Source organism: Rhinolophus sinicus, chromosome 2, assembly GCF_057876585.1.
Source record: "Rhinolophus sinicus isolate RSI-liver-muscle chromosome 2, RSI-T2T, whole genome shotgun sequence".
In the NCBI taxonomy this organism is placed as follows: Eukaryota; Metazoa; Chordata; class Mammalia; order Chiroptera; family Rhinolophidae; genus Rhinolophus; species Rhinolophus sinicus.
In genome coordinates, this window is record NC_142502.1 from 64,312,501 (window position 1) to 64,548,944 (window position 236,444).

The following is a 236,444-nucleotide window of genomic DNA, read 5'->3' on the forward strand; positions in this document are numbered from 1 at the left end:
TAGACTTTATATTAAGAATTACTTTGTTAAAGCTTTTATTTATTGTTTAATATTATCATTATGTATGTACACATTATTAATTTAAAATGATTTATCTAACTGATTCCTTTTGTTACCTGGCTAGCAGGGAAAAGGGGTCGAGGCCGGTCCTGACCTGTTACAATGAAGACTGACTTGCTATGTGGGATTACACCAGAAGCTTGCAGTGGAGTAATGGTAAGGAAATCAAGCAACCTTAAATATCTCGGCTGTATAGGAGCATATTCTATTGCAGAAGACCTTCCAATGAAGATCATGGAATCAAATACAGGACATTGAACTAATACTTGGACTTTGATATGAATTTCTTTAACAATTTTCTCTGCAGTGCAAGTTATTAAACTAAAGCTACTCTATTTTCCAAATGTGTTCCAACAGAAATTCTTCATAACTTCTAGCATGGTATCTTAATAAAGAATAAAGTTCTTCTCTTTAAAAAATCTGCTCTAAGTAGATTTTTCCCCTGTTTTTTTAAATTAAGGATCCCAGCAGTGGTTTTCTGAAATATTCTCTTGAATTTGTGCATTTAAATTTTATTGCAGTGGTATAGATGAATGCCATTGTTGGTATCCTTAAATTTTATTTCTGCTCACCAAGGTTAATCATGATTGTCTATATCTTTTTTATGGTAATCACTTTTGAATTGTGTTCAGATATGCAGTTTCAGGTGTAATCATCAGAGCTGGTTAGTCAGGCATTCCAGATAGTGGTTCTTTTCAGAACCTTTTTTAAAGGGTTGGTTAACTACCTCAGTAGCAGAGGATTGAACTATACCCTGTCTGTACTGTACATAGAAAATCTTTGTAGATAAAAGCAAGGCTTGTTAAATGATATGAGGGTAAGATTTTAATATACCAAATGTAACATTCTTAGTTGCCTTTAGTTTCAGAGGCTTGTAAGACTTCCTCATGACCATCATAACAAGCCTTGCTTTTGTCGTATTTTGTGGCTGAAAAAGCAGCCTTGCTTCTTCAGATATTGTAGTTATTTGGATGTATAATAGTTTAGCAAGATGTTACTTTTGTAAGACATCAGATGTTCAAAAAAAGTGCATCCGAACTTGTACTAAATACTGCAGTGTCCCTTTATAAAAGTCAGACTAAAACTGACAGTTGTACAGTGAAGCCTGACATTTGGATATTTTGAAGTTTTTTCATAAATCATAGAGATTAGTATATGGTTGTAGTTTAGCTTTTTAGGTAAAAGGTATGTTTCATTAGTGCATTTCTTATTGCTGATCACTACAAAAATGTGAATCAGCTTTCCATTTCTTACGCAGGTCATGATAACTTGTAGAGTAGAGTACAATCATTTGTGCTATGTTTTTAATTTTCTAAAGCACCTTGATGACAGTGAGTGTTCAGTGGTGAAGCATCCTCTATTGAATCACCCTCAAAAAAATTTTCTGCCAAGTCCTAAATTGATAGCTTAAAGTCAAAAGTGAAATTATAGTTTAATTAAGACTTGGTATAAAGAAATCCCTTTCCCCCTTCCCCAAAGGGATACTGCAGTTATATCACATACCCAATAGGCACCACGATGAAGATCAGAGCTTATTATACTTAAGGTTTTATACACACCAGTTCCCCCAGTAAATGCAAATTTAACAAGAGAATTAGACGTGTCATATGTTCAAAATGCTCATGGCAAACAATCATTTTGCATTCCTGCAAATAAAATTGTTTTATACTGTAAGCTGGAGGCGAGTGTAACTTATTTTTGTAATAAAGTTTTTATTTTTTTTATGTGTCATTAATATAAATGTGTGTTAGTATAGAGATATTCTGGTTTAAAAACTTAGAATTGCACACATTTCCGTATGTTTATTTGTACTTACATAATTTTAGAATAGTGGTTGCCAATAGCCTGTATGTTTTACATTAATTGGTTTTTTTTATGTTATCTTAATAAACCATTTTAGTATGTTGTATGTCAGTTACTGGGATAGCTGGGACATAGAGTGTAATTTAAAATTTGTCAATAAGTATTCATTGGAATATATGTAAATGTGCCTTGCCGGTTATTGAAACTTACCTAATGAGTATGGGGTGACAAAAATTAGTTCCTGGTGCTTAACGAAACTTTCTGCCACTGATTTTATATATTACCCCGTGCTTTTTTAAAGTACATCTCTCTCAAATCTTAGTGTAAGTTTGAGGGCTACACAAAACATTTACATTTCATTCTGACATATGAGTATAATAGGTTGTGGAATATGGGTAAACTCAATGTAGCCTTCAGTAAAATTGAATCTCAGTGTAATCCTTGGTGCTGGCATTTCCCAGTTCCAAGGAAGTATGATCCCATTAAAGAGGTCATTGCCATGCCTATTGGCACTTTACTGTCATACCCTTTTTAAGGGACACTGTCAAGGTGTTTAAGTTAATTCTCAGAATTATTTGTTGGGATTTTAGGATGGGTTTGTTTGGCTTAAGTAAGAACTGCATTGTCAAGTTGAAAGATGAACATTTTTGTGAGTTCACAAATGTGTTCTTAAGAAAACATTAAAATACAGAGCTGTGGGTTTCTAAGACTATTTGGCATTCTTAGTTTTGGGATTTGGGAGGGAAAACTGATAATTGTGAAGAATTGATGGGTAATGTAAACAGTGGTGATGAAATGTACACACTCAAGTGAAATTACTTGACAGTGTTCATTTGAATAACTTTGAATTCAAGCCATTATAATTTAAAAATTAAATATCATTTGCACTGTTCTGATAATGGGTGCAGTTTTTGAGCAATATAATCAGAGCTAAATATGCATGTAGTGATTAGTGATGTGAACAATTAAGTTCTGAGAAGAAATACTAACTGGTATTTTCAAATTTAAATTTCTGTAGTAAAATCAGTATCAAACTTATCAGAAATCAAGGAAAACAGGCAATGCATATAAACATACTTTTGAATGTTGTGTGGCCTATAAAGCAATAATGCAATTTATATGGAATGTCATGGGATATGAGAAATGGAAATGCAAAAATAACTAATCCTTTAGTAAAAATGTCAACATGTTAAAAGGGGAATGTTAACTAATGTAGGTTATTGCTATTTGTGATTTGTTTATGGGTTCTTGGCTTTGACAGCTTCAAAGAATGGACAGATAAGTTAAAGAAATTTTGTACATATTGTCAAGGAAGGGGTCTTAAATCCAATAGTCAAGTCCCTTCCTTGGGGTGAAAAATGTATCCTTAAAACATTCTGATTGTTAAAAAAGAAAAGAACTAACCAAAACAGACGCAAGATTTTGTTTCTGCAGACTACTTGGCAATCAAAAGTGATCATTAATCAGTTTTCAGAAAGTTGCTTTGTGAGAAAATTGTGTTGAATATATTCTCCCAGACATACTTTTTGTGGAAGATTTTCAGCCATTGCAACTGAAACAGATGTTAGAAATGAAGGAGGGATTGAGCACAAAAAGCGGTCGCACACTCATGATGGCAGTTGTTACATCATGAGAAATTTACAAATTACTGCAAGTCTGATTTAACAAAATATATTTTCCTCATAAAATATGAACAACAAATGGATTGATAGGGTGATCTTGGGTATTCACTTGTATATAAGATATTTGAAAAGACTTATTTAATATTAGGGTGAACATCATGCTAGGTGGGCAAAATTGTCACATTCAGGACAGCTTTTTTGACTGCTAAGCCAAAAGTCACTGTTGATCAGAAATAGCAAAAGATCACCTTGTTACAGAGTATGGGATGTAGTCTCTAAGGGGAGAAATAAAATAGTAGAAGGACTTCATGTATTTAGGAGAGGGAGATAACCCTAGAGTACATGATTGCTCAGGTTCCTAAAACTTCCAAGAATACCCACCATGACCATTTTCTCCCCAATGATGTATATTATAAAAATTTTATCTGACAAGGAATTCAGTGGCGGGTATAAAATGAATGAAGAACTTAACAGTATGTAAAATGAACAGACTCGTGGGGATGGTGTATAGAATTAATTACTCAGTAATCATACCACTCAATAGGGCATGCCACTATTTTTAAGACGCTAATTATAAGCCAATGTTCAAAGATATTTTTAACTGTGGTCAAATTAGTAGATAGACTTTTTGGTCTGTCTCTTTTTAAAGTACTTAAGATATAAGTTCTATTCGCACCACAGTCTGCCTTCAGTAATATACCTAAAATATTTTTCAGGACCAGAAGCATTCAGTTGGAAAAACATCTTTTTTACAAATGCAAACAGTATTAAAACTAATGCTCTGGTCCAAGATTAGGTTTTTAATGATACTAACAGTAGTCTGATAAACATATAGAAGTCTGGCATTGAGAAACAAAAGCTTGTACCTGACTAGTGTTTTTATTTAAAAAGTAATAGTTCTTTTAGCTTATTTAAATTGTCTCTTAACATTTATTTATCCATAGAATTTATATTTATTTCATTCCTTTCATCTCCCTGAAAACTGTCTGCAGGCTCTTTGATTTGGATTAGATGTGTGAAGTACTGTCTTTTGCCAAAAACCTCAAATTACCTGTTCTTTTCAACGTAGTGGGTTTGTGCTTGTTTGGAGATCAGTTTAAAAACTATCTGTACTATCTGTACTGCCTCTGATGTTAAGATTTTATGTATAGCATAAGGAAGCTAGCTCTGACTATATTTTCCTAAGAATAAAGACCTATTTTTGTAGCATGTCTTAGGATCTCCAGGAGTCCAAGAATTATTGTGGGTGTCCTCCATTTCATCATTTTTTTCATTTAACAGCTTTTAAATAGACACTTGGAATCTTTAGAGCTTATTCACCTTTTAATTATACATTCAAAGTAGCCAATGGTAAAAACAAATTCCCCAAGATCTCTAATTCAGGCACATGATGGGGAGATGTATAGAATAAATGTGTAGCCTTGGTCTTCACTTAATTTTAATTGATGGTGAAAATATTCTGTGGTCGTGCACATGCAAGTGGACTCGATGAAGAAGTTAAATGGTAATTTACATGCCCCACCATGCAGTATTCTTCCATTCTCAATCTTTCTGCTGAAGGTTTGGAAATGAGATTGAAGTTGCAAGTAATTCAGGAAAGGAGAGTGAACAAATGGATCTATTTAAACTAAAATGTTGCACAGAGGACTACAAAAGAGGTTAGGTAGGGGGAACTCAGTTTAAAATGTGTTTCATTAAGCTAACTTGGCAAGTCATCAAAGAGTGTGGAACTTGGAAATACATTCGTGGGGGGGGTGTTGGTTGGCTTGTAGCCCTAGGTTTTCTTCAGGGGGTGGGGAGTAGGCATAGTAGTGACCACTTCAGGATAAAAATCATTTTAGATCACTTAGTGCAGAATTTAGTTTGTTTTTAGGCTTACCAAAATTTATGCTGATTAATGAAAAGCTCTTGTTATTTCAGAAATCACAGACAATTTTTACTGGAAAAATTCACCATTAGGGCATTTGGTAAACCATTTATGTTTATTTGGCTCCCTGTGCTGATACAAAACTAGTACTTTCTTGTTGAAATCAAGACTGCTGAATAAGACAGGGTTAGGGAGAAGTCCTGTTAAACCAGTATGGAAATTAGGTCGTCAGGTGTTAACCATTTCCTAAAATGTGCTTCTAACACAAATAATAAACTTAGGATCAAAGTAAGAGTATTTTAGAATACAAGCTTCAATGAATATCTGATTTTTAATTTGTCTATAAAATAGTTTAAAACAAGTTCCTATCTGAGAGGAGTTACACAGGCTGCAATCTGTCATGTTAGTGAATTTTTATTTATAGACTTTTTAGGTGTTTATTCTGAAAAGATTGTTATAACAAAATACCAACTTGTTTTTGAAAAGAATTTTAGGACACCTAAGGGAATTGCCATCTGTCACTTTCAAGAACTATGGCCAGTTTTTCAAGGCAAAAGGGCAAAGGTTTTGATGTGGACAAGTCATTACCATAGATTAAAGAATATGACTAGGACTTGTTCACAATAATGAATCTGTAGGAAACAGTTGTGGCTTCCAAAATCCAATCTAAGTGTAGAAACATACTAAAAGGGTAGTAACATCACCTCTGGTATGGGTCTTTTAAAGAGGTTAATTTTAAATGAGATGAGGGAAATTTGAATATTGCATTTGTGTTAACAATTTTGCATTTGAACTTGAGTATCCTGATTTTTTCCTTTGGGGATTATAAAGTGCCAGCACTGCATCATTTAAACACAAAGTTGCTAAGACTACTTGGTGCATGTTTTCTGTCATCAGTAAAGAAACCCTTATGACTTCATTTTAAAGAGTCTGTTAGGTTGGTATTCATGTTGCTTTAACTGGAAACATCAAGAATTAGGCGTCTAAAATTGCTTTATTTAAACATGAAAAACTAGAAAAGCATTATATACTGTGTTTCTTAATATATTTAATATTTGGAATGAACATGGAGGAAAATCAATGAACAGTATGTCAAAGGTCATCTATAAAAATTGGCAAATGCACTTCAGTTCTTAGCAACTACATGCGTATGTAATGTACAATGTAGTTGTGGCAAAATTTAATATCCCTTTTTTCTTGAAATGGTAGAAACAGCGCAGAAACTGAATTCCTAAAGTTGAATCCTTCAACATTAAGAACAGGTGCAGTTCTCTCTAGGCACTCTGCCTAACTTCAAATTAATTTATAAATTGAATTAAAACATGAAAAAGCTTTTTATTCTAAAATTATAAATCTTAGTTGATACCTTAGTTTTCTGAAGATCCGTTTGGCATTTAGCAAAGTTAGGGGCCCAGCAGTAGATTCTGTAATTTAGTATTTTTGCTTATCCCTGCTCAGCGTCTCTTTTTGATCAGTCTATTTAAATTACTACTTTTTTTTTTTTTTTTTTTTTTTTATTGGAGAACAGTGTATTTCTCCAGGACCCATCAGCTCCAAAGTCATCCTTCAATCTAGTGGAGGGTGCAGCTCAGCTCCAAGTCCAGTCGCCGTTTTCAATTTTAGTTTCAGGGGGCCCAGCCCACCATCCCATGCGGAACTTGAACTGGCACCCTTATTGAGAACTCGTGCTCTAACCAACTAAGCCATCTGGCCGCCTCACTACTTGTTTTTTATAGTTATTTCTATATGGTTTCTTGTACCTCCTTTTAGACTGCAAGCTCCTCAGGGCAGGGAAATTTTAATAGGGCTATGCAGGCATTTAAAAAAATTCTTCCAAGAATTAGGTTGGTGGAAATTTAGTTTATTTGCTGAATTGAGCTTAGTTGTGGCATGTTAACTTGAAATAGGAATCAAAATTTTTGAACAACTTTTAATGTATAACATGGAAAGGTTTTAAAAATTGAGCATGAAATGGTCATGTTTTAAGTTAATCTGAAGATCCACATTAAAGTTTTCCATCTGACATTTAAAAATCAAAATTGCCTTGAAGTTGAAGAATTGGTCTTGATTTATAGGCGCTTTATGTTTTTATGTCTACTAATTGTTATTAGAATAACCCAGCCCAGCAATTTTCCTTTATGCTGATGTTCAGCTTAATTTCAAACTGCTGAGCAAAATAGTATTGGCCTACAAACCCTGTCTATACGCATTTTTTTGAGAAAGGGATACTTCAAGATTGAATTCCTGTTTGCTGATGATGAGTAGTTGCTTTTGAGTCCAAGTTTATATAAGTTTCTTTTGGAGAGGATAAGTAATGAAGGCTAGATAACTAGAAAGTCTTAACAGCTATTTCTAAGTAATTCACACACAACTATACATAGTTTAATTTAGAGCAATGGTTGTATCCATATGAATAGGATTATATGTACCTTCCAGTTGGTAGGTGGTTGAAGTTCAATCGCTTGAAAAGGGAGGCTCTGAATTTAAGGCATTGTCTTAAATTCCTAGTTTGAATAATGATAGGAAAAGTGTTATTTATTCGTGTATATGCTTAGCTGAGGTTTTAACCTGATAGTAATTAAAAGAAATTCTAAAAGACCTATACCTGGAAAACGGTATGAAATTCTCTACTGACACCTTAGTCAATTCAGAGATGATGACTTCAGTTCTTCAAGTGGTTACCTTTTACATCTCTTTCGATTACTAAGTGTAAGCAGTATTTCTTTATCCCTTGTGAGGAATTTAGCTTATACTAATACTGTTCTCCTTTTGCCTAACTTAAATTTGACTACCTTTATTACTCAAACTACATTTAAGCCGTATACCAATTTTAGTATCTTTTGCTCCTCTATATAAGATAAAGCATCACATGCAATCCTGTCTTTTCCTGTCTCCTAATTACCTTTCTTTTTACTGAACTCTTCTAGTTATTTAACCATATTTAATGCTCTGTGTACTCCTATTGTTCTAGGATTCTTTCCCACCCCCCACTCCACTGTTTGATTCCACCATTTCTTAGGTTCCATAGCTTCCTCTTAGGTTCTCTTTTGTTCTTGCTGCAGTATATTCTCGTAATATTTTCAGAAAAGTTACATGAACTGTAAACAGTCTTGCATATGCGTATGAGAAGATAGTTTCACTCTTGGACATAGGATTCTAGCTGCAGTATTACTTTCCATCAGACTTTGGGGTTATTGTTCCATTGTTTTGTAGTGTCCAGCATTGCTTATACCATGTTTCCCCAAAAATAAGACCTAGCTGGACAATCAGCTCTAATGCGTCTTTTGGAGCAAAAATTAATATAAGACCCAGTCTTCTTTTACTATAAGACTGGGTCATAATATATAATATACAATACCGGGTCTTATATTAATTTTTGCTCCAAAAGATTCATTAGAGCTTATTGTCCGGCTAGGTCTTATTTTCGGGGAAACACAGTAACAGTCTGACTTGAATGTAGTTTTTCCTTTATAGGTAATCAGCTTTTTTCTTACGCATTCAGATGTTTTTTGTTGTTAGTTGGTTTTATAAAGTTTCATGAGACTGCATAGGTCTTCATTTATTTTGCTTTATAACGAAGTCTTAAGGGTTTCTTCATGGCTGAGAATTTTGCTTTTCACATTCAGTTTTTCTTTTTGGAGCTTGGATTGGAAGAATTGGACTGAATTTATTCTCTTGTTAAACTTTTCCCTTTATCAGTATCACTTACTTTTTATACTTTACAGAAAATGTCACTTTTTTTCGTCCAGGGCACATGTTGACTTTAATTTTCATCGGTATAATAGTCTTTATATACGGACTGGGTTGCTCACTCCTGAATTCTGGGGTTTTTTTTTGAAGTTACTGGTTTCTTATATGATGTATTGAAATATTAGTTCACTTGGGTTATTTGTGTACTTCTGATTTTTCTCAAGTTGATTATTCATATTTGTGAAAGAAGCATATTGATAAAAGTAGTCTGGTGTTATTGGGCCTGTTTATTGAGGCAGATGACTATAAATATGTGTGAGAACATGAGGACTGGCTTTATTTTAGCCTCTTTGGGAGCAGACAGGTACCAAAAGTCTTGGGTTCTTTTTTAATGATAATATCTGGACACATACAGACACCAGGAAACTGAAGAGGAAAATAAAGTTTTATTAACTAGCATATCTAGAACCATTCAATTAAAATTGATGGACATAAGACACACTAATCTATTTTGTATTCATAGATCTTTCCCATTGTAATAACGCTGATGTATTTACTTTTCACATAAACAACAAAAGTATAGGTTGTTAAACAATAGGTGCATTAATACAGCCTTCACAGTTTCAATGACAGATACTTTATTTCCCCAATAGTTCTAGGTGAAAAACATATATTTTTTTCTTAATCATTGAGGCATTTAGTGAAAGAAACTATATAAAAACAAATATAACCTGTTTGGTCCTGAGTTTTCTTTCCTGTAAAAAGATAAATTCTGATTTCCTCCCCCGCCCTAACATTCTCTGAGATACAGCTTGTGTTTTTTGTAAAATTCTGCCTAGAGGATATTTTGCTTCACTCATACTTTTATTATGAAGGTTAGTTTCACAAAATAATAGGAAATGTTACATTGAGAGACTTCACCTTGTAATACCTTATATGCAAGAACATTTCCTGGTACATTATTTTTCTGATACTTTCGAGGGGGAGAGAGTAGGACAAATATTCCTCTTATAGTTAAGGAAACATTGGAGCCTGAGTATATTCTGAGGAAGAAAATTGTATCAAGCAGTATTCAAGTTATTCCTAAATTACTGTGTTAATATTGCAGTAGATAGGAGTCAACCTGAATAACATAGATGTCAATTAATATGGATCTACTTTTGTGGGTAATAACGGCATTTTTTAATCTTTAGAGTTGGTGTTAATTTGTATCTAGTCTTTTAGTACTGAAATTCTAGGCAAAAATGTTTTATTTGGTATAATGCTAATACACTAATGAACCTGATCAGGAAATAAAAGGCTAAATGATCTGCTAAACCAACCCTAAATTTACTTTTATTGCTAGTAATTCAAATACTTTCTAAAAAATATAGGGCCAGTATATAATCCAAAATAGCATTCACTGTTCTAAGCACCAGCAATCTCTTCCCCCACTCTCCTCAGTAAACTGTCTTTAGGTTGAAACCCCATATATTTCATTATCAGGATAAAATATTGCATCTATTCCTGGGCAGCTTGGTGGTTTTGGAATCACGCTCCTCTTAAGTTGATTTCCCTCTCTTCTCTGTTTTCAAGAGCTGTTCACAAGATACCTCCTGGTAGCTATGATATAAAAATTGTGTTTTTTAAAAACTAATTTCTCTAAGGCAGTTGCTATATTGAATCACTCTACTTGAAAATTTCCCTTGGCACTTTGCTGGTTCTCTAATCGCTGACTCTCTTTTACTTATGTGTCTTTATTTCCCCCGTTTTCCTCTATACTTGTCTCCTTAATCTCATCTACATTCAGATTCGTATCACATCCATGTGGACTCCTATTTAATGTCAGGGCCTAATTGATCTCTGTTATGTGCAGGTGTGCATTTCAGTTGTTTGCTATATACATTAGCGTGCTCTGCTTGTCATCGATTGTGTCCTGTTAACTCTTCTCACATCCAGCTCGCTACATTTGCTCATTTACTGTTAGTGAATAGACCTGAAATGTCCTCTCTATCCAAGTCCTCCCCTCCCCTTTAGGAAGTTCAGGTCTGGCTGAACTTAATATTTACAAATCTAAGGCACTTGCTACATTGAATCACTCTTAATAGTTGCTAAAGACCAGATTTATAAGTGGCACATTTAATTATAATGGCTATGTATAGCTTTAGCGTCTACTACAGCCGTGTCTAATAGAAATAAAATGCAAGCCACATACATAATTTTAAAATTTATGATTTGGCCCAAGCTCATCCTAGCCTTACCTTTTATTGATAACATCTATAAACAAATTGCTTGCCTTGTCTTTCTTTGGCTTACTTCACATGTCTGGTGTCTTAGAGTTCGACCTCACCCCAAACCAACCCGCAGACAAAAATCCTCTTCAGTCAAAATAGTAAGGTCTCCTTGCTGTAAGGGCATTAAGACTATCAACAAAGTATCTCTGAGGAATATCAAAAAGTTCTGACGGTGGCTTTCTGGTGTTTAAATATTAGCTGATTTTTCTTTTTATTCCTTGTGCTATGTAGGTTTGTAACAGATTATTTGAGTCAAAACCCAAAATTTACCAACCTCTGTGTAAGATGACTCCAAGAACGAAAACCATGGTTTTAAGACGTGGCAGTTAAAAATCTGGTATTTCTATGTTTGTAACTGGAAGAATCTTCAGAATTTATATTCATTATTGATTCTACCCTTCAGATTCATTTTCTTTCAGAGGTGTATGTGGTAATTACAATTTCCCATCCTGCACTGTGATCAATAACAATTTCATACACTGTTTTACACAGTGGAAAAAGAGCTATAAAACTGGCAGAGGCTGAATATGTAGCCTTAAACCAATTTTAGTATAATACATGATGTGTTTCCAACGTTTGAAAATCCAGTACATGAAAAAGGACTATTTAGATAGGGATATTTGTTGTTTTCTTAATTCTGAAGCCCTACAAAAATTGCTCCAAACCTGCCATCAGTGGTTCTGTGAGCACTCTTGGAGAAGCTTTCTTCTTAGCCTCAAGAAATAAAAACTGAAAGTTAGTTAATCTTTTTAATTATATGGATTTTTTAAAAGGAACATAGAAGTTACAGAATTGCTCTCTGAACATCTGGGATAGTTCTTAATTATAGTGAATAAAAATATATCTTGAACTTTTAACAAAATTGAAGAGTATACGCTATATGACTTTCTGATAATGCTCAAAATTCCCCTTCAAGGAAAAGGGACATTTCTTGAAGAAAGCAGTTCAGTAGTTCCTTTAACAGGCACTATTTCGAGAGGTTGATACATAGGGATAGGTTGTGGGGAGAAGAGGGTGTTATGAAACATAAATTAAGAATAAAAATAACATGAATGTCACAGAAGGTAAAATATGAACCCTGATGCTTTCAGACATAGGGGAGAAAAACAGGTTTGGAAATGCCAGTCTTCTGCTAGGAGAGCATGCTCCAAAATTACAGGAGGCATCTGAGAGGGAGGGACTGAAATGGCTCTTAGGGGTAGTGTGTACTCATCTTCCTGACACTCATGCCATACAAATAATGGCCCTCAATAGTTAAAACTGGCGTATGTTTAGGGTCATCAGAATTAAGTAGGCCTAATTACTGGTACTCAGGTATTCATCACCATCTTTTCATATTCCTCTACCAATACAAAAAGCAATTTGTGCAATTTGCTGTGGGGGTGGGGTCAGGTTTAATTAGGTAAAAGCATTTTAAATAATCAATATTCCTTAGTACTGCATGACTTCTGGAAAGTGAGGGCAGAGATAAATCTTAATTTTTGTTCAAATTACTACCTTCCCAGAGGACTTTCCAGATCATTATTTGAAAATTTCCCTTTGCCATCACCTGTCATTAAATAACCTCTATTACAGTCCTTATATATAAATATGGCCTGTATTATACATTATTTTTCCTGTGTGACATGTCTCTTGCACTACATTGCAAGCCGTTGGAGGTCAGAAAAGTGCATCTAAATCATACCACATCTAGAACAGTGCCTTACACTTATTTGCTAATTCAATAGTCATTAATAGAGATGTTTTTGTATTGTAGTTTGATGTTTGTGAGCCCTTCAGATAAATGCATTATCAACTATTTTTTATTTTTTAGTTTGAAAATGTACCCCTAGCACATAGGATAATTGTGACATTTATAAAAAATTTACATATTTAATTTTATTGGCTCTCCACAGCTTAGTCTGAACCAGTACTGTCTAATAGAAATATAGTGCAAGCCACATAATTTAAATTTTTCTAGTTGCCACATTACAGAAGTAAATATTTGAGCTTAATATTTTTTTAGCCCACTATTTCCAAAATATTTACCATGTAATCACATTTTAAAACTTGAATTTATGTTCTTATTTTCATGCTAAGTCTTCAAAATCTGGTGTGTATTTAAACTAGACACGTATTAAGTGCTTAGTAGCCAGATAATGGCTAGTGTCTACTGTATTGGACAGTGCAGGTCTAGAGCTTTAGTGCAGGCAATAAAGATCTTTGGATCTGTTTCCTATAAGGTAACAGCTTTGATTTCATACCATTGTCATTTTTAGGTTATAATCCAAATAAAGCTATTTGGTTTGGGTGGTTTTTGTCATGTTCATAAATCCATAAAATAGAAACCTTTTTGTATTAAGCATTGTACAAAGACATTTAGTAGGCACTTTCCGTCCAATATAATCTCTAAAATTTACAAAGAAGATATCCCTTCATAAGTTTTAGAGTTGAGGTTGCAGGGGATGAGATAGATCAAGTTAACCTTGCTCAATGAAATATTGCTAGTAGAAAGGAGCTGGTTTCAGAACCAGGTTGATTGTGTATATCCCAAATCCCCACTAGACGTTCAAAATTTAATAAATTGGAAAAAATATTTCAAGATCTGTGTGTTACAGTGGATATTAGACCATAACATTAAAGAGAAAACATTTAATGAAGTTTGATTTCATTAAATGATGTTTGTATCAACAGGAAAATATTTTTCTTTAGGTGTGGATTTTAAAGAATTTTCTTATGGCAGAAATTTTTCTCCTTTTCTGAGCATAAGAGTATTATGAAAACTTAAATTGCCTATTGTCTAGTAAGCTTATTCAAATTACCTCTGCTAAGAAAATCATAGAAGTCATAATCAAAAGAAGTCATAATTGGATGTTGTAAATATGTCTTAATTTGAACTGAACAGGAAACATTTGATCTTGAAAATGTCCAGGCTCTCAGTGAAAAGTTGAACAATAATTTTAGAATAGGCCTTTAAGGAAGCAAAATTTTTAAACAGTAAAAAGACTAGCAATATAACTTTACAGACAAGTTTAATAAAGTAACACCCAATTATAAAGTACTCAAGTCCATAGTAGACACTTGACACATGTAGATTAATTCAACATACACCTTTGATTTGTACTTCAGTATAGCCCTAGAATGTTCAAATAAATGATAATTCAAAGACGCTAAACAAAAAAATGGCTGCAAAAGTGAAATTAATAAGTGTTTAATTAAATATGTACCTCAAAACGTTTTTAAAAAGCACTAAGTTTCCTAATGATGTTACACTGTAGTCTAAATGATTTAATCAGCAATGGTACAGCATGAGTATATTTGTGATGTTAATTTAAACATACCTAATGATGAGGATCAGTGAAATGGATACCTTTATATACCACTAGAATTGGACAATCATTCTAGAAAAATTTGACAGTATGTTACAATGTTCTTATCCTTTGATCCTGCAATTGTATTGATGTTGATCCTAAAGAAATTATTACCATGTTTCCCCCAAAATAAGACCTAGCCGGACAATCAGCTCTAATGCGTCTTTTGGAGCAAAAATTAATATAAGACCTGGTATTATACCCGGTATTATATATTATTAAATATTTTATTATATATTATACCCGGTCTTATAGTAAAATAAGACGGTTTTATATTAATTTTTGCTCCAAAAGACGCATTAGAGCTGATTGTCCGGATAGGTCTTATTTTCGGGGAAACACGGTAGAAACGTATAGATTTGTTATCAAGGGTGGTAATTAAAGAAATTAAATAATTAGCATTAATAGAATAGTTAAAGGTACATTCTGACGGAAAATAATGCATCATTAAAGATCCATGTATTCGGAATAATAACATGGGAAAACATTAATGAAATTATACATATACCATATTTTGTTTCTTTCTTAAATCATTTCTGAACATGTCTGTCTCCTGCGCTTTGGAGGAGTAAGATTCTAGGGAGGAGAAATGACAGGTAGCATGAGCAAACCAGCTCTGGGGTTGGAGCAAGTTGCTCTCCACCTCAGTAATCAAGCTGTAAAATGGGAGAAACCATAGTACCTACATCATGAGGTGAATGTGTGAAGGTTAAATGAAAGTGTTTAGCGCGCCGCCCAAATAAATTTTACTTAAGATAATATATTCCTGCATCTCTCAAGAGTAGCAGATAATACAGATTAAAATTTAGGAATGTGATTACGCTTAGTTAAAGCGAAAGCCCCACGATATTGCACAAGAGGTATTTAATCTGTCAACCCGCCTCATTCAAACACTTGGATTTTGGTTAGGACCTCGGGGCTGTCAAGAACTGATGTGGACCTCGCCTTGAGCGAGCAAAAGATGCTCTCTAGCAGGGGTTGCGGCTCGGTGGGTTTGACTATTCCGTAATCCACCGATGTATACCCGTGGCCCGCGCAAAACTAGGACTCAGAGGCGTCCCTCCCTGCTCTCCCTTGGGCTTTCTGCAAAACTTAGACCTGTCCGCTATTTCCGCGCTGAGCCTACACGGTGAGAAGGGAGGCTTGGAAAGTGGCAGGGGGCACGACCACGCGCTCCAGCCCTTCGCGGGCTCGCATTCAAAGACTACAGTCCCCAACGGACCCTGCGAGCTCGGGGTGTCTCGCAGGCAGGGCCTTGCAGCTGCGGGGGCTGTAGTTTCTCCTGGGTTCCGACACAAACCTTTTTCTCCTCCGCAATACAGGCGGTGGGTGCTACGGCTTTCCCCGGATTTCCGAAAAGGGGGCGGGAGATCACCGGTACAGCAGGCTCATCCGTGGGAGGCCGCCGAGCGGCTCTGGCCCGCGAAGGCGGAGCGGCGGAGCGCGAGGGCTCTGGCGCGGGATGACGACCTCTGGCACGTACTACGGTCGTCCTCCTGGCCCGCGGCCGCGCACGCGCGGCGGGAACCTTGGGCGGGGCTTTGGGCGGCAGCAGCCGGCGGACAGTCCGCCTGTGGGCGGCTGAGTCGGCCCGCGGGGCTGGCAGGCGGAGATGCAGCAAGTTCATGAGGATCGTCTCGATCTCAGCCTCAGTTTGTAGAGCAGCTTTAGTTACGCCGGCGGAAATGGTGCCCTGGGTGCGGACGATGGGGGAGAAGCTGAAGCAGCGGCTGCGGCTGGACGTAGGACGCGAGATCTGCCGCCAGTACCCGCTGTTCTGCTTCCTGCTGCTCTGCCTCAGCGCCGCCTCCCTGCTCCTCAACAGGTAAACTCGCATCGCTGAGCCAGCCGGGCGGCGGGCGGCTTCTCCCCAAAACCTGGGCCGCACACCGGTGTAGCTTACCTTTGTGGATGCCGCCTGGGCCGCCCAGCCGCGGAATTTGGGGCAGGCTGCGGGGCCTCTGGGGAGAGTGGCCTCGGAGAGCTTGGCCGAACGTCGGGGCCCGGAAGTGCGGCTGAAGGGTCGGGTTCAAGTGCCCCCTTTCCTCAGGCCTCTGCTGCTAAGCCAGCCGGCGGCGATTCTTATCTATTCATCCATTTCATAAAACTGGTCTTCCGTCATAAGTGCTTTTCAGAGGACTGAAAGAAATCTTCATGTCCAGACCAATCTGAGGCCGTCCGGGGCGGTCCAGTCAGCTGACAGAGGAGGGTTCAAGGTCCTGTCGCAGCCGCGGTTTTCGGCACACTCCCCTCGCTCGGTGCGCGCGCACACACACGCACAAGCACGCAGTCTGACAGCTCAAGCTGTCCCGCAGTGTTGTTGGTTAAGCGGGTGGTTAGAAAGATTTGTTGCACCGACGCTAGAAAGCAAATTACTACTCTTCTCAACATCTGTATAATAGTCTTAAAGGGAAGACCGAAACTTAAAACTGGTCAATTCAGTTGACGTTTTGAAATCCGAAGGTTCTGCCCCTGAAGTAAACTTGTAGATTTCCTTCAATTTTGCTAGTTTTAGAAATGGTAGCGATGAAATAGGCAGTAGAGGAGAACTTTTCCTTTAAAATTATTTCTAGTTTTGCTTTTGGTGGAAAGACGTCTGAGACAGTTGTTAGTGACAGCAGCGGCATGGTGTTTTCTCTTATGTTTTGAACATGCAATCATTCTTACTACTTTATCTTGCAATAGTTGATCCCCAAGGATTGGAACGGGAAAGCAGTCAGACGGAATTTGGTAACTTAATTTTGCCCTAAGGTTAACGATTTCTTGTGACTGTTGAAATTGGGTTTCTTCCCTAGCCGGCTTGCTTTCTTGTTAGTTGATTCTGGGTTTATATAATATTAGGTTTAATAAATAGCGATTGGTATTTTACTGAAAACTGCTTTGAAGTGGAACCCTTAACAGAGTGCAAAGTAATTATTAAGCAATTACTTGCTTTTTTGTCATCTGGAAGGTATTTCAAGCTAGACTAACAGGTTTAATATGAAAGATACGAAAACTTTGTATGATTATTAAATTTTGTCCAGGGATTTACCTATATCTCCTTTAGGAGTCGGGTCATTTTAGGTCTCTAAGGTAGGACAACCATATAGGAGCAGGTTGAACTAGATTCTGAGGTTGCCTACCTTAACATAGTTTTCAATGTTGTTAAGAATTCCTAAGGATACTATCTAATTTGTATACCATATGATCTGTACCCTGAATTATGCAAAGAAAGAAGGAAATAACACTTGACTGTTATCTCTGAGTGGTTGGGTTTATGACTGAAATTGCTTTTGCATACATTTTTTGGTATTTTTGCCTTTGTTACTGTTATAATCAGCAAAAGTGCTTTTAAACATTAGTCTCGAGTAAAAGTATGGTTAGGTACCCTTTTTCCAGGAAAAAGCTTTTGAAGGTGTAGAACAGTGTATATAGTATACTTTTCAGTGTATTGTATGATTTTCTGTAAATTATGTGTGCATTCACAGGTGCATACAGTCACGTACCCTTATGTATGCTTAGACTATCTCTGGAAGATTGTTATACAAGAAAACACGGTCCCTTCTGGGAATGGAAAAGTGTTAGGCATATGTATTCAGAAATTTAAAAAATATGTATGTATATGTAATATATAAAAACATTTGAGGCATAATGATGGAAATAGAAGAAATGGGAAGATATCCTCAATAAGTGCTTTGAATAAATGATTTCTATACAGGCATTTCACCAGTTAATTTTTAGAAATAACTTTAAAAGAAATTTTCAGTTTAAAATCTTTATTGGTTAGTATGAAGATTTGAAGCTTTCCCTCTATATGGTTAAACTTAGAATAATATCCTGTTTCGAAAATTTTTTTCTTATAGTTTTGAAACTCCTAAAGATCTTTCAAGGTGTAATTTAGCATATACATTTTTCTTTCAGTGTGAATGAAGATTATGAATCTTATCTGTGGAGCAATAAATGGATATAACCTTTGGACTAGTGTGATTTGTGGAAAGAGTAGAGTAACATACTTTATATATTTCAAATTATTTATGATCTCACCTTTATCGTATTGTTAAGACAAATTAGGAGCATATTTACAATTATATAGATTTGTTTATTTGCCAATCATAGTGTTGAGTATTTGAATGTTAGAATAAGGAATATTTTAAGTTAATCCCAATAATAATGGTAATAGTAGTAATTAATAGCTAACACTTTGTGACTGCTTCATTTGGTCCAGGTATTGTGAGTTTTCATTTATTATTGAGGCATTTTGTTGTGGTTGAAAGTTTTGAATCTGAAGCTTGACTGTAAGAATTTGATTCTGACTCTTCCATTTACCAATTATGTGAATTTGGATAAGTGATCTAAGTACCTACGTTATATGGTTATTTTGATGATTAAATGGGTAAATACATGGAAAGTGCTTAGAATGGTGCTGAATACATAGAATGTGCTCTCATTAAATGTTAGCAGTTATTTTTCTCTCATATGTCCTCACAACACTGTAAGGTAGGTACTATTATTAGCCTGTTTTTTTACATATAACTTACAGAAAAGTGCATAATACATCATTAATTGATTAGCTCTGTGAATTTTAAATATGGCTCATCATGTAACCAACACCCAGATCAAGATGTAAAATATTTCTAGCACCCCACTAAGCTCCCTTGTTAATAATCTTTTCAATAACAATATATCAGTTTTGCTTGTTTCTGAATTTCATGTAAACGGAATCATATGGTTTTCTTGTATCTGGTTTTCTCTCAACTCTGTTTTTGAGATTTATCCATATTTTTGCATACATATATCAGTAGTTTATTCTCTTTTGTTATTGTGTAGTAATCCATTGGGATTAGGCCACACTTTGTTTATTCATTCTGTTGAAGGGCAGTTTAGTTGTTTACAGTTTTGGGCTATTATGAATAATGCTGCTGTGAATATTCTTATATATATTTCTTTTGATAGACACATGCACTTATTTCTTTTGGGTTTATGCCCATGAATAGAAATGCTTAGTTATAAGCATTTGTTTAACTTAAGTAGATACTGCCAGACAGTTTTCCAGAGTGGTTGTAACACTTTACACTCTCTCCAGAAATGTTTGACAGTTCTGTCAGATACTGTCTGCAGGTTTAATTTAGCTGTTTTAGTGAGTGTAGAGTGGTACCTCATGGTAGTTTTAATTTGCAATTCCTTGGTGGTTATTAGCTCATTTTACAAATGAGCAAACTGAAGCTCAGAGTTGTTAAGTAACTTGTTCAGGCTCATAGATAGTAAGTAGCAGAATGGGATTCTAATGCAGGTCATTCTGATTCAGAAGCCCAAGTTTTTAAAAATTACGGTAGAAAGATATTACTATGAATATACCAGTTATTGATTTTCTAAGTAACATTGATTCATGCAAATTGTAAAGAAGTCAGAAATATAGACCAATATAAAGATGTTAAAAATCACTTGTAAATTACTATTCAGATATGCTAATAACAGTAGTGTTGTTAGCATTCTAATCACTTTTACCTAAAATTTTATAATTTTATTATATTAATTGAGATTGTTCTGTGTATATGGCCTTCTTCTATATATGGTGCCTGCTTTTTAATGTGTTTTATTGTTATTTATTTTTAAATTACCATAATTGTCTTACATACACTTAACTTAGTATGTGACAAGCTTTTAGCACTTCTATGAACTTATTTAGTCATCATAACAACCCTATGAGTTAGGAATTACTATTAGCCCTTTTTTTTTTTAAGATTTTATTGGGGGAGGAGAACAGGACTTTAGTGGGGAACAGTGTGTACTTCCAGGACTTTTTCCCAAGTCAAATTGTTGTCCTTTCAATCTTAGCTGTGGAGGGTGCCGTACAGCTTCAAGTTGTCCTTTCAATCTTAGTTGTGGAGGGTGCCGTTCAGCTTCAAGTTGTTGTCCTTTCAGTCTTAGTTGTGGAGGGCGCAGCTCAGCTCCAGGTCCATTTGCTGTTGGTAGTTGCAGGGGGCGCTGCCCACCATCCCTTGCTGGAGTTGAGGAATTGAACTGGCAACCTTGTGGTTGAGAGCCCACTGGCCCATGTGGGAATCGAACCTGCAGCCTTCGGAGTTAGGAGCGTGGAGCTCTAACTGCCTGAGCCACTGGGCCGGCCCTATTAGCCCATTTTTATAGAGGACCAAACAAGAGTCAGAGAGGTTAATTAATCTGCATTGTGTCAAAGCCAGAATTCAAATCCATACAGTTAGACTCTATGACATCATATGTTTTGTTCCCAAATTTCATGGGTCTTTCACTCTATGTTCTGTTTCTTTCGTCTATTTTTCTCTTCCTATAACAGTACCAGATTTTTAAAAACACTAGTATTATAGTTTTGTAGTGTGTTTTTATATCTGCTAGGACAAATTCTCCTTCTTGGCCCATCTTTTCCAAAGTTGATGCAGCTCTTTCTGAGCCTTTATTTTCCGTCTGCATTTTCAAATGAATATGTCAGATTTCTAAAAAGATTGAACTGGACTTTTGATTGTGATTTCTGTTTTGTTTATATATTGTCACATAACAAACCATCCCCAAATATTAGTGGTTTAAGGCAACAACAGCATTTAATTTGCTCACGGAAATGTTGGTTTGTTCATTCACAAGTGTGACAGTTGATGCTGGTTGTTGGCTATCATCTTAGCTGGACTTTAGGCCAGAACATATACATATGGCCTTTGCATGTGGCTTTTTTCCCACTGTGGTGCTGGGTTACAAAGGTGAGCATCCTGAGAAAGAGAGCCTAGTGGGAGCCAGGTCCTTTTTATGGCCTAGTCTTGGAAGTTAGCTTTACTTCTGCCACATGTTATTGGTTAGAAGTGAATTATTAAGGCTAACCCCCATTCGGGGTCAGGGGGGCATGCGGGAGGAAATTAGGCTCCTGCGTTTGATGTGAAGTGTCAAAGAATTTGCAATAATATTTAGTACCACTGCAGTTTTATTTAATTTGTAAATTAATCTGGATAGGATTGATACCATTACTATATTTAATGGTTTCATCCATGAACATACATATCTCTCCATTCATTCATTCTACTATTATGTCCTTTTAATGTTTTTTTTTTCATTAAAATACTTTATTATGGAAAATTTCAAATATATAGAAAATAAAAATAGAATAGTATAATAAAACTTGCAAGTACCTATCACGTAGCTTCAGAAATTATCAGATCAGAGTCAAATATCCCCTTTCCCCCAATTATTTTGAAAGAAATCCCATATGACATGTCTTATCTATAAATATTAGACAACTCTAATAGATGAGTTCTTTTTCTCTTACATAACCACAGTACTATTTCACATTAAAAAAACAACTAAATTTCCTTTTTTTTTTAATTTTTATTTATTTTAAGTGTGTTTTTCCAGGACCCATCAGCTCCAAGTCAGTAGTTGTTTCAATCTAATTGTGGAGGGTGCAGCTCACAGTGGCCCATGTGGGGATCGAACTGGCAACCTTGTTGTTAAGAGCACCGCGCTCTAACCAACTGAGCTAACCAGCCGCCCCAACTAAATTTAACATCATCAACTGAACATCATCATTCAGTATTAAGATTTCCCTCAATTTCTTAGAACTTCCCCCCCCAACATTTTTTGATGGAAAAGCTTTAAACATATAGCACTGTTGAAATTTATAGTAGATGGCCAATTATGTATTGCCTAGATTTTACCATTAATATTTTTCTTATTTACACATGTTTTATCATGTGTCTGTTTACATGTGTCTCTTTACTACTCCGTCCACAATGTATCTTATTTATAAACAGGTTTTTAGGTTAGTTAAATTAAGATCCAAATACAACTTTTTAATCTGAAAGTTGCCTGACCCCACCTCCCTTTTTTTTAACCTTGCAGTTTAGTTAAGAAGTGGCCATTTGTTCTGTAGAGTTTTCCACAGTCTGGCTTTTGCTGATTGCATCTCTGTTGTGTTTTTGGACATGTTCCCTCTGGGTTCCTTGTGAACTAGTAGTTAGGTCAAAAACCTTCATTGTTTTGATTTTTTTCTCCTTTAGTCCATGATGGTATAGATTTAAAGATAATGAACTGTTAAAAAATATACCTTATGATGTATTATTTATTTTCTGTTATACTGATAGATTTAGTAAACTAATATTTTACTTAGTTCTTCATATCTATATTCATAAGTAAAATAGACCTAGTGATTTGCTTATAATGTCTTCATCTGATTTGGGTGTTAAATTTATATTAGCAACCTTTTCAACCTTTTCAATTAGCAACCTTTCTCATTTTTCTTTCCCAGAGCACTCTGTGTAAAATAGGCATTACCTGTTTCATGAAAGTTTGTTAAAACCATTTGGGCCAGGGGCCTTTTTGTGCAGCCAAATCTCTGATTACTGTTTTAATTCTTTTAATGATAATAGGTCTGTTCAAGTTATCTAGTTCTGCACTTACTAATTTCTAGCATTTGTCTTTTTAAGAAAATTTATGTTCTATAGGTTATCCGATTTATGAACATGTAGTTATTCATAGTCTTACTCTTCATTTCAGTTATAGCTGTGCTTATTTCTTTTTCACTCTGTATTTTGTATACTTGTATTCTCTGTTTTTTTAATTCCTTGATCTGTCTTGCTAAAACTTTTTAAATCAACTTTTGATTTTGAAAATTTCTAAGCATACATAGAAAAAAAGACAGAGAACTCCAAACCTCCATAACTCAAACAGCCATCAGTATTTTGCATATTTTTAAAAAATCTAACCACCTCCTTTTCAAGTCACTTCTACACAAAACCATAACCTTACAAAATTAGCAGTTGATTAATATCATATAATAACCAGTCCATAATCAAATGTTCCTAATTGTGTAAAAATTTGTAGCACATTTGTTCTAATTAGGATCCAAACTAGGTCCACTCACTGTATATGACTACTACATTTCTTAAGCTTTTGTAAATCTCTGCTAATCTAGAACAAGAGTTGGCAAACTTTTTCTGTAGTGTCAGATAGTAAATATTTTAGGTTTTGTGGTCTACATCAGGCCTCTGCCCCATGTTCTTATTTATTTATTTTTCCAATTTTTTTAAAGGTTTTTATTAAAAATATAGCTAACATACAATATTATTAGTTTCAGGTATACACCATAGTTATTCAACATTTATATAAATAAAGAAATGATGAGCACAATAAGTCCAGCAACCACCTGACACTGTACCATGCTATCACAATATTATTGTCTATATTCCCCATGCTGTACATTACATCCCCATGACTTACTTGTTTCACATCTGGAAATTTGAACCCCTTCACCTTTAACCCCCCTTTAAAAATTTTTAAATTACAGTTGATGTTCAATATTATTTTTTATTAATTTCAGGTGTACAGCATAGTGGTTAGACATTTGTATAATTTAAGGAGTGATCCCCTTGACGAGTCTAGTACCCACCTGGTATTATACTTAGTTATTACCACATTGTTGATTATATTCCCTATGCTTCACTTTACATCCCCATGAGTATTTTGTAACTACCAATTTGTATTTCTTAATCCCTTCACCTTTTTCACCCTGTCCCCCAACCTCCCTTTCATGTACAACCCCAATAAATCTAGTAGCCATCTGACACTATACATAGTTATTACAATATTATTGACTATGTTCATTCTGTTATACCCTATATCCCCATGATTACTTTGTAACAACCAATTTGTGCTTCTTAATCCCTTCCCCTGTTTCATCCATCCCTCTAACCCCCCTCCCATTTGGCAACCATCAAAATGTTCTCTGTATGAGTTTGTTTCTGTTTTGTTTATTTGTGTATTTTGTTCTTTAGATTCCACATATACGTGAAATCACATTGCATCTGTCTTTGTCTGTCTGAAATACTTCACTCAGCATAATACCCTCCAGGTCCATCCATGCTGCCGCAGGGGCGAGAACCCATTCCCTTTCATGGCTGAGCAATATTCCATTGTACATATGTACCACCTCCTCTTTATCCATTCATCCATCAATGGAAATCCAGGCTGTCTCCACATCTTGGCCATTGTAAACAATCCTCAACGAACATATGGATGCACATGTCCTCTCGAAGTAGCATTTTGTGTTTTTCAGTTAAATAACCAAAAGTGGGATTACTGGGTTCTTCTTTGTCTTTTCTTATAGCGTTTGTTTTAAACTCTTTTTGGTCTAGTATATGTATTGCTACCCCAGTGTTTTTTCTTTCGTTTCCATTTTCATGAACTATCTTTTTCCATCCCTTTACTTTGAGTCTGTGTGTGTCTTTTGATCGTAAGTGAGCCTCTTGTAGGCAGCTTATGTAGTAAGGGTTTTGTTTTCTTATCCATTCAGTTTTCTATGTCTTTTGATTGGAGCATTTAATCCATTTACATTGAAAGTTATTGTTGATACATATATAGCTGTTGCCATTTTTATCATAATTTTGATTTTTCCCCCCATCTTAAAGAAGTCCCTCTAACATCCCTTGTAATAGTGGTTTGGTGGTGACAGACTCCTTTAGCTTTTTCTTGTCTGGGAAGCTCTTTATCTGTCCTTCAATTTTAAATGATAGTCTTGCTGAGTAGAGTAGTCTTGGTTGTAGATCCTTGCTTTTCATCACATTGAATATTTCGTGCCAGTTCCTTCTGGCCTGCAAATTTTCTGTTGAGAAATCAGCTGACAATCTTATGGGTACTCCCATATAAGTAATTAGTTGCCTTTCTCTTGCTGCTTTTAGGATTCTCTCTTTGTCTTAATCTTTGCCATTTTATTATAATGTGTCTTGTTGTGGGCTTTTTGGGTTTATCTTGTTTGGGATTCTGCACTTCCTGGGCTTGTGTGTCTATTTCCTTTGCCAGATTAGAAAAGTGTTCAGTCATTATTTCTTTAAATAGGTTCTCAATCTCTTGCTTTCTCTCTTCTTCTGGTACCCTTATGATGCAAATGTTGTTACTCTTGATGTTGTCCTAGAAGTCTCTTAAACTATCCTTGTTTCTAAAAATTTATTATTGTTGTTATTATTATTATTATTATTATTATTATCTTGCTGTTTTGATTGCGTGTTTTATGCTACCTTGTCTTCCAAATTGCTGATTTGATCCTCTGCTTCATCTAGTCTGTTGGTGATCCCTTCTAGTGTATTCTTTATTTCAGTTATTATGTTCTTTTCCACTGACTGGTTCCTTTTTATGGTGTCTATGTCATTGTTTTGTGCTTGCTATATTTGTTGACATTCTCATTAAGTTCCTTGAGCATCCTTATAATCAGTGTTTTGAACTCTGTCTCTGGTAGGATTCTTACCTCCATTTCATTGTTTTTCTGGAGTTTTTTTGTGTTCTTTCATTTGGGATGTATTTCTTTGTTTCCTCATTTTGGGTGCGTCTCTGTGTTTGTTTCTATGTACTAGGTAGATCTGCTGCATCTCCCAGTCTTGGCTGGATGGCCTTATGTAGTAGGTGCCCTGTGGGGCCTAGTGGCTAGTCTCCCTGGTCACCTCTGTTGGATGCTCCAGGAATGTCCCTTATGTGGGTTGTGTGTGCCCTCCTGTTGTAGTTGAGCCTTGACTGCTCTTGCTCTTGGTATGTCAGTGGGTGGGTTGACCTTCAGGCTGACTGGCTGTAGGGTTTGGCCATCTTCACGGCCTATGGGCTGCTCTGTGGTGGGGGGCTTACCCACTGCGTGGGATTCACCTCAGTGGGCTCTGGTGTCTGTTAAGACCACTTTTTGTGTTGCTTGTAGGGCTAATTGGGTGGTGCTCTGCTGTGGTCTGAAGCCAACCTCCAAGTATGTTGGTCCTGGGGCTCTGGGGAAGGGCTCTGGTGTAGGCCCAGGTCACCCACTGCCTGTGTCTGGCCAGGGATTACCTGGTAGTAGCTACAAAGCAATCCACAGTTTTTCACTGCCTGTTCTAAACCTGGAGGCACATGGGAGAGGCCATGCTAAGAACCAAGGATGGCTGCCACCAGTACCGGGACTGGAGTAGCTCCACAAAAAGCCAGGACACCCTGAGGCCTGCTGCCACATGCTGGCTCCCATAAGATTTAGCCATTGATAAAGCCTCATGTGGTTTGTGAGTTGGTTGAGACAGGGAGTTACCAGAGTGGGACGAGTTGTGGTCACCAGGTTAATGTAGATTCTGGTTTGGTGCCAGTGCTAAGTCTAGAGCTACTCAGCGAAAGTCTCAAACACTCTGATGCCAATTGCTGCCCTCCTGGGACATGCGAACCTCCAATAGTTGTCCAAAGAAGAGTGCAATGAGGTTGGGGCTAACTGCTGGCTGAGAGTGCGCCTCTGGCATTGGGCAAGTTGGGTGGGTGGGGTTCCAGGGAAGCAAAAGGGGGGAGTGAGCCAGACCAATTCAGATTCAGATTTGGTCATAGACGTGGGGGGAGGGCTCAACACTGGAAGATTGTGTCCACCTGCTGGTTGCACAGGAGAAGAACCCTACACAGGGAAAATGGCAAACCTCTAGTCCTCATCTGAAAGCCACACAACTCAGTCTCTCCCTGTATGTCTCCAATGCCTCACAACACCCTAGTCACTGTCCCTCTGCTAGAGACCAGGGTGACTGCCTGCTAATGAGTGAGTCTGTGCACAGGCCCTTTAAGAGGACGTCTGGGTTTCCTGCAGCCTTTCTTCTGGGCTGGTCAGACTCCCTCGTTTTTCACAGTCATATTTTGTGGGGGCTTCTTTTCCCAGCATCAGTACTTTGGGCTGGGAAGCCTGGGGTTTCTTACTCCTCTGGGGGAAGCTCCACAACTGAGATACCCCTCCTGATTCTCAACTGCCATATGGAGGTGTGGGGCCAGTCCATTCCACATCTCCACCCCTCCACCAGTCTCCATGTGGCTTCTTATTTATATTCTTAGTTATAAAACTTCTGTTCAGCTAGATTGCAGTTGGTTCTCCCAGTTGATTGTTCTATAATTTAGTTGTAATTTCAATGTGTTCACAGGAGAATGCAAGTACAATATTTACTCTGCCATCTTGGATTCTCCCCTCCCCCCATATTCTTTTCTTTTTTTAAATTAAAGTTTATTGGGGTGACAATTGCTAGTAAAGTTACATAGATTTCAGGTGTACAATTCTGTATTTACATCATCTATAAATCCCATTGTGTGTTCACCACCCAGAGTCGGTTCTCCTTCCATCACCATATATTTGATCCCATTTACCCTCATCTCCCACCCCCCTCCCCCTTACCCTCTGGTAACCACTAAACTATTGTCTGTGTCTATGAGTTTTTGTTTCTCATTTGTTTGTCTTGTTCCCGTACTCTTTTTAAAAGAATCCTTTTAAAATGTAAAATTCTCTCTTAGCTTGAAGGCTGTACCAGAGCAGGTGGCATCAGATTCATAAGCCATAGTTTGTCAACCCCAATCTGGAGCATTTCTCCTCACCTGCTTTTTTTTCCCCCTTTGCCATTGATTTGTTGAAGAAACTGTGTCATTTGTTCACTCTCCCGATTTTGCTGATGGTTTCCTCATGGTATCTTGGTTTTTTGTTTTTTTTTTATACTCACAATTATATTTTTTGTATATAGGGAGTTAGATCTATAGGCTAAATTAGATTTTTTGGGGGGATACAAGAATACTTTAGTGATGATGTGTACATCCTTTTATATATCACATTAGAGGATAACACCACATACGATGGAGTAGCCTCACTTTCCATGGATTCAGGTTAGTGATAGCTGATACCTTGCAAGATAAGTTTCAAATAAACTTTCAACAAACCAAAACTTGCTCTTTTGTTTTCCTGCTAATTTATGCCCTGAGTCAGTTATTTCATTATAGGTTGCAACATGATGATTTTTTCATTCTTTCATTCCTTCTGTAGTTTTAAATTTGAATTCTTTTTTAAAAAATACAATTACTTTATTCCATGCAGTAGATATATTTAATTACAATGAAGTGCTCAAATTGGAAAAGTAGGATAAATGCTTTCTCTTTTATTTATCTGTGTTTAGAGTAATTGGTGACTTAGTAACTCCCAGTAAGATGCAGTTAGAGGTTTGCTTATTTTATGAATTTTTCCAAAGAACCAAATTATATTTTATTATCTCTTGTCATTGTTATCTATTTTATTGGTTTATGTTCTTTACTGTTTTCTTCCTTTTTGTGCCTTGGAATTTGCTTTGTCCCCCACGCCCCAACTTTCTGAATGCTTACCTTGTTGGTTTTCACCATTTCTTTGTCTCTGATTAATGCAAGGTGTCCCAACCTCAGCACTATTGATAATTTGGGTCAGATAATTCTTTGTTGTGGGGGCCTGTCCTGTGCATTGTAGGATATTTAGCAGCAGCTTTAGCCTCAGCCACTTTATGTCAGTAGTGCACTCCCCCATACCCCCTCTGCACATTTGTGACAATCAAAAATGTCTTCATATACTGTCATATGTTCCCTGGGGGAGTGAAATCACCCTTGGTTGAGAACCACAGGGTTAATACATTTAAAGCTATAGATTTTCTTTTTACATAATGCTTTAGTTATTGCTTGCCTTAATTATAACTCACACATGTTGCATGTAGTGTTTATTGTCATTCTGTCTAAATATAGGTCTACAATTCCTAATCTGTAATTCTGAAATCAAAAAGGTCTGAAGAAGTAACTTTTTCCCTAAGTTTGGCACTAGTTACATTTGATGACAAAACCTGATCTGAACAGATATGAGACTATTTATTTTTTTCTGACTTGTTTCTTATTGTTCATATTTTACTGCAGAAATATTAATATTTGATTATGGAGTATGCATCAGACCTCATTGGGGGTGTTATATTATTATGTATGAAATATATACTATATAACTGTTCAAGAATCTAAAAATTAAGAATTCTGAGTCATATCTCTCTGGCTCAAAATGATTTTCTAAGCAACTGTGGACATGAATTTTATTATTTTTTCTGTGAATACCTCTGTAACCTGAGTTAATTTCCAGACATAAGTGTTGTTTTAAAAGCTTGATATGAAGTATGCTAGTTTGGTTAGAGTGAAGCTTTGTATAAAGGAATGGGAATAAGGGTATAAGGTGAGTTGGGATAAGATTGAAAGGGATCATAACGATTTAAGGGGTTTGTATTTCATTCTGCAGGCAGCATTAAGCCACGGCTGTTTTTTGAATGGGTGGTAACCATGTTTATATTTTAAGTGCTGAGTGAGAGCATTTAATAATAGATATGCAGTGGATGTTTCTCAAGTACAGAATTGTCTGGAGACCAGGCAATTTCATCTGGTTGGGTGGCTTAGCCTTTGTCTCACATATTTTGTACTTGCTGTGTCACTGTCTATAATTTGTAAGCACCTCTAACCATCCAGCTTCCCTCTTACTACTGTATTCCCCGGTTCTGAACTTCCAGGTTTTAACAGTTGCTTCTGTGACCCTTTCTATTCCATGATACAGTTGGAAAATTGTCCTTAGTCAGAGAACTGGGATGGATGTGGAATTTACTGGTGTGCTTCTCTTCTCTTAAACTTCTCTTGAAGTTTACAGTCCTATCCTGCCTGTGGTCCAATGCCTGGAAACAGTTGCTGCATATGTTTGGCCCAGTTTTTTAGTTGTTTCTGGTGGGAAGGCACCAGTTATTCTGTCAAGGAAGCAGAAGTCTCTTACTCCTTTGAAACATATGCTTTCTGCGTGTTTGATATCAATCTCTAGGTCACTTGTACTCATTTATAGAAGACTTTGGCTTCTGGGTTATAGACTTTCTCTCCTCTTATATACTCACTCATATTGCCATCATTCTAGGTGACTTCAGTGCTTGTGTGAGTAACCTGTTAAATACTCTCGTCTAGCTCAAGGTGACTCTTCTTCAGCCTTCCAATTAGATCACCATACGGTGGCCCTTTTTATCATCAAAAAGAGCTCTACCTCTGAAATCTTAAAAATTACATACCTCACTTGATGACCAGTGTCTACTTCTCCCTTTCAGTTAGTATCTGCTTCTTGACTTCTCAGCCTACGGACTCTTCTGTTCTCTTCTTTATTCATTGTCTCTCTTCTGCTGTTACTTTCCTATGCAATTTAGTCACTCTACTTTAGATTCCATGGACCATCAGTCCAACCTCTTAATTGCCAGTGTCTTTACCTCCTTTCCCTTTTATTCCACTCACCTGACAAAATCAAAATCTTAGATCAGTGATGTTGCTTGCCTTTTTAGTGTTTATATTCCTGGTTACTGAATACTGCTAGAGAAAACCCACACCTATAAATTGAACTCTTCAGCCTCAGTACTGCCCAGCAGTCCCCCTCTTTACTTTTCCCTAGCAGCTATTTCAGAACTTCCCCAGGCTTCCATAATTTCTGATCATGCCTCCTTCACCCTTTACGCTTAGCATCTCTTGTTTCACTTAACGGCCATCATATGTCTTTTAATTCTTGTTACTGAATCTACCGGCTTAACTGCATTCTCATTCATCTACTCTTTATCTTTGGTATTAGGGAAGAGGTATCGCTCCCTTTTATAACTATTTCTTCTGTTTAGGCTCTGAAACCCAACTACTCCTATTTCTCTAGGACATTACTCAATTATTTCTCTTCTCTCCTACCTCTTTTTCCCTTATCTCTTTCTCTCCTATCAACATTTAAATGTGATCAGGTTTTACTAAACACCTTCCCTCATTGTGCCCCTCCAGCTACCACCTTAGCTCTTTCCTTTAAAAAGAGAATTACCCACATTCACCAATTCCACTTCCTTACTTCCATCTCACTGTTCAATCCACTTCATAAGTGGATTTGCCATTCTACTAAAATTGCTTTTGCCAGTTCATCAGTACCTCTTGTTGCAAAAACTAACGAACAATTCTCAATCTGTCTCTTTTGTCAATTAATGATCATTAGCACCAATTCAAGGCAAACAGGAGTCCTCAATTTGGAGATGGGGTGAAAAAGGAAACTATTCAGTGCAAACAGCTCAATTGTGATACAGTACAGCTGTGAGAACAGCTTAATAGTGGTATAGCTCAACAATAAAGTCCTGTTCCCCTTCCCCAATTAAAAAAACAAAAAAAAAGAGAGAGACCATGGCTGTGGGACAGCACACCTGTGAGGTGGCCCTGGGGCAAGGCCACTTTAGTCTGTTCCACTCTGACGTTTGGTCTTTGGTGAAAGGGAAATTGCCCTGTCCGAGGCAGCAAGGAGCTGACTTATACAGACGGAAGTCCCTACCCCTTGTCGCCGTCCACATGCAGATCAGGACTCCAAATCCTCACAGTTTGACTGGTCCAAAGGGCACTGTCCTGATTGGTTAGAATGGAGCCGCTTTGATTGATTGGTGAAGATGCTGATGAGGATATAGCTGCAAAGCTCCAATTGGATGGGGAAAACCTCAGTCCATTGGTTGAAATACAATATAAGGGTTGTATTTTTATAAGGGTTGGCGCAGCAGTCAGGAGCACAGTGCAGGGAAGTAGTTTTAGTGCAGGAGGCAGGCAGCTCAGTGCAGGCTTCTCCCTGAAGTGTGGTTTGCTTGAGAGGCCCCTGTTTAGAAACAGCTGCTAGGCTCTGCTTTTGAATTTGAGCCCAGTTAGCCACTAGGAGCTCTTCTCGGTAGTTATCTTCTTTCTCAGGCTCCACACTTTATTTTACAAATATTTGATTCTGTTAACTACTTCATCCCTGTTGACATGTTTTCTTTCTTTTTTCATCTTGGCAGCCTTTATGACTTGACCTTTGGTTTTCTTCCCAACTCTTTTCTAATTACTAGATTTGTTTCTGGATTTCTCTTGCTTTGCTTATTTCTTAAATGTCTTATACTGTCTTCTTTCACTCTGCAACGTCTCCCTAGGTCATGTCATTTGTCCCCATGACTTCAGTGATCTTTATATGGATAACTCCCAAATCTTTCTCTGAAAAAAACTTTTCTGTCCTTTCAAATTTGGGCTGTGTATTCTGTCTGATGTGTTCCCATACCATGTGTGCTTTCTCTGTAATAATATAGAACACATGATCACACTGTATTGCATTTACTTACTTGTTATACCAGACAGCGTTTTCCATGAAATAAAGACCATGGCACCTATTATATCACCAGAACCTTGTACTGTGTAGCATAAAATAGGCACTCTGTAATTAAAAAAAAAAAAAAAAAAAGAATGAAAAATAGTCAGAATTTTGGTGGGGTATGAATACTACAATATCATTAGAAGGTACCTGGAAGAATGTAATAGAGGCTAAACATGACAACTTAGGTACCAAATTATGGAATAACGAGAATTTATACATTTTCATAGTTTATTTTTTAAGCTTTCCCTCCCATTTTATTTATTTTTTTAATTTATTTTAAATTAGTTGATAATACATTAGTTTCAGGTGTACAACAGTGTTAGACATTTATATACCTTATGAAATATACTTCCTTATATTTTAAGTGCAGTGTTCTTTTCATAGCATACACTGTGATTCTTGTAGTTAATAAATACATTACAGAAAATCATGATTGGACAAGTTGCTTTAGTCTGTTATAGTAGGTGCTTAATAAATGCTTGTTAAATCAATGAAGGGACAACTTAGTATTATACTTTTTTTGGTTCTAATAATTATTTTCATTTATTTCTAAGGTATCTTCATGTTTTAATGATCTTCTGGTCATTTGTTGCTGGAGTCGTCACATTCTACTGCTCATTAGGACCTGATTCTCTCTTACCAAATATATTCTTCACAATAAAATACAAACCCAAGGTAAAATTTATGTGTTCTTATTTTTAAAAGTCAGTCTGTATGACCCTGTGCTGTTTGATGTTATTATTGAAAGCATATTAAAGCAGTGATTATTTTAAAATATTCGTTTGCTATTTAATAATGGAAGACATCAGAACATTTTCAAAGTGAAATTTACATATGTGTATTTTTTTAAAGTCTACAGTTCTCCTAGGAGGAACTATAAAAAGAAAATACAAAATTCTCAGAAAGTTGGGATCCACAGTTTTAGAGTGTCCTCTAACTGCATATTAACTGTGAGGACAATAAATTAAAACAGAGGTTCCCAAAGTTGGTTGTACAGTAGAGTCACCTGGTCAATCTTTAAAAATAAAGATTCCTGGGAGATATATATATATATATATATATATATATATATATATATATATATACACAAAAAATATATATATACAGAAAATATATAAACAATATATATGAAATATATATATATATATATATATATATATATATATACATATATATACACACATACATAACATACATACGTACATACATATATATATATATATATAGAGAGAGAGAGAGAGAGAGAGAGAGAGACAGAGGGAGAGAGAAAAGATTCCTGGGCCCTACTACCAGATTTTGATGGAATAATTCTGGGCTAGAACATTGTAATCAGTCCTTGTTAAAAGCTTTCCAGGTGATTCTGAGGCACAGGCACAATTAGGGAACTCTGGATTAAATTAACCCTATTAATTTCCTAAATGTCTGTTTGTTCCATAGAAACAAACAGAGAAATAATTAGGCAGTTTGCTTAAGTAAAACAATACAGATGGTAGTGTATTCAGTCTGTGTTGGGTAGGCAATGTCCCTAATGTGTAGGTCAGGATTTAGTGGGATATCTTGAAGTCTTACTTGAGAATTCTTCAAGTTGATGCAATCCCTCATCTCAGATTTGGTGATATTTCTACTCAGAGGAAACACAGCTGAAAGTGGTGCTCTCTAACCCTACTAGTTATCATGTATCTTCTCCCTCATTGAATTCAAGGTTTTGGAGAAATAAAAATAGTTTTTTCATATACTTTTGCAGCAGAGTATTATTTGCAAATGTAGATGGAATTTCTTTTTTTTTTTTATAAGCGAATATAACAATTAACTTGAATTGTAAGATTGGAAATTTGGGTTAGGTATTGTAAAGCATTTCATCAGGTATTCTCTGTTGTCAGTTTAGTTTAGCAAGTAGTATGTATTACAAAGAATGGTGTTTCAGTGTTAAAGCAGACAATAATAAAAAAAAGTCCTCTGAATTGATAATATTGATTAACGAGCTTTTGATAAATTGATTCTCTTTTGTAAAGATGATGTATAAAGACAAATCTCCCCCCCTCCCATTTCCCTTTTTTAGCAGTTTGGACTTCAAGAATTATTTCCTCAAGGTCGTAGCTGTGCTGTTTGTGGTAAAGTGAAATGTAAACGACATAGGTAAGATAGACCTTTTATATTTGTTGATCTTTCTATTTGGTTGGTGCAAAAGTAATTGCGGTTTAAAAGGTTAAAAATAATTGCAAAAACCGCAATTACTTTTGCATCGACCTAATAATTACATTTTGGATTTCAAGCAATTTAATTGTGTGATTTTCTTTAGGCCTTCCTTGCTACTTGAAAACTACCAGCCATGGTTAGACCTGAAAATTTCTTCCAAGGTTGATGCATCTCTCTCAGAGGTAACTAATTAATATTGCCAAATATACTCAAGCAGAAAATATTAAATACCTATGGGAAATGTAATTATGAAGCATATTAATATATGCCACCTAATCAGTTCTTGGCTAAGTAGTAGATTATTATGAAATATGCGACTTGAATGTAAGCTAGAAATGTTTTTGGATCCCATGTGTAATTTAAATGGGCATTTTAGCCAAAGAAAGCACTGTTTTACCTGGTTATTGCTTAACTCTTATAAAAACATTTTTATGATAGGGTAGTAGAAATGACCACTTTGTAATTTTAAAAGGAGGTACCGGAGCTACAAGGAGCAAATGTATATCTTGCTGAATTATGACCCCAGTTTTGACATTAATTGAAGGGTAGAGCAGAGAATGGGGTACTTTTCATTGTTCTGCATTAGGTAGGAATAGAAGGCATCTTCTTTTATCTTTGTTCCAATCACATTTTATATGTACCTTTTTGGTAACTTACCATATTTTAGTTTATTTCTTTTAGAGACTTATCTTCTCAGTTGATCTGAGGAAACAGTCAAGTCCTTTAAGGCAGGCAGTGGGGTCTCATTTGTTCCCAGCACCAAATGCAGGGCCAGATACATTGTTGGTAGCTGATAGGTATGTATTGAATTAAACTGAATTCTAATTAGTTGAAGAATAGCATTAGACACCTGAATTCTGCCTAACTGTCCTTTTTCCCATTTGTATCCTTCTGTGGCCAAAAGTATGCTGCATAAGTACCAAACTATTGGCATTTTTCTTTTGCATTTTTTCTGTAACGTCTTTTTCATCTTCAAGCTTCCCTGATTTAAGACTGTGCTGTCCAATATGGTGGCTACTAATAAACATTTAAAAATGTGTTGAGATGTATTGTATATGTAAAATATATATGAGATTTTTGAGGACTTAGGAAGGAAAAGGAATGTAAAATATGCTGTTAAATATTTTATTGATTACATGTTGAAATGATAATATTTTGGATATATTAGGTTAAATAAAATATATCCTTAAATTAATTTCACCTGTTTTCTTTTTTTTAAATGTAGCTACTAGAAAATTGAGTCATGCTAAGTGAAATAAGTCAGGTAAAAAGTCGAGAATCATGATTTCACTCGTGGAATATAAACTGAAGGCAACAAATGACCAAGACAAAGAAAAGCTCATAGATACAGACAACAGTTTAGTGGTTACCAGAGGGTAAGGGGATGAAAAGGGATGTAGAAAAGGATAGAAGGGGTCAAATATATGGTGACAGAAGTCGAATTGACTTTGGGTGGTGAACACACAATGTAAAATGAAGATGATGTATTTTAGAATTGTCACTTGAAGCCTGTGTTATTAACCAATGTCACCCGCAATAAATTTAATTAAAAAAAGAAAAAAATTTAAAATTACATATGTGGCTCACATTATTATATTTCTGTTGGAGAGTGCTGATTTGAGGTCTGTTGAAGATAAGACCTCTAGCAAGAATATTATTTGTGTCTTTGACACTTCATTTATTTCTTTAAAAAAAATGAAACTTATGTAAAGCTCTTGGCCTAGTGTCTGGTACCTACTGGCTTTCAATAAATATTAGTTCCAAATTTGAAAACATTTTTTGAGATCTTGATATAGGCAGGAACTGGATGAGGCCCTAGAAATAAAAAGAGAAATAAGATACAGTCCTTTCTTCTAGGAACTTGAGTCTAGGAAGGGAGTTAGACATTTAACAGATAATTACAACATAATGTAATACAGGGAATAATGGCAGCAATGTATAAGGTGTGTTATTACTACAGAGGAAGAAGTGCATAACTGTTGAGAGGGGCAGTCAGGAAGGGAAAGGGTATTTCAGGGTTTGGAAGAGCTATTGAAAGGAAAAAAGAGGTTTTGAAACAAGGTGTAGTGTTCAGTAAGCTGGAGGGTAAAATGTGAAGGAGGATGTGGGCAATGAAGAGACAATTCTAGTAGCTAATTTTATTGATCACTTACTATATATTAGGCTCTGTGCTAATCATGGTACTTGAATTATTTCATGTAATCACACAACCTATGAAGTAGGTGCTATTATAGATGATTTAACCAAAACTGGGGTTTACAGAGTTTTAATCATTTTCTCAAGTTTCATAGCTGTTTGGTAGCAGAGCTCAGTCTAAAACTCAGGTCTCGCTTAGTTCTTAACCAGTTTTTATATGGCCCTTTAGAAATAAGATCGTCAAGACTTAAAGGGCCATAGTGAAGGAGTTTAACTGATCATGGAAGCCATTGGTTTTCAGATGTGGAAGTAGAGTTTTCATATGTGACTCACAGGATGCAGTGGGAGGTGAAAAGGAAGTAAATGGTCACAGTTGCTGGTATGCAGCTTTCTCCCACCCATTCAAAATCAGTGCAGCTCCACTTTTCTTACTTTGATACATTGTGGTTTCATATATAGAGGGTTTCGTGCAAGGGAGTGATGTGGTCAAATATATGTGCTTTAAATTACTTTGACAACTTTGTGGAGTATGGGGAGGGGAGCTGACTTGTAAGGAGGATGACTAGTTCAGAGGCTATTGCTACAGTATAAGGTTGAGAAGATGAGGACCTGAAAAGTGGGGCTGTAGAAAAGAGCTACTTAGGATGTAAAATAAGTGGGATTTGGTGATTGGTTTTACGGGATATGGGAAATAAAGTAAGACCAAATGTTTAGTGGTAAATTTTCTGGTCTCCTCTCTGTGTCCTATCCCTGTTTCTATCCCAGCTGATGTCACTAATGATTAGTATTTGTAGTAAAACATCCAAATCTTGTTGCCTTAATATGTAAAGAATCCATGGCCTTCATTACTGCTGTATATAGGTAAATAGGTATACGAGGTGAATGTTTAAATAAACAAAATTATTACAGTAAAAGACATATTACCATTTTTCCCCTCACAATACTCCCCCTCACTTTGAACACACTTATCCCATTGTTCTTGCCAGTTTCTGAAGCAGCTCCGGCAGTACTCTTTCATGAGTGTCTTTAGTTGTGTTTTCCTGGCTGCCTCAATATCCTGAATCGATTCAAAACGTTTACCTTTCATGGTTATTTTGATTTTGAGGAAGAGCCATAAGTCGAACGATGCCAGATTTGCCGTACTAGAAATGATGTGTGACATGTAGCCTTTCCATTGTGATCATAAAATACAGTGAATGCTGCTGCCAAGTGCCATCCAACGGAAAAGCAGGGATCTTTAGTATGGGAAGTGGCGCATTGAACCTTAATAGCAGCATGACAAGTTTCACCTTCTTCGGTACAGTCAGTGGGGTGTGAGCTACGTTTGAGAGAAGTTGTGTTTTAAAGTGTGCTGTAAATCATCCTCCATCATGACAGCGTTCTGAGTCACACATTGCTTCTGGTATATAACTATTTCTGTCAAATAAAAACATTCACTGGGTCTGTCATCATAAGACTTCTGTCTCTTCCCCAAAGTCAAACTAATTCAGGACATTGAGGCAGCCATGATAACGTAATTAAAGACACTCATGAAAGAGGACTTCAGAACTGCTTCAGAAAGTGGCAAGAATCATTTGAAATGAGGACGAGTATTTTGATGGGGATTAATGGCAATGTGTCTTTTAGTATAATAAATTTTTAAAACTTTAAACATTCACCATATTGTTTGATAACACCTGGTAAAGTCAGATGAGATACATTGTTTCATTCCTTCCCTGCTGCTTTTTAAAAGTTACTGCCATGGCTGCCAACTGCTTTAAAAAATTAATATATACTGCTACATCTATACTCAAGAAGTGGAAGATTTAACACCCAGGTTTTCTTTTGATTTGTTTTGCTACTTTTTCATATATAACTTATAAACTGATTTTAAATGTACAGCTGAAATTTTTACTAAGCGAACATATCTGTATAACCAGCACACAGATCAAGAAACAAAACATCAGCAGTCCAGAAGTTCCTCTCATGCTCCCTTCTAATCACTAGCCTCCATTGAAAGGAATCACTGATACCTAATTTTGACGCCTTTTAAAAGTCTTATCTACTTGTTTCTTTATACTATTCTGGCGATACTGACTTTCTGAAAGAGTTAAGAATACAAAAGACTAGCCTATTATTTTCCTTCTTTCCAAAGAACTTTCTTGGTTTAGTGAAGCTTCAGAGTCAGAAACAATTTAGTGGTTTTTTTTTAAGTTTTTTTTTTTTAATGCAACGCTTTAGAAATGTGTGTTTCATTCTAAATGGTAATTTTTCTTTTTTATGGAGTTTTATGGTTTTCAAAGTGTTTCTCTTATGTTCTCTTTGGTTATCACAACAACCATGTAAGGCTGACATGCATTTTGTCATGTCCATGATGTTAATAATTGGGCTAATAAAATTGGTTCTTGGTAGTATTATATATTACTTAGTAGTAGTTTATTTTCCCAGAATTAGTTAATTAATTTAATTTTTCTTTGAAAATAATTTTTATGCAGGTCCTTGAATTAGTGTTGGAAAACTTTGTTTATCCGTGGTACAGGTATGTTCTTTCTATAACACCTATTTCTTTCTTTTTTTTTTTTAAGATTTTATTGGGGAAGGGGAACAGGACTTTATAAGGGAAAAGTGTGTACTTCCAGGACTTTTTTCCATGTCAAGTTGTTGTCCTTTCAATCTTAGTTGTGGAGGGTGCCGTTCAGCTTCAGGTTGTTGTCCTTTCAGTCTTAGTTGTCGAGGGCGCAGCTTAGCTCCAGGTCCAGTTGCCGTTGCTAGTTTCAGGGGGGCGCAGCCCACCATCCCTTGCAGGAGTCGAACTGGCAACCTTGTGGTTGAGAGGACGCTCTCCAATCAACTGAGCCATTCGGGAGCTTAGTGGCAGCTCAGCTCAAGGTGCCATGTTCAATCTTAGTTGCAGGGGGCGCTGCCCACCATCCCTTTGTGGGACTCGAGGAATTGAACTGGCAACCTTGTGGTTGAGAGCCCACTGGCCCATGTGGGAATCGAACTGGCAGCCTTCGGAGTTAGGAGCATGGAGCTCTAACCACCTGAGCCACTGGGCCGGCCCCTAACACCTATTTCTTTAAGTGAATACCATTAAGTGAAGCATGCCAATGATGGGTTTTTAGTGTAGGCCAGTGTTTGTCAATTTTGCACTATGGACATTTTAGGCCAAGTAATTCTTTATTGTGAGGTACAGTGCATTATAGGATTTTTAGCAGCACCCTTGGCCTTTTCTCTCTCGGTGCTAGTATTACCTCCTCCTCCCCTAGTTGTGACCACCAAAAATATCTTTAGAGATTGCTAAATGTTACCTGGGAGGCATAATTGGTCCCAGTTAAGAATCATTGATGTAGCAATCAATTAACAGTCTAGTGAAAGCAAAGAGGTAAAAAACCTAGGCTGCTTTTTGAAAGAAAAGTAACTTGCAGAATTTTTTATCACTCTTAAATGTGATTTAATATTTTGTAAGTACTTTGTACATTTGAAATCATTGCACATTTAGAGGAAAAATTTATATTCAGATGTTTCATTAAATTGAAAGAATTTTAATAGTATTTTCCTGGAATATTCAGTTTTTTTTCAAAGTAACTTTGTTTTTGGTATCTGCTATGGATATACTAGAGCCCTCTACCTTGACTACAGAAAATACTCGTAGATCTGAAAAAATATATATAGTTTGAGAATCATAAATCCAAGTTGTATCATTTAATAAATAAATATTTCCTTACATAAGTATCAGGTATTTAGTTATGTATTTGAACACTTATACCTATATGACTTACAGATGTAATATTTAATGACAACTACCCTAATTTCATAGTGGGAAGCATGGTTGATAAAATTATATTCCTTACCAAGGGACTTAACAGTTAGCACCATCTTCAAGTTCAGGTTATCACCATTATACATACCTTTCTTTCTTGCTTTGATTAGGGAAGTGTCCTAATTCTTCTAGGGACCTCAAGACCTCAGGAAAATGAAAAGTAGCTCCTCAGAAGAAGGTTGTCAAAATTTCTGTTTAAAAACATTTGAATTTCAGTTTGTGTTTTTTCAAATATAACACTTTTTAAAAAACTTTTGGAATGAGTTTATATTATTAATCTATAAATATTTTAAATTAATTTAAAATTTTATATTTTAATTCTATTGCTTTTCCAAAATTATTCTTTGTTTTGTTTCATAGAAATTTCTTTGATGCTTAGAAAATGATCTTAGGATTGTGAAAATATGACTACGTACATGTGGATATCTACATGGAAATAAATATATACTACAGTTTAGTTAATAGTAATATGTCTTGGTACTAGAATTATGGGAGTTGTTTATTTTCTTCTATATACAGTTCTGTCTTCTATAATGTAATACATTATTTGTTAAGACACAAAAGAAAAATAACATAAGTAAATGGAAAAAAGAGGAAGCTCTAGACTTTCCTTGGTTTCTAGATGGTGAAACTGTATTATTTTTCTGAATCTAAATGCTTGCTTTTCTCAATTGAAGGGATGTAACAGATGATGAGTCCTTTGTTGATGAACTGAGGATTACATTACGTTTTTTTGCATCTGTTTTAATCCGAAGGATTCACAAGGTATATATTTATAATGAGAAATTGGGAATTTGAGATCTTGTAATTACTAAAGAGGGTTTTAAAAATCTTGTATTTACTTTATCCTGTATTGTGTTTGTTTTTTTCTTCGCTTTTCATTTTTTTTTAGATTAAAAGATGGATTACTTTTGATTCATTGAGCAGTTTCACTTTAATGCTTGGGTATCTTAGTTTGTGGCAGTTAGAAATAAAAAGACAACTATGAGGAAAACAGGCATATTCCAGTTCGATGAATTTACTGTGTAAATGGTAATGAATATAATCTATTTTTAAAATTTTTGGGCCATATTTTGTGTATGTTTGGGCCTTTGCCTATAGATATACTTAACTGTGTGTTGGCTATAGATACACATACTTTTCTACCATCTTGTCAATTCAGTAGAATTGAACATATTGTCATTAACTTGGTTTATAATATCTCTGCCATTAGTAAAGAAAATGAAGACATATCTTTTTTTCTTTTTTTTCCAAGTCAAGTTGTCCTTTCAATCTTAGTTGTGGAGGGTTCTACGTTCAGCTTCAAGTTGTTCTTTCAGTCTTAGTTGCGGAGGGCGCAGCTCAGCTCCAGGTCCAGTTGCCGTTGCTAGTTGCAGGGGGCACAGCCCACCATCCCTTGCCGGACCCAAGGAATTGAACTGGCAACCTTGTGGTTGAGAGCCCACTGGCCCATGTGGGAATCGAACCGGCAGCCTTCGGAGTTAGGAGCACGGAGCTCTAACTGCCTGAGCCACTGGGCTGGCCCAAGACATATCTTGTTAAATGTATCTATATACCTATTCAATAAATAAACAATATAGTCAACCACTGTAGAAAACAAATGCAAAAAATGACTAAGCAGTTCACAAAAGAAAAATATAAAATGGCCAATGAACACTTGAAACTATGTTGTCTCACATCAAATAAATAAAGGTTTTTGATAAGATGCTATTTTCTTGCCTATCAGATTGGGAAAGATAAAAAAAGAATGATAATATCTAGCAATGGTGATTGTGGGGAAATAGGCAAAGCAAGTATGAATCCAGATTGGTCTAACTCTTAACAATGTATGGCAGTTTGGTAATCTTTATTAAAAGACTTAAAAATGTTTGTACTCCCAAATTTAATTCCATTTTTTGATAATATATTTTAAAGAAATAATCAGAGTTTACGTAAAAATGTATGTTTGAAAATTCATTGCAGTATAATGAAAAACTGATGTTTATTTGATGGTACTGTAGGATTGTTGGTTAATTAAACGTAATACGTGGCCAACTATAAAATCCTATGCAGCCGTGTAAAGTCATTTTGTCTAATAGTACTTATTAACATGGGAAGTTATCTTATATACTCAAGTGGAAGAGGCTGGAAAAGAGTACATGTAGCATTTTTCCACTATGAAAACAAAGGTCACATTTTAAAGCTTGTTAATATGTATATTAAGGTCATATATATCCTTATCACTGTTTATTCTTATTATAGTGGTAAGTTGATGCTGATATTTTGGTTCTTTCCATGAATTTCTTTCTGTTCACCATTTGTTTTTTTTGCATTGAGCAGTTGTCATTTTTGTAAATAAAAAAAGTTGATAAACATTAATATTGTTTTAAAAAAGGTTCTGAGGCAATTATCTCAGTTGACAATTTAAATGGAATAAAAGATTTAGTAAGAAATATCAGTTGATGATAAACCATTTAAATTATAACAGTCAATAAAGTTAACTGATCAAAAAACTGACTCATTACAGTGAATTCATATATAAATATTAGTTAATAGAACAACTCTGCTATGTTTGGCTTTGAGATAGCCTAGTGATTTTAAAATCACAGGACTTCATACTTGGGAGTATGCTATATTTTTTTGGTAGCAGCTGTATTGAGATATATTTTATATGCCTTACAATTCACTTATTTAAGGTGTACAATTAAATGGTCTTTAGAATATTCCCTGAGTTATGCAACCATCACCACAATCAATTTTAGAACATTTTTATCATCCAAAAAGAGACCTCTTACTCTTTAGCCATAAACCACTGTTCCTCCATTCCCTTAGACTTAGCCAACCAAGTTTTCTGTCTCTATAGATTTATCTATTCTGGACATTTCATATAAATGGCCACATATAATATGTGGCCTTTGTGATTGGTTACTTTTATGTAGCATAATGTTTTCAAGGTTTATTAATGTTGTCATTGTGTAGCCCGTATCAGTACTTGGTTCTTTTTTATGTCTGAATAATATTACGTTGTAAAAATATGCCACTTTTTGTTTATTCATCAATCAGTTGATGGACCTTTGGATTGTTTCCACTTTTTGGCTGTTATGAATAATGTTAACATAGCATTTATGTACAATTTTTTTTTTTGGGGGGGAGATAGATGTTTTTATTTGTCTCGGGTATATACATAGGATTGTAATTGCCAGGCGAAATGGTAACTCTCTGTTTATCTTTTTGAGGAACTGCCAGACCGCTTTCCAAAGTGGCTGCACCATTTTACATTCCCACCAGCAGTGTACGAGGATTCTGATTTTTCCACATCTTTGCCAGAACTAGTTGTTATCTCACTTTTTGATTCTAACCATGGTAGTGGGTGTGAATCAGTATCTCATTGTGGTTGTAATTTGCATTTCCCTGATGACTAATGATGTTGAGCATCTTTTCACATGCTTATTGGCCATTTGTATATCTTTTATAGGAGAAATGTCTATTCAAATCCTTTGCCCACTTTTTAATTGGGTTGTTCATCTTTTTATTGTTGAGTTGTAAGTGTTCATTGTATATTCTGTATACAAGTAATTTATCAGCTATATGATTTGCAAATATTTTCTTCCATTTTCCGGATTGTTATGCTATCTATTCTTTCTTTTATTTTATCTGTAGCTATCCTGGGAGATACATGGGTCATTATCGTACCCATTTTATAGAAAGTATTAATAACTTTGTCAAAGTGTCAGGTAGTTAATAGGCAAAGGATTAGGCCTGGGTCATCTTATTTCTAGTGCAATGTTCTATCCTCATACAGTTACCTGAATAATGTAAATTGACTGTTTGGGAATAATGAAAACAAGGAAACATTTAAGGTCCACAGTTGTTTGTTTGTTTTTTTTAATCAAAGTTTAGTGACAAACACATGATTTTATCATTTTGATTCTGACCTAAAGTCTCTAAAATGGAACTTACATATGAACATTTTCATGAATGTTGTCAGATGACAAGATTTTTATAAAATGTTTGATAACTAAAACATGTTTATTTGATAAATATGAGAATAATTTATAATCACTGAGTACCAAGAGGCCAGGAGTAAATGAAGAGTAATGTTAGTTTGCAATAAGGCATACTACTGGCATAAATAACCCCTTATTGAATGTGCTTGATCTTATGTAGCCAAAAGATATCTGTAAATGGCTCTGGGTTTTATTAGTAAATCACTAAAAATTGGGGGTTTATGATCCATCATGCTTATTAGATTTGTCAGCCTGTGATTTTTTTCTTTAATATGAAATTTAAAAAGAATTGAAAAGTTAACACAAAGCTTAACACTACTGTGATGCAATTTCCTCATGCCTTTGATAAAGGAAAAATAGAATATGTTGAGTTTTGTGGTGGAAGATAAGCCTGTCAAAGTCCAATACACGTGATTTTTGGTGATTTATTTACAATTTATTTTTAGTTTATTTATCTTTTATGTGTGTATATATAAGCCCTCAACCCTCTCACTAACCTAACATTGTCACTACAATTTCCAGCCTTTAAGTTGAAAAATGTCTGTGGGGAATGATGAAACTTAATATTGCAAAATAGAGTGTTTTAGTATATCTTAAAACCAGGATTTATCTTGTAAACTGAATGAAAAAGTTCATTTTCAAGTAACCTTAGTAAACATAAATTTATAGTCTCAAAGGAATAAGTTACTTGAGACTATAAAGTAATAGTCTTTATAGCCTATCTTTTTCTTGAATGCATTTAAAACAAACACATTAAAGAAATGTCATGAATACAGATTATTTTGTGAGAAAAAAATTTAGTATATAGGGTATGCATATTAAGATATTTTCATTACTATGGTAGAAAAATTCTGTAGAGTTACAGTTAGTGTGATCCAAGAATATAAAGTGCTTTTAAATTATATTCTTGAAAGATTCCAAATAATAGCTCTAATTTTTAAGACTATATGTTCCAATATCTTAAATATATATAGTGTTCCTGCCGTGGTAATTTGTAATGACATTGTAGTGATAAATATTTTAAAAGTTTTTATTTTAATGTTGAATTTTTCTAGGTGGATATTCCATCTATTATAACCAAGAAACTATTAAAAGCAGCAATGAAGCATATAGAAGTGATAGTTAAAGCCAGTCAGAAAGGTAATACAGTTTTCTACTACAAAACTTGAGTGATTTTATTTTTATATACCAACTTTCACCTTAAATATCTAAGTCTGAATGTTGATACATTAACTGATATATTCACAAATTCTGTGAGAGTATTCTTTTAAACTGAAATCCTTTTCCATAGTTTGTTAACCATATCAGTGATTGTGAAAACTCAAGAATCTATGAAAATGAAAATACAGTTAGTTACTTTTAGATATACTGGTGATTATTCTTGTCTTTTTTTGAATGCTAGTCTATTGCCTTCACTATTTCCTCTGAGGTATATCTTAATCTCTTCCCCCTTTCTCCTTGATGATTTCAACAGTTTTTATCTGTCCTATATACTACATATGTATTGCCCATCCTATATACTGCTACTGTGTTAATTTCATGATTCTTAATATGTTATCTCCCTACTAAATAAAAATTAATGACTGCTATCTAGTCTAAACTACATTTAAGCCCTTTGCTATCTAGTCAAACATTTTGATCTACTCTTGTCTTTCACTGTGTATTGTGCTTTAGTCAGAATGACCTATTTTCAGTTTCTCGAGTGTGTCTTGGCCTTTATACTGTCATGACTTGCACATAGCATATGTTCAGCAAATTTTTTCCAATTGAACAAATGAAATCCTCAGTTGGGAATTTTCTTGCTCTTAGATCAAACTGAAATGTTCCTTTTTAACAAAATTACGTGTATACTCTCTACTTGGTTCTTTGCCAAACTGATTTTCCTTGTGTTTGCATTTGGTATTCTTTGTCGATGTTTTCCCAGTATGTTCTGCAGAATACTACTCTACGTAAAATGACCATATAGAAGAGGTTTCATGGTCATGTTTTCTGGTAATTACTACATATTGTATTCCCCTTCTGGAAATTCCCAGTAAGGACTAGCATACCAGAATCTCTGAGTAGTATTCAGCAAAGAATAGCTTTAATTTTGTTTGACCCAGCACATCCCAGACTCATTTGCATATGGAACCAGTTCTCCCTTCCTCATAATATCAATATAATCAGAGTACATTTGGGGAAATTGTGTTGTAGGCAGAGTTGAAATTAAATTACTAGTTTATTTGTTCTTTAGTATGATTAATTCCTCACATACAAGAAATATTTCAAATTATATATTTAAAATTCTTTTCTGTGTTCATCTTATAATGTTATAACAAGTAAATTGTTTTTCTTGAACATAGTTAAAAAGTGGAAGAGTTTGAATGTATGTAATTTGTTAAATAAAAAAGTTAACTTTGAAAATTATTACTGGCAAAATAACCCTGTTACTAGCAAAGACAGAAGATAGTAACTTTGTTGTCGCCATTTTGTTAAGGCTACTTTACTGTTAAAATATAGGAAAAATGTTTTTTTTTTCATTATTAATAGTAAATTTCATTTATTAGAGAAGTTTTAAGTTTACAGAAAAATTGAGTAGAAAGCATAGAGAGTTCCCATCTGCCCCCCACTTCCCCTATTACTAACATCTTGCCTTAGTTGGTACATTTGTTACAATTGTTATACCAATAACGGTATGTTATTATTAACTAAAGTCTACAGTTTTTCATTAGGGCTTACTCTTTTTATTGTACAATCTATGGGTTCTGACAAATGCATAATGCCATCTATCCACCATTACAATATACTGAATAGTTTCGCTGTCCTAAAAACCCCATTTTACCTATTCATTCCTCCCTCCTTTCTTTGTGAAACCCTGGCAACCTGTCTCTACAGTTTTGCCTTTTCTAGAATGTCATATAGTTGGCATCATATGGTAACCTTTTCAGACTGGCTTCTTTTTTAGAAATATGCATTTAAGGCTTCTCCGTATCTTTTCATGGCTTAATAGCTAATTTCTTTTTATTGCTCATGTTCCATTTTGTAAATGTACTACATTTTGTTTTTATACCTGTTGAAGGATATCTTGGTTGCTTCCAAATTTGGCAATTATGAATAAAGTTATAAACATTTGTGTGGGAAAGTATTTTTTTATGTAGTCTTTATTTTGTTCCAAAGACAAACACTTTGAACTCAGACTAGAGTAAATGGAGCCATCTTTTTATTTTTAGTTGGATTGATCAGTTAAATAAAATCTCCAATTATTTTGCCTCTCAGAATGATGATATATATATATATATATATATATATCACACACCAGTTTGACGAAATTCATTGTTGAGTCTTTGCAACATAGGGATTGTTAATTTGCTACTATTCATGTAAAAAAATGGTTCTCAATTAAAAAATCACAATTAAATGTTAGATTGGATCCATTAATAACATTGTAATGAATGAATTCCATATAATTAAAAGGCCAAAGAATGAGGAGGACTCTTATTTCATCCAAAGGTCCTGGTGTTCTAAATATTATGACAGTAAGTTAGATAAACTTGTAAAAATGATTTTCAGATTTTTTATTTCTTTACTGCATGAATTTATTTTCTAAATTCTTTGGTCACACAGTTGTGCATAACTCAGGATAGAAAGGTTCATCTCTTCATATTCATCCTACTCTCCTAGTGTTCTCTCCTTAATCTTCCTCTTGAGGATGGGGATTATGTAGAAGTTTTCTATGTAAGTACTCTATGGCCCTTAGAAATGTTAACTACATATGTATATTAGAAGCATTGGTTTAATTTAAATTTAATAATAATTGTTCAGAAAGACCTTAACCCAGTCTTTCATCTTGAAGATATCTCTTTATTGTGGATTCTGGGGACTTTTCCTTTTCTAGTCTGAAAACTGCTGACTAGTTAGGCAGTCAATACACTGGTGGTTAGTGGGGATTAATCCATTGTCTATTTTCCAGCATCTATATTTTGCTTATATTCCCAATTAAGGTTTCTTTCCTTCTATATTCTTTTTATCTTATGCCTGATTCCTTTATTTTCTTGTTACCTAGTTGTACAAAAATCTCTTACATCTGACAGATATTGAATAGATTCCAATCTAGTGACTTAATTTATATATTATATGTGAATGCTTAATCACGCCAGATATTGTAACTACTTGGACATTTTTCATGACAACTTTTCAGTGTTAATAACTATTTAATAACTACTTATGTGGAAACTGAGGCTCAAAAGGATTATATCGTTTGTTCAAAGTCATTAGTAATGAAGTAGAGTTGAGATTTAGCATAGCTTAGTCTTCTTATTTTAGATCCCTGTTCATGATACAAATTTTTAGAAGATCTGAACCCCAAAGCATTCTTGGAGAAAAATGCTGGGCAAATAATTGCATGATTATGAAACAAAATGTGTGTCTTGTAAAAACTAAGCCCTTCTTTGCAAATCCTGCTTTTGTACCTCAGGAGCAGATAGCCCTTCATTTACCTTCTTAGTACTCACACCATTAGAATGCATATGTTGGCTATTTTGGTAAATGTACTTGCATCCTCTTTCAATAAAAATAGATGTAAATAGTCAAAAAGAAAGGCTGTTGAATTAGGGGTAAGATTCTCTTCACAAACTCCATGATTTTAAAACTTGGCACAGAATGTAGGTAGGGGAAAGCATGACTTGTTTTTCTCCTAGTCTTTCGAGGTCTGTAAAAAGGAGTAGCAATACTGTTGTTACTTTTAATCTTTAAAATGTTAGTTTAGTGCTTGGTCTTTTAAGAAAACTTTCTCTTAATATAACTTATCATTGGCTAATACTTATTAAGTTATCTATCTGATCATGGAGTTCTACTCTATACCTCTTATGTCCTTATCCTTTGGGCAGAAGATACAGAATTTAACCAAGAAAGCCAGTTTCTATACTGTAATTGCTCTAAAAGGTTATCTGAATGATTTTGATGTGAAAGCAGAGACAATAAAGATTTCTAAGAAGGGTGTTTTTTTTTCTGTATTTGCAGAGGATGAACAAGATGTAATATTTGATAATAGAAGCTTTGTGTGTATGCTAGAAGATGTTTTCTGTAGCTTTTTCCACTTAAAAAAAATATTTGCTTTTGTTTAATATAACTTGTAAAGTAGTGACATGAGTTTAAATTCTTATTTGCCAAGGAGGAAGGGTCTTTTTATTTCAGAATTCAAAAACTTCCAACCAAGAGGAAAATTATTTTCTTTATATCCTTGGGAAAAATTTCCCAGTAGAATACATATTGGAAAGAAAGGAGGGCTAGGAAAGGAATGACTACATTCAATGATTTTCTGTTTATTAGTGGAAATGGCTGAAGTTATTTAATGTTGCTTAACTTCTTTCAGTGTTTGTTTTTTATCTCTATTTATAGTGGAAAATACAGAGTTTTTACAGCAAGCTGCTTTAGAAGAATATGGTCCAGAGCTTCATGTGGCTTTGAGGAGTCGAAGAGATGAATTACACTATTTAAGGAAACTTACTGAACTACTTTTTCCTTATGTTTTGCCTCCTAAAGCAACAGACTGCAGGTATAAATAGACTGGAAAATGTCATAGCAGCATTTGCATACCATGGCATACATATATTGCTATTCTTGATTATAATAGGAGTACACTAAAATTTGAGGTTAGCTTATCATGTGAATAATTTTTCATTTAAGAAATACAATTTACCAAGTCTTAAACTGCCATTTTAGGTGCTAAGTATTTGTGATGTATTGTGTTGCTTAGAATTTTTTCTTGGAAATTGATCCTTGGAAATCAGAGATAAATATGAATAAAATTAATTTTCTTATTTGAGATCATTATACTTTGTTATTTCCTTGGCAGTCCTGTTTTTAAAGACATGTACATTTTGACTCACTGGGAGAAACAATGTGAAAAAACTGTACAGACATGTGTGGGTTTTAAGGTATCCACCTGGGAAGAATAATTAGAGATCATTTGACCTATCCTCTCCGACAGGAGTATGTCTAGGTTATTCCATAAAGTGATGTCATTACTGTTACCCTAATAATCCTTAGAGGAGAAACCATGACTTATTTTACGGATATACTTTCATGTTACTTTATTTAAAATTTTTATTAAAAAAATCAAAGTTTTATCTTAATATTTTAAATGAAATATTTTTATTTTAAACAAAATAATTTATAATATTAATCTAAATATTATAATTGTAAAATAATTATACTATTAAACATTAATTTTAAACATTGATTTAAATAGATATTAAACATTTTAAATACTATTACAAGGTGAGAAGTGTTTTCTAATGCTCACCTAAGTCCTTTCTGCTAAGGAAATACTTTTTTTTCTCTTAAATAGCACTCTCTTTTAGCCAATTAAGAATTCCCAAGTGTGGTCTGTGAACCAGTAGCTTGCACATTACTTGGGAGCTTGTTAGAAATACAGAATCTTGGGGCACACCCCAGACCTGCTGAATCATAGTTTGCATTTTAGCAAGATCCCCAGGTAAGACCTGATGTAAATCACTAAATACATACATCATTATTTCTTTTTCCAGATCCCTGACCTTACTTTTAAGAGAGATCCTCTCTGGTTCAATATTCCTTCCTTCTTTGGATTTCCTAGCTGATCCAGTAAGATTTAAATTTTTTTCCTCTAATTGTGGTTAAAATTTATTATCTTAAATGTTTTAATATATACAGTTCAGTGGTATTAAGTACATTCATATGTTGAGCAACCATTCACAACTACTCATCTCTACAACTCTTTTCATCTTACAGAACTGAAACTCTACACCCATTAAACAATAATTCTTCATTCCTGCCTCCCCCCAACCCCTGGCACCACCACTCTACTTCTTGTCTCTGTGAATTTGACACCTCTAGGTGCCTCATATAAGTGGAACCATACATTATTTGTCTGTTTTGCTACTGGCTTATTTCACTCATCGTAATGTCCTCAAAATTCACCCCTGTTGTAGCACATGTCAGACTTTCCCTCCTTTGCAAACCTGAATAATATTCCATTTTAGGTATATAAAACGTTTTGCTTATTCATCCATCCATTGATAGACACTTGGGTTGCTTTTGCTTTTAATCCAGTAAGATTTTGAAGAAACAGGAATATTTTATAAACCTTTTAAATGCCAAAGTCAGAATAACTTTTCTTTGCCCATTTTCACAAAAGGTGAGGCCATGTCCCCTCTGTGTTACATCGGTACTTAGCCACTGCTCCATTTGTTGCTTCATTTTTCTAGAAACTTTCATAATATATAAGCTTTGAGAATTCTGTGCAGAACATAGTAATGGAGTTATTTTTGACCTGTGTTTATTTATGATTTTCCTTTAGGATACTGTGAATCATTTGCTTATCATCTTCATAGATGACAGCCCAGTGAGTATTGAACATATTAGAAAACAGTTCACGCTGCATTGAATTTTGATTCATATCTGTCAAATCAAATGATGGTTTTAATGAATTAATTAATTCTCTTTCTTCAAAGCCTGAAAAAGCAACTGAACCACCTTCCCCTTTGGTTCCATTCTTGCAGAAATTTGCAGAACCTAGAAATAAAAAGCCATCTGTAAGTATTTTCAACAATAGCTTATACTACTTTTGATACAAGTAATTTTATCACCTATATGTAGAGCCTTAACTGACTCTTCCTTTCATATTGTCTAGGTGCTGAAGTTAGAATTGAAGCAAATCAGAGAGCAACAAGATCTCTTATTTCGTTTTATGAATTTTCTGAAACAAGAAGGAGCAGTGCACGTGTTGCAAATTTGTCTGACTGTGGGTGAGGCTTACCTGTGTACTTCACTAAAATCATTTTTAAACTTTTTAATATATTTGAATATTTAGATCAGAATTGATGTTATAGTTGTCATCTATCATTGTACTATATTTCATTTACTAGATATTCTAAGGGCACCCCTGAGTTGTCTCTCAAGTATCCACTCTTTTCCAGATTGGGACGTAATCTGTGACTGACTTCAACCAAATTCTATTAGCAGAAAAAACTACTAAAAATTGAGTATATGAAAATATATTAAAGACTCAATTATTAGCTTATATCAATAGCAGTTTGTTTTAGTTTTTGTTCAGGATTGTTTTGATTAAATAATCAAGTATAAAAATGTTTATTTTGATTTTAAGCTGTATAATATCTTGCTTTATTGGATTTATGAGCCTTTAAGGACTGTGAAAATATTATTTTTAATGCACCTGATTTCTTTTTCGAATACAACTTTTTAAAAATACAAGTATAATTTACACATGAAATTCATAGAACTTAAATGAGCAGTTTGATCAGTTTGGCAAATCTGTACATCTGTATGACCTACACCTTTATCAAGATATAGAACATTTCCATCACTCCAGAAAGTTCTTTTAGGGCCCTTCCAAAACGACCCATCCCTGCTCCCCCTTCTGCCAAAGCAATCACTGGTCTCATTTCTCACACCACGGATTAGTTTTGCTTACATAATTTCCTATATAAAAGGAATCACATAGTATGTACTCTTCTGTGCTTAGCTTCATTGATTGAGACTAATGCTTTTTAAGATTGATGCTTGTTGTTGTATAGTTGAGTAGTTTGCTCTATTTTATTGCTAAGTAGTATTCTTTTGTATGAGTATACAAAAGTTTCTGAGTTTCTGTATCCATTCTCCTTGTAGACAGTTATCTGCACTGCTTCCACTTTCGGGCTATTATGAATAAAGTTGCTATGAACGTTCTTGTAGAAGGCTTTCTGTTGGGCATACATTTAATAACTGAAATTAGAATTGCTGGGTCACAGAGTAGATACATGTTTAATTTTTATAAGAAACTGCCATTTTATTTTTCAAAGTGGTTGTACTATTTTATTCCTCTTAGCAATTTGTGAGAGTTCTGATTGCTCTACATCTTTACTAAAATTTGGTGGTGTTTATTTTTTTAAATTTTAGCCAGTTTAGTGGGTGTATGGTGGTATATTGTTTGCTTTTAATTTGCATTTCTCTAATGACTAATGATGTTAAAGACTAGCATATGCTTATTGGCCATACAGATATCTCCCAATGGAAGTATTTAAGTCTTTTGCCTGCTTTTTATTGTTTTCCTTTTTGTCATTAAATTATAGGAGTTTTCTACATATTCTAAATACAAGTCTCTTGTTAGATATAAGTATTATTAATATTTTCTCCCAGATTATGACTTGTCTTTTTCTGAATATTGTATTTTGATGAACAGAACTTCTAAATTTTGATGACATTCAAGATAATCTATTTTTAATTTATGGTTAGTGTTTTCTGAGAGTTCTATAAGAAAGTCAAGACACTTGCTGTTTTTCTCTAGATGCATTATAGTTTATTTTTCACATGTATGTTTATGATCTACCTTGAAATACTTTCTGTGTTGGTATGAGGTAGGAGTGGAGGTTTATTTTTTCCTCTATGGAAAAAATACCCATTTTTTTCCCAATACCCATTTTTTGAAGAGACATTTATTTCCCATTTTGAATGACTTTGGCATCTTTGTCAGATCATTTGATCATTTATATGTGGGTATATTTCTGGATTCTGTTCTTTTCCATTGCACCATATGTCTCTTTTTTTGGCCAATACCATAGTCTTGATAACTTATATAGTAAGTATTGAAATCAGGTGGTCTAAGGCCTTCTATTTTGTTCTTTTTCAAGACTGTTCTGGTTATTTTAGGTTCTTTTCATTTCTATATACATTTTCGAGTCAGATTGCCAGTTTCCACACACACACACACACACACACACACACACACACACACACACAGCCTGCTTAGATATTTTGGTTGAATTGCATTGAATTGATAGATCAATTTGGAGACTATTGATATCTCAATAGTATTTAGATTTCCTATGCATGAACATATTACATTTTTTCATTCATTTAAGTCTTACTTAATTTCTCTCTATAATATTTTGTAGTTTTCACATGGGTCTTTATGGTTTTGGATGTATTTGCATGTGGTATTTAAAATATTTTTTCAAATTGTTTGTTACTAATATACAGAAATATAATTTATTTCTTACATTATTGACTTTATATTTTGTGACATAGCTAAATTCATTTGTTAGTTCTAGTAACTTTTTGTAGATTTCCTTAGGATTTTTTGCATACACAATCATGTCATCTGTGAATACAGTTTTACTTTTTCCTTTATAATATTTATGCCTTTTATTTTTGTTTCTTGCCTATTGGGAATGGCTGGGACCACCACTATATTGTTTAATTGAAGTGGTGAAAGCTGACATCCTTGCTTTGTTCATGATCTTAGGGGGAAATCATTTAGTGTTTTACCATTAAGTATGACATTAGTTTGAGGTGTTTTTAGATTATCCTTCATCAGACTGAGAAGGTTTCCTTCTGTTCCTGGTTTGCTGAGAATTTTTATCATGAATAGGTATTAAATTTTTTTCAAAAGCTTTTAGTGCATCTCAGTAACGTATTGTCACCAAGTTATTCCTAATGTTCCCTCATTATGGAACTGTAGTAATGGCCCCTCTTCATTGGTAATTTGTACTTTCTTTTTCTTAACTTATATTGGTAGGGGTTTATCAGATTTATTAATATTTTCGAATGCTGATTTTCTGCTTTTCTTTTACTAACCTTGAGTCTAGTTTGCACTTTTTCTGGTTTAAAGTGAAAGCACTGATGTTTAATTTGTACAGCTTGTCTTCTTTCTTAACATAGGCATTTAAAATTATAAATTTCTCTCTATGAATTGCTATAACTGAATTGCAAAATTTTTGCTTTATGTTTTATTTTTTTGTCATTTAGTTTGAAATTTCAAATCTCCCTGTGGCTTATTCTTTGACCCTTGTGTTATTTCGAAGTGTATTGTTAAATTTACAAAGATTTGGGGATTTTCGAGATATCTTATTGTGATTGATTTCTAATTTAATACTATTCTGGTCAGACAATATATTCTCTGTAATTTCAGTCATTGAAATTTATTTTATGGGCAATCCATATGATCTGTCTTAATGAATGTTCCATGTGCATTTGAGAAGAACATCTATTTTGCTGTGTTGGGTAGCATTCTATAAATGTCAGGATAAATTGATGGATTGTATTAAAATATTCTGTGCTCTTTCTGATTTTTTTAATGGATTTGCTACTTCTCCTTTTCATTTTGTAAATCTTTTTTTCCCATGTACTTTGAGCTTATTATTAGCTGCAGACACATTTATTATGATTGTTATGTCTTCTTGATGAGTTTATCCTTTATCATTGTAAAGTGATAATGATTTTATCTCTGGTAATTCTCTCTTGAAGTCTACTTTGTTTGATATTAATATAGCTACAGTATTTTTCTTTACACTTGGGTTTGCATTGTATATCTTTTTCTATACGATTAAAGTATTTAATGTATTTCTTATAAACGGCATATGAGTGAATCTTGCTTTAAAAAGTCTAGTTAGATAATCTTTGCTTTCTAATTGATATGTGTAGTACTTTTACATTTAATATAATTATGTTTATTGTTAGGTCTTCTGTATTGGTGTTTCATATTTGTTTCATATAGTCTTTGTTCTTCTTTTCCTTCTTTCCTGCCTTTCTGAGTATTTTTTAGTATTCTATTTTATCTCCTCTATTAACTTTTTATCTTTCATTTATCACAGTCTTCACTTAAAAATATTTCACGGCTTCAGGAACAATATAAGAACCTCAGTATACTTCAAATTACCCCCTCCCTATTATTATGCTTATCATATATTTTAATTCTGTGTGTGCTATAAATCCCACAGTACATTGTCATCTTTTCCTTAAATAGTCAGTCTTACACACACACACACACATTTTGACTGTTATAGTTGTTGGCGTATTAACCTGTCTGGTGTTCTTTATTCCTTTCAGTAGAACTAGGTTTCTGTTATCATTTTTCCTCTGCTGACAGAAATCTTTTTCACATTTCTTATAATTCCAATCTGCTGGAGGTAAATTCTCTTAGCTTTGGTCTGTCTGAAGAGATGTTTATTTTTGTCTTCATTTTTGAAGGATGTTTTCACTGAACATAGAATTTTAGGTTTGCAGATTTTTTTCTCTCAGTACTTTAAAGTCATTCTTCAGTTGTCTTTTGGACAAGGCCATTGTTTCTTATGAGAAATCAGCGTCCATTTTTTTTTCTTGTTCCCCTGTATATGATGTATCCCTTTTTCCCTGACCGATTTTACAATTTTCTCTTTTTTTTGGTTTTTAGCAATTTGACTATAATGTGTAGTTTTCTTTTTGATTTATTCTGCTTGGATTTTACTGCATCTTTCATCATTTTTTAAAATTCTTGTCTGTTATCACTTTAGATATTCTGCCTCATTTTCTCTCTCCTTTCCTTTTGAGACTCCAATTACATGAATTTTCTGTCACTCCCAAAGATCTTATATGTTCTGTTCTAGTTTTTTTCTTTTTAACTCCTTCCCTTCATCTCTGTGTTTAATTGGATAATTAAGAATTAAGATGTAAACTCCATATAAACAACTCTTGGAATAAAAAACAGGGCAGTCAATAGTTTGGCTATCCAAATGCTACTATCTGTCATTTTACAAAAAAGATTCATTTGTTCAGACTCTCAAATCCGTCACTAGTTTGTAGCCTTCATGGTTGGAGGAAATAGTGTTTAAACACTTGAGTGGAACTACAAAACAAGCCTTAGTTTTCACTGTTATTTAGTGAATCAGATTTCACAATATTAAAGACTCTTGGTATAAGAAATTAACCCAGTACGTTTTTTAAAGAAAATTTTAGAAATACATTTACTAGTCTAAATTTTAGAATATTTGTATTGCTATGTAAGTATTTACATATTTATATTGGCATATAAAATATTTGGGTGACTGAGTTTCTGTTTAATCTTAGTAGTTATTTTAATCCCAATTAAAACTTTTTAAAAAGCTTAAAATGATGAATAGTTTATTTATAATTGTTGCTTTTAATATTGATTACAATTAGACTGGGAACATGAAGTTTTCATGAATAGTTGTATATTAAAATAACTCATTTTTTTTCTTACTCTTGTCTAATTTGCTAGAGGAATTCAATGATAGAATTTTGCGACCAGAGTTATCAAATGATGAAATGCTATCTCTTCATGAGGAGTTGCAGAAGATTTATAAAACATACTGTTTGGATGAAAGTATTGACAAAATTCGATTTGATCCCTTCATTGTAGAAGAGATTCAAAAAAGTAAGTCAAAGATGATGAGAATGAATTCTATAGCTTTTTAGAGTTTTCAGAGTTTTCTTATGTATTTTATTTATTATTGCAACAGCTGTGTGAGATACACAGACAGCTACCGGTATTATCCTATGCTAGTAACAAGGTGAAAGATTTGATGAAGAAGCTTATTCACAATTCATATAACTATTACTTGCCAGCACTGGAGCTTGGCTGTTCTAATTCCTTATTCTGGTGTAATTTCTATACTTTACAGTGGATTTTCTCCAAAACGTGGTTTCAGGACTGTTTGTATGCTATTTCACTGTCATGCATTTTAAACTAATATATAATGTATTTATGCACTTCACAAACAATTTCTACAATATAATTTTTTAAAATAGTTGCTGAAGGCCCATATATAGATGTTGTGAAACTTCAAACTATGAGATGTCTTTTTGAAGCGTATGAACATGTACTTTCTTTGTTGGAGACTGTGTTTACTCCTATGTTCTGCCACAGTGATGAGGTAAGTCAAAATATTAATCTTATTTGAGAATTTTTCTATATAATAGTAGCTTTGATATCATTGGATGAATGATTCAAATAGAAAAATAAACAGAAAAATAAAACATGATTAAGAAAGCGAATACTCTTTTTTTACTACATAACTTAATGGAGATTAGAAGTTGATTGTAAATATAATTCTCAATACCAAAATCATGTTGGTATATATATCACTAGGTGAATTGTGGCCAAATTGGTCTACCTGATTTGCCAGATGCCTGAGTGGCTTTGTGGTACTATGATATAATAGAAGCCCCACTCTTCTTGTATGTACATTATTTATAGACCTGTGGAAATCAAATGGCCTGAATATCTAGTTACAATATTTTAATCCTTACTCGTGGTTGTAGTCACTTGATTTAAATAATATTTTCTTTAAACTGGAAAGTAGCATGATAAAGTAGCATGTTTCAATATGAAATATTATTTTAATGAATCATAATTATTTCTGAAGTATTTCAGACAACTTTTAAGAGGTGCAGAATCACCAACACGCAATTCAAAATTCAACAGGTAGGTATATTTAATCAAATGTATATTTTGTTTTTGTATTATACTTGTTGATACTAATCATTCTATAATAGTATCATTGTCTTTATTAGCTGTTTGTCTGTGAATATGTAATTCCATTGCTGCAAAAGTAAGATGTTGTATTAAAGAACTATAAAAGCTGTACTACATACAGTAACCTAAAATGCCTGAAATTCTTTTAGAAAAATTTAACAAGATACACACCATTACCTTGTTAATCTCATAGTTAATACATATTAGTGCTTGATTACCTGCATTATTAGAGACTGTGGACTGTATGTATAAATGAAATTCACTGACAACTCAATTTTAGATAGTTTTTCCCCCTTAGGGAGTACTTTCTATTAGAGTACTTATTGGTTATAAAAATGGAGAGGTTTTTCTCCCTTTCTCTTTGGGCTCTCTAGAAATGTAAGTGTGCAGTTAAATGATGTAAAGAAAGGTAACAGAAAAGAGAAGACTTATCCATTTATAAACTAAATAATTAATGTCTTGATTTGTCCTTTAATTGTTATATGTACAAAATTGACACAGATACCAAATCTATAAATGTACAGGATATTCACATTGCTCTCAATACCTTCTAGTTTAAACAAAGATCTAATAAATATATAAATAAATTGGAAATGTGGTACAAAGAGAGAAATACATAGAAAACTGAATAGTTTTTTTTAAGATAGATGGTACTAAGAAAAATGTGAAAACCTTAGCCATGGAGAGAATATATTACATTTTTTGACATAACCAAGTGTTGTAGAAATAGATTTGAATTTTTTTGAATGTTGAATATTAATTCTTACATAATGCCTCAGTATAAGTAGTACACATATAATAACTTTTTCTGAAAGGTAGAACATATCTGTATGATTCCTTGTAAACAAATCACTTCTTTACTTTTTTCTAAGAATTTATATATTACAGCCATGACTATTTAACAAAAATCTCATCCATGCTATTTAAAACTAGCATTGTTTACCCAATCCACATGCCTCTTATTTCATGTGAATACTTTTTCAAGACTTTTGTCAAATTTCCCAGCATAACTTGAGAAGCAGGTGAAATTTATCCGTTTGTAGACTTAGTATGTTTAGAATCTCAGAATATTGAGTTTAATAGGAAATAATAGAAACTCCTGTGTAGAACCATTTAAGACAAAGGGGTTCTTTGATTTTATAAGCCTGCTGAATAGTTAAATCTAAGTTAGGGTCAACTTTGGAGACGGAAAGCTTCCTTTGCCACTTTGAGAACACCTAGTTGTCTTCACCATATTAAAGCACCAATTTTGCTGGCTTTAAAATATAAAGTAAACAGGAAGAAAATATGGGTTCTTGTTATTCTGTGTACTGATGATAGTCTTTTAAAATAAGGTAAGTTTTTCTTTATACTGACCTGACTTTAATATTAAGTGTCAGTCTTGTCAGTCAGGATTCTGCTTTTGTGATACTTAATGATTCATTTGCCTACTACTGTATAGAATAAGTAAAAGATTTTCTTAACATTCTTTCATCAAAAATTTTGAGCATTGCTAAGTTAAATGACTTAAAATATGTATATTATTCATATATTTTATGTCTACATTCTATTTCATTGTATGTTAAAAGCAAAATTTTAAGGGATATTCTGTTTCATGTCACACTCAAAGCACAACTTAAAAGATATTTAGGGATCTTTTGTTAAGTTTCCTTCATAAAACATACTTTTAAAAATATGCAAACTGAAAACGTGTGAAGCATGTTTAATTATATTTAATATGGACATGAATTCCATGCTGGAAAATACGAGTTTGTTTTCTGTGCCAAATTTTTAGTGGCTTAGTCTCTGCATACTTTTCACTGTGACAAACGGTATGCCTAAATGAGGACAAAAAGTACAGAATTATTTCCTGACATATTGAGTTTTTAAAAACTTCTTTTTAATGATCTAGAATTCACACCCCTAAACCCCCAAAACAGTTAGCCATTGTATTTTGTTTCTCTTTCCTTTATCATGTTATTCATAAGAATTCCTTTCCTTTACAAAAATGAATGCTGTCCACCTGTGTAACTTTTAAAGCTTTAAAATTTTGTTTTGTATTCTAAAGTGAAATTGGTTTAATATCTGGGCTCTCTCTCTCTCTCTCTCTCTCTCTCTCTCTCTCTCTCTCTCTCTCCCTCCCTCCCTCCCTCCCTCCCTCCCTCCCTCCCTCCCTCCCTCTCTCTCTCTCTCTCCCTCTCTCTCTCTCTCCCCTTTCCTTATATAATTTCACATATCTGTTATTGCAGAGGTAGCCTAAGTTTGGATGATTTTCGGTAAGTCTTGAGATGGCATGTGACTTTTTTCTGTATGTTATCCATTTAAGTCCAGAAAGTACTCCCAAAACAACTTAAGTACAACTAAAAAGGAAAATCATGAAACACTGTGTTATTACTACCTTTCTATCAGCTATTTGGGATATCCTTTAAAAATTAACCTCGACTCTGATTCTAGATATCTACTTTTTGAAATAGCATGATATATGTCATCATAAAATAAAAATGTTAGTATAAAAATAAAATGAAAAAGCCAGTATTTAGCTTTTCAAGGTTTCTTTTGTTACTCATTTTCTTTTGTTACTGATTTTGCTAAATTACTTTTAGAATTTTTTTGTATTTAAAGAATTTATTTTAAAGCAGGAAAGAAGCACAGTATTTCTGGGCATAATGACAAATGAGATACTTTATATGTTATATTTTAAAAAGCCCAATTATTTTATAATCTATAAAAGATTCTAGAGACTAAAATCTATCTAGATTCTAGATATCTAGATTTTAATAATATTTTGTTAATGTTTTTAAAGATTTTTATTAAAAAATATAGTAGCTAACATACAACATTATATCAGTTTCAGGTGTACACCATAGTTCAACATTTATTTATTTATTTTTTTAGAATTTTAACTTTCTAAAATTTTATATCACATTGTGTACTCACTACCCAGAGTCAGTTCTTCCATCACCATATATTTGACCCCCTTTACCCTCTTCTACCATTCCCCTCCCTCCCTCCCTCCCTTCTGGTTCAACATTTATATACCTAAAGAAGTGATCACCGTAATTCCAGCAACCATCTGACACTGTACCATGCTATTACAATATTATTGATTATTTTCCCCATGCTGTACATTACATCCCCGTGACTTATTTGTTTTATACCTGGAAATTTGAACCTCTCATTCCCTTTCACCTTCCCCCTCCTTCTTAATTTTTCAATTACAGTTAGCATTCTTTTTATTTGGTATTAATTTCAAGCGCATAGTGGTTAGACATTTGCATAATTTAAGAAGTGGATATATTTCTGGGCTCTCTGTTCTCTTCCATTCATCTGTGTGTCTGTTTTTATGCCAATACCATGCTGTTTTGATTACTGTAGCCTTGTGGTATGATTTGATGTGAGATAGTGTGATACCTCCCACTTTGTTCTTATTTCTTAAGAATGCCATGGCTATTCGGGGTCTTTTATGGTTCCATATAAATTTTAGGATTATGTGTTCTAGTTCTGTGAAAAATGTTGTTGGTAATTTGATAGGGATTGCATTGAATCTATACATTGCCTTAGGTAGTATGGAATGCCCTACAAAATATGCTAAGTGAAATAAGCCAGACAAAGAAAGACAAATAACATGATTTCACTTATATGTGGAATCTAAAGAACAATAAATGAGCAAACTAAACAGAAATAAACTCTGAGATATAGAGGAAAAACTGATGGTTGCTAGATGGGAAGGGGGTGGGAATGGGGGAGAAGGTAAAGGGATTAGAAAGTACAATTTAATAGTCACATTATTATGGGTATATGAAAGACAGTTTGGGGAATATAATCAATAATGTAAAGATTTTGTAGGGTGTCAGTTGGGTTTGGTTTATTATGGAGACCACTTCATGGACTGTGTAGATGCCCGACCAGTGCACTGTACACCTGAAGCTGAATCTGTATAATACTGAATGTAAACTATAATCAAATATATATATTATTCAGATTCAGCTTCAGGTGTACAGCACACTGGTCAGGCATATATATATATATAGTCGCAGGATGTGGAGTACAGCAATAGGGGATAGAGTCAATGGAATTATAACAGCTATATATGATGTTAGAGGGGTAGTAAATTTGGGGAGGGGAGTTATCACTTTGTGAGGGGTTTAAATGTCTAACTATTACATTGTTCTGTACACCTGAAACTAATTAAAAAAAAAGTGATTCCCCTGACTGGTCTAGTACCCACCTGGCACTAAATATAGCTATTACCATCTTATTGACTGATCTGGTGAGCTCCACTTGCTCCACCTTGGTGACTCACTGTATGCTTTACGTCCCCATGACTATTTTGTAACTACCAATTTGTACTTCTTAATCCCTTCACCTTTTTCACCCTGTGCCCCAACCCCCCTCGTATCTATCACCCTGATAAATCTAGTACTCATCTGACACCATACACAGTTATTACAATATTATTGACTATATTCCTTGTACTATACCCTACATCCCATGATTACTGTGTGACAACCAATTTATATTTCTTAATCTCTTCCCGTTTTTCACCCACCCCTCCATCCCCCCTCCCATCTGGCAATCATCAAAATGTTCTCTGTATCTATGAGTTTGTTTCCGTTTTGATTGTTTATTTTGTTCTTTAGATTGCACATATAAGTGAAATCACATTGTATCTGTCTTTCTCTGTCCGAAATACTCCACTTAGCACAATTCCTTTCAGGTCCATCCATGCCGCTGCAGATGTCAATAATCCCATTCCCTTCCATGGCTGAGCAACATTCCATTGCATATATGCACCACCTTCTCTTTATCCATTCATAATTGGATGGACACCCAAGCTGCCTCCACATTTGGGCCATTGTAAATAATGCTGCAATGAACATATGGATGCACAAATCTCTCAAAGTAGCATTTTGGGTTTCTTTGGATAAATATCCAGAAGTGGGATTACTGGGTCCTTCTTTGTCTCGTTATAGCGTGTTTTTTAAAGTCTGTTTTGTCCGGTATAAGTATTGTTACCTCAGCTTTTTTTGTTTTCTCATTTCCATTTTCATGAAATAACTTTTTCCATCCCTTCACTTTCTGTCTGTGTGTGTCTTTCAATCTGAAATGAGTCTCTTGTAGGCAGCCAGTGTTGTAAGTGTTTTGTTTTCTTATCTATTCAGCCACCCCCCTTTTTTTTTATCGGAGTATTTAATCCATTTACATTGAAACTAAATGTTGATAGATATGTAGTTATTGCCGTTTTATTCATATTTTTGATCATTTTTTTTTTCCGTCTTAAAGAATATTCCTTTAACATTCCTTGTTAATATTCCTCTAACATTCCTTGTAATACTGGTTTGGTGGTGATGAACTTCTTTAGCTTTTTTAAAATTTTTATCTGGGAAGCTCTTTATCTGTACTCTGATTTTAAATGATAGCCTTGCTGGGTAGAGTACTTTTGTTTGTAGATCCTTGCTTTTCATCACTTTGAATATTTTGTGCCAATCTCTCCCGGCCTGCAAAGTTTCTGTTGAGAAATCAGCTGACAGTCTTATGGGAGCTGTCTTATAAGTTACCTCTTGCTGCTTTTAAGATTCTCTTTTTGTTTTTAATCTTTGCTATTTTAATTATGATGTATCTTGGTGTGGGCTTGTGTGGGTACATCTTGTTTGGGACTCTGGGCTCCCTGCACTTGTATGTCTATTTACTTCACCAGGTAAGGAAAGTTTTCAGTCAATATTTCTTCATATAGGTTCTCAATTGCTTACTTTCTCTTTTCTCCTTCTGGTACCCCTATGATGAAAGTTTTGTTAATGTTTGATGTTGTCCCAGAGGTCTCTTAAACTGTTCTCATGTTTTAAAATTCTTTTTTTCCTTTTACTATTTCAATTGGGTGTTTTCTGCTATGTTGTCTTCAAAATTGTTGATTCGATCCTCTGCTTCATCTAGTCCTTCTAATGCATTCTTCATTTCAGGTATTGTATTCTTCATTTCTAACTGGTTCCTTTTTTATGGTTTCCCTGTCCTTTTTTATGCTTGCTATCTCTTTGTTGAAGTTCTCACTAAGTTTCTTGAGCATCTTTGTAACCATTGTTTTGAACTCTATGTCTGGTGGGTTGCTTACCTGCATTTCGTTTAGTTCTTTTTCTGGAGTTTTCTCCTATTCTTTCATTTGGGATGTAGTTCTTTGTTTCTTCATTTTGGCTGCCTCTCTGTGTTTGTTTCTCTATATTAGATAGATCTGCTATGTCTCCCAGTCTTGCCGAGTGGCCTTATGTAGCAGGTGTCCTGTGGGGCCCAGTGGTAGAGTCCCTGTGGTCACCTGAGCCGTGTGCTCCATGACAGTCTCTTGTGTGGGTTGTGTGTGCTCTCCTGTTATAGTTGAACCTTGATTGCTATTGGCACATTAGTGGGTGATATTGACCCTCAGGCTGACTGGCTGTGGGGTTTGGCCACATCCACAGCTTATGGGCTGCTGTGGGGGGAGTCTTAACCTCCTGAGTGGGATTCCTGCAGTGAGCTCTAGTGCCTGTTGAGACCACCCTTGTGTGTGCCACTTGTGGGGTTAATTGGGTGGTGCTCTGTGTGGTCTGAAGCCAACTTCCAAGTATGTTGGTTCTGGGGCATCTTAGGAGGGGCTCCGGTGTAGGCCCAGGTCACCCATTGCCTTTGACCAGCCGGGGACTACCTGGTAGGAGCTACAGAGCAATCTGGGGCTGGTTGCTGCCTGTCCTGGACCTGGGGGCATGTGGGAGAAGCCATGCTGTGAACTGAGGATGTCTGCCGCCAGTTCTAGGCCTTAGGTACCTCCGCAAAAAGCCAGGACACACTGAGGCCTGCTGCCGGTTGCTGGCTTTCATAAGTTCTGCCGCCAGTAAAGCCTTATGCAGTATGGAGTTGACTGTGGTGGGGTCTCAGTGAGTCACCAGGGTGGAGCAAGTGTAGCTCACCAGATCAGTTCAGACTCAGATTTGACCGTAAGCATGGAGGAGGGCTCAACACTGGAAAGATGGTGTCAGACTGCCTGCTGCACAGGAGAGGGACCCCACACAGGGAAAATGGCAACTATCCTCTAGCCCTTGCCCAGAGCGACACACTTCAGTCTGACCCCTGCATGTCTCTGATGCCCCCCAAGTCACCATCTCTTCTCTGGAGCCCAGGGCGAGTACCCACCAGTGAGTCTGTGTGGGCCCTTCAAGAGGATGTCTGGATGTCCTGCAGTCTGCCTTCCCACCCCAATGGTGAAGTCCTCACTGTTTTTTACAGTCAGATGTTGTGGGACTTCCTCTTCCACACCAGCTCTCTGGGCTGGGGAGTCTGATGTGGAGCCGGGCTCTCCTGCTCCTTCATGGGGAACCCCTGCAGTCAAGACGTTCTTCCCAATTGTCATTCGTCACACGGATGTTTGGGGCCAGCTCCTCTTGCGTCTCGGCCCCTCTCATTAATCTCGAAGTGGCCCCCTCTCCACATCCTTAGTTATAAAGCCTATGTTCAGCCAGACCCCTGATGGCTCCCCAGGTTGATTGTTCCATAATTTAGTTGTAATTTTGATGTGTTCACGGGAAGAGGCAAGCACAGCGCTTATCCACTCCGCCATCTCGGATTGGTCCGTTAACATTTTTGTATTTGTTTTTGGAAACATTTCTATCAGAGAGAATTGTGTTTACAATTCTGGATTTTTAAAAACCACTAATTGCATGCTTTTTTAAATAAAATAATCTAGTTTAAGTACCCTTTTTACTACTATTAAAGTTTTTTGAGTTTTCAAGTAAGTTTGAGTTGCTCCTTCGACATGTATAATCTGCAAATGTCATTCACTGTATACCTGGTGTTGTTGAAACTTGATCATTTGACTTCTGTTTCTGTACTTGTTGCATTATTTGAGTAAATAAATTTTGCTCGTAGGGATAGTAGCTACCCATTAAGCATTCAAAACAAACTTTCTTGGATTTTAAAATAGTCATTATTATTTGGATATCTGTTTGTAAGAGCAGTATTACATAGTGAACATGAGTTTTAAATTGGATAAAAGCTTTGTTTTTATTTGTTGAATCATGGGGTAGTATGCTGTAATGGAGGACATTTTTGCTCTTTTTAGCTTATTTTTTTGTTGTGGTTGTTTTACAGCTATTTATTATAGAAATTTACCTTTGAAAAAATACAAAACCAATATATGTATGTGTGTATATATACACATATGTACATATACATATATATGTTTATTATTGTTAATATATATGGCAGAGCAGGCTGCTTCCTTAGGCTACATTTTTTAAGTCTTTATTACTAACCCTTGGCCTTTGGCATTTCATCTTTTCATTACTTTGATGTTAAGTAAGATGCATTTTATATGGTGGTGTTCTTTTGAGTGCTTATATGATTAAAGTTGAATTTTGCTTAAAGTTGAATTTTGCATATAAGACAATTTTTTTTGTTAAGTTCTGTCTAAAAATGAAGTGCTGAGAAGGTTATAGTTTTATATGTTTTTCTGTTACACTATGTTATTTTAACAGTATAGTTCTAATTGGTTATCCCATTTTAGTCATTGGTCTTACCTCATTTTTTATCGATTTTGAACATTGGTCTTATTTTTTTATCCATTTCATAATATGTATGGCAGTAAGAACTGTGTACCACTAGGGGGCTCTCATCTTTTAAACATTTTAGTTAACGTTTCAAAGTAAAATAGCAGGTAAATTCAAATGTTTGTTAATAAATATTGTCCCATTTATTCATCCCCCCCATATTTAAACTTTAAATCTTCTGTTTCTTTTGCTTTGAGATGTTGAGACTTAATCTATGACTGAGAACTCCAAAAAGTTGTGTTAACTATACCTTCAGTTTACCCCTTTCTCAACTATTTTAATTTATTATTGTTTACAGTAAACTAGACTATTGAGATAGTTTGCTTTGTATTTGATACATTTTTGTTTAATATTTAGGAGCACACAGAAAAGAGGAGAATCATTTGGAATCAGCAGAATAGGTAGCAAAATTAAAGGAGTATTCAAAAGCACTACCATGGAAGGAGCTATGTTGCCTAATTATGGTTTAGCTGAAGGTGAAGATGACTTTGTAAGTAAAATTTCTTCAATTTGATGTATGGATAACTTCAGACTTACAATGCCATAAAAATTGGATATGCTCACTTGTTATTTTCCCTCTTCTTTATCTTATTTCCTATTTAAGGCTTCCTTTATTTTTTGCATTCTTCCTTTAATTAGCATAGTTTTCATGGTACTAATCTAATTTTTTAAATTCCTGGCAATAAGTTACTGCTTACTAAGGCCAGAATGGTTTCTGTTAAGCTGAGATATTTGTAATAGTCAATCAATTTGCCATCTTTTGGGTAGGTGTTTACTTCATTTCCTGCGCTTCTCTCTTTCCAACCATATGGTCAGGCATACAGCATTGTTAATACGACTATGAATAGAAATTATGGATTAAATTGGCATATGTATGTTGGTCTGGGAACCAAAGTCTACTATATAAGATTGGGTCTGTCTGAAAACACATTTCTGTCCAAGGTCAGAACTAATTTACAAATAAACGTCTGTAATTTAATATTCCCATTGGTATGTTGGCAGTTATTTTCAGATAAGAAAATACAATAATGAGGAACATTAGTGCATCTCAAAGAAATAGGGGGCTACCGCCTTACTTTTTGTCCTCCACCTCCCTTATTTCCCATCCTTTTTGTAGAGGGAAAATCTGTTTCAAATAAAAAAGTACTTGGTTTTTCTTTTTATAAAATTTTGCTTTACAATATTTACTTACTTTCAAAGAACATTCAAAAAAGCCCTGAAAATTCTTAAGAGAAATATTGCTCTAGAGATTTTTCATTATACTTTTTCAATGTAAGCACCATTTAAATGGTAACAGTAATAAATTATAAGACTTTGTTATTTGTCTTTCATTGATATTTTTATGTTGCTAAGAATTTTGTTCTCCTACTTTTCTTAGAATAATTTTTGTGGAACTTTTTATTTAAGAGTATCACATTTTTTTACTTTTAGTCAGCTTGTTAAACAAATTCTCTATTATTTTATAATCCATTTTACCCTCTCTTTTCAGAAGCCAAATCCATTTACAAAAATGCAGTTGTAATAACCATGGAAAATGCTACTCTGTACCTCAGGGTACCCTGTACCAAGCAGTGGAATGTGCGTTTTCCTCACATGCTTCTCTGTTATTCTCCCAGGTTTATAAGGAGATAGCCTTGTCCTCAGAAAAGGCAAATACCAACTATCATCTCTTTTTTCAGTTTGCTGTTTTTAGGCCTTGAAGATTCTTGTATTTGCAACAGAGCATTAAGGAGTCCTTCTAAGATCACTAATGGTCTTATTAGGGATTATGGAAAGCCATTTCAGAACAAGGCCAGAAAAAGGGATAATTGCCAAGAGACTGTGTGGGAGGAAAGTAATTCACTTAGAAGAGAGGTGGTTACCAGGTGTGGGAAGAGAGTAGAACTCAGAGTGCAAGTAGGGTGCTAGAATTCTGGAAAGAAATTTCTCTCTACTACTGGTTTGCTCTGACTAAGTTATTCAGAATTCTCTTAGGTGCTATACTGCCTTTGACTCTGCCCTAAAAAATGTATTTATTGATAATATTTTGCCCTCTTTAACATGAATCAGAGATGTCTAGGTGACCAGGTGTTATAATGTGCCAATTCAGAGGTTCTCTTTCAATTTAATGAAGTAGAGAAGGTTTTTTTTTTTTTTCCTGTGTGTATGTTTCTTTTTAAAATAATTGTTCTTCAAGTAATATATTTTTAAAAAATATGTTATTTTAAACATTTACTTTATTAACATTTTAGAAGCCAGGACATTAAAATACAGTTTTAATTCTATAGAGGTGGGTCTTTCAGACCTTTTTTCTAATTGTATATTATTTAATGCTACAGTGAATGTATTTATACTTGTGTCTTTTCACAGTTTAAAAATGTATTTGGGCTACTTGTTCTCTCTCCCTCTCTCCTACTCCCTTTCTCCCCCTCTCCCTCTCCCTCTCTTTTTCTCTCCCTCTCTCACTTTGGCTAGGCCCATTCTCTTCCCTGAGAAAATATCACTAAACCCTGCTTGCATATTAAAAACAAAAACAACAAAAACAAAATGTATTTGGAATAAATACTTTTATTAGAATCAATTCCCAGAAATGGAATTACTTACTCAAAACTGTTCTATGGCTCTTTATAAATACACATTGCCAAAACGCTTTCCAGAAGGGTTGTGCTGGAGTATCTAGTAACCAGCAATATATCACAGATCCAGTTTATTGGTGTAATCTCCATTAAAGGCTGATATTATTTATAAAATTTTATATCCTTAGGTAAAAAAAGTATCACATTAAAGTTAGATGTTTTTCTATATTTGTGTATTTTTAATATCTTTTCCAGTAATCTAGAGTATCTATTTTCTATTGAATTTTCACATACAGGTGATGTAACAAAACCTGGAGTTACTGCTAGTAATTTGTCAGTTTTATTTTTCATCTTTGTATTTTCAGTAGAAAATTTGATATCACCTAATGTCAAAAGTATTAAAAAATTACAGAATTTATATGGGCATATTATTTTATAGTTGTATCTGATCAATCTAAAGTTCTGGAAATAATCACATTTTTCCTGGTGATTTTTTTTCCAGATTGAAGAAGGTATTGTTGTAATGGAAGATGATTCTCCAGTGGAAGCTGTGAGCACACCTAATACTCCCCGAAACCTTGCTGCATGGAAAATTAGCATTCCATATGTAGACTTTTTTGAAGATCCCTCCTCTGAAAGGAAGGAGAAAAAGGAGAGAATACCTGTGTTTTGTATTGATGTTGAAAGGAATGATAGAAGAGCTGGTAGGAAGCTTTATGAGTACCTTTCGTAAAAGATTGTCATTAGTCTATATTTATCAGGAATGATAAACATTTTATCATTTCTAACTATTGAGTATAACTGAATATCTAAAAGACAATTGTCCAGAACAGAAAATGGAATGAAAGCTTAGAATTTTCTAGGTTATCACTATTACCAGTTAACTAATTAATATGGTCAACCAACATTGATTGAGTAGATGACTGTAAGACATCTGACAATCCAACAAGGCATTTAATATAATGTCCTTTTAATGGTTTTGCTCCCATCATCACTAGCCATTAAACTTAATTGGCTATTCTTAATGCATATAGCACTGTATCAGGTATTATACCAATTTAATTAGGATAGTGTTTCTCCTCCATTGTTGTCAGAACATTAGTATTGATAAAAATATGATCATACACAACTTTACAAGTTTTCTTTATGTTTTGCTATTTTTTTTCTTTTGATTGTTTTAGGTGTGGAATGTAATAGTGACAGGATAAACAGCATCCATAGTGAGATAAACAGTCACTGCCCTAGACTTTATCCAAGGTGTGGGGTAGTTGGTGTAAGCAAAAGCACATAAAAATTGTGCATATTTTGGGAAATATGAGCAGAAAAATAAAGTTGAGCTCAGTAAGAGGGAACTATCTGAGGAAAGAAGGAAAAAAAAGTGGCAGTGTTAGGAAATGGTTAAGAGAGGGGAGTGACTAAGTGATAGTGGGAAGGTCGGTGCTAATAATTCCCCTTATTTTTCAAAAAGTATTAGGTTTTTTGATTTTTCTCAGAAGCTGATCCTATTTCAAGAACACAAAGCATAGGAATGGGGAGGGAAGAATGCTCAGAGTAGCTAGCTATGATTTCTCCTACTGTAGTTAACTAAGTATGAGGCAGGGTCTTGCTGTGTCCAGTTCTGAGTCAGTGCTACTTGATTTTGTTGTAGTTACCATTCAGTTTTGCTAGTTGCTGTTCTATCACAACATTCTAATAGGTGTACAGACACACCATTGTTAATATTATAGTCTGATTTCAGTTTCAATCATAGTTTTGTTTGCATCTTTTGTGTGCTGTTTCTACTGATTGGCATTTTAAGTTCTGGAAAGAATTGAAAAGAAAGACTGATTAACTTTTAGGTTTAATTCCTTCCTGTGCCTAGTACTTAAAATCTGACTCTTCCCACATGGTTCTTGTCTCTCAGGAAATTATTTAAAACTTTTGACTATTCAGCTATAAATGGCTATCAATACAAATAAATTTGTGTGAGCGTGTAGTAACTTCTGTTGCCTTTTGAAAGATTTATGTATGATATACTTTTAAATATTTTGGCAATATACTTTTGTTTTTGTCTTTTGGACAGCTATTTTTGATTTTTGTTTTTTATTTTAAGAAGTTTGGCTTAATAATTTAACCATAAAATTAAACCAGAGAATCTTGTATTCCAGGGATAATTTTTGTCATCAGTGTTGCATACCTTTACAGTCAACGTACTGTGCTTTTAGGAAGCCATGGCCTATAAGGAAAAAAAAAAGTATCATTTAAATACTACATTGATTTTATATGTATAGCAAAATAGCAATTTCAGGATTTTAAAAATTGAAACTAAATATAATATAGATCTCTTAAGGCCAATGTTGAAGAAGAAAAATAGAATTTGCTTTATAGGTTGTGACCATTCATATCAGGTTGGCTTTTTCTGAATACAAGTGTTATTTTTGGGTTCTTGTGGTTTTAGTTAACTTGATCCATTGGGTTTCCAAATCAATGCTAGAATGACGTGAAATGTGAATTTTTGGGGTGCTTACTCTGTGCAAGAATGCTTTAGGTGGATTATTTTGTGTATTAAATACAGTTATTTTTATTCTAAGCAAACTAAGGCACAGTGAGATTGTTTGTTCAAGTTTGCATAGTTAGTAAATGGAGGAACTGGGATTGGAATAGGCAATCTGACCTAAATCAGTCTTTAAACCATTAGTTTGTGCTGTCTAGTTTGGTAGCCACTAGCCACTTGAGGCAATTAAAATGAAATTATATTAAATTTTCAGTTCCTTACTTTACTTATACTATACATTTCAAGTGATCAGTATCATATGACTAGTACTTACTATATTAGTGCAACTAATACAGAACATTTTCAGAATTGGCAGGAACTTGGAAAGCGCTGTTCTATATTGTATTAGATCAGGGCAATTAGTAAATATTTGAAAGATCCAAAATTGATTACAATTTTTTTTATGAAATACATAATTTTTGTCATTTAAAAAATAACCATAATTGCATAATTTTTGGAAGTTGCTGTCAGCTCTATGATTCTGTTGTAGAAAAATGTATGTATTATTGAGAACTTAATAAACAGGTGAAATTTATCAATCTCTTCTAGATAGTTTAAAATTAAAATATGGAATAAAATGTTAATTATGTAATGCCAAGAAATAATAGATTATTAAGACTGGAATAATTTCCAGCTTTGCATACTTAATTTTCAAATACTGCATCCTTTTAGTAGTAGTTTGTAAAATTATTTATTACTCAGTTTGTATTCATTAAATTTACAGTTGGGCATGAGCCTGAACATTGGTCTGTCTATAGAAGATATCTTGAATTCTATGTACTTGAATCAAAACTAACAGAATTTCATGGTATGTTTTCCTTTTTGTATAAAACATTACATTCTAGCATTAGCCTTCCTGAAAGTTGAACCTGATTAATTTTTTGATTTTAAGTAATAGTACTAAGGAAATGTAAATGGTAACACTTGTATACATTGCTATTAATAATAGGAATATACTGTTTTAATCTTATTTCTGCTTGTTTATATTTTTGAAGTATTTACAATGCACATTTATTGCTTTTTAAACAATAATATTAAAATGGAAAAGATAGATGTTCTTTAACTGTATTTTAGAAAAAGTTCTCTTTCCAGTTTAATTTTTGTTTATCTTGATGTGGTGGATAATTTAAACCAGGCATTTCACAGTTGTTCTGTTCTTTTACCATCATCTTGCTTGGTAGACATGCTTACCATGCATCATGGAAAATGTTTTTATTTAGCTCTTAGATTTAGCTATGGAAAGAAAACTTGTAGATGGGTGTCTCTTTTGAGGGGGTAGATCAATCAGAAATGGAGAGCACCTTTTCTTTTCAGTTTTGCCTCTCATCTCTTAGTCTCTTGTCTACCCATTTATTTTATTAATATCAAGGGTATAGCTGTGAAGTATTTCCAGTCATTTTATATGTAGATTGGTAAGTTTGATTTGTGTATTCTGAATTTTTTTTATTTTAGAAAAGCTCTGTGGAGTGCCCCTGATCCAAATTCAGATTGGTTCTGAATTGGGAAGAGCAGGGAACCTTCTTAACCCTGCTATAAGAGCAAATCCTGTGATGAGATTATAGGAAGATTAAAAAATACAAGGCCCACTCCATACTTTTTGCCTAGATTTTGAGTTTGTACTTGTCTTTAAATGGTTTTCTCTTTGTCTCTGCCAATCTGATGCAATGCTAACTTTGTCTTGTTTTTTCTTTGAGAACTTTTCCTTTTTGTTTAGACTTAAGAGAAGATCATTTATCTCCATACTTTAAAATCCTGGATTAATCAAAGTTTGTTGGATTTCCAACGGTATTTTTGCTTTTTGATACTAAAATTTCTAAAGTCATTCCTACTTGAGAAAGCACGTCCATGGTTTTTAAATTTATTTTTAAGCTTATATAGCATTGGCTAATGATACCTTTTTTCCCCCCATGAGAAATTATTTCTTTAGTATTTCATTAGTAAGATTTTGTCTAATAAAATCCGACTGGTTTCAAAATAATCTCATGATAATTTTTTGAAGCTTTTTTACTAGTATAGAAGGCTAATTATACCTGTGTCAGTGAAGAGTGGTGGTATTTTGGATATCAGTAGACTCAAGTTCTTTGGTCTGGATCTCTGTGCTCTCTGATATTTGTCAAGATCATTTGAGGGATAATGCCACATCTCTACAAGGCAGCATTGTGAATATGAATTTGCCATAGTAAATTGTAAGTTCAATTTTTAAAATAGCAGTAGAATGTATTAATAACTTTCATATATATTAATTTCAGGCACATTTCCTGATGCCCAGCTTCCTTCCAAGAGGATCATTGGTCCCAAAAATTATGAATTCTTAAAGTCAAAGAGAGAAGAGTTTCAGGAATATCTACAGGTGTAGCACCAACTTAATTTAAATCATTGCTAATCGTAGCATTTTCAAATTTGTCTCTTTTTCTCTTGTATGTATATGCTTTGCTTCACAAATACCTGTCAATGTGGATTTCTAAAATTCTTTTATTTAAAAATTTTTTTCTATGTGGAAATGAATTATTGTCAAACTATACTTTTTTTAAAAAAATTGATAACCAATGAAATAATAGATATTTTCTTAGAGGAAAAAAGTCTTACATTGGGCTTAGTTTTGGTGTGGGAAGTTAAAGAAAGACAAAAAAACTTGGGTGTAAAAGATTACATTCTAAGAATACTGGGTAGTTGTTGCTATTTTTGTCTTATTTTTTTTTGTTTGATTTTGTGTTTAGCACTTCTGAACTTTGGAGTCTTCCCTCCTATTTTATTCCTCATTTCTTTTCCTTTTGCAATTTGAAGATGTTTTTCCAGTTTCTTGGGATCTCCTGACTACTGTTTACCACTTGGAATTGAATTCCATTTTGTCTGTGTGTGTACATTGTGTTATGTAAACAATGTATTGGTATATTATTTCCATTGTTTGTAAATCAGATTAAAAGTAACTTATTTGAAACTGCTCTAAAACTAATGACCATGTTTTATTAATCAAGTACTTAAGATTAGAGTGGTACTTTTGTTTTATTTTAAAAAAAATGTTTTTCATTTGGGCATAGAGTTTTGTAGTTTTTTTTTTTAAAAGTGTTATTCAGTTAAATTTGGTTACCTTGTAGCCAAAACTAAATACTTTTTAAATTAAAAATATTCAACAGTATAACAAGGTATTTACCTTTTATTTCCTGCATTTGAACTGTTGAATACTTTAACCCAGAAAGCATTTTTTATATAATTTTTTGGTGGTGTGAAAATTGAGATATGAATTAATTATTTACTAAAAGGATATTTGAACACAGTGTATACTTGTATTAACCTGTGTCTTTGTTGATATCATTAATCCATTATTTAAATTCACTAATTCTTTCTAAGAGTACCTCATTGAAGAAGAAATATTTCCTGGTACTATGGAGTTAAAGGTCACAGTACTGGTATATTGTTTATATAGATTTCTGCTCATAAAGTTTTGTAATTGTTTCGGTTACAAAACTAAATATTATATAAGACTTGGTTAATTTTGTCTTTAAAAACCAGTTTGTCTTGTAAGAAAATAGTCATTAAATAGTATTAGAAGAAGAACAGACAACAGATTTTCCAAATTATTTTATTTTCCACACTTAGTTGTCTGCAAAATCCTTTATGCCAACTTCTTTTAATTATTAAGGAAGTTGTCTGATATTGTCATACTTGTTTTATAGTTGAGAAACTGAGAAATAATATTAGCTATTTAATCTTCCTTCATGTGTGTCAGATTGTTGTTATATACATGCTTTATATAACAACATTACAAAGTAGGTAGTGTTATCTTCATTTTGCACATGAGGAAACTGACTCTTAGGCAATTTAGGAATTTTCCTAGGGACACCTAGCTAGCAAATGGAAGAGCCAGAATTCAAACCCATTCAGGTCTGACTGCAGAGCTTGAGTGCTTATCTGCTATGTAATACTGTTCTTTCTATAAATATGGTTTTGTTATTATTGTGAATATAAAATAGCTTTTGAAGATTTAAACTTGTTTTCTTGGTGTAAAAATATCACTTAAAAATAGTTTTGATCACCGTTCTAGATTTTTAAACTTTTTTTTTTTCTATTTTTGTTGATTTAAGAAACTTCTGCAGCATCCAGAACTGAGTAATAGTCAACTTCTAGCAGATTTTCTCTCCCCCAATGGTGGAGAAACACAGTTCCTTGATAAGATACTACCAGATGTAAATCTTGGTAAGTCAATTTAAAGAATCATGTAAGAGAGTAAACTGAAAAGAATCAGCATTTTCAGATTAATTTAGAAAAGTGGTTTATAGAGTGAAGCCAGGAGTTTGATGGGAGGATTGGATGGTTTGTATGTCCTAAAACAATCTGTTTTTATTTTTTATTATGTCTCCTGCTCTTACTGTAAGACTACTTTTTTCTAAATTGAACTGAAAGAAATTTAAGTGGTACTTGCCAATTTTGACTAATTTTCGGTCGTTGCTAAATGCTTGAGAAAATCTCAAGATATTTGATATTTTATAATAAGGGAACCTATTCTTATTTTATAATAAGAATAAATTTTGGTAAATAGGATTAGAATATATATTCTTAATCTAAAATTCAGAATATACACTATTCAAATAGCCAATTTAAATGTAGCCATTCTTAATACTTTTTTCTTTTAACTTTTGTATACTTATAGATATCTTTATGTATTCACCATTGTTTAAAATCTTTTGAAAACATTTGTGGAAAATTTCAAATATACACAAAAGTAGAGAAATTTGTATAATGAATTCCTGAGTTATCAACACTTGTCCATTCCTTCCCCCACCTCCCACCCAAATGGATTGAAGTAAATCCCAAATGTTGTATCTGTAAATAGTTAAGAATGCCATAGTTATTGTAAATTTCTGTTAAGTGTAAAATGGTTAATTAAAAATATTATCGTTTTACTTTTCACTTGGCTATCTAGTACTTAAAATTACATAGTGAAGTATTCATGGAAGCAATTATGAGGTATATTATAACTTCATAAAATTAATATTTTATTTTTAATTTCAGGGAAAATTATAAAGTCTGTTCCTGGAAAACTAATGAAAGAGGTGAATAACTGATTTATGTGTATTCTATAACATGATAGTTTTAAGCGTGTTTAAATATCAATGAGTTTTAATGGGTTGATTTTTAGTGACATTAAAAATCATAATCTTGATTTTCGATTTTCATACCATGATCTCTGTATTACCACAGAAAGGTCAGCATTTGGAACCTTTCATCATGAATTTCATTAATTCTTGTGAATCTCCAAAGCCTAAACCAAGTAAACCAGAACTGACCATTCTCAGCCCTACTTCAGAAAACAACAAGAAGGTACTGCACATTGCCTTACAGAGCCACTAACTTTGAAGTTGTCCTACTTGAGTTGACTTTTCCATTAAAGGGAGAATCCAGTGTTAATGAAATGGATGGGACTTTATATTTCCTTTATATGGAAATCAGTTGTACAGTGTAAGGAGTGTATTATATATTGTTGCTTGGTTCTTTGCTTTAACGGGCTAAATGTTTCTTTAGATAATGTATTTACAAACTTCTACCATTTCTGTATTAGGGGATTTTTTACAGCGGTTTTCTTAGGTTATAAATCACCAACTTTCAATAAACTAGGAATTAGTTGCTATAATATATTTATGTTTATTTCATGGTATTACTAATTTTAATGGCTTATAAAATATTTAATCTATTCATTAAGTAATTATGTTATTGTGTGCCTACTATTGAGTGTTAGGTGCTGGGAATATAGAGATATATTCCCTGTCTGCAAGAAGGTCAGGTTAGTGCCAGAGTGGTACCCAGCCTGGGGAGCTGTGTGAGCTCAAAGGACAACAGTTCTCTCCCCAAAAACACCTTCATTTTTCTTATTACTATAAAAAGTATCTAATTTTTTTTTACTTTATAGCTTTATTGTTGATAAATGGAAATATAGTTAATTTTTGTGTACTGATTTTTTGTATTCAATAATCTTGGTAGATTTGTATTAAAAATTTTAGTAATATATCTATTAATTCTTTTAGATTTACACACTTACCTGCAAATGATGGCAGGTTTTGTTTCATTTATGGTTAGGACCTGCTATACAAAGGGAATGATTTCAGTGTTTCACCATTAAATACTGTGTAGCTCTTACAATGATATCCTTTATGAGATTAAGGAAGTTTACATCTCTGTCTATGGGTGCACTTATTTTATCCTTGTAGGATTTTGGTATTAAGGTTTTATTAACCTTTTTCTATTTGCTGGTAGAGTTATAATTGGAATTATTAGTTCTTTAAGTAATTGATAGAACTTTTTGGCAAAGTCACCTAGGCTTTGAGTTTTGTTTGTAGAAGAGTGTTTTTTACAACCAAATTTAATTTCCTTAATAATTATAATATTCTTCAGGTTTATTATTTCATGAGTCAGGTTTTGGTAGGTTATATTTTTCAACAAATTTTCCATTTTATCCAAATTTGAAGATCTTTTGGCCTGAAATTGTCAGTAATACTCTCTTTTCATTTTCTCTGACATTAGTAGTTGTGTCCCCTTTTATTCCTGACATTGTTTGTGACTTCTTTTTCTTTTTTGATCAATCTTACCAAAGGTTTTGTCCTTTTTATCTTTTGGCCCTGTTGATCTTTTCTGTTAGACTCTTTTTAGTTCTTTAATTTCTGCTATTTGATTGTTATTATTGAGAATAGACTTCTTGCATATTTGGGGGATAAGTAGAGCTGCAATTTAGTTGCATTTCATGATTTTTACAATAAGTAATTCTTCATATCTTGTTTTTTTTTCACATTGATTAGGCCTTTCTGGGCTTTGACTATTATTTTCCAAATAAACTTTGCTTGAAGCTTAATACTCACCTCTAAATACCCTTTAATTATAGTGATTTATAAGTTTTAAATCATGTTAGTTTTAAAATTAGCTATCATTAATACATTTATACATCTTTATATGTTCATTTGCTCCTTTTGGTGTAAAAAAACAAAGAGGCTCTTTATGGACAATGAATTATCTGTTGTGTCTAAAATGAATATAGACTTTTATGTTTTGGGACATGTTTTTTATTCAATTTTGGGTATATATCTGGAATTTTGGAGACAGATCTTAACCTATCTGATATTGTTTTGATTGAAAAAAGTTTAAATGCCTTTGCACTGTGTTACTTTAGCCTTAGTGATTATTATGAGCAGCTGTAATAAACTACATATCTTTATTATTTCAACTTTTACTTTAGCTTTTCAATGATCTGTTTAAGAATAATGCAAACCGCGCTGAGAATACAGAAAGAAAGCAAAATCAGAACTATTTTATGGAGATGATGACTGTAGAAGGAATTTATGATTACCTGATGTACGTAGGTAAGATCTACATGGTTCCTGTTAAAATCTGTTTTTCATTCATGTATATTTCTTCTGGGATGCAAATTAATGCTCTTGTATATTGTGCCATTTTAACTTTTCCTAAAATTGAAAGTACTTCTTTTATAAGAATTCAATATAATTGTAGGTCTTGAACATATTAAAGTTACTAGTGTTTACAAATAAAGTATTTACCATTTGTGTTTTTGATATTGGAAAATGTTAAAATAATATATTTGTCTTAACAATGAAGTATTCCATGTAATCCTTCTCAGGACGTGTGGTTTTCCAAGTTCCTGACTGGCTTCATCATTTCTTAATGGGAACTCGAATCCTCTTTAAAAACACCCTGGAAATGTATACTGACTACTATCTTCATTGTAAACTAGAACAGCTATTTCAGGAGCACCGTTTGGTCTCACTTATAACACTTCTCAGAGGTTTGCATTTTCTTATGTGTTTTTGTTTCATGTTTTATGTACTCTTAAAGATTTTAATCAGATCTAAAAGAGTGAGAAATCTTGTTTGTTTTTGGTTTATTAGTATTTTCACTCTGAGGAAATACTTTGTTTATAATAATAGGTGAAAATTCCAGCAAATATTTCTTTTTCTATTTTTAGATGCTGTATTCTGTGAAAATACTGAACCTCACTCTCTCCAGGATAAGCAAAAACGAGCAAAACGGACTTTTGAAGAAATGATGAATTACATTCCGGGTATAATATTTGAGATGTAGTTTAATATAGGTCAATACTCCTTTGAGATCACGATGTATAGTAGTTATTGAAACTAACTTTTACTGTGAGTTTTTATTTTAGAAATAGTTATAAGGGCCAATTATAATGAACTCATTAGTTAAATAAAATTTGGTTTTTATGATGTTATCACTAAGAACTTTAAGACAAGGCTATTTCTATTCACACAAATTGCCAGATTCTTTTAACAATAACTTATAATCAGATTAATCAGTGTCATGTTTGTGGGACAGTTGGAGTCTTGGTGTTATACCATGAGAAGAGCTACACTAATGTGTATGACTAAAAGATCAAAATTATTCCAAATTTATTGAGCACCTTCTGTGTGCCAGGCACTATGCAAAGTGCAAGGGATATAAAAAGTGCGCTTGGATAGCACAAGTCTAGCAGGAAGAGAGATATACAGACAAAACATGGTAATAGAGGCATGTTCAAGTCAAGAGTATCTCAATGGAGGAGGATGATCACCTCTCCTGTAAAGGAGGTAGGCTTGGACCGTCAGGTAAGCGAATGGTAGTAATCTCTTACTGAGAATACTGGGAATACAAGGGAAAAAATGTCAAGGGGTCAAAGCAGAGGGTACTTAGTTTAGGACATTTTGAGTGTGAAGTGCCTATAAATTATTCAGAAGGAAAAGTCTAGTAAGCATTTAGATATCCAGGTTTGGAAATTGGAGAAACAAATGTACAGTATGTATAGAGAGATATGGGAGTCATGTGTGAGTGGATAATAATGCCAAGGCAGGAAATATAGAGTAAGAATGAAGAGGGCTTAGGACTGTACCTTAGAGAATTCTCATCATTGAACAATTAGTCTCAGAATAGTCCTGCCTGTTCTGTGTGAAGACAATTAAGTTAAATCCCTGGTCTGAATGAAAAGTGAACAAAAGTGATTTTTGAGTAAGTCTTCTACAGGTAGGTGATGAAATAATTTCTCACCTGTTTTATAACATACAGCATTCATGGTTTTAACAGTCTTAGTTTTAATATTCAGAAACAACATGGAAAGCCAGTGAATATAATAATTTGTTATTTTGCTGAGGCACAAATTTGAATCACATCTACTTTAAGACTTTCATTTAGGAAGGAGTAATTTAGCTGGTGAGTAAGCTTATTTAGCATGCCTTTCTATTGTCCTTTGCTATTTCTTAGTGAGTACTGAAGGATATGAAAGGACTGCTTATTTTTGTCCATTATGCTTCATGCATATTAATTGGAAAATTCTGTGTAGTATTAGTGAATTAGAGGATTCACAAAGATCCTATTGGGCTCAAAGCTTAAAAATGTCAAGGATCTACTATGCTTATTGTAAATTGAATTTGGCCTTTGCCTGTTAGGTTTAGATTTACCTCACAGAAGCCAACATAAAGTGAGAATTTTCTCTGAATAGCATTAAGAGTTTCATTATGATTGTGGGGAGGGGAAGGGACAAATATTTGAACACATACTTAAGAATGGTGTTTGCTTTTCCTGCTTGGGGGAAAACATTCAGCAGAGATTTGAGTAAGGACTGGCTCATTTTGGTAACAGGAGTGATAACATGACAGCTGTGCAGTCAAACATGAGTTGGAACTTTTTGGACCCTAGATTAGTGTTTAAGCATTTCCAGAAAAGGTTGTTCTGTCAGTTGGTTAGTAGTAATTATGCAAAAAGTACAGAAACAAAGTGGTCATAGTCATTGAGGAAAGTCTGTGTTAAAAATTAAATTAAACTTTTATTTCTGATAAGATATTCAAACATTATGAAAATATATAGAGTAAAACGTAGAAACCATTCTCTTCTCACTGTGCAGAAGTAGCCACGTGCTCCAGTTTGGTGTTAATCCTCCCAGACATTTTTCTATGCATTTTTATACATGTATTACTAATGTACAGACATAATTTTAGGGTTTTATTTTGTTTATTTTACCTGAATGGAAAAATACAATATGTATTATTTTCCAGCTATTTTTTATCACTAAATAGTAGAGGCAGATTTCTTTACTGTAACATTCAGTATGTTTGCAGTATGCTTTGTGCATTGTGAATCTCCAAAAAGAGGACACACAGTACTGCATTTCTCAACTTGACCATAGAACCCTTGCAGAAGCTCTGGTTTAGGAAATTCTGATTTACAGTTTTGCATAATATGTGGGAAATAGGGTGGAGATTTTGTTTTATGATCCACTTAACGATGAGTCACTTTATAATATAAAATTGTTTCACATGTGGCTTTCTTGTTTAGATCTGATTGTCAAGTGTATTGGTGAAGAAGCCAAGTATGAAAGCATCAGACTTCTTTTTGATGGCTTACAGCAGCCAGTTCTCAACAAGCAGGTAAAAATCATTAAAGCAGGTTGGGTTTATTAGAGTTAGCTAGGTTTGGTGAATGAGACAGTAGGGTGTCTGGTGTATTATTAACTGTGAAGTGACACTACTAAATCAAGGCAATATAATTCCAGCATTCAAATAAGAAAAGTATATTTTATTTGTGTTACTCTTTTTTGCTGATTACCTTTCTTTCTTTATAACATTAATTATTTTGATTTAAAATAAACATATTCATTATAGAAAATTTGGAAAAGACAGAAACTTCATGAAATAAAGTAGATTCAAAACGACAATTCTATCATTCAGATTACATAAAATAACAATAGTTAACATTTTTATGTTTAGAGTCTACATAGTCTGTTGAGATCGTAATACAGTTACAAGTTTGTATTCTGTTTATTTCTTTTAAATTTTTGTTACTTATAAAATGTCTTAACACAAAATGAATTATGAGGCAGGATAATAATAAAATGTCCACATGTGAACACGTGTATCTAACACTCATTTTAAGAACAACATTATTGCTGCTATTGAAGCTACTTGTGTGCTTGTTTTATATTGTCAGTACTATTCCCTGCCTTCCCATTTAGAAGTAACCACAGTCCTGAATTTTGTGTTTATCGTTTTTATGGCTTTTTTTGTCTAATGTCTTAAAAAAATTTTTGTTTTGGTGCTTTAGCTGACTTATGTTTTATTGGACATTGTGATACAAGAACTGTTTCCAGAGCTCAATAAGGTAACTGAAAAGCAGCAATTTTATTCTTTGTTTTTAATGGTATGCTGACATTTAATTTAATAGGGACGCAAAAACTAAGGAAATCCTTGTGACTGATTCTTTTAAAACATGAGCAACCTTAACAAATGGCTCTTTCTGTTTTCTTTATTTAACATGCTCAAACATAGAGTGGATTTGGGGGTCAGGAACTGCCTTGACTTCATCCTTTCCTAATTCCAAGCAGAAAGGGTCATTATACCCCGTAGAATCTTTCCAGAAGAAGGTGTGAGGTTAAGTCATAGCACTAGAATGCGCCACGCTCTTCAGGCTGTCATCTGTAACACTGAATGCTACCTGTCAGACTTGAGTATTTCTGGAGCAGTTGAGCTTATATGAACTCCAGAGCACAAAATGAATTGGTATTGGAGGACGCTAATATTATTTTTTTATTGAATTTTGAGGATTTTGAGGTTTGAGCAAAAATTTGTCATTATTTTTTACTGTTTTTATTTTTTCACTACTATTTTTGACTATTTTTTGGTCAGATGAAATAACTACTCTTCATGGTTGTGGTATAGCAATGAAATGTATTTCATAGAAGATTTCAGGTTTGGACTGTTTACCTATTAATTATAAGCTTTCAAATTATAGTAATACTATATGTATATTGAAACAGGGTGGCAATTACAGACATTTTATGTTCAAGTACCAGGAAAACTTCAGCTCTCTGTTTGAGTTTTTGTAAAATCTGTCACTATACCTTCCCATTTTTCTCATCTCTAAAACATAAATATTACCTGTGGCATATGCCAGCTAATTTCTTTTGGTTTAATTTGCATATCTATATATATATATAGATATATAATTTATGTGTATGTCTTAGGTATGAATATGCATATGTATATGTCTTAGGTTAGAATTTTAATACTCTGGAACTATGCAACTGTTAGGCAATTCACAAATGAACCCTATTTTATTGTCTTCTATTAAATAGATTTATTTTTACTTTAGGTACAAAAAGAAGTTACCTCTGTGACGTCTTGGATGTAAACATTTGGATTTGGGATAGAATAACCAGTTGAAATTTCTGCTGTGCTAGCTTCGTAGATACGTACTGTTTTTTCTTTTACCTTTGTATATTCTTGTATATATCATGTAATTCAATGTCTGAAATTTTGATTTTTTTTTTGTTTTAATAAAGACTAACACAAACATAATAATTAAAAGTGACTGGGTTTCATAGCCTTTCATTTTACACCTGTTACTCAAATTTTATTAGAACATACATCCCTTGTTATTGCCATTTTTTAAAGAGATAATTCATAATCTCCTTAGGACAAACAGATAAGACCAATAATCTTTGTATTGTATCACCTTGAAAATGATTGTTTAGTGTGGAAAAACACTAAACAGAGTAAGATCTGATTTGCTTTCTTATTTAGAATTAATGCGTTTTAGTAGGTTTATTTTTCCCTTTTTTCTTCATTTTCTGCATAGTTAACTGTGTCTATAAAGAAGACATCCTTTATGAGTTTTTGAGAACAAACGGGGACTTCTCCTTCCTCTTGCTGGATGACTGACAGGTTATAGCCCTTTTAGGTGTGAAAACTGAGTACTTACAGATATTTGTGATTGTATGATTGCAACTACATTTCACTGAATGTATATAATTATATTCCAAATTATGTAAGCAATTTGGTCACGTAGATGTTTGGTTTATGTTGTCAGTTGTCTCTCCAAAAGAAAAATATGGAATTAACTGCATTCCTCGAGGAAAGTTAATTTAAATGATTATTTTTAAAGAGTCAATGTTTGGAATTCTATCTCATTCTTTGCTTTTCTCCTTGAAACCAAGTTATCTTTCAGGATTGAGCATTTTGTGTTTGGTTACTGGTTGTAGTATTCATTCAGAATATATTTATTGAGTTTCAGCCATGTATTAGGTACTAAGTTGGGTATTGTGGGAGCTCTAAATATAATTTGGAAAGCTAAACCATTTAATGATATTATTCACTTATATTTTTCCAAGGTTTAAAAAAATGGTCATTACGTGTTGTAAATTTTTGAAACATTTTTGTAAGCAGTTCTATTATATTTTTAATCACTTAAAAATTTTAGAATATGTATGAGTTTCTGAGAATCAGTGCTTTAATACCAAGCCTTAAACATTTACTAATTTCTCAGAAACAAGTAGAAGATTAATCAGGCTCTCTTCATATTGAAATCCATAGCATTTTGAACATTATTATTTCAAATGTCATGATGAACTGGAAAAATAAAATATTTTACAGCCCCTTTTATGATATCCTCACCTGTTCTTCTATAAATTGTGGTATTCTGTTTATTTAGGTGAGAAAAAAGTTGCTTGGGCTGCCATTACAAAATACCATAGACTGGTGGCTTAAATAACAGAAATTTATTTTCACAGTTCTGGAGACTGGGAAGTCCAAGATCAGGGTGCCAGTGAGGTAAGTTTTATTCTGAGGCCTCTTCCCTTGGTTCACAGATGCCACCGTCTCACTGTGTGCTTACATGACCTCTGTGTGCCAGCATGTGGGAAGACAAAGAAAAAGATTTCTCTCTTCTTATAAGGCCACCAATCCTATTAGATTAGGGCCCCACCCTTATGACCTCATTTAACTTTACTTTCTAAAGGCCCCATCTCTAGATATAGTGATGTTAGGGTTTGAGGTTTTAACATATGAATTTTAGGAGGACACAGTTCAATCAATAGCAGTTGGTGAGTTCTATTTAAAGAAAATGCGATGTACAAAAATCTACACATATAAAATTAATCATTCACATTATAAAGGGAAAGGAACTAGATGCCAGGCATTTCATATACATTATCACATTTCATCATCCATCACAATAACGGTGAGATGGTATTATTTCTGTTTTTTAGGAAAGGATATTGAAGCCAGAGAGAGTGGTGAAATTAGAATTAAAACTTAAATCTGTCTCTCTAGTCTTCATGTTCTTGTCAATATTGCCCCATGAAAAGAGCTTTTATTTCCAAAAGTAGTCACACTCTGGATCCCTTTAAAAAGTATGTTCCCCTGGTGTATTTCAAGTATTTTCCTTTGCACAGTCCTTTCTGTCCATCTTTATGTGTGTCGCCTACTTCATGTGCTTCACATTTTGAAATGTGTTTATGGAAACAACTATCAGTGTTTCCACTTGTGGGATAAAATGAAATTAAAGAGATAAGGCACTTTGACATTTATGACTGTTCTCAGACAAAGAACAGTCTGAGATTGTCAGTATAATCATTTAGTTATAGATATCAGAAAATGTTGAGAAATGGTTGAAAGCAAGCACTTAAATTATCATTTACTAAGAACCAATAGATTTTACAATAGAAATATAAAAGTCTGTTTTGCAGACTTCTTAACAGATTGTATAATGATAGATGTTTCCCCGAAAATAAGACCTATCCGGACAATTAGCTCTAATGCGTCTTTCGGAGGAAAAGTTAGTATAAGACCCAGTCTTATTTTAGTGTAAGACTGGGTCTTATATAATATAAGTCTGGGTCATATATTAATTTTTGCTCCAAAAGATGCATTAGAGCTGATTGTCCGGATAAGTCTTATTTTCGGGGAAACACGGTACAAGTTGTAATTTCAGATATAGTCAACATTAGAATAAAAATGACTGAATGAATGAGCAAACGATTAAGTCTTGCTGGTGCAGTATACTGTATCTCCATTTCAGAGTATGCTCTGTGTTATGTATCCAGTCACCTCTTCAACAGTGCTAGAAACACAGAGGAGACACATTTAACCTGAGGCCTACAGGCCCCTAGAAGATTGTTAAATGCAGTGAAAAGTAGTTTTCATTTCACTATTTTTTGTTAATTTGATATTTATGATTTTTTTCTATTAAACTATATTAAAATATTATTTCATGCCAGGTAATGGATGTGGCTGTATTCCAATAAAACCTTATTTATATAAAGCAGTGGCAGGCAGGATTTGATTCTCAGGTTATAGTTTGCTAATCTCTGATGTAGAACAAAAGGGGGGGAAGGGATGCTGTTAGAAAAATTGTAATTACCTTCATATTAGGGAGCAGGAGAAGGAGGCTACACAATTTAATCTTTGGAGAAAGGCAGCTATCCTTGGGGAAGACTTAATTGGCCTTTTGGTTTTAGAAGGGTTAGAAGAAGAATCAAACTGCTTTGCTTAATGAAAAGAGTTTTTTTTTTAGGTAGACAAATTACTTTCTTGATTATTTTCTCTGGAGGAGGTAATATCGGAGGAAAGGACTGTGGTTTTCAGACTGAGTGACGAGGGTGGCAGAGAGGTATAGGAGAAGGAATTATGAATAGTTGATTCAATTTATTCAACAAGTGTATATTGAGCACTCACTATATGACAGTTAGATGCTAGGGATCTAGTTGTGCATTTATAAGCCTACATTCAAACTGAGGGAGACAGACAATAAAATAAGGAAATACTGTTAGAAAGTAGTAAGTGCTCAGAAGAAAAGTAAACTGAGAAAGGAAACAGAGTAGTAGGGATGGAGGGTTACAGTTTTAAATAGTGTGGTTTGGGACACTGGATAAAAGATCTAAAGGAGGTGAGAAATCACGCCATGCAGATACTTGAGGGTCCATGTTCCAAGTAGAGAAATAGCAAGGGTTGAGTGGGTGTCTGCCTGTTTTGTAGGAAGAATAACACAAGGAGATTGATGGTGCCACATATGGTGATGAGGGGAGGTAATGTCAGAGAAGTGGTGGGAAACCAGATCTCAGAGGGCAACTGTCACTTTTAAAAGTGACAACTATCGCTTTTACTTAGAGTGTAATGGAAAGATTTTGAGCAGGTGAGCAACATGCTCTTGCTTTTATTATAATAGAATCACAGTGATTGTTGTATTGAAAATAGACTAAAATGGAGCAAAAGTGGAGACAAGGAATTCATTTAGGAGTCCGTTGAAGTAATTCAGGTGCAATGACAGTGATTTGAATCAGGATAGTACTTGTGGAGTTGTTGAGAAGTGGAAGTCTTTTTTTAGGCTACAGGATTTGCCAATGGATAGCTTGTGAGTTTGAGTAAAAGGGAGCAGCCAAGGATGACCCCAAGGTTCGACCTGAAGGGTCTATTAAATGAAATGAGGGAAATGGTGAGTGGCACATGTTTTGCGAAGAGATCAGGAATTCATTTTTGGGAGTGTCAAGTTTGAATGCTTATAAGTCATCCCAACTAGGGATGATAAGTAGGCAGTTGTGTTTGTGAGTCTGGAGCCCAGGGGCGAGATCCAGGCTGGAGATATAAATTTGGCAATCACCAGCATCCAGATGTAAAGTAATGAAACTGGATAAGACCATCGAGAGATGAAGTATAAATAGAAAAGCGGAGCAGTCTAAGGACTGTACCCCGGGGCTCTCCATTGCTTCATGGTAAGGGAGCTAAGGAGGAACCCTGAAAGGGACTCCATGTGATGGGCTTGGCCAGTGCTTTTTAGGAGCATTGATGTCTCAGATTGAGTTATACGTTTTCTTTTTCATCGTGACTTCCTCCAATTATGCCCACTTAGTAAAGCTTTCTTTTAACACTACAGCTTTATGCTAGCTGCTCTGGGGAGTGAAGGGAGTACTATATCCATCTTTTGGGACAGTCCAAAGTGGAGAAAACTGGTACAGCATGGAGAGTTGATAGTGAGGCTACCTGAAGAAATTGTGGAGAAGCCTGGAGCAGCTTAGAGCAACATGCAAGAAACCAGGACATGTAAGCCATTCCCAGGAACTCTCACAAATAGGGAGAGGTTGCCAAGTTATTTTCTTGGGTGACTTTTAATTTTTAAAAAGTGACTCAAAAGTGAAAAAAATGGGTGACACCAAAATTCCTTTATAAGGAAATGTGTTTTAGATAATTTTCCAAAGTTGTTAAATCTGTATTAGTAGTACTAGAATGAAAACCGCATAATTTTACCTGAGGGATTTTACACATGTTACTTAATGTCTGGACTATTCTATTTGACTGCCTACCCCCCTCACCTCCACACACATATATGCTCAAGGAAACTTTTTGACATTTTCTCCTAGTCTGGGCTGGTTTAAGCTCTTTATTGTAAGTGACAGAACTCAACTTTGCTTTACAAAACAGACAAGAGAAGTTAACGAATTTTTTCATGTAACCCAACCATGGAAAGGCATTGATGGACTTGTGCTCAGTATGACTTACCCAGCACTTGAATAGTATTAGGACTCTCTGTGTCCATTTTTTGTCTCAGCTTCTGTCTTGTTCACTGTCATTCTTGCAGATGCCTTCATGTGGGGGAAGATAGTTACAAGCAGCTGTGGAATCACAGGATGATACAGAGTGGTAAAAACAGGAGCTTGTCTCTACATGTATAAAAGCTTGTGGAAGTATTCTTATTTTCTTGGCTTAGGTCACATGCCTATCCTTCGGCCAAAAAGATCAGACGTTGTAGTTGTGAGGCCTCGGTCATGTGCTGCCACTTAGGGCTAGGAGGTTGGTTCTGTAATGAACAGTCCAACCAGAACTACCTAGGATAGGAGAGGTAGTGTCTCCCAGAGAGTGCAGGCTTTTTCCAGGAGTTTTTTAGATGTTAACTTTTTCTGTCTCTTCCACTCAGCGGTGAACAGTCTATAAGTGCAGGGATGTGCCTTACTCATCCCTGTATCACCTGTGTGTAGCCCAGCACCACCTGGCACTTAGAAGGTGATCAGTCCAAAGAGACTTGTTTGTGGGGGTGGTGAGGTGAGTTGAGGTGGCATGTGCATGAAGGGTGTTAAGAGACAGGGATGTGGCCTGTGATCTAGGTCCCTCACTTTCTGTATGACTGTTGCCAGAATGAAAGAAGTGCTGAAGACCCAAGGCTCATGCCTCTATCCGTGATCCGAAGCAGCGCTGCAGGTAAGATGATTGGGTCGACTAACCTTGGGGTACTGGGGACTCAGGCTCAAACTCCCAGACTTTTGAATCGGATGAATAGATGTTTTAAGAGAAGGAGGAAGTAGAGAAGGATGTTGGAAAGAAAGGGGAGGGGCTATTGTATAATAGTGTCACTGCTGAGAAATTACAAGAGAGCACAGAGATAGATGTTGATGTTTCTTTTTTCAAATAACCACAACAAGAAAATTTATACTGAATGTGGCCAAAATACTGAATAATTATAAGAAGTTAAGTACATAATAGATGGAGCTGAGTGGACACTGATGGCTACAAATAATTTTAGGGTGGCAGGTTGGCTGAGCACCGAAGGCTAGAGAATGGCCTGTAGCAAATAGCATTGCAGACTGTTGAATTGCACCACGTACTCAAAGTTACTGTTTTAATTTTCTGTGTTGATGAAAAGTTTTAAGATAGTCATGTGGTCTTATAATAAATAGATTAATCATCTTTTATAAATGGTGTGGATTTGTGCTGATTTTACAATTCACTAGTATTTCTAATTGTTATGTATTCTTCTCCCATCGTTAGATACCTCTGCCATTAAGCTTATGGCTGGTGTCTAGTGGAGATTAGCAGTTGTCTTGGTTCTGGTATTGAGGGCACTGGTGTCTCTTGATTAATTTTGAAGGGGATGAGTAGTAATTTATAGCAGTGAATGGAATCTAAGTACTGCAGTTTCTATGTGATTTATTTATCTCTTTATATTTCAAGTGTGAATTATATTGGCTTTCATGTTAGCCTGGTAATGCTACTCTCATTCACGTACATTGCTGTAGGCTTTCCTGAATGGGATAGGGATGGCTAAAGTTAAGCAGTGATCACACATTCAAGGAGCCAGCCGCCTACTTAATCTGTGGTGTAGTTCTAGGGAACAGTCATTACTGAGGTTACATTGCTAGTTTGTTCATTATGATTTACTCTACAGTAGTGTCTAAGATCTCTGGTGTTATAGTTTCATCTTTTCTTTTCCCTTTTACCCAAAGGTAGATGTTCAGTAAGGAATAAGGCAAGGCTACAGGAAGAGAACTTGAGTAGAATAATAATACATCTGTGCTGTAGATAGCAGGAAAGAAGCTATAAGCGTTTCTTGGTTATGACACAGAAGTTAGGATCACAAAATTAGTTTTACTCCATGATAACTTAATGAAATTTTCCCAAACACTATTTTTGTATTGATGTTAACATATAAAGTTAATATATTGTGATTTTACCAGTAAAATAAAACTTATGTTTGTTCTTTAAATGGATTTCCTTACTTCATATGTAGACTATAGTGCTGGGAAAAAAATCAACATCAAATTGAAAACTTCAAGCTCAATTAGAAATTTGATTAGCCGTATTTATTTTTCTTTATAACGTAATAACATATCTTAGGGGATGATTACATTACTAATCCACTTACAAATTATTTAATGATTGTCTTACCAGAGATAGGTTGTAATGCTTACTTTTATGGTGTTTTTGGATATCATACATATGGATATCTGGATAAACATCTGGATATCATACATGTGAATGAACATTGTTGGAGAGAAAGTTAAGAGCTCAGTATAGTTTTCAAGACAGACTTAGAAGGTAGTGTTTTTGTTTTGAACATATTTCATATATATTCGTTGTACTTGAAAATTTTCAGTGTTCATAGGGGTCATTTCTCATTTTTGATTGTCCAGAATTGGAGCATGTTTATCTGGAGGAATTCCAAGGTAAGTGGGAGAGAAGGCATTGATTTTCACTGTGGAAGCCAACAGGGTGGCGTTAAGTCCTCGCTCAGCTGTTCATCTTTATGAAAGGCAATTTGGGCTCAGTGCGTTAGATGCTCCCTTCTGAATGAAGGCGGTAGGGCAGGCAAGGCCCTTGTGGATGTAGCTGCAGTGGAGGGGAACCCAGCAGCACTGGGTGGTGTATTGAGACTGTTCCTGTGCCTGAATGTAAGCCATGTCCCACCTTCCTTGCTTGTTCTCCATTTTCTAGGCTTGACTTTTCATGCTTCTTGATGACTCTGGGAAGTAGCTAATATCCTTCTGATATGTCTGTGCTTATGGACCTTTTTTTTTTTTTTTTTTTTTTTTTGGTAACCAAGGATCCCGATAAATGAGCCTGTAATTTCCATTGTTGCTTTTAATATGCCAGCCATTTTTGTCATGGATCAGAGTTAAATTGTTTTCATACCCTAACTAGCTTATTTATGTTTTCATGAAGTATTTCATTTGGTTCTTAGAGGTCTCAGTACTACTAACTAGAGATTTGAGATCTCCCAATTTGTTATAAAAGTTTAAAGCATCTCCTTTTGACTGCATTAGATAGGAAAACTGGTTCCTTTTGACTTTGCTGTAGTTGAGCCATATAACTTCTAAAATATATCCTATTTTATCAGCATAAAAATTACATTATAACCTTTCACATGCAGAATAATATAGGACACAGCTGCTGATTGCCTTGGGGCTACCAAGCTGATCACTCCAGGGACTATCACAGGTGGAATTGTGTCCCCTGAAAATACGTTGCGGTCCTGTGGCAGGATTTCAGTCCTAAACCCTAGTACCTGTAACTAACCTTATTTGGAAATCGGGTTTTTGCAGATGACCACAATGAAATCATTAGAGTGGGCCTAATCCTTTATGACTGTGTGCTTATAAAAAGAGGAAATTTAGACACAGAGACAGATACGTACAGAGGGAAAAGGATACGTAAAGATATGGCGAGAACATCATCTATCAGACAAGGAATGCCTGAGGCTACTAGAAGCTCGAAAGGTGCCTGCAAGAGATTCTCCCTCAAGCCCTCAGAAGGAACCAACCTTGCCAACTTCATCTCAGACTTTGAGCCTCCAGAACTGTGAGATGACAAATTTCAGTAATTTAAGCCACCCAGTTTGTGGCACTTTGTTACAGCAGCCCCATGAAACTAGTAAGGGACCTTTCCTTGTTTTGGCAAGCCTAGCCATGCATCCACGAGACTACATACTCCCTGGAGGAGCAACTGTTTTCTAACGGACAGCTATTAGCAACCTAAACTTTCTTCTAAGGAACCCAGCTTACTGTTTGTTACAAACAGCTGAAGGCGGCTCTGCGACCCGATGTATTTAAGGTCTCTGATTGATCAAGGTCTATTGTGTCATCTGTATGCTTGAAGAAGATTCTGAGATGCACATCCAGTTCAGATAAATTAATTAAAATCCTCAACACTCTCTAATGTGGACATTTTTTATTTTTAGGAAACCATTATAGGCCTCAAAACAGTTTCTATGTTAGATCCTGTACGTGAAAGCCAGAAAACGTAGTAGTGTTACTTAAAATATTCTTTATTTACTCTTCTTGCCTATCTGAAAATTAGATTCATTTTTCTTTTCATTTTTTGGGTGAGAAGGAGGATAGGGAGGGTTAGCCGATGGCAAGCAGCTGATGACCAAGGGAAATGATGTCAGTGATTAACTGTCAGTTTTCCTTCAGTCGTATTATCTTGGTTATAGGTATTTGCTTGAAAGAAGGAATAACTACCAAAGACAAAGAGCGTATCTTCAGTTTTATTGCTTGGAATCTACAATTGCAAAGTGTTTTGAGGTCATTTCTTAAACCACTGCATAATACATGCATACATATTTAGAAAACTTACAAAACTATTTAAAAAGTTGTTCTCCAATAGGATTTTTCCTAGTTTACTAGGCCAAGCATAAAAAATATACCCAAATGCACCTTTCTCTAATTTTCCTTACAAGCTTATTGACATTTGTTTATTTATAGCTAATCTGTATATTCATTCAACTGAGGGAATTATTTTACTGTAACAGCCTTTATACAGAGGTTATGAAATTTAAAAGTATATTTTGTATCGAGTACTTAATATTTGTAAACATTAAGAAACCAACATACACCCTCTCCAAACCTCTAGCTGCTGTTTGCTCACTGTTTTTTAAAGTGAAATTTCCCATTTCTTGTTGGATCATTTATGCAACGCTGAGAAGGTTCACATGGTCTCACTACCACCTTAAGCAAGTGTTTGTTCTTTGGGCATAAATCCTCTCATCAGTCTGGGTATTTCCTGAGCACCCCACTCAGAGGGGCCACCCGGAAGGAGTTCTCATATCTGTACTTGAGAATGACTTAGGGGTGATTATTCAGATTTGATGGCAAACAGGACTTCAAAATTCTGTTGTATATCATTTTTAAAAACCTCTTGTCTCCCCTCTAGGTTTCCCTTAAGTGGGGGAGGTGAGTGTGTGTGTGTGGGGCGACTAGAATAAGTATAGTGCTGGCACATGCTGGGAGGGACAGGTGCAGGTTTTGAATTCATCTTGTCTGAGGTTCTCTTCTCATGACATCTTCACATTAGGAAGAAGGGAGGAAAGAGCATAGAGGCAGAATTGACGGACTCTCATAAAATTATTAACAGCTAATACCACAAGTCAGGCACTGTGCTGTTACTCCTTAGCACATATATGTTTAACAAATCTAAATGTCTTTTAGCTCTTTCTCTTCTATAATGTAAATCAACCCTGGGTGCCCTCTTCTTCCCTTTCTTCCTGCCCTTTGACTTGCAGTCTCTGGCCTTTCCTATTACCTCACTCATCAGAGACACATGGGTGGTGCAAGAGAGAATGCTGCCCTTTGTGTAGTCCATTAAATTTACTACAACAGCAGGAGCTAAAAAGGGAAAAACAAAAAAAAACAAAAAAACACAGAAAAACAAAGATTTGTCCTCTATGAACTTGGGGCTATTGAAGAGACCCTCAAGTATCTTTCTGAACTGCAACTGGATAGAGTTGAAAGAGCACCGGACTTGAGGTCAGAAGACCTAGGTCCAAGTCTTGGATCTGTAACTTTTAGCTGTGTGGCCTTAAACAAGTCAACCCTTTCTGAGCTTTAGTTTCCTCATCTGTCACATGAGAAAAACAACACCTGTCTTGCCCACCAAAGAAAGTGATGAGCAGCAAGTAAGATAATGTGCTTAAAACTCCCTTGTAAATAATAACGTTCTATGTAAACATAAATAGTTTGGTGGATTAGAATGGATATAAAGGAGAAAAATGATTTCTGTGGTTTAAAATTGTTAACAAAATTTTATTAAAATTTGCATATGTAAACTAAAGATGGTTGGCCTTCCCCTCATAGGGCCCCTTTTAAATTTTCTTCCTGTGTGTTCACTAAGTTGATCCTGAGTGATCATGCCAGTGTCTTCATTTACAACCCTCTAAGCTCGGCTTCTCGGAGCCTTTTAGGACGGTCTGTGCCCTTACAAAGCCAGTTCCTCAAAGGCAGGCTTGAATCTCATTTGAGAAAAAATGCAGTTCTACACATTAATGGCAAAGAGAGTTTTTGGCTATTGGTATAAAACAATGATAATTGCCAAAAATGAGAGAAATATTAGCGAAAAACTTCCATGGCAATGACTTCCTGCAGAAAACATGATCCGACCTTCAATTCCTGTATAAATTACTTTCAATTTTGAGATGTATTGAGAAACCACGCTGATATCTTCGTCACCTAGAAAAATAAAGACATTATTTTAACTACAGAAAAAGTATCAGCAGTAAGAGAGGAGGAAACCAAATGTATTTCTCTAAAGTCCTTTGTAATTATAAGAGGGAAGATATTCCTTTCATACGCAGAGATAAAGTGTCACAGAAGATAAGAACAGTGGTGATCGTAAGTGCAAAGAACTTGGTTCCTTTTTTGTGTTATAGGTGTAAAATGTGCCTGGGGTTCAATAGTAGGTAATTGAGGTCTCAGCTCTGAGATGACTCAAGAAAAAGGTTGTTGACATCATTGCCTTGAAACCACTCCAGAACAAGGGCATTAGGGAACTGGATCAAGAACAATTACTTGAGACATAACAGTAGCTTTCTTTTGCTTGCCTGCTCCAGAATCATTTTCACATAATTGCTGGAAAGACAATGGAGACTTCATTTCCAAAAAGGAGGAGAGCTGATAAAAAAATACTAATTGCCTGTAGCTACTACAAGAAACCCATAGGGACCTGACAACTTTATTTTAAAAATACCACTCTACAAATCATATATCTGATAAGGGGTTAATATTAAAAATATATAAAGAATTCATACAACTCAGAAAAAAAACCCCACAAAAATGGGCAGAGGAGCTGAATAGACATTTATTCAAAGAAGACATACAGATGGCGAACAGACAAAAGAAAAGACGCTCAACATCACTAATCATGAAATGCAAATAAAAAACCATAGCGAGACATCACCTCACATATGTTATAATTGCTGTCATCAAAAAGAAAAGAAATAACAAGTGTTGGTGAAGATGTGGAGGAAAGGGAACCCTTGTGCATTGTTGGTGGGAATATAAAGTGGTACAGCCACTGTGGAAAACAGTATGGAGGTTCTTCAAAAAATTAAAAATAGAGTTAATATATAACCCAGCAATTCCACTTCTGGGTATTTATCCAAAGAAAATTAAAACACTTAAGTCAGAAAAATATGCACCCCCATGTACATTGCAGCATTTTCAGTAGCCAAGATAAGGAAGCAACCTACATGTCCATCAATGGATAAATGAATAAAGAGCTTGTGGTATATACACATACACAGCCATAAAAACAGAATGAAATCTTGCCATTTGGGAAAACACAGGTGGATCTTGAGGGCATTATGCAAAGTGAAGTAAGTCAAAAAAGAGAGATACACTATGATTTCATTTATATGTAGAATTCAACAACAACAAAACCAACCTAATAGATACAGAGAACAGGTTGGTGGTTACCAGAGGCACAGGGGTGAGGGATGGGAGAAATGGGTGAAGGGGATCAACAGGTATAAGCTTCCAGTATAAAATAAAGAAGTCCTGGGGATGTAATGTATAGCATGGCAAATACAGTTATTATTCTACTTACTATATAGTGTTGTATATTTGCGAGTTGCTATTAGATTTTTTTCTCATTTTTCATTTTTTTAAATATTTTTATTAAAAACTATAGCTAACACACAATATTGTATTAGCTTTAGGGGTACACCATAGTTGTTCAACATTTATACACCTAAAGAAGTGATCACCATGATAAATTCAGCAACCATCTGACACTACTATGCTATCACAATAGTATTGACTATATTCCCCATGCTGTACGTTACATCCCCATGACTTGTTTTATACCTGGAAATTTGAACCTCTTATTCCCCTCCCCTGACTAGTGTAGTACTCACCTGGCACTATACATAGCTATTAACATATTATGACTATATTCTTTATGCTGTACATCCTCATGACTATATGTAACTACCAATTTGTACTTCACCTTTTTCTCCCTGTTCCCCAACGCCCTCCTATCTTTCACCCCAATAAACCTAGTACCCATGTGACACTAGATTTACTACCATATTACTGATTATATTTCTTCTGCTATACCCTACATTCCCATGACTACTTTGTAACAACCAATTTGTACTTCTTAATCCCTTTCAATTTTTCACCCACCCTCTCAACCCTCCTCCCATCTGGCAACCATCAAAATGTTCTTTGTGTCTATGACTGTGTTTCTGTTTTGTTTGTTTATTTTGTTCTTCAGATTCCACATATAAGTGAAATCACATTGTATCTGTCTTTCTCTGGCTGACATACTTCACTCAGCACAATACCCTCCAGGTCCATCCATGCCTCTGCAGATGGCAAGAATCCATTCCCTTCCATGGCTGAGAAGTATTCCATTGTATATATGTACCACCTGCTCTTTATCCATTCTTCCATCGATGGACTCCCAGGTTGTCTCCACATGTTGGCCATTGTAAACAATGCTGCAATGAACATATGGATGCACACGTCCCCTTGAAGGAGCATTTTGGGTTTCTTTGGATAAATACCCAGAAGTGCGATTACTGGGTCCTTCTCGCCTTTTGTTATAGTCTTTGTTTTAAAGTCCATTTTGTCTGGTATAAGTATTGCTACCCCAGGTTTTTTTTGTGTTTTTCCATTTCCATTTTCATGGCATATCTTTTTCTATCCCTTTAGTTTGTGTGTGTCTTTCAATCGGAAGTGAGTCTCTTGTAGGCAGCACATGTAAGGGTTTTGTTTTCTTATTCATTCAGCCACCCTATGTTTTTGATTGAAGCATTTAATCCATTTACATTGAAAGTAATTGTTGATAGATATGTAGCTATTGCCATTTCATTATTCATAATTTCTATTTCTTTTTCGTCTTAAAGAAGGCTCTCTAACATTCTTTGTAATACTGGTTTGGTGATGATGAACTCCTTTAGCTTTTTCTTGTCTGGGAAGCTCTTTATCTGTCCTTTGATTTTAAATGATAGCCTTGCTGGGTAGAGTAGTCTTGATTGTAGATCATTGCTTTTCATCATGTTGAATATTTTGTGCTAAACCCTTCTGGCCTGCAAAGTTTCTGGTGAGGAATCAGCTGACAGTCTCATGGGAGCTCCCTTATAAGTTACTATTTGCCTTTCTCTTGTTGCTTTTAGGATTCTCTCTTTGTCTTTAACTGTTGCCATTTTAAATATAATGTGTCTTGGTGTGGGCCTGTTTGGATTCATCCTGTTTGGGACTCTGCTTCCTGGTATGTCTATTTCCTTTGCCTGGTTAGGGAAGTTTTCAGGCATCATTTCTTCAAATAGGTTTTCAATGCCCTGCTCTCTCTCTTCTCCTTCTGGTACCCCTATGATGAAAATGTTGGTACACTTGATATTGTCCCAGAGGCCCCTTAAACTCTCCTCATTGTTTTGGATTCTTTTTTTCTTTTGCTATTCTGATTGGTTGTTTTCTGCTACCTTGTCTTCCAAATCGTTGATTCAGTCCTCTGCTTCATTTAGTCTGTTGGTGATTCCTTCTTGTGCATTCTTCATTTATTGTATTCTTCAGTTCTGACTGGTTCTTTTTGTCGTTTGTTTGCTTGCTTGCTATCTCTTCGTTGAAGTTCTTACTAAGTTCCTTGAGCATCCTTATAACTAGTGTTTTGAACTCTGTCTCTGGTAAGTTGCTTGCCTCCCTGTCATTTAGTTCTTTTTCTGGATTTTTCTCCTGTTCTTTCATTTGGGATGCATTTCTTTGTTTCTTCATTTTGGCTGCCTCTCTCTTTGTTTCTCTGTGTTAGATTGATCTGCTACATCTCTTGCCATGTGCCTTATGTAGTAGGTGCTCTGGCACATTCTCCCCGGTCACCTGAGCCAGGTACTTCAGGAGTGTCCATTGTGTGGTTCGTGTGTGCCCTCCTGTTAAATTTGAGCCTTGATTGCTGTTGGCCATTAATGAGTGGGATTGATCATCAGGTGGACTGGCCTCATCCACAGCTTATGGGCTGCTGTGCTTAGGGTCTTACCACACGGAATGAGAGTCACCCCAGCAGGCTCTGGTATCTGTTCAGACCACCCTTTAGGTGTTCTAACTTGTGGGGCTAACTCAGCACTGCTCTGCTGTGGTCTGTAGCCAACCTCCAAGTATGTTGGTTCTGGGACCTTTTGGAAGGGGCTCTGGTGCAGGCCCAGGTCAGCCACTGCCTGTGACCAGTCAGGGCTACCTGGTGGGAGCTACAAAGTGATCCACAGTTGGTTGCTGCCTGTGCTGGACCTGGAGGCATGTGGGAGAAGCCGTGCTGGGAACCGAGGATGGTTGCCACTGGTACTGGGTCTGGGGTAGCTCCCAGACACACCAAGGCCTGCTGCCACCTGCTGCTGGGTGTCGGCTCCAGTAAGGTTCAGCCACAAATAAAGCCTTGTGCAGTATGGAGTTGGGTGTGGTGGGGTACCAGTGAGTTAGCAGGGAGGAGCAGCAGAGCTCACCAGGCCACTCAGATTCAGAGTTGGCTATAAGCATGGGGGAGGGCTCTACACAGGAAAGATGGCACCTGACTGCTGGCTGCACAGCGGGAGAATCCTACATGATGAAATTGCTGACCGTCCTCCATGCCACTCCTTGAGGCCACACACCTGTCTACCCCCCATATGCCTCTGAAGCTCCCCGAGTCACTGTTCCTTCTCTGGAGCCTGTGAGTGAATCTGTGCATGAGCCGTTTAATAAGAGGCTGCCTGGGTTTCCTGCAGCCTTCTGTCCCACCCAGAGGTTGGAATCCTCACTGTTTTTCACAGCCAGATGTTGGGACTCCTTTCCCAGCACCAGTACCCAGTACTCCTGGTTGGGAAGCCTGGTGTGAAGCCTTGCTCCTCCATGGGGAACCTCTGTGGCTGAGATATCCCTCCCAATTTTCATCTGCTACATGGATGTTTGGGGCCAGCCTGTTTTGTATCTTTGCCCCTCCTACCAGTCTCGTCATGGCTTCTTTATATCCTTAGTTATAAACTTCTGTTCAGCTAGACTTCAGATGGTTCTCCAGGTGATTGTTGTATAATTTAGTTGTAATTTTGATGTGTTTATGGCATGAGGAAAGCACAGAGTATATCTACTCTGTCATCTTGGATCATTGCCCCAAGAGCAGATTTTAAAAGTCTTCATCACAAGAAAAACTAAGGTGATGGATGTTAAGTAGACTTATTGTGGTGATCATTTCACAATGTATACGAATATTGAATCATTATGTTGTACACTTGAAACTAATGTTGTATATCAATTATAATCTCAATAGTAAAATATCATTCTAATATTTAAAAAAGAACTCATCTCTGCAGTGGTTCTCACCCTTGGGTATACATTAGAATCACTGGAAGAAAATTTTGCCCCAACACAATTAAATTAGAATCTCTTAAGAGTTGGGGCCAAGGTACTGGTATTTAATTTAAAATGCTCCCCTAATGATTTTAATATATAGCCAGGGTTGAGGACTCTTAGGCCCAAGGCTTCCTCAGCCTTCTGTATGAGTTCTGTCTCTCCAACACCCATTAGTCTGGGTTTGGGTGTTGTACAGCCAATAGCCTCTGTCTCCTGTGGGGCTAAAGAGGACACTATTAAAGCCTCCCCTTCCATCTCCTATCATGGAATGGAAAGAAGCAGCCAGTGCCCTTTGCCCTGGCTCTGCTTTCTACCCTCCTTGGAGTATGCAGCTAAGATGGTAGGTCCACCATGATAAGGCTGAGGAGGAAGCTGGCTGAGTCCTATCCTGGTGATTCAGAGAAGCTGTGCATATATAATACATCTTGTAAGCACACTGTTTCTGCCATGGAGAAGAGGAAGGGGTAGTGTATTCTGTTAGTGGACTTTTAGCAACATGAGGTGGTTCTCAAATGGATTTTTAAAAGTGAAGCTGAGCTATAATGACCCTCAATACTGCCCAAAATATTGACTGGTGTCAAGTGTGGTTCCTGTAACTTGCTCCACCAACCCACTGTGTTGACATGGGGATCGGGGGGCATATCCCATCCACTCCTTGATCTATTCACACTAAAAGCTTCTTTAAGAAAGTTTAGATGATTTAATATGATAGTTTTCCACATCCAACCTAAAATTATAGAGGTGCATTTTTTCTGTTAAGTGCAAAAGTTGTATTTCAAAATTTAAATAGTACTTAAAAGAGTTTATATGTTTATATGTACTTAAAAGAGTTTTAAAACAGTTTTCATTTAAAAGTGTTTTTCCCCCCTGGACTTGGATGGATGGGTATGTGTGCTGGGAAGGGATAGGGCACATACTCCCCAATGCCATGCTGTTGTTTTCCAACAAAGAAGAGGGAGTCAGACCCCCAGGGTCAAGATCTGGTTTCTGGCTTCACCCCTCCTGGCATCATGAGTAGCTCTTTGGACCAGTTCTGTTGCTCTTGACTACTTATGGGATATGGAGAGGAGTCATGCTGTGCTTACCTGAATCATGTTGTAAGGCTTCGTCTTTTATTATCTGGTATCCATCTCCACCATTGGCAAGGAAGCTGGGGAGGATCACCTTGTATACCTCATCCATCTTGAGAGGCTCATAACTGGGCACTCGGCACTGGGTACAAACAACTTCTATTTTGACCACCCTATTCCCGGGCTTTTGGGAAAGATCATACACCACATGAATTCCTAGAAAAGAAATGAGTCTGTATATTTTCACTGGATCCAAAGGGAAATTTCTGTTTTCTAAGAGATTTTGGCCAAAATTTGGAATTGGGGCACTAGGCTTTGTTTTCATTTGGTTTGAGCTTGAGTGAAATTTCAGCAAGAGACGTGATGTGACATTGCAACTACACTTGGTTAGGTTTATCCTTGAGTCCACTGGGAGGTCTGAGAACCACTGGGAGGAAAATGGGCTCTGGCCCAGAATGGGCAAGGGGTGACTCTACAGGGAGAAACCACATCTTATAAAAATCCTGAGTGAATTGGTCCAGTAGCTTTGGAAAATGATAAATGGATGAGAGGTGCATAACATTTGTTAAAATTTAGAAAACTGCAAAATGGTAATAATTCGGGCTTGGGTGGCTTTCACAAAACATGCAACTTCCCTGTTATTCACTCTTTCCTGGAAAAATGCAGAATATATGGGTTACCCTACAGGCAGCAGGCTGGGGTCCCACCACCTCCTGCAGCCCCTCAAGCCCCACAGTGGGGTGTTTTGCAGCGGGAGGACTTGACAAAGCAATCACACCCATCAAGTGGGGCCCTCAATCTACAGTAAAAAAAAAAAAATGAGGCCAGAATATGGTTTCAGAGTCAAAGAAGAATTTTAACTTAAAGATTAATTCACTGGACTGTGGAATTATTGACAAAAGTGTTTCAGAAGTCCTTGGCAATTTGGGAAGAATTTATTTAGTTTTCACTGGAATCCATGAGATGAGCAGGGCAGGCTTTCTCACTGCATTCAGAGAGGTTGAAGACTTGCCCCAGGTCACAGTGGAACCAGAATCAGGTGTTCCAATGTGTCTACACCCCAGGCTGCCCCTCCCAGAAATCATCCATGTTAATGCTTTGGATATGCCCCAATCAGACGTGGCAAATATTGCTCATTGCCAGGGCCTTGGAACTTTAACTAGGACTTAATTTCTGCAGACTAGGAGTCCATGGCCATTAAAAGACTATGCATGGGTGTTGGGTCGTGGAAACCCCGAACAAGCCTGGCCACAGAGGTCCTGGTGAAGGAGCAGCTAAACCAACCAGCAGGAATCCCGTCTCACCTGGGAGGGTGACTTACCGCCCACCTGCAGGAACTCTCCAGTGGACTGGCCATAGCGGTGCACACTGTGCTCGAAGGCCTTCTTCAGTGTGGAGCCTTTCAATCGGACCACGTCAAAAGTGCCTCCAAAGGGTAACACAGCAGCTAGGTTCTCCCAGGTAATCGTGCCTGAGGGTAGTCACAGGTGAGGCAAGAAGGAAAACAGTTTGGGAATAAGCTTATGCCAAGACCAGTTTCCTTAGGACTAGTGAAGGAGGTGAGGAGTTGTGGGGCCATGGGAGGCTATTGGGGCACCATCAGCTGTGTCTAAGTGGTTCCTGTCACTTAGGGAGGGAACAGATTCAAGAGACCTCTGGCCATGCCCTCCACCACTGAGCAAGATGGCAGGAGCTTCTACATGGCTGTGGCTCCAGTTACCTGTGCCCTGCCCTGGATGTCCTGGCTTGAGGCTGGATCTTAAGTGGCTGTTAAGCATTACTTAGTTCCTCCAGACAGGCAGTATGTCCCTGCCGCCTGTCCCTGAGACAAGCTTGGGGCTCACACTAAGCTTGACTGGTTTTGACAGAATATCAGGGAAGACTGCAAGAGCGTCTTGAGTGTCTGTCTAGTTGGTTTATTTCACCATATGATATAATCCTGGATATCTGTAAATGCACTAAAAGAAAAAATTAATCCAGTAATACGTTTTGCAGCACAGAAGACAGTTTCGCCTTTCACTTTCCACATGTCAAGTTGGAGACTCAATATTTTGCAGGAATCAGCAGCAATTCCTATTTAGCTTTGTGAGTCAGAAGTTTAGATGAAGCTTGGGATCCACTAACGCTACCCCGCTGCCTCTGTGTGAGAACACACACTGAGAACACACAAGTGTGTGTGTGCCCTTTGGGCTGGGCACTGACTTGAGCAGCAGTTAACCTAAACGGAAGGAACCGACACTGGTACGTGGCTGGCAACGGAGATCAGCGGCGGCTGCCCGTGGGCGTGGCCAGAGAGAGAACGCGCGGTGCGGGGGCCCTGAGCCGGGGCCCTGAGCCGGGGCCCTGAGCCGGGGCCCTGAGCCGGGGCCCTGAGCCGGGGCCCTGAGCCGGGGCCCTGAGCCGGGGCCCTGAGCCGGGGCCCTGAGCCGGGCTTACCGTTGTTCCGCTCGTCGATGGGTGACCGAATGCCGCCTCCATTTAAAATGCACATGGACACGTGGTTCCAGGACAGGTCATCCAAGTGTCTAAGGTTGTTGTTAATCTGCAACGGTAGCGTGAATGTACATTACTTACTGTGGGTCTTCTTCCTTAGGATCAGTTCCGGGAAGTTGGTTATTTCCTGAAGAAACAAAGCTGCTTCCCTGCTCCTGTGTTCCCCAGAGATTTCTCAAGTCTAACTAGAACTCGTTTTATGCTCTGAGAAGCCAAACCGGGATTTTGTGACCAGTCCCATGTCAGACCCCGGAAAGCAAGTAGCTCTGCGCCCCCTCTCCTAAGACCCCGGTACTGTCAGGCGAATCCAGCCCTCGTGGTGCCAGGACAGGGCCTCCGCGCGCCACCACTCCTCCACGGCCGGCCTCCCAGGGCAGGCGCCACACTCGCTCCTGAAGGCAGGACTGAAACCCTTTGGACTCCAGGCCTCAGGCCAATAAGAACCCTGGCCTCCAGGTCTAGGTCCCCAGCCAGTTCCCAAGCTGGCAGTTTTAAAGGCACAGAGACAGCCTCCCGAAACTGGGGAGAATCCGTTTCATTCTTGCTTTTCTTTTGCAAAGTTTATGTTTAGTTACAGGAAAGAAAATGTATACATTCTCAATGGCAAAAAAAAATGCAGTGCAAAACCAAAACTTTTCTTACACTTGCCCTAGTCTCTTAACAGAGAGGTAAGCACTGCTTACAGTCTGGGGTGTTTCCTTAGAGACCTTTCTCTAAACATCCACATACTGGCTTGTCTTTAGCTACTTCTCTTGTAGCCTTGGTCGTGCCTTGGAAAGTGTGAATGCTGTCATGTACTTGGCAGACATTTATTGATGGTGGTTATGTCCCAGGCACTGTGCAGAGCACAGACCACGAAACAACGCCCCCTGGGCTTGTTGTGGGCTGAGTCACCTGGGAGACCTGGTTGAGCAGGGCCCCCATGGGGCTGCCACACGTCTGCCCACTGACAGGTGGACAGAGGGGTACTTTTCATGGGTGATTTGCTCAGCTGCAAGACTTAACTAGTATCATTATAAATGTGTGTTGTCATTCTCTGCTTGTGAAGGAGGTTCCAGTCACACAAGGCCTAGCTCTCTGGAGCCAAGAGGACAGACCAGTGAAACAGTGGCCACGTTAGGCCCATGCAGATGTGTTTTATCTTCTATGTCTACGTCTTCAGACTAGTAGAGTTGGTGTATTCAGATCATATCAAGGGAAAACAATATACAAAATTCAGGCATCCCAAAATGAACATCTTAAAATAAAGGCTTCAGTTCTTGCAAGTCAATAAAGTGATGGTCCCCTAGTCTAGGTGTGTACCTTCCCAGGATGCTCAGCATGAATCCATGCCAAGCTTTGGTCTGGCACTATGTTTCTTTCTAAATACTCTGTTTAACGATCAGGTTGTCCCTCCTGGCGTCTTTCTTCCCTTCCTGGGCCTAGCCCCTGCATCCCTGTGGACTACTCACCATAGCATCACAAATCAGGTTGCCCATGTTGCATTCTTTAAAGCGGCAGGATGGAGTGGTGCCATCCAAATAGACAATTGTTTTCCCCAATTCCTGGGAAGAATAATTATCTAACTTTTGCCGCCATTTGTCAATCTCTGCTTTTATACCTGGATCTAGAACAAACAAACAAACAAAAAAATCAGCTTGCATTTAAAGCAGAGCTCACATTGGCCTAGATTTTGAAGAAGGAATCAAACGTCATTTAGCCTAACTTTGGTGAGTATACATTTCTTTATCATATTTATGTACATTTTGGTTTTGACTGAAATTTCCTTAGGGACATCTATTCTGTTTCCTGGTAATAAGACCTGGAATGGATCTTAATTGAAAGACATGCTGAGTATCCGAACATCAACTCATCACATCGGTAGGAGTACCTGTTGGCCCACCTAAGATAGCATTAGCGGTGGTGTGGGCTATGAAAGGCCAGCGGAAGTACAAAGGGCCTGCTGAGGTTCTCCTGTCTGTCTGGTCCCGACCCCTCCCTCTGGCTATTGACAGGTCTGTGTTGTGACCATCGGCTTTTCTGAGCACTGTGGCACTTCACTGCCCATCCTTCCCTGATCTGATCATGGTAAAGCAGTAAATGGCAGGTGAGAGAGAAGCATAGCAGTGTGTTTATGTGTACTCTATCAAGATGGATGACATAAAATGCATTTTTACTCTGAGGCCTAGACAAAAAAGGAAGAAAGATATCCCCTCATTTGATAAATAAAGAAACGGAAGCCCATAAGACGGGATAACTTGCTCTAGGCACACTGCTGCTGGGGATGGGACTAGGGTTGGAGCCTGCTTCGCCCGTTTTGAATCCCTTTGCTTCAGTAATCCTCCGAACATGAGCTAAGAGTGGCTTTCGCAGGCCAGGGGAAAGCCTGAAAAGGTGCAAGAAGCAGTGATATAGTGTCTGATGCTGAGAAGACTTGAAGCAGCAAATGAGGAATTTTAGCTTTTGGGTGTGTTTTAAATCTTACGCACAGAAAGGATAAACTCAAGGGAGAAGCTCAATTCTTCAAAAGTATTACAATTTTGTCTTGCAACATTAACAACAACAATAAAAAAAAAAATACAGCCATCTAATTTTTGGATAAGTGGAACATTGCTCTGAATTTCACATACCTTCAGGAATGCTGCTGTTGAGAAGAATGGGATTTCCATGTGCAGTGATGACGTTTCCTTTTTCATCAAAATCGACCTTCAGATAGCCTAGGTATTTGCCAAAAGCATAGGCTTGGACCACGGGAACCTTCCGTCCATCATCGGAGGTGACTATGAATGGATACTTCCCAGCTGGCACCTCTTTGGAAGGTGGATTGCCTAAAACGAAAGAACCAAAGCTGATCAAGTCACCCCTTGTACACAGCTGGCTGCAGGCCAGCAGGCCACTGGCCAGATGACAGTGAATTCTGAATTGATGACTTGCCAGCTGCTGCTTTATACAGCTGGTCTTGCAGAGCCCCCACTTGGGCACCTGCCCTCATTTCCGAACACCCTTTTGTCACATGAATCCTTTGATTCTCAACTCAGCAGGCATTTGCTAAGCCCTTCCTGAGTCCAGGGCACTGTGCCTGGTGCTGTGGGGGGCACAAAGATACAATACTACTGAGATGATCGTACCTCCATTCTGACCCAGGCTCCATTCTCATTAGCCAGGTGGGTAGCCACTTCCCTTCACTGTACTTCAGTTTCCTCACTTGTAAAATGGGTGCAGTAACAATTCATACCTCACAGTTTTGCTGAGGATTAAATGTCTAAACTCCCTAGCGTAGCGCCTGGCACACAGTAGATACTCAATGAATGTCTATTTCTTTCTCTTATGAGGTGACGGCAACTTCTAGAAACCCTAGACACGCACAGAGCTTAGAATCTTTAATGGAAGACAAGAAGAAATGACAAAAGGCTGTCCTCAGGTTTTGCTGCTAAATTCTGTGTCCCCTCCAGTGCCTTTGGGAAGAGCCACAATTACCATGGCAGCCAACCAGCATGCCTACTACCCACCCCAGCCAGACCTCACACCAGCCTGGTTCTGCTGTCTCAGAGGAGACCCCTGCGGAGAGTGTGGGAGCCACACATCACCCAAAGGCTGAGAGGCCCACCCCACCACTGCCTCCTGGACACGTGCCTGCACGAGGGTGGGGTGCACAGCCACGTGGAGCACGGGCCATGACCTCTCATCACTTGGTGCGTTTCAGTTCTGTAACTGCTTCCCTCCTTCAGGCACGCTGCAGTTCCTATCTTACCTCCACAGAGACAATTACCTCGTTTGGGCTGTTTTGAATCGAAGACTATAGAACAGATATCCTTGACCTGCTACTGTTTCTGTCACCTCCCTCACCAAAGCTATGAGCAGTCGTTCCTATCAGATGTTTACAGAGGGCCCAGGGAACTTCAGCATGTGTGGGTTCCTCACATGGACCAGTTATAAGAAGTCGGCCAGAGAGCCAGGCCTGGAGCTCTATCTCATTTAATCCTCCGAACATCCCATGAGGCAGGTCTATTATTATCTCCACTTTATAGACGAGAAGACTGATTGTCGTAAGCAACGTGCCCAAGATCACACAGCTGGTATGTGAAGGAGAGCGGATTGAAAAGCGGGGCTGTGAGGCTCTGGAGCTTATGTTTTCGCCACTACCCAACACGGCCTATGAAGTGCTACTCTTACAGAGCCTGCAAGAGCTGGTTGCCGAAGGCCACTTACCAAGTCAGATGCAAGCCCAGGGGCAGCACCTTCGTGCCCCACGACGTTTCTAGGCTTCTCTTTACACCTAAGACAAGCTGCATTGAATATTATGAAAAAACCCTGCTCAGCGCCTGTGCCAAGGGCACCCCCTTCCAGCTCAATAACCACAGAGCAGAAGTGCGCAAACACCAGCACTTCACAAGCAGGAAGTAGCTATCGCCAACCTGAACTTCCCATTTTCTTGCTCCCTCTGGGGAAAAAGAAAAAAGTCTTGGTACTTTAGTTTTGCAAAAGCACCAGACTTGAGATGCAGTGCAGGCCTTGTCACATGTCCATTTACAGTGTACAGCCTCATGGGAAACACAGACGTTGGCTACGGCAGTCGTAGATGATCTGATGCATTGCAGAGTAGTGGGGAAGTTTAACATTCTCATTGTCTTCATTCCATTCTGTGCTGGTCCTCCTCGGGGCAAGCCTGGAGGCTGGTCTTTACTTCAGGGGACCAGGAGGTGTGGCAGTCCCTTCCAACCTTCTCAGCTGAGGAGGGTTACAGAAGGTGGTTCTCTGAGCCCTAAGCAGACCGGGCAGGTGCAGTTCCCAAAATACCCACCAGGTGGCACAAAACACCTGTCCAAGAGGAAGTAGCACTAAATGAGCTTCTGAAAGGAGGTCTGGCAGTTTCCTGGAAACCCAAGAGAAAGGCAAGCCTGACTTTTTACTAGCCTGTATTTTTCTGCCTTCCATGGACATATCTGGACTTGAACAGAATGTAAAAGTTAGGGATCTGACGATCGGTCAAATGCTTCATCAGATCAGCGCGCACTCTACAAATAGGAGCTATGGATCCCAGCTCCCATCTGACAAGAAACATTTCCAGTTCTGAAAGGCCTTGATGTTCCTTTTGTTAGCACACAAGACTTGTCATCTGCCTCTCAAGCGGACTTAATTAGGAACAAGGAGCACACTTCCCACGTGGCTGAGGCAATAGCTAGTTTGGTTAATCTCTGCCTCCTCCTCAGCTAAACCCTCTCTGCTCCCCCTCAACTTGGCAACTCCAGAAAACCACTGGCAGAGAAAACAATCCGGGGCTTGATATTTTCCACACCATTCTGTTCAGCCAAAGATGCTCACGCCCGAAATATTCTTTCCACACGGAGCCACACATCTGTCTCTAGAATCCCGACTTGTCATCTTGGCAAGAGAGAAATTACTCATTCTATTCCAGCCATCTAGCAACACTCTGGGCACCAAATCTGGAAAAGGCCTCTCAGGAATGTGATGGTTCCAAGTGCAGGCCTGAGCAAATGCCCTCCCAGGGGCCAGAAGGGGCCGAGAGGGCGGATCGTGTGGTGACTTGCTAGGGAGCAGAACTTTGACATGGTTTTCAATTGGCTGAATGAATTGTAGAATGTTTTAAGGCAGATCATGCTATGATTTTAATGTATATGGAAAGTGGTTTAAGACTTCCAAACTTCCTATAAAGGGCTAGATAAAAATATTGGTAATTAGCACATTTCACGTCATTGCTTCAAGAGGGACTTGAGTCTCTCTTTTAAATTACTTGAAAGTGCTCTTTTCCACCAGATACTGTTTTTATCTGTCTACTTCTCGACAAGCCCCAGTCTTAGTCACCATTATCTTGTGACTGGGTTACTGTGACAGCCTCCTAACCGGTCTCTGTACATCTCTCCGTCCCCGCTTTCTCATCTAGTCTCCACACCGCAGCTGGAGTGCTCTTTCTAAAACATGAATATGATCATGTGCTCCCTGCTTTCTTACTAGCCATAGGCAAAACACTATCATTTTGACTTAAGTATCATAAACGATCACACCTACATGATGTGGCCCTTTCTTACCTTGCCAGCTTCCTCTGGTCCATCCTATCTGCACTGCACCAATCTTAGCTCCCCCCATTTTTAGACCACACCCGCCTCCATAGCCTTGCAATATGGAGTAAGACCTGGAGCCAGAGGCCTACAGGTGAATTACATAATTTGGCTTCAGTGTATTCATCTGTAAAATGGAGAAAATAAGACCTGCCTTACAGGGTTGTTGGGAAGATTAAAGAAGTTAATGCAACAAGTGAAGCCTGACTCAGGTAAATGCTCAACAAAGATTAGAGATAATTATGTATCAGGTTAACTCCTGGATCTTTCTGATCTTAGCCCAAATATCAGTTCCTCAGGAGAACGCTCTCTGATGATCTCCCAAACTTGGTCAGGTCCTCCTATATACGCTCTCACAGTATCTTACACGTCGCCCTTTAGAGCATGCTTTGTAATTATATACTGGAGGAGTTCAGAAGGGGTCACCTCAAGATGTGGTATGTGGATTATTTTGAGCTAAAGGCCACCAAGACCCTCTGGGCTCAACAAAAACTTCTGCCCCCCCCCCAACATCCAACCCCCCCATACTGCCTAGAAGTGTTTGAATTAGGGGCCTTGCCCATAATTAGAGATTATCAGAGACAACCTTTAATAACCTATCTACAGTGAAGGGCAAACTTCTAATTACTGAACATCTGCTCTTCGTATGTCCTGAGAATGACCTTCCTCCCCCAAGACACCTTACCTCATCCCCAGTTCAGAAGGTCATATCTACCTCATTTCCCCTTTCTGTCTCTGAACCACTCATGTATTTGGGGTCTCTGACTCTCTCAGTATGTGGGGTTCCCATGGGTATGTATGTGAATTAAATTTGGTTTTCTCGTTAACCTGTCTCATGTAGATTTAATTATGAGACCAGCTGAAAGAAACCTGAAGGGAAGAGGAAAGTTTATCCCTCCCCCACAATATAATGTGATTGATTTATTTACATACTTTAAAAAGAATCTGAGTAGGATCAGTGTGGAGAAGAGACTATTCCATGATGTGACTACTGCTGGACCCACCAGCTAGATCCAAGCCAGAACAGAGATTGCTTCCTGAAATCCCCAGGCATGCTGGTTGCTGAAACAGGCTGCCCCTCAGGCAAGTATGCAAGGCACCCACTGTTTCCCTATGTGGGGCAGGTCATGCACCAGTACACTTAACCGTCCTGTCCTGTCCCATTTAACCGCTTAGCACAGAGGATATCTATGTTGTCTTGCCACGGCTGGTAAGTTCCCTTAATAAAATCTTAGTATTTGTCAACTTCTTTCTTGGTCTCTCAGCCCCAGGAAATTTTATGTAACAGTCAGTATCCTTTTCAAGAAAATAAGTTTCATGACTTCAAGGGCTGCTGTGTCTTTGGAGTTTGCTTAGCACATAGTAGGTGCTCAATAAATGTTTGTTGAATGACTAAGCTTAAGTAGTTTAGCTAACACTTTCTTCCATAGGCCAGACAAGGTTTTTATGCTTTCCCTGTGGTGGAATCCATCTGTAGAGGAGGGCAATGCCTTTGTGCCCACCCCAACTCCCCTCAATTCAAGTTCCTCAATTAATGAGCTCAGTGGGGCTCCTAAATTGGAACCAGAGCTGAGAGTCAAGAGAATGGGTTTTGGTGCTATCTCCCTTTCAGTCTGGTTTCATGACCTTGGGCGAGCCATTGAGCTCCTGGGGCCTAAATTTATAAAACAAGAGATTTGATTAGTGGTTTAAACCAAAAGTGGTTTAACATGTTTTGTTCTGGTTTGTTTTGTTTGTTTCAGCACACAGGAAATTGTATGGCAGTGCGAGCTGTGAAACAGACTGCTCAGGTCGTGGAGGGTGAGGTGGTTCTGGCGCCAGAGCCCAGCTTTAGGCCCCCTGCCACAGATGCTCTTCAGGCATAAGGTGGGGACCATGCACTGGCTGAGATGCCCTGTGTGCCCAGCCAGGCAGGCCCGCTGCCATGTCCCCTGCCTCTGGTGTACGTAGGCATCCCTCCAATTGTCCAGGGCACTCTCCTGTCTTCACAGAGCAGTCAAGAGGTGGTTGGCAACCAGAAGGGTGAGTCATGGTCTCCCCAGCCATCTCTGTACCCAACCATGATGACCCACTGTCATGTCCCCTTCAGGGAACCCAAGGGGCCCTGTAATGTTCTCCATATCAGCACTGTGTCCCTCTGTTCGGCACTTGCTTTGACTTACGGCTCAAATTCTTGCTCTTGTACATTCAGTGACAAGTGGGAGGTCTAAAAGAGAGTATGCATCTTCGTGTAGTACCCAGGGCAGACGGACTAGATGATGCTGGCCTGAAATCCTATCCAGGCGGCCTGCTGTACCAAGTCCTGACTGGTTGGGACAAATCAAGGAGTGCTGCAGGGTGGGAATGGGGTATCACACATCATCTGCTCACCCAGCAACATTTACAGAGCTTCAATAAGTACCCAGTGTTTTGCATCTCCGCTGCTCTGAGGGGCCAGGCCTAAGGTCTTTGCTTCATCTTCATGGGGCTGGGAGAGGCTGCTGAATGGAAATAGAGCCGGGAAGGAGTGATACACTCAGCTGTGCATCACCCTCTTCTCTTCTATAGGATCTAGCCAGCCCCATGGCTTAGTATCCTACTGGATACCAGATTTCCCATTCACTTTTTACATGATAGAATGGGGCTTTATATAACACATGAAAAAACAAAAACAAAAATCATAACAACGCAGCCATCCTCTGGTTCTATCACTATGTCCTGTTAAAACGCAGAATCCAGAGGAATGGGATTAAGAGAGAGAGACTGATTTTCATCTTAACATGCTCTTGTTGTTCCATTTACTATCAGTGCTCTTTTCAGAAGCAATACCTAATTTCTTGAGATTAGAAAGGAGATACACACGACCATAAATTCATGGAAACCTGACATGTCTTTTATAGGGAAAATCAGCATTTAGCTGGAGAAGGTATTGCCAGGGTGGTCTTGTCCAGTGGTCCAGTGGGAAATGCTGGGTGTTTGTATTCAGAGAGGAGTCTAAACGGCTGATTCCCACAGATCATTCCTTTTAGTCACGCTGCTGAGCAATGGAGCGTGCAGTACACAATTTAAATAAGCTTATTAAAGAGAACCTGATCATTATCTGGCATGGAAGACCAAAGCTCTGCTTCCAATCCTGACAGACTATTTAGAAATTCCCTCATACATGAGCACGAATTTCACAACTGTATGTTTCCAGACCTGGAGGAAATTTATAAACTGAGGACAAGAGAACTGAGTGAGACATAGCCCGGCTGCCTAGGATAAAGCACTGCATGCCTCGTTTCTTATCTTTTAAATGTAGCAAGATATATTTGGTCACTTGTTTATTTAGCTCAGATTCTCAAATTGAGTATATATCTTTTTTTAAAAAAAATTTAACACAAATATTTATAATGGTTCAAGTTGTTAAAGTAATCAGATTAGCCCCAAGATGTATGCAGTTTCTCATGCTAAGCCCCAAGATGTATGCAGTTTCTCATGCTAAGCCCCACGTCAGCAAACCAAAACTTAACGATGTTTCTGTGCTCAGCTCTCCCAGGCAAGGAAGGCTGAGGTCAACCAATCAGCACCTGCCTGCTCAGCACGAGTTACCTGGCCCAACTCAAGACTTCCCCTTGCTCCTTAGAAGGTAAGTGAGCCTGTTTTAACCACTCAGCAAACGCCCAGCATAACTTCCTTGTTCCTGCTCACTTTGGTCTATAAGCCTCTTAGGCCTTGTACAGCTCTTCTGAGGGAGCTCTTTTCTCTCTGCTTAGGTAGGATGCTGCCAGATTCATGAATCGCTGAATAAAAGCCTACTAGGTCTGTAAATTGTGGAAATTTTTCTTTTAATGAAATCTGAGATTAATGGTTAAGTTTATAGGGTTCAGAGAGGTTTAAAAAAATTTTTTTTATGAAAGTAAAACTAGCATAACAGAAGATTTGCAAATGGAAAAGAAAAAAATTATTTGCAGTCCTACCACCCTATGGCAATGACCAATATAATTTCAGTGAATTAAAAAACACACATATATACATGTATGGATAGCAATGAGGGGGAAATGGGTGGTGGAATCCATTTTAGGGAGAAACCATTTTCTGTTTAGTAAAACACCTGGGAGAGGTCAAGGTGCTGGTGTCCCTGTTCCTTTCCTCTTCCCTGAGGTGAGGTGAAGCAGATGTGTCTGGGAAGACAGGTTCTCCACCATGGACCAGGTTGGGGTGGTGGTGGTGGGGGGATCCAGGTAGAAAGTGCTTAATTATTTGCATAAAAACAGTGGGAGAAATTTTGAATTTTGGGTAGTCTTGGACACAGGAGTAAAGAAAACAACAGGAAAGTGGGAAATGGGTAGAGACTAGGAGGATTGGGTTGAGGAAAAACAGTCTCCCAGTGCGACCTGCCCTGTGGTGGCATTGACCGAGACTTTTGAAGACAGGGGTTCATTCCAGGTTATCGACTGTGCTGTGTGGTGGCCGGCTCCCCTGTGGTGACTGGCAAACTTGGAGGGAAGCTGCCTTGTGTTGATGGAGTTTGGGGAAACGAAAGTCAGTTTTTCATGTTTGGGTGTGTGCTGCCTGGATAGAAAAGAATAGTTTGAAAGAGGCAAGACCAGAGGTGACTGAGAATTCAACAGAAGTGAAAATTAAAATCAAGGGGACCAGGAAAAATATAGGATCCCCAAGGAATTATCAAATTTTGGGGGAAGGGGGTAAGGAAAGTCCCAGTGTTTCCTAAATTTTGGGTGATGAAGAGCCTTTTTATTTATTAAAGGGAGGAGCGGTCCCATAAGTTAGCTCGAGGATTTGTGACTCTCAGGTCGTTAAAGTCTGCATAATAAGTTTTTATACAGTTGTAAACAACTTTTTTTTGTATTGTCTTCTTTGTCATTTATTATGTGTGTTTTCCCATGTTGTAGAATATCAGAGAACTGACATATTTGTCTTGGACCTACTAGGCTCCAGGGCATACTTATGTTCATGTTACCTCATTTAATCCCTACAACACTCTGAGTTAGTCATATCACTGTAGCCATTTTTAAAAATAAAAAGCTGAAGCCCAGAATAGTTCAGCAGGTCCAGAATGTCCAAGGCCAGCCAGCCACTAGTGATGCATCCCAGAAAGAAACAGGGTCGGTCAGAGTCCAAAGCCCTTTCCACAACCCCATGCTGGGTAAGAGGGTAGGAGAAATAACATCCTCCTCAGAAGACCAGCAGGCAACAAAATGAAGGCAACATGAACTTCAGTCCTGGGAAGAAATTTGTACTTTGTGGTAGGAATGGTCTTATGATTTCACAATTACTTGGCCATCAGCTTTCCTTATAACTCGAGCCTACCAAATGACCTTGATTGTGTTTTATAGTTGTTCTTGTTAGATTTTGGGTTTTGCTAGCCTCATTTTATCTTAGAAAGCAGTTTCATGAGACAAAGTTAAAGCTGATCAGTGTTATATGGCTGCAAAAGTCACCAACCAGAGGCTCTGGACTTTGCTCCATGAAAGAAGCTGGTGCTGAGGCTGGGGTATTGCTAGAAGTGGACTGAAAGGTCCCCAGTGAGTGACCGACCACTGGAACAAATAAGTCCCTGGGCCACCAAGGACATCATCTTTGAGGGTACGGGCTACACCTCTGCCCCTAGGATGATTCTCCCAGCTCACTTAATAGACCACAGATGCCAGGAGTACCTTATTCATGCTTAAAGGAATGGTTCTTTGATGGAGAGTGTTTCCTTGTCCTGTGGATGTGGTAAATAATAGGACGATTTTCTTGTTCTGAAAGGCAAGATTATCTCCCACAAGAATGAAAGTTAATGGAGCAATGACCAGTGATTGCACACAAACAACAGTCTCTCCCTCTCTTATTCTATGGAAACAGGGAGGGGTCCACCCCTTTGCACCATACACCTCGCCACTGACAGCAGCGTGAAGAACAAATGTTAGATTTTTCCGGTCCGTCTTATTTATATTTACGTTGTGAACTGCATTTGTCTTGAGAACAAAATTCTGTGCTCATTAAAATCACTTATGTTCTCTATATAAATGGATGGTTTGGAATGCATAATCAACAATTCTGTGCCTAACTCCAGAAGCAATGAAAATTAGGTACTTAATAAGAAGACTGATCAAATAAAGAAATCTTACTTTTAAAGGAGCTGCCTCTTTTAACAGTTGTTCAACAATGCTGGGCACCAGGACAGACATGGTCACGAGTCTGTAATGGACACTTCCAGGCTAGCGAGGAGAGAGAAGTGAATGAAGCCTGCTGGACTGGGGAGTTCAAGAGACTGAGGTTTCAGTAAGGCTGAAAGCAGCCATCTCTCAAAGGAGAGGGGTGAGAAAGCTTTAAGGCTAGGAGGCTGTGACGAGGGAGATGGATAATGGGTGTTTGGAGTTGGAGCAATTCTGGATGACCAAGTCTCAGCCTGTGGCCCCAGAAGTGAAGGTGGCTGAAAAGGAGTGGAGGTGACAGTCACAAGGAACCAGGGGCTCTGAACCTTGTATTGGATCAGCCATCCACACGGACACTCAGTCCAGATGCAGGCAGGAACTGGAGTGGAGAGGAAGACAGGAAGTTGGGTGCAAAATTCACAGTGCTGTTGGGGCATGGCTAGGAGGCCACTAGGTGAGAATGTTGGGGAAGGAGAAAGGTGGAATAGCCAAGAGGTCTGAGTCTCAGAGAAATTAGAGGTAAAATTAAATTCACTGTAGTAACCTCAGGAAGTAATGAAGTGTTCTGCCAAAAAGCGTTTTATTTTCCCAAATTTTGGAAAGTAGGCAATTCAGCTCTGCATGGATAACTTCCTATGGAACAGGAAGTTAGAATGGAAGGCATCATAGACTTACCATTTCTAACCCTGCTTTTTTGCAGATGTAGAAACTGATGTCTACACTCACCTAAGGCCACCGCTAGCCAGATTGGCTTGCATAATCCAAAAATCAGTTAAAATAATGGGAGGCAAACAAAAGACAGCCTCACAGGAGTCTGTCTGTCTTCAAGGGCTGCACACAGAACACAGTCCCCTAAACTACCTGCTGCAGCTTTCAAACTGTACTCACTTTACTACTTTTTTCTCCAAAGGCAGCAGCATGGATTTAATTCCTTTAGAGAAGATATTTGCATACTAGCCCTCGTCCTGGTAGCTTTAACATTTTATAAGCCTGTCAGGGGAAGCCCTCTCCTTTTCATTTGGACATGACAGGTGATACTAGGATTATCTGCGTGTTCACAGTGGTTGCGATCAAAAGAACCTGGATTGACGTTCAACGTTTGGAGAAGAACCGTTCATGTACTGTTTTGGTCATGTCTCATTTAAAGCTTGAGTTTTTAAAAAAAAATTTAATTATTTTATTTACTTACTTTAAAAATTAAACTTATTGGGGTGACATTGGTTAATAAATTATATAAGTTTCAGGTGCACAATTCTATAATACATCATCTGTATATTACACTGTGTGCTCACCACCCAAAGTCTAGTCTCCTTCTGTCATCATACCCTGTTTCCCCGAAAATAAGACCTAGCCAGACAATCAGCTCAAATGCGTCTTTTGGAGCAAAAATTAATATAAGACCTGGTATTATATTATATTATATTATACCCAGTATTATGTTATGTTATGGTACATTAAGTTATGTTATGTTGTATTATATTATACCTGGTCTTATAGTAAAATAAGACCTGGTCTTATATTAATTTTTGCTCCAAAAGACACAGTAGAGCTGACTGTCCGGCTAGGTCTTATTTTCAGGGAGACACAGTATATTTGACCGCCTTTACCCTCTTCAAACTCCCCCACAGCCTAAAGCTGAGTTTTTAATAACATGGGCTAACTACAATACAATGGAACTAATTTAATAGGTAGTAACCAGCATTAAAAAACTAAATAACAAACAAAATATCAGGTGCCATCTAGATGTTTTGTGAAATTTTCTTTCAGATATGTATATATGTGTGGTGGGTCCTTGTATGTGCTGAAATGATTCTCAGCAAGACTTAAAATTGCAAGGGATATATTATTTTTAACTACATTTTTATTAACTAATAATATTTAACTTTAACTTTATGCTAATTCAGTTCAAACAATTCAGTGGAGGTTTTTTTGTTCATTTATTATTATTTTTTTTAAGGCTAGGGAAATTTATCTAAACAAGCAAATATGCCTCATGCCCTATCATGCCCTGGAATTACCTTCTTTCTTAAACTCATTCCTCAAAATGATGCGTATCAAAATTAAACATTTTCCTGAGAACAAGTTTAATCTTGGTAAGCAATCATTAAATGTGAAATAAATGACTAAGAGGCTAAAGACAGTATTTTTTTTTTTGAGGGACTGTTAATTACTTTCTTCAAGATTTATGGATAAGCAAATTATAATTTTTATCCACACATCTTTCTTTCATCCAGTCATTCATCATTAAGTACATTCATCTACTTAGCAAAAGGCACATATTTTGCAGGACTTCATTGGCTGGAATAAAGTGACAGGAGCAAAAGGACAGGCAGTAGAGTTAATGGGGAGCCAGGCACAGTCGCCGAACCTGTTCAGACCCGTCAGGGCACACTGATTGGTGGCCACACACCAGGGCTCTGGACGGTCAGTTGGTGCTGTAAGGGGGCCTTCATTGATGAAGATGGTGTAAAGACAAGGCCCGAGGAACGTGGGAATGACTTCAGCATCTGCATGGAGGGGTTTGAGTCCTGTGAGTGTTCGTGCACTCTTTTGGTCATGCCTCATTTAAAGCCGAGTTTTTCACAATATGGGCTAGCTACAAGACAAGGAAACTCATTTAATGGGGGGTAACTGGCACTTAAACAAATGAAACAGCAGGACAGAAACTATCAGGGTGCATTCCCGTAGCTTTGTGAAAGTTTTCTTGAAGTGTGTGTGTGTGTGTGTGTGTGTGCGCGTGCACACATGCTTGTGTGAGAATGCACACACACGTACAATGCCTTTCTTACTGTGGATCATAGTAAAAACAGTTTGAAACCACTACTCTGAAGGATGAGGGGGTGGGAAGCAGGTATCCAGCTCCTGCCTTGTATCCTAGGCTTCCACTAGACCTCAGAGAAAAGCTAAGAAAAGGCTCCAGGGAAGGGTTTTTCACAGGTCTTATCCTTAGAGCTGGGACTTCACTGAAATAAGAACGGAACTAGGCCCTGTTCTCACCTACGTCCATTCATTACATATATGAGGTCATAATGACCCTTTATAACAGGTACTGTTGTTACCACCCTCATTCTACAGATGAGGGAAATCAGGCAGAGACTGGATGGAACCACTAGTTAGTAGCACAGCCAGAGTCGGACACCAAAACACTCTGCTTTGTGCTGCTCTGGATTTTTTCTAGTCTTGGTGCAATCAGTCCATCTAACTCTCCGAAGCTTCTTAAGTGGCTCTCTGATGCTTGATTGCAACCTTACCCACACTAAGAAAGTTCACATCCCTGTCAGGGCCCTCATCACCCTAACGTATTGCCTGCTACGTGCTTGAAATTGCTCTCATCACTTTATATACGTCTTTTCCATGAAACAATAGATAGCCTTCATATGAGTAATGTTTAAGTGCCTAATCCGTTTTAGTCTATCTAGTCTGTTCAACAAAACAAAAACAAGACCCTACTGTTTTTTTAACTCACTACATTGATTTCACAGCCACTAATGGGCGTAATCCAGTTTGAAATTAGGCTTTAGCCTGTGTCTACCAACCGGTAAAGTACTTGTGGAGGAGGAGTGGAATTAGCTCATGTAAATTCTGGCATTATTTTCTTACACGAAAGCCCGCCCCACCGTGTGAAATAGTACATCAGTGCCACCATTTTGGTTGGCATATTTTTACCAGTGGGCAGCCTGCACACCACTGCATTCCAGGATACAGCTATTTATAGTTGTTTATAAATAGTTTATAGTATTTAGTAAAGTGTTTCCACTGAAGAGGTTCAGAAAAGGCCTCCCCAACATGTCCCACTTTGGCATGTGGGTCATTTTGAGCTGAAGGCCATCGAGACCCTGAGGGTCCAGGAGAAACTTTTCTCTCTCTCTGAACGAATTTAAATTGGGGGCCTTGCCCATAGTAAGAGTTACCACCTGAAATAACTTTTTCTTTTTCTTTTTAAATCTCCTATCTGTAGGGCAGGGCAAAGTTCTAATTACTGAACACCTGCTCTGCAGTGACTTCCCTCCCCTCTGCAGCCTGGGGCGCCTTACCCCATCCTTAGCTGAGAATGTCATAGATGCCGCATTGTAACTTTCTGTCTCTGACTCTCTCATGCATGTGGGGTTCCCAAATGTACATATGGAATTAAATTGGGTTATTTTCTCTTGTTAATCTTTCATGTAGATTTAATTATTAGACCAGTCAAAAGGTACTTGAGGATAGAGGAAAGTTTCTTCCTCCGTGCACCATCTTACATAATTTTCACAACAATGTGGCACTTTGAGCACGATCATCCTTATTTTGAAGCAAAGTTAATAGATTCAGAGAGGGTGAGTGACCTGCTCAAGGTCTTTCAAGTGAATCAGAAATAAGAACTTCTGACCCAGTATTGTGTTTCTTTTCTTTTTATAATGTGAGTCTCTTTGTCTGATTGCAGAAGCAACATGTTTTCATTACTTGAAAATGCTAAAAAGTGTTAGGGAAATAAAAATTACCTGTACGCTCTTGTGGGGGTTCAGAACAAGCCACCCCAAGATGTGCCTCAGTGGTATGGAGCTTAGTTTCAGCTAAAGGTAATTTTAGCTTTAGGCTCAAGAGGAACTTCTGCCCCTCCCTTAACTACCTAGAAAAGAAAAACTTGAATTAGGGACCCTGCCCATAATAAGAGATTATCAGCGATAATCTCTTTTGACCCACCTATACGGTAGAGCAAACGTCTCTGTACTAAACATTCTGCTATTATCATTCTGCAATGACCCTTTGAAGTCCCCAAGGCATCTTACATCACCCCTAGCTCAGAATGTCCTATACACACATGTTCCCTTTCTGTCTCTGAACCTCTTGTGCATGTGGGGTCTCTGACTCTCTCACGTATATGGGGTTCCCGTACATACATATATATTAAATTTGGTGCTTTTCTCTTGCTAATCTCTCTCATGCTTATGTGATTATTTGACCAGCTGAAAGAAACTTGAGGGCAGAAAGTTTGTTCCTCCCCCATACTCTTCTCCGTGATAGCCCTTTCTAACATTTTTGGGTATTTTCTACTATTTGGGGTATTTGCTATTTTTGCTTTTATAAAAATCGTCTCACCTTAGATTCCATATAGAGATGTGCAAAGGAGCAGCCTCTTCAAGGGGAGGGTTCTTCCCCAACAAAGCCTTCCTTCCCACTGCTGATAAAATCAGTTACCAGCTAGGCCCTCCTCTTCTGTCCACAAAGGATGGGAGGGAGAGCGAGGGGAGAGCGGAAGAGGGGCAGGGAGCAGAGAGAAAGGGAGAAGACAAAAGAGAGAAGAGGAAGGGGGAGGATGAAGGGGAGGGGGAGAGAAGCAGTGCCCGGGTGGTGTGGCTCCAGGGCGCTCACAGTCCTGATAGCAGTGGAGTCAGGACTGGAGCCCCGGGTTCCAGCTTCTGCTACTTATGAACCTGCCACTTAGAGCTCTGAAGGCCTTATTTACAGTATTTTGTTTATGCTTAAAAATTTGTTATATGACATGTTGCTTTTTAATGTAAACTGACTTTTGGTTGGAGCTCAGTAATCTTTTTGTTTTATATATATTTTTATACATATGTTATATATATTTATAGTATACATAAATGGAATTGACATAATCATGAAAACAATAAATTATTCTTAGTAATGTCACTTTGAGTAAGATTTAAGTGTTACCATTCAATGTGTATTATACATGTATTACATATTATATAATATATGTAATACATTATATGCTAAATAGTAGTAAAAATAATAATCACAGTTGCAAAGGCAAAAGAGACAAATAAATACATAGATACCCTGGCTGGTATAATGTTTTTGAAACAATTACCTGTGTAAAGAAATGTGTTGGTGTGTCCTCCCACCACGACGTCCACGCCCTTCACTTTCTGAGCAATGAGTTTATCCATTTCAAAACCAGAGTGTCCCAGTGCAATAATTTTGTTCACATTTAGACTCTTTAGCTTATCTACTTCAAATTGCAATGCAGTGATTTCATTTTCAAATATTAAATTTGTTCCTAAAAGGAAGAAAACAAATAAAGTGGATATTTATTAACTATTTTTAATATATTGCTTATTGTACATACTAACATGCCAAGTAAAAACATTTTAATCTACTAAAGCACTTAAATTACTAAGGCCAACACATATTTATAAATTAAATATAAAGCCAAAAAAAAACCCTGAAGATATAGATTCTCTGTTACATTCACTTAATGCTGCATTAGTTTAAGGTTGTGGATGGTATTATGTTGCTCAAATTCAAGTTCATTCTATGAGGAGGCTTCAGACCTGGAAGCCTATCTATCTTTTTTTATTTTAATTTTTATTCAGACTTCTATTATGCCAATGCAGAAAAATACCTGAGCACATAAGCATGAAGTACAGAACAGGTTAATGATTCTAAAGCTTTGTTTGCAAGTTCAAGATAATCTGTCTTCGAACTTAAAATTCTGTCAGCAGCTAGTCATTGAATGCCAAGCTTAATGCCAGTTGAGAACTCTTGTCTTGTTCACTTGGTAAGGTCAGCATTTGCGCATTTTTGAGCTCTGCATTAGACAGGGGTCCCATCTGAATATCGCTGCACTGGGAGTGTGCACATTTTTCACTGGCTGCTTGCCCCCCACTTGGTGGTAATGACCACTGCTTGTTGGTATAGGCTGGTGAGTGTGGGTGTGACTGCACAGCCGGTGCTCTGTGTTGCGAGCATGTGCCATCCCATGTAGCAAGACCACCAGTGTCTCCCTCTGTCTCTGTAGTCAAACCTCAGCGAACCTTGAGGTCATATGGCTTTTTCTGGCACAGAGGAGACAGCAAACACTGGCAGACATGCTGCCCTGAAGTCCCATCCAGTCCTCGGTGACAAGACGACCTGGACTCCTTTCTGTGAAATTTCTAAGAATCATCACTAAAATGCAATTGCCAAAACATGAATAATATCTTGTAAAGAACTTTCAAAATCTAGGAGCCCGACATCTCCAGTTTGAAAAGTATTCATCTCTCCAAAGAGCAACGAAACTGTGAAGCACATCCCTTGGGACGCTGTGAGGTTTGAGTCTCTGTGTGCTCCAGTGGGGAGCCCTGGACCACCTCACGTGTGGAAGATAAACAGTACAGCTAATGGCCAAGTCAGAGAGGACCCCGCTGACAGCCTGAAAATTCGCAGCTCACAGATATGTTGGATTGGATGGGAAGTGTTGTCAGTCACTCACAGGCAATGTTTTAAAATTAGGAATTATATAACAGCTGTGCCACCATTGTCTGCCATAAGAAGGTCAAGAAAAATCTGCTTCTTGCCAATCACCACAGTTAGCCCAGAACTCCTTGGTCACCCCTCAGTGCCATGTCACCTTCTACAAGAGCCTCTCCCAGAGCCTCCATTTAAAACAACAAGGTGCACACTTCCACCATGCCACATGCACTGCTCTCTCCCTTTAATTCTCCACAACACTTAACACCTTCTGACTCACCAAACATTTTACTCATTTATTCTCCCACTAAATATGTAAGCTTCAGTGGGCAGGGATTTTCATTTTGGTCAGTATCCCTGGTACCTAGAACAGTGCCTGGCACATAGACAGGCACGCAGGGAATGAATGAATGAATGAATGAATGAATGAATGAATCTATGTTTAAACCTTCAGAGAATGCTACCATCCTCTGTTTTAGTTTGTCTGGCAAGAAGGAATGAAAACATTCAGCAGGACGCCTCTGAGAACAAAGGAATGTCTTCTAACACATCAGAAATCTCACAGGATCAGTCATCACATATCTAGAAAGCATGGGATACATTTCAGGGTGTTATGAGGGAAATTATAGGAATTTCATTTTCTAACAATAATAAATGTGCTAGAAATACAAATTATACTGTGGGCACCCGGCCACCAAGCCTGGAGACATGGGGCTGGATTAGGGGCCAGGGATCTGAAGGAAGAACTCATGCTGGGCTGGGGGGGCTGTGTTCTTGGAAGAAGCAAGTGTCCCCAGACACATTGCTCCACCCCTGCCCAGCTTCTGCCTGAGCTCCTCCACAATGCAGCTGTCCTCTCCAGGAGCTGCTGGAAAGAGAGCATCACCCCTGCACCTCCCCTTGCTGTTGCCACCTGGTACAGGGCTCAGGTGGGATGCCGTCAGAGTTCCGGCAAAGGCAGTGTGATTTCTGGAGCCCTTGTGTCTCTCCACTAACAATTCGTGCTCCTTTTACCTTTTATTGGTGGCTATTAAAGAAGGGATAATGTGTTTCTCCAAATCATGCCTGAACTCAGCCGTGCATTCAGAAGGTTATGCAATCCAGTCCTCATCCAACTTTCTAGCTTTCCCTCCTTAGCACCAGTGTTCCAGGAAACTGAACTGTCTGCTAATGTGTGACTGTGGCCCCCACGCTGCCCTGCTCTCATGTATTCATTCCAGCAACACCCACTGAGAACTTCTCATAGGCCTTGCACTGGGCAGAGCAGAGCAGTGGATGAGACAGACTGGGTCCCTGCCCTCACGGAGGCTGAGCCGGAGCCTCATGGAGCATGTGACTCTCACATCTCGCTGCCCTTTGCCTCAGGATGCTTCACACAGTCCTCGAGGAGGCCAAGGGGTTCTTCACCACGTTTACCTGACCCCCAGCTAGGCCCTCACTCCTTTCACTCACTCCACCCCCAGCCCTTCCCCTCCTCCCTGACTGTGTTTATGACTTTTACACCATTTAACTACATTCTATCTTAAATGAACTAAAAAACCTGTAGATGAAATATAAATTATGGAGATGCATAATTATTCAGTTATTCAACAAATCCACATCTTTATCCAAAGATCCCAAGCTGCCCTCTGTATGTATTGGGTTCTAGATGTTCATTGAAAGGAGTCTCGGGTGCTGTGCATAGCCAGTGCAGGACAGAGGCGATAAGGGGGTCGGGGAGGTGCTTTCTAGGGTGCTTGGCCCAGAGCTGGAGCGTCCAACCTGCGGGGGGCGGGCGGCACAGACTGCAGCGACTCAGCCTCAGCAGCAGCTGGGCCTTGTCGCCCCAGCCCTGCCCACACTGTTTGCTTAGGAGTCAGGCAGGCCAGTGCACTCTGTAATTTCCACCCTCTCCTCTTGGCAGAAAAGTGTCAGGAGGCCCAAAGCAGCTGCAGCACCTGAACCTCAGGGGAGTTCTGCAGGGGGAGAGAGAGAGAGACTGAGTCAGGCCTGGCGGGTTGGGGAGCAGCCTGAGACTGTCAGTCATGGCCTTCTGGTGGGACCACATCCTCCTTACTCAGAAGAGCACTTCTAAGTCATTTCAAAAGCCAGTGCTTGTATGTCCACAGCTGCCCTGCGGCTCCACAATGACCTCAACAACAGCTATTGACTGTGTGTCACACACTATGCAAAGGCTTGGTCACCTGTCCACCCTCTGACTAGAGCACGCGACAATCCCCACTTCCTCTCAGTGGAGAGCAGCCAAGCCCCAGCCTGCCCGGCCCCAAGCTGGTGCAGGACCCTCTCTCATTAGGAGCAGCCATGCTGCTCAGAGTCAGGCACAGGGGAGCTTTGCTGTTGTTGCCAATGGCCTGGACCTATTGTAACAACAACAATAAATACATTACTTTTCTAATTGTTAAGTAATTAGATGCCTTTTATCAGTTAAGTCTTAGTGAAAGCCCTTGTGTCTGCTAGCTCCCAGTTTCTGTATTTTTTCTTCAAATACGGAAAAGGAAATTAATTTAGATTTGGATAACGTAGAACAAAACGTCTTTTTTGTTCTCATTGCCAAAGTGTTTTGGTGAAAATGTTCCTATAAAACTGGCTCGAAAATGTTTCTTGAATGATCGTAGGATTATATATGAATGTATGTATATAAGTAGATAGATATATAGATATAGCTGATATATATCTGCATATATATGTAAATATATATGTAAATATATATATGTACATATATTTCATCAGACCATTCAAAAATATACATATATGTCCCAGAAAGCCAGATACAGTCAAGTCATTAAAACTACGAGAGATAAATAACACAAAGGAAGAAAGGAGCGTGAATTAGACCTGTAATAATCATACTAGAAAAAGGAGAGATTGGGTAAACTGAGGCAACACCCGGGGTCCAGGTACCCTGGCTGCACAGTGAGCAGGGCAGTAAGTTGTGTGGTCCTTCTCCAGTGAATGACTCAGCACCGTTTGGCCCTGGATATAAATGAACTTCTCTTCCAATTTTGAATTCACCGAATTAAACAAAGACACTGTTTATGTCAACAAAGAATTTCACTGAGCAGAAGAGCGGATGCCTTTAAGAAGTAACTTAGAACAATGTGGAAGCCACCAGACTGGTTTTATCAATGATGTCATCCTAAGGACACCATTTGCCCAATGCCACACGTTGTTCCCACTTTTACCTCCAGTCCATAAAAATAATGCCAAGCTTGGATTTGGTGCACCTATCTCCAAGCAGTGAGTGCTATAAAAGTAGAAAATACCTGGCTTTGAGAGAACCGGGGTTTCTTTTGAAGTGTATCCAACAATTCCCACAACTTCACTACCGACAGTAAGAATTTTATACGGCAAATAAAGTCCTGATATTTGAGATGCTAGCGGCCCCTGTGCTTTAATGTTTGCACTCAGAATTGGAAATTTGGCCTTTTTGAGGAGTGGATCAATCAGACCTTCTGGACCATTATCAAATTCATGATTTCCCAGGGCCTAGTAGAAAAAGAAAAAAGAGAAAAAAAATTAGGTTCTCCTGAATTCCCAATAAAAGCATACTTTAAAGAAGATTACGTTAGCCCAGTGGCTCCCACATCTGGCAGGGCTCCAGCAGGCCGACGGCATGGCTTCTGTCGTCCTCACACCCTGAGATTTTACTCAGTCGTCCTGGGGTTGGGCCCAGGGACATCCAGTCATCAGGCTCGTTTGAGAATTGCTCCCTCGGTCCCACACCACCTACTATACTGAAGGTGGCATCAATGTATATAAGAGTCACCTCTGTCGCCCACTGTCCTGCCATCCCCAGATCTGGGGCAGGATCAAGAGTCTGCATTCACCAGGTGCCGTTCAGCCTTTCACCTTCTGTTTTCTCTCATAAACTCACATTTAAATCCACGAACCCAATCGTTTGACCTCTATCTGCCAAGAAGAACTGTTAAAATCAACAGGACTTTGGTAAAAGGCGACTGGAAAAGTAGCCTCTCTTCAGTCATCACATCTCTGCATCTCCTTGGTCATGATTCCCTTATGTTGTGGAATTGTTTCTTGCCAAGGAATCTGTGGTTTCTAATTCTTCTGGGGAAATGAAGACCCCCAAAGGCACGCAGGAGATAACAGTCTCTGTATTTTATAGGGTGGCCCTGGTTTCTTCCTCTGTCAGCTCTGGGCCACCCTGTGTTTCACTCCCAGCTGTCTCCTTTCTGAGGAAGAACAGGAGGTGAAATGATCATATCACATCAGCAGGTTCCGGACCTGCTGTGAGCAAAGGGCTTTGTCGAGAGCTGGTATGGTTAGTGCAACCCTTGCCTCCCACCTTTTTTGCTCTCTCCCATTCCGCAGTGCTCTGGCAGTGGCTACTGGGTGCAAGACAACCATTTTGACATCTGGCAGCTCCCCGTCTCCACTCCTGAGTAATACTGACAATACACGACATGCCAGCCACCTCTCCTGAACAGCCTTCTCCCCCTTTCTCCATTGGCTTCCTGGAATTAGCCTGTCTCCTCTAATCACCTACCTATCTGCTCTGGCTGCTAAGGGTGCTTCGCTAACTTAGTATTTAAACAAGTGAGTCTCAGACTTTCTAAATACCACACCTGCTTTTGCTTTACTTTTGGGTCATCTGGGAACAGGCTTGGAAATGCTAGCTGGTGACCCCCCCTTGTTTTCTTATAGCCCCCACTCTTCCTAGCACATTCCACAGTCTCAGGGCATGTTTGTGGGGTCCTCGCCAGACTGAGTCCTGCCACCCCCACCCTGCTCCTAGCTGTAGCCCCTTGCCTGCCACACAGACACTCCTTGAATGTATTAATCTCAAAGGATTGTATATTATGTCCTGAAGTGTGTATGTTTACACAGAGAAAGCCACACAATGTCTTCACATTCCCACGTACCTGCCTCCCCAATTAAACTCAGAATTTCTGAATCTGTCTTTTCCCCCCTATCTGAGTATCTAGTCATTTTTAACTCTTACTTATTACTTCCTTCTTAAAGTCTGACCTAGCCTTAAAGAGTCTCCCAGTCTTGGATAATTGCCTTTTTTCTCTTCTATTGTAAGAATACCATGTGTCTTCCTATGGTGACATAAGTCCCCCCTTATGGGATTTCAATAACTATCTTCACAGGAAAGTTTGTTTAAACGATTGTTTCTATAGCTCCTCATGAAAAACTACCCAGTGTGTTAGCCACCTTGCAGTTTACCAACAGCATTGTATTGCTGGCATTTGGCAATAGTTGAAGTTGTATTTTTCATTTATTCCACGTTGGCCCAGGCTGCCACCATCTACCTAGTCAATAAAGCCAGAGACCATGGAGCAGCCAAATCCTTCCCACTCACTTCCTGTCCCTCCCCTTCCAACAGCATCCCTCCCCTTGCCCGTCCATCCCACTGCTACTACCTGTGCAGTCTTTGTCTTCCTCTCTGGACTATTGCAACAGCTCCCTGACTGGGCTTTCAGCTGTTGTCATTCCCATCTCTAAATCATCCTGTATAAAGCTGCCAGAACAGTACTTCTGAAGTGCAAATATGATCTTGTCAACTTTGACCTTACGGTCCTACAGAGGCTGTCCACTGCCTTTGTGGTAAAATTAGATCTGGTCTCACCCTCCCCTCCAGCCTCATTTCCCACCCCCACCCCCTAATGTGTGAGGCAACCAGGCAGGGCTGGCGGCACCACTCATGTCAGTGACCTGGGCACATTTTGAAACCACAGCTCCCTCTGGAAGGGCAGTAAGTGAATAGAACAAAAGTTGTAATTTATAAAACGAGCCAGCATTTGCCAAGCACTTGCTGCAATGCCTGCATCATGGAAAGTGATTTCATATAGAAAACCTGGTTGCATGCTGTGAGGTCGGTATTCTAACCACCCTCATTTTACAGATGAGAAAAACTGAGATTGGGAGACATTACATGAATTGTTCAAGGTCACACAATTAGTAAGTGGTGGAGCTGGGTGGGACTAAAACCACTTCTCTTTGACTCCAACCTTAAGCTCGATGCCTGGATGTAAAGGGCATTAGGCCTGGTAAATAGTGAGCAGTCAAAATCAAATCCCAACTACTTGCAGTTTTTGGTGCTCCCACTTATCTCTGTCCCTTTACATAGGACAGATCAATGATGGTTGATCAATCGATAAGTAGGAAGAACAGAACGTCCCTTTTCCATGCCATGCCTTCACTGTCTTACTCAACTCTGCTTAGCCGCTGAAGTCTGATGACCCTTCTAGAAGAGAGATTTCCCAAGAACCCTTTGTCACTTTGAGCAGAGGTGTTGCCTTACAGCTGCCAAACCATTTGTTCCCCTGTGCTCTTCCCAGGATTTCACAAGAGAGTGCCTCAGCAAATTGAAGCCCGATGGAATTACATCGGTCCCTCCCCTTCAAAGGATTCCTTGGAGATGTGCGTGTGTGTGAAGGCAAAGTACAAGCTGGAGCACAATGGGAACTTTCGGAAAGACAGCCAGCAGCCTACTAACACACAGATCTTGAGATTAACAATCTTTTACCTCTTTAGAAGCTTACCAATAAAAACTACGCTTCGGCCTGATTTGGGGCCCAGTCCTTGAGGCTGGAGTCCTTTGGCCCCACTCGCACTCTAATCTTGGCTACTGTCTTTCCTTAACCCTGTGCTGTCCTTCTCATTTCCCACAACCCTCGTCGTGCGGGACGCGACACAGAGGAGTGTCCTTCCTCTGCTCTGATGGTCACCTCCGTGCAGCCCTAGCAGACCCTGCTCCTGCCCAATGAGCCCAGCACAGTCCCTGGAGCAGAGCAGGGACACAGTGTCAAATGAAGAAACGAATAAGCAGAAGAATCTCTAATAAACTTCTTTCTTCTAGACACAGCCTCAAAAATTCATGCAGAAAAATTCCTTTGTAAATACTTATTTTCTGTAAAAACTCATGCTTTCATTTCCCCATCATGACTGTCTCCTACGTGTTTCTCGCCCACGGCACTTACTACAACTTCCATGATTCCTAAGCTGTTCAGAAGGAGGGTTGTGCCACCCTGCTGGCATATAGCAGGTGCTCCAGGAACGTGTTAAATACATTATTCATTTCTGTTCTTTTTATTAATCACATGAAAATACCTCAGGAAGAGTCTGCCCAAGAGAAGAACTTCGAGCAGTAAAAGACAGAACATAACAGAGCAGATCATTGTTCCACGTTCCCTTACATCTTGCGGTGCATTTGTAGCACAAGCATAGGGAATTTAAAAATTCATATGCTGCAGTACTCCGCCGTTTCCTGTGCTCTCTGAAAACTCCCATCCACCTTCCCTTATCTGCGATTGTCAATTTTTTTTTGCTGCTCTGCGCATAGCTTCCCTCATGCCTTTAATAACTAATCCTGGTCTGAGCTAAACTTACTTGCCACTTAACTGCTGTTAATCTTCACATCAGGCAAGTGACTTCTCTGACCCTACTCAGATTCTCTCTCTCTCTCTCTCTCTCTCTCTCTCTCTCTCTCTCTCTCTCTCTCTTTCCAAACATTTCATGTCTACTATTGGGTTCATTCACTAACTCTATTCATTCACCAATTCTAGCCCTGTGACAACGTTGTATATTTTTAGTACAAACACTAAATTTCACTGTCCTGCCCCTTCCTCTGTCCAGGGTGGATGCCAATGCACTTTTGTATCATTTAAGAGAGTTGAGACTCGCAAAATAACCTACTTCAGTATCTCCAACACCAGGATCATAGAAACATAACGTGAACGGCTGGCCTAGCCCCAGCTCCCCATCCTCACTGCTTTCTTTGTGCAGGAAAAGCCCAAAATACTGTTTAAAAAAATCCAGACCTGTTGATTTTATATGAAAGCAACTTTCTACACTTTCCATCTAGTGCAGCCAGCCCAGTATTTTCAACCTTGGAAAGAGCAGAAATATTTAAAAACAAATGAAAATATAAGGACAAGAGGAGATTTGCTTCTTCTCTGACTCAGAATCCTGTTGTTAAACGAACTCCAACAAGCACAATCTGATGTTTCAACACCTTCTGCAGGTATTGGTTAATGTTTACACTTGATGTGGATAGTTTGTGAAAGTCCAGTGGCATTGGAGAAACTCTCTGTTGACTGTGGATAAGGCCCAGAGGCTTCTGAGGTCGTATGAATTGGTAATGGAAGAATGAAGATGTTCTAAGACTTCTGACTCCAAGTCTCTTGTTTTGATTATTAAAAATACCCTGCCATTAGAAGTGAGGGAAAGCTTGTGTCTAAACTTTGGTTTGAAATTCTCATGAATTCTGAACGCAGGGCAAAGTCTACCTTCCCTTTGGGGATTAGCAATTTCCTTACTTAGACAAATTTTCAGGTAATTGTGAGGTGATCATATCTCTAATCATTTATTTCCAATGCACTGTATGCTAAAAATAATTTAACCTAACATTCAATTATCATCTCTTGGATAAAATGGAAGGTACCTAATGGAAGGTACCTAATATGTACCCAAGTTGAAGTGCAAACAAATGCATGATGTCATAATGTCACTGTCCCCCATAACTTCAGTATCTCCAACACCAGAATCACAGAAATATAATGTCCATGGCAGATGCTGATGAATTGATTCAGTCTTTGCAGGAAGTTACTGTCAAACAACTAGAGACTGACACTTGGGATAAAATTGTTTTTCATGCTTACACTACGATAATAATTACAAGTGTGGTATCTCTTTGTTGACTTTTAACAACGTAAAATATGTCTTCAGTGAGTAACAAATGCTGGAGGTAATACTTTCAAAAAAAGATGAAAGAATCCTTTCTGACTTTTCTCTCTTTACTATGGTTTATTCCATGACTAGTGTAGATGGCATCTGCAACCGGACTCGGTCGTCACACAGTCTGCTGCTGCCTGACCACACTGTCCTCAGCCTGTGTGCCAATTTCCATATTTTTACATTTTCAAATCTCTTCGTAGGAGGAGCTGCCATTTAATTCATTTCCTCTTTTCACTCATAAACAAATGTTCCCATTGGCATTGAGTAAATGGATAAATAGAAGAAATAGGGAGGACACTCCTCAGGGTGAGAGTAAGAGAAATAAAGCACTTGGTGTGAGAGTAGGTCAGTGGTGGGAGCTAACGCAGGAAGGGGGAGCAAGGCCTGAACCTTGACGCTGGTATTTAACCAGGGTCTGCAGGAGGGGACACAGAGGTCAGTGGCCATCTGATGGCCTTCCAGAAAGGCCTCCATGATTCTGGAATGTTTTGTTTTTAAGGAGAAATGCACTTTCTGATTTTTCAAGTTACAATTGATTGATCAAGGCAATCTCTCTCCCTGTTATTAAACAATATGCATTAATTGACCCCCAAATCCATTAAAAATGCACCTAACATGGGACATACTTCATAAGTATTTACTGAATGAATGAACAAGTAAATAAATAATTGGTGAAGGGGAAGAAAAAAAAGAAACCGAGAATTAATTTCCAAGACTGGAATTACTGGGCCAGCTGCCACGACAGCCTATCCCTGGAATCATGTCATCATGTCTATGCTGCAATAGGAATAAAGGTTACAAGACACAGTCTCTCTGGCTCTGGTACTGAACTGCTGAAGAGTTCTGTTTGACAGCCTCTGATGAATGCACACAGCAGCCACAGAGTAATAACTTTAACAGGAAACTGGGCCACAGAAGGCAAGCGAGCCACAAAGCCCTGAGAGCTGAAAAAGCCTCACAGGCCAAGAACCTGTTAGGTCTTGCTGAGGACAGAGCCTGCATTCTCAACTGGGAAATGTCCCCAAATAAATAAGGCTGCGAGGAGGTCACAGTGGCCCAGCTCTGACGAGCTCCTGACCCTTGGTTAGTTTGCCTCGACCTGCAGCAGAATTTTTATTCCCAGTGTTACCAGAAAATTTATATTTTTTCCAAGTTTTGATATGGCTCCTCTCCCTCTCCATTTCAGGCCTGCCGGCTTGATACCTGGCCAGGTGAGTTAAAGACACTGTGAAAATGAATGGGCCGGGGAGGGGGCCTGTGGGACAGAGGCCGAGAGCGCTTTCCTGTTTCTTGTCTCAAGAGACAGCAGATGGAGCTTTCTAGGAGTTAGCTGATGGTCACTGCCCTTTCTCCCTGAACCCTCCCCATTGCTCCCCATTCCTCCCTATCTGCTGGCCAAGTGGGACACCGGCAGAGAAGGACACTTACTTCCGGTAACCCATGAACGAGACACTTGTGAGGATACATGTGGTCCCAGGTGTTGGGAAAGAGTCTTCACCAAGGAGAAACACCTGGACAAGCGGTGAAACACCTGGGCAGTTCTACCCTTCTCAGCTTTGCCCTCCCCTCATGGCCAACCAGCCTTGAAGTCCTGTTGCTTCTGCTCCTGTATCATCACCTCAAGTAGTTTCCACCACATTCCACTGCTCCACTCTGTTTCATCACTTCTCACCCGACCCTTTCCAGAATCTTCTAGCAAGTCTCCTGGCTACCAGGTTTGCACATCTCCCACCCAGGCCGCCGGACTGCCCTTTCCCAAACATCCAACATGCTTCCTGTTTCAAGTGTCTCCAAGGCTTCCCACCTCCCCTCTTGCAGCAGAATCACAGTCCTGACTCCTTGGATACCATACAAGCCCGTCCCTGAGCTGCCTAATTTTTTCTGCCAAACTTCAGATGACGGGAGTTCCAGGAACACTAAAGCACCCACATGCAACGAGCTGCCACAGATGTGTGACTTCCTTGAGAAGCCTTCCGTGACAGCTCCACATTAGAGGCCCACCTCTCTGCTGTGTGTCTGTCACGTCATACCTTGCACGCACATCTCTGACAGCACCTGTCCTCACTATGACTGTCTGTCCTCACATCTTTCTTTCTCCCAGAGGCAGGAGTGGTTTCGACTGTCATTGTTTCCTTGGTGACATCACCAGTGCTCAGCAGATGTGAAGGGATTAAAAAAAACACCCACTCCTCTTGTTCCCTTTAAATGGGCTCTAGTTTACTCTATAATTTGATATGTGAGCCACTAAAACTTTTCAAAATAAGGCAGGACATAAAAACAAACCCAGTAAAGTAGTTAAGCAATATCTTAGTTACAAAATGAGAGAAACCACGTGCTTGGAAGCAGGTGAAAAGGTTAGTCAGCTGCATCACGATTCACGGCCCGACCCTCTGGCAGCGCTTCTCAGGGCAGTTGGGCTTGGTTCTCTCCATTTCCTGTATTTTTATTTATATTTCTACTAATATCTTACTGGCACTTGTTTGTGAATGGAATAGATGTATTTTTTCAAATGTATGCTGAACTGTTCTGTGTGTGTGTGTACATGTGAAGATTATTTAGATTTCATGATGGCAATTTGGGAGAAAATGAAACTTTTTGGAAAGTCTCTTCTGTTGGAAATACACTATGGAGACCAATTATTTATCAAAGAACACCCCTGAAAATCACCAATGAATTTGACATAGGAGAATTTCAAGACAAATTTTTTAAAAATAAATATTAATAGTTAAGACTTTCATGCTTCATGGCCAGGCCCTGTTCACATACTAACTCATTTAATCCCATAATGCAATGAGGCAGGTGCTATTACATGTCCTTTTCATAGGTGGGGAAACTGAGGCACAAAGCTCCCACAACTAGCATGTGGCAGAACAACATAGTAAATTAGGGTGTCAGCAGCTAGGGCCTTAACCCCTCTGCCACTGCCACTGATGTAAACACCTGGAAGGGGTGAGTATTATTCAACAACACTAGTTTCTTGCAGGGTTCTAGAGTGCCAAGTAAGGCCACGGTCCCTGCTCTCAGGAAGCTGATAGGACAGACAGGGAAATAGCTAGACAGAGCACATCCATCTATCGACCCAGGTGTATGTAAAACGTTTGAGAACCACAGAGGGATGTGAGGGCCCAGCAAAGACACAGGCACTCCCTGCCGGTTGAGATCCGAAGCAGCTGAGAGTGAGCTTCAGGCCCATGGCGCCAGTCGGAGGAAGCTCACAGGCCAATGATAGCAACTGTATAAACAAATGGGGGAATGAAAACACGAGGTCTGAGGTAGTAAAAAAGTAAAGATAAGCGGCTTAAGTTTTCTCCTTTGTTAGGAGGAAAACAAAGGAAAGAAGAATTGATTTAAGAGCAGTGTAGTATGCATGATGCAGAAGAAAAGAATCTCTTTCAATCCCCAGATACCAAGTATAATAATGTAAAAAAGCCAGTTGTCAGAAATGTGCAACACTTGAATTTAGTTTGTCATTCACACGCCAACTCACCCCATGAAGGACTGGAGGTTGCATTCCACCCTATAATCTAAGGGTTAGGGGAGAGCCTGGTCTATTATATGACGGGGCTCAGTTGCTAAGTACTCAGGGAGACTCAACAATGGCCTTAGGAGGGGAGGATTACAAATTGTGTTTGATTTGGTTGATACATTTCTGGCACTGTGGACCACTTCTGGTGTTGGGATGTACTCCATCCCCCAGTCTGATTGAAGGTGGTGAAGGTGGTGTCTGATTGAATGACAGGAAAGATCCCAGGGCTCAACCCAGCTCACCTGCATGTCAATGTTTGTGGAATGAATAATCAAAAAAGTACTGAACAGAGAGCGTTTCACTTTTTCCACATCAGATGGAAAAATTTACAAACTCCTTGTACATGCAAAATATGCACATCAATGTTACATTTAGAATTACCTGCTCAACTAATTGGGGTCCAGGCAGGTTTCACTACATCTCTGAGGGGCTAGAGGGCTCCAGCTAATGTTTGGATTATATACCACAGAAGTAATTACTCAAGTGAGGGGGAAAAGAAGTGTCAAGAGAATTTTCAAATTCTAGTGATGTGGTCGAAGAAAATAGACATGAAGGAATTTACACAGCGTTCAGATGTATTTGTGAGTGAAATATGAAGAGCTGCCAAGTCCGTGGGTGATCTGTTTGGCTCTTTCCAAGTTTCAGTTACGCAAACACAGACGCTAGACCAGGGACACGATGAGCTAAGAAGCTGCCTTTGCTTTCTCCTTCTCATGCTTGAGGTCATTCTCTCCCAGCCCAGCTCTCATGTGGAACTCAGAAGGGAAGAGAGGAAGCAGCAGGGCTGTGACCACGGCCACAGGATCATATTGCTGAGAGGACCACAACCCCCAGACACTAGCAACTCCTGAGGTCTGAGCTCTAGAAATAGCTACCAACCTACTTTGCCTTTTAAAAAACACTGTTGCCACCAAGACGTCTCTTTCAGGCTTCCCAAACTAGCATTGCTAATCTGTTTGCCTTGAACCTGGCTTTATAATTGAAGATAAAGTAATTCTGAGAGTTTCCTCGATATGAGAATATCATATTCCTTTGCAAGAATTTGCTTTGTAAGCACTTGAATATAAGATGACTTCTCTTTGCTTAGGGGTTAGTTTTCTGGGGAGGAGAGGAAACATGGTCACTGTCAAATTGGGCATATGTGGCACGTAATGAGGGTATTGTGTCCTCTGCAGACCAGATCTTTAGCTTTATAATCCCCACGCACAGGTATTGAATTTCAGTCACTTTTACTTTGCTTTTCATATCTCCCCTCCTTCATAGGTCTTACCCAGCCTCGCTATGTCATCAAGAAGGGCTCAAATGGGTACTGCCCCCTCTATCTACTTAATTGTAAGTTTCATCTTAGCAGGTCTTGTTCACCGTCCTTAGCACTGAGCACTGAGCCTGGCACATGGAATATTTGTGGACTGACTGAATAAATGAGCCTCAAAGACAGTAGGCTTGAAACTAGGCTCATCATCCTCCCACTTCTTAGGCCATCATTTTGTATTACTAATAGAGTAATACTCCATCAAGAATCCTGGGACCCTTTTTATCTGGAAACAGTCAGTAGCCAACTGGAGGTACCTGGGAGAAGACCCAAGCCATCTTTCCACAAGGAAGTAGCTGCCGTGAAAGTAACTGTGAAGGAGAAGTAAGAGAGCTGTCAAGCAAATAGACTTGTGTGTAAAATTAAGTCCCTGGACAAACCAAGTTATGTTGGCAGATTAGAAGCAAGATGGAGGGCTGGACAGGGGATGAGGTACTGAGAAATGACATGCAACAGACCACCTTTTCCAATTCTCCCATCTTATAGATAAGGACTACGCTGCCCAAACTCACGTAGCTAACGAGTTGGAAGAGGCAAACCATAAAACTCGGGCGTCCTGACGTCCCATCCAAACCCCTTTCCACTGCCCCTGTCTGCCACAGCCACAGAGGGTCCGGTCATGTCCAGTGAGCCCTGGAAAAGCCTTTAGATTGCATTTCTGTGCTGCACATAGCAGGCGTCAGCTGTCAGGGGGTAAGTTTGCGTAGGAGAATCTGCGCTCCTGTGTAGAAGTGTCACAGCCTGATAACTCTCATAGTGCCCCCTACTTGAACCTTCTTAGTCATCTCTCAACTACATCCACTCTTGGGCCACTCGTTGCTCTGCCACATGCTAGTTGTGGGAGCTCTGTGCCTCAGTTTCGCCATCTATGCAAAGGACATATAATAGCACCTACCTCATTGCATTATAGGATTAAATGAGTTTAATATGTCAACAGGCTCTGGCCATGAAGCACGAAAGTCTTCACGAGATTAAACAACCTGCTCACAACCCATAGATTCTGAGTGGCAGAGAGGGGACTTAACCCCAGACAGAGTTAGCCGGGAGTTCACCCTATTAGCCCGAGGCCATACTGTCCACATGAAACCGGTTCTCCTGGATTCGGCCTTTCTTCCCCCATCACCACAGTTCAGTCCTTAGCATCTCACACCTACACTGCTGCCCTGCCTGTGCTCTCAGCCTTTTCTGCCATGTCTTCTCCTTCCCATCCATTTCTGGCTCATCTTCCAAAACAGATTCCTCTATATTGCTGAGAAGTTTTTGCTCACATTAACCAATTCTCCAATTCTCTGAAGATACCAATTCTCTGAAGATACCCAATTATTGGGCGTCCATTGATTCAATCCTGTCTACCTGGAGTGAGCATTAGGTCCCACAAGGTAAGGACTCAGCACCACAAGACTGCCCCCACTTCAGATGACACCCTTCAGAAGATGGCCCACTTCAGAAGGCCACCTGCACTTCTGACCAACCAGCTATCAAACCTCCACAAGTTTGATAATTTGCTAGCATGACTCACAGAATTGAGGAGAGTGTTTTAGTTACCGATGTATCATAAAGGATACAATTCAGGAACAGCCAAATGGAAGACATGCATAGGGCAAGGGATGAAGGGAATGAGGTGGGTGTGTGGAGCTTCCATGCCCTCTCTGGGCACGCCACGCTCCCAGCACCCCAATGTGTTCACTAACCCAGCAGCTCTCTGAACCTCATCACTCAGGGATTTTTAATCGTTTCACTACGTAAGCTTGATTTATTAAATCATTGGCTATTGGTAACTGACTCAATCTTGGACCCCTCTCTCCTCCCATGAGGACAAGGGGAGGCTGAAAGTTCCAACCCTCTAATCATATTCATAGCTTGATCACTAGTCCTCATTCTGAAGCTATCGAGGGGTCTCCAGCCGTCAGTCATCTTATTACCATACAAAAGACACACTTAGGAAATGGAGACAAAGACCAAATATTTATTTTTTATTATATCAGAGTTGCTCTTTACTCAGAAAAATCCAGTGGCTCCCATGACAACAGGGAGACCTCAAACTTTTCCAGGTGTCCTATAAGCTGTACACAACCTTACCTCCCATGATTCCTGCCACTTGCCATGGTCCAGGCTGGTCCACCTTGCAGATTCCTTCCTGCCTCCGCACCTTTGCCCCATCTTCCCACCCTTTCACTGAATTGAAGTATTTCTAGGCACTATTTGTTTAGAATGTGAGGAACCTCAGAGATGAGCTGGTTCAAACCTTTTACAGATGAGGAACTAGTGACTCAAAGAAGTGATGACACAGTCCCAGATTATAGATTATGATCTCTCACAAGCAGAGAGATAATCCATAATTTGATATCTGAATTTTTGGTGACAAGTACATGAGATAATAAGCTTCAAGTTAACAAACTCATGTACACTTGCAAAAGCAGAAACCACAAGGCAAAAAGATTAACTTGATTATACCAAATGAAGAATTTATGTTCAATGAAAGACACTACAAAGTTAATACATATAACAAAGAAGATATTTTCAACATTTAAAGTTGATCACAGATCAATATCCAGAACTTCTGAAAATCAAGAAAAATAGAGCAAACCCAATTAAAAAACAAACAAACAAAAAGAACAAAGGAGGTGAACATGCCCTTAGAGAAGAAACTCCAAAAGTCAACAAACATATCAAACTCATTATTTATTAGAAAAACACACACTCAAACAATAATGTCATTTTACACCTACTGGGAATTTGGATAATGCTGCAAAGTATGGGTGAGGGTACCGGGATTCACACTGCTAGGGGGTCGGGGGAGTACAGGGCTCCAGTCACTCAGGAAATCGATCTGGCCGTCCTTTGTCAAAGTAAGAGTATAAATGCCTGTGACCAACAATTCTGCCCGTGGGTATGGATCCCAAAGAAATTCTCACAGGTGGGACCTGCAGGAGATTATTTGGAGCAGCTTATTTGAAGAATTGCAGCACAATCTGATCTCCAAGTGGACCCATCACCAGGGGAGCAGATGGTAAAATCTGTGGAGATCTCTGAGGAGCATGATGCATTGTATATGTACCATAGGTACATGGTAGACACAGAATGACAGGGATAAATTGTACCAACAACTAGTTTAGGGCAGGAGTACGAAACAGAATGAGCTGAGTAACAGGATGAGTTATATAATTTAAAAATGCAAGCATCTAGAACAATAATAAAGGTTTGAAAGTACATACAGAAACCAAACATTAACATCTAACACGTCAGAATGGTGGCCTATGCAGGAGGTGGGGATCTGACTAGTGGTGTGAATTAAAGACAGGGGCCATGGTCCCTATCCAAAAACTAAAGCTAAGTCTGTAGTCTTTCAGATAGAAAGTGGGCTCTGGGACCAGGGCCTCTGAAGCAGGGCCAGCTGGAGAGGATGCTGCCCTTCTTTACTGAATCTATCTCACAGCCCACCCACCTCGATGGTGAGAATCCCACCCCTAGAGAGAGATCCCTTTGGTTTTGTGCTTTGCGGGGATTCATAAGTCTGCTCAATGAGTAACCGTGAAGGATAGTTTAGGCAATGAGATTTAGAAAAGAGGGTGTTTGGGATGGAGGAGGGTGGGAGGCTGGGTCAGGCTGTCAGAATCAGATAAACTGATAGCCAGCAGGGTGCTGGGGAGTTTTACATTTATTATCACATGTTTTGTTCACAAACATCCTACATGGTGGGGTAGGGGTTATCTATCCTGTTTCTTATTTTTTATTTAATATTTTTATTAAAAATATAGCTAACTTGCAACATTATGTTCGTTTCAGGCTATATAATCCCTAAAGAAGTTATCACCATGATAAGTCTAGCAACAATCTGACACCGTAATATGCTATCACAATATTATTGACTGTATTCCCTGTGCTGTACATTACATCCCCATGATTTATTTGTTTTATACCTGGAAATTTGGACCTCTTATTCCCCTTCACATTTTCTCCCCTTTGTAAATTTATCAACTAGAGTTGACATTCAATATGATTTATATTAATTTCAGGTGTACACCATAGAGGTTAGGCATTTATATAATTTAAGAAGTGATCCCCCAACTAGTCCAGTACCCACCTAGCACTACACATAGTTATTACCATATCATTGACTATATTCCCTATACTCTACTTTACATCCTCATGACTATTTTGTTACTAATTTATACTTTTTAATCCCTTCACCTTTTTTGCTCCTAACCCTCTCCCATCTATCACCCCAACAAATCTAGTACCCATCTGATACCATATATAGTTATTACAATATTATTCACCATATTCCTTATGCTGTACGCTGCATCCCCATGACTACTTTGTAATGACCAATTAGTACTACTTAATCCCTTCCCCCTTTTCATCCACCTCCCCCCACCAAACCTCCTCCCATCTGGGAACCATCAAAATGTTCTCTGTATCTATGAGTTTATTTCTGTTTTGTTAATTTTATGCTTAGATTCCACATATAATGAAATCACATTGCATTTGTTTGTCTGATATACTCCACTCAGCACAATACTCTCCAGGTCCATCCACGCCTCCACAGATGACAAGAGCCCATTACCGTTCATGGCTGAGCAATATTCCATTGTATATAAGTACCACCTCCTCTTTATCCATTCTTCCATCGATGGACACCCAGGCTGCCTCCACATCTTGACCATTGTAAACAATCCTGCAATGAACATATGGATGCACACGTCCCCTAGAAGTAGCATTTTGGGTTTCTTCGGCCAAAATCCCAGAAGTGGGATTACTGGGTCCTTTATTGTCTTTTCTTTGAGCCTTTGTTTTGAAGTCTATTTTGTCTAGCGTAAGTATTGCCAACCCAGCATTTTTCTTTTCCATTTTCATGAAATATCTTTTTCTATCCCTTTACTTTCACTCTGTATGCGTCTTTCATTCTGAAGTGGTCTCTTGTAGGCAGCATATGTGAGGATTTTGTTTTCTTATCCATTCAGCCACCCTATGTTTTTGATTGAACCATTTAACCCATTTACATTGAAAGTAATTGTTGATAGGTATGCACCTATTGCCATTTTATTGTTCATAATTTCAATTTTCTTTTTTTTCTGTCTTGAAGTCCCTCTAACATTCCTTGCAATACTGGTTTGGTGGTGATGAATTCCTTTAGCTTTTTCTTGTCTGGGAAGCTTTCCATGTGTCCTTTGATTTTAAATGATAGCCTTGCTGGGTAGAGTAGTCTTGGTTGTAGATCCTTGCTTTTCATCACATTGAATATATTGTGCCAATTCCCTTCTGGCCTGCAAAGTTTCTGTTGAGAAATCAGCTGACAGTCTCACGGGAGCTCCCATATAAGTTACTAGTTGCCTTTCTCTCACTGCTTTTAGGATTCTCTCTTTGTCTTTAAACTTTGCCATTTTAATTATAATATGTCTTGGTGTGGGCCTGTTTGGGTTCATCTGTTTGGTACTCTGTGCACTTCCCGGACTAGTATGTCTATTTCCTTCACTGGGTTAGGGAAGTTTTCAGTCATTATTTCTTCAAATAGGTTCTCAATCTCTTACTTTCTCTCTTCTCCTTCTGGTACCCCTATGATGCGAATGTTGTTCCACTTGATGTTGTCCCAGAGGTCTCTTAAATATTCCTCATTTTTTTGGATTCTTTTTTTCTTTTTGCTCTTCCAGTTGTGTGTTTTTGCTACTGTGTCTTCCAAATCACCGATTCAACCCTCTGCTTCATCTAATCTGCTGGTGATTTATTCTAGTACATTCTTTATTTCAGTTATTGTAGTCTGCACTTCTGACTGGTTCTTTTTTTATTGTTTCTATGTCCTTTTTTATGCTTGTTATTGCTTTATTGAAGTTCTCATTAAGTTCCTTGAGCATTCTTATAACCATTGTTTTGAACTCTGTCTCTGGTAGGTTGCTTGCCTCCATTTCATTTGGTTCTTTTTCTGGATTTTTCTCCTATTCTTTCATTTCTTTGTTTCCTTATTTTGGTTGCCTCTCTGTATTTGTTACTATGTATTAGGTAGATCTGCTATGTCCCTCAGTCTTGATCAGGTGGTCTCATGTAGTAGGTGTCCTGAGGGGTCCAGTGGCACAGTCTCCCTGTTCACCTGAGCTGGGTGCTCCAGTAATATCCTTTTTGTGGGTTGTGTGTGGTTTCCTTCCTATTGTAGCTGAGCCTTGATTGCTGTTGATATGTCACTGGATTGGATTGACCCTCAAGCTGATTGCCTTTGGGGTTTGGCCATATCCACAGCTTATGGGCTGCTGTGTAGGGGGTTTGCCCCACTGAATGAAATTTGTCCCAGCGGACTCTGGTGCCTATTGCGACTGCACTTTGTGTGGGGCTAATTGGGTGGTGCTCTGCTATAGTCTGAAGCCAACTTCAAAGTATGTCAGTTCTGAGGCCTCTTGGGAGGGGTTCTGGTGCAGGCTCAGGGGCTTCTCCTTTCTGCACCAGTATCCAGGCTGGGGAGCCTGGTGTGGGGGGCTGGCGTCCCTCGCTCCTCCAGGGGGAACCAAGGCATCAAAGGTATCCCTCCTGATTCTCAACCACAACATGCAGGTATGGGGCTCATTTTGAGTCTCCGCCCTTTGTACCTGTCTCGACGTGGCTTTTTCTTTACATTTTCAGTTGTAGGGTTTCTGTTTAGCTAGACTTCAAAGTATGTCAGTTCTGAGGCCTCTTGTGAGGGGTTCTGGTGCACCCACTACCTGTGACTGGCTGGGGGCTACCTGGTAGGATCTACAAAACAATCCACAATTGTTTGCTGTCTGTGCTGGACCTAGAGGTGTGTGGGAGAGGCCACGCTGCAAACTAAAGATGGCTGCCATCAATACTGGGCCTGCCTGAGGTAGCCCTGCAAAAAGCCAGGATACCCCGAGGCCTGCTGCCACATGCTGGCTCCTTTAAGGTTCAACCACCGATAATGCCTCCTTCAGTACTCGAGTTGGGTGAGGCAGGATCACCAGGTTGTGGTCACCAGGTTAATGTAAGTTCTAGTTTGGTGTCAGTGCTGAGCCTGGAGAAACTCAGCGAATGTCTCAGAGCACACTGAGGCCAGTTGCTGCCTTCCTGGGGCCTGCCGGACTTCAATAGTTTTCCAAGAAAGAGAGCAATGCGGCCAGGACTGGTTGTTCTCAGAGAAAGTGCTTCCAGCTGTGCACAAGTTGAGTGGCGCATGTTCCCAGTGAGTCAGCAGGGCAGAAACGTGGAGCTCACAAAGCCAATCAGATCCAGTTTTGGCCGGAGGGGGCAAGCAAGCTCAACACAGGAAAGATGGCGCCTGCCTGCCAGCTGCATAAAGGTGGACCCTCATGGGGAAAATGCCAACTGTCCTCCAGTCCTCCCCCGAAGCCACGTACCTCAGGCTGCACCCCCTGCCCAGTTGTCTCCGAGGTGCCCCCCATCCCGAGTCACCATCCCGCTGCTGGAGTGCAAGGTGAGTGCTTGCAAGCGAGTGAATCTGTGCACTGTCTGTTTAAGAGGACGTTTGTGTTTCTCACAGCCTTCTGTCCCACCTGGATGGTTAGAATCCCCACTGTTTTTCACAGCCAGATATTGTTGGGGCTTCTCTTCCAGGCTGGGGATCCTGGTGTGGGGGGCTGGCGTCCCTCGCTCCTCCAGGTGGAACCAAGTCATCCAAGGTATCCCTCCTGATTCTCAACCACTACATGCAGGTGTGGGGCTCGTTTTGCGTCTTCGCCTCTTGTACCTGTCTCGACGTGGCTTTTTCTTTACATTTTCAGTTGTAGGATTTCTGTTCAGCTAGACTTCAGATGGTTCTCCAGGTTGATTATTCTATAATTTAATTGTAACTTTAATGTATTCGTGGAATGATGCAGACACAGTGTTTATCTATTCTGCCATCTTGGCTCTCTATCCCTCCTGTTTTACAGTTAGGGAACATGAAGTCAGAGAAAATAACCTGGCGGCGCTCACACTGTGAGCGCATCGATACCGTCTTCCTACTGTCTTGGGGGACAACCAGTTCTTCCACTGAAACAGCTATACCAACTAGTGGCTTTTGATATCTTCTCTCTGGATAGCAGCAGGCGCAGGGGAGCTCCAGGCCCACTCGGGGGGGGGGGGGGGGGCTCCAGAATTATCACAACTGCTCCAGCAGCTCTCACTGGGATGTAGCAGGTCTAGAAAGTCTGTACCTCCTTGGAGGCTCTTGCTGGAGGGAACTCCTGGACTTAAGCTAGACTGCATTAATTTCTTCTTTGCCTTCCATACCCTCGAGTCCCGGCTCTTCTAAATAGGTCCAGTTTTTAGTGAACTAAAGATGTCCCTCCACAACTGTTTCCCACCCAGATCTGAATCTTCAGAGACCTGAGATTCAAGATGTGGCATGCAGGTGGGTAGGGTGGGGGAACCTTTATAGCAGAACATTAATAAATACCCCAGGAGTAGCATAATATAAACAAAATGACAGTGAAAAATCTTTGTAAAACAAGAATATGGCAGAGCTTTAGCATATGCTAAAGCATTATAAAAAACTACGAATTTATGCAGGTTACATCATGTTTGTGAAACTCCAAAACTGTGCAGAGTAAGTTCTAATGAGATGTTATTAGGAACGTGGTTATCAACCAGCCTTACCTTTGGAGCTCCTCCTCCTTTTCACACCCTGCTAACTATATAAGTAGTCTTTTTTTTTTTTTTTTTTTCCAAGCCCCAGTCCAATTATGTTGGGCAAAATTTAAAAGAAAATAATTCCATCCAACAAAAAGTATTCTAAACGTTCCTGTAACTTGCAGCAGATTGTCCCATCCTCATCCAGAGTCCTGTCATAAACACTCGATAAGGTGATTAACACCAGGAGCTCAATTTGACTTAAAGAGGAAACATTATTATTAGAGAAAACTAGTAATTTTCCTTCCCCCCCCCCCCATCTAAAGGAGTTTATGCAACTGTGGAGAAAAGGGTGTTATGAAAAAAAGTTTACAAAGTTGTGCTTCATATGTGAAATGAAAACAAACTCATGTAAGGTGTATTTCATCCTTCTAGGGGGAAAATGGGGACGTAGGCTAGTAACAATTCAATAAATATTTATTCTGCCATTACCGAGTGCAAAGTGTCAGGCAGGTAGAGATGTGGAAATACCATCACTTAACAGACCACACAGAGTTCTCGAGACCCATGTTTCTACTGTGAATTCCAGAGGCTGGTGAGCCTGCCAGATAAACTCTGGGCCTTAGGGCTCCCTTTGAATTGCTGCTGCTTTAAGTGTTCCTGATAAGCTTAAAACCAGCAATCAGAATGGAGAGGAGCTCTCTGCCTTTGTCTCATTTCTCTAAAATGAGTTTTCTTGGGGAAAAAAGAAACTAAACAATTCTACTCTCTTATCACCTTTTCCTGTCCTCCTTTCTTCAAGTTTCCAGGGGAAAATGTTTTTTTTAAACATTTTTTAAATTAGTTTCAGGTGCACCAAACAATGCAATACTTAGACATTTATCATTTATATCCCTCACACAGTGACAACCCCCCACCCCCCATCCACTACCCCTCTGACATCGCACACAGCCATTACATTTCCACTGTCTTTATTCCTAATGCTGTACTCCGCTTTTTGTAAATATATATATATATATATATATTTTATACATAGATATATATATATATATATTTTATACATAGATATATATATATATATATTTTATACATAGATATATATATATATATTTTATACATAGATATATACATATATACATATGTATATATGTATATATATGTATATAAAATTGTAGTTGATACTCATTATTGTTCAGCTTTAGCGACAGGTGTACAGTGCAGTGATCAGGCATCTACATCATCCCTGAGGTGGTCTCTCTAATGAGACAAGTGTCCATTGGATACCCTACAAAATCTTTACAACATTATTGATTACATTCCCCAAATTGACTTTCGTATCCAGGGGAAAATTTTTTAACATTGTTCTTTGCTTACCTCTCTGCTGTTCTCATACAAAGTGCATTCTCAGCCCTCTGGATACCAGCCTGGACGACACCTTCCCTTCCCTTCCACATGTGTGGATGTCACAGATTTCTTTGGACCCTTGCTCTATTCTTTCTCTTCCAAAGCTCCTAAGATTTGTTGTCTCCAGTTCCTCCACAGAATCCCTTTACTCTAGGATTTTACACAGGGTTAAACTTGGGTGGTGGTTTGATTTAAAAAAAAAAAAAAAAAGGAAGCAAACTACATATATGTATATATGTTTTGGTTATACTTATTTATTACTGAGTAACCCCTCTCTGCTCCTTTCCTAAAATTTAGACCAACAAATAAGACATCACCTTTAACAAAGCATTTGGGAGCTTGGACTTAAACTTTTGCTTGTGTTTTAAGAGTTCCTCATCTTTTAAGTTGGACTCTTCCCAAATTTCAGCTGTCAAACTAATTTTATTGATATGCTTTGAAACCCCAGTGTTTTTAGCATTTTGGTTCTCCTTAGAAGTTCCTTTTTTTTTTTTTTTTTTTTTTAATGTACACAGTAGTGTCTGGTAATAATAAGCATTAACATTTATAGAGGTCATACTATATGGCAGGCAACCCTCTGAGGTAGATACAATTATTAACAATATTCCCATTTTATAGAGGCTGGAACTGATTTACAGACAGAGTAAGTAATTTGCATACATAAGGTAGCTGAGCCGGGAATCTAATCTAAGGCTGTGTGAGCTTAATAAAAGTCAAGCTCCAGGGTCAAAGGGATCTGGAATACACACACTTTTCCGGTCTCCCTCTTTTGGAGCTGGTGACCTCGATAATGTACTCAACCACTTTGACCCTGAATTTCTCTTCCAATAAAATCGAGATCAAGCATTCTTTGATGGATCGCGTGGTAAATGAGAGAGATGCGTGATGGGTCGACTTGGGTCCCTGGCACTGGATAGTTGCCAATGCTCCCACACACCCCCTCAAGAATCCCCTACCAATGAACCCCCTCATAAGTAGGGCTGGATCCCGTCCTAAATACCCCATCTCACAGTGGGGGCGCAACAACATCAGTATGTTTAAGACGCATCATTCAAAAGACTTCTGTGTCTGTATCCCTCTGGCACACTGGCCAGAGTCTTGCTTTCTCCTCGTATCTCTCCCCGTCCTAGGCTTGCCACCCCATGCCAGGCCATCTGCTGTACCGCTACCCTGGCTTTCTCTCTCGCTCCGGACTTCTCCCCTGGGGCTCCCCAGCCTCTCCGGCCACCCGCTGACTTACCATGGCATCATAGCCAAGGGCATTCATGAAGTGCACCACCTCGTGGCCCTTGTACACGGTGAACCAGATGGTGCCCTGGTACTGGTCGCCCGCGTCGAGCAGCAGTGTGTGCGGCTCGGTGCGGCGGATCTGCTGCACTTTAGTATAGAGCCGGGCCACGCCGCCCACGCAGCGGCTGGCGTTCATGCACTTGCTGGAGTCCTCGTTGGTCTGCTCCAGGCGGCTGTGCCAGTCGTTGGTGTGCAGGATGGTGAGTTCCCAGGGGGCGGAGGGCATGGGCCACAGCAGCGCGCCCAGGGCGAGGAGCCGCAGCACCGGCGTCCCTGCGGCTCCGGCACTCATGGCTGCTGCGCGCAGAGTGGGTAGGAGTGCAGGCGAGCCAGGCAGAGGTTGCTAGAGGCGGTCAGTGCAGGCGAACGCAGGAGTTAGGCTCCCCTGTGGGCGGAGCGGGGCCGGGACGGCCCTCTGCCCGGCGCAGCCCGCAGGTCACCCGATCTGACCCTCGCAACGGTACGGGGCGCGACTGGCGGCTGGCACCGGCTCCTGCAGGAACAGTGGGGAGGTTGTTCCCGGCGGAGAGCGGGCACCAGCCACAATCCAGGCCCGACCAGAGCGCCTCGGCGCCCGCAATCCCACTGCTGATGGGCTGCTCTTTCCCGGGTGCGAGGGAGGAGTAGGGGGGTCCACCCCGCCTCAAAGTGCTCGCTGATTTTCGCCTCTTTTGAAGCAAGACTTTTCCTAAAGAGACACGCATGGTTTGTGCCGGACTTGTGTTTGTGCGAGCTCACCACTGGAAAGAGCGGAAAGAGGGCGAAGAGGCGGAAAGAAAGATGGGCGAGATGAGGAGAGAGGCGCAGAAGAGAGAAGCACTTTGCTTTTTGGGCTGTGGGAACCAGAAACAGATTGTGAGATGTGATCCACTGATGTAGGAATAGTTTTCTTATGAGTCCCCAAATGATGTAGGTGATGTTGGATCTGCCGGCAGTGTCTGGGTGTGGGCCGGGATCGTGTCTTGTGATACCGAAGAATGGAAACACGGACCCAGGAGATGCAAAGAGTTTTAAAAAGAGGATAGTTTATTGAAAGCAAAGAGTCAGAGCTCCTGAGAGGGAGGGGGTCCCAAATGGGGGTGGCCCATGACTGAGGCAAAAGCTCTTACTTTTATACCTTCCCTTGCCTGTTTGGGGAAGGGGCGCTGTTTGAAGAAGGGAACTGTTGGAAGAAGAAAACTGACGCCTTCTAATGAAATTCGTCTACCAGGTTGGTTCTGCTTGCCCATCTGAAAGAATTAGCAAAGCAACCCACTCTTATCTAGCAGATCTGCTCCATTTGTCAGGCCAAAAGGAATTTTATGATTAACCTCAAGGTCTTGTTACATTTTTGTCCTGGAGTGAGGAGTGATTTCAAAACCTGGAGTTTTAGGATATGGCTGTCTTTTGTTTATTCCACCAGGGACCTCCCTGTCTACCCAGGGACATGCTAGCTATCCTGTATCACCACCGTTCTATTTCCAGTGAGAGAAAGCACTAAGTCTACGTTATTTAGATGCAAAATCTCAGAAGCTAAGACACTATTCGAATCCAGTTCTGTGTTTATTCACGATTAAACCTTTAGCGATAAAACAGCAGCGGTGCACAGACAGCTATTGGAAGCTAAAAAGCACCATAAGGGCTAAAATCAGTAGCTATGAGGCACATGGTACTACCTTCTGTTGCGTTTCTAGCCATTTTTTCCTTTCTGTCCTATTTGTGAGAGTTTAATGTTTTAAGGATGGCATGTTTTAAGACAAAGCTTTTGACAAAGAAGGCAATAAGAGGATGCATACAATAAACAAATCATCATTATAATAGAATTTAAAATTGCTGCAGTTTCCCCCTCTGTTTAACAGATTGATTCCTTAGTGCAATCAGTAATCTAGCGCTTTGGTTGCCAGATTGGGGTGGATGGGTGAAAAAGGTAAAGGGAATTAGGAAGTGCAAACTGATTTATAAAATTAGTCACAGAGATGTAAAGTACAGCATAGGGAATGTAGTCATATAACATGGTACTAGCTATGTATGGTGTCAGATGTATGCACACGTATTGTGGCGATCACTTTGTAAAGTTTATAAAGGTCTGATCACTATGTTGTACACCTGAAACCAATATAATATTATATGTCATCTATAATTAAAAAGTAATTAGCCACTTTTGGAAGGGAAGGAGAAGGGAATTAGTTTGGAGCCCACATTAATCTTGGTGTCCCATGATTTATGCTTTACAGAACAGCATATGTAGTCCTAGCACTTCAAAATGCATCCAGCTAGTCCTTTTTTTTTTTTTTAAACGTTTTGGGATGAAACACATGTAACAAGATTTACCATTTTAAGCATTTTAAGTGTATAGTTTAGTGGCGTTAAGTACATTTGTATTGTTGTGCAACCATCACCACCATCCAGAACTTTTTATCTTCCCAAACTAAAACTCTGTAGCCAATAAATAATAACTTCTCTTCCCCTCTGTCCCCCAGCCCTTGGCAACCACCGTTCTACTCTCTGTCTCTATGAGTATGAGTACTTCAGGTTTCTCATGTAAGTGGAGTCATACAACATTTGTCCCTTGGTGACTGACTTATTTTATTTGGCATAGTGTCCTCAAGGTTCATCCATGTTGCAGTGTGTGTCAGAAATTCTTTCCTTTTTAAGGCTGAATAATATTCCATTGCATATATATATATATCATACCTTGTTTATCCATTCAGCTACTGATGAACACTTGCATTGTTTCCACCTATTGGTTATTGAGAATAATGCTACTTGAACATGGTGTACAAGAAGCATTACTTATACAGTCTGTGTCAATTGTAATAAATAATATAAATGAAGCCACTTTAAAATGGAGTTGGAGCTGCCATCCTAGAGGAACTGCCTTGTCTGTCTACTCCTCAAACCTTGGAATGTTAAAACTGGGCAAAATAACCTTTGGACTGGGCCTAAAGCAGACTGTATCCCAAACCACTGTTTGCAAAGATAACAAGAAAGCCGATATTATGACTGGAACTGAAGATTAAAAACTTTCTTTAGAATTAGCATCACTATGTTAGCTTATCTGCACCTATAGAAGTTTCTTCCTTCAATTGATGCAATTGTTCCCCTTCCTTTTCTCATAAATACTCCTTACCGTCAACTCCCAATTGGAACACTACTTGGGTTTCTGCCTGAATCAGTGTTTCTCAAATAGCTATTCTTTTGAATCTCAAATGCTTGTTGCCTCTCACTTTGGCCTTTATTTTTATGTTATATAAATTCTTTTGGGTATATATTCAGAAGTGGAATTGCTGAGTTATATGATAGTGCTGTGTTTACTTTTTTGAGGAACTAACTCAAATATCTTCTATAATGGCTGCACCAATTGACAGTCTGACCAGCAATACACAGGGTTTTAATTTCTCCATATGCTCACTAACACTATTTTCTGTTTTTTTGGTAATAGCCATCCTAAGGGGTTTGAAGTAGTATCTCATTGTGGTTTGATTTGCATTTCTCTAATGACTAGTGATGTTGAGCACCTTTTCATTGGCTGTTTGTATATCTTATTTAAAGAAATGTCTGTTCAAGATTGCCCATGTTTTAGTAGGTTTATTTTTTATTTTTTTCTTTCTTGAGTTGTACAAGTCTTTGTGTATCTTGGATGCTAATCCCTTGTCAGATATATGATTTGCAAATGTTTTCTCCCATTCTGTGGGTTGCCTTTTCACTCCATTTATAGTGCCCTTTGATGCACAGACTTTTATAATTTGATGAAGTCCAACTTACCTGTTTTTTTTCTTTTGTTACTTGTGCTTTTAGTGTCATATCTGAGAAATCATTGCCAAATCTGATGTCATGAAGCTTTCCCCCTGTGTTTTTCCTAACAATTTTATAGTTTTGGTTCTTAGTTTAGGTTTTTGATCCATTCTGAGTTAATTTTTGTATATGGTATAAGGTAAGAGTGCACATTCATTCTTTTACTTGTGGATATCTGGTGTTTCTAACACGAATTGTTCAAGACTGCCCTTGCCAGCTCTGTTTTTAAGACACGGAGTTTGAGGCTTAGATTGTGTATTAATTGGTATTCTTCAGAGAAACAGATCCACAATATATGATATTGTGTTTTATAAGGTATTGATCTTCAGTCACAGCTCCCCAAACCCTTGGAATTTCCTAAGCATTGAGAGTGATCAAGGTGTTATGTTAATGCGGGTGACTTTTGGACCCCACCTAAGGATGGGGTTGGTTTGGGGGGGGCGAGGGGTTTGGGGGCTGAGGGGTGGGAGGAAGGGTGGTGAGGTAGATAGATAGATAGAGGTTTATCATAAGGTATTGGCTCATGTAATTATGGAGGCTGATAAGTCTCACGATCTGCCATTGCAAGCTGGAGACCCAGGAAAGCCAGCAGCGTAGTTCAAAGGCCTGAGAGCCAGAGAGCCTATGGGGTAGATTCTGGTCTGCATCTGGTGAAAAACGGCTAGGTTTTTTTGAACTTAAAAAAATGTAATTTTAGACAAAGCAAAATTGCAAAGGTAGTACAGAGAGTTCCCACTTACCCTTCACCCATCTTCTCCTAATGTTAACAGCTTATATAACCATCAAAGATAAAAAAATACTGACACTGGGGAATATTTTGAGATCTTGCTCCATGGCATCAGTTTGTCTCAAATAAACTCTTATATATATAAAAAACTAACATTGAATTAAAACTATTAATTATTGTTGACTTAAGAATGCCCTAAACCGGTAGAGAATTTTTATATGAGTTTATTTGAGCCAAACTGATGACATGCTGGGAAGCAAGACATCAAATGCTCCAGAGAATGAGTTTTGCAGTTTCTTTTATACATTTATAATTAAGGAGGGAATGTAAGGAAGATAACATGAAGGTGAGAAAGCAAGGTGGATAAATTTTTACAATTGGATTACAGGATAGTTAACAAGATTATGTGTTCCCTGGAGGGTGGTTACACTTTTGAGGGGTCTGAAAAAGAGGATTACTTCTGGTATTTCAAAGGCGTGTTAACCTAGATGCACAGAAACAATAGACAGGGCTTACTTAAGGCAAAGATAAACCTTTTACTAAAAAAGTTATAGGCTTGGGGTGGGACTACCTACATGACCTGCTCAGTTAGGAATTTATGATCAGGTCATCCTGTGAGTTTACTGTCGGTCACTGGACTTGTCATATTTTTAACAGAACTCTTTTTTGTCCACAGCATACTACTGATTTTATTTGGATTTCAACATTTATTCCACTAATATGCTTTCTCTTTTCCAGGATTCAATCCAGGATACCACACTGCATTTAGTTGTCTTGTGTCCTTATTCTCCTCGAATCTGTGACAGTTTTTTAGTCTTGCTTTTGTCTTTAAAGAGTACTGGTTTTTGTATATTGTTTCTGAATTTGGGTTTATCTGATGTTTTCTTATGATTAGACTAAAATTATGGATTTTCAGGGAGAATGCCACGGAGGTGAGGTGACTTCTCATACATCATCTCCGTGGGTACATGATATCAACATGATTTATCACTGATCATTGGGGAATTGATGATTTGTTGTTTGTTATTGTTTGTTATTTTATAAACCTGGGCCACTGCAATAGCCTCAGCTTCCTGGTCTGGTGGTGCTGCCAGACTTCTGCTTCAACATCATTCCTCTGTCATTCATTTGCATACAGATCTGAAATGGCTTTTGCTTCTTTATTGGATCAAATTCAATCTTCTCAATCTGGCTTTTTAAACCTTCACTTTATCTGGCTAACTTCACTTTGTACTGTCACACATTCTATGCTTCCTCTTTCCTTCCCTCTGTAGGGGTTCATAATAAGTCACCCCAAGATGTGCTTCTGTGGTGTAGATGAAAAAAGAGGTTCATTGGAAAGTAACCTCACAGGGTGATCTGATCATAAATTCCTTACTGGGCAGGTCATGCCCCAGGCCTGTCCATTGTTCTTGTGCATCTAGTAACACACTTTTGAAATACCAGTAGTAATACCCCTCAAAGGCACAACCGCCCTTAAGAGAGCACATAATGTTATTAACCATCCTGTAATCCAACCCTGCCTTGTTCTCGCCCACTCTTCGTGTAATCTTCTTAGTTCCCTCCTTAATTTCCAATGCATAAAGGAAACTGCAAAACTGTCATTCTGCAGAGCATTTTAAGTCTTGTTTCCTGGCAACTGTCATCAATGTTTGTTCAAATAAACTCATAAAAATTCTTTACATGTTTCTTACTTCAATAATGTGCTGGAGTAAAAATTTTTCTTCCAAATTCTTATACATTGGCCCCTACTTCCCCAGTATGTATGCAGGCCACTAATGCTATAGAATTAGGGAGAATTCCAAACAAAATTGTTAATACCATTGAATAACATATAAAATTATATTTAGTGCTTTGTTTGCAGTATCTACACAGTTCATATTTTATTTGATTTCAGAGAAGTCCAAAGCAATTGGGATTATTACCTATTTGTTCATTTATTCAGCAAGTATTTATTGAACATTCACTATGTGACAGGAATTTAGTAAGGCTCTATGGCTAAAATGGGTAACAGGACAGGCTGGTCTTTGAAGCTTATACTGTTTAGAGGAAGCCAAAGTGTTATGGGTTGAATTGTGTCCCACCAACAAGATGTGTTGAGGTACTAATCCCTAGTACCTCAGAATGTGACCTTATGGGAAATAGTGTCTTTACTATAAGATAAAATAAAGTCATTAGAGTGGGCCTTAATCCAATATGCCTGATGTCCTTATAAAGGAAAATTTGGACACAGAGATAGACATACATAGAAGGAAGACAATATGAAGACAAAGAGAACAGGCCCCAAAACAAGAGAATAGGCCCCAAAGGGAGTCACTTATGCTAAGCCCCATGTCACCAAACCAAGACTTACTTACAGTTTCTGCTCCCCCGGAAATGCAATCTTACACCAGTCAGTCAGAATCACCTGACTAGCACTGGTCACACAATCTGCCTGACAGACCCCTGCCATTCCCTATAATGAAAGTAACCTTGCAATAACCAATCTGCTTTTTTGCCTAGTACAACTTCTCTATTATTGCTCTCTTCTGCTTATAAAATCTCTTGCCTTGCTTATCTTTTTGGAGCTCCTTTCTAACTGCTAGATTGAATGCTGTCTGATTCATGAATCTTTGAATAAAACCAATATGATCTTTAAAATTTATTCAGTTGAATTTTGTTTTTTTAACAAGACACACACAGGGAAAACACCATGTAAATTTGAAGGCAGTTATCAAAGAATGCCAAAGATTGCCAGCAAACCACCAGAAGCTAAGAGAGAGGCATGGAACAAATTCTTCCATCACAGCCCTTGAAGCCAACCCTGCTGACACCTGATCTCCTTCTAGCGTCGAGAACCATGAGCCAGTAAATTTCTGTTACTTAAGCCACCCAGTTTGTGGTATTTTGTTGTGGCAGCCTTAGGAAACTGATACTTGAAGGCAAAATGAAGCAATCACAAAACTGTGTGATAATATACAGTAAGTCCTCACTTAATGTTGTTGATGGGTTCTTGGAAACTGCAACTTTAAGTGAAATGATGTATAATGAAACCATTTTTACCATAGGCTAATTGATATAAATAAGAGTTGAGTTCCTATGGCATATTTCTGGTAATAAAATAATCACCAAACTTCTAAATAAAGTCCCCAAATACCTCTAATAATTAAACATTGAAATAAATGTGAGCTATACATGTATTTAATAAAGATTAATATAAACAAGTAAGATAATTCTTTTTCAACTTGCTTATTCCAGTTCAAGGTCATGGGTGGCCAGAGCCTATCCTGGCAGCTCAGGGCACAAGGTGAGACCCACATTGGACAGACAGCCTTTCCATTGCAGGACACTCACACACACCCACATTCACTCATATTTGGACAATTTAGACATGCCTGTTTATTTCATGTGTATACCTTTGGGATGTGGGAGGAAACTGGAGTACCTGGAGAAAACCCACACAGATGTGGGAAGAGTGTACAAACTCCACATAGACAGTGGCCCTGGCCAGGAATCAACTTTTTTTTCTTTCCCTCAGCAACATTATGACAAAACGACATTGAGCAAAATGTTGTTATTTGAGGACCTGCTGTCCGGGGCATATACGTGGTGACGACAGGATGAGCAGAAGCTACGTTATACAGGGACTTGTGGGCCAATGAAAGGAGTTTAGATTTGCCCCTGGATAAAAGGAGGGAAGATATTGGAGAGTCGAGACAGGAGGTTCATGTCAGCTGGCAGAAGACACAAAGGGCTTCTTATTTTTATTTTTTTAAACCATATGAGTAGAAGAGTACATATTCTAGCCCTCCCCGGTTTGTTTTTTCTAACAGCATAGAAGCCTTCTCAACTGGAAACAGTTTAGAGATGGAGCAAAGCCTCAGGGAAGATAAAAAAGAGGAGGATGTGAAAGTTACCGCTAGAGCAGGCTTACACTGAGCACCTGACCTTGTCCAGCTGCCTTGCTATTCATTTTGCACCAGATGCCACGCAGCCAGCACTGAACTGCTGTGGGAAGAAGACCGTGGACAGGACCATTTTGAGTTCATGAGAGCAATACTTCCTTCCCCCCCACCCCCATTAGCAGAGTTTAAAGCTCAAGAAGGGAATTTATGTTTGAGATGATAAAAAGAAGTCAAAGAATTGATCAGAAGCTTGGCTGGAGACCTGGGCCTTAAAATCTTCCAAAGACAAAATGTCTAGATTCTGAAAAGTGGCAGAAAGTGTGAATGAATGCTTTCTTTAGTAATATGCTCATTTTAAAAGGATATTTGTATTTCGCCAAAAATAGTTTTTCCAAATTTGGGGATTTTGTATTAAGTGTGGTTTAAATTACAAAAGATGATTTTTAAAACAATGCATAATATGCAATAAAACTGGAAAATGTATGGCTTTACCTTGGTTTTAAAGAATATGTCTTGTGTTTCATTCTGTACTGAGACATGCAGTTATTAGAAAGTACAAAATTGGGATTTTGGGGCATAGCAAGAATTTGGATTTCCGTATTAAGATAAAAATAGCTAAAGTCTATGCAGATGTGATAAAACATGTGATTTCAATTTAAAATGTACTCATACAACGCAACAGCAAAAATACCCGCCTTAATTAAAAAATGGGCAGAGGCTCTGAATAGACGTTTTCCCAAAGAAGACATACAGATGGCTAACAGGCACAAGAAAGATGCTCAATATCATTAATCATCAGGGAAATGCAAATCAATACTACAATGAGATATCATCTCACACCTGTAAGAAGACTATCATAAAAAAAAAATAAAAATGAAAAACAAGAATTAACAAGTGTTGGTGAGGATGGGGACAAAAGAGAGCTCTTGTGTCCTATTGGTGGGAATGTAAATTGGTGCAGCCACTATGGAAAACAGTATGGAGGATCCTCAAAAAATTAAAAATTGAACTACCACATAATCTGACAATTCCACTTCTCACTATTTATCCAAAGAAAATGAAAACACTCATTCAAAAAGATATATACACGCCTATGTTCATTGCAGTATTATTTGCAATAGCCAAGATATAGAAACAAGTGTGAATGGAATACTATGCAGTCATAAAAAAGAATGGAGTCTTGCCATTTATGACTTTTTGACAACATGGATAAAACTTGATGGCATTATGCCAAGTGGAATACGTCAGGTAGAAAAAGAAAAATATTGTATGATCTCATATGTGGAATCCAAAAAACAAATAAACAAAACAAAAAACATAAGCCCATAAATACAGAGAATAATTGGTGGTTATCAGAGGGGAGGAGGGGAGGGAGTGGGAACAATGGGTAAAGGGGGTAAAAGGTACAACTTCCAGTTATAAAAAAACGTAAGTCATGTGGATGTAATGTACAACTTGGTCACTATAGTTAATATTGTACTGCATACTCGAAAGTTACTAAGGGAATAAATCTTAGAAGTTCTCATCACACACACACATACACAAAAATAAAAAAAATGTTTTGTAACTATGGTAACTAGACTTATTGTGATGATTGTTTCTCAATATATACTAACATCGCATCATGTTGTACACCCCAAACTAATATGCTATCTGTCAATTATACCTCAACAAAAAAGAAAAAAGAGTCAACTGCCTTTCTATATACCGGCAATGAACAAGCAGAATTTGAAAGTAAAAGTACAATACCATTGACATTAGCACCTTCATAAATTAAAACTCAGGTATAAATCTAACAAAACATGTACAAGATCTATATGAGGAAAAACATAAACTTGATGAAACAAATTTAAAAACTAAATAAATGGAAAGATATTGTATGTTCATGGATAGGAAGACTCAATATTGTCAAAGTTTCAGTTCTTTCCAATTGGATCTACAGAGTCAATGCTATCCCAATCAAAATTCCAGCAAGATATTTTGCAGACATTGACAAACTGATTGTAGAGTATCTATGGAGAGGGAAAAGACCTACAACTGCCAATACAACATTGAAGGAGAAGAAGAAAGTTGGAGGATTGATACTACCCAACTTTAAGACTTACTGTAAAGCTACAGTAACCAAGACAGTATAGACACATAGAATAGATGTATAGATCAACAGAACAGAATAGAGAGCCCAGAAATGACCCACAAAAATATAAACTGATTAATAAACTGATTCTTGACAAAAAAGCAAAGACAATACAATGGAGAAAAGGTAGTATTTTCAACAATTGGTGCTGGAACAAACAGACATCCACCTGCAAAAAAATAAATCTAGACACAGACTTTACATCCTTTGCAAAAAATTAACTCAAAATGAGTCATAAACCTAACTGTAAAACACAAAACTATAAAACTTCCAGAAGCTAAGATAGGAGAAAATTTAGGCTTTTGGATATGGTGATGCCTTTTTAGATACAACACCAAAGACATGATTCATGAAATAAATTATTGACAAACTGGACTTCATTAAAATTGAAAACTTCTGCTCTGTGAAACACTCTCAAAAAAAGAAAAAAATGAGTAGACACACCATAGATTGGGAGAAAATATTTGTGAAAGATATATTTGATAAAGGACTTCTATCCAAAATGTACAAAGAACTCTTATAACTCAACAATAAGTAAACAAACAATCTGATTTAAAAATGATCAAGAGATCTGAACAGATACCTTACCAAATAAGATATACCGATAGCAAAGAAGCTCCACATCACATGTTATCAGGGAAATGCAGACCAAAACAACAATGAGAAACCACTACACACCTATTAGAATGACCAAAATCTAGAATTCTGCCATGTGTAGAGATACGAACTCTCACTTGCTGCTCATGGGAATGCAAAATGGTATCGTCATTTTGGAAGACAGTTTGTCAGTTTCTTTTATTTTTTCAGTTTGTCAGTTTCTTGCACAAATAAACATATTCTTACCATAAGATTTAGCAACCTCATTACTTGGTATTTACCCAAATGAGTTGAAAACTTATGTCCACACAAAAACCTTCACATAGATATTTACAGCAGCTTTATTCAGAATTGCCAAAACTTGGAAGTTACCAAGATGCCCTTAGTAGGTGAATGGATAACTAAACTTTGGTACATTCAGACAATGTAATACTGAGTGCTAAAAAGAAATGAGCTATGGAATCATGACAAGACGTGGAGGAACTTTTAATGTGTATTACTAAGTGAAAGAAGCTAATCTGAAAAGGCTACATGCATACCGTATGATTCCTAGACTATATGACATTCTAGAGAAAACAAAACTATGGAGACAGTAAAAGAATCAGTGGTTGCCATGAGTTAGTGGGGAAGGAGGAATAAATAGGTGGAGCACAGAGAATTTTTAAGGTAGTGAAACTACTCTGCATTATACTGTAACTGCTCTGCACGATACTATAATATATTTATTATATATTTGTCAAAATCTATAGAATGTACAACACCAAGAGTGAACGCTAATGTAGAGCATGGACTTTGGGTGGTACTTATGTGTCAGTGTAGTGTCATTGATTATAACTAGTGAGCCACTCCGGTACCAGATGTTGACAGTAGGGAGACTGTGCTTGCGTGGAGCCAGGGGGAAGATGGGAACTCTCTGTACCTACTGCTGAATTTTGCTGTGAACCTAAAACTGCTCTAAAAATAAGGTCTTTAAAGAATGTTAGAAGGATGCCAATCCTGCTATCTTTTTAAATCTTGGCAGCTTAGCCAATAAAGCATGTTATTTTTCAATAGTATCCATGATGGTGACTGTAGGATTATAATAGGAATATGTATATGTGTGTGTATATATATATATATATATATATATATATATATATATATATATATACACACACACACACATATATGTATATTCAAAAGTGAGACAAGAATGAGTTTTCTTTTTCTCTTAGAAAAAGTGAAACTTCTGCTCATAGTTCCAAGTACTTTTAAAAATTTCCCTCTTCTGAGTGGTGGAAATGGGCTGTTCATGGTGTTCCTATTTCTTGACAAAATCTTGTAAAAGTGCCATGATTCAGGGATCTTACTTCTGATAATGGTGTTGCCAACATGGCTGTAGAGAAACTTCTTCAGGGTGACATGAGGAGTCTTTGTTAATTAGTGCCTGTCTGTGTAATGTGAATGAGTGATGGTGACCCAAGAAGGTTCTTTTTTCATAAAAGTAGAAAAAGATGGTCAATAAATTTAATAAAATAAATTGAAAAAGAAAATAATGCAGATTTTAAGAGAGAAAATTAAAGAGCTTTGTGGAAATACATATTCATGACACATACATACTTTTTCAGGGAAAATTATATTGGAAGATTAAAAAAATTCTTTGTCAACTGCTACTCTATCCCAACACACCTCCACTGAAAAAAAAAAAAGTAGAAAAAGATGTATGACGAAACACGGCAGGAGTTCCTGCCTGTGCAAACAGACAAAGTTCTGTTGGGCAATTTTTCTTTTTCTTTTCTTTATTTAAAAAAAAAATCATTAAAAAATTTCGGTCTTTGTAGTTTTTAACAAGGACTAAAAAAGTTTAAGAATTTTTCTTTGATGGGATAAGCAAGCACATAGTGAACAAAAGAAAAAGATAACTATTTTAAGGAGATGGCCTGTAGTTTCTACTAGTTGCATGCTGAAGGGGAACCTCGGGGTTGCCAATGTTTCAACCATATGCTTCAAAATGTTGAAAAGACATGTGGTTTCTCAAACATCACATATTTGACAGAACTCTTTCCGGTCTTTTCCCCAGTACAAACAGGGATTTCAAAAAGCTGACATCATTGTGCTGGGACATTGTACGAGACGTTTAACAGCCAGAGAATCACAGCGGGCCATGCTGCCTAGCAAATTTAAAACTCTTTGTAATACTCAGTAATGATATTTAAAAGGAAGTTTACAGGTTGCACTCCCCCAAAGCTGTTGCAGAAAAATGAGAATTGCACTTGTCGTGGAGACAGGCATCAGGAGTCCAGTGCCCTAAGGATGGGCTGGGCCACGTCCGGGATCAGCACTGCCTTCCGACTGCTACACCAGTGGTCACTAAATGTTTTTGCAGTTTTACTGTTACCTTCCGGTCACTCCCTTGCTTTCCACATAGATGAGCTTTCTGGGGATTATGTCAGGCTGAAGGTCGTCTTCACACCGTCTCTGGAGGTTTCCTCATGTTATTGTTATAATTATTAATGTTCCAGTTCACATTTCTAAGCAAAGTTGCCTTTTATTCTGTAATGCTCTCTTTTTTTTCATCAGAAATCCTGAAAATGGGAAGAGTATAACCATTTGTATGAAAAAAATACAAACAATACATGCATTTTTTTTTAATTTTTTTTTTAATTACAGGAGAAATGAAGGAAGGTAAGCGTTTTGGGAGGGTCTTCTATGTGGCAAGCCTGGTGATTGACACTGTATCTTCATCATTTTATTTAATTCTTACAGCAGCCTTTGCAAAGTTGAGGATAATAACACACAGAGAGATGAAACACTTTGTCTAGTTCAGGATAGCCAGGTCTGTCTCGCTGTCTGTCTAGATAGCCTGATTCAAAATTGAACACGTTTTTTAATCTCTTTTGAATGGGAGGCCGCATGGATTGGAAAGAGAGCACTACCTGAGACCTTGGGCAGGACTCTTGGTTCCTATTTCTCATTTACTCTTGGTATAATTTCTCATTTTCTGTAAGAAGAAGCAATGTAATAACGTGTTCTCCAAAGCTTGCAGAACAGGTTCTTGAGAGATTGCCATTGGTGACATGGTGGTTGGTGTTGCAAGCCTGGGATCAAGGCTTCCTTTTTCGACAGTGGGAGAACTGGGCAGCCACACTTTAGATTGATTGACAGGGAAGTGATAGAAGAAGTGGTAAGAAGTAACTGGAGCTCAAGGGACATTTTTGTGGGGGAGGCCCGTTCACTCCCATTAAAGGGCACCAGGCAGATAAGTGGGGAAGACTGACATTGCATGCCTCTGAGCTCCCCCTTTCCTTTCCAGAATAGTTAACATAGATCTTCAAGGGCAGTCAGTAGCAGCCAGTGCCCATCAAATCCTTTTCATGTGTCTAGCATTGTACGCCAACCTCTTAAATCTCATTCAATTATCACAGTAACCCTACAAAGTAGGTACGCTTGTTGTTTCCCTTTTACAGAGAGGGCAACTGAGGATTTGAATGTCTTGCTCAAGATCACAGAGCTAGTAGTTAAATAAATAACCTGGCTTCTTTTTTTTAACCTAGCTTTTAATTACTAACCCATCTGTACCACTTCCATAGGCTTCTGTATGTTTTCACAAAATTGTGAACCCTGGTTTCCCTTAGCTGAGAGGCTTTCAGGTTGAGAAGCTTAAAATAGTTCAGGAATGCTCTGAGGAACTTAATCCCATTTTCATCAGAATTATTAATATAACATTAACCTGATTTTATTGTTTCAACCCTTTAACCCCCAATCTGTTCCAGAACCTCCAGCGAGTTACACTTTCACTGTGCCTGTCAACTCAGGTCTTAAGAAGAGTATGATAAATCATGGTGTATAATTCTTTTTGGATTCTGCTTGATAGTATTTTGTTGAGAATTTTTATCTCTATTTTCATAAGGGATATTGGTTTGGCATTTTTTGTTGTTGTTGTTGTTTTTTTTTACATTGTCCTGTCTTTGTTCAATTGACATATCAGGGTAATCGCCTTTTAGATTGAATTAAGAAGTTTTCTTCCCTCTTTTATTTTTTTAGAAGAGTTTTGTGGAAGATTGGTATTAATTCCTCTTTAAACATTTGGAAGAACTCACCAATGAAGCTACTTGGGTCTAGGCTTTTCTTTGTGGGAAGATTTTTGATTATAAAGTCAATCTCTTTACTTTTTTAAAAAAAGTTTCTTTTACTTTTTTTAATATATTTTTATTGGCAAATATTGGGGAACAGTATGTTTTTCCAGGACCCATCAGGTCCAAGTCAATTCGTTGCTTTCAATCTAGTTGTGGAGGATGCAGTTCATTGGCCCTTGTAGGAATCGAACTGGCAACCTTGGTGTTATGAGCACCGCTCTCTAACCAACTGAGCCAACTGGCTGCCCCAATTTCTTTACTTCTTATGGGTCTATTCAGATTTTCTATTTTTTTGTCTTGAGTTAGTTTCAGTAGTTTATGCCTTACTAGGAATTCATCATTTCTTCTAGGTTAGCTAATTTATTGGCATACAATTTTTTATAGTATTTCCTTATAATTCTGTTATTTTTATAAGGTTGGTAGTAATGTCCTCTTTTTCATTCCAGATTTAAGTATTTCATTTGAGGTTTTTTTTCTTGGTCAGTCTTAGCTAATGGTTAGTCAATTTTGTGGATGTTTAAGAAGAACCAACTAAAACAATTCCTTTTTCTATTATTTTTCTATTCCCTATTTCTACTCTACTCATCATTATTTTCTTTCTGCTTGTTTTAGGCTTAGTTTGCTCTTCTTTTTCTGGTTTCTTAGATTAAAAAATTAGGTTGTTGATTTGATACAGTCATTTATAGCTATAAATTTCCCTCTAAACACTGCTTTCACTACATCCTATTTTTAGTATGTTTCATTTTCATTTGTCCCAGAGTACTTTCTAATTCCTCTTGTGATTTCTTCTTTGACCCATTTGGTTATGTAGGGCTATAATGCTTAATTTTCACATATTTATGAGTTTCCCAAATTTACTTTTTGATTTATAATTTTATTCCATTATGGTGGGAGGACATGCTTTGTATGATTTAAATCTTTGTTAATTTGTGGAGGTTTGTTTTATGGCCTAGTAAGGATCTATCATATAGAATGCTCTGCATGCACCTGAAAAAATGGTGTATTCTGTTGTGTTGGGTGGAGTGTTATTTAGATGTACATTATATCTAGTCAGTTTATGGTGTTGCTCAGGTCTTGTATTTCCTTTTTAATCATCTTCCTACTTGTTCTATCCATTATTGAAAGTGAAATATGTGAGTCTCAAATTGTTATTGTTGACCATTTCTCTTTGTAATTTTTCAGTTTTTACTTGATGAATTTTTAGGTTCTGTAGTTACGTGCATACGAGGTTGGACAATTAAGTTCACGAACTTGTTGCAATGATGTTGCTAACCTCTTTTGATATCAGAGGGATTATTCATTATGAATTTGTACCAACTGGACAAACAGTTAACCAAATTTACTATTTGGAAGTGCTGAAAAGGCTGCATGAAAAAGTTAGACAACCTGAACTTTTCACCCACAATTCATGGCTCTTGCATCACGACAATGCACTAGTTTACACAGCACTGTCTGTGAGGGAGTTTTTAGCCAGTAAACAAATAACTGTATTAGGACACCCTCCCTACTCACCTGATCTGGCCCCCAATGATTTCTGTCTTTACCCAAAGATAAAGGAAATATTGAAAGGAAGACATTTTGATGACATTCAGGACATCAAGGGTAATATGATGACAGCTCTGATGGCCATTCCAGAAAAAGAGTTCCAAAATTGCTTTGAAGTATGGACTAAGCGCTGGTGTCAGTGCATAGCTTCCCAAGGGGAATACTTCGAAAGTGACCATAGTGATATTCAGTTATGAAGTATGTAGCACTTTTTCTTGAATGAGTTCGCGAACTTAATTGTCCAACCACGTATGTTTTTAATTGTTTCTTATTACTGATAGATGTGCTCTTTTATCATAAAATGTTCTTTTGTCGTAAAGTCTATTTTGTCTGATATTCGTGTGGCCATTCCAGCTTGCTTTTAGTTACTCTTTTAGTTACTTTATATCTCTCTTTTTAGCCATTTATTTTCAGCTTAATTTTGTCTTTGAGTCTAACATAAATCTCTTGTAGATAGCATATAGTTCAATTGTGTTTTTCTTTTAAATTCATTCGTTCAATCTCAGCCTTTTAATTAGAATGTGTGATTTATTTACATTAATGTAATTACTGATATGGTAGGATTCAAATCTGCCATTTTTCTCTTTGTTTTTCTCTATTTCTTATGTCTTTTTTGTTCCTCTGTCCCTCCATTACTGCCTTATTTTTTATGAAGTAGATATTTTCTAGGGTACCATTTTAATACCCCCCCTTTTACTACAATTTTGAGTTATTTTCTTAGTGTTTGCTATGGGAATCACAATGAATAACTTATAATAATCAGTTTAGATTAATACCAATTTAATTTTAATTGTATACAAAAACTTTGCTCTTTTATATTTGTTTCATCACCCATCTTTTCTGCTATTATTATCATGCAAGCTACATCTTTATACATTATAGGCCAATTCAAACTTTGCTTTATGCAGTTGTCTTTTATACACCAAAATATGTATTTATATTTGTTTTGTATATTTCTCTATGTAGTTACCTCTTCTGATGCTCTTTATTTCTTTATGTGAATTTTAATTACTGTCTAGTGTCCTTTCATTTCGACCTGAGGACTGTCTTTAGTATTTCTTATAGGACAGGTCTGCTAGTGATGTATTCTCTCTGTTTTTATTTATTAGGAGATGTCTTAGCTTCTCCTTATTTTTGAAGGATAGTAATGTTGGATATAAAATTCTTGGTTGAAAATCTTTTTCCTTTGGCACTTTGAACATGTTATCCCACTGTCTTCCAGTTTCCATGCTTTCTGATGAGGAGTCAGCCATTAATCTTATTGCATGTCCCTTGTATGTAATGAATCACTCTTCTCATTGCTTTCAGGACTCTTTTTGCTTTTATCTTTTGATAGTTTGACTATGATGTGTCAACTGTGGATCTATTTGAGCTTTCCTGCTTGGAGTTCTTTGAGCTTTTTGGATGTGTAGATTTTTGGTTTTCATCAAATTTGGTAAGTTTTTATTGATTATTTCTTCAAATATTTTTTCTGTCTCCCTCTTCCACCCCCACCCCCTGGGGTTCCTATTGTGCAAATATTTTTACACAAAATGATGTCTGACAGGTCTTTGAGGAACTGTTCATTTTTCTTCATTCTTTTTTCTTTCTGTTCCTCAGACTCGGTAATCGCTATTGACCTATCTCCCAGTTTTTTGAGTCTTTGTTCAGCCAGCTGAAATCTGTTATTACATTCCCTGCTGACTTTTTAAATTTCAGTTATTGTTCCTTTCAACTTCAGAATTTCTATTTGGTTCTTATAATTATTTATTTTAAATAATTTCCCTTTATTGATGTTATTTATCCGATAAGACATTGTTCCTTTAGTTTCTTAGACATAGTTTCCTTTGTTTCTAGGAGTATATTTATAATAGCCAATTTGAAATCTTTGTCTAATAAGTCAACATTTGAGCCTCTCTGGGACAGTTTTCATTAACTGTTTTTTATCCCCTGTATATGGACCACTTACAAGGTGTGACAATTAAGTTCACAAACTCATCCTAGAAAAAATGCTACATATCTCATTGCTGAATATCACTATGGTTACCTTCGAAGTACTCCCCTTGGGAAGCTATGCACTGACATCAGCGCTTAGTCCACCCTTTAAAGCAATTTTGGAACTCTTTTTCTGGAATGGCCATCAGAGCTGTCATCATATTACCCTTGATGTCCTGAATGTCATCAAAATGTCTTCCTTTCAATATTTCCTTTATCTTTGGGTAAAGATAGAAGTCATTGAGGGGCCAAATCAAGTGAGTAGGGAGGGTGTTCTAATACAGTTATTTGTTTACTGGCTAAAAACTCACTCACAGACAGTGCTGTGTGAGATGGTGCACTGTTGTGATGCAAGAGCCATGAATTGTTGGCGAAAAGTTCAGGTTGTCTAATTTTCATGCAGCCTTTTCAGCACTTCCAAATAGTGAACTTGGTTAACTGTTTGTTTAGTTGGTACAAATTCATAGTGAATAATCCCTCTGATATCAAAAGAGGTTAGCAACATCATTGCAACAAGTTCATGAACTTTATTGTCAGACCTCGCACACTCCTATTTCTTTGAATGTCTTATAAATTTTTGTTGTTAAATACTACATTTAAAATAAAATAATGTAGCAACTCTGAAAATCAGACCAGACCCCTTAACCATAGTTTGTTGTTTTTGCTGTTTTGTTTAGTGACTTTCCTGAATTAATTCTATAAAGTCAATAGTCTTTGTTGTGTATGGCCACTGAAGTCTTTGCTCAGTTCACTTTAGTGATCAGCTAATAATTGGACAGCAACGTTCTTAAATGCCTTGAGACAGTAAGTCTCTCAGCCTTTGCCAAGGCTTTTCTTGGCAAAGCCCCTTGTTGGGAATTTTTCATTGAAATTATGTTGGGAGATAATTTCATTGCTTGGCAGGCAGTTTACAACACTACCTTAGCCGTCACTTTCTGCTTGTGCAGAATCTTCAGGCTAGCCAGAGGTGGAAAAATTGGGGCATTCTCAGATATTTCCTGGGCATGCTCATAGCTCTGTATATGCACATGGCCTTTTAATTTTCTGGGAATCTGTTGTTCTTTTCAAATCCCCTATGGATTTCTTTTCCCCCAGTTTTCTTTTAAATATTTTTGGTTAGCTTCTTATTTGCCCAACTGTTATTGCTATTTTAGACAGCGGTAGTGTTCAATAATTGCAATGGATTGCTTTTGACAAGCACTGTGGGGGAAAAGGCTAGTCCACTGAGCAAGTTCTGAGTTAAGTCAAGTGAAGACAAGACTTCTGAGTGGAGTTCTTCAGGGAGCTGTCAGGCAGGTCATATAATGACAATTCTTTGAGAATGGAATTTTTGGGGAGTCCCAAACCTGTTCTGCCACCCCCAGTGACTTTTAGGCTGCTGGTATTAACAACCGTTGTGTTTATAAGGTTATTTGGTTTTAAGACTACTGTGGGAATGAGAATAGGGAAAATTAAAATTTCACAATGCTTTCTTTTCTTATAGCGATTCAGCCATTTCTTTCGAGGAAATAAGAAAAATCAGAGTGTCTCAAGCCTTTGATTTCCAGAATTATGAAGAAGTTGAATTTGATAATTTTTGCCAATGCTTTTATTGTTTTTATGGAGAAATACATTTAGGAGGGTTTTGTCTGTTGTTTTGTCAAGATCTATTTTCTCCCTTCCTTCCTTCCTTCCTTCCTTCCTTCCTTCCTTCCTTCCTTCCTTCCTTCCTTCCTTCCTTCCTTCCTTCCTCCCTCCCTCCCTCCCTCCCTTCCTTCTTTGTTTTTCACAGACAAAAGCAGTTATACTAAAACTTGTGCAGCAGAGGAACAGAAATTCCCTACTTTCTTTCTTTCTCTCCCCACCTCCCAAGTCTGCTATTCAATTTTGATCACAGTATTTGTCTTTGAAAAGTGTCACATGGTCTTCTGATCCTTCACTTAATCCATTAACTCTTAAAGAGAAAGGGATTTGAGTGTAAATGTCTTATCTTTCAAGTCCACACTCTTATTAACCGATGTACTCTAGAGCCTTGATTAAAAGTGTGCTCCCAAGACCAGCAGCACTAACCTGGCCAGGGAGTTCCCCAGAAATGAAGAATTTCAGGCTTCACCCCGGACTTACTGAGTCAGAATCTGCACATTAAAATTCTAGAGAATTTCCCACTTTAGATCATAACATTTAATTTAGTTGTGAATGTCCTGCAACTCATATGTTATTTATTAATGTTGCACTTTTTAAATGAATTGAATTTTTTATTGAAACCTAACAAAAAGTCTGTTTTATAAGGATTTGAATACAGTGTAAAATTGCCACCACTTTTCTGAGGATATAACTATGGCCAGGGCTGGCTCTTCACCACATTCTGATGTCATCCTTTCTTCATGTCCCCTTCTTCCTCATCCTCTCTCTTACTGCTTGGGAACTGATTAGGACCCAAGGATTTTGACTCTGCAGACCTGAGGGACATGGTTATACCTCCACTGGACTACAAAATCAAATGCAATAACCATGTTTTTGTCTGTATGTTTTCCTGTGAAGCCCAGGCTTGAGTTCAAGCCACCAGGCAGTGGTGCCAGACCTCATGCTGAGCATCAAGTGAGAGAAACAAGCAGCGCATTTTTTCCTCCCTACAGTCCAGCAACTCCAGGAAACCATAAGAAACAGAGGGCAAGGAAAGACCAGCAGCCTGATAATCATGTAGGAGTTTAAAGGGTTTAGGATTGGGCCCAAATCAAGTCAGGGGTACCAGGTATCTCAAGAATTAGGGCTTTTCAGATGTAATTCATCAGAATTCATTACATTCTTATCATGCCAGACCACAAGAATCTTTCTTGAGGGAATTGTCTTACCTCTAAAAACATGGCAAGTATTCTAGGTTTCCCAGGCTGTTGCATTTTATTTTTGAAGAATTAATAACTGGGGATATCACTGGCAGGGGAGGATTTCAAACCAAGCAAGAAGGAGTGGATGGACCATGGCAGCCCATTCTTGCAGGGCCCATCAAGTTACCCAGCCAGGCAGCGTAGTCATATACAGGACCAGAAGCGCTCTACAAAGGTGCAAATCTCACTTTTTATCTGAAAACAAAACAAAACAAAAAAAACAAAAAACAACAAAAACGGATTCTTGGTCCAATCAATAGCCTGATGAGTCTGAACTCTCATGTTGATAAAGCCTGACATGAAAACTCTACCCAATTGGTATACATTTAAGAAATCGGCAATGCCTTTTTTCAACAGATATCTGAAAAGTTCTGAGAGCAGGTTTTGACTAATTCTTTTAAGTTATTATCGACTGCTAGGTGTTTCTTGGGTTGTTTTGAAGTCATAGCTTTCTGGAACCAGGGAACCTTGGACTAGATTAAGCTTCCTGTACCATTGATGTCACTAAATGGACCCTTGAGACGGTGTCCCAGATACTGCATCAGGCCTCTCCACATACAACTTTTCTCTTCCTCTCTCCCCTTCTCCTTCCTCTTTCCCTCTCTTGTCTCCCACTTCTCTCTCTGCTTTTCATTTCTCATAAGGAATGTAGTCAATAATATTGTAATAACTATGTATGGTGTCAGATGGGTACTAGATTTATCGGGGTGATAGATGAGAGGGTGTTGGGGGACACGGTGAAAAATGTGAAGGGATTAAGAAGTACAAATTGGTAGTTACAAAATACTCATGGGGATGTAAAGTAAAGCCTAGGGAATATAATCAGCAATGTGGTAATAACGAAGTATAATACCAGGTGGGTACTGGACTCGTCAGAGGGATCACTCCTTAAATTATACAAATGTCTAACCACTATGGTGTACACCTGAAATTAATATAATATTGAATGTCAACTGTAATTGAAAAATTTAAAAATGGGGGGAAGGTGAAAGGGAATAAGAGGTTCAAATTTTCAGGTATAAAACAAGTCATAGGGATGTATTGTACAGCATGGGGAATACAGTTGATAGTGTGGTACAGTGTCAGACGGTTGCTGGACTTACTGTGGTGATCACTTCTTTAGGTATATAAATGTTGAATAACTATTCTGTACACCTGAAACTAATATGATATTGTATGTTAGCTATATTTTAATAAAAATATTCAAAAAAGAAAAAATTACAAAATATTTTCTATAATTATTAGTCATTTTCATAATAATTTGAGTATCTAAACTTAAGTTTCCAAGCATATATTAATTCACTTGAACTAGTTAGTTGTATAACTGACCCTATTGTTCCCTCTTATCTAAACAAAACATATTGAAAGTTGTGAGTACTTGGCTGTATTAAAATATTGGAAATGACTATGCATTAGCTGAATATCTTCCTATTAGGACTTAGACCTGGTGTCAAATCAGAGCAGTTATGTTCTTCCCTAAGAACCCCCACACAAACAAGGGTAAATATGGTGGTGGGTTTCAGTACAGTTATCTCATCTGCAGGGCTGTGAAGAGTTTTCCCAAACACCAATGATCAGTTTTTGTCTTTCTGTGTAAGTCTTGGCACAACCTTTGTATCTTTTGAAGTTGGAGTCAGATTTGAAAGCCTTTTTTCCCCTTGCTCTTTCTTCTTCTGACCCTGGCTTCTACAGCTTTCTCTTTGACAACTGATTTGCTTCCTCATGTGCAACCTCACTTGACTTTCCTGAAAGGAAGAGAAGGCTAGAAAGTCAAACACTCCCACTTTTCATCACAGGTTCATGGCCATTTTCCCTACTCGTATCCTCTCCAGATTGTCTAATTACCGACACATGCACATACTGGCACATAGGTTTAAGTTAATCTCTGTTAATATGACTACCCTAACTACACATTTCGATATCTTCACTTGGTATTATTCCTGCCTCTGAGGTTGCCAAATAGAGCAAATGTCTTTTCTAACAGTAATTTAATTTTTCTTATACCAGCATGATAATCAAATCAGGAAAATCCTTTCCGGTGACAAGTTCTGTTACAGACAAATCTTCGATCCATGCAAATAGAAGGTGTGATGGACAGTCACAAAAGAAAAAAGTTCCTCACTCATGTGCAATTTTTGAGCTTTTCACTTGGGTGGGTTTGTGTTCTGTGTTGACTAGATCGTTGGAAATCCCCACCTGCAATTTGCAGTAAATTTCTACTGAGAGGCCAGAAAGTTCATTCATTTTGTGATTAACCTAACCTCTCACTGTGTGTGGGTTTTAAATTGTCCATAAGTGAGTAACAAAGTGAAACTCTTTATTAATTTAAATTGAGAAAACTTGATTAAATTATACCTCAAAATCAACGTTCTTTCCCTCCTTTGGTCCTTCAGTGTTGCTTTGTTCATGGCAGCTGCTGACTAAGGGAGAAGACATTGATGTTGGTCAGCATAGACTCTGTTGACCGAGGATGATTTTAGGGCCCAAGGACTTGGAGAATTTTCTAGATAACCTGGAAGAGAAAGCTCTGTTCTCTTGGGCTTCTGTGTTCTACCTTTCTCTTCTTGCATAGTGTTCCTTTTTCCTTCTGGGGAATTCTCCTGAATAATATTATTGTTTGTCTTTAGTACTCTCCTCCCTGGTTTGACCAATTTCCTCCTTGTTTGCTGAGTAATGTTTCACATTTTCCTGAGGTCAGTGCCTGGCTCACTGGCAAGGAACCTCAGCAACAGAAAACAACAAAACAGACTTTTCACTGAAAATTCTTAAAATGTAACCTGAGGAAGAGTGAAGTTTTAAGCTGAGTGAAAACAGAGTTTGACCACAAATTCTTGTTGCCATGGATGTGGAGCTTCACTTGTTTTTCTGACTCTGTGTCTGTGGGGTGTGTGTGTGTGTGTGTGTGTGTGTGTGTGTGTGTGTGTGAAAGAGAGAGAGAGAGAGAGAGAGAGAGAGAGAGGCACTATATGTGTCTGTGTGTAAGTTCTGACTTTTATGCTCTATTTGCATGCATTCATTCGTTTATTCTCACCTTCTCCCCTTTACATGATTTCAAAGTAATTTTTTTTCAATGACTCCTGCCATTTAAAGCACCATCAGAACTGATGGTCAGGCAGTCCACAGAGGTACAGGTGTGATGATTGTCAAATATGGAAATGCTCTGTACCTGATGACAAACAACTGTTGCCACAAACCCTATCTGAGTGTTCCTTTGCTGCCAAGGGGTCCCCAGACCAACCCCCCATCCAGCTCCTATGGGGTTCATACCTGGCAGAGTTGTGAGCAGGTCCTCTGGGATCCTACTTTGATGTAATGCTGCCTGTATGCACTCTACTTAACTTGGTGTCCTCTAGGCTGTGCCAGTGTTTTCATATTTTGATTATCACTTCCTGAAAACAAAAGTAACTGAGAGAGTACATGGTTATTTAGCCAATTTTAGTTCTGGAATTCAGCCAAGATTTGTGAAAGGAGCACAAGAAGTCCCTGAACCGTGAGAATAGATTCCACAAAGTCCAAACACTAATGATCACATGCTTTCCTCGTAAGAAAGAACTTTGTGACAATTTAGATGGTCACAATATGGATCCAGTTATCTTGCTGAAGTGAACTTCCTGTCACTAGAAGCAGACTTGAATGACCTCTAAGGCCCCTTCCAAGCAAATGATATTTAAAAAATAGTAAACATTGCAAAATTGTTCCACAAAGTGCTACCTAGTATGTTACATGAGACTCATTAAGAGATGAATAAGTAAAGAACCAGGTGCTACGTTAAGGCTTCTGTTTCCCTGTTTTCAGTTTAGACATGTGGTGGCTGCAAGAGTAAACTGAATATAGTGTAAGCCTGTAATTACGGGACTTTATCCTGGGGCACCGGTCATCTGTGGCAACCAAGAGGACGTGGGATGAAATGACGAACATGTGTGGAAGACATCAGGATGTTGGGGAGGGAAGTGGTTCGATTCCTGGAATAAGCAGTTGAGCTTTGTAAGTGCAATAACAACAATGAAGGGAGGATTTATTTTCTGGGATAAAAACTGTGATGGAAGGAATTCCTAGTCTCCTGAAGTAGATGAGGTGGCTATTGCTATGAGTCACTCTGGAGGGACATAAACTCTGGAGTTTGGAGTCCAGGCGAAGTGGCTCCAGTAGCCAAGGTTTGTCTTGTGAAGAAGGTTGTAGGTAAGCTGTTGAGAGTAAAGGAAGCAGAAGCAGGGTGTTGGCTGCTGCAGTGACTTCTTGCAAGTTAACTAACTTGAATGTGCTTCAGTTCTCTCCCTTGTACAATGGGGATTATAATATTTCCTCCCTGTACCTTTTCTTAGCAATTATAAGTTATGTGGTTGGTCGTGACAAGTGTCAGTAATGATTTTTGCTAGGAGCCCAAGAAGCAAAGTGGCTCCTTGGAAAGGTGAACATCTTGGGGGCCTGTAGCTATGAAACCCCTTGGGACCTCACATGCTCTCTGATAAAATCTGGTTGGGTTGTATACCTTTCCTAAATTTACAAAATATTTCAAATCCTGGGAAAATTGAAAGAACAGAATAATTAAAACCCATATCCCGCTCTCCTAGATTCACCAGCTATTAACATCTTCACACACACACACTCCTTTTGTAAGCCATCTGAAAGTATGCACGCATCATGACACTTCACTCCTATGATTCTAAATAATGCATGAACAAAGACATTTTTCACTTTCCTATTCAATAATCACAATATTTCTATATTGTGATTATGTTTTCAAGGAAACATAATTCAATAATATCCAACACACAGTCAATAATCAAATTTTCTAAATTGTTTCTAGAATGTCATCAGAGTCAAGGTTAATGTATTGCATTTAACTTTTTTTTTTTTTTTTTTTTTTTTTGTAGACGTTAGTCTAGAGCAGGCTCTCCTTCACCCTCTGTTCTTTCTTATTGAATCTTTGACATGTCTAGGCCAGATGTCCTGCAAAATATTCTGTGGGTTTCTGTCACTGTTTCCTTCTTAGGTTGTATTTCCAAGTCAGTCCTTCTAGCTCTCGTTTTATGAGTCATGGACTTGGCTTTGATATTGTAGCCTGAGAGAAGACCTTGCTAAACTCTTAGAGAACTAATAGTAAACCTTTGTACACATTTGAAGGTCCAACCTCATTAATATGCCTTTGTAGGACTCCAGGTTCACTCAGTCCCTACTCAGCACCACCTTAATCTATGCTTAGCACAAAATCAGTCCTACTTGCTATACCAGACCTCTGGATCATTTTAAAATGTGAAGGAGAAAAGGAACAGCGGTGTTTGATTCATTTTTCATCTGCGGTGATTGTGGTGCTCATCTGAGCACCATAAGTAAAGTGGAGGTTGAATGCAGATTTGGAAGAAGAGGATTTGTTGTTTCTAGCTTGGGTATTTGCGAACACATGTTCTCCCCCTCCAGCTTGTCCATAACAGACTGACATACTGTAGGCTGTGAATTGGGCTAAGACTTTGAGTTGTGAAATGTTGAGTACATGGAATGGACAGAAAACTGGACTATCACTGTCATGAGCCACACCAGCATTTACACAGCTCCTCTTATTTCCCCAGGAATCTATAGTCATGGAGACAAAAGGGATCATTTTGCAGATGAGGAAATGAGGCCCAGAGACATGAAGTAATTTGCCCAGTGCCACCCAGCTTGCTGGTGGGCAGACCTAGGATTAAAGCCCGTCACCTAGGTGCAGCCTGAGTTTTGTCTGTTATCCACAATGAGGGAGTCACTAGATTTCATATTTAGATGCCTGAGGGAATACTTTGAAATGGCAATATGGATGGATCTTGAGAAAACGAAATAAGTCAGACAGAAAATGTCAAGAACCACATTTGACTTCACGCAAATGTGGGATATAAAACTGAAGGCAAAAAAGGAACAAGACAAACAAAGAAACAAACCTCATAGACAATGTTTAATAGTTGCCAGAGGGTAAGGTAGGGGGATGGTAGAGGAGAGTAAAAGGGGTCAAATATATGGTGATGGAAGGATATTTAACTTTGAGTGGTGAACACACAATGCAATATATAGATGATATATTATAGAATTTGTACACTTGAAACCTATACAATTTTACTAACCAATGTCACCCCAATAAATTTAATAAAGATTAACAGCGACAAGAACAACAGCAACAAAAGAAAGGGCAAGCGCTGGGGAAGAGAACATGATTAATGCAGCAGACGTGAGAGACTCTCACAGCAGTTAAAGGAGTGCTCTGCGGCCATCTTCTTGAATCTTCAAACATGGCAAATGTCCATTCTCTATGAAAGGGCAGAGCACTTTGCTTCTTGAAAACTCATCTTTCTGGTCAGCCAAAATCATAGTTTTTAGACCTTCAGAGTTTGAGTCAAGATACTATGTGTTTGGGCATAAGTGACTTTTCTTGGGTTGCAGTAAGCGTTGGTTGTTTTTTAAATTGCAAACTGAATCACTTTCAAACTCTCTTTTGCAGCATCTTCCTTCTGAAGTAATTTTGCAAAAATATCTCTTCCTCCTCCACAGGCATATAAATACCCTTTGCAATTACCAGGTGTCTGTCTTCACCTGTTTATTACAGAGGGAGTTTTCAGAAGTTCCAATTATATACCAAATTTCAGATCATGGCCTAGATTGTACTTTGATCTTCAAAAATAGAATTTAAGGTAATTTTTCTCAACCAAGTTGCAAATATTGATGTAGTTTTATTTTTGTATGCATAAAATGTATTTGTTCAACTAGGTCTCCTTTTTTCATTAAAAAAAATGTGTCTTCAGTTCCCTATAGAAAGGAAGGAAAATGTAAAACAAACAAAAACCAGCCACCTGCACTTAGTCACAGTTCATTTTTTTGGCTGGTTGTTTAGGTTTAGGTGAAATTTTCAGGCTCTTTTCAATGTTTATGAAAATCTCCTCTGGAGGCAGTGAAAGAAGGGAGAGTCAGAAAGACACACATCTGTATCAGGTGGATGTTTTGGCTGCAAGTAGCAGAAACAAGCAAATAAACAAACTTTCAGACTGCTTTAAACAATAAAATGTATTGTCTCATATACCGAGGAATCTAAAAATGGGGTGGCCTTCAGGGTGCATTGATCTTGTGACTCGATAATGTCCTTTCAGGGACTCATGTATTTTCTTTCTTACCATTCTGCTAATCACAGTGTAAATTTTGTTTTAAGGCTGGTTGCTGTTGGGGTCAAAATATGCTTGTCATTAGCAATTGGAGCCACATGAGTTCTTGTTCAGGTTTAGTTTGAAAGAAAGATCATCTTTTCCTATGGTACTCTCCAGTGTCAGGGACATTTCCCAGAAGATCCCAGAACAAGTCCCCTCATATCACATTAACCTGAATTGAGTCATGCACCCATTTCTGAGCCAATCCCTGTCATGGGGGGAGCACCATGCTTAGGCCTTATTATTTTAGGGTGGATTCCCCAGGAAGCAAACTCGGAGACAATTTGTGTGCAGGAGGTATATTGGAAAGTGCTCTCCAATCAATACTTGTCAGGGAGTGAAGAAAGTAGCATTGGACAAAGGAAGGAGTTAAACAAAAACTTAGTTCCACGGGGAACTCTCGAGCTGAGATGGCCCTTCAGAGCTGTCCTTCCTTGCATCACAACTATTCCAGCTTTGTACCTCACCTTGACCAGTCATTGGATGTGAGCTGACTGCAGTGATACCGTGTGGCCTTGGGCAAGGTAGCTTTCTTTGGCTTGCCTTTCCAGGGCAATTCCTAGAGAGAGACTAAGATGAGAGCCATCAATTACCAACACTCATAGCAGCTGGGGGGAATAGGTGTTTCATTCCTGTAATGGGGGAATCTGGGCAGCACACCTCAACATACATTACATTTTATCTCTTGAACCATTGGGATCTACTTTCTTTGTGTAATATGTTCTGAGAATAGCTCTTCCAGGATTCTGATTCATCTTTATTCCTGGGGAACTTACAAAATGAAAGCATCAGGAAAAATTGCTACCCCTTTGAGGGTTGAAGGGGTTGAATAGTCAATTTACCACCAAGTAGCCAGTTAGTTTCTTCAAAGGGTGGAGCTACTGCAGTAGTTTGCAGATTGGGAAAGAATATCAGAATTTCAAGTACCACCAAAGTAGTAGTGAGTTTACCATATATTTTTTTCTTCAGCTATATCTAGCCTGATCTCAACAGAGTCAAATTCCAGAAGTAAATATTGTGGAACAGACAGAAACCCGGGAAAATTCCTGGCTTAAGGAGCAGAAAAATGAACTCTTAAAGCTCAGAGATTGAGGGAACCATTTGCTGGGTTTTGTTTTGTATTCCCCTTCTCTTTTTCCTCTATTCACTTTTACCTCAGGGCATCTTGTGGCAGTGGCAGAAAAACAGCCAGTGTGGAAAACTGCAGAGGCCAAAATTCTGAAGGAGGAGAACATACATTTTCCATCTGGTGTAGCGGCAGTTCCAAGAGGCGGAGCCAAATACCTCTCCCTACATTTTCTTCCCTCTCTGTCCTCTTGTCATTTGGACCCCAGATGTGACTGAATCACAAAAAATGAGTGATTTTTGGCTGATGGACTGAAAAAAGGAGATCCAAAGAACCAGAAAGTACTAGAGAGATAGGAGAGAAGGAAGAGCTTAGGAAATGGATCCCAGAAAATTATTTGAGAACATCTGGGCTAATCTCTAACCTGTGCATGGGGGTCTGCTCCTAATTAGCATTCCAAAGACTATGAGAACTGAGCTAATAGATAGACCTCTTCCTAGGTCCCAGATTAATCATTAGGTGACAGACACACTCACAGGACAGACTGAATATCATTTAAAGCCTTTGAAACTTGAACTGACATAACAACATACAAAAAGTGATTTGGAACTTATGATTCAGAAACCTAGCCAGGTCAAGTGCTTGTTAAGATAAAAACATAAACTTTCTCTCACAGAATTTAAACAAGACCTAGCGTCTCATAAAGTTATATTCATAATTCCCAGGACACAATCCAAAATTACTTGGCTTTTGAAAAACGATGAAATTCTCAACTTGCTTGGGATAAGACAATCAATAGATGCCAATGATGAGATAATACAGATGTTGGAATTATTTGACAAGGACTTTAAAGTAGATATTATAAAAATGCTCAAAGGAAAAATTTTGGACATATTTTGGATAAAAATTAAAATAGAAAGTTAAAATAGATGTAAAGATGAACCAAATGGAAATTTTGAACTGAAAAACACAATAACCAAATTTAAAACTTCACTGGAAGGACTCAGTAAAGATGACAGAAGAAAGAAATAGTGAACTTGATGCTAGAACGAAGGAAAATATTCAATATGAACACTAGAGAGAAAAAATATTGAAAAAAAATAAAGAACAGAATCTGAGGGTCGTATGTGACAACAGAAGTTCTAATATTTGTGTTAATAGACTCCCAGAGGAAAGAAGAAAAATGTGGTGCTGGAAAAAAGGTTTGAAAAATTAGTGGCTGCAAACCTCACACATTTGGAGATAGACAGATATCTATAAATTTAAGAAGTGGAGCAAACTCCAAATAGGATAAAAATCTAAGAAATCCATTCTCAAACACATTAAACTCGAGTTGCTGAAACATCAATGACAAAGAAAAATTCTTGAAACAGCTAGAGAAAAACAATGCATTACCTATGGAAGAACAATGATATGATGACAATGATTCTCTTAGAAACTGTAGAGGTCAAAAGGAGGTAACACAGTATTTTTAAGTGCTGAAAGAAAAGAACTGTCCGCCCAGAATTCTGTATACAGCAAAAATATCTTTCGGAATAAAAATAAAACAAAATCATCCTCAGATGAAGAAAAACTGAGAGAACTTGTATCCACCAGATCTGCTTTAAGAGAATTGCTAAAGGGAATTCTATAAATGAAAGGAAATTATACCAGAAAGAAACTTAGAACATCAAGAATAAAGAAAGAGCAACAGAACTGGTAAATATTTGGACAAATAGAATAGACAATTCTCCTCTTGAGTTCTTTAAAATGTATTTTATGGTTGAAAGCAAAAGTATAACATTGTCTGATAAAGTTTTCAGTATATGTAAATGTAATATTAGGTTGGTACAAAAGTAATTGCGGTTTTTGCAATTATTTTCAACCTTTTAAATCGCAATTACTTTTGCACCAACCTAATATTTAAGATAACATCTCTAACATAAAGAAGGGCAAGGTAAGGGGAACTTTATGGTATTGAGGTTTCTATATTCCAAATTGAAGTGACAAAATATTGATTCTAAATAGATCATGAAAAGTTAAGAATGCATTTTGGAATCCCTAAAGAAACCACTGAAAAAGAATTACACAAAGAGACATTGTCAAAATAATAATAAATACATTAGAATAGAATTTAATAGAAGGTGCTCAAATAACCTGCCCCCCCAAAAGGGGAAGAAAGGGTAAATAGAAATGACAGAGAATAAACAGGAAACAATAATAAAATTATAAACATAAATCTAAAAGTATTAATAATTTCAGTAAATGTAAATCCTTTCAACATACCAATTAGTAAACAGAGATTATTAGAATAGATTTAAAAAACATATCTTTACTATATATAAGTTTGTGAACTCATCCTAGAAAAAGTGCTACATACTTCATTGCTGAATATCATTGCAGTCACCTTCGAAGTACTCCCCTTGGAAGCTATGCACTGATGCCAGCGCCTAGTCCACCCTTCAAAGCAATTTTGGAACTCTTTCTGGAATGGCCATCAGAGCTGTTGTCATGTTATTCTTGATGTCCTGAACGTCATCAAAATGTCTTCCTTTTAATATTTCCTTGATCTTCCGGTAAACAAAGGAGTCACTGAGGCCAGATCAGGTGAGTAGGGAGGGTGTTCCAATACAGTTATTTGTTTACTGGCTAAAAACTCCCTCACAGACAGTGCCATGTACATTGTCATGATGCAAGAGTCATGAATGGTTGGCAAAAATTCAGGTCTCTAACTTTTTCACGCAGCCTTTTCAGCACTTCCAAATAGTAAACTTGGTTAACTGTTTGTCCAGTTGGTACAAATTCATAATGAATAATCCCTCTGATATCAAAAGAGGTTAGCAACATCGTTGCAACAAGTTCACGAACTTAATTGTCAGACCTATGCTGTATGTAAGAAATGTAATTCAATTATAATGATATAGGTAGATTAAAAATTAAAGGATAAGAAAAGCTATATCATGCAAAATCTAATAAAAAGGAAGCTGGAGTGGTTATATTGATGTCAAAGTATTCCTCAGAGGAAAGAAAATTACCAGGGGTGAAAAAGGATATTTACATATTGATTACATAAGGATAAAGAAGTCAATACACCAAGAAGACATAAAAGTTCTAAATGTATATGTACCTAAAAACAGATCTTCAAAATACATGAAGCAAAAACTGACAACTGAAAAAAGAAATAGCCAAATAAGGAAATTGTGGTTGAAGAGTTCTACACTCCTCTCTCATTAATAAATAAAACATACGGACAAAAAAATCATTGAGGTTATAAAGCTGAACAACACCATCAGCCAAGTGACTAACTGACATTTATAGAACACTCCATCCAACAGCAGAATACACACTCTTTTTAAATGCATATAAAATATTTTTCCAAGAGAGACCATAATATAGGTCATAAATCAACCTTGAATAATTTTAAAAGAAATAATTGCTTTGTCCCTGACCTTAGTGGGAAAACTTCAAGTTTCTCATGATTAAGTACCGTGTTAGATTCAGGATTTTTCTTAATATTCTTTATGAAGTTGAGGCAGTTCCCTCCACTCCTAATTTACTGAGAATTTTTATCGTTTAATTTTGTCAAATGCTTTTTCTGATATGATGGATCACATTCATTGATTTTCAAATGTTGAACCAGCCTTGTATGCATGGAATAAACTTCACTTGGTTGTGGTGTATATAATTCTTTTTATACAATGTTGGATTTGATTCACTATTATTTTATTGAGGATTCTTACATCTATGTTCATGACAGATATTGGTCTGTAGCTTTCTTATAATGTCTTCGGTTTTGGTATTAGGATAATACTCATCTCCTCGAATGAGTAAAGAAGTGTTTGCTCTGATTCTATCTCCTGGAAGTAATTATAAAGAATTGGTATAATTTCTTCCTTAAATGTTTGGTAGAACTCACCAGTAAAGCCAACTGGGCCTGGTGCTTTATTTTGAAAGAGTATTAGTTATTGATTCAATTTCTTTAACAGAGGTAGGCCAATTCAGATTAACTATTTCTTCTTAAGTTATTTTTGGCAGATTGTGCCTTTCAAAGAAGTATTTCATTGAATTGTTCATGTATTCCTGTATTAATCCTTTTAATGTTCATGGACTCTGTAGTGGTATCTCCTTTTTCTTTTCTGATATTAGTAATTTGTATCCTCTATCTTTTTTTAAAGATTTTAATTAAAATATAGCTAAGATACAATATTATATTAGTTTCATGTGTGCACCATAGTTATTCAACTTTTGTATACCAAAAGAACTGATCACCATGATAAGTGCAGGAACCACCTGACACCATACTACGCAATCACAATATTATTAACTATAGTCCCTATGCTGTACATTACATCAAGTGTACAGCAGTGTGGTTAGACATTTATATATTTTAAGAAGTGATCACCCTAACAGGTCTGACACTATACGTAGTTATTGCAATATTATTGACTATATTCCTTATACTATACCCTACATCCTATGACTGCTGTGTAACAACCAATTTGTACCTCTTAGTCCTTTCCTCTTTTTCACCCACCTCCTAACCCCCTCCCATCTGGAAACTATCAAAATGTTCTCTGTATCTATGAATTTATTTGTTTCATTTGTTTATTTTCTTTGTTCTTTAGATCCCACTTATAAGTAAAATCATATGACATTTGTCTTTTGCTGTTTGACTTATTGCACTGACTTATTACACTTCTAGGTCCATCCATGTTGTCACAGATGGCAAGATTTCATTCTTTCTAATGGCCAAGTATCACCTCTTCTTTATCCATTCAACTATTCATGGACACCCAGATTGCCTTCATAATTATAAATAATGCTGCAATGAACATATGAATGAACACATCTCTTCAAAGTAGCATTTTGGATTTCTTTGCATAAATACCCAGAAGAGGGAATACTGGATCCTATTTTGGTCTTTTGTTATAGATTTTGTTTTAAAGTCTATTTTATCTAGTATAAGTATTGCTATCCCAGATTTTTTTTTTTCATTTTCGTTTTCATGAAATAACTTTTTTCATCCCTTTACTTTCCATCTGTGTGTGTCTTTCAATCTGAAGTGAGTCTCTTGTACGCAGCATATATAAGGGTTTTGTTTTCTTATCCTTTCAGCCCTCCTATGTCTTTTGATTGGAACATTTAATCCATTTACATTGAAAGTAATTTTTGATAGATATGTAGTTATTGCCATTTTATTATTTTAAATATTTTTTATATTTTTTTATATTTTAAATATTTTTTTGTCTTAAGAAGTCCCTCTAAGATTCGTTGTAATACTGGAATGGTGGTGATGAACTCCTTTAGTTTTCTCTTGCCTGGGAAGCTCTTTATCTGTCCTTCAATTTTAAATGATAGTCTTGTTGGGTAAAGTATTCTTGGTTATAGGTACTTACTTTTCATCATGTTGAATATTTTGTGCCAATCCCTTCTGGCCTGCAAAGTTTCTGTTGAAAAATCAGCCAATACTTTTATGGGAGCTCCCTTGTAGGTAACTAACTGCTTTTCTCTTGCTGCTTTTAAGATTCTCTCTTTGTCTTTAACTTTTGGCATTTTAATTATGATGTGTCTTGGTGTGGGCCTGTTTGGGTTCATCTTGGTTGGGACTCTGTACTTTGTGGGCTTGAATATCCATTTCCTTCACTAGGTTAGGGAAGTTTTCAGTCATTATTTCTTCAGATAAGGTTTCAATTTGTTGCTCTCTCTCTCTCTTCTCCTTCTGGTACCGCTATGATGTGAATGTTGATACACTTGATATTTTCCCAGAGGTCCCTTAAACTGTCCTCATATTTTTGGATTCTTTTTTATTTTCGCTGTTGTGTTTGGGTGTTTTATGCTATTTATCATCTAAATCACTGATTTGATCCTCTGCTTCATCTAATCTACTGTTGATTCCCTGTAATGTATTTTTCAATTCAGTTACTGTATTCTTTATTTCTTTATTTTTTCAGAGACAAAGGACTTTCTTTTTTTTTTTAATTAAAGGTTATCAGGGTGACAATTGTTAGTAAAGTTACATAGATTTCAGCTGTACAATTCTGTATTACATCATCTACAAATCATATTGTGTGTTTGCCACCAAGAGTTAGTTCTCCTTCCATCACCATATATTTGATCCACTTTACCCTCATCTACCACCCCTCTCCCCCCTTACCCTCTGGTAACCACTAAGCTATTGTCTGTGTCTATGAGTTTTTGTTTTTCATTTGTTTGTCTTGTTCTTTTGTTGTTTTTGGTTTATATGCCACATATCAGTGAAATCATATGGTTCTCTGCTTTTTCTGTCTGACTTCTTTCGCTTAGCATCATACTCTCAAGATCCATCCATGTTGTCACAAATGTTCTATATCATCTTTTCTTACCACCGAATGGTATTCCATTGTGTATATGTACCACAACTTCTTTATCCATTCATCTATCGAAGGACATTTTGGCCGTTTCCATGTCTTGGCCACCGTAAACAAAGCTGCAATGAACTTTGGAGCATACGTGTCTTTATGTACAAATGTTTTCAGATTTTTTGGGTAGATACCCAGGAGAGGGATTGCTGGGTCATATGGTAATTCTATTCGTAATTTTTTGAGGAAGCTCCACACTGCCTTCCATAACGGCTGCACCAGTCTGCATTCCCACCAACAGTATTTGAGGGTTCCTATTTCTCCACAGCTTCTCCAACACTTGTTACTATTTGTCTTGTTGATGATAGCCATTCTGACTGGGGTGAGGTGATATCTCATTGTGGTTTTTATTTGCATTTCTCTGATGATTAGTGATGTTGAGCATTTTTTCATATGTCTGTTTGCCATTTGTATGTCCTCTTTGGAGAAATGTCTCTTCAAGTCCTCTGCCCATTTTTCAGTTGGGTTGTTTGTTTTTTTGTTGTTGTTGAGTTGCATGAGTTCCTTGTATATTTTGGATATTAGCCCTTTATCGGAGGCACTGTTTGCAAAAATCTTCTGCCATTCAGTTGGTTGCCTCTTTATTTTGTCGATGGTTTCTTTTGCTGTGCAGAAGCTTTTGAGTTTCATATAGTCCAATTCATTTATTTCAGCTTTTACTTCCCTTGCATTTGGAGTCAAATTCATAAAATGCTCTTTGAACCCAAGATCCATAAGTTTAGTACCTATGTTTTCTTCTATGCAGTTTGTTTTTTCAGGTATTATGCTTAAGTCTTTGATCCATTTTGAATTAATTTTGGTACATGGTGACAGATAGCTGTCCAGTTTCATTCTTTTGCAAGTGGCTTTCCAATTCTGCCAGCACCATTTATTGAAGAGGCTGTCTTTTCTCTATTGTATGTTTTTTGCTTCTTTGTTAAAAATTATCTGTCCATATTTATGTGGTTTTATTTCTGAGTTCTCAATTAGACTCTATTGATCTGTGTGTCTGTTTTTCTGCCAATACCATGCTGTTTTGATTATTATTGCCCTGTACTACAAGCTAAAGTCAGGGAGTGTGATACCTCCAGCATTGTTCTTTTTTCTTAAGATTGCTTTGACTATTTGGGGTCTTTTGTTGTTCCAAACAAATCTGATGATATTTTGTTCTATTTCTTTAAAAAATGCCATTGGGATTTTGATGGGGATTGCATGAAACCTGTATATTGCTTTGGGTAATATGGCCATTTTAACTATTTTATTCTTCCAATCCATGAGCATGGAATGTCTTTCCATTTCTTTGTCTCTTCTTCAATTTCTTTTAAAAATGTCTTATAGTTTCAGCATGTAGATCTTTCACATCCTTGGTTAAGTTTATTCCTATGTATTTTATTCTTTTTGCTGCAATTGCAAAAGGAATTTTTTTTTTTTTTTTTTTTTTTTTTTTTAGTTTCTTTTTCTGAGATTTCATTGTTAGTATATAGGAATGCAATGGACTTTTGTACGTTGATTTTGTATCTGGCAACTTTACGGTATTCGTTGATTGTTTCTAATAGCTTTTTGGTGGAGTCTTTATGGTTTTCTATATATAGCATCATGTCATCTGCAAAGAGTGACAATTTAACTTCTTCATTCCCAATTTGGATGCCTTTTATTTCTTTCTCTTGCCTGATTGCTCTGGCTAGGACTTCCAACACTATGTTGAAAAGCAGAGGTGATAGGGAACAGCCCTGTCGTGTTCCTGAATGTAGAACAAAGGGCTTCAGTTTTTCACCATTAATTATGAGATTAGCTGAGGGTTTATCATATATGGCCTTTATTATGTTAAGGTATTTTCCTTCTATACCTATATTATTAAGTGTTTTGATCATAAATGGATGTTGTGTCTTGTCAAAGGCTTTTTCTGCATCTATTGATATAATCATATGATTTTTGCCCTTTATTTTGTTTATGTGATGTATCACATTGATGGATTTTGCGGATGTTGAACCATCCTGTGCCCCGGGGATGAACCCCACTTGGTCGTGATGAATAATCTTTTTAATGCATTGTTGCATTTGATTTGCTAGAATCTTGTGTAGGATTTTTGCATCTGTATTCATCAGAGATATTGGTCTGTAGTTCTCTTTTTTTGTGTTCTCCTTACCAGGTTTTGGTATCAGGGTAATGTTGGCCTCATAAAATGATTTAGGGAGTACTGTCTCTTCTTCAATATTTTTGGAAGAGTTTGAGCAGGATTGGTATTAGATTCTCTTTGAAGGTTTGGTAGAATTCACTATTGAAGCCATCTGGTCCTGGACTTTTGCTTTTGGGAAGGTTTTGGATGACTGATTCAATTTCGTTACTGGTGATCAGTCTGTTTAGATTTTCCAGTTCTTCATGGTTCAGCCTAGGAAGGCTATATGTTTCTAAGAACTTGTCCATTTCTTTTAGGTTATTGAATTTGGTGGCATATAGTCCTTCATAGTATTCTTGGATGATCCTTTGTATTTCTGTGTCATCCGTGATAACTTCCCCTTTTTCATTTCTGATTTTGTTTATTAGTGTCTTCTCTCTTTTTATCTTAGTCAGTCTAGCCAATGGTTTGTCAATTTTGTTAATCTTTTCAAAGAACCAGATCTTTATCACATTAATTTTTTCTATTGTCTTTTTGTTCTCTATTTCATTTAGTTCTGTTCTGATTTTTATTATTTCTTTTCTTCTGCTGACCTTGGGTTTCATTTGTTCTTCTTTTTCTAGTTCTTTAAGGTGTAATGTGAGGTTATTTATTAGGGATTTTTCTTGTTTCTTGAGATAAGCCTGCAATGATATAAATTTTCCTCTTAAAACTGCTTTTGCAGCATTCCAAAAATTTTGGTAGGATGTATTTTCATTCTCATTTGTTTCTATGTATCTTTTGATCTCTCCTCTAATTTCTTCTTTGACCTGGTCGTTCTTTAAAAGTATGTTGTTTAATTTCCATGTATTTGTGGTTTTTCCTGCTTTGTTTTTGCAGTTGATATCCAATTTCAAAGCCTTGTGATCAGAGAATATGCTTGCTATGATTTCAATCTTCTTAAATTTGCTGAGGTTAATTTTATGTCCTAATATATGGTCTATCCTTGAGAATGTTCCATGTACACTAGACAAAAATGTGTAGTCTGATATTTTAGGATGAAGTGCTCTATAAATGTCAATCATGTCCATTTCATCTAATGTGTCATTTAGGGCTGCTATTTCATTATTTATTTTCTGATTGGATGATCGATCCATAGCTGTCAATGCTGTATTTAGGTCCCCTACTATAATTGTGTTTTGGTCAATTTCTCCCGTTAGTTCTGTTAGTAGTTGCTTGGTATATTTCAGTGCTCCCTGACTGGGGGAATAAATATTGATGACTGTTATGTCTTCTTGTTGTATAGTCCCCTTTACCATTATGAAATGTGCATCTTTGTCTCTTGTTACCTTTTTCACCCTGAAGTCTGTTTCATCTGATATCAGTATAGGTACACCTGATTTTCTCTGGATACCATTTGCTTGGAGTATCAATTTCCACCCTTTCACTTTGAGTCTATGCTTGTCCTTGTAGCTGAGATGCGTCTCTTGGAGGCAGCATATGGTTGGGCTTAATTTTTTTTTTTTTTTTTTTTTTTTTTTAAAGATTTTATTGGGGGAAGGGGAACAGGACTTTATTGGGGAACAATGGTCAAATTGTTGTCCTTTCAGTCTTAGTTGTGGGGGGTTCTGTTCAGCTTCAAGTTGTTGTTCTTTCAGTCTTAGTTGTGGAGGGCGCAGCTCAGCTCCAGGTCCAGTTGCCGTTGCTAGTTGCAGGGGGTGCAGCCCACCATCCCTTGCGGGAGTCGAACCGGCAACCTTGTGGTTGAGAGGACAGGCTCCAACCAACTGAGCCATCCGGGAGCTCAGCGGCAGCTCAGCTCAAGGTGCCGTGTTCAATTTTAGTTGCAGGGGGCACTGCCCACCATCCCTTGCGGGAGTCGAGGAATTGAACTGGCAACCTTGTGGTTGAGAGCCCGCGCTCCAACCAACAACTGAGCCATCCGGGAGGCAGCTCAGCTCAAGGTGCCGTGTTCAATCTTAGTTGCAGGGGGCAGAGCCCACCATCCCTTGCGGGACTCGAGGAATTGAACTGGCAACCTTGTGGTTGAGAGCCCACTGGCCCATGTGGGAATCGAACCAGCAGCCTTCGGAGTTAGGAGCACGGAGCTCTAACCGCCTGAGCCACCGGGCCGGCCCCTGGGCTTAATTTTTTGATCCAATCTTCTACTCTGTGCCTTTTTATTGGTGAATTCAGTGTATTTACATTTAGGGTGATTATTGATATGTGAGAATTTCCTATCATTCTATCTTTAGTTTTCTGGTAAGACTGTGTCTCCATTGTTTCTTTGCCCGTTTGTTATTCTCTATTATTTCTGTGTGGTGGTATTCTATGATGTTTCCCTGTGTTTCTTCTTTTATTACAGTATGTAATTCAGTTCTGGATTTTTTTATTTTTTTTTTTTTTTGAGTGGTTACCCTTAAGTTTATGTAAAAGAAAGTTTGATATTTAGACTAATGCATTTTCTTCAGCATGCCTACTTTTTCCATTCCCATATTCTGGTTCAGGCCTTTACTCTCCCCCTTTTTATGTTTTGGTTGCCACAAATTGTCCCTGTTGATGGTGGTCAAGTAGCCTCCTTTAGTATTTCTTGTAGTGCAGGTTGTGTATTAGAAAATTCCCTCAGCTTCTGTATGTCTGGAAAGGTCTTTATTCCTCCTTCATATCTAAAGGATATCTTTGCTGGATATATTATTCTTGGCTCATAATTTCTCTCTTTCAATAGTTTGAATATATGGTTCTACTCCCTCCTGGCATGTAAAATTTCTGCTGAGAAATTTGATGATAATCTAATGGGCTTTCCTTTGTAGGTTACCATCTTATTTTCCCTGGCTGCCTTGAGGATTCTTTCTTTCTTACTGATTTTTGACAGCTCAGTACAATGTGCCTTGGAGAAGGCCTGTTTGGGTTGAGGTAATTAGGTGTTCTATTTGATTCTTGGATTCGAGGGTCCAGTTCTTTCCACAAGTTTGGGCAGTTCTCATCAACTATTTGTTTGAATATACTCTTTGTTCCCTTCTTTCCTTCTTCTCCTTCTGGTATGCCCATTATTCTTATATTGCTCTTTCTGATGGAGTCAGAAAGTTATTCTAGAGTTCTTTCATTTCTTTTAAGTCTCAAGTCTCTTTCTTCTTCTATCTGTGTCATTTCCAGATTTCTGTCTTCGATGTCCCTGGTTCTTTCCTCAATCTGGTCAACTCTACTACCTAAGCTGGCTATTTCATTCTTTATTTCTTCTATTGCATTCTTAATCTCCAGAAATTCTGTTTTGTTCTTCCTTAAAATTTCAATCTCTTTGGTAAAATGTTCACGTTGTTCTTTGATTGTGTTTCTGAGTTCATTAAACTGCCTTTCTGTGTTTTCTTGCATCTTGTTGAGTTTTTTCAGAACTGCCATCTTGAATTCTCTGTCATTTAAGTCACATATTTCCATATCTTTAACTTCATTTTCTGGAGACTTTTCACTTTCTTTCTGAGCTGTCTTGTTGCGTTGGTTATTCATGGCAATTACTGATTTATTATTTCTCTTACTAGACATCTACAGGAGTGGGTTCTGCAACAGGTTGATTAGAAGAGGTCTTTCTTTTGTTTTTCAGTATGTGTTGGTAGAATGTTTTATTTTCTCTCCGAGTGCAGCCTTTTTTTCTCTCTCACACTGTAGTGTTATGTTTTGTCTGCACTATTCCAGCTTCTCACACAATGGGGGGATTCCCTGGAAGGTGGGCTTTTCCTTTGTTAACAGTTCGTCTGGGTCATAGGGCACCACATCCCTGTGGGTATGCGGAGAACTTTTGAAGTTCCAAAGCTCTTCATGTACCAGATTCAGACCCCGTGTGTTTCAGCAGTTCTGTTTACTCCTGCAGGGATCCGCCCAGATAGGTGGGGACAGAGGCAGGGTGAGTTGTGAGAGGTGGCCCAGAGCAATGGCAGCAACCACCACCACACTTGGTCCTGCTTCCACAGCTCTTTGCCCTTTGCTGGAATTAGTTGGGCTGCGAATCTGTGTCTGTGGACCACAGTTCTCAAAACTGCAAATATTCTGTTCTTTTGGTCTGACACTGCTACTGTTCCACCTCTAGCACTGAGCAGGTGGGGGCGAGGTGAGCTCTGGGAGGGTAGGAAGCGGGAGGCTAGTCTCAGTGCCTAAGTCTTCCGTTCTCTGCTCAGTAGTGAGGGCTTAAACCACCATTTTCAGCCTTCTTCCCTCAGTCTTTGCTCCAAGGACTCTGTGAGTATTGGGTTCAGCAGTGTTATATGCTGTTCCCTCAGCCCTGTGGGCCATAAACGGAGCCCTAGCAGTCTGAGTTCTTCCCTCTCCCACAGCTGCGGTAGTTCCGGGATGGCAGTGAGCTCAGAGCACTGAGCTAGGTCTGCGTCCTGTGCCCGCGCGGCTCCGTCTCCGTACTTCTCCCTTCCCACCTCCTCTGCTCGCACAATTTGCCCACCTTTAGGTGAATTCAGTAGTGAGACTTTTCGTCTTGCCTGTCTGCTGTGCAGGGAGTCCTTTGTGGAGTTATAGTTTTTCAATTTGTTGTAAATTCCAGGGGAGATTTCCAGAGGCTCACATCACGCCGCAATTTTGATGATGTCTCCTGTATTCTTTATTTCTAATGGTTGTTTTTTATGTTTTCTATCTCCATTTTTATGTTTCATATCTCTTTGTTTAAGTTCTTCCAGAGATCATTGAGCAGCCTTATAACCAGTGTTGTGAACTCTGCATCTGGTAGGTTGCTTGTCTCCATTTTATTTAGTTCTTTTTCTGGAGCTTTGTTCTGTTCTTTCATTTAGGACATGTCTCCCTTTCTCCCCATTTTGGCTGCATCCCTGTGTTTGTTTTTATATATTAGGTAAGGCTGTTATATCTCCCAGTCTTAGTTGAGTGGCCTTATGTAGTAGGTGTCCTGTGGGACCCAGTGGCACAGTCTTTCTGTTCACTAGAGCCATGTGCTCCAGGTGTGACCCTGGTGTGGGTTGTGTGTGCTCTCCTGTTGTAGTTGAGCCTTGGTTGCTGTTTGCATGTCAGTGAAAGGGATTAACCCTTGGCCTGATTGGTTGTGAGGACTGGCTGTGACTACAGTGGAGGAGCTGTTGTGGAGGGACTGATCCTATGGAGCAGGATTCACTTTAGCTGGACTCTAGTGCCTGCCCAGTCTTCCCTTTGGGTGCATTAGCCTTGGAGGTGGCCAGGTGCTGCTCTAGCTCACTTTCAGGCTAGCTACTGGATGTGCCAGCCCCAGGGCCACCTAGGAGGGGACCCACTGAAAGCCAAATTCAACTATAGACTGTGCCCTGGCTGGGGCCACCTGACATCAGCCACAAAGCCATCCAGAGATTGCTGCTGCCTGCACTGTGCTTGGAGGTGCCTTAAGAGGCCAAGCTGCAAACCGAGGTTGGCTGCCAATAGTGCCAGGCTTAGGGCTGCTAAGCCAGAGGTACAGGACATGCTGAAGCCATATGATGGCTGTTTGAGAGACTTTAGGAAAGTCTGTAGCATGAATCAAAGCAGGTGGTTTGTATGAAAAAAACCACTGGAAGTGGTTTGAGTGTGCCTGAAAGTTGGGTGGGGGCAGGGTGTCAGAATCATCAGGGTGGGGCTTACCAAGTATTAGCAAAATTGATGGTGACTCAGATATAGTGGCTGCCTGTGTCTGCACACTGGGAAGGGGGAGGTCTTAACAAAGAAATAATGGCTTCCACCAGCTCCTCTGTCTGGTAGAAAGCTGCCCTTCCAGACCTCACTCTGAATCCAGAGAACTCAGTTCCTCCCCGTGTGTCCCTTTTGCCTTTCAAGCTGGTGCCCCAGCTCTGGAGCTCAGAGCGAATAAGTCTATCAGCAAGTAAGTTCATGTGCAGTCCCTTTAAGAAAAGAACCTGGGAGTGTAGCTACCCTCCATCTCACACAGCCACAGTATCCTCCAGTTTTCATAACCAGAAATTATGGGGACTTCTCTCCCCAGTACTGGGACACTGGACTGGGGATGCTGGTGCAGTGCTGGGGCCTCTCACTCCTCTGGGGTAAATGTCCACAGATGAGATATTCCTCCTGATTTTTAATGGTCACACATGGATGTGGGGCCAGCACATTCCACGTCTCTACCCCTCCTACCAGTCTCGAGGTAGCCTCTTCTGTATGTCCTTAGTTGTAGGGCTTCAGTTCAGCAAGACTTCAGGTCATCTTCAATCACAGTTTTATAGTTTAGTTGTAATTTTGATGTGGTCGTGACAGAAGGTAAGCACAGCATTTAAGTGCTCCACTATCTTTACTTCTCTCTCTTTTTTTCTTAGTCCAGCTACAAGCTTATTGATTTTATTGATCTTTTAAAGAGTCAGCTTTTGGTTTCATTGGTTTTTCTGGATTGACTTCCTGTTTTCAATTTGATTGATTGCTGCTATAATTTTTATTATTTATTTTCTTCTAGTTACTTTGGAATTAATTTGTTCTATTTTCCTAAGGTGGAAGCTTAGATAATTGATTTTGGTTGTTTCTTCTTTTCCAATATATAGATTTAATGCTATAAATTTCCCTCTAAGTGCTTCTTTCACTGTATCTCATAGATTTTGATAAGTTGTGTTTCATTTTCATTTAGGTCAAAGTATTTTGAAACTTCTCTTGAGAATTCTTCATTGACCTATGTGTTACCTGGAAGGGTGTTGTATAATCTTGAAGTATTTTGGGATCTTCTAGTTATTTTTCTGTTATTGATTTCTTGTTTAATTTCATTGTAGTTTAAGAGCAGACATTGTATGATTTTTATTCTTTTAAATTTGTTAAGATATGTTTTGTGGCTCAGAATTTGGTCTATCTTGGTGAATGTTAGTGTACTCAGATTTGATCTTGAGATGAGTTATCCTGGTCAGGTACAAGGGAGATTATCTGTGAACCAGAAAGCTAATTTATCAGGTATACTTTTTATACATGAATACTTAAATCTGTGATCCTGGCCTTCCCACAATTCTGTGCCTTTTGTTATCAATACTAATTAAAAAATTGGTTGATGAATTTGTATCTCAGAGCAAAGAAGCGTTTGTAATCTAATGAGATAGAGTCAACCTTCAGGAGCTAGCTCATCTCTTGGTTGAGCTGATGAGTCTAGGTGTTGCCATGTCCAAGGTGACCATCTCCATGCCTATAAAACACTGGGAAGCTATGCAGGCTTGGCCAAGTTCTTGACTTTGGGGCTACACAGCAGTTTTCATCCCTTACTTGTTGAGGGACCTAGGAGAATTTATTAAGTTTAGGTCCTGAAACTTCTGTGTTTCTCAGCTTCCTCATCTATAATAAGAACAATAATAGTCCCCATCGCATAACATCATTGTGAAGATTAAGGTAATTCAGATATATAGGGCATTTTGCATAAAGTGTGTCATATGTGTGGTTAGTAAATGTTAACCATGAAGACGAAAGCCAACCCTGCTTCTGGGATCTCTTTGACCCTTTGCCTTTGGATTTCACCTCCCCTCAGTGATTAAATGTACCTTATTCCTCATACCTGAATCCCTGCCCTTACAACCTGCCCAGTTATTCAAGTTCCCCAGACCTTGTCCCAAGGTGGAGTATGTCCACAAACCTCATGGGGGTTAGGGTGAGAAGAGAAAATTGATAGAAGACAGAAGAGCTGAGGAAACTCTCAAAGGATAAGTAGATCTGAGGGAGAAGAGAAGAATAGGGAAAGTGTCAGCAGAGGCATAGAGAAAAGGACATTGTGATGTGTGGAGGAAGGAACAAGATCCTAAGTACTTCTGGAGGGTAAAATATGACAGCAGGAATGGTGAAAGATGTGATCAGCATGCAAACGGGGACAAATCAAGGAGAGTTCCCACCTGCCGTGTTAAGAGGTTGAATTTTATAGCATTTATTCCATAGCCAGTTAGAAGAATGGAAGCATTTGGAACTTCTGAGAGGCACAGTGACATGGACAAATTTGAGCTTCCGATATGTAATCCAAATTTCCCTGGCCTCCCTAACTTGGAGGCACACATGACTTAATCATTATAAGAAGGGTTAGGAGGTTTTCTTCCTGCCTTAATTCAGACAATATTTATTGAACTATTAGGTGCCTGGAAATGTTCTAGATGCTAACATTTAATAATTAATAAATGTAAATAAATAAACGTTAGACAAAAATCCCTGCTTTAGTGGAGGAAAGCATACAAGAAACAATCATACAATACATGAAACATTTGCAGGTAGAAAGGGGCTGCCCTAGTACATGGCAAGCGATGGAAAGCTTATGAACGCTGGTAGGGGAAATAGGGGTACAGCAGAGGCAACAGAGGTTACTTGTCCTCTGTCCTTGGGAACATGCCATGCCAATCTATGCCAGCCCACAGGCAGAACCCTGCACCTGTCATGAATATTCCTAGAAGACTATGCCTACAAAAACAGTTATTAGACAATGTAGTGATCTGTAAGACGGGATTTCATTGATCATCCTACTACAGAAACATAAAATCTCCACTAAATATTTTGTTTCTTCTAAGTTCTTCCTCAGCCTCAGCCACAGGATGAGGTGGTGGTGACTGACTGGAATTCTGTGGTTACGTAGCAGATCACTAAGGCAGGAAGAGGAAAGAACACCTGGGATGGGAGAACACAACATGAGCCAAAGCTTCTGAGGCCTAAGATCAGGTCAAGTTTATAGAAGGGGAAATAGTTCAGGATTGTTATGCATTGTTAAGACTTGAAGAGTGGCATGAGCTGAGGTAGTTTTAGAAACATCCCCCTAATGGCAGGCAGAGAATGATTTGAATGGTGGAGACACTTAAAGCAGGGTGACCAGCTAGAAACCTGGGCAATAGTAAGGAAGGAAGCAGAGCTAGAATGGAAAGATGAGTGGAAATAAATGGATGGTTAAAGTCTTAGTATCTTGATGAGGTGGAAGGGAAGGCACTATGTGAATGAGGACGTGAGATAGCTAAAAGTTAGGGGTTTGTCAGAGAGTAGGATATTGGGGTACCTTATATAAAACCTAAGAGGAGGAAGAGTCCTGGGTAATGGAAGACTAAAGATGTGGCTCTGAAGATGAGAAACCAAAGTCTAATGGCAGACAAGAGATGGTGATGATGATGATGGTGATGATGATGATGGTGATGATGATGATGGTGATGATGATGATGGTGATGATGACGATGATGACGGTGATGATGATGATGGTGATGATGATGGTGATGATGATGGTGATGATGAGTGTAAGTTGCCTGTGGTTTCATGATGAGAGAATACAGGGGTAAAAAGTCATGCTTGGAAGTGAGAGCATCACTTAGAACACAGCCTGGCACATCGAAGCCATCAATAAGAAAATGATTGATGTGCAAAAGTAAATATATACTTTTCAATTCAGAATACCGTTAACCCTTGAACAACACGAGCTTGAAATGTAGGGATGCAGAGTTTTTCAATTGATTGCAGTCATCCTCACAGTAAATGTGAGTTGCTCAAGGGTCAACTCCATAGTTGGGAATCTGTGTTGCGGAGGGCCAACTAAATTATACATGGATTTTTGACTATGTGGGAAGTCAGCATCACTACCCCTCGTGTTGTTCAAGGGCCAACTGTACTCTAATGTTGTAATGGTGGTGGGTAAATCACTTTTGTCAATAAAAGAACGTCCAACCTAAGAAAAAATCTAAGAGTTTATTTTAGCCAAACTGACAACAATTGCCAGGAAGCAAAATCTCAATGGATTGAGAAAAATGCTCCAGAGAATGGTGGTTTTGCAGCTTATTTCATACATTAGAATCAAAGGAGGAGACGTGGCGGGGGGGTGGGCAGGCGGGTCAGTTACATGAAATCCAGTGGTAGTAGATTAAGGGGGCAGGAGAAAGCAAAGCAGGGAAATCTCTGGGATTGGGTAAAAAGTAAAACAGAGAGACACATACTTCTTTGACTTCGGTGAGCACTGGCTAGTTAGCATTTACAGCGTAGGTGATGGTAAGTGGGGAGCAAGATAACAATGTGGTCTCATGCTTTGGTGTCAGCAGCTGTGCATTCAAGGGGTCTGGAAAAGAAAATTACTCTGGCATTTCAAAGGTATGTTACCTTAGATGCAAAAAACCAATAGTTAATTTCAAAGTTAAAGGTTGACCTTTGTCAAAGAAGCTACAGGCCTACCACGAGACTACCCAGCATGACCCACATTTAGTTAGGAATTTTTAGGTTCAGACTACCCTGTGTGGTTACTTTGGTCTCTGGGTTTGTAAGGCCTCCCCTGAGCTTGGCAGGTTTAGTATGTGGCCCCTTTTTGTCCACACTTATTACTCTAGTATGTGTCAGAAAAGTTTTTTATTGTATAAGAAAATAAGTGTGTGTGTGGGGGCCGGGGGGCTCAGTTGGTTACAGCGCGAGCTTTGAACAACAGGGTTGCTGGTTTGATTCCCACATGGGCCAGTGAGCTGCACCCTCCACAACTAGATTGAAGACAATGAGCTGCCACTGAGCTTCCAGAGGGATGGCCGGATGGCTCAGTTGGTTAGAGCACGAGCTCTCAACAACAAGATTGCCGGTTCAAATGCCACATGAGATGGTGGGCTGTGCCCCCTGCAGCTAAAGGTTGAAAATGGCAACTGGATTTGGAGCTGAGCTGTGCCCTCCACAACTAGATTGAAGGACAACTACTTGGGCTGATGGGCCCTGGAGGAATACATTGCTCCCCAATATATTCCACCCCCCCAAAAAAAATTAAAAGAAATTTGAAAAAAAAAGAAAAGAAAGGAAGTGTGGTCCATTATACAAAAAAAGCCCCAAATTTCTCTTCAGTAATTTGCAAAAAAAACTTAGCAAAAGCTCTTGTACTTCATGCAATAAACAGATATCACTTTAAAATTGAACAAACAACATAAAAAAACAATGTATGAGAAAGGAGGGCCTTGATTAAGTCTTTCTTCTCAACTGCCTTTAATTAACATTCCAGTGAGGATGAGGTTATGAAATTGTCATCTGAAGCTCTTTGGAAGTCACAAAGCTTCAGATGATCTGGGACATGGCCTAAAGTGGACCCATGTTGGGCTGTTAGTTAGAGTTGGAGAGGACACTGAGGACAGGGCTATGGCATGTATATTTGTGCTAGCCTATTCCCCTCCGAGGGTGAGGGGAGCCCTGTGTGGCTCTCCAAAGGCTGCTCCCTGCCTCTCAGAGTCGCTTCTGTCAGTTGTGCTGTGTGCTTCACACACAAAGGGACTGAATAGGATGGTGGTTTTCCTGTAAGGGAGTACCTGGCTGAAGAGAGAATAGGTGGATAAAGGAACATTAGAGTGGGTGATTCAAATGTGGAAAGTCTAGAAAATAGGAGGATGTTGAGGGTTATCTAAAGGGCAGGGTCCACCCAGGTCAGATTCCCCCATGCCAGAATCAAGTTTAACTTGACCTGGTTAGAGCTGGCCTAGCCATCTACCCTGGACTTTGCACAGGCTTATCAGGTATTAACTTGTTGAGACAAACCTGCCCTCCTGTAGAAAGAGGAAGTCTTTACATTTTAAACCATTTGGCTTTTAGCCTCACCTTTCCTCTGGTTTGAGTCAAAGATGTGTGTTTTTCTTAAAAATAACAACTGGCTTTCATTTTGTGTGCAAAGCTTTGTGGCTGTCAAAATCAGCATGGTTTATTTTGAATTCATAGCCACAGCTTAAATTGGACTGAAAGAACATGGATTGGAATGAAATTTGAGGGACTGTGGTCTTGAGGGATGTATTGTTTTAGCTTGGAAAAAGAAATGAAGTTTTCTGGTGTAACTTGGTGTGTTTTCTGTGGGGGGTGAGGACTGACACCTGTAATTCCCTTCCATCAACTAGGGGGCACCAACGAGCTCTACCCTGTGTTCTGGTGCCTGAAACCCCTTCCCCTGAGTTTGTAGTCAGATCTCTTTTGGCTGTGACAAACAAAAGACAGAGGGCAGCAACTAGGTTTGAGTCATCTGCCTCATATCACACTGACTACACTTCCCAGCCCATCATTTTCAGGTCTTAGAGTTCATTTCAATTTTGGAAGATAAATGAAAATCCCTCCTATATCTGGGAGTATTATTTATTTACGTAGCACAGATGGGCCTCACCCAGTTTCCTCAACTGTTGCCAGCTTGACTCACCTCTCCCAGTAATGACCAACTATTCCATCAAGGGTGGAACACAGGGGCCAATTGTGAGAATATAAAAGGATTATATTGTTCTTTCTTTCAGAGTTATCTTAGGATTCAGAGTTCTAAATCACTTTAGTTTTTCTAGTACTTTTATAAAAGATGTGCAAAAGACATACAGCCTCTCCTTGGTACCTCCCTAACATAGTCCTTTAAAAAGGAAAATGGTTTAAGACTAACATTAGCCATGCTGTTCTTAAAGCTGGGGTTGCAGCCTGTTTTGGATTTCTTCATTTATTCTGGTAAATGAGTAACCCCACTCAGTAAAGCCTCTAAATTAAGCCAGCCTCCCTTTTGCCTGGGCAAACACTAGGCACCAAAGTAACCCATCCTGAATCAGTAACAGAGCATGCCTGTTTCAAGACTTCAAGTGTTTGGTTAAAGCTGCATCAATCTAGTGAGTCGATCAAACTACTGTCATCTTTAAGACATCTCAGAGTGCTGACTGACTCACATGCTTGTATTTCCTGAGGATGTGATTCAGTCATACCCCACAGGGGGGGGAAAACGATTAAAAGCACACGTAGAGGGGTAGATAATAAAACTTCATTCTTTCTGGGAAACCTGTCCTTTGCTGTGTGATGTAGAGGCTTCCAGCATTTCTCTCTGAGGCAAGAGATGCAGATGACATTTTTGAAGCTGCCAGTGAAAGTGTGAGGGCAGCTTGCTCTGCCCAGCCCAAGGTGCCAAGAAGGGAGGGACTTCCTGTTCCATGAAGACAGAGGCAGTAGTACCTTTTTGGAGCTGGCGACATATGTTTGCTGACCATGAAGATTTACAGCTAAAACCACATTTCTCGGCCTTGCTCCAAGGCTGGCCATGGGAACCTGGTGCAGCAGGGAAGGGGGCCTGCTCTGTTGACAGAAATCTAGTCTGTCTCCTGGTCACAGGCATAGGGCTCTGTTTTATCAAGTCCCCTTCCTTGGCATCTGTCTCCAGTTTTGTTTTCCTTCTTAGGCATGGTGTCTATATTCTTTTGTTTAGAAAACATTCTGGCCTACAGGTAACCTCTGTCACATAGGTTTCATTTCCTCTGATTAGAAAGATCTATGGGAGCCAGATGCCGTGTGTTGACTTGTCCATTTTTATGTGTTCTGTAAAATGCTTGATTCTACCTCAACCTGAAATTCAGCTTCCTTTTTTTTTTTTTTTAAATTTTGTGATACCAATGACTAGCTTCCATTCACTTATTTATTCATCGCTTATATATTCCACCAATATTTATTAAGTGCCAGCTAGGGGTCAAATGTTTATTCAATTATTCATTTATGTGGAGACATTTTATTCAAGAATTCTGGAAGGGACTGGGAATGACAGGCCTGGCCCCCAGGAGAGAAGCAGGCAGAGGAGACTAGGGCTGGACTAGACTCCCCAAAGGCTCAGTGTGCAGGGTGCAGGGTGACAGCTGGAGCTGGAGCTTCTGGAGACCAGGGCATGGGCGTGGGCTGGCTCTGTGAGAAAGGGCGGTGGTGGGACTGCGCCCTGAATTGTACTGTGACAAGTGCCCTCGCCTCCAGGGTCCCACTAATCTTCAATCCAACAACCATAATTATGATATGCTCAGTGTGACTGGGTTTCTTCTGGGAAAAATGAGATGGGTAGATTTGGTTTCTAGGTTGGCCTAGGGGTGGAGCAGTCTACACAGAGGCAGGAGCAGAGACAAAGCTGTCTCAGGGAAATAAGGTTGGATGTCACAGCTCTCATGGGGAGGACACGAGACTCATCGAAGATGATGCAATTGGGAGGCTTAAACCAGATTCGTCTAATTTTTCTGAGGGCAAAGAGCTCCTTAAGTGATACCTTCTGAGTTTTTCCAAGTTTTGATTCAGGTTATAGTCCCAGACTATGATGAACTCTCCCACTCTACTGGGCAGAAAGATACATAAACAAACAAACAAACAAACAAACATAACAGTAGATACTATTTACTATCAAAAAACTGTAACTCCCAAGGAGAAGCAGCTAACGATCCATTCACCAAGGCTATTGGGGAATGTGCTGGGGAGAGGGCAAGAGCTTCACAAGATCAGCAGTTGCTCTCCTCTGCAGGCTGGGACCCGTGCTAGGAGAGGTGGTCGCAGAGCAGACTCACTGCGAGCACTTAGTATCATGTGGCCCAGAAGCAAGAGAACCTCCTGGACAGCAATTCACCGTCAGAACCAAGGGGTCCACAGTTACCATAGCAACCAGCAAGGTCAGACAAACCGAGGGGGCGTGGCTGCATTCACTGTAACCAAGAATAGACACAGGCAGCAGCATGGCCAGAACAAGGTATGGCTTCTGGAGTTTGGGCAGAAATACAGCACAGGTTTTCAGTTCTATTTTTCATCCTTAAGATCTAAAAGATCACAAACGGTGAACTTACAATACAATCGGGATGTGCAGATATTTAACTTCTTTATTTGACTCTAAGGGATTTTCCTTCTCCCATGCCCCTAGTGAGGAAAAAGTCAACAACAAAAAAATGTCCTTTCAGTTTAAAGTCTGGTATGGTCGTTTGAACCAAGTTTCTAATGGTATTCATTCTCTCAGGTTGCTTCTTTCCTTTAAGCTGGAATCTCTGTGGATTGGGGGAAGGGAGTGGCTCAAGAGGTTTGTAAGTTCTGTATTATGTATTAACTGCTTCCCAGGGGGGAAAAATCCATAAACTTAAACTTAAAGTGCCAGCTAATCATATGACGCCTGAGCTATCTCAGGGCATGCTTTCTTCCCAGGACTCTAGTTGGTAAGTACACTCTTGTTTAACTTCTGTTTTGTTGTTTGTCACTTAACATTCTTTTGTATATGTAATAAAAATTCTTGTATTTATTTTAATGGCCACATGCTTTTCTGTTGTAATGGTCACTTGGGTCTTTAGAGATCAGCTCAAATACATTTTGAATTCCAATTTAGAGAAAGCCTCAAATTTTACCAAACCTGAACTCTTTCTGCCAACTCAGAGTTGAAGTATTTAGACTTAGAATTATTTAGAGTTGATGTTTCTTTTCCCAAGAAAAGTTAGAGAAACACCAATGTAGAGGGTTGTGTTTTTTTTCCCCCCAGGAAGTTTTTTCATATCCAGGTATTTTCTGAAGGACCCAGTGGGTGGCTTGTGATGAGGCCCCTACCTGCTCCTCCAATCTCCATCAGTTCCACCAAGTGACCTGAAATAAGTTACAATCTAAGTCCAGTAGTGGGTGCCCAGCTTCAAGAAAGTCCTCAAATCAGTATTTATACCTAAGACCTGCCATCTTAGGAATTCTGAAGCTGTCCCTCAGCATAAGGACAAGTGTGACTTAGCAGGATACCGCCCCAGTTCAGTGCTACCAATGGGTGGCTGAAATAGCTTCCATGAGTATCCACTCTGCTCTCCTGTCCCTGTGTTCCTTTTCCTGCCCTCTCTGTACCTACTCTGTCTCTTTAGATACCTTGTCATCTTGTAATATTTTCTGGAATCCCACTGGAGCATGAGCTCCTTAAGGGCAAATGTTAGTGTGTTAGATTGTGTATTTCCCAGCATGCCAAGCAGAGTAGCTTGCATAGAGTAAATGTTTAATGAGTTTGATGAAGGAATAAATGAAATTGGGCCATTGGTTGGAACAGTGGAGAGGAATGAGGCAAAATGATCCATGCATTTTGAGTGAAATCATATGGGAGGCTCCATTGTCTGAAAGATGCCAGTGGGTGGCCAAAGCCCTGTGCTCAGAGGGAGGAAGGGAGAGGAATGTTGGGAGTAACTCTAAGAGGTCCTAGCATGGCTCAGACACCTGCTGAAGGCTTGTGGTGGAGGTCAGGAGAGGGTGAGTGGATTGACAGAATTATTGAGGCTGGCATTGCTTTTGAGAAAGAAGGAGAATAGAAATGGGAGGAGATGTGTAAAGAAAACTTAGGGCATTTTTCAGTTCTAGGAGTTTGTTATTCCAGCATTTGGAGGTCAGAAATCCATCATCCACACTGTACAGAGAGTCAGAGTATGGCGATTTTGACGAGAGTTTGGAAGACAAAGCAGGGAATTGATAGGCCTGAGTCTTTTCATCTCAATTATGAGAGATATAACAAGACCATACAAATCATTTTTAGACTTGGGTCAAATGGTTCACATTGGCTGTGTTTTTCTGCCCTGAGAGGCCAGAAGTTTGTAGTAAGTATCCATGTATTCCTAGTGTTTCATAGTTCTGTAGTTTCATCAAGGATTAGTTAGACAAGTTCTGTACCTCTCAGTCTGTATATCCTGAGATAGATATATGTTGAAGACAGATGTACACAGCCATATATCTATATCTGTATCTGTATCTGTATCTGTATCTGTATCTGTATCTGTATCTGTATCTGTATCTGTATCTGTATCTACATCATCTATATCTATATTTATATCTATATTTATATATATCTCAGATATTCGGAGTGAACCATACTAATAAGGTACATGGCTTAATTTATGCTCAACAGAAACGATGTTTTTTGGGGGAAAGTTTTGGGAAGGCTGCAGGACTTCCATTCTGCTCGTCCCTTCTTTTAGGCAGGCACTTCCTCTTCTCTACCTGGCTGAACACAAACCATTTCTCAAGGCTTAGTTCAAATCCCACGCCTTTCACGATGCCTTCCTGGACCCCCACACCCCTCTGGGTTCCCACCCTCCTCTGAACCCCAGGGTACTTGCTCATCATACCGAAGTGGCTGCTAGTTTTTGTGCTAATTAAAAGAAGGTGCCTTCTCATGGCAGAATAATTAGAATCTTTTTTGAGGTTTCCACAACAATTCATCGTTCATTATTTTTCCAACTTTTGCATGATGACAATGCACACATTTAAAACATCCTCAAACATTTAAAAGGCATTGTGTCTTTAAATAACTTACATTTTACTAGCAAAGTTATGAGCACCTACATCACGGAAATTCTTTCCTCTTACTTTTAAAAAAGAACACTGATGCCCTAGTGGGAAGCAATTTCCCTTCTTTGTGAAGACTTCTCTCCCAGAGGCTCCTTCGTGTAAAGGAAAATAAGGCTGCAGTTGCAATCGCAGAGCCAGGGTCTTGTCTTGGGAGCAGTGTGCAGTCTGCATAATCCAAACCCCCTCCACTGGGTGACTTTGAGCTAAGCACACAGTGTTTATTTCATCAGTCTGTTTCCTGTCGTTCACTGACTGGTGAACACTAGTTATAAATGGCATGGCTCCAAATGTCTGCTTCTTTGTTTGCCAACAATGTGTAATGTCTTTGTTGGGATCTCAGTTTCAGTGTCTCAAAGAGCATTATCTGTGGTGGTTGTAGCCTGATGGCAAATAATAAACATCTATTTAATTCATGAAGTAGTCAGTTTCCCTAAGTACTACTGATAACAGTAGGAAAAGTGCATTTTAGTTCAAGGGTGGGATTCACAAGACATTGATTGCCCTACTCTCCAAAAAGTTCTTCTTCTAGGAGATATTAATAATAATAATGATGATGATGATGATAATGATAAATGTAGCTATTTATTTAGTACTTACACTGTGCTATCAACTTTATAAAATTAAACTCTCATGACACACTGGGTTCTTGATTGTAAGGAAATGGAATCTCAGAGAAGGTAAATGATAAATAAGGGGCAGCCAGTCTCCCCCCAGAGGCAGGAAAATGTCTCAGTGAGCAGCTGACCCCTCCCCTCCACTCCTGGGCACCTTCAGGCTGGAAGTCTGGCAGAACAGGGCTGCTTAGAGGTGTTCATTTTCTCTTTCTGAATGTAAGTCCCCGGCAGGCTGTCACTGTTTTGAGAGCATGGACAGCAACTTCTACTTTGCCTTCCCAAATACCTAGCATGGTCTCTTGAAAAGAGTGAATACATGCTTACAGGAGATTGAATTATTGGTTTCCAAATGGGCAATCCTGGATGTTGGTGTGGTTAGGAGGAAAGAGAGAGATCCCAGGGGTAGAAGTGTCTGAGTTTATTCAGTGCAGTGTTTGCTCCTTTCTCCCTACAGCAGCTGTGAACACATTTCTTGTTAGTGGTCACTACTTCTATTTTAAACACTTCAAAGGGCCTCATGATTGCTGAGGATCGTTCTAAACTCCTGTTTAATAGTGCTTGGGCCTTCCTGAGTTTGCACCTGGGACATACACAAGTTTTTTGTTTTCCCCCTTCGTGCGTGCTATTAGGTGCTCCTCCTTCTCTTCTGTTTCTTGAAAAAGTAGCCACGAAAAAGGTGCAGTTAGGGAATGTTTTGCCCAAGGCTTCCTGGTTTTCATGTGACTTTGAAAATTCTGTTCTTTGAAGGTAATCGTAAAACTTGGTACTGAGAATATTTGGCATTAATTAGGCAGTTTTATATTTGTGAATAAAACTGGTAGGAGATCACAGCTAACCAGAATAAAATGACCTCCTCTTAGCTTAGCACCATAATAAAGTTTAAAAATAGTAAAAAAAGAAATAGTTCAAACAGGAATAATTTAAAAGTTTAATCCCGAGGAAACTGTTAACATTTTTATTTTGCCTCAGAATAATGGTTCATAAAGATCATCATCTTGGGTTTAGAGGATTTTTCCAGAGTTGCTTGTATTGATTCAAGGCCTCATTCTGAGCCGAGGTCTGTGCTAAGCTATGGTCAATTTTTAATGCATCTTTGAAGACCCTGAGCGTGATCTGAGAATCTTTGCTCTAATTTAAGATGTCAGATTAGAGATATAACAAAACAAGAGAACTGGAATTGATAAAAACTAATAAGCAACTCTGGGTTTTAATACTGCTTTTACATGTATTCATTAGTTGATTTTAGGCTAATCTTATTATTAATGTGGAAAAATGTGAGATGTGAAGTTTGACATTTCCCTAAGAACTTCCTGTTTGAATTGTGTAGCCTGATTAAAAATATTACATGTTGGCACTGAAATTATGGGCCTCTACTTTTACCACCCACAGTGTCTGGGGGAAGCAGTGAGGGATAAAGAGAAGCTATTTAGAATCACCGAGTTGTTTGTACTGTCCCGCAGTCCTCTTGGAACAGCGGCTCTGTGGAAACATAAAGTCATGGTATTTGTAGGAGGAAAGAAAATATGATGGAAGCATGAACGGATCTGTTAGCTTGGTGGAGAGTCAAGGATGTGGGTTGTGTGAGTGGTTAATCACTTGCCTCACTTGATTGGGCTTTGGAAAGTTTGAGAAATTCCAAGTTGTTTTTTTAACCTGTGTGGACGAAAAAGGGGCCACATACTAAACGTGACAAGCTCAGGGGAGGCCCACATGGCTGACTTTACAAACCCAGAGACCAAAGTAACCACACAGGGTGGTCTGAACCTAAGAATTCCTAACTAAAGGCAGGTCATGGCCGGTAGTCACGTCCCAGGCCTGTAGCTGCTTGACAAAGGTCAGTCTTTACCATAAGTGAGCCTGCCTATTGTCTTTGTGCATCTAAGATAACATAGCTTTGAAATGTCAGCATAATCTCCTTTTCCAGACCTCTCAGGGCACAACCTCCCACCAGAGCACAAGACCACGGAATCCCTCATTGTTATCTTGTTCCCCGAATACCATCTCCATGTGCTGTAAATGCTAACTATCCTATGCCCACCAATGGCAAAGAAGCATATGTCTCTGTTTTACTTCTTATCCAATCTCAGAGATTTCCCTTCTTTGCTTTCTCCCACCTCCCTAATCTACCACCAATGGATTTCATAGAATCCCCCTACGTCTCCTCCTTTGATTCTAAAGTATAAAATAAGCTGCAAAACAGTCATTCTCCAGAGCATTTTCTCAATCCGTTGAGATTTTGCTTCCTGGCAATTGTTGTCAGTTTGTTTGAAATAAACTCTTATAAGACTTTTTCTTAGGCAGGACATTCTTTTGTCAACACCTGAGAGCTGATTACTTTTTGGATCTGGACAAGGCACTACATTTCTGTGAAGAATATTTGAGAAATGGTTGAGAAAGGTTCTTGGTAACAATTAGCTCCGATATTACTCTTTGTCTTTCATAGTACCCAGGGATTCTGACAGTCTCCCAAACAGAATCATCAAAATATCCACGATCTCTATTCTAGAACACTCCAAAACTGGGCCTTAGAATATTATATATTAAATGGGCTAAATAGAATAATCGATAAAAAGTTAGGTGTGACTTTTCTAGGTAGGTGACTTTTACATTAAGATATAGGTAATGTTTATGCAATATTTATTTTTTCATTTATTCAAAATGAATGCGTGAATAAATACTGAGCCCTATAGCAGATGGTTTGGATGCCCCATCCCTGAGTTCACTTGAAACTACTGCGGACCGCTCCTGTGCACACTGGAAACTTCTCACCTTAAGTGTCCATGTTTCTTGGCTTCTCTTCCTGCAATCAAAAGAATTTGTTCAGCTTATGTGCAAGGCTTATAAAAGTGCTGGAAACTAATGTTCCTGAGGCAACCTTTAAGCAATGAGGGATGAGAATCAGTGAATAGATACTCCAGCTTTGCCATCTCTCGATGGGATAATTCTGAAGGATGCTTTTTAGAGGGCCCTCAGGGAGACCGAGCTCTAGCTACCCACAGTGGCAACCAGCTCATTGATGCGTCCTTTATTGGCATTCCTCCCTTCCTTGCCTCGCTTTCCCCACTTGCGTTTCTTGGGATCATCTTCCCAATAAAGTACCTAATCGAGGGTTGCCTCGGTTTGCTTTCAGAGAAACCCAGAGACAGACAAGCACATATTGTGATCAAAGCACCATGTTAGACCAGAGAAATTCTCAAGGATTTAGTTAGGGAGACAGAGAAGGTACTAAGCAGTAGAATGTGCACACATACTATGAATGGTACAAAAATAACAGCTAAAGAGGGATTCAGAGGAAGGAGAGAGAGTTCCACTGTGGGATAAAAAGGACCATGGAGGAAGCAGGATAAAGTTAGGACTTGAAAAATGAGTTGGAATTAAATTATTTTCGTAGGGGGTTGGGAATATGGCATTGAATTTGTGGTCTGCGGCTGAAGGGGACTGAAGAGGAAAGGAAAGGAAAGGAAACTAACATTTATTGAGTGAAGGCTATGGGTCATAGCCTGAAGGGGACAGACACAGTGATTAAGAACACAAATTGTACACACTATCCCATTTTATCACCCCGATAACCATATGAGGAAGGTATCTGTCATAGTCCACTCGGGCCGCTGTAACAGTATTGTAGACTAGGTGGCTTATAAACAATAGAAACTTAGTCCTCACAGTTCCAGAGGCTAGAATTCAGAGCACAGGGTGTCAGCATGATAGGATTTTGGTGAAGTTGTTTTCTGGGTTGCAGACTGCTGAATTCCCATATCCTCACATGGTGAAAAAACACTAGTTAGCTCTCTGCCCTCTTCTAACAAGGGCACTAATTCCGGTCGTGAGGGCCCCACCTTCATGATCTAATTATCTCTCAAAGATCCCACCTCTAAATACCATCATACCAGGTTTAAGGTTTCAACATATAAATTTTGGGGGGACATGAACATTCAGTTCATTGCAGTATCATTATCTATAGTTTATAGAACAGAAATCTGAGGCCCAGAGAGTTTAATTGGTTGTCTCAAGGTGACGCAGATAGAAAACAGCAGATATAAGATATAAATCTATACGGGGCAATGCTTGGAAAGTGGATGCAAACACAACTAGTTGAAAAGTGAAAGATTAATTTAAACAGTGTTACATTGCACTATAGTGCCAAAAATGATGTTGATTATTTACCTACACCCCCCCATGTTCTGGCTTATTATTTGACTAAATCAAATTTAGTAGACTATTTTAATCATGATTACTCAACCGATGAAGAACCTAAGACTTGTGAGTTAACACTAGGTTCTAAGACATGGCATTATTTTTTAGATGGAGAGACAGTTAATTCCCATCTCAATAGACTCTATAAATGGCATCAAAGCTTTGATTTATATTTAGTTTCAACTAGAATAAATGGCTTGCATCTGGTCTATTTGTATAGATGTTTAAAAAAATATTCACCTAGTATTCTAGTTTATCAGTTGTTTGAGTGGACTTGATTAGGGTGTTTTATTTAATTGACCTTTTCCCCCAGATCTAATCTTAATCTAGTAATAGAAAAGAATGATGACTGTTGTATATTTAGAGAGCAAATAGTAGTAACTCTCCTGCTGGTGATATAGTTGGCTCTGTTAAAAGTTATGTAAATCGTTAAATAGGTATTATATAGGCATGAAAGCCTAAACTTTTTTCTTTTAATTCAAAAACTGCCAAGAAAAGAAAAAGATAAAGAAGGCAATATGTATTAAATAAGGATGGAAGCCAGAGGCCTTCTCTCTATTGCAATTTTGAATTTTATACATCTTCAGGTTTTCAAATTATTATTATTTATTTATTTATTTATTATTATTATTTTTAACAGGACTTTGTTGGGGAACAGTGTGTACTTCCAGGACTTTTGTTTTTACTTCCAGGACTTTTTTTTTTTCCCCCAAGTCAAGTTGTTGTCCTTTCAATCTTAGTTGTGGAGGGCGCAGCTCAGCTCCAGGTCCAGTTGCCATTGTTAGTTGCAGGGGCGCAGCCCACCATCCCTTGCAGGAGTCGAACCGGCAATCCTGTGATTGAGAAGACGCGCTCCAACCAACTGAGCCATCCGGGAGCTCAGCAGCAGCTCAGCTCAAGGTGCCATGTTCAATCTTAGTTGCAGGGGGCGGAGCCCACCATCTGTTGCGGAACTCGAGGAATTGAACTGGCAACCTTGTGGTTGAGAGCCCATTGGCCCATGTGGGAATCGAACTAGTAGCCTTCGGAGTTAGGAGCGTGGAGCTCTAACTGCCTGAGCCACCAGGCCAGCCCCTATTATTATTATTTTTAATTAAAGTTTATTGGGGTGACAATTGTTAGTAAAGTTACATAGATTTCAGGTGTACGATTCTGTAATACATCATCTATATATCACATTGTGTTTTCACCACCCAGAGTCAGTTCTCTTTCCATCACCATGTATTGGATCCCTTTTACCCTCATCTACCATCTCACTCCCCCCTTATCCTCTGGTAGCCACTAAACTATTGTCTGTGTCTATGAGTTTTTGTTTCTTCGTTTGTCTTGTTCTTTGTTATTTTCAGTGTTATATACCACATATCAGTGAAATCATATGGTTCTCAACTTTTTCTGTCTGACATTTCTTTCAGCATAATAATTTCAAGATCCATCCATGTTGTCGCAAATGGTACTATTTCATTTTTTCTTATGGCAGAATAGTACTCCATTGTGTATATATACCACAACTTCTTTATCCATTCATCTATTGAAGGACTCTTTGGTTGTTTCCATGTCTTGGCCACCGTAAATAAAGCTGCAATGAACATTGGAACACATATATCTTTATGGATAAATGTTTTCAGATTTTTTGGGTAGATACCAAAAGGGATTGCTGGGTCATATGGTAATTCTATTCATAATTTTTTGAGGAGTCTCCACATTGCCTCTCATAGCGGCTGCACCAATGTGCATTCCCACCAACAGTATATGAGGGTTCCTTTTTCTCCACAGCCTCTCCAACACTTGTTACTATTTGTCTTGTTGATGATAGCCATTCTAACTGGGGTGAGGTGATATCTCATTGTGGTTTTTATTTGCATTTCTCTGATGATTAGTGATGTTGAACATTTTTTCATATGTCTGTTGCCATTTGTATGTCTTCTTTGGAGAAATGTCTCTTCAGGTCCCCTGCCCATTTTTTGATTGGATTTTTGTTGTTGCTGTTGAGTTGTATGAGTTCCTTATATATTTTGGATATTAGCCCCTTATCAGAGGCATTGTTTGTGAAAATCTTCTCCCGTTTAATTGGTTGCCTGTTTATTTTGTTGATGGTTTCTTTTGCTGTGCAGAAACTTTTTAGTTTGATATAGTTCCATTCATTTATTTTAGCTTTTACTTCCCTTGATTTTCAAATTATTTCCATTTGCTTTTGAATGGGTTTCATCTAAACAATAATTTGTCTACAGACATTGCCATTCAAAGGGTTCTACATAATTAAAAAATTAAAAAGGAAAGAAACAAAAGAGTGGTGGATTATAATCTAACACTCTTTCTCCAATCCCCATTGGAAAAGAGAGATGAAGGTGAAGAAAGAAGTAGACAAAACAAAAAGAGAAAGGAATGAGATGGAAGGTTGTCTTTAGCATCTTGTAAACAGTAATGAGAATAAAAAAATAATAGCTAGCATTTACTACATTCTTATATGGGCTAGGCACTCTTCTAAGTCCTATACTTATGAGAAAACTGAGGAACAACAAAGTAAGGAATTGATTTTGCCTAATATGGATCTGGGATGAAAGCCAGGCATTCAGGTTCAGAGTAGGTGCTCTTGACCTCTATACTTTCTTGCTTCAATAATAGTGATAAGAGTAGGTAAATAATTTTTCTTACGTGCTCTCTGTGGAAGGTGTTATCTCCGTTTTATAGACAAGGACATAGGTTTTGGAAAAACTGACTCATCGGTTAGTCCAAAATCAGACAACATAGATGATGGAGCATGGATTTTAGCACAGGTCTATGTAATTTCAAAATTTATGCTTTAAGTGCCACGTTGCTTAAAGTCCAAAGTCCAAGAGGTTACCAAGTAGCTTTTCAGAAAGAGTGTTCACGTTTCTGTCCTAGGAGTTAGCCTGAGAGCACAGTGCCATGGTCAGGAGAACTGGGTAACAGAGCACCAGCAGTCCTGGGGCTGCTCCTGTGTGCTCTTGTGCAGGTGGGCAGGCCAGTCCAAAGGAGACTGAGGAGCGCTGGTTTCCAGGAGCACTGAGCTGCCTTGCTACTATAAATTCAAGTGCTAAATAAATGTCTTGATAGTTTACAGCTCAGGCATGTTCCCTCATGCGTCTGACAGTGCATCTCTTTACACTGTAATCATCAAAGAAGGTAAGGCCTTATGTCCTAGAGTCCTAGGAGAAGATGGACCGAATTTCAACTGTCCCCTAACTCCAAATGGCAAATCCTATCTCCAGTCATAAAGATATGATAGAGTTAGCAATTTTATCTAAAAAACATGGATGTAACGAATTGTGTCTGTTACAGAACCCAAGTTTGTTTGCCCGATGCTTCAAAAGGCCAAAAGTCAAAATGCAGAGTTTGGAGTAAGGAAAGGTTTGTTGATCCAGAAGGCTCCAATGAAGGTGAGAGACCTAATGGTGCCTCAAATCCATCTTGCTTGCTAGACTAGGTTAAGGGTTTTTAAGGGGATAGGGGAATAGGTGTGCATAAGTACTGGAGGGGCAAGTTTTAATTGGAGGACCTTGGAACTTGGCCTTTTATAGTAAAGAGGTGTCAACACTGGAGCTTCCTGGACAATGGACCCTTTGCTTCTGAAAGGGTTCTGGTGTTCAAGTTCCAGTTATGTCCTTGTCCTTTGGTTTCATGTGTGGGGGTGGGGTGGGGAAGAGAGGTGGGGTGGGGGTTGGGGGCAAGACTTTAGTTCCAGGAACAGCTGGAGGTCAGTTCTGTCCTCTGCACATGCTTCAGCTGCATGACTTGTGGCTTTGGTATGCTGGCTCTGAAAAACAACTCAGTATCTGTTAAACAGGGTAGAACAATTTTGAGCTGGTTCTGCAGTTACATATCCACTTAGCTATGTAAAAGATTTTCATCTGTCTTTGCAATCCCTTTAGCAAATTGCCTGCAATGAGCATCACATTCGTGAGAATTATCTGAGGTTGAAAAATACAGATTCCTAGGCCCTCCTCAGGAGACTCATTCAGTGAGTCTGAGTGGGAATGGGAAATCTGTACATTTAAAAAACACCCAGGTAATTCAGATAATTCTCTAGGTTTGAGAACTACTGTTCTAATTCTTGGCATGTGTATTATTGTGCTAGGTAAAAGCAAGTCAAATGAAAGAAGAGTAGTTACTCAGGAGAACCACTGAATGATTAGAGTACCTCTTTGAAACTTTGCTGTTTCCTTTCATTTGGTTTCATGTTTTTTGTTGTTGTTTTTTTTTTTCTGTCTTCTTCATTGCTTTTCATTTCTGCATGACTCATTAATGTAAAATCATAAACCCAATGAATTCTGGTCCAAGTTATGATTTGATTAGCTGCATCTATTGGACATAAGTTCCAAATAATTTCTGACTCATATACTCCTATCTCAACTACAAGTATTAATTAGGCATATCTGGTGTACTCTGTCGATGCCAGTTGTCGTGGAGGATGACGACAAGCAAGGATATAGTAAGGTCTGCTCTCAAGAAGTTCAAGGACTTTGTTAGACTAGCAAAGACATTATTTTCTAATTATACAATATTATTTCCTTAAACAAAATCATATCACGGGAGATTTATTGTATTTTTGGTTGCTTTGAGTGGGTTCTTTTATGACCCCAGCTCCAGTGACACACATTCACTGGTAAAGCTAAACCAGGGGTTGGTTGTCTTGGTTCTGTGCCTTGTGGCTGACACTTCGAGAGACCGACATGAGTTTTCCAGCTGCTTTTCCCTGAGGACAGCTGCAGCAAAGGTGGTAGAACCACAATTGAGCACATTTCTGGATTCCAGTAAAATTATGCCCATTTTTCAATTAAAATAAACCCAACAGCTATTGTCAAAATAGGAGATGATCATCACTGTGTGGCCAATGAAGAGATAATTTGTACATTTAAATATGGAATGTAATTCATTGATTAAAAAAAAAATATGCAAAGTCAAGAACAAGGATCGTTCCTTTTATGGAAAGTCATTTTCTATCATCCCTCGAGGTAACATAAAAAAACTGATCATAGATTTTAATATTTGCTTCATGTCTGTTAGAGGAAGAAAAAGCGAAGAGGCAGAAACAAAGGGAAATGGATTCCGTTTTCTTTTTCCTTATCATGACAATTTATTAAATTGCACCTTAATTAAGGGCAACTGGGGAGGAGGATAAAGTGAATTGGAAAGAAGGGTGTAGAAAGATTGACTTACTGGGAATCCTAAAATAACCCTCTGAGAATATGCTCTGTGCAAAATATCCTGTTTGGTTTAACACAAAATAAGTCTCCATCCCCTTGCTGTCCAGCCAACCTCCTGCCTGCCTGCCTCTTCAGCATTTCTCAATGCTTTTATCTCTGCTCAGTTTAATATTTTTCTTTTCTTTTTAAAAATTAATTTGGGTGATATTAGTTAATAAGGTTACGCAAGTTTCAAGTGTACAACTCTATTAATACATTATCTGTATATTGCATTGTTTGTTCACCATCCAAAGTCCAGTCTCCCTGTCACCGTATTTGATCGCTTTATCGTCTTCATCCTCCACCCCCCTTCCTCTTTGGTAACTACCATTCTGTTATCTGTGATTATGAGTTTGTTTATTTGTTTTGTTTTCTCATTGTTGCTTTCTGTTTTATATCCCACATATGAGTGCAATCATATGGTTCTTGTCCTTTTCCATCTGACTTATTTCACTTAGCATGATAATCTCAAGATCCATCCATGTTGTTGCAAATGGCAGTATTTCATCCATTCTTATGGCTGAGTAGTGTTCCACTGTATATGTATATGTACCACATTTTCTTTTGTTCTGAGATGAGAATTGGAAGTCAACTCGCACTGTGGACTTCAAAATGTTAGTGAAAGCTATCTGCTCCTCTCTGACTTTTTATCTATTTTTCCTTTTTTCAGTTATTTCTTAAATCATTTATGGAACATTTATTATTTGCCTAGAGTTATAGAGATAAGTAAGAAATTATATGTGCTCAGGAAGCTCAAAGTCCTGGAAGAGATGGACACGTAAACCAACAGACCAGTAGGTGTGATGGGTGTTTAATGGAGACTATGCCCAGGGCAATGAAGAGCCTGGGAAATGGATGACGAATGACCTGGGTGGGGACAGTGTGGCTTCAGAGGAGGAGATGCTGAGTCTAGCTGAAAAGAGGAGGAAGGCATTTCATTCAGAAGGAATACCATATGTAAATGCAAATGCACCGCAACCCCCCAAATCTAGTAGTTGCTTAAGTCTTTTTTTTTCTCAATTAAATTTTATTGGGGTGACAATGGTTAGTAAAGTTACATAGATTTCAAGTGTATGATTCGGTAATACATCATCTGTATATCACATTGTGTGTTCACCACCCAGAGTCAGTTCTCCTTCCATCACCATATGTTTTATCCCGTTTATGGAAAGACATTCTCTGTTCATGGATTGGAAGAATCAACATAGTTAAAATGGCCATATTACCAAAAGCAATATACAGATTTAATGCAATCCCCATCAAAATCCCAATGGCATTTTTTAAAGAAATAGAACATAAAAAATCATCAGATTTATATGGAACCACAAAAGACCCTGAATAGCCAAAGCAATTCTAAGAAAAAAGAATAATGCTGGAGGTATCACACTCCCTGGCTTCAGCTTGTACTACAGAGCAACAATAATCAAAACAATATGGTATTGGCAGAAAAACAGACACACAGACCAATGGAATACAACTGAAAACCCAGAAATAAACCCACATAAATATGGACAGATAATTTTCGACAAAGGAGCCAAAAACAAACAATGGAGAAAAGAAAACCTCTTCAATAAATGGTGCTGGGAGAATTGGAAAGCCATGTGCAAATAATGAAACTAGACTGCTATCTTGCACCGTGTGCCAAAATTAACTCAAAATGGATCAAAGACCTAAACATAAGACCTGAAACAATAAATTGCATAGAAGAAAACATAGGTACTAAACATGTGGATCTTGGCTTCAAAGAGGGTTTTATGAATTTACTTCAAAGGCAAGGGAAGTAAAAGCTAAAATAAATGAATGGGGCTATATCAAACTAAAAAGCTTCTGCACAGCAAAAGAAGCCATTGACAAAATAAAGTCTTGCTCATATATTTTCAGCTGAAAGGTGGGGTAAATAGAGCAGCCCATCCTGGGGGATGTAATTCTTGTCACTGTTGCTTTCTCCTAGGAGAGGGAAGGACCCATACACCTTTGCGACTAAGGACACACATTCTTTAAATAAGTGTTGACAGGATTCCTGCTTCAGGGTGGGTGAGAGATGCTGCCTCTGATGAATGTTGTCGCTTATTTACAAGGATGGTTACAAAATACCTCTCATGCCTTCACTCACTTCCCTTTGCAATGTGACTTTGCCACTCCTGTCCATTCCAGGAGGCTGTTTCTTCTCCTCCTTAAATCTAGGCTGGCCTTGTGGCTTGCGTGACAGGTAGAATGTGAAATGTTCAACATTCAAGACTAGGCCTCAAGAGGCCCAGCAGAGGAGCTTGCACTGTCACACTCTAGGAAGGCTGCTGTCAAATGGAGAAGCTTTGATTAACCCGTTGGAGACAGAGGGAGCACCCAGCAGACAATACCAACTTTCAGATATATGACTTGTGCTGTTTTAGACAATCCAGCCCAGGTGAGCTCCTAGATGATTGTAGCTGTTTGAGTAATTCCAGGCAAAATAAGAAAAATAATCTTTCAGCTTAATCCAGGCCAAATAAAGACGCACAACTTTGTGAGCAAATAAAAGGGTTGCCGTTTTAAGACACAAATCTCAATAAATAACTGATGCACTAAAGACTTTTCTCTATACAAATCTAATCAAACAACAATCTATGACCTTGCCTTCTCACCACTTTGCTACAACCCAGTGGGGGGAATAGATGACAGCTGCTCATTTATTCTCTCTCTCATGTTTATTATTTGCATTTGGACTCAAAGTAGCTCTGTTCTCCAGGACAGAACTACTCCAAAGCTCTTCAAGAACAGGAATAAGAGTCCATCGCACAGAGCCAAATTGAACTATGTCCTAAACTGAGAACTGAGAGATCTGGGAACTCATTTAGCCTCACTCCCTCATTGTGCATTTAGACCAGAGATGAAGTTACTTGCGCCAGTTCTTGCAGCTCATTAGGGGCACAGTCAGGACAAGGACGATAATCTCCTGACGACTAATCTAAAATGCTTTGAACATATGTATAAGTTGAACATACAAAATTGAACATTTAAACTTGAAAACCTTTGTGAGCAAGAGGAGAGGCTAATTTGGGGGTCACCAAGGTATAATTTTGGGGTCACCAGGAAGGCCTTCAAAGACACAAATGCCTCTGGAACCCAGGTGCTGGTAACCTGGGAGAAGATAAGCCTAACTTCAGTTGTCCCGTGACTCCAAATGGCAAACCATATTTCCAATCATAAGGATAAAACAAATGTAGAAGTTTTCATCTTGAACACATGAATAGAATTGGTTGTATCTACTTAGCTATGTAAAAAAAACTAAGATTTTCTTCTGTTTTTGCAATCTTTGGCAAATGGCCTGTGCCGTACCACTTTCTAGTTGAATGCTTTTTCAGTAGTAAAATGTTTTTCTCTCTTCTGACTTTGTGGAGAGTTTTTCTGGTTTAGAAGATTTTGTTTTTAATTATATTTCCCCAATGATTTATAATGACTCTTCCTTCCCTTTTTTTTTTAAACCTTTTTTTTTTTTTTTTTCTGGTTCGCTTTGGCTTTGTTTAGCCTACTCATTTCCTTTTTGTTGAAGTGTATCCTTTAGTGGTTTACATTTTTGTTTCTGTATGTCTGAAAATGCTTTTATTTCATCCAAACTGTTGGGGTGTCGTTAAGCTGGATATAGAATTATAGACTGACTGACAGATTTCCTTTCATCATTTTAAAGATATTCAGCCATTGTCTCTGGCATATATGGTTATTGATGAGAAGAATTCTGTTAGTCTTATTTTTGCTCCTTTTCACGTAGTCTGTTCTCTCTGGTAGCTTCTGACATTTTCTGTTTATTCTTGATGGTTCTGCAGTTTTAGTTTCATAATGAGATTTATAGATAAGCCTTTGTTTTTATTTACTTTGTTTCGTTATACATATTTTCATTTGACATCTCATAACTTTCTTCAAATCAGGAAAATTCTCCACTATACCTCAAAGGTTCCTCTTCCCTACTCCCTTTAGTCTTTTATTCTAGAGTATCTATTAAACATGTTAGAGCTTTTCATTCTAGCTGCCACATTTCTAACTTCTCTTTTATATTTTTCACCTTTTTATCTATCTTTGCTGTGTTCTGGGTGGTTTCCTCAGATCCATAATCCAATTCATGAATTATTTCTTCATCAGAGTTTAGGCTATTGTTTAGCTTGTTTATTGTCTTCTTATTTTGACTACTCTTTCTTTCACTTTTCATCCTTATTCTGTACCTTTATAAAAGTTAGATTCTAATTTTCTTTTCTCTCTTTGTACAGTTAAAATACTAATTTGAAAATCTGTTCAACAATATTCATTAAGCATAAATTCTCCTATTTTGGTGTCTTTGGACTTTCACTTTTTGCTTTGTATTTCTTAATGTGTTTTATAATTTATGTCTACAAGTTCATCTCTAGGAGGAGTTATCTTTGGAGGGAGTCCTGTCCATGACCTGGATTGTAGAGGCCTCCTGATAACATAGGTTCACCATTGCCCTACCCCAAGTCCTACTGAGTTCACTGCTTCCAAACAAATTTTGGTGCCAGGTTCTCAGCTCTGGATTCCCTTACTGCATGGGTAATGGAAATGTGGTTGGTTCTGTACCAGTGTGTGGTACAGGCTCAAGATTCAAACCTCTTGGTGTGTGGGAGTGGCTGTTGAAATTTCTGTTTCTGAGCACCTGAGAAAATCAGCTTCCTTTTTCCTGCAACCCTGAGCATGGACTGGAAGAAAAGAGGAGGAAGACTTGCCTTGGATGCACTCAGGCAAGAGGACCCTTTGAGTCTGTGGAGGAGACTTTCCGGTAATGCTTATGACCTTTTCAGCGTATTTTGGGACAATCAGTGCTAAGCAGAATGCCAATTCGTACTCTCTAATATATGTGGGGCCTGAGAATCAAATTTCTTTCTCACAAAGGTATGAACATGCTGGTACTTAAGATATATAACTGGTCCAGTTTTTCTCAAGGACTATGTGGTTTTAAGAACTGCTTATCTTCATGGTTATGTATTCCCTCTTCATTTCCGGCCTATGAAGATGTCCATTTCTTTTGAGCTCAGCTGTGTCTTTAACATAGAACAATTTAATAAAAACATAAATATGTATATTTCTTTGTGTTTTGAATGAGAGTGGAGATTCCTGCATCTAATCAACTGCCATCTTGAAGGAAGTGCCGCAGGACCTTTGTTTATATTGTTTACTTTCCCTGAAATGTCCTTCTTGTCTCTTCTATATACCCATCCCCCATCCAACAGTTACTTCTTCCTTTCTTTGTGATTCCAGTTCAAATATAACTGACTCGAAGCTCCATTAAGATCAGGTCTATTGTTGCTCACCATAGTATCCTCCACTAGCACAATGCTTGACACACAGTAGGTGCTTAATAAGTGTTTGTTGCATAAATGAATGGACAAATGAATAGTTTGCTTCTGCAGTCAGAAGAAAACGTGTATTAGAAAAATAATCAGTTCTAGTTTATCACAGCTCTACCTGCCTTCACTTACAATTCTTAGGAAAAGAAATACTCCAAATGTCAAGGACTAAGATAAATGAATAAAACTAAATGTCAGTAAATCCAAGCCTACATTTAGAATTTTTGTTTTTAAATCTTTGACAACTTGTGAAAGAAGTATACAATGTTTATAACATTGTATCATCAACATATTTTTATAAGTAAATTTAATTGTGCTTAAGAGAATTATATGTGATTCTAACAGCCTCCAGATCCCCCTAACCTGAAATAGAGGAGTGGCTAACCTGTTCGAGATTGAAGCTAGGTGCTCCCTAGGAAATGTAGAGGAGAGAGGGAAGAGGGATTAGACTAGATCTACCTTACAAAATAAAACCATGAGCAAGTCTAATATTGTTATGAGGCTCCAAAGCCACAGAGTCAACAGGCCAAGAAAAACCCCTGGTAGAGTTCACGAGTTGAACTTAGAGATGCATAAAAGCAGCTCCTGAGTTGAGGAACGTGTTTTAAATTAAGTCATGAAAAGTTATTTTATTATTGCTTTGTAGCAAGAAAAGATGCTGCAACTGGCCTCCATGAGTCTACTTGAATAGCCTAATTACGTTGTTAAGTGCCCATTGCTCCAATGAAGCAATTACTGCTGAGGTAACTGGGTGGCGTGCTCCCCCAAGACTGCTATTCCCACTTTCCTCATTAAAGTCTCCTTTTGCCTTCTTTGACTGCAATTTCTTTCAGTAGGTTTTGATTGAGCAGCTATTAAGAGCAGGACACTACTTATTGCTGTGAGAGGGAGCGGGTGGTCAGAGCTCAGTTCCAGCCCTCAAAGTTATAAGACAGTCTGGAGACAAGCCACAGGCATAAGAAAAATGGGAAGATATACCGTATTTAGATGACAAGCACAGAGACACTACAAGAGCAGCTGCTAGTCTGCTCATGGTTTAAAAACAGAGTGTTTTAGACAGCGTGCATAGCGAGTTACGGATTTTATCTCCTTTGGGAGTCATGAAGTCCTTCCCTCGTGATATGGTAAAATATTTTCTTTTCTAGGGTGTATAGCACTAAGTGTACTGCCCTGTCCTAACAGGATATATTCTTCATTCCTTTTAATGCCCTACCAAGCGATTAAATGAGATAATATGTGGAGATGCATGTCTGGCACTTAATAAATCTTTAATACACATTTGTTCATGTCTCTGAAACCTCCTTTCTCCACAGTCTTTCAAAAGTGAGGTTACTACAGCTGGTAGCCTATAGTGAGGCTTTTCATGGGTAGGTGAGTTGAATTGATGTCGAGAGGGACATCTCTCTAAGAGAGAGTTTAGAAACCCAGAAAGGAGAGGTGGTGGGGCTGAGGGCAAAGTAAAAGCAGGAGACTCTGTGGGAATTTAGCATGCAAATAATTAACTGTTGAACTGATCAGTAAACTAGTGTCCCCTTAAAACATCAATTGTAGGAGAACTATGACATGGGTTTCAGGACACTGAGTTAATGGGTAGATTACATGGGAAGCAGGCAAGAATGTTTTCAGACCACGGGTCTGACTGAAATTTGAATCAATTAAACAAGTCTGTTGGCTGAGTATGTAAATTAGGATTTGGAGGTGTAAATGTAGAGAACTCATTCGCTGGTGTTTCAAAATCAAGCCAAAAGTAATGGTAGTGTTGCTCTTTTAAGTTTTCCTTTGATGTCAGTTCTAACTTGCATTAAAAAATATTTTTAGGTAGGCCAGAGCTAAAGGTCTAACGAATGTCTACCTTTGGAAAGCTTTTTCTTTCTTCCCTGTCTTTTATTCTAAATTCAGTCAAAGAAAATTTATTTTTTCAACACATTTTTTTATTTCTCAAGTACTAGTTATCTCGGACTGTTTGAAGCAGTCTAAGAATAAATGAATGAATCCAGTAAAATACTGTGTGCATAATACTAAGTTAATTTGGACAAGTTGCTTTGTCTTTCTGGGCCTTGATTTAAACATTGATTAAGAAAGGTGGGGTTCTATTAGATGATGCCTAATTTTCTTCCAGCTTTAATCTTCTGATTCAAAAAATATTTGCAGTCAATATGACATTTTGAGCAATAATATCTGTCATTCTTAAAGAGTTCATAAGAAATTGCAATGGCTCATGGAAACCGTAATGCAGGCTGATACAGTGAAGCATGACAACACTAGGGTTGTGATTACTAAGAGCTTTGAGAACTCCATCAGAAATATCTGTGGTACCTGAAATTTCCACCATTGACCTTGCCTTTAGTAAGAAAAATGTGAAAGCTCAAATTGATTACCCCCGTTCAGGAGGGAAATGTAAAAGGGGTGATTGGCGAGAAGTTGGTGGAAGGACCTAGGTAAACAGAGGAGGGCAATGTTATTTTCAAAGAAAACAGCTACTCACCTCCAGCCAGTTTTTGCCATGTGGGAATGTGGGTTTAGGGTTGCTGGACTGTCGTTTTCAAGAAGTGCTGGATATTCTGATTTTCTGTGCAATCTCCTAATTTCAAAATATTGCATCAGTATCATTTGGGCCAAACAAACATGTCTTTGACTTAAGTTGTCTTGTGGGTTGTCACTTTGCAATGTCTCTTTAGAACCAGCTAAGATACTCAAGCCCATGAGAGAGATCACATGGTAGGCTATTTTACCAATCTCAGCATTTTGAGATTATGAAATGCATGATCCCATTTGTATGTGGACAGGACAACTTGAGAGTCAGGAAGTAGATGGGGCTTTAGATGAAAGGACAGGGGGTGGTAGCTAGTGGGGGCCTGGGCTCTGGGGATGGCAGCACCAGTAGTTGGAGTTCTAGAGGCACTGAGTTGATCTCCCCTAGGTCCCAGCTTATGCTCTGAGCTTCTCTGGGGTGGGGAGCAGGTACTTCTGTCATTAGGGTGACTTCAGTGTAGTGATCCTTGGGGAGAGATGGGCAGAATCCAGTCCTACATTGGCATCTCTAGTAGACCTTTATAAATGTGTAGCATCTTTATATGAATGTTGAGTCATTTCAGTAAATGACCTGCTGGAGAGTTGCTGAGATACCCATGAAGAATTCCCCCTTGTTAAAGAGATTCAAACGAGGCCCAGTGTGTCCATCTAGTTGAAGAAAAATCAGTAGAAAAATCTGTATATTTGGTATTTAAAGTGTTTTTAATGTTTAATATAATTTAGTATATTATGGTAGCTATCAGATTAGCTTTCTGATTTCAATTTAACATATGTACTTGATTTTTTATTTATATAGTCTTTCATTCAGAATTTTACTAAGTTTACAAGCGGCATGGCAATGTTTAAAAGAACTTAAGATGAATTATGTTTATACATACATGTACTTTTATTAGATTTTCCTAAAATTGTTTAAGTACTTGGGAAGCATTTGCTAGTAGACATTTGAAGAGCTTGATAATTTCAATATATTAGTTTTGTAAATTCATTTGAAGATATTTAAGGTGTAACCACACATGAGCTTCATTTCTCCAGCACGCATTCTGCTTTAAGCCAAGCTCGCTTTGCTTATCCTGACAGAACTGTAACTCACTGGCATTCTTTCCCCAGATCCTTCTGCCTGCACATATACTTATGTCCACTCCTTTCCATCATTAAGCCCTTAGGACATTAGGTTCTGGTCAGTGTCAAACTCATTTAAGAATAACGCTTCAGTCTATCTATCAACCATGACCAAGATGTAATAACCAAATCTCAAACTGGAATAAGGTTTTAGTCAAACAAAGATAACACCTTGGCCTCAGTTATGTTTCAGCTCCAGACTCATGAAAGCAGACCTGCCCAATGGACCACATCCCCTGGGGACCAGACAGAGCAGTGCCATGACTGACAGCAGGACCTGCAGCCATGGTCAGCGGCTCCCTGCCTGAGCCCCGGCCAATCAATAGAGTCCATGACCCCAACTCCCATAGTAACCTGATTAATGATTTTTCCCTTGTATAATCTAGGTACTAGAGGCCATCGGGGAGCCAGGATTTTGAGAGCATTAGTTCACCTGTGTCTCTAGGCTTAGTGCCAACTCCTTAAATGAACCTTTACTTTCTTTGCTGCAAACTCCTGCTCTGGTCCTTTTTTTGTTTTTGGCTTGGATGCACTCAGGCAAGAGGACCCTTTGAGTCTGTGGTAACTAAGGGAGTTAATAAGTTTTGTTTACAAATGGGATCAAACATAAATCAAAGTTCCCCTTAGTGACTATTAAAATTTATTAGATTTTAAGTAGAATAATAGGACTTTAAAATTGAACACAAAAACTTAAGAAAAAAATGCTGTTTGAATTTGTAACTTTACTAAATTTAACATTAATTTTTAAAAAGGACAGAGTGACCAGGTTATAAAAAAATATTTTATGTACTCAAAAGCTGTCGTCAAGGACATGAAAGCCTGACACCGACACCTACCATTGTGTCCTCAGAGCCTGGGGACAGCATTTGGCTCTCAGAGGCAGCTTAATTAATGTTTACTAAACAGGTTGAGAATTGATGTTAACACTTAAAATGCGGGAGAGTGGTGCCCAAAGGGAAGGTGGGAAGATGACTGAAAGAGACCATGATTGCTTTAGACTGATGTCTTGCGCTTTCCACGTAGCTTGCATCTAACCAGAGGAATTTGGTATAATTCCAATGAAGGACCCGTAAATCATTTCAGTCATGGAAAGTTATTTATACTTTTGATTTTTAATTTTTTTTATTATTTTCATGTGTACAAAACAATGTAATAGTTCACCCCTCACAAAGTGATAACCCCCCCAATCTATTGCCCCTCTAACATCATATATATCTATTACAATTCCATTGACTCTATTCCCTATGCTGTACTCCATATCCCGTGACTATATATACGTATATATACATATATATACATATATATATATATATATGTATGTATATATATATTACATATATACATATATATATGCATATATGTATATATATATAATTATAGTTGACATACAAGACTTGACATGAAAGTGATTTATATTTTAAAGGAGTTATTTAAAGTATCAGCAATTCTCCTTGATTTCTAGAATATCTCTTTCACCTTGTGACTTGGACACAAAGATTTGAATCACTCTGGGTGGGAGTTTGTGCTAGCTGACCCCGAAGGCTATGTGACCTCTTCTGTCTAGAGGAGCCCCTGTGGCAGGGCTATAAACAGCATCTGATTCTCCCATTTGAGGGCTTGTTTTGTGTCTCATTTTTCTTCAGCTTGGAACAATTTTCCACCTTTTTTTTTCCTGACTCTTGCCTCCATACCCATTCATTGCTAAAAACTTACCTAATAATCATTGATTGACAGTCTGTTTAAACACCTTCAGTGATAGGAAACTGGTAAGACAAGACAGAGCCAAACTGCTGAATTCTCATCTCACCTCTCTCATGACCTTGGGTGACCAAAATACTCATCATTACCATTATAAAATGTAACATTGATGCATTTCTGTTATCTAATGTGGACTGTATTTTCTATATTTAAATTTCTCCAATATTGCCAATAATGTCCTTAATAACCGCTATATGTTAAACCAGGATTCAATAAAATATTTTGCATTGTATTTCCTTTAATTTAGTCTGTAGTCAATCCAGTTGATGTAATTTCCTTTAAACCAGAACTGTTTCTCTGCGATTCCCTCCTCGACATGGACATTTTTGAATGGCCCATACAGAGGTTTTGCAAAACATCCCTCAGTTTGGTTATGTGTGAACCTGACTATTTGATTTTTTGACAGCTCTCAAGTCTGAGAAGTTCTTTCTTTTGCTGAACTAAAATTTTGTCATTTCTACCCATTGATGCTAGTTTTAAATATTGCAAGAGAATAAGAGTATTCTGCATAGCAATTATTTGTTGAAAAACAACAAATGAACATCAGACAGCTTTCAGTCAAAAATACCCAGGTGTTGGGGAATGGATTCTTGGTGTCTGGGAATACGGGGACATGGTGCCCGTCTGAGCCAGAGTACTCTCTGTTTAGGTGCTCAGTACAGCAAGCCATGTGTTAGAAGGTAGAGATTGCCTTCATAATGTGGGGAAAAGCAATGTCAAACAAAGAAGTTTGTAGCACTTAACATCTGTTGTAATTTCCTTTTAGTTGACACGCACCCTGGCTTTGCTCGGAGAAAGGGGAAAGGTATGTGTACTGCGGAAGTGAGGCAAACAAAAATTTGTAATTCTAGCAGTTACTAATACCTAGTGCCAGTAAGGTTTTAAAAAGGTTTCAGGTTTTTTGTTTTTGTTTTGTTTTGTTTTTCCCAAGAGAGGAGACCATACTACTCATGTTTGGTCTTCTTGGAATCAAACATTATGCATTCAAGTTTACATTTCCAGGGCACATTATCAGCAGACAAGCAGCTTAGGATTCATACTAACAATGTATCTGGAGATCTGAGCATCTGAATAAACGTTCTTGATAAAAATAAATATTCTGTTAGTTTGGCAATGTGCCTCAGGAGCTCGGAATGAATCAAATTAGTACAGAGTTACTGAACATGCTGAGCAAAGCCCTCGGAGAATTTAATCTAAAAGTGAAACAGGGTTTAACCACCCATGATGAAATGAAAGGCAAATGAAAGCAAAAGACCTAGACACCTGCTTATTAGAAAAGGTGTCACAAAGCAGAACGTGGGTGATTTCCAAGTGAATCATGAAGACCATGGTTGTTAGAGGGACTCAGAGGAGGGGGCAGTGACATGGAATTCCAGCTGTGCCTTTAGCTCTGAAAGTTCATTCAATCTCTTTCCACATCTATTAATGACTTGTAACATTCCTTTGAGTATGAAAAGTTTTTAATTCCATGATTCTTTGAGAAGGCTCTGCAGGAAGGTCTTTGGCATGGGTAAGATTTGGTTGGGGTGGGCAGACTTGTAACAGGTCAAAATAATTGACCCACCCACTGTGGACTCCCTTTAAATAAGTGACATCTCCTGCACCACCTCCACCACTATTGTTCTATTACTGATTGGTTGTCTATGAGGCATCTGGCTTGGGGATAAGAAGAGATGTTACCATTTATGTCCTATGTGACTGCAGGAGAAAGATTGCTTTAAGTCAATGGCAGGGCTTTCATTGTGTCCTGCAGTGGGTGATCTCTAGATTCTACTTATCAGTACTTTAATTTGAACAGATCTTGTCCTCCCGAATCATAAACTAGATTTCTGATATGGTCTTCACCCAAATCTTCGCTGTCAGTAGCCCTCTCTGGATTAGCTGAAACCCTATCCCCTTGGTAGCTCAACACCGGAAAACAAGTTGATAACATTCTACCAAATAGCCACCAAACACAGGGTCCCCGCATTCCCAGGATTTCCTCTCCTTGGTTATGTCAGCTGCCAAAACCATGACTCCCCTTACTGAAATCTTTTGCTGTTGGTGGTTCACCAAGTCCTTTCTCACTATTACCAGGGACTGTCAGCCTTTTTTGGATTATGAACCCCTGTGAAAGAATCTGTTGAAAGCTATGAAGTCTCACTTAAGGGGGAAAAAAAGTACACATATGTGCTTATTGCAATAATTTGTATAAAATTCCAGGGACATCTTATTATAAACCCTTACTGCAAACAGCCCATGAAATTAAATTTTTGTTTTTGTTAAGCCCATGTCCAAAAAAGAATGAAATTGCCTTAATATGGGATTTATTTCACTAACTGCTTTCTCTCTTCCCCCACCTCTCTCACCCTCACCCCCCCCCCCCCCCCACACACACACACAAACACATACACTTCAGAATGGGACAGTCTCAGGGATGCGGTTGTCTAACTGGAATTTCTCTCAGGCTAAAGTCCAGGTTTTCATTTACAAAGTACACATTAAAATCCTTTTGAAAATTCAGCTGCAGGAATATAAGACCCATATTACTGAAACAGGCCATGTCTCTCATTCTGTGTTTGATAATGTTTCAGTCATTTGTTTTCCTTTTTCTGCTGTAATGTTTGTAGTTGCTACTTCATTTGCATAGCTTCATCTGTCAGGTACATACCGATTGTAGGGTAGAGCCCTGATATACCCATCTTTGCTCCTCCCTAAAGAGGGGAGGTCGCCTCCAGCCCCCTCTCCTGGGGTGTGGCCACGTCAGTGATACTGCCAGGTGGTCTGACACAAACGTCATTTTGTTGGTCAATTTCTTTCAGGACAGCAGGTAGCAAAAACCTCCTATTTGAGTTTTGAACTTTTTATACAATTGTCCAGCTACCACGTAGAACTTTTGCTTTATGCTGATAAAAAATTAAGTTATCCATTCATGAATTTATTGCCAGATTACTTTCCTTGGCTTCTTTCTTACTATTCCTAGTTACCATTTTCTCTTTTTTAAACAAGTAGCACTTAAATCAACCCTCTGTCTTCCAGTTCAGCTAAAGGCAAAGTCAAGGCTAGGCTCCCTGTCTGCTTTGTCCAGAGGAATCTGTCCTCCGGACAGACAGACAGGGAAGACTCTGACATTGAGAAGCTGAATTTAATGAGCTCAGGAATTTTGAATTTCCTGTATCCAGAGCCCATTTCATCTGAGTGGGTGCTTTGGAAAGGAATTTGTTTCCCTTCTTCTTTTTTTTTTTTTTTCCTTAGGCCGTCATCATTTTTGTGCCTATTTATACAGATGCTCTCAGGCATTTTGGCGATGTTCTATGTCTTCCTCTTCTAAAGCCTAGCAGTATATTTTTCAATAGCTTCTAGTCATTAAATAGGTGGAGCTAAATTCTATGAAGCTTCATCTGGGAATCCATTCTCATTAATCAATGACAATTTTGGACTCATGGGTGTCTGTTTACAACGTGTGTGAACTTTACCCAAGTTCTAAGCTCAAAGAGCAGAAATCCCAGAGTCCCAGAAATGGCATGGGCTCTAAGCTTTTTACATTACAGATAAAGGAGTTGAAACCTAGAGTTGTTAAATAAGATAGCTAAATTTGAAAATGGAGGGCAGTTTGCAAAAATGATGTCGTTTTCATTGGCATTTTAGTTTTTAGCTCCAAATTAAAACATAATGTGTCTTGTGGGAAAATATCCACACCCAACTGTTGTTTTCCAGGAAAAATAAATTGGGGAGTAAAAAGCTTTAAAATGTATTTACTGTGACATCAGGTGCCAAATGGAAACTCCCCTAAAAGTCTCAGAGAAATTGAGAAATGACTTGTGATGGTTTATAGGGCATACCCCTTGCTTCCCCAAGCTGGATTCCGGAAAGGGTTCATCAGACACCCTTTAAGCCCCAACCCACGGGAATCAGTGGGGACGTGCGCCTTCTCTGGTCCTCTGGCCAGCTTCCAGGCTGGCCCCACTCTGGGCAGCTGCTAATGTTTTACTGCCCTGACCTAATGTTAACTGTTTAACACTGTTGTCCAAATGGGCTGTTGTTACTTCTGTTTGTGCTGCTGTGCTCAGCGTTTCCTTCATAAATGCAGAACTTGCCAGTTTTTAATGGCCTCGTATAAAGTATCTTGATACTTCTTTTAGCTTTCTCTCCTGGGATCTGGATGAAGTCAGAGCATGGATGAATGGCATTAATTAGGTAAACTCAAAATAGTGTCTCCCACCGGTCTCCAGCAGTGAGCAGGTTCCCCACACCGGGGAAGTCCTTCCCTGAGAGCAGTGACTCACTTCTCTGTCTAGTCTCTCACCTGCTTCCTCCGTACTCCCCATCCTGAAGGAAGGCATGACCAGTAGTTGACACACGAGGCCCTTGGTGAACTGTTTCCCGGCTTCTCTGGTTTCATATCGCCCAAAAGCAATTGTACACACTAGGTCCTGCCCTTTGCTCCAGCTCCAGCCATTCCTCCTCATTTGTGGACTCCGTATTTGCAAATTTGTCTACCCTATAAAGTTATTGGTGACCCCCAAATCAACACGTGGGATGCTTTGGTGGTCATGGTGAGCATGTGCATGTACAGAGGGGTGAAAAATTCGAGTTGTCCCATGTCCCGTGTCCCAGCGGGAGTTAAACAAGGTGACACTCTGCCTTCTTGTTTCAGCTCTCATCCTGCAAATGGTTTGTCTGGTGCCCCGTTTTCTGTGTTTGTGCACATTTCATTGGTGATTTCACTGTTCAAAATGGCTCCTATATGTAGTGCTGATGGGCTGTCTAGTGTTCCTTAGTGCAAGAAGACTGTGATACACCTTGTGGAGAAACTACGTGTGTTAGAAAAGCTTCGTTCAGGCATGAGTTACAGTGCTGTTGGCTGTGAGCTCAATGCTAATGAATCACTGATCTGTATTAAGTCAGGTGTCTTTTAACAGAAATATACAGAAAACAAGGTGAAGTGCTGGTCGGCTGATGAAAATGTTGTGACCAGAGGCTTGCAGGGAACTAACCCTGTATTTCCCCCAGGAGCAATGGCTCAGTATTTGCTAAGTCAGCGTTCCTAGAGACAAATGATGAGAGTCACAATATGTGAAAATATTTGCAATTCTTTAAATATACCAACTTATATTTGTGCCTGGGCTATCCTCTTTCATCTATATATCTGGTGGCTTTTCCTTAGCTCCTCAATCTGCCAGCCTTCTTTCATCCTTCAAGATCTAATTCATTAATTCATCTGTCCCTTAGCTTAGAGTGTGCTTCACCCACAGCTCATTGTGTGTATTCGTATAAATTGTTCTCGTACAAAATCGAAAGATAATTTCAAGGGGAAGCACAATCTCAGAAGTGCAGGTGGAACTCGTGGGGGTGGGGAGGGGCACTCTTGTGGCTTTGCTTTGGCCATGAGGCAGGTCTCATGATGTGAAGAGGAATGGGTTGACCAGGCAGGCTTCGTTTCCTCTCCCTCCTTTTTGGATACATTCCCACACACTCCTAGAGTTTCTTCTGCCTCTTTGGGGAGGGCTCTGGTTTGGGGAAACTTGAATGATTTAGAATGGAAAATACTTGAGGACAAAATACGTTACTACAAATACGCACAGAAAAACTCACAGCAACAAATAACTGGCTGAAAGTTTCCAGGGGAGAATAAGAGACAGGGAACTTTGAGAACACATACATAAATGGGTTCACAGAGTGGCCTTGTGCCCGCCCCCCCTCCGGCCTGAGTCCCAGGGGGCAACAAAACCCTCAGTTTGAACAGTAGGACTCAAAAATCTGGGAGGGTGGCTGTACCTTGTTCTCCTACTAGAGCCTATGGAGACAGTAGGACTTCAGAGGAGAAATCATCACACTGACTGTTGACCCTGGAAGAGTCTTTGCAGCCTCATGGACTCACCTGCATTGCACTGTGTGGGAGGAGCTGCAGAATGACTTCTAGATGGAAGGGCAGGGCCAGCCACGCATCGTCCCTGAAGGAACCACAAGGCTGGGAATGAGGGGTGTGTGTTCAACCAGCAGATGGCTAATGGGATCTGGTCTTAATTGCTGCTGGTGTGTCCAGATGCAATCAATATGGAGACTATTCCCTGTGGTCACACAGCAGCCTAGCCGTCTGTCCCCCCCAACCTTTCCCTAAGGAAAGAAGAAGTTGAGGGATTGTGCCTTTCTGGGGTTGAGTTTATAATATCCTGAGTCTCTCCATCTGGTCTTTAAGAGAAGGGTCTGCAGTCAAAGACGAGTAAGATTCCTCTCGGGAGGGACAACTGAAGCCAGACGTCCCCCGTTGAGACCCCAATGAGCTGCTATAAGAAATAATAGGAGGGAGCCTTGCCCCTCCTTCCTCTTGTTCTTGTGGGAAGCTGCTGCTTGCCCCTGCTACTTCCTCTCACCTTATTGTGAGAGAGGCCCATTAGAGCGATAAGATCAAGCTCTTTCTGCTCAGCTCATGGGACAGTTTCACCGTGAGAGACTCTCTCCCCCAGGGTGGTGCATACAGCACCTTAGTCATCTTGGGACGATGTGCTTCGGCTCCTTTGGGACAAATAATTGGGTATTGAAATCATTTTCTTTTTGATTTGGTGTAAGAGTTTCACAGACCCTGCCTCTAATCATATCATGCTCATTGTTTGTAATCAATAAATACTGTCAGTGACCCGATTCGGGGCCCCAGTCTATTGAGGCTGCGAGTTCCTTGGTCCTCTGTGATTTAACTGTATATGAGTCTCTGTCTCTTTATTATAGTTTAACCCTCGCCGCCTCCCTCGCCTTCCCACGGTTTGTGTTGTGCAGGTCGCAACAGTTCCCCTCCTTTAAAAGGTGCCTGTTCCTCCTGGGCTTACACACAACCCTGGAGAACCACAAAATCAGAGACACAGTTTCTGCTATCCCCGCAGAATGGAGGATTTACATAGACAAATAACAAAAACCTGGCACATTTCTTACATGCAGAGTCACTGAGATTTGTATCTACTAGAAGATTTAAAAATAATCAAAATAATCAGCCAGCAGAACTGTGTTTATGGATATGCAGTAAAATGTCATAGTAAGCCAGATCACTTAAGAAGTACTTGCAGGTTAAATGTACTGAGACTCCTGACTAAACATGTAAATTTGTGGCTTATTTGGCATAAATCTGTATATTATTTCACAAAACCTTCCGTTCATGCTTTTACACAGACTCTGCATCTTCTGGGACAGCATGTCCAGCCTCATCTGCCCCTTCCTGATGTCTGGATCAATGCCTGATGTTCAACATATAGTCAAATCATTTTCAAACTAAGGAATGGATACAAAGATGCCTACCTATTCCTGAAGTCCTAGAAAACCGACATCAGAGGACCCCTGTGGTGCCTAAGCCACACCGTAACTGAGAGACGCCTTTATTTGTCTACCCAAAATCCCTTCTCTCCTTCGTGGACCAGTTTGCCCAGCCCTAGGTGACAACCATTACTGACTAAGCCAATTAGGACAATGCTAGTTTCTGGCTTTCTCAGCCTATGTTACAGTGCTGGCGGGCCTATGACCCAGCCCTGCTTATTCCCAGACACCAATAAGATAAGGGTTTGTATCCAGAATGTCTCTCGGGAAATCTTTACTTTCCTGATATCTTGGGTGCAATACCTCTTCCCACTTATTTTTGCCTTAAACGTGTCAGCAACCATTTTACAATTGAGAGAAAGTTCAAAAGAATTGTAGAGAAACTGGCTCTGGCATTGTTGAACGGCTTCCAGACTGCTGCTTATGTGAAGCAATGAACTCTGATTACTTAGGCCACTGCTAGACATTCTGTTGCCTGCAACCACGGTATTCCTAAATAATGCACTGGTACAGATTAAAAGGACTGAAAGTAAGACAAAGAAACGAAGTACAACGTTACATAGCAGGTAGTGCTTTCCCTGCTTCCTCCTCGGAGGAGCATTTGGGTTCCAGTCTTGCTGAAGGAAGTGGCGAGTTGTGGGAAAGTAGCCAGGACAGGGTGGTTGAAGCTGAAATCAAGAAGAAAACCCAGTATCTCAGTTCCTTAACACTACAAAGCTGGGGTCAGTGAATTACTTCCTCTAAACACAATCCCAGCACCATGGGAAGCCAAGAGGCCACTGGTATGGCTATTTCAATTTAAATGAATTGAAATCAACATAAAAAATTCTGTTCTTCACTTGCTCCCCAATATGGTGACCCCTAGTCACATTTCTTCCAAGTGCTCAGTGGTCACATGTGGTTAGTGGCTACTGTATTGCAGTGTAGACATAGAATATTTTCATCATCATAGATAGTTTAATTGGACAGCATTGCTTTATAGGAAAGGTCAGCAAACCTTTCCTATGAAGGAACAGGTGCTACATATTTTAGCCTTTGCAGGCTAAGGGGCCAAACTGAAGACATCATGTGTCTCTGTGGCAACTCCTCAACTGTTCAAAAGCAGCTACAGATGATATGTGAACAAATGGGCCTGGCTGTGTTCCAATAAACTATTTACAACAATAGGCTCTGGGCCTGCTGACCCCTGTTTACAGGTTCCTTACTGCAATGTTGGGCTTTCTTGGTGACTTCAGCCTAAACCATCCTAACCTGACTAATAGTTCTATCCCAACTGGGTAGCCAATGAATGTACCTTTGATATCATTCTAAAAATTTCACACAAAACGTTATCGACATAGCTTAGAACAAATGTAAAGAATTAGATCATAAAGTCTCTTTTTGGGGGGAGGGTGGGGGCAGGTTAAAAATACCCCTGCATCAGTATGATCATTTTATCAGCTTGCAAATTCTTCATCTCTCATTCTTTCCTCAAACCCTGATATCATCTTGATAATGAATGAAATGCCCCGTTGAACATGATGATGGCTTAAAACTGGCACCAGGGAATCATAAGAAATTCAATAAAAAGTATAAATATCCTCCATGATCTGATTTACAGCAATCTGATTTCTTGTGTCTGCTGAATCATTTGCAGGGCTGCTAAGACCTCCCAGCGGGCTGGACTAGACCGCAGTTAGTAAACACTAACTAGCTTCGTGACCCTGGGCAAGTAACTCACATGATCAGACTTGTGTTTTTCGATTGTTGCCTTCCAGCACTTATGAATTCTGTTAGAGGCCTAAGGGTAATTATCCAAATTAATTATACAAAGCAGGCACCCAGGCACGTGTACTCTTTTTATTAGATGATATCGCCCTCTTCTGGATGCCTTCTGTATCTGCATTGTGGTTTTTTTCCTCTCCCAGGGTACCCGCCTTGCTTTGGTTCCTTTAATTTATTGCAGCCACTGGCTACAGCTGAGCTCCTCTGTATTATCAGGTCACGAGAGGCAGTATTTCATTCAATGAGACATAAGTGTAGAGAGGGAATTTAAAAGTACCTTTACTTCTGTTATGTTATTAAAATAAAAAAGCCAAACTATAGCATAGAATTATAATTACTAAGAACTGTAGACAGCATGACGAAAATGTCAAACAAATATCATATACTCTTTTCAAATATGTAAATACATAGTGAGAATATAAAAATACAGGCAGGAATGACACATACCAACTTCAGAATGAAAGTTATTCCCCAGGAGGGAGGGAGATAAATAATATCAGGAAAGGGAGACTTGTGTCTATAAAATTTATTTATTAAAAAGAAGATTCTGAAGATAATATGGCAAAATATTTACGTAACAGCTAGGTTTGGTGGGGTAAATGTCTCAAAATAATTTTATGTTCTTGCACCACTTTTTTTTCCACGTGTGCCTTTGGAAATCTCCCTTCTCTACTCCTGAATGATCTTTTGGGCAGATTCCAGAGCTGTTGCTGTCACTTTTAGGTACTAATTCATAGTTTCCTTTAAAAGATCTTTAAAAGTCCAATGTGATCTAAACAAAAGCTTTCATCTCTCCTTCAGGCATCTCCAGTGTGTCTGGTGCCTGGGCCTATAGGCTCAGAACCTTGCGGTGTCAGCCACTTCTATTCCTTACTCTATGCCGTCCCTCGGTGAAAGGGACACACACAATGTCGCGCACACACACACAGCAGGGGCAGAAAAATCTGACTTGACTGGCTCTGTTTGCAGTTTGGGTTGGTGCCCTCTGGCTGTGGCAGCTGCCCACGTGATGTGGGGCACGTCTGGACACTTCGCACGGGCACCTTCCTCTATTTCTTTGTCTGGTACCAGCCTCTGCTCCTGCTTCTGGTGGTGCACCCTGCACAGAGCCTTTCTCTGGGTCACTAGCCCAGGCAGATAGACCTCTTGGAGGGGGTTGATTCCAGCTGCCACAAGGTCCCTTCTGGTACTGTGAAACATACCTCCTTATGGTCAGCCTGCTCTCGTGGAGGGCCTCCCTTGACCCTCTGCGGCAGCACTGCCACCCTCTTGCCTGCACCAGCCTGTATATGCTCTAGGCTTCAGGGGCTCACGTCAAGCTCTCTGAGGAAGCTGGAACTGCCCGCTCTTGGGGGGAGTGAGTGGGGGACCTAGCACCTCTGACATCTCTTTCCACAGGGACCCTCTCTACCAATCTTAAGGAATCTTTAGCTCTTTCTTTTATAGCCTGAAGCTTGATGGGCTTGAGGTAGCAGAATATGTTTTGGGACATTCTCAGTAAGTCCTGCGTTGATGACCCTGTACGTCTTTTTAGAATGGGGTGGGGGGGCACATAACATTCTTTGTCCCTAGCTGAGACCCAGAGTCCCATCTGAACATCCTTTCAGTCACCACTTGACTAGGTGTCTGTGACTTGCAAAAAACCCAGCTGCAAATAACAGATCTCTGTCTGGAATCCTGCGTCTGTAACTGCCAGTCATGGACATATGTGTCCTTGTTCCTCAGAGCTGGTTTCACCCTGGGCCTCATTTTATAAATGCTGGGCTTTTCGTGAGGAGTCCAGTTCACAGGGCTACCAATACAGTTGTGAAACTTGGTTTTTTACGTACATGATTATTATATTAGTTTTTATTTTTACTGTGTAGAAATATTTCTTAATATAATTTAAGAAGTCATTCTAATCTATTACATTGTATTCTACTAGTGAGAAGACTAAGATCCAGGTTGGCTAAAGTCATCGGCTCTAAATCACACACCCAGAATTGGAACCCGAATGCCCAGGCTTGGCTTTATGACCTTGAAATCTGTTATGCCATTTACCCGAACAACAGAAATGTAGTGCTCAGTGTCTTGTGTGTGTGTGTGTGTGTGTGTGTGTGTGTGTTTGATTTCTTTTATTTTATATTTTGAAGAATTTTATTAAAAATATAGCTAACTCAGAAATAAATCCATGCCTATATGGCCATTTAATCTATGACAATGGAAGCAAGAATGTACGGTGGGGTAAAGACAGTCTATTCAATAAATGGTGCTGGGAAACTTGGACAGACACATGCAAAAAGATGAAGCTGGATCACCTCCTTACACCACATACAAAAATAAATTCAAAATGGCTTAAAGATTTAAATGTAAGATC

General features: G+C 38.4%; 3 protein-coding genes and 3 long non-coding RNA genes across 14 annotated transcripts in view; 3 read left to right on the forward strand and 3 right to left on the reverse strand.

Annotated features, from left to right (window-relative positions):
• The window catches only part of SYNCRIP (synaptotagmin binding cytoplasmic RNA interacting protein), a 26,672-nt gene extending 24,703 nt beyond the window's left edge, over positions 1–1,969 (forward strand). Inside the window, exon 12 of one of the 4 annotated variants that reach the window (XM_019743263.3) lies at positions 125–1,969. In XM_019743263.3, coding sequence (XP_019598822.1) covers positions 125–166 — 42 coding nt within the window. In that variant the 3' untranslated portion in view covers positions 167–1,969. The remainder of the gene's footprint in view (positions 1–124) is intronic. The other 3 variants (XM_019743264.3, XM_074333267.2, XM_019743267.3) reach the window with 3 other exon arrangements.
• A 14,201-nt stretch (positions 1,970–16,170) lies between these two features.
• Positions 16,171–84,977, forward strand: SNX14 (sorting nexin 14). Of its 6 annotated transcripts, none has more exons than XM_074333263.2 (29): positions 16,171–16,490; positions 33,155–33,275; positions 34,660–34,736; positions 34,900–34,978; positions 39,407–39,450; positions 41,412–41,499; positions 45,776–45,860; positions 50,097–50,253; positions 51,248–51,323; positions 52,039–52,083; positions 52,193–52,273; positions 52,372–52,486; positions 57,733–57,888; positions 58,263–58,387; positions 58,880–58,938; positions 61,218–61,244; positions 67,893–68,025; positions 70,593–70,794; positions 73,348–73,431; positions 74,873–74,973; positions 76,718–76,817; positions 77,634–77,674; positions 77,823–77,942; positions 79,846–79,969; positions 80,245–80,409; positions 80,590–80,685; positions 82,947–83,038; positions 83,712–83,768; positions 84,759–84,977. In XM_074333263.2, the coding sequence occupies exons 1-29, from the start codon at positions 16,291–16,293 to the stop codon at positions 84,795–84,797; spliced, it is 2,889 nt and encodes a 962-aa protein (XP_074189364.1). In that variant the 5' UTR covers positions 16,171–16,290; the 3' UTR covers positions 84,798–84,977. The 6 variants fall into 6 exon arrangements, with proteins under 6 accessions (XP_074189364.1, XP_019598805.2, XP_074189366.1 ...); XM_019743246.3 differs by having other exon boundaries at positions 34,663–34,736; positions 76,706–76,817; XM_019743244.3 differs by having other exon boundaries at positions 16,172–16,490; positions 76,706–76,817.
• A 2,319-nt stretch (positions 84,978–87,296) lies between these two features.
• On the forward strand, positions 87,297–93,860 carry LOC141571682 (uncharacterized). Its single transcript, XR_016020263.1, has 2 exons — positions 87,297–90,478; positions 90,571–93,860. It is a non-coding gene; the product is annotated as an uncharacterized LOC141571682 (long non-coding RNA).
• A 318-nt stretch (positions 93,861–94,178) lies between these two features.
• NT5E (5'-nucleotidase ecto) lies at positions 94,179–149,582 on the reverse strand. Its single transcript, XM_019743248.3, has 9 exons — positions 148,951–149,582; positions 127,479–127,701; positions 122,855–123,043; positions 107,474–107,671; positions 106,316–106,470; positions 104,808–104,913; positions 103,693–103,842; positions 102,387–102,587; positions 94,179–96,153 (listed from the first exon to the last, which is right to left on the reverse strand). The coding sequence occupies exons 1-9, from the start codon at positions 149,290–149,292 to the stop codon at positions 95,990–95,992; spliced, it is 1,728 nt and encodes a 575-aa protein (XP_019598807.1). The 5' UTR covers positions 149,293–149,582; the 3' UTR covers positions 94,179–95,989.
• Positions 119,320–122,846, reverse strand: LOC148758789 (uncharacterized). The gene is made up of 2 exons (XR_016020264.1): positions 122,119–122,846; positions 119,320–121,648 (listed from the first exon to the last, which is right to left on the reverse strand). It is a non-coding gene; the product is annotated as an uncharacterized LOC148758789 (long non-coding RNA).
• Positions 149,583–161,359: 11,777 nt separating the features above from the next.
• LOC109453499 (uncharacterized) lies at positions 161,360–174,012 on the reverse strand. Its single transcript, XR_002138297.3, has 4 exons — positions 173,882–174,012; positions 172,970–173,034; positions 170,582–170,809; positions 161,360–162,680 (listed from the first exon to the last, which is right to left on the reverse strand). It is a non-coding gene; the product is annotated as an uncharacterized LOC109453499 (long non-coding RNA).
• Positions 174,013–236,444: the final 62,432 nt, after the last annotated feature.

Coding starts and splice junctions, on each gene's coding strand:
- SNX14 (XM_019743244.3), top strand. CDS start 16,291: ATGAGGATCGTCTCGATCTCAGCCTCAGTTTGTAGAGCAGCTTTAGTT. Junction 52,084..52,192: donor TCTTCATAGATGACAGCCCA/GTGAGTATTGAA, acceptor CTTTCTTCAAAG/CCTGAAAAAGCAACTGAACC. Junction 57,889..58,262: donor TGTAGAAGAGATTCAAAAAA/GTAAGTCAAAGA, acceptor TTTTTAAAATAG/TTGCTGAAGGCCCATATATA.
- NT5E (XM_019743248.3), bottom strand. CDS start 149,292: ATGAGTGCCGGAGCCGCAGGGACGCCGGTGCTGCGGCTCCTCGCCCTG. Junction 123,044..127,478: donor CCCGGTTCTCTCAAAGCCAG/GTATTTTCTACT, acceptor TCTTCCTTTTAG/GAACAAATTTAATATTTGAA. Junction 107,672..122,854: donor CAACACATTTCTTTACACAG/GTAATTGTTTCA, acceptor CTTTCGTTTTAG/GCAATCCACCTTCCAAAGAG.